This window comes from Maniola jurtina, chromosome 4 (assembly GCF_905333055.1).
Source record: "Maniola jurtina chromosome 4, ilManJurt1.1, whole genome shotgun sequence".
NCBI classification, from domain to species: Eukaryota; Metazoa; Arthropoda; class Insecta; order Lepidoptera; family Nymphalidae; genus Maniola; species Maniola jurtina.
Window position 1 is genome coordinate 5,292,368 of NC_060032.1, and position 203,153 is coordinate 5,495,520.

Genomic DNA, 203,153 nt, shown 5'->3' on the forward strand with positions numbered 1-203,153 from the left:
GAATAGATACCTACTTAAGAATTCTGTAATAGAAATATTTTTTAATTCAAATATTTTTTTACAAGTACGTACCTAGGTACTTTGAATCGTCAAATGCGTTCGGAATGCCTACCCTAGCGCTAACCAACAAGAAACTCGGTGGGCGGTTGCTCTTTTCAAAGATAAGGTTTATGACCAGAATAAAAGTAATTGCAGTCCCGCAAATTGCTGGAGCGAATTGCAAGTCAAATCCACGCTCTTTTAAAATTTACATAGGTAATCTAATTACGACTGTCTTAATATTATGTGCTTTTTTCAAGAGCATACAGTTTCCATAGAATTTAAAAAATTTATAACTTGGCCAAAGGCAAGTCTGAAATTTATTGAAGAATTTTGGTATAACAGAAAAAGATAAATTCACACTGATACGATAGGTAACTATAACTACCTAGGTATGTACTTATTCGGATAATTTTCCAGGTATTTCAGGAAGGCTCCTTATGTGAAAGATGTTATTAAGTATCAACATGGTCATCATTTAAAAATGTCCACTGTTGGACATACAAGTTGCTTCATAAACAGTTCGACAATCGCAGCTCCAGCATCTTGTAGCTATTAGAAGAGGTTAATGTTGATATAGAGTATGATGAAACGATGATTGATGGCATATGCAGAATGCAGGGTCTTATAATATTGAAGCGAAGTGTTGGAAAATATCCCCCCACAACCAGTCGCATGCTTGCCGTTAATTACTTCAATAACGGTTTCAGCTAGGGTTGACACCTAGTTAACTTCTAAAAATTTACGCGTTTTTCTGATGAAGAATTGCAGTAACATTAAGTTTAAAAAATACAAGATTAATTTAATTTTTGAATAGATAATTAAGATTAGGTAAGTAAAATAGGTAAGTACTTGAAAAAGCGATAGCATTAAATCAATATTGAATAACGTGGTAGGATACCTAAATAGTTCGTATGAAGAAAAACACTTTATTATTTTTCTGATTCATTTAATCAACGCGTAAATGACTATCAAACTCAACTCCGCGATCTACAGCACTTCGGTTTCAATTCATCGATGGCAACCCTATTATGCCATCGTAATGCTGTGCAATTTGTCAGCGAGCCGAGTTCTGTGAAATGTACAAGCACCAAAAAATTACAAGAAAATAAAGAAATAAGTGGTTTTGTTCAGCGTCAGGTATGTTCGCAGAGGAGCGGACTGATGACTTCTTTGGCCATAATGCGGAAGAAGTCATCATCACTGCTGACAAGACTGCGCTCAGGCACCAACCGCATCCTGAACATGTCTGCAGATAAGTTGGACTCACCAATACTTGAACACATGATTCAAGTGTTGGTGAGGCAACAATAATTGTAAATTTTTAAGTTTTAACTGTTTCTTCTTTTCCACTACAACAGTATATTAATACTAAGTACTAACATTAGTTTTTTAAGCATCAAATTGTCTACTAACAAAGTGAGCCCTGGTTACTCTTCAGCGGTCGTCACTCGTCTTGGATGTTCGAACTATGGAGTCCTGCCGGGTGCTACTGATAATATTAGAGACTGTTTAGTAGACGTACGTACATATTATGTAGCAAACTACGTTGTCTGTTGATGTACTGACTTCTCAGAGTTATATGTTATATGTAGACACTAGAGGATGCCCGCCACCTTGGAGGATGTCCGCGTGGATTTAGGTTTTTGAAGATCCCGTGGGAACTGTTTGGTTCTCCGGGATAAAAAGTTGTTTATGTCCGTCCCCGGGATCTAAGCTAACTCTGTACCAATTTCGTCAAAATCGGTTAAACTGTTGGGCCGTGAAAAGGTAGCAGACAGACAGACAGACACACTTTTGCATACCTAATATTAGTATGGAAGTATGGATTAGACAAAGTAATAGATATGTATATAATAACTCTGCTTTATAAGACAAAAAATATGCATAGCTTAATATTAATATTCTTTCTTCTTTGTCGTACCTAGCACTAGTGGCAGAGTGGTCGTGGTCATCACGAAGCGACGTCTTTGAGGACCTAGATGTTATACGGTTATACGCCTTACACACATTCCCTACTTTTTCCTGCTTACAGCCAGCCTAGTACATTCTTTTTCGTCTGCCCGTCGCACAGGCACTTCCTCGCCCTCATGGTGCCTTCCATTTCTCTCAGCACGACAAAGCGTTCGATGGAGTCTCTAACTCTCAAACGGCTTTATTCTTCGGAAACCTAGACAGTGCTAAAACAATGGAGGTAGGTAGATACCTACTTGACTAATGTACAAAAAGGATAGCGAGCGATAACGTTTATAAGAGAAGGCATGCGCTGTATCAACTTTCGTGAGAAACTTTCAATTTCATCATTCAGCGATTTGTCATCTGAGTCTAGCCTGTGTTTTACTGACGCTGGAATATATTTTATTTTATTTTATTTTACAAAGAGATTATACAAGGAGCGAATTAACAAATTCCTGAAAAGCCAGCAACGCACTGACGATTCCTCTGGTGCTGCAAATGTTCATAGATATGCGATAAGTAGGTAATCATTTAACATCAGATGACCTACCTGCTTGTTTGCAAGCTATATTTTATACCTATATAAACATAATATATGTATTGAGTTTTATTACGCTACCCAGGTATGCCCCCGAATTAAATAATTTAAACAGAACTATCCAAATATAACTTCGGTAGACCAACTACCTATCTACTAGTTACTACTTATTTAAATCTTTACGCAAGCTCTCTCATGCATGTAAACCTCAAAACAATAAAATGAATATTTCATAAGTTACCTACGATTTACGATAAAAACTAAAGCGTAATGTTATTCGTATTTCTTATATCTATGACAAAAAGAAACGTTATACGTAACGCGACATAACAAGACGACCGCAAATCCCACACGTATATTTCTTGGAAAGTTCCCATAACATTAATGGATTCGCACTGAAGTTGTAAACAGCGTTTCACCAGTTCACCACACTGTGTTGGTCCCTTGGTCCCAACACTACCAAAACAAATCTCGGTAGGGTGCCCGTACCAGTAGTTGACCCAACACCCAGTAGATGAACAAATCTGTTTATATTTAATTATCTTAATTAGAAAATCAACCAAAATATCTTCTTTTCAATCAGGTTTTTTTAGAAATAGGGTGCTCATTTTATGGTCAGTAGAAGACGTTCAAATCTATGACCGACCGTTCAGAATTAGCACAGACTAAAAAATATATATTGATATTTCATTTTTCCTAGTTCATAAATAGGGCTAATTTCAATCACTATTAGGAATATGCCGGTCACAATCAGTGCGATGCGAACGGCACTTTTTCAATATTTTTGCTATTTTAGTCTAGTTTGCGTTAATTTAGAGAAAAATGAAAATTACTAATTGATCAATTAGATACCTATCCATCTAATAAGGTAAGGTAAAACATTAAGAATTTAGTTCATATGAGATTTGTGGAAAATTATAAAAAGTTGTGACAATTAAATCAAAACAATTCCGCTTATTCGTTCATTTATTGGTCCGGCTACCCCATATCAGTAAAAACGTTAATAATATCGTTTATAAATTGAAAAACATGAAAAAATTCAGCTCATTGAGACCTCATCTTTTGTAAGACAGATAATTGAAGTTTGGCTCCGTTTAATATACCTAGAAAAGTAGGATTCTTTATTTTTATAGTCAAAAATACATAAGTAGATACTCACTGTGTTTTTCGGACAACCAATAATGAGCTTTCTCTTTTTAGTCTTGGTTGCTCCTCGATCTTACCTAAACCAGACATGCTGTAGACTTTATTAGACATTTTTATCTACTGTATACTTCTCACTAGGCAAAAACTTGGACCTTTTGTACCAAGTAAAGTGCTTTAGACACTAGTTGCCTTCGTCTGCAACGCACAGAGCGAAAAATCTCTGCCAGCACAGGTACGCAGTTCTGCCCTTGGCTGCAATCAGACCTGGTGGCAAGTGATAATGCAGCATAAGATAGACCTATTGCCTAGATAGGTATTACCTAGAAGAGGCCTATTCAATCTTGATTAAAAAGGTATACCCATAAGTTTAAACATAACCGACAATAAATCTAGTAGGTACGTTACTTTTATATAATTTATAATATGTTCTATTTGAATAAAAAATGTTTTGTTTTGAGCTACAGAGTGTCTTTGAACTGTGAGCATTTATAGTGTTTTGAACTAAACGGTCTTTGAACTTTGTGAATTTGCGTGTGCTTTAACTTTATACATGGATGAAAGTGTGAATAATTTTGAGTCAAACTGTGTGCAAGCTTGTGGAGGTGTGTGTTGTGCTAAACGGTATTTGAGTAGGTATGTTGTGTGTGTGAGAGAGTGCGTTTGCGTTTAAACAAAAGAAAGTTACGCTAGGTCGGCCCGTTCCGTCAACCCTAACGTTCGCACGGCCCACGGAAGTGTTTATACGGCAAAAAAATGAACGCACAATACCATAACGTCCCCATGCGCCATGCGCCATGGGAGAGCGATGCGCTGCTATGCTTAGTGACCTTTTGTTTGATGGGGGGCTAATTAATGTGTGATTACGCGAAATTGCTATGTAACTACTTACCTAACTACAAAGGGGTTTATGGACCCTTAGACTAGCAACCGCAGCGCTCACGAGCCATTATGCCAATCGGGAGCAGGTGTGGCAATGGCAGGGCAGATAGTTCAAAAAACCGCTAGGTAGATGTTGGGGCCCCGAGGTGAGGAATGACACCATCGCACCGAAAATGCGCGGGGCTACAATTGCTTGTATAGTATGGCATATTATTGTAAATTGAACAGTTGAAAAGAGCAACCGCCGAGTTTCTTGGTGGTTCTTCTCGGTAGGAACGGCATTCCGAATCAGTGGTAAATTATTTTGACGATTCAAAAGCACTTGGAAAAGTCTAGGTACTTGAATAAAAATCTATTCTATTCTATTTTAAAAGCGCAGCGTTGGAGGACTCAGGAGGGAGGACCTAGGACCCACTGACAGACGACATCATACGAGTCGCAGGGACTGGATTCAGGCAGCGACATGTGGAAGTCCCTACGAGACCTCTGTCCAGCAGTGGACGTTGGACGTGGACCTGTGATGATAATGATGATGAAGTAGGTGTTCTATAGGTTATAACTTATATCGCAGTCGATTCTTTAGAATAATATAAGTTTATTCCTAAGTCTGTGCAAACATACCTAGTTTAGTTTTATAGATTGACAGATCAAACCAGTAATAAACATTCTCAGAATTTATTATTACGGCCTTGGTTAAATACCAATTTGATTATGATAATAATATAAAGTTACTCGTACGAGTATAATCAACAAAGTTATTGGTTATTTAAGTGTTTAAACTATCGTGAGAGATTTCCATTATAAATACATACATAAGAATCCGGCTTTATTCACGTGTTTAGTTGACGTAAGCCCGATTAATTTCGAACTCATCCGGGATTCTTTTTCGCAAAGACTCAGCTCGCAAACGCGTCACGGTTGAGGTCGAGGTGAAAAAGTATTTTGACGATTCAAAAACACTTGTAAAAGTTTACTTACTTGAATAAAAATATACCTATTCTATTCTAAAGCTAATTGAACCAAAGTTGTTGATAAACTTCACATGTTGTTATCTTTGCCTTTATTATTGCCATGCAGTAGTCAAAGATATTGATAAAAGCTAAACGTCTCTATCACACCTCTTAGAAAAGTTAGGTACCTCGTGCAAAATTTTGTAAAACCTGCTTATTTTAAAGTTTATTATGTTAATTAACTATACGCACATAGGTAAATAAACTCTTGACTCATGAGTTCATGGCATACTTATGTGTAACAAAAGATTTAGGTATTAGATAATTAGACCTACACGTGGTCAGGCATACTATCTACTATCGCCAATTCTGCATCGTTAGAAATTATTGCTAACCATTTATTAACTATTATTTTATTAGTTATTATAGCTACCACGTATTGCACGTTGATGGTACTACGTCAGAAACCTTCACTAGTGTACAATCACAATCACGACAATAATGATTGATGCAGCTTTTGCAAAATCGGCCGACGGATGAACGATACATGAACGTATAGTCAACGAACAGACAGACAAACATTAATTTATAGCAAGACAATAAATAATAATGTTGTCTGGTTACTCAACTTTACTAAAATATAAAACAAACTTATTGAAAAGTTGAGGCGATTCGACATACTTAGACCTTTCTACCTGGTAAAAATACCTGACACTAAATCTACTACCCGGAACACCATTAACTAATTCCACAAAGCGTAAAAGGTATCAAGTCATTCTTAGAGAAAGAGGGTAATTTATTCTGGAATAGCACTTTAGACAAATTGTGGTAATTTTCTCGGAATGACGGCTGATTTTTAGAATTTTGTCGGCCAATAGTCCACTTTACTATAATAGTCCCTTTTAGCTATTGCTGGCGTTTGTAGTTTTGTCTGTCAATCTTTTTGTCAGTTTCCGACAAAATAATCCCTGAACTATGAATAATATCCACTGTTTGAGGATTTTATTCGTAGTCCGCTTCAAACTAAGTAGTTCTGCTCTCATTTGAATAAATATAAATTTTTGTAGATAGGTACCTAAGTAATAAATAATATTTTCTAGGAAATGAACTTATCTCTCTGTGGTTTACCATATTTACGTTAAAATATCTAGTTTTAAAGTTAAACGGACTCAAGGATTTTGCATACTAGTCTATAAGCTCGTATCTTTTAAAACTAGATGTTTTATCGGAAATCTCGCAAATCACAGATGCAGATATTAATTTATAGAGGGTTGACTTTGATTGGTTAATATTCAAATGAAAACCAAACAACGTTTGTATGAAGAGTGTTGGGGAGCGCGCTAGAACTTTTCTTGTTGTACTTACTACTTAGTCACAGAAATAAATTAAGATTTTATTATTAGTTATCTAGTTATTTATTTTTGTGGTTGTAGGAGTGCAACTTAGAAAAGACGAGTCTATCATTGAAGTCCCTACTAATTTAATTATAGTAGATACCTACATTAATTTTTTTTAATGGTTAAACCGAACGTTAAAAGAAGAATTTTTTTAATTTTTAAGTAAAAGTGTTATTAATACCTAGTTTAGATATTATGTAAGTGAGTAAATAGCGGTGTAACTACTTAGTTCTTATTTACGAGTATTATTTAAAATTTTACTAGTCTAAGTTTGAATACAAAAAAGCCTCGGGGGCCTTGAACTCCAAGCAATTAAGTTACACGTTACATCTTTAAAAATTAAGAAACATCATTAATTTTAGCGTGGTACGAATACCTACCTACTCGATTTGTATGGTTCCGGCCTGGTCTTTAGAATTTTTTTTTAACAGTTTTATCAATGTGATTCAAATCCTACAACGAATTATTCCATTACTCTAATACTGAACCGATTCTTGTAGTCTTCACAAACAGATTTCGTTTGCATGATAATACAACATAAGGTAGTTAAGTAGACATGTGATACTTCGGGTTCCTAATCAGGCCACCTAAATAAATAGCGGGAGTAAGGATCTACGATATCGAGGATCTGCAATTTTGAACTGATATTATAGGTACCTACCTACCTACCTTCCTACTAAGTATTAAATAGACTTTGTCATTGAATTTGGGTTCCAATTCCTCCAATCCTGATGCTGCAGGAGTGATGTCCATTTAAATCGTGAGCGGGGAGCGAGTCTATCTATTGATATTATTATGTAATAAAACACTACAAGTAGGTATACTTATACTTACTTTAAACTTTTAATGACTCTAAAGCGGCTGATCTTTAAATTTGGTGTCTATATTTGAGAGATTTAATATTTTCTTTAAGAGGTTAAATAGAGGCAAGTATCTACCTATCGGCCTGCCATGTACCTACATAAGCGTGAAACTTTGGAATAGTTTAGTATCTACCAGTGTTTATCGGAACAGGCGATATCTAACCTGGTGCGGCGCGGCGGTTGTAGGGTGAATTTTCATCGATATCACCTCGACCCATTGCCAGCGCACTACTGAGGACCTCCTTTCACAATGAGAAGAGGTTAGGCCATAATCTACTTTGCTGGCCAAGGCGGATTCGCAGACTTTTCACACATTTTGGAGTAGTCAGGTTTTTGGAGCATGCAGTCATTTTGGAGCATGCAGGTTTCTTTAAGAGGTTTTCCTTCATTGTTAAAGCAAGTTAAGAGTACCTAATTGATTACAACATGCATAGTTAATAACTCCGAAAAGTTAGAGAGGATCGAATGCCAGACCCTCCGAATAGGATGCCGTCCTAACTCCTAACCACTGGTTCTTACCCCTTTTCTCCTAGAACGTTATGTAGAATTTTACCAAACGAATAATATTTTACGATTCAAAAGGCCTTGAATAAAGCATAAATGGGATTTTCGAGTTTGAATAAAATCGTTTGAATATTCTTTGCATCACTTTGAAATGAGTAACGACCGACGGGATGGCAATTCATGTAAATGGGGTATTGTTCGGTTATATTCGCCTTTTCGTTCGTCTTATTGTAGGGTTGTTGAATACACGGTGACAAGTACCGAGTTAAATATAACTTTTTAGATGTTGTATGATAAATAGCTGTGATCAGAATGATATACCTATTTACGAAATACGAAAACGGCAGTTGTACAAGCATAGTTATGTGAAAATCTTCAAACTATTGGGCATGATAATGATTTTAGAATGCCAAAGGCTTCAATTAAGAACTGCATGGTTCTTCAATTGGATAATTGATGACTTAGACTAAACTTGTCCTGAACGACTGATCTATGAACGCAGGTATCTACCTAGGTGTCTACTTAGTCACGGTTTAAATTGCTGGGGTTACAAAGATGAAATGTTGACTAGGCGATGAAACTTGAAAAGTTGTATGAAAGTCGTCATTTTTCAAGTTAGCCTAAGTAGGTATTTGAAAATAGGTATTTAACTTGCCATTTATAAAAGAAGCATTTCACGATTTTTGGAAATTCCACTCCTTTAAATAGGGGATGAACGTTTGTATAAAAGTCTGTCATTTTTCAAATTATCTATGAATTCATGAAAATTGGTTAGTAGGTATTTGGGTTTTTGTTCTAAAAAGAGGTGGTGCTATCTACGTGTTTCAGAGTTTTTGGATATTCCACACCCCCTCAACTTCAAATCCCTTCGAAGCCGGGGCGGGTAAAGTCAATAATTCTATAAACATACCTGGCAGAAGTCCTCCCCATTTACAACAAAGATCTTTTCAAAATGAAACACAAAATGCGTTAACGAAAACACGTGATCACGATAATGAAGTAGAACAATTACAGTCAATCGATTCGTAGGTACCTATTTCTGATTCTAAAACCCTTTAAAGACATGGTAAAATTACTTACCTACCTACCTGACTAAACTATAAGTTGTCTAACTGTGTGAAAGCCAACAATTACTATCCTGTTGTTGAATACGTCAAACAATGTGCTCTGTAGCCAGTCGTAAAGGGTAGGTCGTTAGCGTCAGGTTGACGGCCCCAGCCTGTGACGTCACCTCACTGACCACTCCGGGGCCCGCCACAATGGCCTTTCTCAGAAGGAGCAGATGCGCTTGCGCCGCTATTTACCTCGCCCCCTCTTCACCCGCCGTGCGCTCCCCTCGCGCGATTTCTTCGAGAACACAATATAGTGTTAAAACACTAAAGAAAATTACATCACACACAATTTTAAACATACTTTACCTGTCCGCCTATGATAAATTGCCCTCGGCGATATTATTAAGACCACGTAAAAAACCTTAGCAAAAAACTCACTGAATACAAGCTGTTAAGCTGACCGGAATTTTACGACATTGCAGGCGGCGCGGGCAGGTAGATAAGTGATTACCTCCAGCCACCGCGCGTACCTGCGCTCGGCGTATCATTAGTACGGTACGCAGGTAATGATACCCCTTCGCGTTCCGTGTCCTTGCTTGTCGCACGAAGAGCATCGCAACTTCCATGGATGAGTGTGGATCTAGTCATGATGAAAAAACATGCACTAAACCTCCACTCATCGAAAGAAATTGACTTTTTCGCTTGCCGCAGGAGTATCCGGGGTACGATGCACTGCACGCACTAATCGTTTGCAATGTCACGTTGCACCGAACCGAGCGTTTGTTAACGTACATAAGTTAGCACGTTGCCGTGTAAAAAACAAGTAATAAAATGTGGCCGAGCGTTTCCGGCGACGCGACACGACCGCGCGCTTCGGCCGTTCACAGCGAAATAAACGGTCGAGATTTGAAATCTGGGATCCTAGACGCTGCGCGTGCGGCGGGGAAGGAGCAGCGGCAGTGGCCGTCGGCCAATGGCGGGCGTGCGCGCGCAAACCGTGACGTGGTGGGGCAAACCGCCGCGCAAAGCCACCCGATATTATCTTTTCTTGAAGAACGTTATTTTCTTGCTTTCCTACTCACTCGCTCGCTCGTCCGTTCAACCGACAGCGGAAGTGAAATGAACGTGAGCGTAAACTACAGCCATGATGGTAGTACCACGACGCCGCGGCCGGGCTGTTGTGCACCTGCCTCAACCGAATCGACCATTACGAGTTATCTTTATGCCGATGAATTATTGAATAGGTTGCCAAGACTTCTTCACGGTTTACTCATACCATTATAACCTAAGCAAGAAAAAAAACTATCTTCAATGTGAAGAGACTTTTTTCCAGAGAACTTGGAGCAATAACAATAAAAACTGCCATGTATTACGAAACATTTATTTACTGTAAAATCACGACAATGGAACGATTCTCAGAATACAAAATTAAAGCACCAGAATCGACATTAATGTTTCTCAGTATTGATATTTAATAAGCGCAATTCACATCCATCCATTTTGCACATCAAACAATTCTGTTCTTTATAACAAGAACATAAAGAACATTGTATTTTTTTAACAGTGAGTAGTTAGGTAATTAATAAACTCGGAATGTGTTGCACAATATATTCTGTGTGTAGTGTTTGTTATACGCTACTCGTTTGGCACGAAAACATTCGTATGAGAATATTGGTTTAAGGCACTTTTTGCAATAGCAGCAAGTGATTGGAATCATTCTAGGTACATAAAACATCCATTCATGAAACTACAAACTAAAAACTAGCTTTGACGTTACGTAGATGGGGTAGTTTTTTCATCCGATCTCGTCTTATCAAATAACATTTTGGAGATGTCTCTTTCTGTCTGTCTCTGTCTAAAGTTGGTTTTAAACTTATTGAAAAATCCCACGTCTACTGGCTTTATAAGATGGTGATAACAAAAATTGTGCCTGACTGAGATTGATGAAGGCTCCTTCTAAAGACCAGGGTGCGTTAGAAATCCTTGTAGATTTAGTTCTAAGTATACACATATTATCATCCTCTTGTGAAAGATTAGGTATTATAAATGAACAAAATATGTATTTAAAAAAAATTCAGTTAGTGATATGGCGAAAATAGCTATAACAGTAAGGTTGTTTTAGACCTGTTATGACCATAACCTATACGGCTACACCATCAACAAGTTTTTGATTTGATTTGTACCTGTACCTTTATATCTAAGCGACAGATAGCGACATCTAGTAGCGACACAATTTTTTTTTTTTTAATTTGGCCCTTACTAGAAACCTTCGGTTTCGGCCAAAACTGTGGGCTATTGTGACCGAAGTTAAGGTCTGGCAGAAGGTGGTTTTTTTTGGCCCAAGGTGGCCGAATTGAAGGTTCGGTCGGACAACATACTTTTAGGTAAAATCATGGATTATTATTTGCCATAATGACAGTACAGCCTAGGTCTGTAAGCTGCATAACCTCGGCGCCTCCGTCGAGGAGTCTGTGGGAGCAGATGGCCACCTTCTCACTGATCACGCATTTCTGTTTGTTGGTCAGATGGCCGCAGCTGACGACCGTCGCGCTCAACTGCTCCAAGAGTTGAGATGCTGAGTATGCCTCCATGAGGAAACTGTAACAAATAACAACCAGCTAGAGACCTTTTTTTAAAAAACTCGTCAAGTGCGAGTTGGATACGCACACGAACGGTTCCGTACCATTGTACAAGAAATATGCAAGTCATAATTAAGTACAAGAATCCTATACGAAAAACAAAGTCTCAGGCCGCAACATCGGAGGACCCATGAAAAAAAAAAGAAATATGCAAGGTAATGACGGACTGCGCCGTCTATGATGTGATTCAGTAAACCTACATAATATTATTTAATCGTGAACATTTTTTTTATGATGTAACCACAAATTCACGGGTTTTTCCTTTACTTGTGCTATAAGACATTGCTACCTGCCAGATTTCTTGATTGTATGTCAACTGGAAATACTGTATAGGTTTTGATTCCTTTGTCTTGACAGACAAATAACGAAGTGATCCTATATAGGTTCCTTTTTTTCCCTAGAGATACTTTGTAGAGATGTTTTATTTCTTCAAATCCTGATATTATAAATGTGAAAATGTGTCTGTCTGTCTACTGTTTTTTTAGATACCATTTTTTAATCAATTTTGATGAAAGGTACAGAGATAGCTTGCATCACGGGGTTGGACATAGGCTTTTATCCTAGAAATCAAAGAGTTCTCACAGGATTCTTCAAACTTAAATCCACATGGATGAAGTCGCGGGCATCATCTATCTAGTATTTTATAACAGTGAATGTTTATCTCATATGCATTGCTATATCCATACATCCAATCGTGATCAAACACTGTACAGTTGTTGTTGGGACTTGCGGGAAGGTTAAGTACATTTAGTGGCGCGCGAGTCGCATTGCAATTTGCAACGCATGGCGGGAATTAACCATCATCATCATCTCAAACAATCGCCGGCCCACTACTGAGTACGGGTCTCTTCTCAGAATGAGAAAGGTGATAATCCGCCACGCTGGCTAAGCATATATTGCATATACTGCCGAGTAATAATATTGTATATCAAACCTTTGAAAAGAGCAACCGCCGAGTTTCTTGCTGGTTCTTCTCGGTAGGAAAGGCATTCCGAACCAGTGGTAGATGCTTTTGACGATTCAAAAGAACTTGTAAAAGTTAGACTTTTACAAGAATTTTGAATAAAAATATTTTGAATTTTGAATGTTGAGTAATAATAATAAAGTGGGTGGTACTTACTTTTCAACGAATTTTTCTAATTCATTGAAGTTCTTGATATTAAGGAATTCATCAATCAGTTTTTCAGGAACTAAGCCAGTCACCTAAAATACAATCAGTTAATAAAAGGAAAAATAGTAATATTCAATATGCAAGTAACATTGAAGCATAAAGTGCTAAGATAATGCAATTCAAACAAAACAAATGTAATTTTTTGTCGTATGCACTTAAGTACTGTAATACTAACTAGTATTTACATGGAAAAGCAAGCAAAGATAGCAAGCTGGTGGCCGATCCAAACTAGTTCATAAACTTAAATTTTAGAGGATGAAAACTGAGACTTTAATTTAATTTTTAAGGTTTTAAAGTATTTGACTAATCTGTTTTTTTTTTAAATGCCCTTTTTAGGCTGTTTTACCCCATTTTGACCCCATTTTCACTGAAAATAATAACAGGGATGACATACTGGATCATGAGTTAAAAGATGGTCCAGTTTTGTTTCCCAGCTCCTCAATTATATCATATACAACAATATTTCATTAATAACTAAAAATCATTACCTTTATTCCTATAATAACTTCTTTTTATTACTATGCACTAATTAATTATTATTAAAAGCAAAAAAGCGAATTGTGGAAAAGTAATTAGTAAACATGAATAGGTTACATACCTCAATCAGGCCTTCTGAAGTGATTTTTCCAAGCAAACGCTGGCAACACTGCAATGCGGTGAGCGCACGACGCATGTCTCCCTCGCATGTATCCACCGCTTGGTGTAACACCTCTCCGTTACCCACTTCTACACCCTCAGCTTCACATACATCTTGCAGCCTTGAAATTTCAAAAACTACTCTACTTCTGGACTACTTAGAAATAATTATTCTAATAAGTTTTGAGTTTGTTGTGGGCTCTTCTCAGACATGGGCGCGTTTGGAACCCTCGCTTTAGTTATAACATAATTAATTATATCACCACCACATCATTGTTTTATAGTCAGAAAGTATACAATAGTACCCAATTTGAATAAATAACTTTGAGCGCTTACCTATAGAGAATAAAAAAAAAAAGACTGACTTTAAGCACTATAGTATAGTCTAAAATCTACAATAAGTGAAGTTTAGCCATAATTGAGGAAGGATTAAAAAGTATCTTAACTCGAATTTGATACTAATGGATGAAATGGATACAAATGATACAAAATATGTGTTATTTGTCATCTAAGGTTTATGAGGTTTGTTCTGCATTAATTTCACCAAAGCCAATAAATATATGGTGGAATAGAATGTGGCTGTGGTTTGAAAACTAAATCTGGTGCAGCTCTGCACCATAACACAAAATTGAATTGAATTGAAAACTAAATTGACAGATCTAAATGTAGTGCTATTCTTTTTTGCAGGAATCATATTTATTCAATTACTTTGATAATCACTTTTGAGCTAGGTTTAAAAGCATTTTGTGCAAGTTTATATTTTAAACAACATGACCTTCTCACTTCACAGTTAAAATTTTCAAATAGTTTGCTATAAGTTTTGTCTATATAATCATAGCATATAATCAGCAATAGCTTACCTTTTAATAACATTTTCTCGAGCTAGTGGCTTAAATCTGAACTTCGAACATCTGCTAGTGATGGGAGGAATGATTCTGGACACGTAATTGCAAATGAGACAAAAGCGTGTAGTCCGAGTCTCTCTTTCCATTGTACGACGTAATGCTGCCTGCGCTGCTGATGTCATTGAGTCGGCCTCATCAAGAATAACTAGTTTATATGGAGGACATGGTCTGCCACTGAAATAAAAATGATTTATTGTTAAAATTCACTAAATCTCACTCATAGGTGCACTATTAATGCTTTTCATTAACATTTAGTGCATTCTATTTCTAATACATTTTTTGGGCTTATTATGGGCCTCATAAGAAACTCAGAGTCACTCAGTAGACTCATCTATAAACTTTTATGGTTATGGAGAAGACATAATATATTAATGCTACATCTATACCACTTCCAATATCTCTCACTATCTAATTTAGGTTCTCATCATACAAGTTCAAAATGAAAAATTAACGAAATGCTTACTCAGGTCTGGTACTGCTGACAGTCAATTGAGCGAAAGACTTCACTTTGTCTCGTATAACCTGTATACCACGCTCATCGGAGGCGTTCAGTTCCAAGACACGGTCTCGCGTAATATCTCCAAACAGCTGGCGAGCGGCTGCCAGAATAGCGCTCGTCTTGCCAGTCCCAGGAGGGCCGTAGAATAAGAGATGTGGTAAATCGCCACCAGCCAAACATTCTCTCAGAACTTGTATCACCTCCCCTTGATCAACGATGTCGTCAATTGTTTTCGGACGACTAGAAAATTAAGTTAATTAAATTTAACATAATATTACAAGAAAGGAGGAGTTTTTTGAAAGCTTGAGTATTCGATAAATCTACTGCTTACTATTTTTCTACCCATGGGGCGGGTGGTTTCTTCTTAGTAGTTTTGACACCAGATGAAGAAGGTTTATCGGCGCTGGATATTTTCCCAGTTTTCAGAAATGCTTGCATTTTATTATTATATTCACAGAAATAAACTGAATAAGTACAGCCAAAAGTAAGTACCAATTTTTGCCGGCAATTTCAAGATGACAAAGACAACAAACAATTGAGTATTGACACTAAATGACACTGACACTACTGACAGTGGCAATTTTTTTTTTGACTCTCGTCTGGCTTTACACAGATTTGCCAATATCAAGTTTGTAAGTTTTTTACAAGTTAGGGAAACTAGTTAATTGTAGGACTTCGTCTGTATTGGTGTTAGCTGGTGGGCGTGCTCTGCCTTTTTGGAGTGTTTTTTTTTGTTAGGTAAAACTGTCTGGAAATTGCTCTAAGGGGGTGCCGTGCGTATGTCGGCGAGCGCCGGCACAGACGGGGTCCATACTTGTATAGTTTAACTAACTTGTTACAAATAACTACAAACTTGACATTGGCTAATCTTTGTAAAGCCAGACGAGAGAGCAAAAAAAAAACTAGGCATGGACTTCATCTGTACCGGCGCTCGCCGACACATGCGCGGCGCCCCTTTAGAGCGCTTCCCAGTCAGTTCCACCACCAATAAACACCAGCAGAACACAAAAACCAGCCACTTCTCACAAAAACATACTCCAAAAAAGCACCGCACGCGCGCCAGCAAACGCCACCACAGACGAAGTCCCATGTCAATCTATGTACATATTTGTCTATGGTCATTTTTTTTGTGTGCCCTTGTATACCAGAGCCATAATGTACTCGAAAAAAATCTTGATAATTGTCACCAATTGTCACTCTGACAGTTGCCGTCATTGTGATGATTGGTGATGATTTGTGATAATTGAGTTTTGACGACCATGGCGGGAAAGTTTTTTAGAGCTTGTTTACAAAATTGAATTACTATTTTATTTTTAATATTGAGTTTACTAATTAGTTAATGATACAATATGAGTACAAGATCAAAAAAGAAGCAATCAATACCGGGCACCAAGGATTCAATATTACAAAAACGTGTAGAGAATTCATGGATTCTGCTCATAAAAGGTTAACAAAATAGTTACATTTAAATGTAATTGCCTTAGCTTTCTGATGCATTTGTTGTGTAAAAAATAATAGGTGTATATGCTTTACCAAGAGATTTAGAGAGGCTAGTCAAAATATGTAAGCGTTTTATTGTTATGGGATTTGTAAGTACGTAATTAAAAAGCCTACTTTTTTATGCATTTCAGAGTCAATACTTGAAAATAAAAATTTTCAAATTATCTCACTTCCACATCCAGCAAATGGCAATTCAACAAAGTATGTGCTGGATAGTCTTAATCACAAGGTATATGAGGTTGTAGCATTCAATGAATTCTACAGGTCATGGTTCATAGATGACACTGTGAAGTCTGATGGCAGTATTATGATGGTAACACCAATTAATCCATTGTTTTTAGGTTTGTGAGAAATTCTGATTTTTAACTATTTACTTACTTAAATTAATCAGTTTATAAAACTTTTGTTTTAAATCAATACTAATATTCGCTTCCATTCTGGAGATGAACATATGCTATTTTTTATTACTGAGTTACCACAGGATTTTCGAAAACGTAATTCCACTTGGATGAAGTTAGTATCATCTAGTTTCTCGCACATCTTTGTCATTTCATTTTATAATTAATCTGCTGTAACTTCAACAGAATAACTGTACTTTTAAATACAAAGTTTCATTTTGAGACTATGGTTTATGTAATTCAAATTCACTACATAAAACCATGATGAGTTGTACATAAATATATATTCTTGGTTTTCATCTTTATCATAACAGATTCCCAATATTCTTTTCATGATCTGCATACAATTATAAACCCTAAAAATAAATGTAATACTGAGTGTACTTATTTTTTATAGTTTTGCCGAGACTAAGACAACAATGTGCAAACAGAGCCATTCCTTTTGAAGATTTACTATCGGAGAAGGGTTTTGACAAAATCTTGGCTTTTGTGACTAATTTGGACGCTGTCGCTGATTTAAAGGTACCTATTTTATTTTCTTCAGTTACTTTAAGATAAATAAAAAAACTAAAAATCCAAAAGTGTGTTGTTGCTTCTTTAGAACTAAACTGTTACTAGTTAAAAAAAAATTAATTCATGTAGTCACTGTGTTACTTAAATCTGTGTACCTATGTACAGTATTGCGATAAGAGATCTGTGAGCGGGTGCCGAGACTAATGCTTCTGAAACTATACTTTCAAATTGACTACTGCACAAAAATTAATCTTCATTTTCAGGGTCCACAGGATCTAAGAGCATATAAATATAATGAAGAAAAGACTTTAAATTGGTTAGAAAATAAAATACGAAAATTAGCCGTAGTATTAAGGGAAAAAAGAGTTCATGTGACATCTGGAGCAGTTTCAGCCACATTTGTAACAAGTGATGTGAATAATCAAAACATAGATGAAGGTATAATTTTTTTAAGGTTCCATACCAGAAGGGTACCAATGGGAGCCTATTACTAAGCCTCCTCTGTCAGTCTGTCAGCGGACTGTATCTTGTGCACCATAATAAGTAAAAATTTAAAAATGACCAAATAAAATTAAAGGGTTATTTTTCTAGGATTGTATGGAACTCTTCGCATGTGAGTCTGACTCGCACTTGACTAATGTTTTTATTTTAAAGTTACCCATGTTTTTATAATAATAATTAATTTTTATAAACCTGTGATAGCATAGTTGTTAAAACTTCCCCTAGGTACCTAATTGGGGCATCTGGGCAAATCTCTCGCGCACGTTCTTGGGAGTTATGTGTGTTTTAAGTAAATAGCACTAGTTAGTTTTAATGGTGAAGGAAAAGATCCTGGGGAAACCTGCATGCCTGAGAGTTTCCAAACTATTCTCAAAGGTATGCAAAGTCCGCCAATCTGCACTTGACCGGTGTGGTGAATTATGGCCTATACTTTAGGCCATACTTCACCATACTGGTCAAGTGCAGTTTGGCACCCTTAACAAACTGAGAGGAGACCCATGTATATTCAGTAATGGGCCAGGGATGTGTTGCGGAGACGATGATGCCATGTTAGATATTAGGGAAAGCCCCTAATAAAAGCCCCTATATAATTATGTAAGTAAGAATTAAGGTAGTGTTGCTAGTATAAAATAATGTATTCTAATTTTCAGAATTCTACTTAAAATATGCGCATGGGATGATGTCTGATTACCTTGAAGAAGGAATAGTTGAATTACTTGAAAAGAAATTTGATTTTAAGACAGAGCTCATTGAACATATTGGCAACAAAAGGAAATCAGAAATGGGACTAGAAGATGTCAATAAAAAAATTAAACTCGAATCACATGAACAGTCAGAAGAAATCAAATTCAGCCTCAATAATTCAACAATGGATATTAAAAAACAAAAACCATTGACAGCCAAAGAAAAAGCTAGACAAAAAGCTGCTAGTAAAACTAAAACCATCTCATCATTTTTTTGTAAAAAGTGATTAAACTTGAAAATATCTAAGCTTTTACCTAGCAACAAAATATATAACAATGTATCATTCATTTGTTTTATTTTTAAGTTAATTTCAATCATGGTTAGATCCAATAAATAATGATGATACTGTACATGTGAAGTGAGGCATCACAGCAACAGCTGTTTAAATCATTGCAAATTTAATATTCATTGAATTAAATTCTTCAGTCATTCGTCAGTCGTAAGGAAAGTATAGTACCTACCTGGAATATAAAAATGTCCTACTGTTAACTATATTTTAATACAAAAATCCGTATGAATCAAAACTTACTAACTAAATCCAAATGGTATGAATCAAGGAACAATCAATGAATAAAAATATCTATGGATAGAATATGAGAAAAGTGGAAAAATTGAATTATATTTGGCAACACCAAATGGTCGCCATCAACTTATCAAGTCGCCATTGCTAAGTCCAAATTTGTTCCTATTCCTTTTCGGACATTGAGCAATTCTTTGTATATTGCTTGTTCTTTATTATTTCTAAGTGTTTTTCGGACACACCGGACACTGTGTAGTTAAACTCATGTGATTAATATTGATATTGTCGTGAGTGAAGACTTTAATAAGTGTTCAATAAGCTAAAATCGCGGCCAATGTCAGCAGGCGTGTCAGATCAGGTATTTCGCGTTTACGCTCATTTGCGCATTATTTACGTGTAATCGTGCGTTGTTTTGTGTAATTCTTACACGGTTTTGTTTCTTGTTTCATGTTCGTTGGGTATGCAGCGGATGAAAGGGCAAGGGAACCAAGGTAAAGACTTGCGATTATGACGTTGCAACCCGCAGGTGTTTTGTGAGTAGGAAGGACCTCGCACCGGTCGGCGCTCGCCGCTCGGCTCACGCGTCCGGTGTCGTGATGCCGTCGTTAGCGTCATCTAATTTTCACTTTCTTATTTATACATAGTTAATATAGGTGTTGAAGTACTGAGTAAACATATTCATTTCATATCCTTCACTGTTATCACTTTCTTCTGAGAAACGACTTGGACTAATGAAGATGTTTCATGTTACTCATTACATGCTTAATTTCAACAAGTTTATGTTCAAAACAGTGAAGTGATTATTTACTGAAATTATAATTTAGTAAGCTTCTATGTTCTAATAGTTAGTAGGTATTTAATAATGTGAAATTTCATCTCAGTCTAATTGTTAGAATTGATGTTTGTTAGGTATAGACACATAAATTCAATAAGTATTGTTATTTTCAGTACAATTATAGTTACATAGTGCCATTTATTGAATACTTTCATAAATAGTGTTTATATTCTGATTCACACAAACATAGGCTCTATCAGCTTTTTATTTTAGCTCATAAGTAATTGCCTCTTTACCATAAATTTTAGATTTATTTAAGTAGAAATGTTCGTATTTCTTCAGTACCACTGTACATATTATAACATATTATAAATGCGAAAGTGTGTCTGTCTGCTAGCTTTTCGTGGTCTATCCATTTTTCATTGGGAAAGCTCCTTTTGGTCCCGGAAAATCAAAGAATTTCTACAGAATTTTAAAAACCTAAATCCACATACATGGATGAAGTTGCACACAGACACCATCTAGTTTTTATATTATATCTAACAATTAAATAATAATTTGTAAGTATATAATCTATACTTATAATCTATACTAATAAATAAAATTGGAGTGTCTGTCTGTAATTTCGAAATAACTACCTCATATTAAGCTCATATGGTTATTTGAACGATACCATAACTGAATCACACGTTTTTAAAATTTTTGTCTGTCTGTCTGTCTGTCTGTCTGTCTGTTTGAAAAGGCTAATCTTTGGAACGGCTGAACCGATTTTGACGGGACTTTCACAGGCAAGTAGAGGATTGACCAGGGCGTAACATAGGCTACTATTTTAACCGACTTTCAAAAAGGGAGTTGTGTTTTTCTACCTATGTACATCGAAATCTCCGAGATTTCTGAACCGATTTGCGTCATTTCTTTTTTAATCGATAGAGGAACTTTGCGACATTGTTTCATAAAAAATTTGGAGTCCAACTTCTCAATCCTGATGCTGCAGGGGATCTGACCAATCCACGCGGGCGAAGCTGCGGGCATCAGCTAGTAATATTATATAAATGTAGCAGCGTTCATCAAAAATTTCAAAAAGCAAATCATACTTTGGTCAATTACTTACATTAAACCCTCATAAACTCTAATTTATTCTCAAATAATCCATCCATTGGTGAAATTGAATTGATGGTGAAACCATTAAAAAATCCATACAGAATTTTCTGAGATTAGTTTGACCAGGTAGACTAACTCTGTAGTCACCCATCCAATTCACAACTTGGTCCAATGTTGCTTAACAAGCTCAATGACCTGATTTTGTAGTAGTGATAAAATATTCTGTATTTTTGGTTTTAATATTAATTATACTTAATATAGTGTGAAGGCACTGTTGTGCCTCTACAAATGCACAATAGAATACCACAGAGCTGAACTGAATGTGTGGTGAGCAAGAAATAAGATATATTTATTTCATTTACCACTGGTTTGGAAAATAGATTCTACTGAGAAGAGCCAGCAAGAAACTCAGCAGTTGCTCTTTTTTAAAAGCAATATGTATATTATGTATACATTGTAAGCAATGTAACTATAACTTACATTACCTTGTGGACTGCTGAATGCAAAGCAAACTGTTTTCATGCAACTATGTCATTAAGAAATTGATCAGTTGTATAATTGTTAACAGAGACTTAGCAAAATATATACAAACTATATAGAAAATATATAGAACTCTATGGGAATGGTATGATTTCTAACAAAAATCTCTTTCAAGTAGGTATTTTTACTTTCCAGAATGTAATGGTAAATGAGGACACTAACTTTTTTCTTCCAAATCAATCTGCGATCTTATATGGTGATAACTGGGAAGCAATCATGCTGATGATTAGAACTTGGAAGTATGAGTTTGATAAAACTGTGCCTATGAAGTTTTGAATAGGGCAATAGTTGTTATAGTCTCCAAAAATGTTGTTTTATCTAAATTCCAGTGGCAAATGTACCTAAGGAGCAACAGTTAGAGAGTGGCGGCGACGAGCTGGCGGAGGTGTCATGGCGTCATCAGCAGCAACCATCCTATGCACCACCAATATCGTCAGCGGCCGACCACTACAGCCCGGCAGGTAGGTACATAATCTTTCCAAAAATATCTCTTTCTTGTAGAACAGAAGATTTACAGTTTACATGATCCTTTCACGAACGAACGAACGTTGTGATTATTACAGTTACAATCACAATTGTTGTGATTGGCTGAATTTATTGTATTCTTGCTGAAACTTGCTTGTTAGCTAATATTGTAGTGACTAAGCTGAGATCTATAGAGCGTACTTTAACTTTCTTCAGACTTAAGATTGAGTTAAAACGAGACAGATTTATGTGTGAGATATACCTCTGTCTCGTTTTAACTGTGTCTTAGGTCTAAGCAATGTCACAGTGCACTCAATAGATCTCACCCTGACACTCAGCCAGTCAGAGGTGACTGAGATTTCCACACTAGCTGTCAAACTATTGCGATTGCTTTGTGACCGGCAAATAACTTGAACGAAAATTGGTAGGTGTTTCCTAACATTTAAAATCCAGGTATCTTTAAAACAAGAGTGAATAGGCACCTTCTAGGTAAACGCATCCCATCTTAGACCACATCCTCACTTTCCATCAGGTGTGATTGTGGTCAAGTGCTTGCCTATAGTGAATAAAAAAAAGCCACCAAGCAAAAACTTGAGCAAAAAGTTGAGTAGTAGGTGAAAGTTGACGAATAACAGGAAATAAATGCCGACTGATCAACTTATGGCATGCTCCTGGGCATCAGAAATTCCTTTGCGATGACTCAATCAAAGAGACCTAAAAATCAACTATGATTGAATATGAAATAGTATATTGATAAAACTCTTTGTGGATCACTGTAATATGATACAGCTAGTTGTTAAAGCCGGAAATGCAACGGTCAGCAGTGTGTCCAATGCAGTCCATAAAAGCACACAAAGGAATGCATGAAAGTGTTTAATTTCTGTGATAGTAAATAATAACCTATGGTGCTTACACTGGGAATCACAAGATTTAGGTAGGTAGGTGATATATTCACATACACCTGTACTTCACTTTACCTTGAACTCACACAACTTGTTTGAATTTGATGTTGTTGTTTATTATGTTTCTAACACTTTTTTTCTGGGAATTGGTGTTTATGAATCATTATTCATAGGAAATAAATTCAAATTCAAAGTATTTTTATTCAATTAAACTTTTACAAGTGCTTTTGAACTGTCAAAAAATATCCATTTTGTACCTTTAACAACATACAAATTTTGCTTTTATCATGAGTTTTTTGAGTGCACAGTTTTTTATGCTTACCGAGCCTAGCAAAGTACTGGCCATAATTTTTGATATCAGTAATTTTAATGGCCGAAACTTTTTGATAGGAACTGACCCTTATTTTTCACATAAAATGTTTTTGTTTGGGACAATTTTTGTGTCGAAAAAATAAAGAGTTCTCTCAGGATTTTTGACTAAACTCTGTCTGTTTGTTATCGAGAAGTGATCACTTTAGCTATAAGACAGTTTTGTTTAACTTTTTCTTTCATATGTTTATTTAATTTTTGTATTTGTGTGTGTGCAATAAAGAATTCCAACTAACTGAACGTAACTAGGTACAAGCTAGCAATCAAAGCTAGTGTTATTTAACTTATTACATTTACACGTTTATCTGCATTATAATGTTTTTTTTTGTTTAAATCTTTCTTTCCTATGTTTATTTAATTTTTGTACATGTGTGTGTGCTATAAAGAATTCGAATCGAACCTAACTATTGTAGGTACTAGCTAGCAATCAAAGCTAGTGTTATTTAACTTACGACATTGACACGCTTATCTCCATTGTAATGATTTGACCATAAACTTGATATACGTAGCGTCGAATCCATTGACTGGTGAAGTGAATGAAGATCAAGGTTATTCTGTCGTTTTCCTGTCTTAATAGACAGGAAGGGGTAGAGCGGCAGATATTGGGAGAGTTTTTGTATTACAAAAAAGGGCAATACGCGCAATTTATAACTTAAAACCACGCGATTCACTTCGAGAAAAATTTAAGGAAATAGGTATCCTTACCGTAGCCTCTCAATATATTTACAACAACATAATTTTTGTAAGACAAAATATTCTTAGTTACAAGAAGGTTGGCGATCTACACAACAGGCTGACTAGACACCGTAACAGGCTTGCGACTCCTACGCTCCGTCTCAGGAAGGTCCAAAAGTCATTTGTGGGAATGGGTATAATCTTCTATAACAAAATTCCTCAGTCAATTTTGGACTTGCCTTTACACAGGTTCAAAAAATCTATTAAAAATATGCTCTTGAGAAAAGCATATTATACTATCGAAGATTATGTAAATGATAAAAAAGCGTGGATTTGAACTTCGATTCGCTCCAGCAATGCGCAGGACTTCAATTGCTTTTATACATGGCATAATATTGTATATCAAATCTTTGAAAAGAGCAACCGCCGAGTTTCTTGCTGGTTCTTCTCGGTAGGAAAGGCATTCCGAACCAGTGGTAGATGCTTTTGACGATTCGAAAGAACTTGTAAAAGTCTAATTGAATAAAAACATTTTGAATTTGAATTTTGAATTTGAATTTAATACTATATCCTGTTGGCACAGAATGTTTGGGATGTTTGGGTTCTCTAGACTGAGACTTTTCGAATGTTTTCAACGCAAGTTTGGAGCCTGCATTCATAATCATCCAAGAGAAAAATCTAAAGTTTTATTGTTAACTGCCCGCGACTTCGTCCACCAGGACGGCACCAAACCTCTATTTTACCCTCTTAGGTGTTGATTTTACATAAGTCGTTAGAGGATGTCTACGGACCTTATAATAGCTATCTGCATCAATGTCAAATGACAGCCCAATCCGTCCAGTAGTTTGAGCTGTGTGTTGATAGATCAGTCAGTCAGTCAGTCGCCTTCTCCTTTTATACATTTAGTAGTATTTCAGTTTTATAAACTTCTTGCTCTTCTTGTTTCAGGTTATTATGGCACAACAGCTCTTCCTTATCAGGCATTTGGAGTTGGGGATGGAACATGGTCCACCAATGGAACAGACCCAATGACTTTCCTTGGAGGATACAATCCTCACGATTCTTATGGCATGGATGGTAGCTAGTATTTATTCCAGTTGAACTTTTTAACTAAAAACAATTATGACAACAGTTTTCACTGGATGTTTTCGTAATTTTTGTTGCACCTTAATGTTTATCTTTTAATCAGAATTCTATTGTTCAGATCAATTTGCAACGTCTTTATTAATCATATTGTCCATTTCAGGTGTGTTCGGACACACATCTACAACACCGTTTTCAACAGCTGCATTCGGACAGCCATCAACATTTAATTATTTTCCTGGAAACGGTGACTACTCTACTTGGGGTCAATTAGGGCGAGCCAAGCAGTATGATGATTACTACAGAACCGACGGGTTATACGTGCCAGATGGAATCAAGGCGGTGGACGCCGGCGTCCAAGCACTGTCGCTCGGCGAGCACAACAAGATCGACAAGGATCGCATACCCGAACTCAAAGACGTATCAAGTGGATCGCAACCCAAAAAGATGACGTGGGCATCGATAGCCAGCCAACCGGCCAAGCCCGCTCCTTCCATGCAGAGCGGCGGCCTCAAGAAGAAGGGACCGGGAATGCCGCCTCCGCCAATAGTGCCAGGCAAACATAATATGGATATCAGTACATGGGACGCGGGCAAAAGCGCCCCCGTGGCGACAGCGCCGCCGCCTCCGCCGCTGCAGTCGCCGCCCGTGCCGGCGCCGCTGCCCATGCCGCAGCCCGCGCCGGTGCCGCAGCCCGCGCCGCTGCCGCGCGGTCCGCCGCCGCCGCACCAGCCTCCGCCCGCGTGGGCGCGCGCGCCGCCGCCGCACCAGCCGCGGCCGCCCATGCCGCCACCACCCGCGCCCGCGCCCCCCGTCGTAGCCGCCGCGGCACCCGCTACTCCGCACCCCGTGCTGGAGGAACTGCGCGTTAAGAACGAATATAATCCGAAGGAATTCGACCTCAGCGCCCCACTCGCTCGTTTCTTTGTGATTAAATCGTACTCGGAGGACGATATCCATCGTAGTATCAAATACGAAATCTGGTGCAGCACCGAACACGGTAATAAACGCCTCGATGCTGCGTTTCGCGATCGCGAAAGGGAGGGCGGTATGGTGTACCTCTTCTTCTCGGTGAACGGTAGCGGCCACTTCTGCGGCATGGCTCGCATGATCAGTGCCGTCGATTACAATTCGAACTCGAGTGTGTGGTCGCAAGACAAGTGGAAGGGACAGTTTCGCGTTAGGTGGATATATGTTAAAGATGTTCCTAATGTTCAACTGCGTCATATCAAATTAGAGAACAATGAGAATAAACCGGTGACAAACTCGCGCGACACTCAGGAGGTTCCGCACGCCAAGGGTCTCCAAGTGTTACGTATCATGCATAGCTACTGCCATTCCACCTCGATTTTTGATGATTTTATACATTACGAGAGACGCCAAGAAGAGGAGGACTCGCGCAAAGTTCCTAACAGCCCTCCTCCCCACAACAGCCGCGAAGAACACGAGGGTGGTCGCGGTTATCGGAATAATTATCGTGAGTATCGCGAGCATCGCGATGGGCGCGACGGTCGGGACGGGCGCGAGCACCGCGACGGACGCGACAACAGAGAACACCGCGACGCGCGCGAACCACGCGACCCTCGGGACTCGCGCGACGCGCGTGACCCGCGTGACCCGCGCGACCCGCGTGACCCGCGCGACCACAGGGACGACCGTGACGGACGAGACAATCGCGACCACGGCTATCGTGACCGCGAATCCGGTTACAGGCCCCATCATAAGGTTCCGTTTACTGCTTTCCAAATGTTTTGATTTTTGTTTATTATGAATGTAAATGGATTGAACTGTGTTGGTTTCTTTTTCAGGATCGTGACGGCTCGCGCGGTCGTGGACGCCCTCGTAACTGATCATACTTAGTGAGTGAGAACAATTTGAGGACTGGCTTCTCTCCATAGACAACTAGTACTCGAGTAATAATTGGTACCGCATTACGAGAAGTGTATGTAAACCGGCATACATAAAGCTGCAATGAGGAACCACAAATGACGCGATTCAACAGAGTTGCATTACAAGTTACAACTTGGACTATTGTTACAAATAGATTATTATTAATTGTTTTGAACAGTGCTTTCGCTAAGGAAAAAACATTCAACAAATTAAAATGTGCTAAATGATATTTTATACTGGAAGAACATTTAATTAAATAATGACACTAGTGAACAGAACATTAATTAATTATCATGTGTTGGTTTCATATCACATGATGTGTGAAATTGTGGACTTTATTTCAAATTTGTGGACTAAATCAATTAAATATAGTAATTTTATAACTAGAAAATTCTGTGGTGAGAGGAGTTGATCCTTTTGTTTAAGGACTGGTGAATCAAACAAGTATGATGATTATGATAACATCACTAGTGTGCACTGATTTGGTGTAGTGTTCAAACAATACTTTAAAGATCAGTGTGTTACAAATACTGGAAATAGTTAATAATTATCTACGGACACTTGTATGACTTTTGTAATACAAGAGGAATATGTAATCACGTGAGGTGTACATGGACATTTTATATACAGTTTTATAATCATACAGGAATTCTCTCATATTCTACTTTTGTATTGATTTCATAATTATGATTTATGATAAGTGCTACATGATCATATTTTAACATATTTTCTTATTTGTGACCCTTCCCCCACTTATGCTCAATGCAAGACGATTGCATTCACAGAATCATTGTTGACATTAATTTTATCCCATTGATTTAATGAGTTAATTGTTTGTGTTTTTAAACATTTGTATATAATTATATGTATTTCTACTATTAAGTGCAACAACAGTGTAATGAAGGAAAATTGATTGAAAAAGATATTTTGCCATTTTATTGTTTATGTAAGTATTTTAAAATTCCCACCTTAATTTTTCAAGTGCCCTTTTATCATATTTGTAATTTGTTAGACCTTCTACTTCATCATTGCATGTAATGAAAATATGAATTATTGATGTTTCACTATATATTATTTCATAGCATCATTTGATTTACTTATCATTTTTTACTTGCTATGTTTATATTGTTGTCAACATTTTGTTACAACAGAAGAAAATACTTGGGATGTATGATTTTATTTTTATAACAAAATATTGAACTGTAAAAAACCAATCGAACCGTAAAACTAAGATCGCTATTGTTCAGTTTCAATAATTGCGCAATGTTTGTTTATTATAAAAAAAAAATAAGTGAACTTGTATAGAGTTCAATCGATACTGAATTAAACTGTCATAGACGTTGTTAAGTATTATTTTTATATTAATTATCCTTAATGCACTAAGACATTACTGTGTTGTGTTGTTGCAAGTTGCAAGGCAAGCATTCTAGCGCAATGATCGCCAATCCAAGCGCGCCATTAATAGAGAGAGAGCTGTAACACAATATAAGGAACAATAATCATAATTTGTTATAGTCCATCAAAACTGATAAATCTGTATGATACAACTTGCAACATGGGATATGCACTGTCCGTACACATGCAGAAACGGCAAGCAAGATGCACCATCGCCACATAAATCCTCTAAAACACACTCAATGAACGTTTCACTCAGACACCAGAGCATATCCTCAGGAGATGCAACGTAGACCTCACAATATACACAAATGCAAATCTTTGTAAAACTCATTATTCCTTGTACCTCTATGCTCTGCTTCTATCCAAGGAGCTGACGAATTGTCATAATTAAAATGTATGACTCCAAAGTCCGAACGCCTGTTATTTTGATATTTCATGACACGCCACAACAGCTAAAGTGGCCGGCAAAGAACTTGAGCTTTTTGCAGCGTAGGTAGTGGCTGAAAACTGAAATGTGCACATTGCAGCAAAAGATGACTACTGATCAACAAATCGTGTGCACCCGCTCGGGAGACTAAAGCCTACTCGTAAATCTTTAATCTTTCAAATTCTAAGGCTGAAATCTATAAAGCGCACTTTGACTTTGCTCTGACTTAAGATTGAGTTAAAACGAGACAGATTTATGTGAGAGATATAGCTCTGTCTCGTTTTAACTCTGTCTTAAGTCTAAGCAAAGGCAGAGCGCGCTCTATAGATCTCACCCTAAGACTTCGGGTGGTTATTCTAAGTAGGGGCCGGCAAGGGGTTGATCATGATGGATAATATAATGAGATCAAACATCGATCTCAAGGTAAGTACTCACCCAGTTTGTTTTGTCTTTTTGATAGCATTTTATTATAATCTATACTTTTTAATATTATAAAAAAGTAAACTTTGTAAGTTTGTTTGCATGGGGTAATCTCTGGAACTAGTGAACCGATTTTGAAAATTCTTGGGGGAAATCTCTGGAACTAATGAACCGATTTTGAAAATTCTTTCACTAGCAGAAACATTATTAGAGATCCCAACGAAAATTGTAAATTTCAATAAAAAGCTACTTTATCTTGAGTAACATAGCTATTTTATTTTCAAAAAAAAATCCCCCTACGAAAATCAAACATTTTTGATAAGTTTTGCAATTACAATTTACAGTGGCAGTTGCTTGGCGTGTAATGAAACGTTAGTTGCTGATTATCGTCTGTGGTTTTTTCTACACAGTTTTCCCACTTTTTGGCATTTCTCCCTATTTTAGGGCGAAACAATATTAGGGGTATTTTTTTACGTTGACAGGGATTTAGGGTAAAATCGAACTTGATATGGTAGCCCCAACATTTTGTCTTTTTTTTATAGTTAGTTTAATAAAGAGGAGCTGAAATGCCTATTAAAATAGCACATTTTTTATTAGTATTGAAAACGGAAGCAAATGATAACCAAACCTTTTGTGTCATAATATCAAATAAGTGAAAATACTATGTTGAATAGTACACATCTATATTAATATTATACATGCGAAAGAGTGTTTGTTTGTCTCTCCTTCACGTCATCCTAACTAAGCAACTGATTGACTTGATTTTGGCATAGAGATAATTGAAAGGACGGAGAGTAACATAGGCTTGGTATTTTTTTCATCCCGGAAAATCAAAGAGTTCCCACAGGAGTTTTAATAACTTAAATCTACGCGGATGAAGTTGCGGGCTTCAGCTAGTGAAAATATAATTGTTATGCACTGAATCAGAGTATTTCAAATTTGTTTTGAGGTAATTTAAATTGAATTCCGTAAAAAATAGGGCAAAACCAAAATCATAAGTAAAAACACTGGTTTGAAGCTTCAAAGTTTGAAGTTCAAACTTGACGTTGACGTATGTCAAGAAATTCAACTAAATGCCTTCAACTTGATCCTGTAATTTACAAAATATTTTGAAAAAAATTGTCTTCGAGTTCGAATCTTAGTGCTGTTAGTTTTAAGTGTAGGTAACTGAATAGTGAATTCAATATGCATCCGAAATTAAAAAGACTCAGTGGACAAGTGTTACATAAAGGGCTAAAAGCAGGCAATGTTTATTCTTCGGTGTTCTGTCATTCACACACTCCTCATGTAGGTACAGGCTGATGTCTCGCATTTTAGTGCTGGCGTCGATGCTGGAACGACGCTGCTCGCGGACATCAACAAAACAATGTTATCGAACTCGTATCACTATCAGTTAATCAAAGGACGATAATAATAACATGAGTTCGTACCGGACTTCTTAAATTTTCAATAAATAATGCGTACGAAACGCAACAGACCGATGTTGTGAGTGATTTGCTATGATATATTTTTAAAAATGAGACATGCATCCGACCGAAATGCAAAAAAGTGTATCAGTGCAAGTAGATAGTGATTTTGCCCTTTTACTGCCCAGTGGTGCATATGAAATTAAAAAGATGGAGCCAAGATCCAAACTTCGTAAAGTGATATTGTTCTGTTTACTACTTTCACTGTTTGGAATGGTGGCGTTTGGATATTTCTGTCCCGATCAGGTAACATTCTATTTCTTTTTAAGTACATACAATTACATACTTATTTTTTTTCAATGTTAGAAATATTTTCTTATCTGTACAATGCAATGCAGTAGTTAATTAGCGCTTAATTATGCATGTGACTTCATCCACATGGATTTAGCTTTTTTAAAAATCCTTGCATGTGTAGAAAATGTCAAACTTAGTACCTACATTATAGACACCTATATCTAATTACTAACTACAAAATCATAGGCCAAAGATTAAGAAAAATATTATCATTTCAACCTATCAATGACTCGCTACTGACCATGGGTTTCCACTCTGAATGAAAAGAATTTGGCCGTAGTTTACCTTGCTGTCCTCATGCAATCAAGTGATATCCTGTATATTAAATTTAAAACACATAATTTAATAAATTGGAGGTGTATGCCCGGGATCAAACCCTGGACCCCCATAGGAGGATGACATCTCAACCATAAGGCTATCACTGCTTCATAATATTGTACATTGTAAGATTTCACAAAATTATCCATTCAAACATTCATTGTCACTGAAGCAGCTTTACAAATGAAATGAAATTTTCTTTCTGTGACTTTGAAATATTTTTTTTTATATTATTATGCTATTTATTACATCCAGTTAAGAGTTACTTAAACAAGAACAAAATACAAACACTTATTTTAAAGTTTTGTCTGTTTGTTAACCTAGAGTTAGACTAATCAGGTAGAAAATGTATGGGGTGATTGAGAGTATTTTATATTCAGGAAATATCTAAATACACACAGAAAGAGATGTGGGCAAATGCTAGTTAGAAATAAATAGAAAGTTATTACTTCAGTGCCTAAAATAAAAAGCACCTAAGCAGCAAGCAAGAAATTAAAATTGAAGACTATAGTGTATATGAAAAATACAAATATGGTATGAATTAAAATCTTATTATGGTAAATACACTTAATTGCTTCATTATTATCATCGTCAACTCATCACCAGCCCACTATTGGCCACTGATTTCCTCTCAGACTAAGGAGGGGTTGGGCCATAGTTGACCATGTCCACAATGGCCAAATGCAGCATATTTTTGAGAGCATTATGGAGAACTATCAGGCATGTGGTTTCCTCACGAAGTTTTCCTTCACCGTTAAAACAAGTGATATTTAATTTAAATAATTGATTAAATTGTAATAAGTAATTACTGAACTAGCATGGCTATATAACTTTAACTGCATCTTTTGTAAGCCATACATAAGTGGCAAAATGTGAAAGAGACTATCTGTTAATGCACCATCATTTATTGTTAATAACACTTGGCAAAATGAATTTAAATAATTTCATTTAATTTCATATAAAATAATTATATTGAATAAAATGCGTGTTTAAAGAAAATTGTAAAAACAAAAAACTGGCAGGCAATGAGCTTGAATGAGCGGGTTTATTTAACAGTTCGACTCCGTCATAGCGTCGACGACTCCACTAATTAAAGAGGGTGGCAGCCATGCAAGTCCTTTTCATTTGTTTTTACGTACATACCAACCAACAGGCTGCAAAAAGGGCCGCTCGCGACCCTTTAAGCAGCTTAGGCTGTGCTTTCACATAAGACGCGTGTACATTTGCGGTAGTGGGCTTTGACCGGTAATTTTTAATGAGATTCGCAATATGCACGCGTTGGTTTTCATTTAATACCGTCTCATATTATTTTAATACGTATGAGTTCTTTTAAGCTGCCCTGCTAGTACTGTCGCTTAGATGTTTATTTAAACTAAATATTACGTACTTAATCACATACCTATAACATGTTCGCAAATTTTAAAATATCTATCTAATACTACTTAATTCATTTTTTATATTTTCCTTTAGAAATTAATCTATTTTATGTTAAAAAATTGAAAAATTTGTCCTTTACGCCTTGTGACATCATTGATCGCCTTCCGTACAGCGTGACGGTAGTAATTAATTATAGGTATTAAAAATAAATAAAAATCACGATTTATTCTCTTTTCTCGCCCCATAAACTACCGCTATACAAAACATCACATCATTTTATTATTACAGTTCAAGACCCTATCGACATCTCTCGTCGCGTGTTGAGTTGGTATTAGCTAGTAATTAGTTACTTGCTAGAAAGTAGAAACACATTACGAACATCCAACACCACACCGCAATCCGCATCGGGTGTGATTACATTTTCCGGGATAAAGAATAGCCACGTCGCTGCAAATCGCAAATATAGCGAAATAATAAAAATAGATATAGCGAAATCGTAAATATATCGATAGCAAATCGCTGCGATGGAAGCTATCTCTGTACCGAACGTCAAAATCGGTTAATCGGTGGGCTATGAAAAAGTAGCAGACAGGAAAATTTTCGCATTTATAATGTTAGTATGGATTTTAACGCTTCTCAACTTACTCTAGTAGGTATTATTGCACTGAAGACTTACCAATTAATGTACTGATAATAATACCTAAATTCTTTTGATAATGGCGTAAAGAAGTCTGAAGAGTAAATCTATTCAGTTACAAAGTAACTACAATGAATTTGTAAGCAACAGCAATACAGTAACTGAGTGTGTAAATACTTTGGAAACATTCTCAAAGTGAATGCGAATTCAATATGTATCGCGAGTGCATCTCAACGAGACGATTTTAAAATGCACATATGAAATTCGCGACCGTTTACGTTGCTATAATATTCAATTTCAAAGGGAGATTTTCTCACTGACTTCTTAGTGAAATATACGCGACAACTTTAAAGTTTTTATAAGTATGTACTTAATAAGTAAGTACCTACCTCTAAGACGCCATCTCCACGAGCGAGGGACCTTATTATTGTCCGCGATAGTATCGTCCTGTGTAGATTGGCCTATTAAGAGTTGTATCGAATTTGGTGGCACGGCGAGACTATCGTCGCGATTCTCTCCGTCCGTGGAGATGGCGCCTAAAAGAGATCAAAGCCATCTGCCGTGTTACTATCTGTCTACATTGTGTTCATGTTTAAGCAATTAAAATTCACTTGCTTTAACGGTGAGGAAACCTGCATGCCTGAGAGTTCTCCATATTATGTTCTCAAATGTGTGTGAAACTAATTTGCACTTGGCCAGCGTGGTGGATTAAGGCCAAAACCCTTCAAAAAAAGCAGGCTCGTGCTAAATGGTGGGTCGGTGATGGATTGATGATGATTGTGTTTATTGGTAGCTTTGCAGACGAAATATACTTAAGTACTTACTCTGAAGAGTGAATTAATTTAATGCTGAACTTCCGGGCGCAATGTTGAGCTGTCCCAGATTTTGATTTCTCGGCTGAGTCAATTTGGAAATTTCTTATTTCCAAATTGGTTTTTTATTCTTATCTGAATCCCACTTAAAACATGACATTTAGAACATAATAGGCTTTCAAATAAAACAGTCTAAGTGCGAAAGCGATCGTATCGAAATCCAATAAAAAAATCGTCGCATCATTTTAAAAGCTTTGTTGTCCCTTTGGAATGGGAATAGGATCACCCGTATATGGGCACTGGCCGTGCAAGTTCCATATTGGATTGTTTCGAACATGGCGCTGGCCATTAGCAATCGACATCGCGCCTCTGTAGTCTGTGGTCTCTGTATAGTGCGTGCTCGAGGTGCGCGCGAAATAAGTAGTCCAGTCTGAAGTTGCAACATGGCCATGACAGTTCACGACAGTTGGGGAACTTGTAACAAATTGACACAGCGTCAAATGTTCCTACATTTGAAACTAGCTGTATCCTATGAATCGACTATTTTTCTTTGATTTCACGTCCCCATAGCCTAATATTTGATATATCGTCGATTCAGAATCAAACCGAGAGCTCCCTCACTCTAGTTCAGTCTTGACATGGTGGTTTGCGCAGGTCATAGAGGATTAAAATACACAAGCCCGGCTGAGGTCTGTCCTCGTACAATGCGCAGCTTAGCGCCCACTAAGTACATAAACACCACACGAGTAGTGATAGCCTAGTGGTTAAGACGTCTGCCATCTATTCCGGAGGTCTGGGGTTCAATTCCGGCTCGCATCTCTGTCTACCGTTTATGTGCATTAGTTTATGTGCGTTTTAGTGGTTTTAAGCAATTAAATACTTAAATAAATATATATATCACTTGTTTGAACTGTGAGGGAAAACATCGTGATGAAAACTGCATTCCTGAGAGTTCGCCATAATGTTCTAAAAGGTGTGTGAAGTCTGCCAAGTGGGCCAGTGTGGCAGACTGGCCATACCCGTCTTTAAGAGGAGTCCCGTGCACAGTAGTGGGCCGGCGATGGCTTGATCATGATGATACGCCCCATTGGTTGAAAACCATAACTCGATAGGCCGGCACTTGTCTTTATTGTTATTGATAAAAACTAAAAATCAGCTTTATTTACTTTGGCAAAATGGCGGCAAGCCCAGGCGCGCCCAAGTGTGGAACGTGTCCTCCATGTTTTGTTATCAGCAGATATACCAATTTCAACGTCAAGACATGTCGAAGTACTCAAAGCTAAGTTTATGAAGTTATCAAGATGACTCCAGTTCACTCTGTTTTATTGAGCCCTCTTAAAAACACCACCACAACCGGATTCAGCTTCATCCATTTAGTTTTTACTCCCACAAGACTTTATTTCTTGGAGTTTGTTTGGGTATCTCTTGGCACTAGTTACGTATTAATTGCCAAACACCCAAACCTAAACCCTCCCGTTATAGTCTGGTATTTAAAACTTTACACCCTGTAATATGGGAATTGGATACAACCCCGAAATAGTTCGTACTTAGTCCTAGAAGACTTTCGTTTGTCGCGCAATTTTCTTACAATGGTGTCATGACAACATATCTAGGTACGTACCCGAATGTTACAGTTTCCAATTCAATTGCAACATTTTATCTTATTGACCGTTGCTTACGTAATTCGCTAAGACCTAGAGTCTAGGTCAAAGTAATGTATCACATTTGTTCCAAATAAGGATTTATAATTAAAGATTAAGGGCTGGTGCATACCTACAAAGTGGAGTAAAGTCGAGTGGCGCAGTTTTTTTGATAGCAATGCAGGCTCAATATTGTTTTTCACCAACCATATTAGTAAGCAGCAATATGAAAATAAAACACGAAGTAGACTCAAAAGGCGCGCATGGCGCAGCGCGCCCTCTCCGCTAATACCTTTCATGAGCCCTAAATCATAGAGCTTAGTTTGAGTTGTTATCGATGAATATGCTGCACTTCAGTTTCACTCCACTTTGCAGGTCCGTGTTGCGCTTTAGATATGGAATAGAGAAATAAAATATTGTATTATATCATTCCGATACATCTATGTATTACCCAACTTATCGTGTTCTATATCTCAAGTAGAGTAATTAATCAAAAGAGCCTGACATTTCGCAACCAAATTCATCTGGAAACTCAGGCGCAAACGAGTCGCTTGACCCGAGTTGGCGACTCGAATTACCACTTCCAAGTTCCCCTTTTGGTCACACGCTTGATATTCAGTCGAGACAAAGAATTAAATAGCAATTGCGCGTTGTGTTAGCTAAAGGTCGAAACACACGATACGCGACGCGACGGTATCACATCGCAGCGGCAGCGTTTCCAAACTCCATTATCTGTCTTCTCATTTGTTCACTCTTGGCAGAGTGGTCGTTCGTGGAATTATGTGTTCTCTTTCAATGCGGCTTTTGCGATATCCCTCCAGTGACTTATATTGGCGGCATAACGTGCACAGTCGGAGACAAAGGTATTTTTGGATTAAGTCCGTCTACCTAGTTAGAGAACGACCACGTATAGACATGTAACCACCACCCGGTACACCACGACGTGACGGATGGTACGTCTCTTCCTTGCCGAAGAACTTCGGATTCCTAATTGTAAAGTTTTAGATAAAAAGAGGCTCTAGCGGAGCCTAGAGCCTAGTCACATCCCTTGCATCGGTGTCTAGAATCTAGACAATATGGGAGGGATGTGTCTGCGCATAATTTCTGTCCTTTCATACTACATGGGGAACTAGAAGTTTACTTTCGTTTCTACTAATCGCGCAAGTGAAATCACAGCACAGGTTTTTAAGGCTAGAGCTATTTTTTCGTGGCGTCAATTCTACGAGTATGTCACGTGTTTCATCCTTCGTCATTTGAATATTACTCAAAATTTCAAAAACCCCCGACGAAAAAACCTCTATAAGAAAACTAGAAAAGAGCTGATAACTTTCAAACGGCTGAACCGATTTTCTTCGATGTGAAGAACACTCTCGATCATGCCACCTTTCAAACAAAAAAAAACTAAATTAAAATCGATACATTCGTTTAGGAGCTACGATACCACAGACCGATACACAGATACATAGATACACACGTCAAACTTATAACACTCCTCTTTTTGGGTCGGGGGTTAAAAATTACAAATCGTAGTTACACGCGTCCAGTATGGCTAGTATAAGATTTCACAGTTTTTAAAATACTAAACTCGAAAACGAGTTTTTTCATACATCTACAGCCAGCGACACAGGCGGAAACATTACGAACTAAAGTTGATCGAGCAAATGCGAGTATATCTTTTACTTTACCATACCAAATACCACATTAATACGTCACCATCGAGAATGGCAGCCGTTTTCGTCGACACGAATACCAATACCACATCAATACCAGCAAATCCGAACCACGAGTTCATCGTTTGACACCAATTTGACACGCTAAAACTAGTAAATGACGTCATTTTCGCGTAAGTTTACGAGTCGGTGGTCGAATTGTAACTCACCAAAAAATACTCAGTGAGAGAAGCTTGAGAGCAGTGATAAATAAACAAAATGATGAAATTTTATAAGTCCCTGGGCCTTAATTTGCCCACGGGAGGCGAGGAGAATGATCAAGCAGACTGTGAAAGCTAACCGTCGTGGTTGTGTAACTAAATTTGACTCAGCGGCGTTATTTGTGATGTACATAGTGCATCCGTCAAAGAAAGGTTCTAACATAGTCCAAACCACCAGCAAGTTGAAGTGGCAATGAACAATCCATGCCTGTCGTATTGGGCGGAGATTGGGTACAAGCACAGCGTACCTCAGGAACCTACCTAAGTGTAGTGTGGGATACCGTGTCATTGACTGGCGATATTACAGAGTACCTTACGTTAAGTGACTGGATGAGGGCACAGGAAGCCTCAAGGCTGGGTGTGGTGAACCTCTTTGAAAAACCCTACATTTAGAAGTACCTACCTAGACCGTAGACTGAAATGATAAAAGTGCATCTCGAACGATCCATTTTGTGCAGCGATAGCCATCGGCTCGCAGAATGCATTTAGTAATGCTAAATGATAAATGCTAATGGTAGAATAATTGTAATGTTAGAAGATCGACCACAAAGAGTACCTACCATATCACCCTCACCATTGAGGCTAAGTTAAGAAAGTCTATGCACAATAGGTAGGTACGCTACCTACCTATATCTACATAATATTATTCTAAGCCTTATAGTAGGTACATAATACGTGTGACTCCAAGTATAAGCAGGTAGGTACTTAGGTGTTACTCTGTTTTTTCAATTCCTGAGTGATAGATTCATTAGTACTTGTCTCTTTATCAGAATATTTAGTTCTATTCTATTTAAATTTCTTCATTGCAGCTGTTTTTACCATCATTTACTTACCTGGAACATTTTGCCATGATTGGATTCACTTATAGAAAGTAGGTACTACCTATCATAATATCTGATAAATAAAATTAATCTATTAAAATTCCACCAGAATAGTTACCTAGGTAGGTACTTGTGCAAAGCCATAGTGAGTTGGCTTGTTGCACAGCTGGGTCACGGTAATATTATCTAGTTGTTTAAAAGTATTCACCTAGGTAGGTACCTAAACACTCAGTACATGTTCTTCAAACTTATTACCTCACAGAGGTGAAGTAGGTAGGTATACTTATACAATTGCAAACAGTACCTGTAACACCTACCATTCCTTGCATCCATTGATGATGGAGCCACGCCAGCTTGCATCCACTCAGACAAGCAAGTACCTACCTACCTAACATGGCATAAGCGTAGCATAAGTTAGTGAAATGTTGTGTTAAATGAACCTCCCTATGTAATTTTATGTAGCTTATATTAAATATTTTCTGAATCAATTTTTTTTTTCAGGTTGCAGATCACCAGTATTATTACCAGATTATGATGCCTGCCTCCCTGATCCCAAGTACCTACCTAACTCAATTCAAGACTAACCCGAGGTCATCAATCTTGTAGAATACCTATACATATATTAAGAACTGTTTATGATGTAGGTGCTTAAATACATCTTATGTAATTTAATTGTACAGGTGTATGGTACCTACTTATTTATGCACCTAGATACTTTTAGATACCTAATACCTAGGTATCTAAAAGTATCTAGGTATTAATATTATTTCAGGTGTGAGGTATAGATCTTTAAGTAATAGTCATTAAATCTTTATTGTTTTAATTTGTTTTATTTCATTTTAAAAATAAAAGTTCTTAGGGTTTAGATAAGTAACCATTTGCATAGTTAAAAGGTATCCTGGAATTTGCCTGCCTGGATAGCCTGAAATCTATGTTCAAAACTAAATTAAAGCGACAGGTTTCAATGCTATTCCTTTTGTAATGCTCCCTAAGCCCTAAGGACAGCACTAGATTTAGAACCTGTCATTCTAGTTTAAAGATTGCGTCTCACCCCAAGTCCCAACTGCTTGTGAAAGTCTCATCTAAATTGGTTCTGTCAATTCAAAGATTAGCACACCAAATTGATTACTTATAGCTTAACGATTACTACAGTAACATACAGACTTAAATTTTGTTTATTTGTATGGCTCAATATTTTGAAACATGCCGCCTCGATAGGACGTAAGTGGGGGTGGGATGGGCAAGAGGGAGAGGAGGGTAAGTCAATCCCTCTCCTTCCCAGATGGATTATTTTATTGAATTTTTTAATTTTGATAAAATTGATATTGGTAAAACTTTTACCCTCGATAGGGTGAGGAGAAAAGGGGAAGAGGGTAAGTCATTCAAGAAGTGGTTATAAAAAAATAACAATGAAGACTGGCATGCCTGCCACAGCTCTCTAACCTAACCAATAACTCATTCAGTATATCAAATCTTTGAAATGAGCAACCGTCGAGTTTCTTGCTGGTTCTAGCTATAAAAAACAATTTATTTAATTTTAAATTTTTATATTATTACAAAATTATACAGGAGTGTTACTGCACTGACAGCTTATGGGAGCTTATTCTGTAGAGTGTAGTCTTAATGCAGGAACACCACAATGCAGTCTTCTAGCAAAGTGGATTAGGCACTAATCCACAGGCTTTCAAGCTCAGGTTTCACTGAAAAAGGAATTATTGATCTTTAATTTTCTAAATTGCTAATTAGACAATTAGGTAATATTCTTCTTATTTTACTATTTATCTACTAAGATAGATAGTAGTCTTAGTGTTATTTATAATATTTAATAACTACATGATGCCCTTTTAAGTTTTAAAAATCCAGTGCTAACTCTTTGATTTCCAGGATACCTAGCCTATGTAGTCCAGTATGACACCAAATACTCCATACCAAATAAATGATAATAATGACAACTTAATTTGCACGGATTTATCCCATAGGAACTGTTTTATTTTCTGTAATAAAACATCAGCAATGTCCATCTCCGCGAAGAAGATCCGCCATACAAGAACTTTGTACCTTTCGTCAAAATTGATTGAACAGGTGGGCTGTAAAAAGCTAGCAGACAGACAAACAGATACACTTTATTCTGACATACAGCTTAAACTTAATGTCCTGATTCTGCATATTTGTAAGTTACTAAGCATAAACATTTAAAAATTTATAACAGCCCTGACAAGTGAAGGTTACAAGTAACTAGAAAAGAGCTAATAAGTTTCAATTGGCTGAATATAACTAGTTATTTAAGTAGGTACAAAATAATAATGAAGTTATGATTTCACTATAGGTGGCTAGATACTCTTGAAACCTGACCACTTGCTTGCCTAATTCAAATCAAGGTATGTAGATAGTTATATCTCTAGTCTTTTCTAGTTACTGTAACCTTTACTTGTCGGGGGTGTTATAAATTTTTAATTTACACTTGTGATTTCTCTATAGGTTGGGTCACTACTCACTTCCCTTATCCAAAACAAGAGATTGGTATGTAGATAGTTATATGTACCTATTAAGTACATACTAATCTAGTTACTAAGTGCTATTATTCTAAAAAAAACCTATGTAGACGTGATATCAAGAGAGTAAACGTACATATAAAGCTGACATACGATATTATTACTCATTGCATTTTATTTAAATAGTGCCTACACACCTAAATACAATATATATTATAATCACTAGTTCTTGAATAACTATTTAAATGAATGAACTTCTGTATATTAAAATCCTTTCATTCAGTTTGCTTTTATTTATTTTCACTTTAACAGACAACAGAACGGTAACTTTTTTTAATCTGACGAAAATTTGGCTTTGGATACCAGTGTTTTAGTGATTTCAGAGTGAATATAGATGAATTACCATAGACAAACATACCATAGAGTGTGGCGGTGGGTGTCGCTTGACTGTCACTGTCACGCTGTTAATCATCTGTCAATAGCGTCAAAAAACGAAATAATATATGCCAAATTAGACAAAATGGCAGCGTATATCTGTCCCACTTTTTTGTGAATGTGTAAGTGAGACAAAAGTTGGACCTACGTTTCCACATGTTAGTATCGTCGTTCTGTCGAAAACGGACAGTTGGACTAGCTCGTACTGTGAAATAATACGTTAACCTTGGCAGTCGGGAGTAGTCGATACTATTAACCATGTATGCGGTGTTCAATGTTGTACTAACGGTACAGATGGCATGCCATGCAGCCGTCATCGTAGTGTTTGTTACAGGCTTTAGCTAAAGGTTTCATCCTCTTTTGGTACGAATGGCTCGTGTATTTGTTTCGTCCGTGAGCTCGTATTCCGGATTGCGTAGCGCATTATAATAGGCAGGATACCACCTGGTCTGTAGTCCACCCACGGAACGTTGCTCCAACAAACACCTCTCTAATTTAAAGGCCAAAGATTAAACTGAAGTATTATTAATACCTCGGCAATTTGGAGCCCATCAACTCACTATTCTTGGGTGGTAAGGTTTAAATGTCATTGATTAGATAAAAATAAACTCCGTAAGGAGCTGACCTTTTCGCTTGGATAACTTGTTGTTTGTTTAATCTCTTTTGGTGATAAATATACCTTGATATTATTGTCTTATTGCAGCTTTTCGGATTTATTGTTGACGTTAAACTATAAACTCAAGTTTTTTACTTAGAGCAGATAGTTAACTACTTATTTGACTTATGTTTCTTATTTTGTTTTAGGCTACAAACTCCGAGCAATTTACTATCGTTTTTGATATTCAATATTCAAACTATAATCTATAATATTAACTAAAGTTGCAACTATTCCATTTCAATTAAATTGCGTGTTAAAAGCAAAAATAGGTAGGCACATAAACTTTACAAGCTACGAGTACTATTAAAAATATATATAACTAGTTTTGGTTTGCTCTATTTGATCACGGTAGAGATTAATATTAGTGCTATTTTTTGAATTCAATAAAATTTGAACCTTTCCGTGAGGTGTTAAAACTAATTGTGTGTGTTACACAAGCGCAGGCTATCGCCTGTGTTTCAATAAAGGTCCCTTGAATGGGTTCCTCTCACGCAACCATTACATTTGTTTTGTACATCGACGTTGTTAATCTTGTTATGTTGGGTTACATTGGATTAAGTACTTGGATTTTATCTTATTAACCATCAAGGTTTGTTTCATTATATTTTGAACAATCTTATTAAATCTACTTACCTACTTAAGTTTAAGTATTTATTTAAAGCGTCCTTGAGAAATTGAGAAATAACTACTTAAGTAAGAGTTTTCTAGCTAATATAAAAAGTAGAAACTCACTAGCTCTGACAGTCTTTCTTCACTTTTTCAATATCTTACTTGTGTCCCTTTTTTAAACAACAATAATCAACTGCATGATTGCATTAAGTGTAAAAGGCTTACGTAAATATCCTTATTTGCTACTACTTTCAATTTCGCCTAAAATCTTAGTAAAAGGCAAAACTAAATCCTTTGCCACGCAAGTTACATCACTGCAGCTGCGTTGCAGAAGTTTGTCATAATAATGTACCTGTGTGTGTGTGTGTGTGTAAAATTTTGGTTTATTAGTCACTGGCTTTTCTAGTGAACTACTTACTTTAACCTATTTTGACTTCTTTTTTTTTTATTTTTTTTTGACCTATTTTGATTTATTTTTCTTTAAAATTGCGAAAATATATTCTTAAATTGCGAGCAAACGAGTATGCGTTACCGTCGCGTCGTCGTCCATGAACACTGGTGCTGTAAGTGTTCATTACTTCTGGAGGTATCGCCAATGCGTTGCCGGCTTTTCAGCAATTTGCTGATCTACCCCTTGAATAGCCTCATCTTAAAATCTAGTTGGAACACCGCCGAAGAGAATTGGTTCCATTTATTTGCACAATTTGCAATTTCGACAAACATCACTTCGTTTGCAGTTTTGTTTGACAGCTTCCTTAGGCGCCATCTCCACGGACGAAAGAATTGCGGCGATAGTCTTGCCGTACCACCTTTGATACAATTCTTATAGACCTATTATAATATAGACTCCACAGGGCGAAATGGGGATGATGCCTATGTCAAAAATAAATTATTTCTTAGTAATTATTAAATAGAGTGTCTTCCAAGATTCGGAAAATCCACATTCGATGCTAGTTTTAAGTTTGCTAATCATTTTAAATTATCGATTTAAACAGAAAAAAGTACGTCAAATTACACCAAATGTTATGACGTCACATCTGTGAATTTCATACAAGCTCCCTTACTAAGCGAGTGTTTTGACGTTTAATAAAAAGTCGTTGATTTGATTAGTAGTCATCATCCCTATTATCGCGGCGATAGTTGGATCGAATCTTGTCACACGGCGAGCCTACCGCCGCGATACTCGTCCGTGGAGATGACGCCTCAGATATTCATTTTGCTACCGCAGTTACATATGCTCAAAGCTCAGTGGCTTTGTTGCTAACTGTAGGAGTTCGTCATAATGTTCGTGTAAAACTTTTGCCACATTCGCTTTTATGTAGTCACCACAAACGTGAACATTCAGGCCGTGCAGTGGTTTTGTTGGATATACAATTTCATAATTTTCGCGATGCTGGTTATTATACTCAAATGTAATTGGAGAAGTTTGAAGCTTATGTTTACTTAGCTATTGTGTTTCACGATTCGCAAAATTCATAGAATAGGTATGGTTAGTCAGCGGCCGCGGCTGGCGCCGGGTTATATTTCTCCACATAATATTGGCATTGAGGCATCAATGCATCAATGGTGGTAATCTGATACAAAAGCCCGCATGATAGATGCGCTGATCAATCTTACTCAGACAACTTTTACATACCTACTTACTTACCTACTTATAACGATTTCACATGTGAGTAGTGTATTTTAGTCTAATAACAAGTCTTGAGTTAAACGTACACATACATTAGTTTTATTTATGTCCTTTGTAACATAGGGACCTATGAAGGCATTTAGTAAACAAGTGTAAACTAAAAGTTTATAACACCTTCGACAAGTGAAGGTTACAGTAACTAGAAAAGATCTGATAACTTTCAAACGGCTGAACCGATTTTCTTGGACTATAGCTAAGAACACTCGATCAAGCCACTTTTCAAACAAAAAAAAAAATTGGTTATCTGTAAAGTCGGTTTACTGACGATAGTTGAACGTGACAACAAAGGCCGATTGTGCTTCTTTGTCGCTCGTTCCGCGCTCTCGCTTGCACTTCAAGCCTTACATGGAACGCCTCAGAGCGAGGTAACGCCGCATGAGTCATGTTTTTTCGTGCGTGCAGCCGGCTCTATCGAATTATAAGACGTTGTCACGTCAAAAACTAAATTAAAATCGATTCATTAGTTTAGGAGCTACGATGCCACAGACAGATACACAGGTACACTAATTTAAGGGGGTTAAAAAGCAAGCATGTTGAGGAAGTTATTCACACAATTTACGAGGAAGGACTCTATTTCTAGTGCAGATGTCTTAGATAAAGCTCGCGTCCGTCCGCCGATGGGACAGTAATAGGCTATTGTCGTGATAGGACCAAAATAAACGGCGTCGGGAATTGTTCTCACCGCATGTCAGGCGTTTAGGTGAAGTAAATCGAAACTTACACTAGAAATTCTCTTAGAAGACTTACTTTGGTTTGAGTTTCGATGGTTATTGTAAATCATCCAGTGCGTCGATACTTATTAGGTACTTACGACTAGCTTTTGCCCGCGATTTCGTCCGCGTTGCACATAGCATAGCCTATAAAGCAATTTAACTAATGCATATATGACAGAAGAATAACATAGCTATCGATCAGTGGGAGAATTTTTGAAATCGGATGAGTAGTTTTGGAAATACATCCAAACTTATTATCTTTACCTCTTTATAATATTAGTGTGGACAAAAAAGAAACATTACAAGTAAAGTCTTTGCATTTATGACCTAAAATCTAGCATCTTTATTAATTTACCGTCGTCTAAAGTGAATTTGAAAATCAAAAAAACATTAAACTCTAGTATCAAAGATCTAAAATTAACGGACCCTCGAGTGTCATACGACAAGAAGCGTGATTCAGCAAGAGTTGTCTCAGGGGCGACATTTTCCAATTAACAATTGCTGGACAAAAACGAATCCAATTCACGAAGAGCGGCTAACCTTGGCTGGAATTGTACCCTGCGGGCTGTGGCGCGATTCGAACCTTTATTTCATTAGATAAGAACAATGGCACAATTGAGAAATTAATATTAGGTTTGTGATAGTAGAAGCAAGATGGTGCGTGGGTAAACTCAATTATAATATATAGCGGATTATCGTATCTTTGCTTATAAAAGTTAAAAAAAAAAAGTTCGGAACAGCTAGGATATGGAACGCCCTTCCGGCATCAGTTTTCCCTTCCACCTATAATATGGGCACCTTCAAGTCAAGAGTGAATAGGCAACTTCTAGGCAAGCGCGCTCCATCTTAGGCTGCATCATCACTTACTAGCAGGTCTGATTGCAGCCAAGCGCTAGTCTATATAATTTAAAAAAAAAAAGCTATTACACTGTGGTCTGGAATAACTCCTTGATTAGTGTATTGATTGTGGTCTTTATTAGGAGAACCGAGAAAATCTATGTAGCTAAGGTGTAACTTGAGGACTAAGGGTTAGTTGTGTGGATGCCTCATTTAATAAGAACTTATCGTTAAAAGCTTAACTTATTTAAAGTATCCACAAAAAAAGACTCCTTTCATCATAATAAAAGATTACTTATTTTCAGTCGTTATGATTGAAATGACTAAGCTGGTCTACATATCTCAGAATGCAGTCTAAATTATTGGTCCATTAACCTTCACTTTATTATTATTAAATGTTGCGACGGTAAACTTCTGGTTCAATGGTACTTCTGCTGAGTCTAATTCGTTTTACATAAAGTAAGCGCACCTTCATCAATTACGAGAAGGATGTCACGATGTCAGAATGATGGAGAAATATTATTCCAAATCCTGCTTGACAACAACGTGATGTTAACGTTGAAAGGTCTTAAGGAAACCATCCAATTAGCCGATACTGAGCAGAATACAAATTCAAGAAGCACGACGAACCTTGGCCCGAAATAATACACTGTAAGAGTTTGTGATTGCGACTGTAGATTAATGGATGAAGGGCCTGGCACTTCATTAAAGCGAACAAACAAGAGGGGGTGCGGATAGGCTCTTTATCTCGTCACCCTCTTAACCTTCCGCGCCTCACTACCTTTAGCTTGAGTACTGCGTCACTTCTTGGCTTTTGGGCTGTTATAATATTCAAGTTGAACTTACCAAAGCTAATAGGCTTCGATTTACACTGATGAGTAGGAATGTTCAGATAGTGTAAAGGAAATAGGCGGAAGACCGTGTGTGGCGGTGCGTTTTTGGGAAGCCCTATGTGCAGCTGTGGACGCAAAGAGACTGACTGACGGAAATAGGCTTTTGCCATAAGCAAATTAAGTAGATTAAAATTATTGCTGATGTGAACAACTCTATTAAATATTGTAAAGTACTGATAAAGCCTTTTACTCTAATCTTGAGGACTTTGCTGTAACTACCTGCATACAGCAAGCTCTATACCTGATCTAAAAGTTAAATGTGAGTATAACTATCGCACCTATCGGGTCGTAATCGAATCGTATACTGTAAAAACAAAACACCCTCTTAAGTTCAACATACAATTAACAAATGCTCAACAAAAACAAATCCAATCTAAGGTGAGAGAACCTTTGCCCAAACGCCCGCACAGTGGTGATTGCGACTGTATTAATGGATGAACGGCCGGCCCACTTCATTACGCCGAACAAACAAGAGGGGGTCCGGATAGGCTGCTCTCGGAACCCTCTTAACCTTTCCGCCCCTAATCCTTATCTGGAATTATTATTACGCATTTAGATTGCTGTGCCATTTTATTGATTGGGACAGACGAATGCAGAATTCCACAGCCTTTTGGTAACACACGTTATCGTCGAGTAAAGTTAGCTCTGGAGTCTTCCATCCAACTATCAGTCTGCTTGTTAGACACCGGTCTATTTGAGAATGTACTACAACACAATACACATGGTTATCGGTAGGTCGAAACTCGAATCATTGCAGTTGCAACATGCATGCTACATGTTATTTTGTTAAAGAAAACCATAAAATTTTTGACAAATAACAATTTTGCTAAATAACTTATTGGCAGATTACAGATAGAATTGATTATTAATTTCATTAATTCAATAGCTTTCATTTCATTTCGTCAATAGCTTTATGTCAATAGTTTTATAATGTTCCACAGAATGGAAGTATCATTCTTAAGGAACCTGTATGTACCTCCCGCAACTGGAGTTAAAGACTTATAATAGGCTGATGAATTAATAGTCGTGTTTTGACGATGAAGATGTTTCCAAGGCTTAACTTGCCATCAACACGAATATAAATATTTCATGAAACAAACATATTCTAAAACCAGCCTGGCTAATCCCTTAGCAGAAGAATTTGAAACATTTTATTAGGATTTTGAAAGGATTTTTCCATATTTGAAAGGAATTTTCCATGTTGTAGAGTTTCTATTTGAGTAAACGAACGGGAGATAGAATACGATATTAATTTACTCCCCTTTTTTTTAAATTCTCTTACCTAATACCTTCTTTTACCTTTTATAAAAGCGTTTAATTTGTTTTCAAGAGAGACTGCAAAAATAAGCAAAGTCCTATTTCTCTTGGAAGCTGAATGAAAATCGTTAAAATTAATTAAGTTAGCGAGAAAATCCGCTTTGCATCAGAAAACAGTTCTGTATTATTTTTAATGCGTTATTAAGTCCACCTTGTAGGTAATTCTGCTTATTTTTCATTGTTTTTCAAATTTTTTGAACCCAAAAGTACTTATTAAATAAGTGACTTCTAGCTTCTTAAACTTTTTTTGAATTGTGGATAGGTGTCAGTTTTTAGAATGCTATTTTTGTTTACAGTAGTTATACCAATTAGTCTGGTCAATTTGAGATTGGAAATAAATATGTAGGTACTACACTACGTCCATGGGTATTGGACAATTGTAAATTTTGCATCAAAAGAATGAATCACTGCACGTAAGTACTTTAACAGTGAATACAGGTTAATTTCATATCATGGCTCTTAACACAATCTGCACGATACGTATATATATGATAGAAGATAGGAAGTAGGTATTCTTTATATTAACCAGTTACTTCTATGTATTATGTAGTAACACAGTATATTTAGATAATCTTTATTGCGCTTTAAAGCGTCCGAATAAAAGGTGCAAAACATTAAACAGGTTCTGTTAGCTTCGCGACTCTACATTAAAACCTACATTATGGTTTTATGTGCAGACACACTCCACTAACTTCGTAAAATACTGCCAACGGTAACTAATGGCTGGAGGTACGGTGTAGTCTGGTAGCGACAGGGTGGGTAACTTATATCAAAAGATGTCTCGGTTAAACAACGTTGACCCGTGGGCGAGCCTTTTTTGAACCTTTTCCTATTTATGTGGTGATTGCAATAAGGTTCACTTGAGTTGGCTTTCAGAAGAAGGTAAACACCTCTACTTTAGCTCATGATTTATTGTCGGTTCACTCATTACATGCACAAATAATAATGGAATTTTAAACTGAACATTATGTTTTTATTCCCTTGACTGCGGTCTACGATATTCTGTGGTAAGAAATGATGCAGTCTAAGATGGAAGCAGGTTAGCGAATAAACTGCGATTTGTAGTCTACCGCAAAAGGTATGTATCAGCTTCTATGTGCGCTTTCCTTGAGCACTACAAGCAAGCGCCTATAGTCCCGAGTATGGACAGACGGACAACGGAGGCTTAAGTAATAGGGTCCCGTTGACACCCTTCGGGTACGGAACCCTAAAAATGAATGAAAATTATGAGTTACATACGTAGATATTTAAAGTCTATAGATATTTATTTCCAGTGGATTATGTCTATGATTTAAGGAGTTACCAATACCGAATCACAAGTTATATCTCTTTGTTTCAGGTGTGCGCGCTATCACCAAGGGACCGGGTATCAGAATCACTTGCACTGACGTACGCGGAAGCCCCCGGAAGACCACTACCCGATGTGATGGCTCAACCCGGTCTGTCATATGACGATGTCTTGCACGACGACTTTAGGTTCGATCTAAACGCTCACGACGTCATGGTGTTCTTGCATATACAGAAGACTGGGGGCACTTCTTTTGGAAGACACCTTGTTATGGATCTGGACTTGAAGGTACGTAAGAACTCAATGTTTTCTATTCGACATAGACCTCTAACTCGCGGTAAGGTGATGATAGCTGACATATTACCATCAACGTAGGCAGTGGCGTGCAGCTCATAGAGGTATAAAAGTACTGCTTACCCTAGTTGTAATAAATCAACACTTATTTTCCATTATGACCTGCCAGAAAATAAGTTCATACCTCAATGTTTACCCTGGCTTTAGATTCTATGCACGCCACTGAACGTAGGTACAAATTGGATCACAAGTCACAACAAATGCTGGGCGTACTATATTAGGTACTACTATATTAGGTACAGTCAGGACAAATGTACCTGTAACAATTTTCTAATGATTTTCACGAGCTCAAGAAAATTCCTCTTATTTTTTACGATTTTAATATTTCTCAGTCATAGCAACCCTTTCTGGTCCCTTAATGGTTTGCGGGAATTATTTGTTATTACCAATCCAACGATTTTTAGCAGGCTTCGTAATTCTACCGATTTTATATTTCGCCTTTCGAGACCCTTGGCTACCTCCACCCAATCTCATTAACCGAACTAATTCGAAAATACACAATGATTTGTAGCAAGTTTGCATATTAATCAGCCACACAAGCTAGCAACTGGTTAACTATGCCAGCAGTAGGTACGCCCCCGTAACCTGTGCCGTTTGTATTAATCAGCCTGTCGTACTGTTGATTGGGTGACGCCTCGAGGCCGCCTGCCTTGTATCTAAGATATATTATCTTATCGTTATTTTATATAGGCTATTAGTTTTGTTGCCATAGTATGAAGGACCGGAAACGAATGGAGTAGGTAATCATGGCACGTGGATCGATAAAAGACGTCACTGGATCTCTAAGTAGCTCTAAACCTTATATTAAATCTATAAGGTTTCTATTTACAACCATCATAAAGAAAACTATAATTTTTTAACATAAATGTATCGAGTTTCATATCAAACTTGCTAAAAATTGCAGAATCGGCAAGGCTTGAACAGTACATAACCTCTTTGGCTGGTGTGCCATCCCTTGGTTAAGGAATTCTATAGTAGAACGACAACTGGAACGTGTTGCTACTAGATGTCACTAGTATTTAGTTGTCGAAGATTTCGTCATGGGTAGTAACAGGAACCTCAAGGGTGCGATAGCTAGAGGGATGCAGGTTCAATCCTTGCCGGTTCCCCAATTTTTTGATGTGTAAGTAATAAGTATTAAATACTAATTTATAGTTTCGGAATGTAGTTAAAATCACTTAAAAAAAATGATAACTATATCTCAACGAACAGACAAACATACCATTGAAGCATAGTCTCTTGTAGTAGACGGGTACTTACTCGGGTAAAATAAAGCTTATCTTTTTTTCGCATAAACAAATCGTCGCCTTTTTTTCATAACAATCCATCACGACGGATCTAGGAAGTCAAGCAGCCAATTCTATTCGATCAATATTAAATATAAAAGTCTGCGTCGAAAATGCAAAGGAGACGTGATGAATATGTGAAGGACGCAAAGCTTGGCAAAGCCAACCAGCTTTTAGGCTTCATGCACAGCGATTCTGGGGCAGAGGGTCGTGGCGACGTAACCTGTTCTAATTTCATGAACATGTTTTTATTTCAGTGAACTGCTTCGTGTGATATGTACCTAATGCACTCGTACCTATTTATTTAATGAATGTACAGGCACAGAACATTTTATTGTGTACTAGTTTATGCCCGCGAATTCTTCCGCGTGGATTTAGATTTTTAAAAATCCTGTGGGAACATTCAATGTCCATTACAGGGCTGCATCTCTATACCCGTCAAAAGCGGTTATACGGACGGGTTTCTTAAAGTCCTGAGGGAACCTATTGATTTACCTGAGATACAAGCGATCTGTACCAAACGTCAATATCGGTTCAATGGAAGGGACGTGAAAAACTAGCAGACAAACACACACACTTTCGCTTTATAATACATAATTAGTTTAGCATGCCATATTTTTATTTATTTGTTCCGAAATTAAAACCGATCCTTTTTCTGTGTGTGTGTAGGCTGTGTTCTTGTTCTTCTTGTTAATGTGCTGTCTCCTTACAAAGATTGGTAATCATTAGGGCGATTTCAACTTTTAAGACCGCTGCTTTAAATAACGATTTTGTGCTCTTCCCCAAATCTAAGTTCCTATTATCCTTCGTATTTCTGCGACCAAGCCTCCTCTTGCGCTAAGTACTTTACAAAAAGGTATAATTATTGTACTGGACAGATTTGTATAAATACTCGTATATCTAGTAAGGTAAAATCATTCATTATAGCCCGGAAAACACCTATTTCCTTTCTCGTTCAATGCGTCCGGTTTTACGACGAATCGTAGATAAGATTCGTCGCAGAGTCGTATTACAGTGTGCCTGTAACCTTAAAGATAGGCATGCGTGCGATGATGTTGCAAAAATGAAAATGGCGGATTCTTTGTGAGAAAATGTAACGTCACGCTATTCTAAAGGCGTCCTCGCTAAATCAGTTTTAATTTTATGAGAAAGAAAGTGCGGCAAAAGTGGGTAAAAGCTTAACATTTTCATGGCACCTAACTTTTTTCCGCCAAGATTAATTACGTTCTAATGGCGAAGTAAAGTAAAATTGTAGGCATGCCTTTACAAGTTATTCTATTGTTGGATAGTGGAATGTTCGTGGCCTGATATTGGATCTGAGTAGGTATACCTACGTATAATATCCACATTCCACATGTATGCTCTGCACTAGCTCCTCTACGATATTATTTTATTACCCTATCGTTAGAAATGTTCGCCATCTCGTTTGGAGCGCTGCAGCTCTAATTGATATTGTTTCAGCCATCCTATGTTTGCCCGAAACTCTTGTCCATTTCATCTTTGGCTAAAATATATACAGCCGCAGCAAGAATTCCATAAATTCAGCCAATCCACATGAATTGAAAGTTTTCATCATCACCATGTTCAATATATAACCGGCTAGCTAGTGAGAACGGGTCTCCTATTAGAATAAGAAGGCCTATGGCCTTCTTATTCGGCCATAGTCCGCTCTGCTAATGCGAATTGGCTCACTTCACACACCTTTGAGAATATTATGGATCTTTTAGGTACGTAGGTAATCTCACGATATTTCCTTCACCGTTAAAGCATGCGATTGTTTAAAACGCACATAACATCAAAAAACGTGTCGGTAATAGCTAAGCGGTCAATACGTCAGTTTTCTATTCGGCAGGTCGGGGGTTCGTTGCCTCGCACGCATCTCTAACTTTTCGGAATTGCAACTATTGCGATGTTGTAATACTTTACAACAATCCATCATTCTTACAATATAGGCATTAGCCACTTCGAATAATAAATAATATGCATTTGAAGCGAGCCAAACTCCAAATTCGAGACCGAAACCAGTTCGAAACCAAATTAATTAAAGCTTAGTTTGAGTTGTCATCAAGAAAGACACCGAGCTTCGGCACTGCCGGTGTGTGTTGCGCTTTAGGCTGACCTCGCCGTCACACGTGGCACGCGTCTGTGTGAGTAGTGAGTAACTCTTATAGCGCGATGTATTGAGCGGATCTTCTTTTACTTCACTATTTTGTGCTAAGTGTTTACCAATTTCTTATCTTAATTGCTTCGTTTTTGTTGGTACGTGGTGATAAATTGCTTTTCTTGGAAGCCGAATGTACGGTATCTTACTGCAATTGAATATAAAAAGTCCAAAGTCACAGTTCATCAGATCTGTCTATATGTATAATAAACAAAGAATTCTTTATACACTAATCAGCTTTGTCACGTTGCTGCTGTCAAATAAATGACTACTGTAGTCGATTACGGAAAATTTGCACCAATCATTATTACAATCGCATTTGTTATGATTGGCTGAATTCATGCTATACTTGTTGCAACAATGCATCGTTCAATAGTGAGCGAGCGTCAACCAATCAGAGGTGATTGCAGCCGTCACACTGCACTGTTTTTGTTTTATGGCGATGCCTCATAGTTTATTATTATCGTTACAGGCATAACGCATGAGGTAGTGTTCCTGGCTGCCACTTACGGGTGAAAGTAATAATTCAATTTACCTGTATTCTGTGGTTCAGTTACTTTGCATCGTTGTTATTTGTCGAAAAAGACAGTACATTTCAATTTTAACAAATAACAACAGCTTTGCTAAGTAACTTATCGAAAAATTACAGATAGGATTGATTATATTAATTTTGGCTGGTACAGTATCGCTCCAATCATATGCTGGTATTCTTAATTCTTCCTACGCTAAAGCAAAAGCCCTCGGTCTTGAGTTGATGACACCCTTATCTTGGAAATATTCACCTTAAAAGCAAAATATTGATGTGGCTTTAACCATTCGAAATTTGAAAAAGATGAAATTTCATTAAAGTGCACTCATAAAATATATGCTTGAAAATAATGCTACTAACTTTTTAGAACCTTAAAACACAAAACGTTTTATGAATATTCGCCTTGTGGACTTACATAAAAAAACTTAAGTTGACGACTTGGCTAGTTATCGAGTCATTATACCCATTGCCTGGTTTTAATTGCGTTCTGTGTGGTTGAGTGGCAGTTTGTAATTATAAACGTTATTGCTATTTTTTTTATTTTCATATTTTCCAGCGTTGAAACTTAATTTATTGCGCTAAAGCGTCGTAAAAGGAGGTAAAAGAACCATAATGTTACCTCTACCTGCATTTATAATATGCAATGGCGTGCATATGGTACTAAACAGCCCGGGTAGGTTAATGTATAAGAAAATAAAACGAGTAACTAATTGCCGCATAAATGGAAAAGAACTTGTTGGTTTATTCATCAGCTTTCACCAGCTCTTTAGTTATAGTGAGGTATACCTGTAGATAGACGAGACGAGATAGAGAGGAGAGATATTTAAAGGAATATGGAACTGCAAGTCCACTGTTGGACATGTGCCTTCCTGATAGCGCGCCACCAAATATGTTCCGCCGCCTTCCTCATCCGCCCGATTCCCGCTACCTTCTTATCCACCCATTTCCCGCTACTTTCTTAAAATCGTCTATCCAGTGAGTTGGAGGTGGTCCCACACTGCGCTTGCTGGTACGCGGTCTCCACTCCAGAACACATTAGAAGGTTCATTTAAAGTGAATCATTTTTAACCCCCGATCCAAAAAGAGGGGTGTTATAAGTTTGACGTATGTATCTGTGTATCTGTATACCTGTCTGTGGCATCGTTGGTCCTAAACTAATGAACCGATTTTAATTTAGTTTTTTTTGTTTGAAAGGTATTCTTAGCTATAAGATAATATCCAAGAAAATCGGTTCCACCGTTTGAAACTTATCAGCTCTTTTCTAGTTACTGTAAACTCCTTCACTTGCCGAGGGTGTTGTAAATTTTTAATTTACACATTTGTCTTTAAATAATGATACATAATGAACGGCTATCAAAACAAAATCAGCGACGTTTAGACGTTTGTATAATTTCATCCATGCGGCATTGAAAATAAAACCAATAATATTTTTTTAATTAAGATAAGCGCTTCCCTGTCCACTTTTTTTGGGTACAAATAAATATATGAATTTATCTTTGATTTCTTATGACTGTGTAACTTCTCTAAATATGATTCACTTTAGATGTACCTACTGTCCGCACCAACAGAATGCATGAAACTAAAACTAATATGTGGCTTAGAAACTGATAACATTAGCATACACGGTATAGAATTATGCATACCAAGTTAGGTCTAACTAGGTCAAGAGTTAGGTCATAGTGGAGGAGAGTTTCCTACCGCATAGTAAATATTTAACGCCTTGCTGGTTGCAGTAGCGGTCTGTAGCGACTTGTACTTACTGCCGAAGTACAGGCAATATTTGGGGGACGTGATGTACTGACGTAAGGGCCAAAGCACACGCGATACTTTAACTCTAGGTTGGTCGCGTTTATTTGTTAACATCGGTCGCGTGGAGTCTTTGAAAGTCTCCTTTACAAAATTATCTTATATTTTATAAACCTACCATTATAAGTATTTAGTGTTTTAATTTATTATTTTATGAAGGATTAGTCAAGGTTTTACTTAGTAATTAATCTCGAAATCTTTTTATTTGGCGTCAGTCTTAATCCCAAAAAATATAAAGTACCTAAACAGGGAGAAGAAATATAGCAGTTTTTTCAGAGTTTGGGCTAAGACCCCATGCGAACGATCCCGGAATGACATCGGTGGTCAACGACTTCCATTGTCTGTTATACTTGAGAGTGGTATCTATGCCAGAGACTCGGTAAATTACTGCACGTGGCGTTCGAATCGGTGCAGAGTAAAACTCCATGATTGCATAGCTTTCGAGCTTTCGGACGATCAAATGTGCGAGGTTAAAAGTTCAATCGCAGTTTGTAGCTTCCGAAAAACGATCAAATCGCCAATTTCCGATGCAAACGGTATCGTGTGTGCTTTGCCACTAAATGGGATGCGGTAAATGCGTCATCCTTAAGTTCCACGATTTGCCTATACATTTTCCGCAAAAAATTGTACAAAAGGTACAATTTTTTGTTATTTTCTTGGATATACATACACTTAAAAAAAAATAACAGATAGACGTTGGGTTCTTGATTCATTGGAAAGACCTTTCGCCCATTAGGAGGGACAGACAAGATCAAACAAGTCGCAGGGAGCCGCTGGATTCAGGCGGCGTAGGACCGTGGCGTGAGGAAGTACAAACAAATAGACCTATGTCCAACAGTGATTAGTAGTTAAATACAACCGAATGAAGGCGGGTGAGTCAGCTAGTCTAATTTTTACTAAGACAGTATTGGTATACTAGGTAGTTACAAAGCTAACTCGGGTTTGTTAGTTTTGAAGTTCAAACTGACTTTAGTATTCAAACTTTGAAGTCTCAGGATAATACCACAAGCGTTCTTTGACTCGGTTGCGAGATACTGAGTTACTGAGCAGCGGTGAACTTGCCAAATATAGAGTAGTTCAAGCAAGCATCTGCTACCACGTTTTAGCAGTACATTTAAGAATATAGAACATTATCAGAGATTTATTTGGGTCACAACCGCAGTCACTCCTCTAAAATATAAAATCAGCCAGCAGAATTTTTGTGAGCGCTACTTAATCTTAAAAAGTTTTAAATCGATTTTAATTAAATTTTGATTATTACAATATACACGGAATATTTCGTTTAGTCCCTACAAGAGATCTATTACATCGTAAAACTATGCCTATGCCCAAAAGTAGACGTCTATCAGTTGTGAATGATAAATCACGTGAGTCCAGCCGGCTTTTGTTTTATAATGAACTAGCAGACGCCCGTTTTTAGAAACTCTTTGATATTCCGGGATAAAAAGTAGCCTATGTGTTAATCCAGGGTATAATCTATCTTCATTCCGAATTTCAGCCAAATGCGTTCAGTAGTTTGTGAGTGAAAGAGTAACAGACATACACACATACGCACATACATACACACAAACATTCGCCTTTATAATACTCGTATTAGTGTGCTATCACTCAAGATAGATAATAATTTTGTTAAGGACACTCCTGCAAAGCCGGGGTAAGTCAATCTAAGAGATTTTATCAAGTCAGTAACTTTGCACTAAGCTAAATTGGGTTTGTTGGTTTTGAAGTTCAAACTGACTTTAGTCTCAGGATAATGTCTGCCTTGGTTTCGCCCACGTGAAATTCGGCGATCGATTTTGTTGGAACTTGAAGTATTTTTAAGTGTAATTAGTAATGAATTAATTTTGAACTGCCGAAGATTCATTTCAATCAATCCAGTATTAAGCATGATGCGACACACTTGCACAGAGGTACCTACATAAACAGACAAATTGTAGCTGATTCTCTTGTACACAATCTCTAAACTAAATTGGAAGGCCTAAATCTAATGAATATCTCTTTCCGCATTATAAAAGAGATATTTTAGACTTTAGATCTGTTGTTTCAGTAAGTTTAGAGATTGTGTAGAATAGAATCAGCCATAAAGACTATTGCATTTTCATACTCACTAGTAAAAGGTTCCCCATCGATATTTTTTTATTACAGTTGATAGTAATAGGGAGAGCGGGAGACCTTTTACATGGGGAGTCGCGGGTTCGTTCCCAGGCATGCATATAGTTACTCTATGTTTTATGCAATTAAAAATGTTACTTTAACTGTGAAAGAAAACTTCGTGAGGAAACCTGTATGCCAAAAGTCACATCTGTTCCGTTCTAAAAGTTCTGTGAAGTTTGCTAATCCGCACTTGGCCAGAGTGGTGGACCTAAACCTTTTTCATTCGGAAAGAAGATTTCTGCTCAGTTATATGGGCTGGCGATGGGTTGAGATGATAATGATTGGAGGTTTTCGTTTGGACCTTTATCTTGATTGGTAAATTTTTTGGGTCAATAAAGGCCTTTTCACGTCGTAGTGAATATTTAACGCCCCGTTAGTTTCGGCATCGTAGCGGTTTTCGTGCTTATTGCCTCAGCCTACAATATTGAGTAGGTAGAGCGCGGCTTTCGTGTGCGAATATAAAGGATTCATCGGATGCGGTAGTTTTGTGTTTAACTCATTCTTCTTTATATTTTGCTAGTTGATCCGCCCGACACCTCTCGGATGAAATTTGATATACCTAAATCATCATGATCAGCATAATCAACCCGTCTTGTCTCGGTTCACTACTGAGAACGCGACGATGCTTTGAGCTGGTTTGGGCTTCCTTATATTGTGGTAATAAGAATTGAGGTGGTAAAAACTGCCTTTCTACTAGGGATGTGTAAGATGCGTAGGAGAGCTGTGTGTGAAACCTACCACGAGGATCGCTTCATTTCATTGCCAAGCTCATTGCACCCTTTTTAAACATAGCTAAAATGAAAATGTAAAAATTATATTGGTCGGCGTCTTTTTAACCTCCGACCCAAACAAAGGGGTGTTATAACGCGTGTATCTCTGTGTCTGTATCATCCATCTGAGTGTATGTCTATGGTATCGAGTCGTTCAAACGGATGACCGAATGCGGTTTTTTTAATTCCAAAGCCTGTTTAAGAGAGATGGTTCTTAGCTATGTTTGATTAAAATCTGTTCAACGGTATAGAGATTATTATCAGCTGTTTTTTTCAGCAGGTGTAGAGATCTCAGTCATCTGGTTGATATTTATGGAGTCTATCCCGACTCATATGCAATACTATGGTAACCTTGACTTGTCAAGGGTGACTTAACGCTTGACGATAATAATGCCTTGTTATACGCAATGATGAGGTTAGAGTGCGCTTGCTTAGAAACAATAGGTAGAAGTTTCTAGTTTAAAACAAGCACATTTGATAGAATTGCTATGAATAGAAATGAAAGAGATACCTACTGAAAGGGATCTGTTGAAACTTGAAACAGAGCGAATATTCAACCGCATTGTAAATATTTAATGCCATGTTGATTTTAACGGGAGGTTAGATACCTAACAAGTACCTACCAACTGTCGAAACTAGAGACTAACTCTATTATTTTGTGTTAGTAAGGAAATAGAAACGAGAATAAGCTCAACAATGCTGGAATCAAACTTTACTATGACCTGCTTTTTTTTCGTGGGGAAATCCTAATGGATACTGACGAAAACCCCACGGTGTTCCACGTATGTCCTTCGTGGCTGGGCTACAGGAAACTATGACATGCTTTTTTTAAGGTGAGGAAATCCTCATGGATACCATTATGTTGGACTCTTACCGACTAAAACCCCACAGTGTTCCGGCTCGTTCGTTGTTGCTGGACACAGGGACACGAATGTTTCCAACTGCAACCCAGCTAACGGCACCCGCCAAGGCAGGACCAGCTGTGGGACTAAAAGAGGGACAAAAAAAGGAAAGAGAAAGAAAGTAGTAAAGTTGACCTGCCAGTAAAACTAAAATTGTTTCAAACGTAATAATATTAAATAGAGTTACCCGTTTCCCAAGTGTTGTAATCGTAAAATGTTGCACGTCGATTCGGCGGTAAGTATCAACTACGAGTATGTTGCTACTTGCTAGGATATTGGGAAGAGCATGTTATTCGTAGTTTCAAATGTAATTATGTCAAATAGAGACACCCGATACCCACCGCATTGTATGGTTAGACGTCGTTTCGGCGGCGGCTAGGATATTGAGAAGAGCATGTTCGTAGTTTCAAATGTTAAACAGAGACTGCCAATTTCCACCGCGTTGCTAAACATTCTATTCACGACACTGCTGCCGATTTAGGATGAAAAAGTGGGGAGGATTCTAGATTGCCTCCTAAATATGTCATGGTAGGGTCATTTTAGGTCGGATCCTAAATCGCCTTCTAGATCGGCCAGCAGTCGCAGATATACATCCGATATCACGCACTGAGTTGCACTTGCAGACCAATGGTGTAGGGACCACCCTAGGTTGCTCCATTCTAGGTGCCTCCTAAATCGGCCCTGCCGCAGTGTCGTGAGTAGAATGCTTAAGGTTGCAACTTGCCGCCTCGGCGCGCCGGTTTCGGCGGTATCAAATCAATGTTGCTAAGTACTTGCTACGTCTATGATATTGGGAAGAGCATGTTGTTCGAATGCAAATGAGATGCATTCGACGTGGGACGTTTACATTTGCCATAATTCCTAGGAAAGATGAAGATTTGAATGTTAATAGTTCTTATTGAGCCGCTGGACACGTAGTGCTTGAGGCTAGTAAAAAGTATACAATAGAATGTTTATATGTCCCAACTGGCGACTTTTTGATTTGAGGACATTGTTAAAATCTTCTTCTCAACTTTCTGTAGAAACTGATTTGTGCTTGTGCACTTATGTACCTATTAATTTTTTTGGATAACTGAGGGAGAGGGCTGGTTATCCTTAATACAGATCTAAAAAATCTAGCTAGGATAGCCAGGTCTTGATCTTGCAACATTTTTCAAATTGTATTACTATTGGAGTAATTGTGTTAATAAGCACGCAAATTGTTCAAGATCAAATAATACCTATGTATGTATATGTTATATAAGATGATTGGAAATAAACGTTTTATTTATTTAATATTGAATTTGTTCTGTAAGAAATATAAAACACATGATTGAGGATAGACAGAATAATTGAAGTTTCGGGATTCGGCTTTTAGATAAAGTTTCTTAGCCAAGGTTCGTTATTCTGTAAATAATCAAGTAGGCGAGGGAATATAGTTAAATAAACACTAAACAGTTTCCTGTGTCTCCGAAATGTAAGAGTACGTGACACGATTATATTAAACGAAACAATACGTTCATTTGTTTCAAAGATGTCTACAGGGTTTTTGGTTGATACAAATTATTATTATTTAACCAACCGCCAAATACATCATTGTACTTTAAAAATAAAACGTATCGAATTGAAAACATACTTATTATGTTTGGAAATCAATTTAAAATGGGAATGTCATGCGTATAGCGTTATGGGTGTCTCTCGGTATCACTTTATTACATACTCCTAGTACAGAGTCGAACCAGACTTTTAGAATTTGTAATACAATGAACTATGTAAAGGCATTGACGTTTCACACTGCGAAGGTGCGTAGCAGCAGTGCCGCGCCTTTAGTGCCTTGTACTTACTGCAATAACACGCTTGCCACAATTCCTTGCGTAATAAAACGGACACACGTATGCGCGCATTCGGTGTCACCGCGACCATGTCAAGCGGGCAGTGGCGTGCAGGATATATTGGAATAAAAGCACTACTTACCCTAGAAACAGCTCAATGTTCGTTTTTATGACCTGACATTAAATAGGTAAGTATCTATCTACATAATGCCTACCCTAGACATAAACCTTCTGCACGCCACTGCGGCTGCAGGGTTATAGATTTCTAGTATTCGGAATAAAGTTCCTCTGTATGTACTCGTAACGACCTTTCAACGCGACCTCCCATTTCGCTTTACAGGCTATAACCGTACCATCGCATCGTCATTTCGTCGCCCCTCTAATCTTTTCTAACTCCATGTCCTCCCGAACAAAGGATAAATGTATTCAGACCCGACTTAAATTTTATACCTCATGTATGAATATGAACACGGTTACGTATAAAATCCTGTTAAGTCCACATTGTTTAGTATCACAACGTACCTCCTGATTCTTGTTTAACGTCTATTGTTAACTTTGATGTCTGAATGGATATGACAGTCTGTAAATGTTAATTGGTGCATGTATTTGTATTATCAGTGATCTCTAAAAAGAGCTTTTAGAAAAATTAGACTTTTAACATACCTTTAAGTCAAGACTGAATAGGCACCTTTTAGGCAAGCGCGTTCCATTTTCGGCTGCATTATCACTTGCCATCAGGTCTGATTGCAGCCAAGCGCTAGTCTATAAAGTTAAAAAATCCTTTTAAAAACTTTATTTTTGTTCAAAATATGCTAAATTGCTCTTGAAGTCACCGGCGCGGTGCCAATCTGCAGAATGAATTTGGGATTCTAGACTTATTTTAATCAGAATTGAAGCAAGAGATAGAATAGAAAGTTATTCAAAAAAACTTTTACAGGTGCTTTTGATTCGTCAAAAGAATCTATATTGCTCGGCACTGGTTGCGGACTGGCAGTTTTTTATAATTTTCCTGTGGTTTATGCATGATGTAAACCAACAAACAAACAGACAAGCACGAAGACTATAAGCTTATAACAGTAGTAAAGAATTAGTTGATCCTTCCTAAAATTAGATTTTCCAAGATATATGTAGGTTTTGACATAACAGGCACCGGATTTCCTCTTCTACCGTTACTCATTGATCATTTCCGCTCCGTGCAAAGGTCGGTCGCAAAATGAAAAGGCTCTGCAGTTTAAATAGCTTGTGTTATTGGCTCTGGCGATATATAGTTTCACTTAAGCGAATTGTTACATAGTACAGTGGGCTTAGTATAAGATTTTACATCTCACCAACGCGAACGTTGTAGTGTAGAGAATTTCAGCGTTGTTGTCGGCCGTTTTAAGTATAGTCCGTACAAAATGACTTCTCACGCGCCATTTTAACTCTATGGGTCAACTGTCACGTCAAAAGTATGGTTCACTTTTAAAATAGGACTAAAGTCGTAGTTACTTTTAACATGAAATTTGACACATAAAGTTAAAATGATGTCATTATGCTTCGATGCTCGAATTCTATCAACGTTGGTGAGGTGTAAAATCTCATACTAAGCACACGGTATTGTGACCTGATTTCCTAAAATGGATTTGTTTTCAATGCGCAAAGTTACGAATCTCTTTTCTTATTTCAAAGCTTTGTGCAGATCCCAAAGAATTGTCGATCCACGCTCAGCAGAAGTATGAAAAGGCTTTGCATTTTAAAAAGCACGTGTTATAACTCTTTTCTTATTAAAAATCCCACTTTAGTGCTTTTCTACACCGTCTTTGACCTAATTCTGCGCCGGATATGCTTTACTTGTGCAAAGTTACTGATTTCACTGGTCATTTCCGCGCTTCGTGCGAGACTCAAAGAACCTCCGACCCGCCGCCGCCCAGGGGGGGAACTGAAAAGGCTTTGCATTTTAAATCGTGTGTGTTTATAGGCTTTTCACATTTAAATTTCTTTGAGATATAGGTACTTTTTTTACATAACTTTACTTAGCCGAGTTAAGTTCAAAGAACGAATATATTTTTGAAGTTAAAAGACTCGATCGAGCTGTTTCCCAATAGAGTCTTTCAGCTTCAAAAATCTATCTCTTTCAGTAGAAGTTTATTTGAACCCTAACATTGGACGATTGAAAATTTATTCCATCCCATTTTTTCTTTGCAGAGGCCGTGCAACTGTCAACGGGCGCGTAAACGCTGCCATTGTTTTCGTCCACACAGCAACGAAATATGGCTCTTTTCGCGATACTCAACTGGCTGGAAGTGAGTACCTTCTATCTGACATACCTACCATGTATGTATTCCCACACGACGACAAACTAAATTATGACATACCTTAAAAATAAACGGTTCTCACGGTTTTTGTAGCCATATTTTTCTCGAAACGTTTGGTGCGTCTGTGACAACTACACGTGTCTCATTTTAATCTCATTTCAAGAGAGGCGACTAAGTATTGGCCCCCTCGCTGGTCGCTACCATATTTAGGAGCAATAAATTCATGTCACAATAGCAATTTGGCGGCATGAAGTTTGAATTTGAATTATTATTTATTGTTCAACTCATCAATATGATTACATCAGCACGGCGCCGAGGCTTGCCGTGTCCTCGGACTTGAATACCGCCTCATTTTGGGCATGCAAATGTGCCGAATATGCGTACTAGGTGTAGGTACAACCATGCAAATTACCTCTCCACACTATTGTCCACCGCCCTTGGGGATTAAACGACCATTCGATTATACGTGGTGCGAATGGCTGATCGAAAACCATTTTTGATTCGACTGGATGACTGGAATTTTCAATTTGGCAGTTCGAAGGCTAACAAATCACAAACCTTTTTGTACATATTGCTCTTCCGGAGGCCCACCGGGTATTGGCTCTGAATTACATACAAAGGTAGCGTAATCTGGTATTCGACTATTATTCCCAGTAAGCACGCGCTCACAATGTTTATCATCTCGACGGTTATTTTTATGTTCGGTGTGAACAATTGACGTTCAAATCATTGATTAGATCAATTCCGTAGCGACTGTAGGTACTTCATTGATATGCTTGACGTGTGCGTCGTAAATTAACGCACCATAATGCGGAACTGTCGGCCCATTGAATAGCAGCCACGTGCAATCAAATATGACTCGAACTCTCGGCTACTGTTTCTAACGATAGACGCGACGAACACATTTAGAAATCAATATTCGTCCATTTTTATCTCCATCCTCCTTTCATAGAATCTTTTCTTTATTATGTTAGCGATAAAATATTTCTTATCTCATGAATAAAGCTGTACCTTGTTTGGTTTCTAATGTTTATTTTATCTCGTGAGCGAGGGATCGAAACATCTTAAAAATGCTTTCATAAAGCTGTATTATTTTCAGAGTCATTTATTTGGCTATGCGTGATGTATTTTTTCCTGGCCTAAGATTGTTTCTTCAATTTTACGGTGTACAAAGGCTCATTTAGGTGCCGAAGGATGAGACTATCTCACAGTGGAGTCGACATAACGATCCATTCAATGCTCTCCACAATGATTATTTTATTCAAAGTTAAATATTTACGCACTACCAACGTTTGATTTTAAGCATCTCATGCATAGCTAGAATTGATCTTTGTATTGTTACTTAAACTTTTTATTATTCAAGTCACTGATTGTCTTTTTATTTCTAATCCGGTTGCATTTCTACTCATAAGTACATTGTTGTTGGAGAATGTTAAGGAGCTTATAAGATTTTAAGACAAGGTGTATTAGTTTTTAAAGGTATTCAAATTGTCCCATGTGGTGATCGGTGATAGAGTGACGTTACTACCGCTTGTAGCTATTAAATCCGTTGCTCTTTCTATGAGACCTCCCAAGGCGTCCCAAAGCGGGCGGTCCCAGCCTTTTGACAAACTTACGATAAGTCATTAAGAATGCAAGCGATTAACACTCCTAACTCCACCATAATTAGTTACAAATGGACTAAGCCTAGTTATAACTCTTCGTAACTGTACATCATTGTGCATCTTTTCACATCCTTGAGATCAGCTTCGCTTTATTTTTATCTGTTTGCTTAAACTGCTCATGTAAACAACGGCTTTTTAGCAGTTTTGGGGCAGAACATTAAAATCGAATAGCCCTATTCTCAAAAAGCCCTGAATACTTGAACAAATCGAATGTAACATCCGTGAAACCATCTAATCTAAAATCCATTTCACGTTCCAAGAAATCAATTCTATAAAAGCTTGGTAGGTATGCTTACTAATTAAATCCAATAGCAGTTTCATTTAAATCCAATTTTGACTCTGATCCAATTTATAGAGTTCCTGTATCTTTTGTTGATCAACTTAAATTATTTATTTATCACTGTTTTGTACACAAAATTATTCATTAAAATCATTTACGTAACCTCTGATCTACCCTTTTCACGTTCGATGAAATCGAATTTATAATACGCTTACTAATTAAAGTTTGCAGTTGCAATTCAGTTCAGTTTTAACGAGTTCTCTGTGCCTATCTCCGACCCTATCTATCACGTCTCCCCACAATTATCTTTCATCGTAAATTAACTCAAATTATCTGTCGCCAACCTCCACTCGGTCTCCTTTTGGTATATTAGATACCATTACTTATATTCTAAACACGACGCCAATGTTCCGCCTCGAAAGGAGAAAAAATTAATTTGTGTATTCAACTCCCTTTTTTTCCTTTCAACGCTGCGCGGAGCTTACTAATATTATCCATTTATCTTATTACTGGCGTCTAGAGCGAAATACGAAATGTAATTTTCATTACAATAAAAGAATGGAAATTGTACAGATTTATTCAGCGTATTTGATAAATCATATATCGTGACAAAATATGAGGCATGCAGTACCTAATACTTATAGTACCATAGATTTTTCGTTGCTACTTGACAAACCTTCAAACTGTCCTTCAAGTTCGCAGAAGTTTTTTACGGGTACATTTCCGAGATCAGCTGTTTGCAGGGTTGTTACGTTGAAGCTTTAAACAATTTCTTCAAGTCCTCATATCTCTCACGGGTATCACACTACGAGACTTACACGCATATTATCTAACACCTTGTATAGGTTTATTTGTATTTAATTATTGGATGCAAAGGAAGTGGTAGATGGCGTTTGTGACCTGAAACAGTAATATTTCTTTGTTATCCTAGTGTTGAATAAATATAATTAATTACAGTACTAATTATAAAATCTCATAAGGCATAACTAAAATGACAATTCTTATTAAAATGTTCTTATCCTTTTTCGTCGGGAAAATTGTGAATAGGAGAGCACTATTTTTACTAGACTGGCCAATTTAATTTTAAGATTTGTAGTACAACTGATTCACACTGATTGATGTTGTAACCTAACTAATTTTGTTTCAAATATAGGCTAACATAATTTGGCAACAAAACGTTGAATAGATTGGGCTAAATTATAATTGACAGAGTTTGCAATTTTAGACAGTTGTTAATTAGAATTGACAGTTATCGTACATTTAGACTAAACTGCTACCTGTAGCAGAGTGAACTAAAGTGAGGGAACTCTCGATTTGATCCTGATGCGACGATAATTTATGATGAAAATGCAGTTGAATAAAAAAACCGTTCACGTGCGAGATGAACTCGCACACGGAGGGTTCCGTGCCATTGTAAAACAAAAAAAAAAAAATAACAATTTTCAATCGTTTTGTGATGTAAGCATCAATTCACGGTTTTCTGATTTTTGCCTTCACTTGTGCCGTAAGACCTACCTATCTGCCAAATATTCTAGATCAACGGGAAGTACCTCATGGGTTTCTTGACAGACATACAGACTGACAAGAAAGTGATCCTATAAGGGTTCCTTTTTCCTTTGGTACGGAACCTTAAAAACTCTCCATCTCCACATGCTCATAATTTTATAGCTGGCCTCAGTAAAGCCCACGTTATTAGTTTCTGCAGTAGGTACTCAACATGTTTTGATATTAAAGCGATGTGCAATTTACCTACGTGTTCATGCTGTAAAATGTTTCTCCTAAAATAACATGTTTGTGTTTAATTTAATTCTAAGGATTAATCAGACTCTGTCAACGCTTCGCACTAAGCCCTCGCTTACTTTTGGTATTTCCATAATTTATAATGTCTGTCCGCCCGTCTTCAGTCGAGCATTTTCAGTCAATGTTGTTTTTTTTTGGTTCCGTACATTAAAAGGAAAAAAGGAACCCTTATAGAATCACATCGTTGTCTGTCTGTCAAGAAAAACCTATACTTAAAGAGAGTATTTATCGTTGATCTAGAATCATAAAAGGCTAGATAGCTCTAACAGCACAATGAAAAGGAAAAAATCCGAAAACCGTGAATTTGTGGTTAGGTACATGACATTAAAAAATTAACGTGTTCACAAAATCACATACCTATAGGTAGATGGCGCTCCGTCCGTCATTAACTTACAGTTGTTGCACATAAAAGTGGTAAAAATATATCTTGTATGATGGTACCACAGTTGGTGGTTTAGGACCAGTTACAATACCTTCTCATAACATTGTACAAAACGAAAATACCTAGTCGCAATTAACTTAAGTAATTGTAATACTTGGTAGTGCTCTGCCGGTTGGGAAAATGATATTCTCTTAATTGGTTTAGCTGTGCGTTTTGTTTGATGGAAGCCTTTGGCGCCCGCGGTTAATTATCGCCCTACCAACAAATACGTACCACTGAGCGACTTAGCTTGCAATACAATGCCGTGTAGAAGCCAATTAGGGGTACGACTTACGACTCTACGGAACCATGCACGCTACACGCGGCATCCTGGCACACGCAAAAGCAAGCCATGCAAGTTATATCTATAGCTGCTATATAAATCATAAATATCTAAAGATCTGGACAGATATAAAGGGCGGCAGCAGTGCCAGCAGTTGCTACGTCACACAAAACCCGGGTTCGTTTTAACCTCCGACCCAAAAAAAAAGGGTTTTATAAGTTTGACGTGTGTATCTGTGTATCTGTCTGTGGCATCGTAGCTCCTAAACTAATGAACTGATTTTAATTTTTTTTTTTGTTTGAAAGGTGGCTTGATTGAGAGTGTTCTTAGCTATAATCCAAGAAAATCGGTTAAGCCGTTTGAAAGTTATCAGCTCTTTTCTAGTTACTGTAACCTTTACTTGTCGGGGTTGTTATAAATTTTTAATTTACACTTGTTGTTAACGAGTAGTCAACGGTAGACATCACAGCACTTGCATTTTACGTTAAAATAATTTTGATGAAAAATGAAACACGATCGAACGGATTTCGCAAAAGCCCGAAAAAAGTTGGAACAAAAAGTAATTTTCGCTCAGATTTAGCACCCTGTTCCATTAAAATCCTAGCAAATTTTTTAGAACGTAAGCGTCCAATATTCGTAAATTTCAATTGATAGCAGGCGTTTTGTACATAAAAAGTAAAATTGGGCGTCGAAACTACATAGGAAAATGTTAAGTAATATAAAATGGAGTAGCTGACTCGGCTTAGCTTGGGTAGAAAACGTCTTCTTCTATTTTGTAATATACTCGTAAATATGTAAAAAAGCCAGAGCCTAGGACTTGTTCATCAACCCCCAATCCAAATATTTGGACCGACAAAGCTGGGATTTCGCACGGAGATTCCTTCCCTTTGTAATGTAGACAAGGAAAAAGGACGGATTTTTCGAAATTCCTTCAAAAACCTAGATGCAAACATGTATTTAGGTTTATCCTAAACCATCTTGGCTGCATGGTGTTACGTCAGTCAGGCAGTTTGTTTTTTATTTTATGTTTATGGTGTCAATCATTATTTATTATTATTAAATTGTTTAGCTTTAGCTGTTCAGATAAATCGTCGCGGAACAAAATGTTACGATTGGAAATATTTTTTTACAAGTTTTTATAAAAAGTGTGTGTGACAATTTTATTGTTTTACACGCTAACTACTCGATGTAGCGAAGCGTGAAATATTTCAATTTATTTTAGCAATTGCTGAACGGATAAAATAACCTAAGTACCTATAAATAAGTTAAGTGCACGGCGTAATCCTTTATGAGGGCAAACTCGCCAACAAACTGCTGTTCAGATTGTATTGTACGTATTGTAATCTTGTTAGTGAATAATGAATATATTAATAAAAAATAAAAAAAATAGAGAAATAAAATTGTAGAATTTTCATATAGTATGTAGTTTTTTGGGTATTTATGAACAACTAGTTGAGGAGTTCCTAAGTCCTAACAATACTATATCTATAACATACAAAGGAAGCACGGAGTTCATAGTAGCAATTTGGTGAAAATATTTCATACCTAGTAATCTACATAGCCCATGGAAAAATGTGACGAGGAAGAACAATATCTACGTGCACAATAAGAACGCATTTACTTGTAAGGGGATGTACGCACAATACGCAGGCTTTAGGATTTTGTAAAAGATTCCTTTGATGTTCCTAGTGTTTCATCATCCTCATCATTATCAATCGATAGACGTCTGCCACGTATCGGAACGCTAAATCACTTGGCAGTAGGTTGTTAACTAACCACGGCCGAAGCCTCCCACCAGACCAGACCACCAATTTAGAAATTATAAAATTCCAAATACCTGCCGGGAATCGAACCCGGGACCTCCCACCTATAAGACCACAGTACTTACCACTGCGCCAGGCCGTCTTCGGAACATTGCTGTTCTAGTAATACGATATCTCCCCGGAGAGATATGCACTATTTCTTGACGTCTATATGCAAGCGTTTATTTAGTATAATGTGTCCGTTTGATTACATCATCGCGGCAGCCACTAAACAACTGAATATCTTTATTAGTATGATGATAAACAAGAAACTAGAACTATCGCGCAAATTAATCGGTCATCGACCTATACGCGGACATGCACCTATTGTAGCATATTATATAATTGTTTGTTGTTTATATTAAGAGGTTATAAAATAACTTGAAGTAAAATACGAAAACGATTACTAAAACCTAACGGGCAAAAATACATTGTGTAAAGCCGTGAAAACCAAACTACAAGATACATTTGGTTTTAATGATATTCATAATAGTAATTCAAAATAAACGTTTTTAACCCTTTCTTTGGATGAATAGGTAATCAAATAATAATTAATTATTATAGGTTAGAAAGGCAAAGTTTTTTAAAAGAAAACTGTCGAACGCAAATCTTTTAATCGTATTTTTCTTCTGATGATAAGATGAAAGAAATCGTCTGAAAACAATTAATGTAATTAGACTTTTGAGAACATCATAGAACTCCTTTAGGCATGCAGGTTTTTTCACGGTGTTTTCCTTCATCGTTAAAGCAAGTGTTATTTATACGAGTTTCAGAAATATCATGAGTTTCCATGACAGCGCCAGTAAGAGGCACATAAATATATGATAATAAACTACTATCATGTCGTTTAAAGTAACGAACGAAGTCTTGGATTAATATTTATTGCCATTTTCTAATGAACTTGTTTATACTAGCTACGTGAGCCGGAATAATTCGCCTACTCATTTCCCGTCCATTCTGGAATTGATGCGGTGGCATTTCTTTATGGCTATGCGTTGCTTATAAACTTACTCTACATAATGTAACAACATAGCTAAATACGCATACAATCTCCATCCCTTGATAATATTATTTTACAGATTCCCACGATTTAATGCGCGTGGATATAGGTTTTTTAAATATACCGTGAGAACCCTTTGATTTTCTGGGATAATAAGTACCCGTGGTAATGATGACATACTCGTAGATGCAAGCTATCTCTGTACCAAATAGATAATGCCCACTACTTCGGTGTGAATTTATGTTTTTACAAATCCCGTGGAAACTGAGTTTCCGGGGCAAAAAGTAGCCTATATTCTACCTCGGGATGCAAGCTATCTCTGCAACAAAATTCTTCAAAATCTACCTGATTTTGAACAGATGGGCCGTGAAAAGCTAGCAGACAGATAGACGGACAGACAGATACACTATCGCATTTTTAATATTAAAATTATGGATTGTAAATATACAGTATGTTGCGATATAAAAACAATAATGATATACGTATGAACAAGTAATAAAAGAAACTAATAATCAAAAGAAAAAATACCCAAAAACATTAATTATTTTAATCCTGACCAAAGACTTGTAAAGATTCAGATACATCTAACAAGTTCGTAGTGCCTATGAAAGCTATTAATATTTTATATATTTTGTTTTAAAAATAACTTCGACGAAAATAATGATCTTTGATTTTAAATTACTGCGTTAACAGGGCTCTCTCCGTCACTCGTTTCATACCATTTCATACAATCGTAGTTCCAATTTCATTTGAATATTAAGCAACTAAATTCCATGAAATTTTGCAGACATATTCTAGAAACTAATATCTGTGTCTGTGGTGTTTTAGATTTTTCTAAAAATATGTAGTTTTAAAATTACAGGGGTTCAAAGATTTGTATGAAAATTTTAAGACCGCGTAACTTTGAAACCGAATATTTTAACAGAAATCTGGAAAACCACAGACATAGATATTAGTTTCTAGAATATGTCTGCAAAATTTCATGGACTTTGGTTGCTTAATATTCAAATGAAATTGGAACTACGATTGTATGAAATGGTATGAAACGAGTGACGGAGAGAGCCCTCTTAAAACATACTTAGTGTTTGAGCTCCCGAGGGTTAATTTAAACACAATCATAATAATCATACTTGAAGACGATTATGATTGCGTGTGTTCCATTATAACGGAATTGGTTAATTGCAATATCAGTTAAGTTTAGTAAGAACTTAAAAAGTTTCTATATACGGGACAAAGTCAAACTCGTTTATTTAATTTTTAATTAAATTAGCCTCAATAGCTCAACGGTTATAGGAGCGGACTGAAATCCGAAACGTCGGCGGTTCAAACCCCACCCGTTGCACTATTGTCGTACCCACTCCTAGCACGAGCTTTACGCTTAGTTGAAGGGAAAAGGGAAATGTTAGTCATGATTAAAATGGCTAAAATTTAAAAAAAAAAATTGGACCACGACTTCTGTTTTTTTCTTTGTAGTGATGTGATGATGATAACTATTTTAGTTAGCGTAAAATTAAAGTTATTTTAGGGATAACTTTGGTAATTGTGTAATTGTAATACTTAACCAATTTAATTCAAGAGATTGCAGGTTAAATCAAATTCAAAACAGTCAGGTTTTTTGCTTTTATTTTATTATTTTAATATATATTCTGAAATATTTTTAATTTATATGAGCAACAATACGACGCCGCCTAAAGTCACAATCTGTCGCACATAATTATATCAGGCCAGCTCTTTATGGGACCACCTGGTATGTTCGTTAAACGTAAGAACGTTTTAAAATTGATTTGTAGATTCTTACTCTACGTTGTCTTTTATTTTTATTAGCCCCGCGTCCCGACCCAAAAAGAGGGGTGTTATAAGTTTGACGTGTGTATCTGTGTGTCTGTGTATGTGTGTATCTGTGTATCTGTCTGTGGCATCGTAGCGCCTAAACAAATGAACCGATTTTAATTTAGTTTTTTTTTGTTTGAAAGGTGGCTTGATCGAGAGTGTTCTTAGCTATAATCCGAGAAAATCGGTTCAGCCGTTTGAAAGTTATCAGCTCTTTTCTAGTTACTGTAACCTTCACTTGTCGGGGGTGTTATAAATTTTTAATTTACACTTGTTAGTATTGTTGTTTTCTTTTTAGTTCTTTATTTATTATTAATTTATAGTTATTGTCTTATAATCTTGATTGCAATCTAGTTACTGTAAGCTCTTTTCTAGTTAGTGTAACCTTCACTTGTCGGGGGTGTTATAAATTTTTAATTTACACTTGTTAGTATTTTTGTTTTCTTTTTAATTCTTTATTTATTATTAATTTATAGTTATTGTCTTATAATCTTGATTGCAATCTAATGTACGAGTACCTATGCGTCGACTTTAATGGTTGTACTTATCTGATACATGGTTGTCGAAACAAACTGATTACACAGTGAAATCTACGTTGCGAGTCTGTCTTTATATTCATAAGCGTTATCTGTTATCTATACTAATAAATAAAATTGGAGTGTCTGTCTGTAATTTCGAAATAACTACCTCATATTAAGCTCATATGGTTATTTGAACGATACCATAACTGAATCACACGTTTTTAAAATTTTTGTCTGTCTGTCTGTCTGTCTGTCTGTCTGTCTGTCTGTCTGTTTGAAAAGGCTAATCTTTGGAACGGCTGAACCGATTTTGACGGGACTTTCACAGGCAAGTAGAGGATTGACCAGGGCGTAAAATAGGCTACTTTTTTAACCGACTTTTAAAAAGGGAGTTGTGTTTTTCTACCTATGTACACCGAAATCTCCGAGATTTCTGAACCGATTTGCGTCATTTCTTTTTTAATCGATAGAGGAACTTTGCGACATTGTTTCATAAAAAATTTGGAGTCCAACTCCTCAATCCTGATGCTGCAGGGGATCTGACCAATCCACGCGGGCGAAGCTGCGAGCATCAGCTAGTAGTCAATAAGCACTTAATTTTATCTTATGTTGAACGAACAGGTACTTTAGTATGATTGGGCTTGAAATAATTATCACGTTCAGAGCAGAATGTACTTACCTAGGTGTTAATTGAAAATACAGTCCGATGTTTTGCTCTTTTATATTAATTAAGGATTAAACAGATACATATAATGCAGATTCTTTACAAAAAGTTATTTTCAAGATACTCGTAAGTTTCACAAGCCTGGGAAGTTTTTTACATCTTGCTTCTATGAGCGATATTTTTAACCGACTTCAAAAAAAAGAGGAGGTTCTCAATTCGTCGGAATCTTTTTCTTTACACTTATCTATATACTATACTTTAATACTATAATGTTTTTTTTTTATATAAATTTTAAATTACATTTTCGGCTTTGGATCATAGATTTTACACGATATGTAAATCTATGTTATATGTATAAGCTTCAAGTATATGTGTACTTTATTAAGCTCTGACAGCAGTGGCATGCACAGGGTTTGAAGCCAGGCATTTGGGTTTAAAATTATTTACTGGAAGGTCATAATAAAAATAAACATTAATTAATTACGATTAGGGTGAGCAGTGCATTTATGCTTCTATGGCTTGCACGCTACTGTCTTACTGGCAGACGAACAGTCAGACGGATAATGTAATAATTTCATCAAAGTGGATACGAAGACTTCGCTTCAAGCGGTTAAAAATAAGCCCGACTAAAAAAGTCAAGCACATTATTTTGTTAATTAACTTCATACTTCAAAAGCTAGTATTTCCGGTGTTTAATTAATTGGTTAACATTTTAATTACTGGATCTTCCAAAACGTCTTTATCGATACCGTAAAGATTTATTTACACTATATGTTATCCGTTCGGCTGATAAAAAATCTGATAATAATGGAAATGAAATCTGTTATAACATTTTTAGTGAATTAATTTTCCGAAGAGTATTAGATATCGGGTATTACCGAAAGGGCTGTATGCTGATACATACCTAATTGGTATATGTATAACTTTGGGACGGTTGGTTGGGACCATACACAAAAGTTCGGGTAGGCTTAATCGTCTCTCAATAATCTCTCTTAATAATTAATTCTCATTATACTCTCATCTAAAGCAACAATCAACGTTATTTGGGCAGAGTTGGGAAAAAAACTGTATCTATACTAATAAATAAAATTGGAGTGTCTGTCTGTAATTTCGAAATAACTACCTCATATTAAGCTCATATGGTTATTTGAACGATACCATAACTGAATCACACGTTTTTAAAATTTTTGTCTGTCTGTCTGTCTGTCTGTCTGTCTGTCTGTTTGAAAAGGCTAATCTTTGGAACGGCTGAACCGATTTTGACGGGACTTTCACAGGCAAGTAGAGGATTGACCAGGGCGTAAAATAGGCTACTTTTTTAACCGACTTTTAAAAAGGGAGTTGTGTTTTTCTACCTATGTACACCGAAATCTCCGAGATTTCTGAACCGATTTGCGTCATTTCTTTTTTAATCGATAGAGGAACTTTGCGACATTGTTTCATAAAAAATTTGGAGTCCAACTCCTCAATCCTGATGCTGCAGGGGATCTGACCAATCCACGCGGGCGAAGCTGCGGGCATCAGCTAGTGAAAAATAAATATATCACTTTTGTTTAAATCACAATTTAAAACATGTTTACACCTGTATTTTGAATAAAACATATTTAAAACTCTTGCTTATAACAATGCGAACCCTGCTAGCGTCTGTAGAATTGTAGAAAGTGTATTTCCACCTGCCTTTGAGATTTCAACCAACGAAGCCATTTTGTGTAGAGTGCATATACATACTTGTATTACCGAATCAGTGTGAAAAATCCCAAAAGAAAGCTGTATCTACTAATTGACTTAGAAAAATATTACACAGATAAGATAAGATCAACAAAATCGATATAGTTTCGTTGTATTTTATTCCACTTCCACCGATACTAAATAAGAAATAATTTACAATACTCATTTAAAACGATCGGACGTTTTCTGGCGTCACTGTGAGGACAAATGTTTCAAAACAATCGAATAATTGATTGAAATATTAGTCCTTGGCGTGGCGTTTAATTAGAATTTATGTCCCGGCCGGTAATTGCGTTACAGTCAGTCCCGTGACAAATGATTCTAGACCAGTGTGACTTGGACATTATCTGTAGGAAATTACTGAAATTCCTCCACGGTACGGTTCTCATTCAGTTAGCTTTTAATCGATCTGAAAGCATTTTCATCCGTGATGTTCAACGGAAGTGACATTCTTGCAGGCAGCAGCCTTGTTTATACATTAAACAAAGCGTCCTGATTAGAATGGGAGTGGTACCGGGTACGAGTGGAGTGCTTTTTAGGGTTCCGTATCCAAAGGATGCCAAAGGTACCATCCGGGAACCGGAAATGTCCGTCCGTCTGTCTGACAACGGGCTGTATCTCATGAACCGTAATAGATAGTTGAAATTTTTACAAAGTGTGTATGTATTTCTATTGCTGCTATAACAAGAAATAATAAAAAACCAAGATGTGAATTTCAAAATGGCTGCAGTACAAATTTAAAAACCGGCCAAGTGTGAGTCGGACTCGCAGACGAAGGGTTCCGTACCATCGTACAAGGTATACCTACCTAACACTTATGTAGAACACTGCAAGTTAATGACGGACTGCGCTATCTATATGTGATTTAGTAAATTAATTTTTTCGTGACTACATTTTAATCTTCTTTTGTGATGTAACCACAAATTCACGGTTTTCAGATTTTTTCCTTTACTTGTGCCATAAGACCTACCTACCTTCCAAATTTCATGATTCTATATCAATGCAAAGTACCCTATAAAGTACTAAAGTAAAGTGATCCTATTTTCTTTTTGAGGTAGGTACGGAACCCTAAAAAGGTTAAAAAGTACATAATGTATATCTTACGGATAGCGGAACCTTTCATGTGTGAGTCCAACTCGCACCTGACTGATTTTTATTGTGTCGTTCAGCCCTATTGATGTATAGCAAATGAGGGCTTAACCGGTGGACGGGAAAGCGTTGAATGATTTAGCTCTCCACCATTTCCCCGCTTTTGCCGGTGACGCGCTACAACAATAAATTAACGACAATTGCACTAATTGTGCAGCTAATGGCCACGTTCACTGACGCATTGTCTAGTTTTGCTATCCGAGCATTAATTGCCACGGTTGTTAGAGAAGTTTGAAGCGTTATGAACTAAGAGCCCGCGAGGGCCAGACCTTCGTTATTTTGTAAAAGTTGAAATTTTCTCGTCCCCAATACAGTGAGGAACGATCAGTGACTATAAAGTTTGGATCATGGTGGCTTTGGCAGATAACAAGTTACAAAGACGTATAAAATCTTCTGTCAAAGTATAAAACCAAATTTTGTTATATTTTCTTCGGAATAGTATTAGAGATCAATTAGTCATGCACTGCCAGACATTAGTATCAGTTCAACCGCCTGCCAGACAACCTTAAAGTTTAATAAGTTGTTAAAGTTGAAGAGTGTCTGGCAGGAGGGGCAAACTTCATAGTCGCTGAACATTCCTCCCTATGTTGGGGGCAATGCGCAGAGAAACGTTCAGCTTTTATAAAATAACGAGGGTCTGGCCTTCCCGGGCTCTTAGTCCATTAGCGACGTTTGTGACGCAATAAGTAAAACAACCGTTTGCTCATATTTTTGTAGCGGTATTTTCTTATTGCTTTACGTGATACGAATTTCGTACGGCGAAATTCCGCCCACAACGATAAAATCAATGCTATATTGTTTACAAAAGTCCCTCAGGTAGACGAATCGAGAGTATAACTAATGTTTATATTTCCGAGGGTTGGGATAGTGAACGGTGGCGCTGCAGTCGATACCGAAATTGGTTTCTGTGTGCCTAGTATGAGATTTTACATCTCACCAACGTTGGAAGAATTCGAGCGTAAGAACACTTCATCGTTAAAGTAAAATGCCAGCGCTCCAAGCGGAAACCTTGTGCAATTAATTTTTTTGACTTTAAATTAAGAACTTCTTGATGCATTTTACCTGATATTGTGTTTCGACGCTAGAATTCTATCAACTTTGCGTTGCGCATTGGTGAGATGAAGAATCTCATACTAAGCACACTGTAGAGCGTTTGCGTGAGAGTGCGCTCATGGGCCTTCGATATACCTAACTCCGATATAAATCTAAAGGCTTGTCGAGTTTCGAATAGATTGCGAAAAATTGGTTGTACATACTGAATTTTTGACTTTAAATCAAGAACTGTACTCTGTTATTGTGTTTCGACTTTCGACGCTCGCATTCTATCAGCGTTGCTGAGATGTAAAACTCACACTAAGCACACTGTAGAGCCTTTGCGTGAGGCGCGCCGCCCATGTGCCTCCGACATAAATCTAAAGGCTGGTCAAGTTTCGAATAGATTGCGAAAAATTGGTTGTACATACTGAATTTTTGACTTTAAATCAAGAACCTCTTGGTCCATTTTGGTCTGTTTTGTGTTTCGACTTTCGATGCTCGAATTCTATCAACGTTGGTAAAATATAAAACTCACACTAAGGACACTGTAGAGCCTTTGCGTGAGGCGCGCCGCCCATGTGCCTCCGATATAAATCTAAAGGCTTGTCGAGTTTCGAATAGATTGCGAACTAGGAAGATCCGTGCAATTCGTTCTGTATACCCACATTGTGTCCCGACGCGACGCGACGGTGGCGGTCCGGCTACGATTTCGACAATTTGTCACGTCAGCTTTGACTGGTTTTTGTTGAATTCCGTTCCAACAGTACGATGCGGAGATGCGAGTTTTGGTAGTCTTTTTATAGCTAAAGTCTTTGATGTGTTCAAATTCAATTATACGTCTGTAATGTATTCAAAAATAACCAGTTTCTTTTATTTTCGTTTATGTCATTATAAAAGCTTTAAATATTACTCGTACCATTCTGTGAAGACGTTCGTATCTTCTTATTAGGTAATGTTTTGGTTTATTGAGACTTCTAAATTAATTCACGCAATGTATCTGAATTATTACATCTTGATCCTTTGATAGATGGAATGACGTCTGCATGCAAAGTATAGCTACTGTGTTTTTATATCTCTACCCATATTAATATATGGTTATGTTTGGTTATAACATATGGTTAGGAGAGCCGACCCCAATTAACATGGGAAAAGGCTAGGTCTATAATATATTACCCAAATAAAAAATTCAAAAGTGTGTTTGTTTGTTGGTTTGTTTTTCAATCACACCACAGTGGAGCAACGGCTGACCTTTTTTACATGGATATAATGGAAGACCTGGAGTGACATAAGCTGCTTTTTATCACGGAAAAAAAAGACTTCCCTCGGGATTTTATAAAATCTAAATCCACACGGACAAAGTCGTGGGCATCAACTAGTAATGTGTATAAATGAAGGAGTTATACTCAAGCCTAAGCTATATCTCTGCGACGTATTCCCCTTGCAGCGGTCGCAACCCCTTTCTATTACTCACATAATGGTAGGAGTTTTCTTGTGTAATGCGCTGGTTTTCCAAATCCTTCCCATACAATTTGACTAATAGAGAGCGAGATTTCAGCTCTTAGGTACGTACAGTTAATGTCACATGTTAGTGATAATAAACAGGAGCGTTCCGAGACACGGGGAAACGAAAAGGCTAAATTAGGACCTCCAAAGCCTAGCTACTGACTTAGACTTGGACAATCGATTGATATCAGTTGATAAGGTAATTAATTAATCGATAAATATGCGTGGTCACAGTAGGCCACACGCTCTATAAAATAATTTATACAAAACATTAAAATTCACTGATTAATTCTTGTTATATATCTTTTTTTACTCAGTTACAAGTAAGCTCTTGACTGCAATCTTACCATGGTAAGTGATGACGCAGTCTAAGATGGAAGGAGTAGTCAGTTTTTAAAAACCCATATCCCTTTGGTTTCTACACGCCATCCTACCGGAATGCTAAATCATTTGGCGGCATGGCTTTGCCGGTAGGGTAGTAACTAGCTGCGGCCGAAGTTTCCCACCAGATCAGACCAGAAATTATGAAATTCCAACCCCCTGCCGGGAATCGAACTTGGGACCTCCCACTAATAAGACCACAGCGCTTACCAATGCGCAAGGAAGGTCGTCAGATAATGCGTTATCTTCAAGTTGTCTTTGGTTCTTTTCTTTAATACAATAGTAATGTTATCATCCTTATCGCACAAACTTATTTTGTACCTAAGTATCAATGAGAATGAAACGCGTTCATTCAGTTATCTGGCGGGGGCTCACGTACGACATGATTCAGTCATTCATTTCTAATGAATGGCATCGGTCATGAACTTGCTGGCGTTCAATTGCGCCGCTTCTTGTTTTATTTATCCGCAGAAGTTGAACTCTTTCCGTTGACTACGCTATAAATTTTATTTGAGTTCATATAAAGCGTTTATTTCTTTTTAAAATAGGCGTTGGCGTCATTCTTATTTCAAGTGTAAGTCCACCGTTGGACTTAAAGTTGAAACATCAGTCATCAATGGGTTTCCACGGTATTTTTAAAAACCCATATCCAAGGAATCGAAGTCGCGGGCAAAGGCTATTAATATTATAAAATATGCATACTAAAGAATGTTGAGAATAACCTGTTCTCATTTTTTATGAATACCTAAGATGGTGTACTTTCGTTTGATTTTCATCGGTTCACTCGTATTAAAATCGCTTTCCATTTTCAGGATATAAGAGGCTAATTAATTTCCCCAGTTCCCAGTTCCGACGTTTCTCGGCCCGACCATCTGTCTGGCTCTACGGAACTCCGGCGACTCTAAATCAATTGACCACTGTCTATATCCACATTGAAACGTTTACTTTACTGATTTAAGTGCAATCATTTGAAGCTGTTTCAAATGGGGGAATAAAAATGTTAAGAGAGAGAAATTTAGTAGGGCTTATTCAATTTTGATATTCTTCAGAAAGCTCTTCTCTGAAGACCATAAAGACTAGAATACCTATTTGTGCCAACATAGTGGTGAAGCCGGAAAGCCCTAGAGAGGAGCAGTCTCCATTCTAGGACTGAAGTCATCAGTAGGTATGCGTACACAGTAAGCGCAGTGTGGGGTACCCTTTATTTCGCTGGACCGACGATATAAACGGACAATAAACAGGGACTTCTCAGTAGAATCTGCTTTTCGAACCGGTGGCCGAGTCTTGACGTATCATAAGTGGCACATGCTGGCCCACAAGAAATAAATGAATCATTTCATTTCAATAAACAGGGTTACGGAACTAAATGAGGTGTATTGAGGAGTGAGGATCGTTGTGGTTGCGTTCATGAGAATAGGTCTGTATCTACTAGTAAACATCTGCAAGATAATGTGATGTGTGGCGAAAATTATAACAGTAGTGCTTGACCTCTAAATCTCTTGTTATAAGTATTATCATTCTATCATCTCACAGATCATTTTCTTTTACGAGTATGATTTTAAGCACAATAACTCGAAGCTGATCAAATAATGAGCGAATGGAATAAAAAATGTGAATGAGTGGCACTTGGCGAGTTGGCACGGCTTATTTGATGTTCAATATTCGCATGTCGAGTGGAATAGAGGCGTCTACTTTTCTGTGTATTAATTGATCTCGGGTGGCATAGAAAAATGAAATATATATCGAATTTCAATTTTAAGTATGGGTTTAATTGAAACATAACACTTACCAATTTAATAATTATGTATTGCTTGATCAGAAAACACTACGCAATTTAGTCCTGAAAATGCGAATGCATGCTTCAGCAGCATGAGTTGCATAGCCCGGTCTTTAATAGTCGAAACTCGCATCCTCAAAATTGTGAGCTCGCTCAATGCTCCGAAGCGTCGCACTCGCAAGACGGTTAATTCGGGTAGCAGGTCAGAAAATTGCGTTGAAAATTCGTTTTGAGTTTGGACCCAATGCCAGTGTTCTGTAATGTGCGATCAGCAGTATAGTAGGTACAAAAGTATGCATCAATTTCACCCTTCGTTTGGTTTCGGAAACCAAACAAAGCAAAGTTCATTCAATGAAATAAACGAAAACAGGAATAGGTTTATTTCTTGACAATAATATTATTTGAGTCCTTCGAGATTGACTTACGAGAAACTTTATTCCTAACTAAAACAGGCAAAAGTTGTTCACGTGTCGGACGGGACCGGGTGGTAGTGATGAAATTGTTTTGGTTCGGGATTTGGATTTGGTTCAGAGCACATGGCGTTGACAGCTCTCCTAAATAGGGTTGTCTGTTTTTCGTCTTCGAGACAGTGACAGAGTAATGGCGAAACCACGTTGGAATAGTTTGTGGTTACTGTTCTAACGGTCTGGCCCTTTCTATTTAGGGATCTTGGTATATTGGGTTTACGCTTGAGGCCTCTATGGGCTCTACCGCAAGTATAGGTGACCTAAAATCCGAAGGGCTCTTCTGAGGTTGAGGACTTTTAGTCTTAACGAGATTTGATAGGTATATACATAGTAAGTATTTTTGGCACTTAAATTTCAAAATAATTTTTCAGAATAAGTGTAGGTATATGTGGGAATTTAAGATGTGGAAAAAGAAGATAATTTAAGTGAAGCCAGCCATGACTCGCACCATAAACAAAACAAGATAAAGGTAATAAGATATAAGATCAATAAGATTTTCTGATGATTGTAAAACTTCAGGTTAACACTGGTACATTACTAGTAAATTTCATATTTACTAAGAAGCTCATTAGATAGGTACTCCACCGTTTTAATCCAATAATCATAGGATTTTAGCTAATAGCACAAAAACAAAAGGCGATGATATTTTATTCACTTACTGCTCAGAACTCGGCATGCAAGTAGATTTTAGTCAGGAACATATATGAACTTTTGAAATGAAAAAGCTAATGATCCCATTCTGACTCGCTCTGTAACGGGGTTCGTGCAAACACATCGCAGCCCTACGAGTTTTTTTATCCCTGTTTGTTTTTCTAGCGTAACAGTTTGTAGGATTGTTTGATTTTAGTTCGAGCGCACGCCCTACGCTGAGATGTTTTTCTCTAGTTTTAACTTAGCTAAGTTGTATGCGTGTTTTTTGGAGCTTCGATTTGTTAGTACTCTTTTTTCAATAAAATGTTTCTGGTACGAGTTGGGTTCTGTGTTGAGTTAATTCTGTGAATAATACGGTGTAGGTGTGTGCGTTTTGTACTTCGCACCGTCTATATATATATATAGTATGTACATATTGTGCACATTTGTCACTCAGTCCTCACCAATAAGGGTTATTATTACACCTTCAGGTTTTAAAAGTTTGAATGTGTAATAATTTTGATGTTCATTTTTACAAGTTTTTCTGACCGTGCAAATCAGTGTAGGAAAATAATATGAGCCGTATTTTTAGAGAATCAGATAATAAAACACAATCAATAAACTAATGAATAGTTTAAAGCAATCCCTTTAAACTAATATAAATAAATATTTGTATTATACTTAATTGATCTGATAACAAAAACCCACCTACCCAAATATAGTAGGCACTTAACATATTATGTTTATATAAACGATCTCAACATATTTTATAAACGTTATTAACATAATCGTTTCAACTAACTCATTTACGGTTCGTGTAGCAATTACCTATATGTTACGTATGACTTTGACCTGTAAAACTTAGCAGGGCTGACCATAATTAGCCGCCAGCAGTCCAGTCGTCAACAAATGCTAATCAAATGGCAATGGTAACTAATTACCATAGGTGCGAACTTTGGAAATCCAACACTTGTATCCCCTACTCGTATATCCTAACCTTAATTCCATGCCCAAGCTTTTATTGGCTGGCATCTCTTCACCATTGGTTAAAATATACACTTTTATCAAGGTTAAAAAATTAAGCCAATAATAACTGTGACGATAATAAATCAGCACGAAACGGAAAATCTATAGACTGGGTAATTGTGGTGTCACTAAAATTTTACATTGTTTAAATTCAATTTGACATCAATGGTCCAATATTTAGTTACAAAGATGTTGATGAAATGTCAAAGGGGTTTGGGTAAAATTGGTGCCTTTTTTTAGGATTGCGGCCACCGATAAAACTGGTGTTTTATGACAGAACAGCAAAAAACAAACAAAAAATGTTATGTAATACATATGGCTAAATGACATCGGGGCAGAGATATTCCATATTCAATATGTTAAATTCCATTGATTACACCCAATGTCTTTTTGTAATTGTTCGAATTAAAAGTAGTAAAAAATGCTTTTTTTTAACTCACAAGCAATGCCCACACCAAAATGCATCATCATCATCATCATTATCAACCAATAGACGCCCACTGCTGGACATTGGTCTCCAGTTAGGACTTCCACGCGCCACGGTTATGCGCCACCCGAATCCAGAGGCTCCCTGTGACTTGTTTGATGTCGTCTGTCCACTTAGTGGCGGGGCTGGGGGGGAGAGAGGGTCTTCCGACGCCGGAAGTCGCATCTAGGGAAGTTGGGACCCCCACTTCAGCTTCACAACACGTTTAGCAAACTCTTTCTCCAGCCTTGACATACATAGCGCAATTGTTCGTCTTAGGTATACATACTTATCTACAATTTGCAGAGCTCTTAACAATTACTGGACGAGACAAGAGCATTGGACATGATTTTCGTCCTCCTCACGTTTATTTTTAGACCCAACTGTTGAGAAATTCTGCTGAGGTCATTTTGTCAATGTCAAGCCTGTTCCAACCCAGAAGCTTAAAGACTTCTTCCAAAGAAGCGGAAAAGAGCTTCGGGAAGATTACTTCTCCCTGTTGCAATTGGATAAGCCTCGTAGTCTGGTATACGAACTGATATAATGGTGGCCTATTCGTGCAAGCACTTCAGCACTTGGATATATTAGTAGCCGATCGGACATCTCTGTGGCAACCTCAATACAGCCTTAGTTTCCACTGAATCGAGCATTCTCATAGTCCGCAAACGGTAAGCAAAGTGGTCGATTATGATACCTTTTCTTACATAGGAAAATCCTCATGGATAATACTGCGCTCGGAGAGGTAAGAGTGGTTATTTCGGACGCTTATCGACTAAAACCCTACGGTTTTCCATCTCGTCCGTTGTTGCTGAGCATAGGGACACGAATGTATTCAACTGCAACCTAGCTAACGGCACCCGCCAAAGCAGGCCTCGCTCTGGGACTAAAAGGGATCCCTAACGCACAGTTTAAGGCTCGCCGGGAACAAAGGCTTGCCTTCCAACTCAAGGACATACTCTTCCACGAGTAACAAACTCTCCGTGCCTATTACCTAGAGATCTTATTCAAGGGTACAAGTGACGGTCATGCGCAGCTTGCCTGCGCCCGATTCTCCTGCGGTGCATGGGATGAGAGTTTTTGGCTTCCACTCTCAACCTCTCTACTGCCTCATTCTGCGTCATTATTTCCTCGATGTAAGAGACCATCGGTTTTCAAGCCCTCTCACTGTCCACCATGGATTTGGCCACGACGTCTTGCCCCATAATTTCCACTAGCGATTGGCGCGGTTCCGCTTATGCCGGGCACTCAGACAGCGTATACTGTGCCGTGTCTGAAGCACTACCACGATGGTGACAATCCTCTCTGAGCTCTCTTCACACCACCTTGCCCAGGTATTTCCCAAAGCACCCGAACCTCGTAAGAACCTGTACAAGGTGAAACGTGAGTGGTCCGTGCTTCCTCTTCATCCATTCCTCGAGGGTAGAACGGATAGCCTCAATAGTCTTATGACCGGCTGTGGGTGACTCGAGCCATCTCTGCCAATGGAAAAGGAACTCGATCTGCGCTAATAGCTGCCACCCATCTACTTCCGTCGCACGGGTGTTCCGCCAGTCAACGGGCATCCACCCTACTCTGGTACACACAAGCCAGTGTCATAGTGTCCAGTTCCCATGGTGGGGTCCCAGCCAAAACACAGGATGCCTCTAGGTTATGGTTCGATATCCTCTTCCGGTATTCTGTATAATCTGCCGTAACGGTGTGGGTGTGATCGATGGTACTAAAGCTTATTCGGAATACGGCTTGTTCGGGAGGCTGGAAACCTACGAGCGAGACGATTCGTGATGACTTTCGAGAACAACTTATAGACATGGCTCAGCAGGGATATGGGTCTTTAATTCTATAACAAGGTAGTATCTCCCTTTTTAAAGAACAGAACCACTAACGCTTCTGTGCCATGCCTCTGGCGTTATGCCCTCGTGGATGGCAGGACTATACAAGCGCTGGAAGACCTATGTAATGGTTTTCCATCTGTTTTCAGGAGTTCTGCTGTGATTCCATCATCACCTGGTGCCTTGTTGTTCTTGAGTTGCTTGAGAGCCATACTTATCTCATATAGGCTGACGTCCGGGACATCTTCGGTGTAGCGTCGAGTCAATTTGGCTCTGGGATCTCTAGCCAAATCTTCAACGGGCTTTTGTGTAGTGTTTTAGGACTGTCCATAGAACTTCTCTCAAAATACAAATGGAGGCGCATCGCGTTTATAGCTCAGCCAATCACAGCGCAGGGTTCGTCTACCTACGGTCAGCGCACGGTGGGCAAATGCTCGAAGTTTTAAGTCCTGAATTCAGTCCCATCATTCCTTGAGAAGAATTTACTTTGTTTAGGTATATAACCTGGAGATCATAGGGAATACATACTCTCATCATCATCATCATCATCATCATCATCATCATCATCATTATCAACCAATAGAGGTCACTGCTTCATATAAGTTTCTTGTAGGGTCTTCCACACGTTACGGGCTTGCGCCAACCGAATCCAGTGGCTCCCTTGGGCTCGTTTGATGTCGTTTGTCCATCAAGTGGGAGTTTTTTTAGCTCAAAATAAGGTCATTTTATCTTTATACATCCTATGCATTGTCATATCTACATATTTAAAGATATTATTCAGTTAGAAAGTGCATTTGAAATCGGGTTTCATGCTTCAAGTTTAATTTTTCAAATTCAAATATCTCAGCCCCGATGTCACTTAGAGCAACATTATTTACTATCATTACAATGTTTAAAGTAGCACTATAAAATAACACAAATACCATCAGTGGCCGCAACAAAAAAAAAAGGCACCACTGCTCCATACAAAGTTACCCAAACCCCTTTGCTTGGGACGGTCGAAAAAGAAAGTAGAAAAAAATATACCTAAATAGCATTTTTCAAGCGATTCTTAGATTCAGAGAGCTATTCTTTCTAAACAGACGATCTAACTGTGGCATTGACTAACATATAACCATTATGTAGATAGGAGACGTGAGATCTGCAGACTAGCGATAACGACGGTGTTACGACAAATAATGTTTCCCATTTGCACGTTTCATCCGAGTCACCACTTTCTTGACCCTCGGGCGGCGCGGCGCTTAGAAAAAGTATCAGTTACCATGTACCGCCTATTTTATGTATAATCCTAATATTATCTTCCTTATTTGTATCTAGCTGATGCCCACAGTTTAACTTGCTTTAGGACATGTGTAAATTAAAAATTTATAACACCCCCGACAAGTGAAGGTTACAGTAACTAGAAAAGAGCTGATAACTTTCTAACGGCTGAACCGATTTTCTTGGATTATAGCTAAGAACACTCACGTGTGTTGGTGGCTTGATCACGATCAAGCCACCTTTCAAACAAAAAAAACTAAATTAAAATCGGTTCATTAGTTAAGGAGCTACGATGCCACAGACAGATACACAGATACACAGACACACAGATACACAGATACACACGTCAAACTTATAACACCCCTCTTTTTGGGTCGGGGGTTAAAAATATTAGCAGTTCGGCCTGTTCAAGTAGTACATAGTCTATACAAATCATTAACAGAATACCTATAGATAGCGATGTCTCATATACCAGTGAATCGATACATGAATGAATAATTGCATGTGTCATTGCAGACAAGGTCATGGTACGGTCCGGTGTGGAGGACGTTGATAGTTCCACACGTTTGCCACACTAATATTATAAAGGCGAAAGTTTATATGTGAGTGTTTGTGTGGGTATGTGTGTGTTTGTGTATGTATGTGTTTATGTGTGTATGTTTATGCTTGTGTGTGTGTACGTTTGTTATCTTTCGAGCAAAAACTACTGGATGGATTTGGCTGAAATTTATAGAAAAGCTTATACCCTGACGTAACACATAGGTTACTTTTTATCCCGGAAAATCAAAGAGTTCCTGCGGGGATAAACAACCTATATTTCACGTGGACGAAGTCGCGGGTAGGTTCTAGTTATACTTTCCACTACAATATTGAACAACAATTTAAGGCTTTTCCATAACTTTTGTCCTTTGAGGGACTTCATGTGTAAGTTTACGAAACGCTTAATGGCTTTCAAATTAAATCAGGACTTCCGAAGTTTGGTAAGAGGGTTTGACTAATGGATAAATAACACAGTTTACAATTGAAAGCTCATTATTATGGCGGGTTTCTTCTCACACGTGTAAAATTACCATGAAATCTCCATCAAAGTCTGAATGAAATATTATGCCCTGAAAATATCTCGGTCCCGTATTCAACACGCAATAAATACAAAATATTTTGCTGCTTTGCATTCTACAATTGCTGTAGGTACTCTCTTGTCAGCAGAATGTAATGAGATCTGAGATAAAAGAATCCTCCGTAATCTGAGGCTGACGCTGATTTGTTCTCATTTTTCCTTATACTTTTTATTCTTAGCACATAGAGAGAGAGAGCCAGCGCGTAAAAAGCCTTCGTTACTTTATAAAAGCTGAAAGTTTCTCTGCGTATTGTCCTGGAGAGGAACGATCAGCATTTACGAGGTTTGGATCATGGTGGCTTTGGGAGATAACAGGTAATAAAGGTGTAAAAAATCTCACGTCAAAGCATAAAGTCAATTTTATTTTTATTTTCTTTGGAATAGTATAAAAAATCACGTCATTTATCGCCAGATACTTAGCGCCGTGGTAACGAAGGTCTGGCACGCGCTGGCTCTTACGCTTCGGCTACACGCTCCGTATTGCATGCGTAATTAAAACTGCACAGGCAAGACCAAGAACTTCGCAGTCCAATCTTTAGCAGCTTTTGGAACTCGCGGGATACCGTCTTGCCGTCCACACACCCGCACTCAACTGCGCAAACTGGCTAGTGCAGGTAAGCTCTCAGGTAAAACGGAGTGTTTAGCCGGAGCTCAGTTCACGACAGTTCTTACAACAACTTCTTACAGACCTTCTAACAAAAATTCGAGGCTTCGACGTCACTGACAGGTGTCAAATGTTAGTATATTTGGCGCAGGGAGCACTAAAGTAGCCCTATTTTTCTTTGATTTTACGTCACCATAGCCTAATATTTGACATATCATCGATTCAGGATCAAACCGAGAGCACCTCGGTTCTCTCTTCCACTCTAGTTCACTTTCTTGGTAACAGCGACATAGACGTTTTTGCGCTTGCAAGTTTTATTATAAGTAACGATCTCGACAGTTGGATGGGTACTTTTAAACTCATTATTTATGAAAATTTCTATAACAATTCTTTGTTCGCAACAGTTGCCGTCTGTATCATTATTATTTTTTTGTTTGTTAAATTTTCGTAATAATAAACGTTTTTGTAGTTGCAAGTTTCTTTATACTTACTGATTTCGACAATTACTTTTTGAAAGCTTTTAATTCTGAAACTTTTTTTTGTAGCAACAACAGTTGTAATAAAGCGAGTATTTGTTCCCCTCAAATGTTTAATTCGAATGTTAATGTTTCCGCCTGCTGCAGAACGGGAAACGTCTTTGTTTGACCAACGGATGCTTATTACTGCAAGTCGGGAAAATTTGTTTCAGCATGAAAGAGCCAGACCGTACTTAGTGGGCATCCATTGTTCAGGGGTCCTAGTACCGCTTCAACAATGAAAACAACTTTTTGTTTGATTACGGCCATGTATCACCTTCTCCGACACGCGTTTATTTAATGGCGTGTCGTTTTTGACAACTTACTGTGATTTTCCGGGAACATGTTTTTGGCTGGGACCGTCCGCCGCACGGTGGCATGATGTATTTGGTTGGGTAATGGTTCGGAAACCTTGGACTTTTTCCCAATGTCGTTTGTTGGATTTCGTTTGGATCGATTGGATTATTCAATTTTCTTCCGGGAAATAACGATACAATACAATTTTCTTGTTATATGTGTTTCAAAAGAGGGCTAAGTATGTGATATTATTCAAATAATAATTTGTATCAATTGAAATCAATACAACCTATACATTTCGAAATGTTGTTTGTATTTGGCGCCAATGAAATGAGAAGATCAGACGATTGCAAGGCGCTCTAAGGATACCGATCCCCCACGAGTCCTCGAGACGAATCGAAACATTCCACTTGATTAATTTAGACGCACTCCGTAGATAAAAGCACGCTCGTTCAGATAAGCACTTGTAATCTTCGAGACCCATGTATGAGACATAGGCATTCTAAAGAGATGATGTTGTTGCAAAAATATGTGTCTGCTTCAATAGCCTTTAACGAGTGGTTTTAGAGCTTCGAAAGGGTTTGCGTTTGCATTCCTAAAATTAGTTGACGTCGATTCTGATGTTTACTCTAAACTAAATTTAGGGTAGGTAACTGCTTTATTTTCTTTTCAATATTGCGAAAAAGGGACGGAAAATGAATTTTAAATTGGAAGACTAAATTTTACTGCACTCTACAAATTTAAACAAAAGGCTCATGACAGCACCTAAAATTGACAGTTCTAAATTAAATTAGGTTTGTGTGTCCTTTTCGTATTTACATTGGTAAGAAAAAGATGAGAATATTTTGAAATGTAATAATTGCGCTCAAAATCAGTAGGTACCTTTGTTGAATTTATTTAGGCTTGTTATATACTGTGAGAGTTGGTGACATGTACGAGTACATCGTACTACGTTAATATTTATTATTTTTCGAGATTTGTCGATATTTCGGCCCAGTTGCATATTTTCACGACTTACTATGGGACTAAGTTGCTGCGAGACTTCAAGTGAAAGATTATCTAACCACTTCTAATTCTTTTTGCGGGAAATTCGCAAATTCGTTAGCAAAACACTGACTATCTATTTACTTTTGGTGTCGGGACTACTCTTTCCTAGTTTCATAGTTCTTCTACTAGATTCCGCATGCCCCCTAGCGTAAAACCATCTTCACCGCTATTAACCATAATAAAGTCATGCCTAGAGGCGTGATTATGTAGAAGTGAGTAATAAAGTTTCGTCAAAGAGTTTGTCGATATTTTTTGCTACGATACACTGGTTCGTTACGCGGAACAGCGATTTCATCGACACGCGATGCATTCTTTCACGGTTATCTTAGTATCATAGTATGTAAAACTTGTACATAACAGGCATTATTACAATGTAAACGTTGGTATCTAGCAACAATGGCCTAATAATCTACCTACCATATTTTGCAGAAAAAGTCATTTTAAACTAACGCAACAAGATTGGTCGAAATAGTTTTTACCATTGACAGAACGCATGGTGCGTTTGGGGTGATGAAAGTTTGTGTGTGTCTGTGGTTATTTTCCCCCAAAACCAACTACACTGATTTTGATGCGGTTCATGTTGATGCATAGGTATCACATTTGAGTAACTTTTTAGATTAGGACAAAAGAAAGATAAAGCCTTTGTTTTTAAACCAGTTTTAGATATTGCTACAGAAAGATAATATTTTAATATAAGATGCGTGTTTTATGGTAGGAAATATTGGTACAGAATACAGATAGATAATATTTTGGCACAAGATGCGTGTCTTATGGTATGTACCAAAATGGGCTCTATTTAGCATACCTAGTTATAATTTTAACCGCATACATTTTACTTTCCACTTCCCAAGTTATTAAAAAAAACTGGTGTAGTAGTCAAAAGTACTAGCGTACCTAAAGTATGCTAGGGAGCCACTTCGACGCGTTTTGACGCTGGCACATGGTTTTTCGAGTGTGTAACTAGTTAGTGATGTGTACGAGTAGATACGGCTAAGTGCAGGGGTTGTGCTTAACGTTGCCTGCTTGTGCACGTATTCACAGAAGGACATAGGGTACCTAGTTAAAGCTTGTAGACCTCGTACGTAGGTATGCCAGAAACCCATTTCACAGTATTGATCTTTTTGTTTTCCCAGGGGAAGTGGAACTACAAAATGTCGTTGTCGTCAACTGCTAGACATATTAGATCTCTTGTGGGGATTCACACAAGCCGAAGTCTTGCCACTTGATGTTGTTCATATGCATGTCCACCCAGGGATGGGTTTGCCTACACTTCGTATTCTACTACAACATCTACTAAGTGTTTATCATTTATTTACTACGTACTTACGACATTCATGTAATGGTTAGGCGGCTAATCAATATCGCGTGCTGCGGTACGTTTAGTAACTACTCAGAAAATTTCTTTTCACACGGAAAATTTCCAGTTCATGTCAAGGTCTTTATTTATCGTGCTTTCAGTTTTCAATCAAGACTCAAGTTATTATTATTTTTAATTGTATTTCTCTGAAAACATGTTTATTTAAGTTTATATGTCTTATTTATTACGTTTTCGCGCGGCTTTTGATACAATTTTGTTTGGAAATAATATCGATTTTTAAATTATGGTTAAAAGAAGTTATATGTGCGGTTAAAGTAGTGGTCATCAAATTTACACATAATGGTCCTTTTTATTAACAAATTAACAATTTATAATTAGAACTATAATAATAATTATTGTATCACAGTGCTACAATAATCAGATAGCCTGAAGCAGAAGGCCTATCCAGCTCGATAGGCCTTATGCTTTTATATTATATTTACTAGAAGACTTCAGCCACATGGTGTAAAGACCGCAATTAATTTGATAAATAAATCATTTCGTATTCATTCCTTTGTAGGGGCTGACTAAGCAGAAACGCATTGCATGACTTGTGGGCCGATGCACTATCAAGAATTGAAACTTTTATAAAAAAATTTAAAAAAAGGGGGGAATATTGTAGGGGCTGACTAAGCAGAAACGCATTGCATGACTTGTGGGCCGATGCGCGACGCTAGCCAGTCCCTACCTACCGGCCGTGGGTCGAACACGTAGAACAGGAATAAAGGAAACACAAGTTCAACAAGTTTTTAATTACCAACCCTGAACCTTAACCTCACAAGTCACAGTGAACCTAAACCCCACACCTTTATGATCACTCATAGTCCATTACACCACTGTTTAAATTACACTGTTAAATAAGCTAGTTATCTATGCATATTGTCTCATTTATCGGTTCGGTTGATCTCACCTATTAGCATGTGAAAACGGAAGCAACCTCCGGACCGGGCGCTAGTCACTCGCAAACATGGAGTTGTGAACGACTGGCCAGATGAGATGGAACGCACCCAGATGCGTGCACGTACTAACATTGCGTTCCCACGACCGAGTGAAAAACCGGCAACGCCGATTCAGACGCACTTCATTATCATAACAAGCAATACTAACACAGTTTAGCAATCATACAGTAGAGTAGGTAGACACTAGACAATTATAGCAGTGCTAAGGGCCTTTTTAAATTAAAGTGAATTCTTAAATTTATCAAAAAATAATTACGAACTGAAAGGCGACTTATCAAAAGTGGCGCTAAGTGAAGAAGTGGTAACATACTCGTAATTAGTTACCCCCCGTCCATACTATGCCCCTGTGGCATGGGAAGGAACGAGGAACGGAGGCAGAGACGTAGTTTGGCCGCGTTATACTCGCGTGTTCCTCGTTCACGCCCATCGCTCCCTATTTTGTCGGTAAGTAAGCAATAGTGCGTTTGCGCCATTGCGTTGCAAAGGCAAGTGACCTAGTGCGGCGGCGTCGCGATTAATTGCGCGAATAGAGCAGTATATGGACGGGGGGTTAAAGTTAACGCAACACAACGTCTAGGTAAAGTAAACACAGAGTGACAACGCAGACAAGAAGGATTATTCTGTTGTCGCGCTCAACTGTACGATTGCTACCCTGCGCTACTACGTCGAGCTCAACGTGAATGCCTACACATTCTTATTAATAAGCGATTCTCGTATCGGTGTCGATTGTTTTCTCCATTTTTGCGGCATGTATCCTTTTTACATGTATTTTTTCCGCGAACATGTTTTATTAAAGTTAATTTTCGCCTCTCGTATTTGTTTTCCGAGAATTTTTTGACTGAAATATTTTGCCACGGCCTTCTCTTTCGTAGTGAACCGGGATACGTAGCGTGGATTCAGCAAAGTTACCTTATTTAGAACTAGCGATCGGCCGCAGCTACGCTCCCTTGACTTATAAATCCGGCCTTATGCCTAAACTACAATATAAAGGGAATTTCAGCCTTCTGGGTCCAAGGTTTTGACTGGGCGTTGATGAGTAAGTTTTTTAAATATTTACATACTATAGCGGCTGCACATATCCCAGTTTTTATTTATTTATTCTGTTCATTGCGTTATTAATAAAATTAAAGATAACGATGATGATGGTCTTACGGTGCTGGAAAAATTATGAAATAGTTTCAACTGATATCGTGTCATACTTGTTACCATGTGAACTAAAATAAAGACGAAGTAAACTAATACAACTAGTAGTAAGTACTTTATACGAAACTTGCACCTCTTTGTTGCCAGTTCTAGTGCTATTAAGCTTTACATTTGCCCCGAAGGCGCAGGATAAGCAAGCGTATTAAACGTTACCAACCACTAACCTGGTATCTGGCACGGCTTGCATACAAAAAGATTTAACTAGAAGATAGAGCGGCTCTATCGAAATTTTTAACCAAATTTTTAATCTAATCCAATAATTGTATAATAAGCGTTTTTAGGGTCAATTCATACCAAGATTGCAGATAACCTAACCTAACTCGGCAAGCAGTGAGTGCGTACCCACAGATATACTCGCGGCCATTTTGAAAATCTTCACGCCATGTGTACCTACGCGCCATAAGCGCCTACTAATTGTGTATCTACTCGTATTATTTAGACATGCACTTTCGCCGTTTTAATCAGTTTAGTTAACTCTATTAGCTTAGTCCGATCTAAACATCTAACATCTAAATATCTTTGCTTGCATATCGGTAACATTTGCTCGGAGAGGGCGCGAACGTTTGGCATGGCGCCACGGACAATCGCCCACCGATTTCGCCGTTCATTCACCGTAACCACGCTGTTTACAAATCTGAATATTATCTGTTTCGGTGTTTGTTTTTCTAAAGAGACGGCCATAATGCGCGTCATGAACGCGGGATGCGGGAGCGACACCTATGCGACTATAATAGTCGCGTAGATGTGCACGGCGTCATTAAATATCGTGAGGTCCACCTACGCGGAGAGGAGAGGAAATGTGTACAGTCGACCAATCAGATTCATAATAGATGACGTGAAAAAATGATCACGTCATCTTTTAAAAATCTGATTGGTTGACTCTCTACGCATCTCTCTGTTCCGCTTAGGTGGAGAGGCGACCGCCACACCGCGCGGCTGACGATCCCACTTCGTTCACTTTGGTCGCGCAGGTTTGGGTGATGCTTTAAGAGGATACTTGTCAACGATCCCCCGTCGATTTCCTACGTATGATATTATTGTTCTTATCTCTATCTGCCCTGGTTCGTGCATTCTCGGTTCCTAGATCGGTACATTTGTGATAACCAATTCAAATTGCTGTGATTGGCTGAACTTACCATGTTCTTGCTGTGACAGTGAGTTTGAGCCACTAGCGGAACAATGTTAGCCGGTCAGAAATGATTGCAATTAGTCAACCTGTTTGACGTCCGTGTTCTGTTTTCGATTACAAAAAAGAAAAAATTGTTATTGCGATCATCAATTTTAGCAAATAGTGAAAGAGAGTCGGCCAATCAGAGGTCACAACTACCGCCACACTTTCTGTCAAACTTTGGCAGTAGGCCTGCCGAGTAATGAAAACAATTTTTCATTACTCGGCAATTATTCTGGGAAGTAGGGTTGCCACCTGCCTCTTTTTGATTTACAGGCTACCACCATCAAAAATACGGGGTTTAGATTTGTTTACGGGAGACATTGTTTTTTATTTATTATTGTATTGTTTATTATTGTATTTGAAGAAATAGGCGGTGGTTCTCTCTGAAAGCCTATTTAGATATTTCAGTTTATTTGTAAGTTTTGTATTTTTTCTCTGTATGTTGCCGTGTCTTGATTGGTGAACTGTGTTTGCAATGTGGTTTTAAATAAAAGATTATTTATTTATTTAAATAGCTTTTAAAAACTCTTCATTTTGTAAAACAAAATGTTATACATTTCATGCATACAGTCTTTGCATGTTAACTTAAAATTACATTTAACTTGTTATTCCACCTTCACAGTATCAATAGGTATCAATAGGTAGGTATCACAGTATCAGTATATCTTCACAGGAACAATCCATGGCCGTAGCCAGGAATTGATTTCGGGAGAGGTTTTATCAGGGCCGGAACTGAATCCTGTCATAAGGAAAAAAACGTTCGCTCAACTTTATGGGCTAATTACCTGGTTAGTTGAATTTCGCCTTTCAATTTGACAGTGAGATAAAATACAACAATGAAAAAGCGCAGCGCAGTGAGCGTAAGTGTTTTTGGTTCAATACAGAAAAAAAATAAGTGAAAGGGAAACGAGTTTAGCCATAGCAAGATACTTCTTTACCAAAATTTTGATACTTACTATTCAGAGGTAACTTGCACCCCAGAAACGAACATAAGCTTTTTACCCGGAAATTCCCCCACGGAATTTTTAAAAACCTAAATTCATAGACCAAGTAATGCGAAATGTTTGATATATTTCCAAAAAATATTGGTAAGCAAATGCAAGAAATAGTGTAAGTATTATTTTAGGTTTAGGTTTTTAACGGTGTCCCAGGCACAGTGGCCATTTCTAAATTTCTAGTCTGGTGGGAGGCTTGGGTCATGGCTAGTTAAATGGTTAGTATGACCCTACCGGCCAAGAAATTAGACTGCACTATTACCACTAGGAGAGATTAAAGTCAAGGGCTAACTTGTATAAAAAAAGGCTTAGATCCTAAAACCAACCTCCGCCTCTTTGGCTACGGCCATGATCAAAATCGAGTGGGTTTCGGCTACGCAGGTATTATTCTACGCATTGTCGCACAAGGAAAATATGTATTCTTTCTACTGGACATAATGTTAGTGTATGGTTTCGCCAGCCAGCCCGGCTGAATTTGTAAAAAACCGGCCAAGTGCGAGTCAGACTCACGCACCGAGGGTTCCGTATTCGGGTATTTTTTTTCGACATTTTACACAAGAAATCAAAACTGTTATGCATTAAAAAAAATATGCATAAAAATAAATAAAAATCTGTTTTAGAATGTACAGGTAAAGCCCTTTCATATGATAACCCATTTAATTTATGTAGTTATCTTACTTTGAAAATTGAAAATACTAATATTTGTTCAAGAACACATGACAGACGAAGAGACGGAGAGACGAACAGATGGACAGACGGACAGACGGAAAGACAGACAGACGGACACACAGACAGACAGACAGACAACGAAGTGATCCTATAACAGTTCCTTTTTGCTTTTGAGGTACGGGACCCTAAAAATATTTAGTTTTATTTGCCCCGTATTTTATTTTCATAATAACTTTCATAATTAATTTAAAAATACGGGGCCTGTGGCAACCCTACTCGGAAATCACTGTGACATTAAAATTAATGTCAAATATTTTGTTTTCGATTACAGAAAGCTTCATCAATCATTATTAATATCTTTTCTTCGTTGTGAATGGCTGAATTTTTGAATTTCAGCCAATAAGCAGGCTGTTTGCCAATTAAACGTCATAACAATATAAATTCCAGAAAATTTAACCAAATAAAACAAACTTAGTGAGAATGCAAACGGCACAAAATTTATAATACGTATTATGTTAGTCGTATATAATAGATATTATAGTAGTCGTTCACTTTGGTAATAGTCAGATTGTCATCAGTAAAATTGATATTGGTTGATGTATCGTAAATTATTGTTTCGGTGACAAATATTTTTTTTTATCTATTTATCTTTGAACAGACTGGAATAGAATGAAGTGGAATGGAATAGAATGATAAATTTTTATTCCTGTAAACTTTTAGGTAAACTTCAAGAAAATCTATAGGGTACTTCCCGTTGACTCAAAACCATGAAAATTTAAAAAAAATTAATCGATAAAGGAAGTTTGCGACATTTTTCCATAAAAAATTTGGATTGCAACTCCTCAATCCTGATATTGTAGGGGACCTGACTACTAAAGCAATGGGATTTATAAAGTGTCGATTATATTAATTGATATTGAATGTATCTTTACCAAGTAAACACTTTGTCGGTGACCTCGAGGACCCAAGTCCTCAACCTTGATGCTGTGAGAAATTGCATTCCTAAATCCTGGTGATCCCTCGGGATTTGAGTGGTACAGAAACAAGTTGTATCCCAGGGACGGGCTTTTACGGAGAGGCAACTTTTGTTCTGGGAAATGAAAGGATCCCACGGGATTTTTAAAAACCTAAATCCACGCGAGCGAAGCTGCGGGCATCAGCTATTTGTAAATATATTTAGAAGCTACTATAAGAATAGGTACCTATTTCCTTATATTTTTCTTGTATGGCAGCGCGCGGTTTTAAATTATAAATTGCACGACCTGTCCTTTTTTGTAATACATTTTTTTCTCAATATCTACCGCTTTATCTCATAGCAAGATTCCGTAAGACATAATACAGTCAAAATAGGCAAAATATACAATTTCTGCAGTTTCCACGTCAGTACCTGTCGAATCTTTCTAACAGCGTAAGCAGCAGAGCTGAGTTTACCATCAAGTGTTGATATATGGGTGTTCCATAGAAGCTTTGCATCTAACCGAGAAACACAGGGTTCTTCTTTATTTGATATCAACATATGAATATTTATCAATGAATTTATGTCATTTAAGTTCCTGGTACTGGGCAGTGTGAATTCAACACACATAGATTTCTTTGCATTTGGAAGTAAATTGTTAGCAATAAATCAGAGAGTGACCTGATATGGCATTATAGTATACACTGTCAAAAATTATAATATTAAAGCTGTGCGTATTGCGTGAGGAAGAGGTTCCAAGAGAGTTGCAACTTGCACGGTTTGATGCATGCGCTATTGCCAGCGAACATGAGACATAATATTATTAGCTATAGGCGTATGTCTGAGTAGGTAACGCATACGTCTAACGCAAGTTGAAATGCACCAGTGTATTCAGTTAGTTACCTATCGACAAGTTTGGAGTCGGGTGCAGTCTAAATGTGGCCCGTGTGTTTAGACCACGTTTAGACTGTCAGTTTCCCCGTCATCCCCCGCACCTCGCCACCCCGCTTGCACAAATCGAGACAGCACGAAATTTTCAAGATTTTTGGGTGTAATTTCTGCTTTTCGTAGTTCCAACATAATTATAACAATATAAAATATATAACGATATTTTTTTTACTACATAATATTCATTAAATTTTCTAGGTCTGTGGTTTTTCCAAATTTCATTAAATTGCTTCGTTGTCTAGAAAAACGAGCACAAAGTTGGGCCTTTTTTTAAAGAAAAATACACATCTTTGAGCCCCTGTAATTTTAAAACTACATATTTTTAGAAAAATCTAAAACACCACAGACACAGATATTAGTTTCTAGACTATGTCTGCAAAATTTCTTGGACTTTGGTTGCTTAATATTCAAATGAAATGGGAACTACGATTGTATGGAGTAAGTGACGGAGACAGCCCTGTTAATTCTTCTTCTTTACAAGATTTTCATGTCAACAAGTTTATTCATGGTTATTAAATTTTCTTTTCATAGAATAATGAGAAACGGCGGGGCGTCTTGACATAATTCTTTGATAAATATGTAAGTAAGTAAGTAGGTATGTACTTGTGAATTTCTGTTCATGCTTAACATTTAATAGGATCGTTTGAAGCTGTATTCTTTGATGTACGATTGGAAAACAAATTAATTTTATAGAGGCTTGTTCAATTCTTCACTGTTGTTGTTGGCTGAATTAATAAGAGGTTACTATATAACATTTTTGCTAGTTGTGAAATAGAGTTAGGCGTCAGATATTCTGAAAATTAACGTATAATAATATAATAATGAAACTAAGAAATAGTGTTTAGTTTTAGGGCTGATTCAACGCACACTGTCGTCTGCTGGCGCGTGTTTACTCCTTTTATGATTCGCTCCTTCAAACATTGGATCATTACACGAACGTTCCTGAAAGGAGTCCTAATGTTTTAAGGTTCATATAATATGTGAGTTTATGTGTTCCACCAAAACTTCTAAATGCCTGAACAAAGGATGTATGGGGTATCCTTAGAATCAGTACATCATCCCGTGTGACACTGGCTATAAATGTGAAAAAAACAATATGGCGGCTATATGGTGCCATTTTCAAATGCTTTTTAGTTCGTTTTTTGGCCGGATAGTCGTATTTTTTAAAATTAAGTACCTACTCTAATTTTGGCGGTTGCTACAAAAACTCCATACGTACCAAGCTAATTTGTGTGAAGGCATTCTCCAGGGGAGTATATTATTTCCGCGTGCGTTTAAAATTTGTCTTGAAACACTGCCTGCTCCATAATTCAGGGTCAGGGCAACCGAGACAATATTATCGCGACGCCAATCTACAGCGGAACTGTAGAAAAATATCGCACATCGTCCACGTACTATCAACTTTGCACAGTATAAACTTATCAGGGTCGATACAACAATAACTAATTGGTATTCTCTCATCATTCGCTTCGTGTTTCGATGGGTTTTATCTAAAATCTTTTTTGTTATACGAGGATAGGGCCTAGGTTCCAAATTCCAAAAATCCGTTAACGAGTAATAAAATTACCGTCGCCCATTACCATTTGCAGCACCATAGGTGCCGCTGATGCCTTGCCGGCCTTTCTGGAATTTGTTGGTCCGCCTCTTGACTAACCCAACGATGTAATCTAGTGGGAATCTTTTTTAGAGATATGTTTACGAAAGGTTTAGCTTTATATTTGGACCTGACATTTTAGTTTAATGATTGTGTACAACAGAATTAGCCACAATAACATCTACAAAATACATGAAAACATTTTCTTTGAAAAATATGCATCTCTTCATCAATTTTTTGCAAACAAATACGATAAATACTACCCGCATAATATGTAATTAGATGTTAATTAAATATCCCTGAATAGATATTACCAATAAATTAATACTAACTACTTAACAAATAATTAATAGATTAATGTATTATCAATGATGCGGGCAATAGAGGCAGCAAAAATTTTTCGCGTTGTAATTTAAGTTAAATATTAAGGGTAGTTATGAGTAAGTTGTTAATTAACCCTTACTAAACTAGCACGATCATGTAAAAAATCAATAAGATTAGTGTAGGAGGTCACCATTGGTTACGACTTACGCCTTACGATATAGTAAAGACAACGGGAAGCGACTATATTTTTGCTATGTAGAGATTACTTATACGGCCCCAAGTAGGTACCATAAGCTAGAAATTACATCACGCAGACGAAGTCAGGGGTAAAAGCTATTTAGTACGGTATTTTATAACGCACTAGCTTTTTTCCGTGGCGGCGGAGGACCGTGTTTGATGGCGTGCTCTTGGAAAGGCAGGCTATGTCCAGCAGTGGAGGCATACAGCCTGATGGAATGGAGTAGAATGGTATAAAATAAGCTTTAGTTGAATGTAATTAACTTTTCTTTGCTATCTCAATACGTCATAGTATATACCTACGCCTTTGAACGCTGTTGATGTAGGCTATCAATGCTGTATTTTAGACGTTATTACCGTCACCGAGACAGCTATTAATATCCAATCCTTTGTGTGGGCCTTGCGTAATATGCTTTGACAGGTTCGTTATTACGTTCATTATGGCCCAGATAAGACCCTTAATACTGGCAATTCAATAAGGCAGAATTGTACCTACCTATTCATTATGGCATTCGGTCCAGCTCCTATGATACAAATAATAACTGATCAAGGAAAAGGTTTCGCCACAAAAAGCCGTAGAATATTATTCTTACCCACCCACTAGATTAAGTATTATGTACCTACCTTACCAATTTGTCATTATGCTGGTTTATGTACTTAGTTATATTTTTATTGTGTTCTTATAAAATGAACAAAAAGGGCACTTCTAAGGAGGTTCTTCATAACAGTATAGTTATAATAAGTTAACGCAGTGCCCGGTTAAACCAACTGTGATTTTTGTGGCGCTGAATGTAGAAATATTCTCTGTATTTTTATAAGCTTAATATTTAATAAAATTAAATACATAAATCAATAGTGATATAAAAAATATATGTCTACTTATCTACCTACTATTGTTTTCTACTATCAATTTTTCTAAATTCCGGTGTTTCATTGGTAACTAACTATTTTTTGTAGTTTTAGGAGCTGATTTGGACACGTTATGTTTCGCCTTAAGAATCTTCAATCTTGAGCTGTTTGATATTGTTTTGCCTTTTATTTTCGTTTCTCTTTCTTATTTATTTATTTCTTATTTATTTCTTGTAATTCGTAAGTGAGTGCAAGTGTGTAAGAAAATAACCCGTTACTCTGAGTAAATATCGCCACTTTATATCTCTACTGCCTTTTATTTACGCGGGACGATCAATTATGATCGACATGAGCAGTAACGAAAGAGATATTATATCACTTGATTTGAAGACCTAGAGATTAAGAGATATAATTATCTTGTCAAATCTACCAGCTCCTCGGTGTTGGTTTGACAGGCGACAATGACAAACGACGTTTGCTTCCCCGTGAAATGGGACCACTAAAAAAAGTCGCGCTTCGCGTTCGAATGACAAAAGAGTTTTTGTTTTCACCCGCTTTCCACAATGTGTTGTGTCTTGCAACCGCAAACTTTGTTTCAGATTTTTTAAAGCTCTTTTACACTAAACGACTTCCTATCACAAACCGAAATGTTCAATGACAAATGGTATTTGTAAAGCAAATTCATACACAGTCACCTTGAACAATTTGATAAACTTATTGGTTTGCCTTTTTCTTTCATGCAGCAAAGCAGCAACAGATTTACGCTATAGGTACATATCATAACGATATGCTTATATTACCGATAGCTTTGCATGCATATCGTTAAAGAGCCGGAGAATGATATAGGCTTAATTTTATCACTAAAATGGGTTGCAACGAGATAACCAAACATCACGCGAACGAAACCTGGCAAAAGTTTGTGATAATCCAAATAAAAATTGTCGTGACAATGTTCATCACTACGGCATCCAATAAAAGTATGAAATATCTATGAACCATGTCGGATCAGAGTTGGATCGGGTAATGTGAAAAGGGTTTTATACCTAGCGGCTGCGAAACGTAACTGTATTACTTTCCAGTCCTTGCATAATGTAGAATACAGAATCGGGTCGCTATGCTGAAACTTCAGCGGCGAGCGCGCCATCGCTCCATCGGACTTTATGTTTAAAACTCCGAAGTTGGGTATTGTTCGTAAATGATGGTTAAGTTATATTTTCACTAGCAGTTTCCCACGCTTCTATCAGCGTAGCAGAAGTTTGGTACTCACTATTACCTACATATTAGTACGCGACAGGTTGAAAACGCAATCGGCCAGGGAAGGCCTCGCACACCCGCACAGCCTCCGTGCTAACCCGAAGCGAGCGAGCGCAGGTGACGTGCGGATGTGCGGGGCGTCCCCCTGCCTCACACCCCGATTGCCATCGCAAACTGTCGCAAACTATACTTAAAAAGCGATAAACTGTAAAATAGGCCATGTTGAAAACTAGAGGAATCATATTACAAACTTTCAGCTTTTATCAAGAACCCCCTAAAAAACCTCCATGGGCCATCGGGCCCGAGGAGGTGGACAAGTAAATTTTCAGTTAAGGTCGGTCATTTGCTTCTAATCTACTCTATTCCTATACTTTATCGTAAACAAAAGTCTCAGCATAGTATAATGAACAAACATTAGCGTGCACAAATGTCGTTGACGAACGGCCGGTAATAGGTCCACTAATTTCCCAACCGAAGACTTTCCTCGAACCTTTGCCGTATTACCGTGGTTAAATTATGAGAACGAAATTAGGTAGGTACGTCTGTTATTTTGCTTCCTTTTACCGTTAAATGAAAACCTTTATGAAAGTAATCCTTAATAATATCAGACTCTCCGCTATCGGTTCTGTAAGAGCCTTTGAAATTACCGATATGAAAATACCTACTATGGCATAATAACTATTATCAGGTCAGGTTTTTATGGCTTATTATTAGGTAACATACTAACCAAAAAAAATTACTGCCCATAAAGAGGTACATCAAAAACAACGCTGTAATAGGTTTGGTTGTTTGCCAAAGTAAATAATGGGAAAGTCTTAAATATTTGAACTATAAATATTTAGCCCGTCAGGAATAAAGATTCCATCATTCAAATTTTTTTGTCTACTATCCTGCAACTGTGTGGTCTTGCTAAAATAGTAGTATAATAATGTTTATATCTAAACTTATGTAGTAACTACGAGTATGTAGGTAATCTAAAAAATATATTTACAAATTTCTATACATATGAAAAGTTCTGACAGACTGACTGACTGACCGACTGATCGATCTATCAACGCACAGCCTAAACTACTGTGGTTAGAAACTTGATGACAGATAGTTTTTTTTACGACGTAGGTACTACTACTCACTAAGAAATAACACTTTTTACGACGTAGGTACTACTACTCACTAAGAAATAACACTTTTTACGACGTAGGTACTACTTACTCACTAAGAAATACACCTCACCGATTTCCAAAAATTCTAATCGGGCGAAGCTGGGGCGGGTCATATAGATATTTCACCATCTATATTCTACATTTGTATACTTACCTATGCTTTCCCATCCCCTTTTGCAGTCTGTTGTAGAGAACGCTCCACTGATCACGTGTCAATATTACTTACTACAGTGAAACTTTGGGTTGTACTGAACTTTCACGTGCAAGTAACAATTTAGCTCAATCTGCCTTAACCGTAATAGTATCATCCGGATAATCCCTGAAACTTGTCCGTCTGACGCTCAAGCTTCGAAGGCTTTGCAATTTCTGCATAGGTACTACTCTGCCATGGTATTTAAGTTTTGCACAAATGTCTATACGCCGTTTATTAGCATAGTTACTGTACTTTCATTAACTTTTATAGATTTAAGTACATACTTTAAAATTACTATTCTTTTACGCTGACCATTAGTTTCCTAGGATAACGATACTCTTACATATCACCCGTTTTGCTTCTCAGTATAAGCTTTTCGCTGAGCGTTCATGGTCGTCACTGCAGTGTTGTGGGCTGTGGTATGCTTAACTATACGTCTCCGTACCTCTATGATGACTGTCTTCCTTGTGCACTCATGTAATGAGACGTCCATCACAACTTTTGATGAGATGGACAGATCAAGCATCTGCCCATCTCGTCAAAAGTTACCCCTAATATCGGCCGTTATTATATGGCGTCAAAATAATGTCTCTAAAACGTTTTGTATTAAAACAAGGCGTGTTTTTCTAGAGAGGGTTTATAGACACCTACATGGATCAATGCAATTACTCGTAGGTTCAGGTAGATATTTCATGTGCGCTGTATCGCGATGTGAACGACTGACCGACATCATCATCGTCATCGTCAACCGATAGACTGTTGCTGGACAAAGGTCTTTTGTAGCGTTCCACACGCCACGGTCTTGCGCCGCGCTGCCTTGACCCAGCGGATACCTTTGATGTCGTCTTTCCGCCTAGTGGAGGATCTTTCAACGTTGCGCTTTCCACGAAATCGCTATTCCAGCACCTTGGGACCCCAACGTCTATCGGTTTTTCGAACTGTCCATTTCTGGCTTTGCCTCTAACCGACATCAGTAGAATGAATTCAGAGTTCAGACCATATAAGGCTTGAAGCAGAGCTTAAAGGCTGACATGCTCTTAATTAAGTTGCTCATCCCGAGCGGATTTCAGATGTAGCGCTGCCAAATACCACCCCAAGATTGTATTTAGTTTATTATTCCCGATGCTTCAGAATAGTGATTAAGAGTATCGGAGTTGAGCGTAATGGTATTATAAGGATCATCCGACCCACTTGCGTCTGTGCGAGCAGCGGTTTTAGCTAAGTTAATGATATTTGTGACGAATACTTGAAATCTAAGACATCTTGACTTTGAACCTTTTTGACTGACTCGTTAAAGCTCCAGTACACATTGACCAATGAACTGAGAGAGTGCTGAATGACCGTAATCACTGTTCATAATTTGCTCTAACACATATCAATAATAATTGGCGAGCCATTCAACGCTGACCACACGTGGAAAATATACAAAAAGTTACGAGCGTGTTGGGCCAACGTGAACTAGGATTTTTAGATGAAGCTTAAGTGAAATAAGTAACATTAGATTGATGCAAGTATTAAAGATTCATTCCGATAAAATCTTTAAAAGAAAGAGAGAGAGTGCTATTCGAGTCCAAGACGTAGCATAAGACACACTAGTTGTTCTACATGATTTTTTAAAAATAAAAACAAAATTGTTTCTATACGGGAAAATGGAAAATTATTCGAATTGCCTTTATGGTAGTTATGAATATGAATATATCCGGGATTACCGTTAGTTATTATAAGGTGGACAGGAAATTATTATCAAAACGCCCGGATGAGGCATCAGTAAATTTGAATATGTCAATAAGCTTTACATTGGCATCTAAATTTTTAAAGAATTCTTCACACGGCTTCGGAAATATAAGAGACTGTCAGGCGCATTTAAATTTAACGATTATTGTAATCTCCATCAGGTGTACACATTCGTATTTGGAAATACAAAACGACATGTCGTTTACTACAGCGTGCTGCTTGTCGTAAGATAGCCATTTAAATTTCTTTATGATAAAAACACCTGCCGAATAAAATATTTAGATCCAGTTTGCTAATCAATTGGAAACTGTAAATGCCTTACACATTAAGCCACGGGATCAAGCACAAGCTTAGTGCGAGTGGATCATGTTGGCCCAGTCTATTGTGCAACGTGTACCTACTAGGGCCCGAAGAGAATATTAAAAGTACAAATTGTATTGTCTGTACCTACCTCTATAACTACATAAGTTTGTTACGACAAGTAGGTCATACGAAAATGATTAAAAATGCACCCAAAATACTAACACTCCTTTAAATTTTATTGTTCTTGTAAAATATTCCTGCGAAATGTAATCGTTTACACGTTAACAAATACCTGTTGATTGAGTTGGATAAAAACATCGAAGGGAATATGCGTATTTGTATTGCGTGTAGTGTATTTTAGTCTCACCAAAACAGCTACTGTGGCTAACGAACTATGACTAAACTAGGTCAAAGTAGCGTTTCCTTTAACCAGTGGCATTCTTTTTCCACAACATTCTTACTTTATTTACCATTGGTAGCAATATAAAAGAAGAAAACCGCGAAACGATATTTCATAATTTCCATACCTTTTTCCATAACTCTTTAACTAAGCTATGAAACGTGGAAGTGGCTTTATTCTCTTTTTAAGTTCCCTGGCACATAAGATTCGAAATGAAAAGACTCGTAGGAAAACTAAGGTTGCTGACATAGCCCAAATCATTAGCAAGCTGAAGTGGCAGTGAGTTGCGCTGGTCGAGCTGGTCATAGTGGCGATAGCCAATAGATACTGCGTAGGTACATGTTTTAAGCGTATTGTAGGGCGCCCTCCAGCACGATGGACCGACGATATAAAGGCGGTGAGAGTTGTTGGGGATGGATGAGAAATGCTGAGAACGGGGTGTGGTGGTGGTGCGTATGAAGACCTATAACCGACAATCAGTGAAAGTTTACAGGCTGGCGATGATGATGATCCAATTTACTAACAGGGTCGATTCGTATACATCGGATATCACAAAACATTCGGTTCGCATATATATTGCAATATATAAAAATACATATATATATATTCGCATATATATAAACTTTTTCAATATTGTAGTCTCTCTGAGCTTTTAGTTTTAATAAAACAGGTGCAGCATCCACTCCTTTATTATATACCTTCTGTATAAAATATTGTATTCAAAAAAGATAATATTTCCATTGGAAAAGAAATATTACCATTCATTTATTTAATATCTTTTCAAAAGCAACTGAATATTCAAAAATATATTTCATTCAATCACAGACATAAACATTCACAATTCGCGATTCAATTTAAGCGATTTTAATGAAGCAGTGACTGATTTTCGCTTATAATTGAACATAAGCCTTTGAAGGTCCATTGTCATTATTCGACTTAAGTCGAGTGTTAATATCTTGTTAATTAAGGCGCCATTGACTTTGAATACTGACCTAATATCTTGTCTTTGTTCGGTTGATTCAATTCAATTAAATTTTTGTTTTGTCGTCACGATCAATCTACTCATAGATATATGATACTGGGAACTTTAAAATAGAATGAATGAATCCCCAACAGCTAATTTTACATAGGAGACATTTTTAAATTCACTTAATATCATTATCATAATGATCAACCCATCGCCGCCTCACTACTGAGAACGGGTCTCCTCTCAGAATGAGAACGCTTTGGCCATAGTCTAACTATGCTGGCCTAGTACGGATTGGCAGACTTCACCCACCTTTGAGGACATATGGAGACCTCTCAAGCATGCAGGTTTCCTCACGATGTTTTTCCTTTATAGTTCAAGCAATTGTTAATATATTAAATTGCTTAAAACTCACTTAGTATGAGTGACCGAAAATTCTCTCGAAGTGTAGCTACCTGCCAAGGTACTCACTTTTACGACTCTTGTGCTCTTCGATCCTTCTTATTAATCGATAGTTTGGCTCATTCATTCTATTGCACAGATCGCCCCTATTTTCCATTGCATGCAAGGTATAGTCCTAAAACTTAGGCTGAAATCTATAGAGTACTTAGACTTTGCTCAGATTTAAGACAGAGTTAAACGAGACAGACTTATGTATATTTCTGCATAAATCTGTCTCGTTTCAACTCCGCCTTAAGTCTGAGCTAAGTCAAAGTACACTCTATAGATCTCAATTTTAGTATACTTGGTCCAAAATCTCTGAGCAGAGCATCTATTCTGTTTTGCTCTTTAATTCCATAGCTGCATTGTGGACGGAATTTTCTATTAAGGCCAAATCACCAATAACATACAAGTAGCTTTACACGAGCGCTAATATTGTGCGGATCCACATCGCGTGACAGCAGCCGACCCGATACAATAGCAACTGGGACCAGCCAGTGTAACGGCTGTGTCATTGAGTTTTTATTATCGGCCTATCCTATTTGCACGTCGATGCCATGAATACGTTAGTGCTTAATTAGATAATGGAGAGGATCATTCGATGATAGCTTAACATTTATTTGTTTACCTTTTGACTGTAGTTCCAACCTCTGTGTCTATATTATGAATTTGTTTTGTTTGTAAAATTTTCTTCTGCCTAGCGTTTGTCCCGGCTTAGGTCAGGGTACGATCTTTGTTTGATTCTCTTTTTTGAGCAATATTATCATCATCATCGATTTCAACTCGGCGCTGGCCCACTACTGAGAATGGGTCTCCTCTCAGAATTTGTAAGACTTCTTACACCATTGATTGTCTACTACGCTGGCCAATTGCGGATTGATAGATTTCACAAGTTCACACACTTTTGAGATGATTATGGAGAACTCTTAGGCTTACAACATACCCATATCTACTTTATTATACACTATGTAACAAAACAATTAAAGAAACATATGAGAAACATAGAAATAGAAAGCTTTTTTATTCAAAGAAACTTTGACAAGTACTTTTGAATCCTCGAATGCATCTACCACTCGCTCAGGATGCCATTCCTACCGATATACCGATAAAAATGACGCTTGATCCTATAGTAGTTTTGTGATCCAATTTTAAAGTGATTATTTTTCTTAGTATTGAATGGAATGTGAAGGAAGGAAAATTCTTTACATTTTTATTTGAAAGTATCGATTTTAATATTTATGGCATCGATAAGGAGACATAACCCTTAGGCAGCAGACAATAGAGCGCTCTGGCCCCGGGCGTGATTCATTATTGTAAGCTGGCTCGTCTCAGAAATCTCTTTGTCTGATCGTCACGCGCGGCACTCCAATCTAATGCTGTGTTCATAGCGTGAATAAGCCTTCATCATCGTCGTAGTAGACGGTAGACTCCACTGCTGGACATAGGTTTCTTGTAGGGTATTCCATACGTTACGGCCTTGGCCTGCCTGGAGCCAGCGGCTGTTTGATGTCCTCTATCCACCTGGGTCCTAGTGGGAGATCTTCCAACGTTGCGCTTTCCTTTGCGAGGTCGCTAGGATATCACCTTGGGACCCCAACTTCTATCAGTTTTTCAAACTATGTACCCTGACCCACTTCAGCTTCGCATTTCATTCAGCTACGTCGGTTACTCTGATTTTCCTACGGGATATTCTCATTTCTGATTTGATGACGTAGAGAAACTTGATGCTGACAAAGTCGTGGGCATTAGCTAGTAAGAATAATATCTTTAAATGCCACTATTTTTTTCCTTTAATAATATTGTGCAATGGATAGCACTGCGTTTAAAGATAAGTCAAAGATAATATTCTCTGTGCAATCGAATTAGCATTGTCAGGAAAGTGATACATTAAAAAGATAAGTATGAATGCTTTAGTTGAGCACCCAACCGTCAGCAAAATGCTACAAAGAAAAGTTATAAGAGGCAACTGCAGAGCTATTCAACTTTTTACTGAATAAAAACTTTTTTATAGCAACTACAGCCGCCGCCGAACAAGTACTTACCGAGTTTTAGTCGCTCCGGAGTTTTCGTAAGGTCAAGGCTATGAGAACTAAGCACGACTGGCAGTAAACTGTAGCGTCATGCCATAAATTGTCTTGCTAGTAGAAACCCAAACTGTAAATTAGCTTTAAACACATGAAATTAGTATTCGTCATGTCGAATCACAATTTCCTTGGTAATAGCCCGGGGACCGAACAGTATACTTGATATTTATATCAAGGATGATTCGAGGATGATTTAGTAAATTTACGAATATAATATAAAGAATATCACTAGGAAAAATTAATTGGTTTTATAAGAGATGTTTTAGCAGTGGGATATACCTTCTGATTGAAATATTTACAATGTATTAAGTATTTAAAAATGTGAGAAGCATACGCATTGAAGGCAGATACGACTATTAAATAAAATTTCTTAGTTATCTTACTGAAAATTGCGCTACACGCTTAAAAATGATTTCCAAAATTATATCCTATTGGCGAAATAAATTGTGATTTACTAACCTTGAATGTGTCTTTAAGAAGGTAGCGAAAAGTGAGTGGATGAGAAATGCGAAGGACTGAATGTTGTAGCGTGCTCTCGGGAAGGCCTACGCCCAACTGTGGACGCAAACAGACTGATTGATTGATTGACAACGTGAAAAAAAAGTTTGACATCAAAACATAATTTAATTTCACGAAATGTCATCCTTTTGCCCTTGGGCAATAGGAATTGACCCTTGTGCAACAATAGCAAACATTCTTATGAGTGCATTATGTATTTGTATGATACACTCGAAGAATATTTGCATTAATGCGGGGGTACTTATAAATTCCTCGGCTCATGCCCGGCCCCGTCTCCCACCGACACATGTCATAACGACGAGGCTGTCAGCGGAAGAGGGACGCGTGACGTCTCTCCGAAGGTACCTTGGGACGTGATCTGAACTACAATGACATGAGGTATATCTGTTTCACACAATACAAGGCTATTAAGGTGATCGCATACCACAAAAGGATCTGCAACAGCCGCTGGAGACTCGATAGGTGCATTTTTACTTGTTCCTTTATGACGTTCTAGAAACAAAACACGTGGAGCGATTTTTATGATTCTTGCACCAATAGAAAACAATATGGCGCCCACTCAACACTATATTGGAACAATTAAAAAACAAAAGTCGATGGACCACAAGTAGGGTGTCATTGAGAAGGTCTTTTAAAATAGTAGTTAGGTCTCATAGATCATTTTTCAGTTTAATTTTATTTAGTAATTAAAATGCTAATAACTATAGCGTAACGTCGCACAATGGTCAAGTCAAAAAAGTGTTTGCGCGACCGATGCGGGTTACTTGTGAATTTGCATTTGGCGCAACTGGCGTCTCGTCGTATGTGACTATCAAGTAACTTGTTCAAGGGCAGCAAGCGGCTGTTTCCAGAAAAAAATATTGCATATCCAACTTATGATAATTTTAAACTTCGGATTGAGTGATACACATCATAGTTTCATAAGTAGGTAGGTATGAATACAGCACATTGAAAACAAAAATTATATTATTCAAAAATTGGCAATTCTGAGTTATAACTACATCAGCTGTAATAATTCGGAAAAAAAAACAGGTCCCCTGTCAAGATCCTCGTCTTGGTGACTTAGATGATCTATGACTTGAAAAATCGAGATTTTGGAAAGGGCTACTTTTGGTTTCAATGTGCGACAAGCATTGCATGTCTGGCTCTGAAGCCTGAAACTGGTCCCGCATAGGTTCTCCGCAAACAAGTGAGTTAGCCGGATACTTATAACGGTAATTTCATAAAAGCCCATCATTTAAGGACAAAACACCTATTATGAAATATAGAGAATACAAAAAAAAATTGATATCATTTTATAGCATTCAATATGTTTTACACCCTCCTTTCAGGCCCAGTTAATAAGTTAAAATGAACAAATTTTCAGTTCCCAACGTAAGCTCATAAGCCAAAACGAAACCAAAGCGTTCGAAAGTCGTAAAGTATTTAATTATCGTCCCATCGCTCGTTAAACTTAGTGGACATATAAATTTTATAATTAAATTTTATCTGCTTCTACATTTATCGACGCGAACGTGATTCGTTTTTATGTCGCCAGAAATTTTAAACCCGGTGTAAATGAGTGTTAAATATCAGACTTAATTATTGTGATGATTAGCTCGAAGCGCGCTCTAAGCATTAAGTTTGAAACATTATGCATTGCGTAATGAATATGCATCATTTATTTGTTTACATAATATGTGACATTAGAGGCTTACACAGTATTATTGTGTAACTAATTATTATAAACATATAATGATATTGTGTGGTGTATATAATTGTTTAAAAGGTTGTTAAAGATTGAAAGAATTTAGCGGAAAGGCCTTTGATTGCTTAGAAAATTATGTTCAACTAGAGGATGCCCACGACTTCGCCCGCGTGGATTTAGGTTTATAAAGATCCCGTGGTAACTGTTTGATTTTCCTGGATAAAAAATTAGCTATGTCAATTACATAGACGCAAGCTACCTCGGTACTAACTTTCATACAAACTGGTTAAGCGGATGGGTCTTTAAGAATCCCGTGGGAACTCCGGGATAATTTTCCGGGATAAAAAGTAGCGTGTGTCCGTCCCAGGGATATAAGCTAACTCTGTATGTCAGAATCGGTTAAACTATTGGGCCGTGAATGGATAGCAGACAGACAGGCAAAAAGACAGACAGACAGACAGACAGACGGACGGACTGACACACTTTCGCATTTATAATATTAGTATGGATGGATATTGTCAATGATTCGTTAATGGCGCGAAAATGAGCGATTGTCATTGATGTTACCTACTAAGATACTGGATTTAGGGTCTGTTTCACAAACGCCAGGTAAACTTTATCTAACGAATAAACATTTCGACAGATTCCCAATACAAAAACTGTGATGTATATGCCATAACGTATTTACTCGTTAGATAAAGTTAATCTAGTGGCTGTGTCTACGGGCCTCTCTTTTAGACAACTCCAAAAAATTACAAAATAATTTCCCTCTGCCCTATAACATTCTATTTCAGCGGGTGTGATATTGAACAAGCGATTATTTTGTTATTCTAACAAAATATATTCTATAGCCAATCTACTCTATGGTTAAGATTCCCCCAAGTGTTGAACGTTACCAAGTGCAAATTTGGAGGGCTCCATCTCTTTCAATCGAGGGGCGCTCAATCGCTTTAATAGGGCTTTTGTTTCGCTTCAATGTTTATTAGGGACCCCATTTCCATAAAGGAAGTTCTCTCTAATACACTTGGAATATGAACAGTCCTTGTTTAGCGAAAGGAAAGATTTATTCGAATAATAGAGCTGTAGCAACTTGAAGGGGCTATAATCATCAAATTGTAAATGATTGATAGAAACGGGCAGAATGTTGTGACTATGAACTATTATGATTTTTACTATAATTTGAGAATGAATAATTGCATAATTGTTTCTGGTCTGGTCTGGTGCGAGGGCTCGGCCACGGCTAGTTATTATTCTCCTGGCAAGTGATTTAGCATTCTGGTAGGTACTACGCCATGTAGAAATACCTCTACCAAGTTAGCCCGCTTCCATCTGCTGCCTCTGCACAATTCCGTACAGATCCTTCAAATATTTCAAGGTCCCCAGTGCAAGTTATGAACCTACACGGAGCATCATCAGGAGACTTAACGGTGTAAACGCATTTTAATAAAGTTTTTTAGAAAATTCCTTTCCCAAAGGGGCTCTTAATGGTATGTAAATAAAACAATTTCCATGCTGACTAAGTCAAGGCGGTCGTTAAAATGTCTATAACGAAGGAATTTTCGCTGGTACTTAAAACGTTTTATGTCAATTAGGTTTAAAGTCTAGAGATTTATTGACACATTTTTGTTTCAACTCATGCGTAATACACTTTGAAGTAGGTAAGTTATAGGTGTACTGAGCTATTCTGAACAAATTCAAACTGTAGAATCAACTCCCATCTGCGGTATTCCCACTAGATTACAATGTAAGGTTATTCAAGTGGCGGACCAACAAATTCCTGAAAGGCCGGCAAACGCATCGGCGGTACCTCTGGTGCTTCAAATGTTCATGGGCGGTGGTAATCACTTATCATCAGGTGACCCACCTGCTCGTTCGCTCGTTATTAAAAAAAGTTCTCAATAAAAATAATATTGTGTTTCATATATCGTCGCCTTACGTGTTTATTCCAAATTCTTGTATTATAAAAGCGGAAGTAAATTATAAGCGCGGCTGACGGATGCGTCCGTCAGCCTCGGCTCATAATATTCAGGTATCTGGATAGTAGATATATTGAACTGTACAAACTTCGTGTGACATTCGCGGACGTTCGAGAGATATCTCGCAAAACAACTGTGCACGCTTATCAGTCGCGGCTTTTAGCCGTGGCTTTCGGACCCATCACATAGTTTATTTTACATCTGTATAGATTTCCATCGATGACTGAGTAATTAAGGCAGAGCTTGCAATGCATTACTTGATTTCCATTGATATTTCAGAGATATTTAAACGAGGTCACATTAAAGTTAACAAGGCGGTCTTTAGCCATGCGCTGTGGACGATATATCTTAAGTTAATATGACAGTTTTAGTAACAACGTTTTATGCCTTTAGTATCTACCTCAATTACTACAACTAAAGTAAGATTCTACTATATCTATTATTTAAAAATACATGCAAACTATGTATTCTAGCTGTACTTTATGAGTAAAAAGTCAATCACTTATTCAATCACGGCAATGGGTCTCATTTATTACACCGCCGACCATTTATTGAACTCATCTGTACGCGATCCCCGTTAATTATCTCGTTACCCTTTGACATTGACTTAATATGCTCAATGCAATTAATTAATCGAGTGAGGCGACTGCAAATGGCGGTCGCGCGGACCAGCAACTTCGTGCCTATGTCTTCAACTTGCAAAAAATCATGTCGCGCGTTTGCTCAGTTGCAACATGATCAAAGGGCAAACTAATGAACCAACAGACAAACACACTTTCGCATTTATATAGGGAGTGATTACTGCATAAAAAATCATTTCATCTTTGTCACTTATTTGAACATACGTAATAATAATATGTATTGTGCTTAAAACGATTTTTAGAAAGTTTTAAGCGTGTTCCTAAAGTATTCACTATCATAAATCCTCTGTCAAACTCTCTTTGAAGTTGTCCCTGTAAGCTAAACTTTTATTACGTACTTGCTTCAGTTTATTTGCTCTAATTTTCGTGAAATCGTTCTATGATCTAACATTTCCACGATTTTTAAACAGGAAGAGGAAAATTTTAAAGCTTTCAATAGTATTTCTGAAAAGTACGAATCACAATTCAAAAGAACATTCGCTACACCTGGATGTATGTAATATTTCGGAGCATGCAAGTACTAAAATAGCGCACGTCGACTACACGTCTCGACTAATACAAATAGTCACGAATAAAAACAATATTGCCTTGCTATGGGGGCAATAAAGAGAACAGCTTTCCGAAATGTTTTAAGGCTTGGTCATACACGACGTGCAGCGAAAGTCACGCGTGTCCATGGCGGCTCCTAGAAGTTGCTACAATATAGTATCTGTAATATACAATGCAACATAATAGTAGTACAGTCAGCAACAAAGCCAGTCCATAGTTGCTTGTACTGGCAGGTGCAAACCTAGCTTTGTTGCTTACTGTACAATGAGCTGCAAAACTATTCTGTAGTGTATATTAATGGCTTTGTAATTTACTGTTCTGTTACGATGCCGATAAGGGATTGGAAGGATTTGATAAAACTGTCATATCCCTTTCAAGTTAGCGTGCTTCTATCTTAGACTGCGTCATCACTTATTACCAAGTGAGATAGCAAAGGGCTAACTAGTACCGGAATTAAAAATCCTCCTATTGGTGCTAAAAGGTCGTAATGAGAACTTGTAGACTGCTGTACGTGTGACTGCTAGTGTTAAAAAGAAAACCGTTATACTTAGGCTCATTAAATTATACTTGTTTAGGTGAGAAAGTACTTTGTGCAGTACAAAAAGCATACAATAGAAACTGCATAAATAACGCGGCCATACCATTTCTGTCAGCTGTGTCTGTCGGAGTCTCACTGAAATTCAGTGCTTATGATAGCAGCACTTTTGTTCTGTCTATCCAAGCCCTTAAACGGCGAGGGGTGAATTGTGCTGCGCTTGATTGATCGAAATATATCATGAACAGGCTCCGATGATAATGGCTAATAAGTAGTGTGGTGTATTTTGTAGGTAATATGTAACTGACACAAAAGGGAGTGCGCGTAAAAGAGGTGAAAAGTTATTTTCTCTACCTAATTATACTTTTATTAACCCCCGACCCAAAAAGAGGGGTGTTATAAGTTTGACGTGTGTATCTGTGTATCTGTGTATCTGTCTGTGGCATCGTAGCGCCTAAACGAATGAACCGATTTTAATTTAGTTTTTTTTGTTTGAAAGGTGGCTTGATCGAGAGTGTTCTTAGCTATAATCTAAAAAAATTGGTTCAGCCGTTTAAGAGTTATCAGCTCTTTTCTAGTTTTCTTGTAGAAAAGAAGGTTAGATAACCGTTAGGTTCATAATATTATGTCAATAGACAAATGTCAAGCTGTCAAGATGGACGTTGCCTAAATACATAATTATTTATTTGAAAATGATGTTTTGGAAAACTCAGATACTTTGGATCGTCGGGGGTGTTATAAATTTTTAATTTACACTTGTAGTTACTGCTTTACGGCTCAACTGTAGACCCGATCTGGACTGGGAGAATTTTATATGCTGTTATATTGTACTAGGCGTTTCAACTGTGACGACTATCGATGTATCTAGACCAAACTTTTTTTTACTGTCTTACTTTTTCTTGTATTTTTTTAGATTTTCTTTAAAATTTTGATACATACAAGGGTTTTTTTAAATTATGTTATTAGTACATTGTAATTACCTGCAACAAGAATAAGCTTAGTGAAAAAATATAAATTACTTAATGTAGGTTTGTTGATTAACGCTAATTTATGCTTTGCGTTTGTAGATTCAATCCGATAATTTTATGGCGTTATAATACAATTAACCAACAGCTATGCTTTGTTTGACTAACCTTGACCTTAGAATATACTTGATATACTTTTTCCTGCGCTGAGGATCGAGGCTCCTCTTTGATATGACTTTGCTATGATGTTCTTCCATTTTTCTCTCTTGCCTGCCACGCGGATTGCATCGCAGTCGCCGGTGCGTCCACGAATCCCTCATTTGTTCGGACCAAAGTCTGGAGCTACATCCGCGGGATCTCTTTCGGGGAGGGAGGGGGAGGCTTTTATAATGATTACACGCAGGCGTGATTTCCCAACTCACACGTAGGGGTATATATCGTAGCTACTGTAGGTATAACATATTACCTTCTTCCGCAAAGCCATTAAATGATCTTGCAGTTTCATTACACGTTCATAAATTTCATTGGTCCGCCTCGAAGCCGCACACGTAGATAAATTCATTGCTGCTATTTCATAGTAGCTCTCCGTTGGGGAGTTTCCGCTTCCGTTGACATTCTCTCCCCCGAGAACTATCTGATTTATTGTCAGCTAATAAGGCAACAAAGAAGGAATATCGCACAACAGGATATTGCAATAAAATTGAAGATACAATTCTGTCCTGATACCTTTTAGAGAGCAGCTTTAACACGACAAGCGTAGCTTGATTGCTGTTTGTAGAACTCGTAGAACCTAGTAGCTACGTTTATTACACGCTTCTACGATGTAATCTACCTAGTCAGAGAGTATTAGTCATATACCTACTACATTATAACTCAGAAATCGTAGTCTGAAAATCTTTCCTGTTATAGAGAGAACTTACGTGCAAAATTTTAAGTTTCAAGATACAGATAAGAGATGTACGTTGATATCAGTAAGTTTGCTGGACCAGCCAAGTTAAGACCATTATGTAGGACATTGCCTTTCGTCATCTCTAGTTAATGACATCTGTCTACTATCTCTATGGTCTGCCCTCAAATCGGGCTTTTCAAGTAGATTACGTAGATTAATAGAGTGTGAGAGACGACAAAGAGTAAATTTTCGCAAATACGAGTAGATTCGGAAACCTTGCTTCGCTCGTTTAATTATGAACACCCAACGGGTTTCCGTTAAAAACGCTGTTGCTGAAGCTTGCTCGACGAGTGGAAAATTAAAAACGTTTAATTTCTCAAGAGATTTCGTTGTTTATGATTTGTACGTTTACGTAACTTTAGGATTGAAACGTTAATCTGTTTTTGCCGGATAGACTTAAAATTAATTAAATATGTGTTTGTTGTGGGGTCTTCTCAGACTTGGGCGCGTTTGGAATCCTCGTTGCTTTAGTTTTAAGTTTGTTTTTGTATGAAATTACGTAACAGACAGAGTGCTATACGAACTTCATTCCTTGGATATGGTATTATTACGTAGGTATATTATAATGTTAAGAACATACTAAAGTTGTGAGTGAAGTTAGCAGGAGACGCAAAACAACCCCTGTTAGCATTTGAAGAGGGTTATATTACAGATCGTGGTTAGAGCCATTAAGTACATTAATAATTATAATTAAACCTCGCAGTGTTCGTACTTATAAAAGTGGGTATCTTTTATTATTAGTACGAGGTTACCTAATCCTCTGGGATGTACCCCAGAATGAGAAAACTTTTATGTAAAGCCTCACATGAGTGGGCACGTAACGCGTTTAAGTATACATCTTTTGAAGGAGTTAAATTTATTTAAATAACTTTCATAATAAATTACAAACTTTTATCCGAGATTCGGTAAGACGAATTGAAGTTTTAGGAAAATTTAAATCTTAGTAGGTAAGTGATAAATGGAAGTTTTAGTTCCATAATAGAGGGACGCACAAGTTCAAATAAAGTTTATATAAAATTGTTTTAAACGATGAGGGTTAGAAAATTCTTGTTAAAATAACATTTATTTTAGTAATGGGCTACAAATGATATGTATAAATGAGTTGCACTCACTGCACTGCACTGAACTAATATAAGTGTGCTGGACTTGCGATTGCCGACCGTTTTTGAAGCAACTTGATTTTTGCTATTTTGGTGCTGATAGCAGCAGTGAGCGAGCGTCATGTGAGTGTTTCCGCACCAAATGTTAGTGATGAGACATCTGCTAGCATAGCGTCAACACCAAGACCATTTGACACAAAGTGTTAATTTTAGTTCCCGGTACGCTGGGTGGGGCGCTTTTCGAGTCGTCACTGAAATACTTTTCCAGCGTACCTGTAAATATTCATTTCAGTGGTTACACTTAGGTCATGAACGTGTAAATAAGCTGATAATGAACTCAATGAGACAGTCATTCGTGGGCCGATTCCAGACCTATTGTGCTGTGTCGACTGTTTGCGTGTCACGCGATATAACGCGAAGCTTGCATGATATTGCTCCCTTTAAAAACATTTGCACAATGCATCATGGCATCTAAAAGGGTAATCCATAATTGGCTATCAGTTTGGACTTTTAACTAGTTGGACAGTAGAGTATATTGAAATTTAACTTCGTTTATTTTTTACCTACTAACGGCATACCTTTCCCTGAGACTTAAAATCCTGTAGGAACTTTTTAATTTTTTAGCTAGATTCGATAAAAATGATCCTATATTCCCTCTTCAAGATCTTCTCTTTAGAAGTCAGAAAACGCCAAAAGGAGAAGATCCATCTGAAACTTGGTTACACTGATTAACGTAATCATTGGGTAGACGTAATAGGTAGCTACATATTTCTTACTATTTAAGTACATACTCGTAGTTAATTAATTATTATTATTGGAGTTAAGTGTTTATAATTACGCTAGACCTTTTTATTATATGAGGGTAAGTGTCAGAGTAGAAATTAATTACAGCTTTGATTAACGAGTTACTATAATATTTTGCCGAGTAACATAGTTGAATATTGAATCATTAAGAGATTTGCTCTCAAACATTAATGAAAATTATTCATCAATTCATGAGAGTCTCTTAAATTGAATACGCGAATCGAGAGTGCTTGTTTTTCTGTAATCAAATAAAATTTATTTCTGGAAATTCAGAATATATTTTTGATTTCGTATTTTACATTCATGGAAAATAACGAACTGGTGTAAAGAGCCCTCGTAATGATTTACTTGCGATTATTTTATTTCCAAAGCGTATATACCTACCCACATTTTACAGTTTGGTTTTTATAGTTTTACTAATACTATGGGTCACTGCGTACTTAGTCTACTTTTATGCAGTCGATCGGCATATCTCATATTTTTAAAAAGGCCAAATACTAGTTGGACTTGCACGCGAAGGGTTTCGTACCATCGTACAGGATATGACACGATGTGCTTACTTTTAATTTTTTTATTTACATGGCGGCACACTCTCTGTATTACAAATTTCAACTCTACTTATTACATGAGATAGATAGGTACAGCCGGCTGACAGACAGGCAGATGGACGGATTGACGGACGAACAACGGAGACTTAGTAATAGGGTCCCGTTGGCATCCTTCGCGTACGGAACTCTAAAACATCGTGGGGAAACCTGCTTGCCTGAAAGTTCTCCATAATTCATTCAAAGATGTTACTATGCCAAACCGCACTTGGCGCGCTGACCAACTATGTCTCATGACCTTAAAAAGGATTTTCAGAAATTCTACAAGCGAAGCCATGGCACGTTCGAGATGAAGAGAAAGAGTAGGAGGGTAATAAAGTAATTAACACCCGTCAAAGAGTATACCATAAGACCCCGTTCACACGGCATTAACACGCACCTTTTCTTGCAGGATAAACATTACCGCATAACGTACTGGCAAGTACACTGAATGGAGAACCGTTCACACGGCTAAAACGTATATGATTTTTGCAATACAAACGTGTGAATGGTTCTATACTCAAAATATGCGCCACTATGTATGCGGTATGATTTATCAAATTATCACGCAACAAAAAGTGCGGCGTTAATTCCGTGTGAACGAGGTCTAACTCTGCTAAGCCCACAGCACTTGCAGACGTGAGCATCTCGTCTAATCCGGATAATACCATTACGCTTCACTCGGCGACTTTTTATTACTGCTCCGAGATGTTGCTAATGGTAAACGATACTAACATTGTGTCATAAATCGTAAGTGCTCCTAGACTTATCTCTTTTAATGTCTAAAGTCTTTCTTATTCCTTCAGGAACACTTTTGGCTTTACTAACTTCGATTCTTGTGATTTACTCACTACTTGCGAAAATTACTTTTTGTTCGTCTTTTATCGAGAGGCCCATGAATTATTATTACACTGACTTTATACAATTATATCAGTGAAAAATCTTCAAATATGCTGTTATTGTTTATTTTGCTATTGCCTTTGAAATTTTTTTAGGTATTAGAGAATCATTCAAATTACTTTTAGTAAAATGTCTAGAAGTCTCTCCAATAAGGAGGAACCTACCCAGCTTTTAGAATTTTCTTTAGTCTTTTGCAATCTTATTTTAACAAACAGTAATCCAATTATTAAATTACTTTGAAATCCCTAAGCCTTTTACAGTTATAGGATCAAACGGAAAACAAAAAGGATCATCTGGATAATACACCGTTAATGCAGATCAAACTAAATTGCTCTGTCGAAGAATTTTTGCAAATAAATTGTTTTTTTCGAAAACAAATAAAGTACTCGTACCTAAGTATACTTACTGGCCATAGGAACTCCTCAACTTCTCAATATAACCGTCGTGTTTCGGCTCGTTGAATAAGTATTATACTTATCAAGACAAATCCACACAAGTTCTAATAGAACTATAATAGTTCGATTAGACCTAGGTTATGTTAACAGGGCTCTCTCCGTCACTCGCTTCATACAATCGTAGTTCCAATTTCATTTGAATATTAAGCAACCAAAGTACATGAAATTTTGCAGACATATTCTAGAAACTAATTGCTTAATATTCAAATGAAATTGAAACTACGTTTGTATGAAGCGAGTGACGGAGAGAGCCCTCTTAAGTGTCTAATGATGGAGCGGCGAGGAACTCCTCTAGTATATAATATTCGTTTACATTTCATACAAGAAAGTATTAACGTATGAAAATAATAACTGCCAAGTTTTCATTACAACGCCTTTCAAAAAGCTTTCTTTTAAGCTTATCAAATATTTGGAGCGTTGCTCGCGTAATCGCGACCAGGGCCCCAAGTCTACTATTGCAATTGTGTTTCAGTTGTCTATCAATGACATCTTAATTGTTACTTTTAGCAATTTTGGTAGTCTACTAATTCAATGGCGTCACAATTGCTTTCCGATGGCGTGCCACTGACACTTCAATGACGCAATTGTAAATAGTTGGTAGTCCCGTACTTAATGACAAGCCAATGATCGAATGTATGCGTAGTCTGCTAATAGTTTGACAGCTGCAATGATCATTGAATCGCCAGTGAACTATCATTGATGCGCCATTGTGCTGTCATTGCTTTTAAGCCAGTGTTTGTTTGGTTTTACGGGTTTAACATCATGTTTAGCAATAGTTTGGGTATTTAGTTGTTATCTTTCTACGTTGTAAGGTGAACACCTAGGCATAATGTCTAGAATAAGATGGAATATTTTGGAATTGGCCAACGCGGTTGATACTCAGGAGTTGATATTGATACTCGCTTGCTAAGGAGCAATATAGACCCCTTTCAGGATATATCCTTTGTAAAAATGTTTCGCCTTGGGAAGGAAACTGTAAAGGAGCTAGTGGAGCAGCTCACTCCACTTATTCCGAGACCACAACGGAAGGATGGAATATTTGCGGAGACGAAGGTTAGAAAACAACTTCAAATTATCATTGCTTATCTCTAAAGGCATGGCTATAATCTAAGAATACATGAAGTTGGTAGGTATGAATGTAATGTATTACTGTTGCAGATTCTGATAGCCTTAGCATTTTATACACCATCTCATACCAGACATTAGTTGGGCAGAGTGCCCTCCACAGAAGACTGTGTCAAGAGCTGTGAGGCAAGTTACAGAGGCACTCGATGCCAAATTTAACAAATATGTTAAATGGCCCATCCAGCATGACCGGAATGCCATGAAAGCTAAGTGAGAAATTCAACTTTTCCTAACTGTTGTAGGTTTCCTAATGTTGGTTGGATTTTCAGGTGACAGTGGCTATCCTCTGAAGAAAACAAAGATCACCCCAATCCTCAACACCATAGAGGGAACACCATAGCACAATTTTTATTTAATGCACTCAATAGACTGCACTCAATAGAGTTGAACGCTGTATAGTTTTATTAAATAAAATCCTGTTTGAGACAGTACTTATATGAAAAAACCGGCCAAGTGTGAGTCAGACTCGCGCACTGAGGGTTCCTTACTCGGGTATTTTTCCAACATTTTGCATGATAAATCAAAAACTATAAAAATCTGTTTTAGAATGTACAGTAAAGCCCTTTTATATGATACACCACTTGGTATAGTTATCTTACTTTGAAAATTGAAACAGGTTTTCATTTTTTTTTAAATGATGTAACCACAAATTCGCGGTTTTCAGATTTATTCCTGTATTTGTGCTATAAGACCTACCTACCTGCCCAATTTCATGATTCTAGGTCAACGGGAAGTATAGGTTTTACCTACTTATAGGTATAACCTTTAGGTTTCTTGACAGACACGACGGATGGACGGACAGACAGACACAAAGTGATACTATAAGGGTTCCGTTTTTCCTTTTGAGGTACGGAACCCTAAAAAAAGGGTGTCCTAGACAAATAAACTATAGCAAATATTATAGTTTGATTGATAGGTGTTTTATTTACAATTTTTTTTTTCAGATGTTTGCTCCGAGCACATGCTTTGCATTACAGTCCAATCACCACAGGCAAGATTGTGAATGCATGTTATATTTTGCACAGTATTGCAAACAAGACCAACGCACGTGCCTCCACTCATGCCTGTGGAAACTCTTCATCTGCAACAGGTATGTGATTTAATTTTTGTTTATTCTTTAAAAAAAACAACAAATTTCCACAAATATGTTTATTCATTTAACATAAAAAGATTAAAATATCCTTAATATATAAGAGTAATATTATTATGAATTAAACAACATTATTGTATATTTTAGGATGAACACAATTCAAGGGCCGAGAGTTGGAAAGTGCTATTGATGGACAGCATTCACAAAGCCATCGAGTTAACCAAGGTCTGCTTGAAGGTAGAGTGCTGCAGCAGGCTCTCATCAACAGGCTGTGGAGAAATATATGAAATTAATAATAAATAATTGAAATAAATGATTTTGAATTTTGACTAGACTTTGATTAGATTTTTAAAGAAAAAATAATATTTCTTTCCTATAATCCGCATAACTGTTTAGCGATTATAGCGAAACATAGGAATATTAATTTTTCTTTAAATATCATGGAATTCCACAATGTAATGTCTGTTTCTATTCAATATTTGATTAGATTAATATTGGAAACTCCAAGCATAGTGATTCATAATAATTTGCTGATCTGACACCATTACCAGAGTATTTTCCATTTAATTTCTTTGAACAGACACTAAATTGTACCTTGAATGTAGTCATCAGATTGTGATTCTGATAGCTGTTTTGTGGGACATTTCTGAAAACAATAAACTACTGTTTATTCAATACTAGAGGATGCCCGCGGCTTCGCCCGCGTGGATTTCGGTTTTTTAAAATCCCGCAGGAACTCTTTGATTTTCCGGGATAAAAAGTAGCCGATGTCCTTCCCCGGGATGTAGCCCATGTCTGTACCAAATTTCATCACAATCGGTTCAGCGGTTGGGCCGTGATAACGTAGCAGACAGACAGACAGACACACTTTCGCATTTATAATATTAGTATGGATAATATAATGACTAAATGTTTTTAAATATTAAATGAATAAAAAGGCAACCTTTTTCGAGGGGAATGCAACACTCGTTGCATCTCCTGCTCCTCCTGCTGTCCTGTTAAATACAGCAGCAAACTTTTCAATTGCTGCAGCCAGCCTAGCAGCAGCTTGGTTTGTTGCAGTCCCCAGTCTGACAATTGCTGCAGCCAAGTTCTCCGTCGCCTGGGCTTGAGCCAAAATGCGTCTGCATTTTGGCCTCGATATCTGCTCAAGCCTGGCCTGCGAACGCCGCTTAGCCAGGCTTTGCCCCGTCACTGGTGCGGTTGCAGTGACAGGAATGGCTCTCCAAATAGTCTAGCAGCGATGAAATCTGCTCCCCTACTACCATTTTCGCAGTCCCTTATAATATTCACACTTCACAGATTTAAATATTCTGTCTACCTAGGTAGGTATTCGCAAGTCGCCTCAAAAATCAAAAATCAAAATACTAAAATAAAGTTGTTTATATAGGTACTATCTCTATGAATTGCAGAACTATCAAATGACATTGACATTTAATGTCAATTCGACAATTACAGATGAAATATAATTATTTTTGACATTTTATTTTTTAGATCGCACTTAAAATTTATCTTTTTGGCTTATTATCATAATTTTACTTAAGGCTTAATCTTTAAAACACAAATAGATAACATTTATAATCGAATCTAGCTTAAATAAACGTTTTTAATATGTATTATTTTTTTTGGACTCATTTCGGCAAACGCTTTTTGAGCAAATGGCAATACCAACTACAATGCAACTACAATCCAATTACAAGACCATCGGTCGACCATTGTGAATTTAGTAGACTACGAAATTGTGAACCAATGGTAATTGAATTAAAATTGCATTGTAGTTCAATGACAAATCATGTAAAATAGCAGACTTGGGGCCCAGGGCCCCAAGTCTACTATTGCAATTGTGTTTCAGTTGTCTATCAATGACATCTTAATTGTTACTTTTAGCAATTTTGGTAGTCTACTAATTCAATGGCGTCACAATTGTTTTCCGATGGCGTGCCACTGGCACTTCAATGACACAATTGTAAATAATTGGTAGTCCCGTACTTAATGACAAGTCAATGATCGAATTTAAGCGTAGTCTGCTAATAGTTTGACAGTTGCAATGACCATTGGATCGCCATTGAACTATCATTGATGCGCCATTGTGCTGTCATTGCTTTTAAGCCAGTGTTTGTTTGGTTTTACAAGGGTTTTTCATCATGTTTAGCAATAGTTTGGGTATTTAGTTGTAAATTTTTTTTTTCAGATGTTTGCTCAGAGCACATGCTTTGCATTACAGTCCAATCACCACAGGCAAGATTGTAAATGCATGTTATATTTTGCACAGTATTGCAAACAAGACCAACACACGTGCCTCCACTCATGCCTGTGGAAGCTCTTCGTCTGCAACAGGCATGTGATTTAATTTTTGTTTATTCTTAAAAAAAAATACAAATTTCCACAAATATGTTTATTCATTTAACATAAAAAAGAGTAAAACATCCTTAATATAAGAGTAATATTATTATGAAATAAACAACATTATTGTATATTTTAGGATGAAAACAATTCAAGGGCCGAGTTGGAAAGTGCTATTGAAGCACAGCATTCACAAAGCCATGGAGTCAACCAAGGTCTGCTTGAAGGTAGGGTGCTGCAGCAGGCTCTCATCAACAGGCTGTGGAGAAATACATGAAGTTAATAATAAATAATTGAAATAAATGATTTTGAATTTTGACTAGACTTTGATTAGATTTTTAAAGAAAAAATAATATTTCTTTCCTATAATCCGCATAACTGTTTAGCGATTATAGCGCCACATAGGAATATTAATTTTTCTTTAAATAACATGGAATTCCGCAATGTAATGTCTGTTTCTATTCAATATTTGATTAGATTAATATTGGAAACTCCAAGCATAGTAATTGATAATAATTTGCTGATCTGACACCATTACCAGAGTATTTTCCATTTAATTTCTTTGAACAGACACTAAATTGTACCTTGAATGTAGTCATCAGATTCTGATCCTGATAGCTGTTTTGTGCGACATCTCTGAAAACAATAAACTACTGTTTATTCAATTTAATATAATGACTAAATTGTTTTTAAATATTAAATGAATAAAAAGGCAACCTTTTTCGAGGGGAATGCAACACTCGTTGCATCTCCTGCTCCTCCTGCTGTCCTGCTAAATACAGCAGCAAACTTTTCAATTGCTGCAGCCAGCCTAGCAGCAGCTTGGTTTGTTGCAGTCCCCAGTCTGACAATTGCTGCAGCCAAGTTCTCCGTCGCCTGGGCTTGAGCCAAAATGCGTCTGCATTTTGGCCTCGATATCTGCTCAAGCCTGGCCTGCGAACGCCGCTTAGCCAGGCTTTGCCCCGTCACTGGTGCGGTTGCAGTGACAGGAATGGCTCTCCAAATAGTCTAGCAGCGACGAAATCTGCTCCACTACTACCATTTTCGCAGTCCCTTATAATATTCACACTTCACAGATTTAAATATTCTGTCTACCTAGGTAGGTATTCGCAAGTCGCCTCAAAAATCAAAAATCAAAATTCAAATTGCAGAACTATCAAATGACATTGACATTTAATGTCAATTCGACAGTTACAGATGAAATATAATTATTTTTGACATTTTATTTTTTAGATCGCACTTAAAATTTATCTTTTTGTCTTATTATGATCATTTTACTTAAGGCTTAATCTTTAAAACACAAATAGATAACATTTATAATCGAATCTAGCTTAAATAAACGTTTTTAATATGTATTATTTTTTTTGGACTCATTTTGGCAAACGCTTTTTGAGCAAATGGCAATACCAACTACAATGCAACTGCAATCCAATTACAAGACCATCGGTCGGCCATTGTGAATTTAGTAGACTACGAAATTATGAACCAATGGTAATTGAATTAAAATTGCATTGTAGTTCAATGACAAATCATGTAAAATAGCAGACTTGGGGCCCCGGTGTCGAGGATTACGTTGACAAAGGTTTTCATTACGGGGAAAAGGAAGGCAAAATAAAAGATGTAATTCCGTTCTCATGTTTAAACCGCGTTAATGCGGCAAAGGGTCGAGGAAAATCTTCGTTCGGGAAATTAGTGGTTGCCATTACTGGCTTTTCGTCAGTCAAGGACTCTCGCCTACGCTAATGCTTGCTCATTACGTGTATACCTTTCATTTTTGGACGAATGATCGACACTTTTAAGCTTAGTAAAAGATTTTTTAATACAGTTGCTCAAAAAGTGGCGTATTGCAGGGACGTATAGCGTTCGGGATGTGGGCTATTACATACTCGTGCTTTTTCTTTACCTTTCCCGCACTCGTGCTTTTTCTTTCCCAACTGTCAAAATATTAAAAAGAAAAACCAACCATGAAGTTTTTACTAAAAAAATTCATAGAAGTTTTTATGATTCATGCAAATACGTATCTATACTAATAAATAAAATTGGAGTGTCTGTCTGTAATTTCGAAATAACTACCTCATATTAAGCTCATATGGTTATTTGAACGATACCATAACTGAATCACACGTTTTTAAAATTTTTGTCTGTCTGTCTGTCTGTCTGTCTGTCTGTCTGTCTGTTTAAAAAGGCTAATCTTTGGAACGGCTGAACCGATTTTGACGGGACTTTCACAGGCAAGTAGAGGATTGACCAGGGCGTAAAATAGGCTACTTTTTTAACCGACTTTTAAAAAGGGAGTTGTGTTTTTCTACCTATGTACACCGAAATCTCCGAGATTTCTGAACCGATTTGCGTCATTTCTTTTTTAATCGATAGAGGAACTTTGCGACATTGTTTCATAAAAAATTTGGAGTCCAACTCCTCAATCCTGATGCTGCAGGGGATCTGACCAATCCACGCGGGCGAAGCTGCGGGCATCAGCTAGTTTCTAATAAGAAGCTACTAATTTGTTTCAATATCAGATTAATTGATTTGATTGAATGAGTTTGGTTAGGTTTCATTTCATTTCATCTCATTAAATTTCATTTTCATTTCATATTATCAATAAAAAACTTCTACTGAAGACTTGGCTGTATGGGCATAGTTCCCTTTGCCTACCAGAATGGGTGAAGAAAAAAAAAAAACTCTGCTTATATTCTACGGTTGGCGCCATTTTTCAGAAATTTTCTTTGCGAGTTTAGTTGTTGGTTGCCTAAAATGAGTAATTTCGACCCTAGTTTTTTATATCTATTAACAATAAAGTTGTTTTAAATTAAATTAAATTAAGTTAGTTGAGTTTATTGTGTTTTTATTATTTTATTAAATTGCTTCATTTTTTCGCAACTGTATTAAAAATAGTCGTTCAGTACACGTGCGGAACCGTCATTGCAACTCGTTCCGACTGTCAACCCTCGCCTTCAGCTACGCCTCGGCTCGGGTAGACATTTGTCGGAACTCTTTGCAATGACAGCCTTTCCGCACTTGTAATGAAATATACTATTCTCATAATATCCGAAATTTTAAAACACACTAGCAAATGCGTTGAATTTTGTTTGAAAAATTGTAAAAGGCTACGCGTAATATTCTTTATAACTTATATAATATATGCACTTAATAAAAAACCAAATATTAATTATTTGTCATGAGCGTTGAATTATTATGTACGTATAGTAGTATGATATTTCCTCAAAAGTTGTTAGCCCATGTTATTAGTCCTATATTGTGGAGCAAATGCCTCTTATGAGAAGCGGACATGGAGCTTAAACACACTACATTGATGGATTAGACATGTGTTAAAACTAAGAACTTTACTCGAAGTTCACACAGTTTTTTCCTAGATGTATAAGCTTGAGGCAATGGTATGTAAAGTTTTTGCGGTTACAAAGCTTTCGTTAGGGTTACCAAATTTAAGAAAACCTCTGAAATATGCCACTCTACATACGAATAGTGATCCTGGTTCTAACAACTAGGCTGGACCATCACAACTTGATGTAAATAAGTTAAGTAAAGTGTCAAAATTTGCTGTAAAATAGAGATGTTTAACATATAATAAATTAATGTTCAAAATACATTTTATTATATGTTGGCCTTAGAGATAATGGAGAAATAAACCGATATCTCACTTACTTTAGATCTAAAACAATAAAAAAAACATGGAGAAGCAATTAAGTAGCGTAAGGTTTATGTAGGTACTCAAGATTGAAGTAAAATCTCACTATAAAAGTATTGATATGAAAAGTATCGTTCGAACTCAATTCAAGTTCCGACTGATATAGACCAAGTCCGATGAAGCTTGCCGTTAAAGTTTTCAGTACCGCGATTCGTTTCTTTACTTTACATAGTACAAGTACTGGATGCGGTTTTATCTTGCAGCCCGTTGTAGAAGAAATTGAAAACAAAGTTTGCGGTTGCACGACACAACGTGTTGTGGAAAGCGGGGAAACAAAAATTCTTTTGTCGTTTGAACGAAGCTCGCCGCGGCATTTTTTAGTGATCCCTATTCATAAGGGAATGTCGTTTGTCATTGTCGCCCATCAATCTGACACTGGGGAGTTGGTAGATTTGACACGATAATTATATCTACCAATCTAATTCTTCGTCTTCGAATTCGAGTGATAAATCTCCTTCGTTCCCGCTGATGTGCTGCGCCATCCATCTTTATTGATTTCGCTGGTATAAATTTGCTGTACAGTAATTTAAAAGAGCCGTCGCTAAAATCCATTAGTGATTCCAATTTTTAAAATGTTAGGACGTAGAATTTTTGAATGCACATTCATTCTGATATGACATGTTTCTTTGAGAAGTAGGAAAGTTATGATAATATATCATTTAAGCTTAACAAAACAAAATACAATTAACAAGTGTAAATTAAAAATTTATAACACCCCCGACGATCCAAAGTTTCCAAAACATCATTTTCAAATAAATAATTATGTATATAGGCAACGTCCATCTTGACAGCTTGACATTTGTCTATTGACATAATATTATGAACCTAACGGTTATCTAACCTTCTTTTCTACAAGAAAACTAGAAAAGAGCTGATAACTCTTAAACGGCTGAACCAATTTTTTTAGATTATAGCTAAGAACACTCTCGATCAAGCCACCTTTCAAACAAAAAAAACTAAATTAAAATCGGTTCATTCGTTTAGGCGCTACGATGCCACAGACAGATACACAGATACACAGACACACAGATACACAGATACACACGTCAAACTTATAACACCCCTCTTTTTGGGTCGGGGGTTAAAAATAACATGCCAAAATAAAAATACTTATTAGCTCGATGATCAAGCAAATAGTGATTCACACAATGGAATTTGGAGAAAATGTTATACATATTTTAGTATGAGGTACAATCAGATTCCAATCTAATTTATCAGCCCTTATGCATTCACTGCTGGACATTGTCTTTTCAAGATCGCGCCACCAAACACGGACCTCCGCCTTCCTCATCCACCCGCTTCTCACCACTTATAGTCTTAGGTCATCCATCCATCGGGCTGGAGATCCTCCTACACTGCGCTTATCGGGGCGGTCCGCGGTCTTTCTAGAGCACGTCTGCCCGCCTCTGTTGGTTTTGCGACAGACATGGTCAGCTCACTGCCACTTCAGCTTTGTCGCTGTCAGCTACGAGTACTTATGTGGGTCAGTTTTATTCTTCTACGAGTTTCCTCTCAACCAAATTACATAATATTAGTTTCTTGTCGGTATTCGAAGACAAAAGAGATACAAAAGACCTCCTAAAATTACTTTTAGCCAGTCTAGACAGAAAATGTCGTTAGGTGACATGCCTAACCTCAACCTTTGATCGTATTATAAGGAATTTGTAATAAAAATGTTCAAAAAAATCACATAGAAATCCGACGTATATTTTTTTTTGGTTATGAATATAAGGTATATTTTCTTTATCTAGTTTAAACAAAGGAAATATTGTTTTATCAATTTTAATATAAATGTCATCAATTGTTATCAGCTTTTGTGAATTATCAAAGGGATATATTTTATAGGTAACTTTTATTCATATTATTTCGATGTCTGAGGTCTTAGATTCTACGTGTTCAACTTTTATATTAGCTCGTTACTAACGGAATAATTATTAATTTCAACCAAGCGTTATAATTCTGTAATTCTGTTGGTAGACTATTACAATAAATACAAGTGTAAATTAAAAATTTATAACACCCCCGACGATCCGACAAAGTATTTGAGTTTTCCAAAACATCATTTTCAAATAAATAATTATGTATTTAGGCAACGTCCATCTTGACAGCTTGACATTTGTCAATTGACACTTGAATATTATGAACCTAAGGGTTATCTAACCTTCTTTTCTACAAGAAAACTAGAAAATAGCTGATAACTTTTAAACGGCTGAACCAATTTTTTTGGATTATAGCTAAGAACACTCTCGATCAAGCCACCTTTCAAACAAAAAAAAGTAAATTAAAATCGGTTCATTCGTTTAAGTGCTACGATGCCACAGACAGATACACAGATACACAGATACACACGTCAAACTTATAACACCCCTCTTTTTGGGTCGGGGGTTAAAAAGAATCCAAATGAAAATGAAAAAGAATTTGAATACTTCATAAAGACTATGCGATTCGTAGTAGGGGACTATATTTTTGTACTGTCCCTTTACAGATTAGCAAAGTGATATCATTGTCTTGGTTCTGAGTGATGGAGCTAGATAGGCTGAAGGTATGTGACGGCATCGGGCGGTAGAGACAGAAGCTTGAATGCTCCAGACAGACTACAACGACAATCGAACAATCGCTCTTAGAATATCAGCACGCGATTGTTAATGCGTGTCAAAGACGGTAGACACAGATGAATGGCTTGCCTGATTGATACACAATTTCGTGCCTTACTGTGATAGACTGATATAAGCCACAAAGATGCTCTACACAGATCATTAGGTATTTTCAATGGCATAATGCGTTAAGACGACACTGAATACAAGTTCTTTGGATATTTACAGCGGAGCCCCATCCCCATTCTCAAGATTAGTGTTGAAAAAAATAATTGGTAGCAAAAGAGCTCTAAGTCACCAAATACGCAAATGGTTAGACGAAATAAGCGGGTGGGCAGGGCTTAGTTAGCGGAAATTAAAAAAAAGCGGCTGAAGATAGAAAAGCTTTTTACATGATGTTCGCAAGACTTCGAAGATAACACAATATTATGATGAGTACAAGTTTGTGAGACAAGTACTGATACTATCACTAAGAATCTGTTTTTGCTGTTCTTAACTATGATTTTGTGAACGGTGGATAGAGTGGATACTTGTATAACAGTGCTCAGCAGTTTCAGTTCGAATCTGGCCTAAGGCATTGCTCTTGACTATAAATTATTATACCTTCAGGCTTTTTCGCTAGAATAACATCAAAAGTCACCTGCTTGGAGATAATGAGGTAATTTAGTTACCAAAGGCCAGACTGTAAATACAACTCTAGACAACAATTCCAGCGAACTTAAGCGATGTTGGAAAGATTCTTGTTGAAGAAGAATTTGCATATTTATCAAGAAACTAGTCGGAACGCCATTTACGGCATGTTCCGATGTCTTGCCTTTGGAAATGTTATTTTCTTTCTTATATGAAAATTAGATGATGCCTGCGTAGATTTGAGAGGTTTTTAAATCCTGCCGGAACTCTGCTTTTTCGAGATATAAAGTAGCCCATAGGCATCTTTTCCGTCTCCGGTTGCAAGCTATCTATATACTAAACGTCAAAATCAATTGTAATAAAATCAATTATATTATATTATATTATATTATATTATAAATAGGTAGATACACATTAATTTTACTCATTTGCCATTCACTCAACTATGTTTAAGGTATAAAATCGTTATACAGACAAAAAATTTAAATGTCAATGTACATGATTAATGAGATAGAAAACCCATTTAACCTGTCAACAAGCTTATTATCAGTTCCTTTTTTACTGAGGCTCTTGCGAAACTTGAGAAAATTGATATCGTACATAGATTAAGATTAGCTCCATACTGGTTTTTGATTGCGTATGTTATGCTAGCTGTAAATCCAGTCCTGTTCGCGCAATTTCGATAAAAACTAGTCATTATATCTTAGTTTATTTAGTACTAGCCGATGCCCGCGACTTCGCCCGCGTGGATTTAGGTTTTTCGAAATCCCGTGGGAACTCTTTGATTTTCCGGGATAAAAAGTAGCCTATGTGCTAATCCAGGATATTATCTATCTTCATTCCAAATTTCAGCCAAATCCGTTCAGTAGTTTTTGCGTGAAGGAGTAACAAACATACACACGCACACACACACACACACACACACACACACACACACACACACACACACACACATACAAACTTTCGCCTTTATAATATTAGTGTGATTATTCTGGTACTTTTTATGACTCCCGATATTCGCGTTAATTACCTCATTCAAAAAAATCAATCAACTTGTTATCATGCAACTTTAAAAATGAATAAAAAACAAACTTTACAAATATACGAAGATAAACATACTATTCTATTAACTGCATTATCATTAGAATATGTAAATGTTAAACTACAACTATGTGTACTTTCTATTTATTTTATTTAATCATAGATATATCATTTAATACAGACTATATCGCTTGACAGCCATCAATCTTGCTGGCAAAGACGATGCAGTCTAAAAAGTGCCTTACTCTTACTTTAAACGAAGTTACCTATATTAATAGTGGAAGGGAATAAAAAAGCTGAAATAGCATTCCATAATATCATAGCGCTTCAATCAAATTAGAAACAACAAAATAAATCGGTACGTACGTATCCGCGGATTTTCGACTACGTAGGTATCTATGGATGCAGACTTTGATGATGCCACGCGGTACTACAGTAGAAAGATGAGGGAAGAACCAGATGAAAAATTTCTGTTTGGATTGGTGAATGTTAAGTTTGAAGAGATCAGTTTTGAACTCTAATTTTAAGAAAAGGTGCTGTCTCCAAGTTTCCGAAATCGAAGATCTATCAAGCACACAAACTTTTGGAGCATTTCTGCTTGGTAAATATAAGTGGGCTCGGTGAATGAACGGCGAAATCGGTGGGCGATTGTCCGTGGCGTCATGCCAACCGAGCCCTCAGCAAACGATATCGATATATCTACACGCAATGCCAGATATCAGACCAGTATCTGGTAACGTTTAATTTATTGGAGTGCAGCTTTAGAGCGAATATGTATTAGAATATGAGCGGGTTTAAGAAAAAAACTTAAACTTAAGTTAATACCGAGCGATAGTAGATAACGAGTGCACACACATAAGTTAATTTACAAAATGGATTTTCATCGACACAACGTGTAGCAGATAGTCGTACTTATAGCCAAATATTATCTAAGCGTTATTAGATTTTCACACTCTGAAATTTTTATATAGAGGCTTTTTACGAGAAGTTCTTGAGAGATGTTTTTGAAGTTGAAATATTTTTTTTTTTTTGTGGAAATATCAAGTTATCATCACAATAAAACTCTTTTCTGCATGAACAAGCGAGGTCTATCTAGATTTCAGCGATATGGCCAACATTCAACCATGCATGACTTATAGACTTGTAAAAATGCGAAAAAGCGAAGAAATTGCGGGTTGGATATCCGCGGTGGCGTTCTGCCAAACCATCCGAATATCCGCCACGGAAAGCCTTATCGGGTATCACTTCACTTACGACCACCGAATAGAGGGGTAATATTTGCCAACAGTCGGCAATATAGCTAAACCAGATGTAGTCTATTGTGAAGATTGATCTACCTCGATTGTGTGACACATTTTCTTACACGTTCAAAGAAAATTTTACAAGTTATGAACTGTTTTAACGTTTGTATCGTGTTCTTTTCATTTTGAATATTCACCTTTCTAATAATAATCTCTCGATATCAGAGAGGCTTTAAACCGCAAGGCATCGAAAAAGTCTGCACCCGTACGTAGTCAAAATTCCACAGACACGTACCCAAGCGATTTGCCTCCTCGTTTTTAATTCGATCCGCTAGGATATGGAACGGGCTTCCAGCATTAGATTTCCTCTCCAATTTCAACACGGGTACCTTCAAGTTTAGAATGAATAGGCATCTTTTAGACAAGCGCGCTCCATCTTAGGCTGCATTATCACTTGCCAGCCGGTCTGATTGCAGCCAAGTACTAGTCTATAAATTAAAAAAAAATGTTGCGTATAGCTTGTAGTCTTTCATTCAGTCCAAATACATTGAAAATCAAACTCAATAAATTTTTGTTGACACGTTTTTGTCTGCGGTTTGCAAGATTCCTGTAAAAAATTAAACTAAGTAACACGGGTTAATAGAGAGCGTTGGGAAACGCATTAAATAAACTTTCCTATGTTTCTGTATTCCTATATAGTTTTTTCCTATATTTTTACTATTTCATTACGATTATGACGAATACCATTAACTCTTCTGATCAACGTACCAACAACCTTCAAAAATATAATATTTTTACAATCAAAGCAAATATTTTTCTTAGGATTTTGTCCTTTTATTTGACAAAATTATTATTATTTGTCTTTGTCCAATAAATTTATGCTTGTGTGAGCATGGAAATTGCCACTGAATGGACCGTCGGGAGAAATGGCTTTTTTTGCCAGTCCAATGAATCATTTACTTACTCGCTTGTTTGTTTTGTGACAATCGAGGTAGAAAATTCAGAAACAATTTTATCAAGATATTTTCATTATTAGAGGCTGTTTAGGATGCCCGCGGCTTCGTCCGCTTGGATTCAAGTTTTCTGAAATTCCGTGGGAACTCTTTGATTTTCCGGGATAAAAAGCAGCCTATGTTTTAATCCAGGGTATAATCTATCTCCATTCCGAATCTCCTAATCTGTATTGTAGTTTTTGTGTGAAAGAATAACAAACATACACACACACACAAACATACATACCTACAAACTTTCACCTTTATAATATCAGTGTGATAGTGTGATAAATTGTAGGAGTCTTTTGCTAGATAGGGTACGTATCTTTTGAGAGAACATGTTATGTCTCAGGCCTCTCGACCCCAAACTTAGTTTTAATCATTATCATCATCATCATCAAACCATCACTGGCTTTACTACTGAGTCTCCTCTCAGAATGGGGAGGGCTTGGTCATAGTCTACCACGCTGGACAAGTGCGTAATCACATTACACTCTTTGAGAACATTATTGAGAGCTCTCATGCATGCACGTCGCCTCACGTTTACTTCACTATAAAAGCAAAATTGCACATAACTTTAAAAAGTTAGAGGTGCATGCCCGGGATCGAACCCCGGACTAGGAGGCCGACGCGGACGTCTTAAACACCTGTATGTCATGAATACGTAGAGAGTTGATGCGGAGTGTTGCCGCTATAACAACAAACAATAAAAATTTCAAAATGGCTGCCATGCAAATTATAAAAAATTCAAAAGTACATAGTGTTACATCTTCAGTGATCTTATACGATGGTACGGAACCCTTTGTGTGCGAGTCCTATTCGCACTTAACCGGTTTATCATATAATTCTTATGTTAATGCTCGCTGGTACCCGCTAAATGATGGATATAAAAATAAAATATTTTATATTCTGAACATCCAACTTTGGCGGGATGCCAAGCTTTAAAAACAATGTTTTACAAATTTGTTTGACGCGTAGTGCTTTTTTGCGGTTATATGAGGCTTGGTGTAAAATGGCATGTGCAGTTTTACATTTAGGGTGCAACCAGACTTTTGCAGCAAGAATTTTGGATATTTTCTTTTTATTTCACACTTCTAATTACTGAACAATATACCTAGATGTAAATATTATCTAGTCTAGTCTTTATACCGCTCGATTTGTGTATCCCGCTGTCCTTTGGGGTGATTCACTAACTCAGTTATTTTATTAGTACACCCCTTCCACTTTCTTTAATTTTTATTATCTCCTAACCCTAAGGTTGCCTGGAAGAGATCGCTATTTTAGTGATAAGGCCGCCTTTTGTACATAATTCTATAATGTTATTTATATATTACTATGTCTTGTTGGTGTACAATAAAGAATATTTTACTTTACTTTACTTTACTCAGTGTCTAACACTGAATGATAGCCACCGAGTTCATTTTTTTAATCCATTAAAGGTTTTGTGCGAAAAATATTTTAATATCACCCAGTAAAGCAACAATGTAGAACCAACCAACCTCGGTGGTTATCATTCAGTGTTAGACACTGAGTTAGCTAACCAGGTAGTTAGCTTACAATTACTATTGGCTAGGAAGCCAATAGTAATCTTATTTAGTACTAGCTCGAAAAATTTGACCGTACGGAGTCAGATTTTTTTAAATCCCGGGGAAACTCTTTGATTTTCCGTAAAAAAGTAGTTTATGTCCGTCCCTCGGATGTAAGCTAACTAGCTATTATAGCTTTCGTCAAAGTCGATTAAACGGATGGACCGTGAAAATAATTCGCATTTATAAATATAATTATGGATAGAGATAGAATTTTTAACAGTGTGGATACTCGTTAATGTTATTATGTCACATTTTTGTCTCGTGTCGGCTATACGCGCGTTCACTAAAGCCTTATTTTAATTTAACAGGCATGTGTAATTTGTACCGAGTAACGCGTATGGCGTGGTGCCAGCGGGCCGTGCTAAGCTCCCTGTTCGATGATAAATATTTGCCATGCGGGGTAGAAAATTACTTCGCAATACTCCGCTCGGGCCTTCCGAAGCCATACATCATCGCTATCTTGCTTATTATTACATTGCGTCCGAAAATGTTTCGATGCAAAAATACCTGGATCGGATATAATATTAGGATGATATAGGAGCTTGTTAAAACGGTCCCACGCAGAATTAGTTTTCATGTATTCAACTTCTTTGAATATCTATATACAAAATTCTAAATATATACATACAATACATATATACATATTCAACTTAACTACGTTTTTTCTTTGAGGGGTATATCGTTCTGGGGGGGGGGGGGGGGAGGTAGGTATGTATGTATGAGTTATGATAAAGAAAACATAATGAGCATTAGGTCGCAAATTGGTATTTCATGATAATACCTACAATATATACCATACATACCTACAATGCAAATACCTACAATACCAAAGTAGTGGAAGTGCAAATGTAACATTCGAACTGCATTACGCTATTGACTAGTCCAATATATCTAATGGAGCACTAGCAATCAAAATTGCTTTCGAAGTTGATGGCCATTGTAATGCAATGTAAATCGTTTTTCATTGTACTATACCCAAAACGCTGTTTCTATTTGTTTTCAGGGTTCCGTACCTCAAAAGGAAACAGGAACCCTTATATTATCTTGTACCAAACCCTTCGCGTGCGAGTCCGACTTAGAAATTGAAATAGAGATAGGTATGTGTGTTTAAGTTAGTCCTTGAGAAACCACTTGCAAAAATCATGTCGATCCATTTCTCCATTGCGGCGTAGGTAATTGAAGAAGAAACCAACAAATATCTTTTGCATTTTAACACTGGTATATGGATATGGATTATTAAGTAGAAACAGATATTTATTCGCAGCAAATAGAAGCGAGTGAACAACGAAATCTTGTCATTTGTTTACTCATAAACAAACGGCAGTATGCTTCATACCCCGTTCTCTGCAAATAAGTACGTTGTGAGGATATTCTTCAGGCTATTTACTTATCTTTTGGAACCTGTCAACAACGTCCCATCATTTATTATTATCGTTATAATTATTATAAACTAGCTGATGCCCGTGATTTCGTCCCTGTGGATTTAGATTTTTAAAAATCCCGTGGGAACTCGTTGACTTTCCGTGATACAAAATAGCCTATGTCACTCTTCAAACTAATCCATGCAAAAAATGACGTCAAGCCGTTGCTCCGTAAGGTAAATAAATAAATTATGTTTTATTATAAATGCAAGAGTGTCTGTCTGTCAGTCGACTTGCTTTTCACAGTCATCCGTTTAACCGATTTTGATGTTTGGTAATATAAAGACACCTTACATCCCAGGGAAGGACATGGCCATTTTTTATTTCCGAAAAATCAAAGAGTTAAATCCACGTAGATGAAGTTGCGTAGTAAAAAGTTTCACGTGAGATAAAAATCTATAACGTCATTTCACATTAGGGACGTTAACAAACTTTACACTTCAAGGAGAATATAATTTAAATAGTGATGACATTTGAATCTGCATCTCATAATCTCAAATCTCACGAAACCAAGGCCATAAACCCGCCCACGTAGCGCCGCCAGGCAGTCTGAAGGCGAACCTCTCGAACTATTCCAATAAGGAAATATGACTGTTGCATATTTATGGGAAACTCATGCAAAATACGGCCGTATATTAGACGCTCCGTTCGAAGCTAGTGCGCTAAAGCTTCGTATCCACCGTAGGCAGCCGCGTGTTAAGGCAGCGCGCAGCAGCTGAGATGGATGGATGGATTTCTTTCTATAGCACTAGCTCAAGTTTTTTAAATTACAAGTGTACTTAAATTAAAAATTTACACCACCCCCGACAAGTGAAGGTTACAGTAACTAGAAAAGAGCTGATAACTTTCAAACGGCTGAACCATTTTTTTTTGGATTATAGCTAAGAACACTCTCGATCAAGCCACCTTTTAAACAAAAAAACTAAAAACTAAATCAAAATCGGTTCATTAGTTCAGGAGCTAGGATGCCACAGATACACAGATACACACGTCAAATTTGTAACACCCCTCTTTTTGGATCGGCGGTTAAAAACGCACCAAATCAAGCACATGCGTAGAAGGCAGGAAGGGGCCTGAACGCAGAAGAATACCTAAAGAAATGGATGCTATAGAAAAAAAAAATGGTAAAGAAACACGAGCGGCAGTCTTGAAAGTTGCTAACACCTCAATGATTGACAACCTTTACGAGGAGACATATATTAATGCAATGAAAGACATTGTACAATCGGTATAGTTACATAAGTAGTTTAGTATAGTGTATTAGATTATAATATTGAATAAATCTTCTTCTTTTTCTACCTTTATTACTACTTATTGAAGTAGTGATGTAAGACTATCAGCTAATAATTCGCTAGTTAGTGTAGTTTTGGCTGGAGGTTTGAACATGTTTGTAATTAATTTTTTTGTAATCCATACTCAATCCAAGACGTGCTCTTAGACGATGGAGATATGATGGAGATGAACGAACGGACACATCAATTTTAAGCAGCTTTATTAAATTGACTTAAGTCGAGGCTGCGTCGGCTACTTAAATGGATACGAAGCCTTAAAACGGCTATTTTTAACATATTATTGCGTTTTACAACTCTAGTTCGTCGACATTCCATTAGAATGATAAAATAATGTCAATATTATTTAAAACATTATTGTATAAATAAGAGCTCGTGATCGTCGTCAGGCTTAACATTTGAACTTTAATAGGTATACAGTTATAAATATTTCTATGATACGTTTTTAATAAACTATTTTATAAATTAGCTGTTATATAAAATATAAAAATACGTATTATGAAGAAAAGTATCAATCGGTACCACGTAAAATACCAAGATCAAGAATTTATCTTTGTAATTTTTTTTTCATATCTGGAACTTTTTAAAGTTGTAAATGGGTAATTTGATTAGTAAAAAAAGCACTCTGCCTGATTATGTTATCACACTTGATATTATAAAGGAGAAAGTTTGTATGTGTGTGTGTGTGTGTGTGTGTGTATGTTTGTTACTCCTTCACGCAAAAACTACTGAATGGATTGGGCTGAAATTTAGAATGGAGATAGATTATACCCTGGATTAGCACATAGGCTACTTTTTATCCCGGAAAATCAAAGAGTTCCCACGGGAATTTTAAAAAACCTACATCCACGCGAACGAAGTCGCGGGTGTCAGCTAGTACTTAATATAATTATTATGAATCGTAAAACATGGTACCTACTTTTCATCCTTGACCCTTTTTTCTTTGACGTAGAATATCATGTTTCAAACCGTCTCCATACATAGATCTCAAAAATAAAAAGCCATAAATCAAGAACTGAACTGAAAAACAATGATGTTATTTTTACTAATTTCATCTACAAATACTTGTACTTATAACCTGTCCAAAACTGGGATAATAATACCTATGCAACTTACCTTAATGTAGAAAGGCGCAAGCTCCTGTACTATTCTCATCACTATCTTTGATCTCATTTGTCGGCAATTTGTCAACGTCTGTCCGTCGGTATTTGCATTTTCTAATAAAAACAATGACATTGAAATTCGATACAAAAAGACCAATATCGTAGATGTAAAATTTACATTTTGATATCTTATCTGATTCATGCTAAAATGATCAGAATCTTGGGTTTACCAGACAGTATGTAGAACATTTAAATACAAAGGTTTGTTTAAATACAAATATAATTTAAAATAAACGTCTCTACGGTGTAGAAATAAAAATTGTAAAATATGCATAATAGCACGTTTTATTTCATTCATAGCATGCGTAATTTAAATAACCTTAAAGAAGTTGTAGAGTTTCTTCTGAACTCTGAAAAACCTTCGCCTTGTATAGGTCCTGAAACCCAAAGTGTCTTAGGACCAGATTCCATCCGTGAAATAATCTCGTAGCATCATAATCACGTGGCATGATTCTAAAATTGAAGTAGTATATTTATTTGTTTACTAGCGACCGCCCGCGGTTTCCCTCGGCGAAAATACAAATCCTCTTCATTCTCCATGCCATGCCATAGGAATTTCGAAAAATCTGGCCTTATTTCTTGTCTACAATAAAGAGAGAACCTCTGTGCCACAGCTTCCTAGGTCCAAGGTGTTGATGAATCAGTGAGTGAGTCAGGACTTTTTATATTTAGATTCAATTTAGATTGTATATTTAGATTTGTGAATACGCAAATCAAAGCAAACCCACTGGATTGATAAATACGAAACTTTCGCGATTTGAAATATAGACATCTCAATATAGCTAGCTTAAGCGCTAGCAAACCTGTAGCCAAAGGCTATTATTGTCTCACTTTCTTTAAAATGAAGCTTACATTTGTATTGAGCTATGATAGCAGTGCCATGACATTGAAATGGGATGGCGTGGTTTCAGGGGCGTGCACAGATTTAAAAGTCAGGGTACCTAGGTATTTGTTAAGAATATCTAATTTCAGGCAAGGCATACTGAAAACTGAGTATTGGGCTATTTCAACTAAAGTCAGCAATGCTTTTCTGCATCTATGGCATGTATGCCAAGCCACTGTGTGCTTTCCTAAACACCACCGATAGATAAATAGACAAGATGGATAAGAGGTGTTTTCGTAGATTAACACCGATGACGTTAATTAAGGTATCAAAAATAATCGTTAGGAAACACAGGACTATAAATTTAGAGTTTACCCTCTAGTGTTTACAGCCACGGTACAGGGCACGGCCCGCGGGTGATAGCGATTATCCGACGCAGTAAAGCGAAATGTTGCTAATCCACGCCAAATTAGCCGCCATTGTTAGACATAAAATCAATGCTATTTATACGAACCATCGCATAGTCCATTGGAATTTAACAGAAACTTATATTTTTAAAAATCTCACGATTCTTTATCACAGTAATCAGATACATGCCAATTGTGGCTTTATAATGGAAATTCGGTTCCTCAGAACGATCACAAAATATTTGATTATCCTATTTTATAGTGTACCTAACGAACCAAACTATCCAAACGAACGCTTACATTTACTTCATAAGAAAAATATAACTACTTTATCTGTCCCATCTAACTTAATAGCCTCTATTCCCCTCTATCGAATCTGAGGATAAAAGAGCACGTGTCATTCAAGTCAAACAAGCCGTTTCACGCTTCACTACACTTTGCCACTGTATCGAATTATGTATTGGACGCCCGACGTGGGTTTCGAGATCACCCGGATTTATGTGTGCCTACTGCCTAGTACCTATCTACTACAAACAGGAAAAAAGTATCAAACAATGAACTTGGTACGTTGTTAGACTTTTAGTACTTATGACTGGGTGCGACCGAGCTTTGCTCAGCATCTTTCGATTTGATTGATAACGTCCTATTATACTAATTATACTTATAGGTACAAATGATAAAAGCCGGCCAAGTGCGAGTCAGACTCGCGCACCGAGGGTTCCATACTCGGGTATTTTTCCGACATTTTACACGATAAATCAAAACATCTCTGTCTGTTTTTAAATCTGTTTCAGAATGTACAGGTAAAGAGCCCTTTCATAATGATACCCCACTTGGTATAAGTTATCTTACTTTGAAAATAGAAAATAATAGTTAATTATTTGTTCATGAACATACTTTTTTTTTTGTGATGTAACCACAAATTCATGGTTTTCCGATTTTTTCCTTTACTTGTGCTATAAAACCTATCTATCTGCCTCCTATTCGGGAGATTGGGGGTTCGATCCCGCGCACGCACATCTAATTTTTCGGAGTTATGTGCGTTTTAAGTAAAAACATCACTTACTTTATCGTTGTAAAGGAAAACATCGTGAGGAAATTCGCATGCTTGGGAGTTGCTCAAAGGTGTGTGATGTTGCCAATACGCATTTGACCCCGCGTGGTAGATAATGGCTAAATCCTTCTTAATCTGATAGGAGACCTGTGCTCAGAAGTGAGCCGTCGATAGGTTAGTTATCAAATCCATTTAAAGGGCAAAATATAAAAAAATGCTATTTAACTCACTATTCGTATAGGCCATTGAAATTAAAAATTCTTTGCCCTCTGAATTGTTGCCCACTATACTTAATTTCTTTTCTGAAAATGAAGTGGTTTATGAAAACGGCTAGAGTTATGATTTATACGTAGTCTATACTAACATTATGTCGAGTATGTAGTCCTTTTGTAACACGGCGAGCTAAGAACATGAACGTGTTCTGGTGCCAAAATATCTTTTCACGGTCCACTAAACTTTACTACTGAATAGAATATCGTATTGAAGTATTGTAGTCGCTTTTAAATCGAGGAATAATGTACCTACTACTAGATTGTTTATTTACCTAAAAGTATGACCTAGAACTTTTGGTTCTGTAATCAACGGATACGACCTCTACATTCTTATCGACTCTGTTAATCAATGTTGCATGAGCTACCAATTTCATTTAGTTGGACCAAATCTATCAAAACATATGGATTTATTTATATTTAATTAACCTTATCCACGTTGGCGAATGTGTGCATCACTACCCATAGCTACCCATATTATAAATGCAAAAGTTTGTTGGGATTTCGGTTTATTAGTTGGTTGGTTTGTTCTTCAATCACATTTAGATATAGTTAAGGACCTGGAGGGTGCAGTTTTTATTAGTGATGTAACCACAAATTCACGGTTTTCGGATGTTTCCCTTTACTTGTGCTATAAGACCAAGCTACCTGCCAAACATGAGTCTGGGTCTACGGGCGGTACCCTATAAGTTTTCTTGATGGGCACGACAGACGGACAGACAGACAGACAACAAAGTATAAGGGTTCCTTTTTTCCTTTTTGAGGTACGCAATCCTAAAAAAAAATTTCTATCGACTATTCCTTACAAAGGAGCATTACCAAAACTATTATTCCAAGCTCTATAACGAAAACAAAGGAAATAAAACGCGTGCGGTGTTAAGAGATCAGCTAAAATTATAATCCAAAGCTAACTAACACACATTCAGTCAATGTGGTTTTATTGACTACACGACTACTACAAACACAGCCTAAAGAGATACAGTCGGTCGACGGCGAGGTCTAGAGTCTAGATAGAGCAATGCAGTAGAGTGGCAGGATCGAGACGAGGGAAGATTATACTGGATGGAAAAATCAGCAGAGTGAAAATAGAAAATACGATTAGTATGATGATTTTAAATTATCTATATTTCGACCCAGTAACATGCAGTCGTGATCACGACGGGACTGCGGTATGTGACGTGGAGTTGTCACGGGCAGTAGGTATCGAACTACCCGCTTTCTTGTTCTTTTCGCTGGAATTTCACAAGCTCCCCAGTGTTCTCCATACAAACTACCTAAGTTTATTTGAAGCGCAGTACGAATAAACTCTTCATTATTTCTTTCTTCGAAGTGGGTCCGTTCGGGTATGTGCCTATTTGCTATGCTGACGTAAACCCAACTCGTCCGCAAATATGAAAGGCGTCGTCTCAGTCTGCGACCCAGGAGGGGCCGGGTGCCTCTTGCGTGTAGAACAAACTCTTAATATTTACAAGGAATTGGAAGGAAGACGCGCGGACACGTCCTAATCGAGTGCGGGTCGGAGAGTATGGCATCGGCCTCCTATCCGTCCCGCAAGACGCACCCGCTCCCACCTGGGCCGCAGACATACTGTATACATGTATTTATGCTGTGCTACAAGTATGCGTTGTATGCATCCTGGTGCCAAACTATCTGCTTCACGCTCCACTAGTCGCCTCTACGTCGAATATTCAAACGTTCCTTTTTTGCTGAATAGTTTTTGTACGACGATGTTCGTTCTTCTTAGGAATGTTATAGCCTTGAAATTTCTCGTTTTAAATGTTGCATAAGTATAAGTTAATTCACAATGACAGCACTCCTCATCTTAGAAAACTTAGTTTGTTATACTGGAAAATACTTTTGTTTCCTTTTCCTGCTTTCTGAGTACATATTTTATTCATCGAAGGCGTGCCTGATACAAGAGATCTATCCATATACTGAGTAACGTCGCGCAATTGGCTGTAAATCTTCCGCTCTTAAAACCTGAATCGTCCGAGGGCTAAAATTGTTTAGCATTTTAAATATAGGTGATATCAGTAGTTCTATAACCGTATTCATCGCAAAATATTTTTGGTGTTGATTGTACCTATTTACCCATTGATATCGAAACCGCCCCTTGTTATTTATTAGAGGAAGTGTCGGTTGCTTATCTTTTATAGGTATATCTTATAAATCGCATCCAAGAAAGATAATAGGGCTGATTTACTAAAATGAATGCTTTTGTCCGTAGGTGCGGCCTTCACGCGGATTTCACGGAGCTGACGGCTTGCGTGGGCGGCGAACTGGATCGGCACGAGGGCTCGGCGGTGCACCGGCGATACTTCTACATCACACTGCTCAGAGAACCTGTTGCCAGGTAAATCCATACTAATATTATAAATACGAACGTGTCTGTCTGTCTGTCAGTCTGCTAGCTTTTCACGGCCCAACAGTTTAACTGAATTTGATGGGTACAGAGTTAACTTACATTCCGGGGACAGACATTGGTTACTTTTATCACGTGAAATCAAAGAGTTCCCACGGATTTTTAAAAACCTTAATCCACGCGGAGAAGTCGCGGGTATATCTAGTGCTTAAACAGTGTAAATTGTGGTTAAACAGTGTTCAGTTTGTCGACTAGTCCTTACGCATGAAATGCTTACTTGCTTTACCTTAATTTCAGTGGCAAACATTTTTTTAAATCGTGTTTTTAAATATATAAATGAGAAAGATTTAAAATTATCACGCAAAATATTAATTTATTGGCAATATTTGGGTATAGCATTACCATTGATTACGTATTGAGTCTGTCTATTTTTTTATTTTAAAATGTAGTAGGAGTCTAATTTGCAGAACTTTGAACTCAATTTCCCAACAACTGTGATTTTTGAGTTTTTTCGGTTTATTATTGTTTCAGATATTTGTCAGAGTACCGGCACGTGAAGCGCGGGGCCACGTGGAAAGGTTCGAGGCACTGGTGTCAAGGGCGCACGGCTACAGGTAAGCACAATAAAGTGTTTTTCTTTTTTCGTCTTTTTTTCGGTAAGTGGCACGTAATATATTGTGTATTGTATTGAAGAATAAATTGATACTGATACCTTTTACCCTGCTACTGCTACTGTACCTAATTAGGTTGGAAAATTATATTTTGAGTTAGTACAGTGTAGAACACTTCACCCGTGTCCAGTCCAGAGTTAGGTGTCCTGCTAAAGGTTCAAGGCAATTTGGCGTAGAGTCGACTCAGCAATAATATTTTAGAGCCATAGAAAATTCTACGATTTGATTGACCCAACACGAATCACCTAGGTCTGGGCTAGGGTAAGTCCGCACTATGAAATTTCCCCGCGCGAAATTTTAAGCACAATTCTGTGACATAATAATATGGATAATGGATTAGTTCGATTTTTCCGTTCTGTGACATTATATCACAGAACGGAAAAATCGCGAGATAACATTTCGCAGTGCAGGCTTGCCCTAAGATTAGGTTACAAGTATGTTTTTGCACGTGTTTGGCGTCCATTTATATAATCTTAGTAATTGAGTAATTCTTTTATTCTTTTTCTAATGACACTGAGTATGTTTGTGTCTCTATAACAGTGTTTTTATTATGTACAATAAAATTATGCTATGCTAAGACGAAGTTGCGGCCACTGCGTGCGTATACACACGGCGACTTCCATCTAGGTATAATTTACAAATTCTAATGGTCGCCGTCTATCGTGTGCAATAGGTCTTAACACTTAATTTTATCAGTGGTGTCAATGTTATATTATTTGTATACATAGAGCTTAAACCTTCCTAGACAGCGTTTATAATTCTAGAAAATGAGGAAATGCTCTGTGTCTGAATTGAACATTTACTGCACGCTATATTACCGTACTACGGCTTATCACAAACCGCCCTGTTATGTTTAAGTGATTGAGCAACACAAATAGGGGTAGTTTCAAAGCATTATGAATAATTCAGGTGTTTAATTTGCTTGCAGACGTTCCCCACTTTGAAAAAAAACTCTATAAACCCCCTCCACTCATATTAAGTACGCAATGACTATTTTTTAACCGACTTTCATAAAGGAGGAGGTTCTCTATTCGATGTTTTTTACTATGCATGTACACCAATTTATCCGAGGTTTTTGGACCGATTTGTAATTTTTTTTTTTTTGATGAATAGAGGAAATGGTCCCATATTTTTTTGGATCCAACTCCTTTATCCTTATGCTGCACGGTAAGTTATGGATATTAGGAGTTATTGTTGATGAATTAATGTTATAGGTACCAAGCAACGACTACATAATGAAACTCTAAGTCCCAATTCCTCAACAAATTGAGGCATCTCTAGACTCTACGATAACTCATAATCTCTACTCATATAATATAGTACAAAAAAAGCTTAGGCATCTTAAAAGATGCCTAAAGAAAAGCTTCTGCAATGGTGGATGACTAGTACTATCATCGGTCATCTATTATTTTAAAGAAACAGGTTTTTTAACTGCTTTTTCCAGTTCTTGTTTAGAGAAAGTAATAACACAAGTAGTCTATTAACTGTCAATTAATACAGCGAGCGGGGTTCGTTATAATAAATTACGCAAAAATAGATCTTTTCGCTTCGCATAACCGCATAATGGAAACGTGATTCCGTGCAACGCATGATATTTTAACGAACTTCGTACCAATTATGTCGGTTCACATGAAGAACAAAGTAGGTAATTAAAGGCGTAACTTTGCAGAAAACTCAATATAGACTTCCGCTCTTCAGATTCGCCGCGTTCCAAATTATAATGCGATTTGAGCTTTTCAAGCTTTAAAAAGAGAGCAAACATTGAGTTTCCTGCTTCAAACATTTTTTTTTAATACTAGCGGCATTTCGAAATTTTAATCAACTTTTTGGTAGATACCTTTAATCCAGAGACAAATTTAAAGCGCTCGGAAGTATAAGCGTCATATCTGTGCTGATAAAACGCCGACGAGATGTTCTGCACTCGTTATCCCTCTCGTAATTTTAAGCTAGTTTGTCCTTGGCCTTAACCTTTAGGTACCTTGGCTGTAATATATTCTATCTTATGATCACACTCAGGGTTAATATCAACCAATATTTTCTTTGATTGGTTGGTAGTCGGCAAGCTCACGATTGCAGAAAGGCAAATTTTGTTTTGAGCAAGGCAAAGATACTTGGTGCCTTTTGGTTGGACCTTTGCCCAGACTGTGATCGTGTCATCATTCAACATATAGGTATACTCGTATATCTTAGAAAAGTTTCGTGTTTTGAAAATATTGAGTTTGATTTTGTCCACACAGCGGCGGAGGTACCAGCGTGTTACACTGGAGAATCTTGGCGAGGGGTAACTCTAGAAGAATTCGCGTCCTGTCCATGGAACTTAGCGAACAACAGACAGACTCGCATGTTAGCAGACTTGGCACTGGTTGGCTGTTACAACGGAACTCTACGTCATAGGACTTCTGATACGGAGCGAGTACTGCTAGCATCTGCCAAGCGCAACTTGGCTGCCATGGCGTACTTCGGGCTCACGGAATTTCAAAAGGTAAGTTATTAGATGTACTTAGCAGTTACTTTGCGTTTGCGATGAAATTAAATAGATACAGTCAAAGGCCGTAAGTCGTGTAGCACCTTAATGATCATAATCGCGTGGGACGGTTATGCATATACGTTAGGTGTGTGTGGCGTGTTTATAGAAAAAGTTCATAAGCGTGACAGGTTTTTGATGCAATAGTTTTGCAGAATTGCTACTTCAATTCTGAGGCCGCCCGTACCTACTTGTGATTCCTATTGACGTTCCATTTTTCATTTGACTCAAGTACTGAAATTTGAGCAAGTCTTTGAGCATCTTAAGTCACTTTAAAAAGTTATCCACAATATTAAAAAAGCTTATTTTCATTTTCCAGTAAAATCTTTTATATTGCGGATTTTCTTATAACCTACAGGCAACAACTTTCTTTGCACTTCGACTTGATAATAAACTTATTTCATGTTTAACTGGTCCACAAAACTTTTATTGTGACTCGCGTAAAATAAGTTTAACGTAGCACTTTCGAGCTCAAGAAATGTTATTATGAAAGAAAAGAGTAGAAGTTGTGACCAGTTAATACCAAGCCGAAAGTCCGACAGCCATCTGTAGGCTTAGTATAAGATTTTACGTTGATAGTTATATACGAGCGTCAAAATACTTCAGTTTTAAAGAAAAATGGACCTTATCAGCATTGTTTTTTTTTTTAAAGAAGCCATGTTTATCATAAGTAATATTCCCCTATTGTCTCCAACTAAGCTTAAAACTTATGCTAGGAGTAGGTACGATAATAGTGCGACGGGTGGATTTTGAACCGCCGAACTTTCGGATTTCAGTCTACACCTTGTTGAGCTATTGAACTATCGGTGGTATTGAATTTTTGCCCTTAAAAGAAGTTGTTTTAGGTCCTTCTTGCTTTGACCCTATTCAGTTCCGATTGTCGAACTCTATCGACGTTGGTGAGATGTAAAATCTCATACTAAGGCCACTGGATAAGAAGTCTAAGTGCCTGTCTGCTACGACAGAGCGCATGGAGTTTATTTGTTGCGAGCAGCTTTTGTGCTTTTCTTCAGTGAGCTTTTCGCTCTTTTTGCTCGTTTTGGTCCTAAGTTACGGCTAATAATATTAGTTCGCTCACTTTGTTAGATCATTCTCGAACAATTTTAGTTATTGTTTATAACGTCTTAATTCGTTAACTTTTTATCTTTTACCTACTTTAAAAAAAATGTTGAGGACACTTGCGGTATCAAGCTGTCAACTCTGGTTTTCCGGGATAAAAAGTTGTCTATGTCAGTTTCCGGGATGCATGCTACCTCTGTACCAAATTTTATCTAAATCGATTAACTGTTGGATCGTGAAAAGCTAGTAGACAGACAAGCAGACAGACACACTTTCGCACTTATAATGTTATTATGGATTTAGATGAATAGAGATCCATTCGTCGCCGTTCGACGACCCCGCGGCAGATAAGTGCGCCCATTATTTGCACTTAACTCATTGTGCTTATCGCCATTTGTCGCGATTTGCCACTGCCGGCACGCGCTGCGCTGTTACACCGTACCTACATGGGATATTTATTAAGTACAGGCATTAGTAGGTAGGTACTGCTATTCATATTGTACTAGTACAAGTAGTTCCCAGTTTGACGATATTCCTAAACAGTGGTGAGCGTCATGATCTTTTAAGGGGAGGCTTTAATTCCCAGCAAGGGCAAATAGGAATATTACACTAATAATATATAAAAATAGCCTGACTCCTGATTCACTGACTTTTCAAGGCCCGATCAAACCCTTGGGCCTAAAAATTTTATACAGAGGTTCTTTCCATAATGTAGGCAAGAAAAATAAGGGTTTTCAACATCCCAAGGGAACAAAGCCGTGGGCAGTTGCTAGTCAATTTAAAAATTGACGAGCAACGACTGGCGCGAATATAGACACTAGAACAGTCTAGTGCCTATATTCGCGCCGCCAATTCGGGTTAGAGCAAATGTGCGGAACGATACTATTGCGCCCGGTCATACAATTCGCGATAGCACGAATCATTTGCCAAATCCCAATAGTGGAGCCCGAAGCTTAATAGTAACTGTTAGATTTTAGATTTAACAAAATAACGTAAAGAGTTCCATTCAGCTTCCGTACGTCAACCCCGAGCGAGATAAGTGCGGTCATTATTTGCACTTAACTCACTATACTATTTTCATTTGTCGCAATTTGCCATTGCCGGCGCGAGCTGTATTATATCACGGGTTATTTATTAAGCTCGAGCTTTCAGTGGGTAAAGGAATATAAATTGCAGCTTATATTTCAGTAAACATTTTTTTGCAAATCTGACATTGCAAATGTAACTTAAAAGTCCGAGACGGACTCGCACACGACGAATTTGTATTTTTTTTTATAATTTTAAATAGCTTTTTTGAAATTTTCCATCTTGGTTTTTATAATTCATTATAATAGCAGCAGATGGACCCATTGATTTTGGAGACGCCTAGGTTTTATTTGTTCTGAGGATGGATGGACAGCGGCGGCTTAGTAAAAAGGTCCCGTTGGCACTCTTCGGGTATGGAACCCTAAAAATAAACCTAATATTGTTAAATCGTAGTGGTGCTTCGTTAATCTAAACATATGAAAGGAAAAACTGACTGACTGACTGATCTAATAACCAACGCACAGCTCAAACTAATGAACGAATCAGGCTGTTTGGCGTTTAGATAGCTATTATAGATAGACATCCGTTCAGAAAGGATTTTTGGAAATTCAGCCCCTAAGGAGGTAAAATAGGGGTTTGCAATTTGTGTAGTCCTCGCAGACGAGATCGCGAGCATGAGCCAGTTCATTGATATTATCGCTAATTTCGTTTAATAGGTATATCCTTTGATCGTAATTGCATACAGAGCTCCTACATCGTATGCAATAGAGAGTCCCATTGAAGCGATCGTGCATCGACCCCGCCGGAGATAAGTACTGTCATTATTTGCACTTAGCTCATTGTTCGCCTATCTCCATTTGTCGGCGATTTGCCATCGCCCGCGCCGCCACGAGCCATACTGTTTTGCGGAATATTTATTACCTTGAACATGAATACTCATTTTGTTGGCTCAATGAGCTAAAGATGATTTTGGCTTGTAACACAAGAAGCTGCTTACACTTATACATATGCATATAATGTACAAGGTATTTAGATAATGTCCGTAACATCCCGGCAAGTTGAGGTGAGGACCGATGTGCCAATAACAAAATGTACAAAAAAATTAAGGATCGTGATACCCTCGGGTGATAGTATTATGAGGACTTAAAGAATTTGCTTGAAACCCCAATGTAACAACCCAGCAAACAACTGATCGCGAGAAAGAACTGGTAAATAACTTTTGAGAACCCGAAGGACCGTTTGAACGTTTGTCAAGTAGTAGAGACAGCCAAAAAACCTATGGTACGAACTACATATTTGGTATTACATACCATTACGTTTCGTTTCGGGTTTAAGATGCCGAACGAAAGACGGAAATGTACAAAAAACTTTACCATCTGGTATCACCAAGGTTTGAAATAGCTCACACCAATGATTTTTTCTTTCTTTTATACGACAAATCGTCGTATCCCACGAATAACGCCACAATTTGAAATCTACTCTCTTCTTCTTCTTCTCTCTGGGCTGGTTTCCGCACTTAAACGTTTCCGTCTGTTGTGCGTGCGTTGCCCCTCCCCGCCGAAGAAAATCTACTCTCAATTAAACATCATTCAAATTCATAAAAGTTAGTCAGATATCAATGTCTTATAGCACAAGAAAAGGAAAAATCCAGAAACTGAAATTGTGGTTATATCACAATAATTAAAAGCGGTTTTTCCTTTCATAAGCTTTATCAAATTCATGACACAAATAATGTCGGAGTAAGGACCTAATAAAAATATCATACCTACATAATATGGTTTAAAATAGTAATAATGAAACTAAAGCGATAAAAACGATAAGCTTTATTGTTCTGTGGTGTTAAACCAAAGCGTCATATTCCTGCGGTTAGCTGCTTGCTAGGTTGCTTTAGATATTGGATTTAATGTGCATATTGAGTCACCGAGACCGTTAACCACAGTGAGGTTGGAATAAAATTGTATTCGCTATCTTTGGAAACAATAATATTGATACTTATGTTACGGAATTAGCATAACCATTTACAAGGATACAAACAATATACAAGAACGATTATTATTATTTGATAAAATTTTATCCTATTGTTATGAAAAAAGGCTGATTAAACCACCGATTAAAACCAAAATGGGCGTAAAATGAATTATTGCCGCTTTAGTTATGCAACTCGTTGAGAGTTGAGTCTTGAGTTATGTCGGTTACTCTGGTTACTCTACGGATCTTCGCATTTCTAATTTGATCACGTAGAGAAACTCTCGCTAAGTAACTCTAAGCTTTCTAAGCTCCCATCGATGCATATTTCAACAAAAAAATATATAGCAATGAGTATTCATTAGGGTCTAAAATCTAAATAAGTATTAGGGTCTGAAATATTTGATGAAATTGTTGAAATGGTTGCCATTTTTGCAGATATCGCAGTATGTGTTCGAGGAGACATTCAACCTGCGGTTCGCGGTGCCGTTCACACAACACAACGCGACGGTGTCTGGCGCCACCCTGGCTGCCCTGTCGCCCACACAGATCGCCCATATCAGACAGCTCAACTCCCTCGACCTTGAGCTCTATGAGTTTGCCAAGAACCTCATGTTCAAAAGGTTTGTATCACACATCAGTGGCAATTAAATCGCCACTGTCATGGTAGCCTCTGGTTCGCGGTGAGATTCATAAAACAGAACGCGACGATCTCTGGCGCCACCCTGGCTGATCTGTTGCCTACCCGAATCATTCATATCAGATGGCTCACTTCCCTCAACATTGAGCTCTTTGATTTTACCAAGAACCCTATGTTCAAAAGCCTAGTATCTAACATTGATTTACTATACAAGCGAGACAAATCGTTTAGAAAACTTCTTCAAAGAAGTCCGAACGATGCTGAAACCTCTCTATTTAGATTATGCGTACAACTAAATCAGAACCGATAGCACAGTGTTTAAGATACAGGGTTATCATTAATTTATAGAACTAAATCATTAATTGCTGTTCACATTCGCATACCTACAATCTATATATAATATTAGATGTATTATATTATCGTTTATAGCTATTTCATACTACCAAAACAATAAACTTATTGCTTTACTAATAATTTTGGCATGGTCTGGCATGAAAAACGTTTGGCTAAATATACGTCGATTTTCTTAATATCAATTATTACATAGTTGTATCTCTGGGTGTAGACTCGCTGCCCAGCTGCCTGCCGGCGCTGCCAGGCCTACCCGCTCCTGGCCTTCCGCAAAGGACCATAAAAGATAGAAGATTCGTAGGACAAAAGCCATGCACAAAATTATAAACATAGGAATAGTGTACAGCTACTAGATATACATCCACTGTGATACAAATTAACTAACTAAAATATGTTTAATTAAACAATTGAACTCGAAAAGTTGTTTTTTTTCGTAATAAAGATAAAATTAAGTAATTAATTCCGATAAATGTGAACAATATGATTTTAAAATAAAATGGTATTAGTTAACAATTAACAAGACAGTAAATAGTAATTTTAAAAGTAGTGAAAGTAATACCGCAGACCTATCATTTTATTTAGACTTTATAAATCAATGTCTGAATCCCTACGCTCATGTTGGTCGCACGTACGAATACGGATAGGTACTTAATACTTAGTGAGCTTTTAAGCTCTATACTGCAACACCTTCAGCGTACGCAAAATATTAGTCCAATCTGACCACGAGGTGTATTTATTTTACGAAAGGTACGCGTGATGAAGTACAGTTGACGTCACGAAAAAGAGCTTTGACGTTGAACCTACGCAGTGGTTGATTATTTATCTTTTTAACCCCCGACCCAAAAAGAGGGGTGTTATAAGTTTGACGTGTGTATCTGTGTATCTGTATGTCTGTGTATCTGTGTATCTGTCTGTGGCATCGTAGCGCCTAAACGAATGAACCGATTTTAATTTAGTTTTTTTTGTTTGAAAGGTGGCTTGATCGAGAGTGTTCTTAGCTATAATCTAAAAAAATTGGTTCAGCCGTTTAAGAGTTATCAGCTCTTTTCTAGTTTTCTTGTTGAAAAGAAGGTTAGATAACCGTTAGGTTCTTAATATTATGTCAATAGACAAATGTCAAGCTGTCAAGATGGACGTTGCCTAAATACATAATTATTTATTTGAAAATGATGTTTTGGAAAACTCAAATACTTTGGATCGTCGGGGGTGTTATAAATTTTTAATTTACACTTGTGATCTATTATTGGTGATACAAAGTAAGGTGCAACAGCGTTGATATCTATTGCTGCGCGATTGTTTCTGTTCAATGCGTAGATATATCCACTGACGTTCAGAGCTCTTTTACCTGAAATCAATTGTACGTAACTGACATCAGTGTAGGAGAATTGAGGCAGGTATTTGCTAATCCAAACAGATTCGAAGCGCTGAAGAAACGCGACAGTGACTTCGAGTTCCGGTGGCGACATCTCGGCGAGGTAGCGCCAAGGAGCGGTGTCACTGAATTCGATTGGGACAGCAATTTGGAAGACGCTACAACAGAAAAATCTAGAGGCAAGTACTATCTGGGAAAAGGCCCCTGTAACTAAACTCTATCACACACGACGTCATTTTCGCGAGTTAAATCCATTCAAGGTATTTACGCTCGAAGTGCTGCTTACAACTAACCTAACATCGTAGTTTGATAGTTCCTAATCTGATGTGATAGTGGCAATCACTTCTGATTGGCGGACACTGAGCTAGAATTTTATAAACTTTTATAAACAAGGAATTTGTAAACTGTGTCCTAGTTTCTCCTTCACCTTTTTACTATTGCACTGCAAGGCATCGTCATGGTCTGCACTCGTACGTAATCGAAATTCCATGGACACGTACGAAGCGAACTGTTAGGATAAACAACGCCCTTCCGGCATCAGTTTTCCACTTTTAACATTCATACCTTCATATTAATAGTGAATAGGCTTCTTCTAAGCCAGCACGCTTAGGTTTGTATCATCACTTGCCAGTAGTCTGATTGCATTCAAGTGCTAGTCTATTAATTTAAAAGAAACTCAGCTAACTACAAGAATTGTGATATTATGATAGTCATAGTAGTAGATAGTATGTTTGGAGCCTTTGACTGTATCGCTTTCCGTGTATTAACAGTTCGTGAAAAAGTCGTCGTGTGCAAAAGCTCTGAGACTTACTTAGTTGCCAGAAAATATACTAATACTCAATCTTTTCCATCGACGCTTTTCTGTCTTTCACCCAAGCAATTTAACTAACAAGCATTAAACAAATATAATCCAATCCTCCTTAGTACGAAGTTCTTCTTGACTGTGGTTTTGTATTAAACCTTATTTTACAAAGCCTCAATCTTTCGCATTTCAAACTTACGTTTGAAGTCCTGCAATTTCTTACACTGTAAACACTCGTAAGCAAGTCAACTTCTGCAAGTTTTCAACCTATTAAAAACTTGCAGAAATTGTCATTGACATGGGAATGACAGTGACTTCTGCAAGAAAACTTGCCAGTAGATTTTGGCTTTAAGAAAGTTTACGAAACCTAATAGTCGCTTGGCTAAACTTCTTTGGATAAACTGAAAGTTTCCTCAACTTCACGAATATCAATGGCTTTAAGTGTAGATGCTTCTATCAAAACTAACTTTCCCGATAGGGATTGCTCAGTCACATCTAACTTTTAGTTGGATTACTGCTAAATTGCCAAGTTGCTGTAAGTACCGACTCAGAGCACTTGGTTATAAATCTTCTAATATATCTTATACTTAAATCTAATAATGTCAAAGTCCATCTAAAAGGCAGTTTATATGATGATTGCAAATATAAGGCCAGAGGCAAATCTACAGGAATTCCTTACGCGTGAATTCTTTTCAGCATTTTGTCTGCTTAGATATAATGTATTCCTAATATTGCAGAAAATTTTTACTAGTTTATGTAACACTAGGGAACAGTATTTCGAATAATCCAGCCTTATTCCTTGTCTACATTACAAAATAAATTTCTGGGCACAGCTTTCCAAGTGCAAGGGTTTGGAGTCACTCAGTGAGTCAGGATTTTTCTTTTTATACCAATAGTAACATTGTAGAAGATTCGTGTCAGATTTGTCCCTGGCCCAAAAAGGCCAATATCGACTCATGTCCGCCACGATGTTGTGGTGTAAACCCGACTAGTTTCTCACCCGTCTAGGGTTCCTAGCATGAGCTAATAGGGCGAAGCTTCCCTAAGTCATTTGACGCCATCGGACGTGAATATAGACGTTTTATGCTTGCAATCATGAAAACCGCTCAAAATAGTCCAAATTCTCCCGTCCAATTTGGGATTAAAATATCATTAACAAGCCCGACTCTATTATAGTTTATATGAAACTTTGATGCAATCAATGTGATAATTTTAATCCCACCTAATGAATGATTCACTTCTATTGACAAGCCCACAGATTTAGCATGTACTATGGAATCAGCCAATAACGACTAACTGCACTAACTTGGTGTTATGGATGGAATTTTTTTGGGAACATTTAATAAGGAGAAGGGAAAGCTCGTTGGCGATACGCTTAGGGAAAGGCGCAACGGATTGCATCCGTTCTCACAAGACGTGTTCTTAAAAGTGGCTGCACTTTGTCGACGACAGAGGTAACTGCTGCATTCGACGACTGCCGCCAGTTGGTTAGCGGCCGCTGCGGCACGCCACGACAGCAGCAGTCACCCCAGTCGTCAACAAAGTTCTGCTCGTCTACCAAAAGCATTTACAAGCTCTGTTCATCACAGGGTCTTTCAAAGCGGTCGGTAATCCGCACACTATCCTTAAGCGTATTGTCTGCAAAGTCGTCGTTTTATAGTAACAAACTGTAACTTTGTCTGCAGGCAAATCCGTTAAGTCGAAGAAAGTTTGAGTATGACGTCGGCGTACACCACAGTGGAGTGAGAGGAACTATAACATATTTGGTGCATACTTATCTGTGAGGATAATATGTTAGCCATTTTGGGTGTTGATTGTTTGTACCTATAAAATCCAACATTTTCAGTGAAAATCAGTGGAAGGTATTTTTCAACTTTCGTTTATCTTTGTTGCTTATACCAAGCGTTTGGTATGCGTAACTTTGAAACAAAACCTAGATCACTATTTGAATCGCATAATACACTAGTCAATCTTTGACAATACGAGTATTGATATGTTTAACAATAATACATAGTTTTTTGTGATAAAAGAAACTTCCAGGCACCTAAACTGTATGTAGCTTGTGTTAACTTGATTTATAAATATAGCGGCGGCTGAACGAACTATCAATAGTGTTTCCGTATCGGACACGATCAATACATTGGAAGGAAGTGTAAATAAACTAGGGGGCTGTCAATAAAATGTGTACAATATAATTGGGTGAGAGAGCCCGTAATGTGACAGCATCTGATGGAGTGACAAGGGGAATTGATATGTCTCAAAGGGAAAAGGGAAGCAAAAACAATGTAACCATACACGTTAAAGTAACATTTCTCAAGTGAGGGAAATAACGCTTTGGGGTGGCTCAACAAAAATAACGAGAAGTAAATATCGGCTCCTTATTAGCATACAAATAATCATGTTGAGTTGTAGTCCTTATTTTTATAGGAAAGTACTTTAATTATAAAAAAAAATTGCAATCTTTTATTTCAAAAAGGCCTTGTTAGAGATTGTTTCGCTCACGTAATTATAAATTAGGTATATCTACTTTTAACAAATTTTGGAACTATTTTGAAAATAGATTGAATTTGTACCGAACAGACAAACAAGTGCAAGTAAGCGAGTTAATAATAACGGGGTAAAAAGGCCAGCCTTTCTTAAAAGAAACTACAAAATAAAAATGTCTTTTCCTCCGTCACGCAAAAAGCACTAAAGCAATTTCATAGCTCCAGCCTGATATAAGCTTTTTAATAATGTCTCGAGTCGCGTCAGAGGACGAGTGTCAATATTTAATATTAAAGGGCGGGGGCCAAAGTGACCTTTGACCTCAAATTTTTAGATTAAAGATTTTTCTGCCCTTTACAAGCTAACAGAAGCAAAAATAATACTCTCTGTACATAAAGCCAGCACCCCGATTGACTTGTATCGACCGAGAAAACCCTTCGACGTATCCATACATGTGGTCAAATAGAAACTAGCTAGGGGAAAGTGGCATGGTTTTTACCATTCAAAATGATGGTCAAATAAGGAATTTCGTAGTATTTGAAATAGTGCTGCTGGTATGCCGTATTTATGGTAGATACAATATTTCGTCACTTTTCCTTTAGTTCAAATTAATACAATTTATTTATTTCCATATGTCCGTTCAAGTTATAGTAATTTGTAACACAAAATATGAAAACAACTTAAACTAAAGCAGCTCGCGAGTCTGTTCAATAAATAAATATATATACAATAAAATAAAGTGAATAATTTTCGTAAATAAATAAATACATAAATAAGTTTTGGCCTGTTTTGTCTGCCTGTGTACAATCTCCCTTATTGTATTGTAACAGCTCTTATAGACAGCCCCTCAATACCTTATGTATTTTAAAATGCCATTCGCAAAATATCAGACTATTGTCGCGATATTGTGACAACACTTGGCATTTTGATCGAAGAATCCGTAAGCCATTTTCGAACAAATATGGGTCATACTACAAAGGATATAAACATAAAGTATAGCTTGTTAAACTAAAACAGAGGCGTTCCTTCGGTTGTTCGTGCACAAATCCTTGACTAAACTGAATTGACAGGTATTAGAGTAACTTCATCCCTTTCCGCATAACATTGTAAAAGCTAGAGCGCACCACGGTAAATTTCCGTACGTTTTTTTCCGCAAAATTCCGCACGGGAGTTTGATTGATTTAAATCCAAATTTACGGATTTTAAAATGCACCGCAGCTCGCCGCACCGCAGTGCGCGCTCTCTCTAAAAGGATGGACACTATTTTTACACCTATCAATTTAGTTTAGGCTTAGTGCACACTACAACAGAATCAGTGCCAGTGTCTTAAACCCCAGTATAGATTTATTTTACCAAAAATATCTGTTTAAATTAATGTCACAATCGTATTTTAGTTTAACAACAAATAGTTCTTAATAATGTTGCGAATTTTTTTTACTAAATAATTTTAATCAAAGAAATTGTTCAGATCTATTCATGTACTTTTTTTTTGTCTTTGCGTTGTGTATATTTTGGTAGCTAATATTAATTTCCTAAGAGTGATCTTAAGTTTGTGAATATCTATATACAAGATGTGCTTTAAATCCATCCCCTTATTGAATACTTATACTATCTACATAGTTAAGTTAAATTAGTTGTTGAGGACTATTGGGATGAACGTTGATACATTTTTAATAGATATCTACAGGGTTAATGCAATCTAGAATGAGCCCAACGAAATGTGAATCTAAGGTAGCCATACCATGTAAACTATAGCTACTTTTGAATACTGAGTATTAACTTAATGTGAGCGCACACGGTGCAAGAGGCATATTTTTCAGTCTAAAATTCCATTTTTTTTTTGATGCGGTTTGGCTGACTAATAAACTGTATCATCATCGATATAGACCTCTTCCTAGGGACTTTCACACATCACAGTCTTGTGCCACCTGGATCCAGCGGATCCTACGATTCGCTTGATGTCATTTGTTCTAGTGGGGGTTTTTCTTCATATGCGAAAATTTTGTCACATATTTATAGTAAAACACCTCTGTAGAACTTCACTTCGGGTAAGTTTGTTTTACTGTTCCTATATTCTGAAAACAATGTCGCATTCTCCGTCACAGTATAATATTAAACATGAAATTTCGTCTATGCAGTTTTAAGACCGAGGCGAGCATGCAAAGTTTCTCGTTCCGCGTCGCAAAATATTCTGGAGAATAAAAGATTCTAAACAAGCTTCCAAAATTTTCTAAAGGAATTTCCAGGCTAGAGCGCTCAAAGACCCAGCTGCTGTGAAAAGCCTAAATATCTTACGTGAATATCACGTGAATATTTTAAAGGCGGGTGCATACTTGGTAATCTGCGAGCTGCATCTCTCGCGGCTGCTCCCAACTATTTAGCCTGGAGTGCAGACAAAATTGGGCGTCGTATTTTCGTGATATAAGTACCTTCCAAAAATGTCGAAATTCGTATTTGGTTGGAATAACTTTTTATTATAGACGGTTTCTTTCTCTTCAAAAAAAACTGATGTAGGCATTTAATTTGTAACAATTACTAAAAATCTTAGTTTGTATTTTTACATTTTTCTGATGTAAATAAAATATAGAATAATAGAACGTAAATCAACGAGCAATTTTTAATGAGACATGATTTTTTGGTGCGTAGCAAATAAAGGGTTGAAGTATGTATTTTTCAATCTTCTGGTACGATGACGAAGACGGGGCTATAAAAATATTCATCACTAACCATTTTGATGCGGACATACGACGTTGAAACATCAGCTGATGACAAGTTAAGTACATGACTCGTAAAATACGCGACATGTAACATATTAACGTTTTTTACGACACCATACGCTTTTCTCGACGTAGCTGTTTTTTTTATATTACATACTTACAGCTTTTGAGACTGTAATATGGCCTTGAATCCTACAGTAGTAAATGGGTAACTGCCCAAAAAAGGGAGTGAAATGGTTTCAGAGTTTGTGTGTATGTATGTGAGCCTCTTTGTTCCACCATATTTTCTAAGTGCCTGAACAGATGTGGATGTATGTTGTATCGTTGGAACTTGGAATCTTTACATCCTCCCGCATGACACTGATAGGTAAGTTTAAAAAAAAATATGGCAGAGCAGTCGTGTTTTTTTTAGTTACTACTTGTTTTATATAGTGCTGTTTTATTTTATAATTACTTATTTGATACTTTATTAACATAATACAGCTATCCTAACAAGTGTAAATTAAAAATTTATAACACCCCCGACGATCCAAAGTATTTGAGTTTTCCAAAACAGCATTTTCAAATAAATAATTACAATAATTATGTATTTAGGCAACGTCCATCTTGACAGCTTGACATTTGTCTATTGACATAATATTATGAACCTAACGGTTATCTAACCTTCTTTTCTACAAGAAAACTAGAAAAGAGCTGATAACTCTTAAACGGCTGAACCAATTTTTTTAGATTATAGCTAAGAACACTCTCGATCAAGCCACCTTTCAAACAAAAAAAACTAAATTAAAATTGGTTCATTCGTTTAGGCGCTACGATGCCACAGACAGATACACAGATACACAGATACACAGATACACAGATACACAGACACACAGATACACAGACACACAGATACACAGATACACAAGTCAAACTTATAACACCCCTCTTTTTGGGTCGGGGGTTAAAAAGTAAAGAAATTGTCCACGTATATGTACATTGGGGTCACAGATATACTTATACCAATGTATTTGAAACTCTTGATAAGTATAATAGAGTTATTGGCTTTGCTCTGTCAAACCTCCGATTCTTTATCGAACCAATTTTGTCTCTACCGCTCGCATTCACTATTACCTACTCGGGTTGCATATAAATTGTAATAACATTTTGGAACTTTTGAAAACTTCGAGCACCATTGTCGAGACCGGATTGCAGTTCTCTAAAATGATAACAACCGGGACGAGTAAGGACGTGGTGTAACTTTAACTTGCTTGTTATAAATTTCCTTTGAATTTGCGATATTTTTCGGTTTGAAATTCTCATATTATAGCCAAGCATAATATGACTAGGGCAACTAACGTCAATCCTGATTCTCTAAACTAAATTTAGAGTATTTGCATCATATTCTTCTTGATATTGCTGAAAAAAGATGAAAAATAATTTTTAGAATATATTTATAAACTTTGGTGCTACTGCTACCCTACTCTACTTTAAACAGTATGCTCAAGACTGGCACCTAAACTCACGAGTTTTGACAGTTTTAAATTAAGTTTGTCTGACCTATCTTGTTACATTGACAAGAAAAAGATGCAAATATTCTAAAATTTGTTACCTACTCATCAGAATCAGTACCAATTAACTGAAAGAGTCTACAAAACCAAAGTCGGCGGTTTAAGCCGGATTCGCCAAGCAAATAAACCGTGAAGCGATGTAATGCTGGTCATAATGCCGGTCGGGCTTTGGTATACCTACCAAGCCTTAACATTTCTGCACCTTAAAGAAGTTCAAAACTAAAACCCGACTATTCCTATTAATAAATGCTGACTTAGAATAAAACTTGATACGATACCAAAAAAATGAGCATCCCACTTTTTTGGATGTAACATTTGCCATGTTAATTTTGTTCATATTAAGTGTAACCCGGACTATAACAAAAAATCGATTGACACCTAATTCATCAAAATCGGCCCAGTAGTTTAGTTGCTGCGGTGGAACATACATACATACATAGTGCACTGAACTTAGGACCTTAAGAATAGCGGGAAGTGGCTGGAAGAAGAAGACGGAGGACCGTGAGGTGGCAAGTTCTCAGGAAGGCCTATGTCCAGCTGTGGACACAAACAGGCTGATTAATTGATTGATACATATTATAGTACATACTCGTACATATATAGAGTGCTATAATCATAACCCTTTGGCTTTGCCGTAATCGAGTAAAAATAAAAGCACTCGCTCAATATTAATGCTCAGTATTCAAAATTTTAATCCAATCAAGATGTAATTAATATTCCTGATTACAAAATAATTGTAAATAGTTAGTTTAAAATAGTATATAAGTAAGATATGAAAATGGTTGTAGCGATAATTTATACCGCTTAAAACACTGTTGTAGATAACGATTTTATATTTTGTGAACATAAAACCGGTCAGATTTACGTAGGCTTAAATATTAATATGGGTACGACTTTGTTTAATCCTAAAACACATTTAAGTGCATTAATGCTAGTACGTACTCAAGCAATTTTAACAAAATATGAAATAGATACATCGTACAATACTGACAAAATGATGACCATGGTTGGGTCATACATACATATAATAAAGATACTCGCCTCGGATTTCTCAGTCCCTGTCGAAGAATTACTGGGGCTTACATACTTTGCGATGTCCGTTTATCCGCTTTTATGCTTTTAAAATATGAGTTTAACTCACGATAGTTGTAAGTTGTAATATATTTTGTACGTCTTGTTGCGTTGAAATGTTGTTTGTATTAAAATTGTCTCAGTGAATAGAACCAAAGAACAAAATCGTGTGCTATATAAATTGGATATTATTACCTGTATTGTCATTTGAACAAATTGTTGTAATTTAATCTAGTTTCATAACATGAAATATATTCTTTATGTCAAAAACGTGGTACCTATGTAACTTTGGTCTTTGATTTCAATCTATGCGATAATCAGTACCTACCTACTCTTCACCAGGTATGTAATTTTCAAAACTAGTATGTATTATGATTAATGGGGTATTATACCTAATATGTAGGTATGGCTCCCTGTGGCTCTATGTTGCTGTCTCTTGCCTACTTAGAAGTAGGCAGAAAGTATTGACCTAACTTGTGAGCTATACATCCATACTTAATATTATAAATGCGTGTGTCTGACTGTCTGTCTGTCTGCTACGTTTTCACGGCCCAACCGCTGAACCGATTTCGATGAAATTTGGTACAGACTTGGGATACATCCCGGGGAAGGACATAGGAAACTTTTTATCCCGGAAAATCGAAGAGTTCCCACGGGATTTTAAAAAATCGAAATCCACGCGGGCGAAGCCGCCGGCATCCCCTAGTAATAAATAACTGAAAAATCATTTATTTGTAAGAACGCTTTTTATTTGCAATACGCCAATAATCTTAGTAGATTTTCGATTTCATGTTGTAAAAATTCATTAAAGGATTTTTCATTTCAATTGTTAATAAGAAGATAGGGTTCATACTTCCAATGTAAGTACAAATACCACCCAATTCGTAGCTACAATGCATTTGGCAGCATTTTCTTTTTTTTTAAAGGCAGCTTTTGTAGGATGTTTCATAGTTATAATACCTTTCGTAATTTATAAAATATTTTAAGATTTTTATATTATTTGCATGATCTCTAAGTTTATCATAAAATTCTACTTATACTTAATGGGAAACTTTGTAAAGTATTTTTCGTGCATTTTTATTACTGGTTTAGTAAAAAATTTATACACTCTTAGCTACGACTAGGGTTACCATTTGTGAAGTCGGACAATCCCGAAAAATATATTAATTCCCATTTATCTAATGAAGTTATTGCAAGTGATCTTAAAATAATTTAAATGTAGGCATAATAAATGATTGAGGAAATAGAAAGTAATGTTCTAATAAAAGTTCCGTTATTACCCACCAGAAGGCATCGTAGTGGTATTAATGTTGAATTGTTGTTGTAAAACGTTTCAGAGGCCCAGTGTAACTTTTTAAGTAACCTGAGTTTACCTGACGTGACATTAGCGTTGAGCTAAAGTCTTAGCGGGAAACAAACAGTCTTTCAAAGGCAGATTAACGTAATTTTGGTGTCAAGTTTTATAACGTATAAACTTAGGTACACTCAGGTCAATTGAACAGTTAACGTTGACCAGAATTTTTGCTATTCCAGCAATTTTAGTCGATTTTCACAATCGGAAAAGTCAGTACGTCTGGTCACCCTCGTAGCTAACTTAAACAAGCCAATCCAACTAGAGATTACTTTTGAAAACGGATTACGGCGCGAGTTCAGTTTTATCGTTTAACTTTTGACAAGCAATAAACATTAAGAGCCTATGAAGTGAAACACGTCGACGATTCAAATACCCATCTTTGAGATTGTGGGCTATGATCTTTCCTTTATCTCTATTCGATATGGTTGTTACACTGAAAGGATCCCATAAATCTTTTAAGTTGAATATTTGTCTAGCTACTGTAATATTCTTAAAAGACAAAGATAACGCGTGTAATTTGATTCTCTTACATCTACGTACTTTAAGAGGAGTTTATCCGTAGAGTGCTTCAGACAAACATACTTTAGTATAATATATCCAATAATAAAAACTCACATAAATTTTGCTGATAATATGTTCTAGAAACTAATACTTATCTGTGTTTGTGGTTTACCAGATTTCCGTTAAATTATTTAGTTTCAAAGTTACTTTAAAACTTGTTATTTTTACTAAAATCTGGCACACCACAGACAGATAATTATAGTACCTAAAATGTCTGCAAAATTCATTGAGTTTGAAAGGTTGATGTTCAAATGAGAACCAAACTAAGTTTGTATGGAGAGTGCAGGGAGAGAAACTTCTCTTAGATAAAGTTATCAAAGTTTTTCAACAATCTGTCGCCATCATCTTATCGATTTGGCATTTATATTATTTATTAACATAGGTAGCTTCAAAGTTTTTTTATAAATCAGTATTCTCAGAGTTGTGTTCAAATTCAAATGTCCTGAATTCTTGAAAGTTATGGATTACTTATTTTTACTAACGATAATAATATTTGAAATCAATTGTACATAATACTGTACATACTACATTGTGCTTACGTATTATAAAAGCATCTATATTTTTATGAATCGGAGAGTGTATCTAGTGAAGTCTTTAGTTTTAAAAGAAAAAATATGTACCTAACGTAGGTTGGCTGAGAAAAGTAAAATTATTCTGAAATGACAATAGTAAGCCAGTATTATAAAAGAGTTAGTTCGTGTATTCGTAGAATGTATGGCGCATGTCTAAATTTTAATGTAGGTATGTTATGAAATTATCGTAAACAATCTCACAAAAAATAACAATTCCTTACTCGTAACAATAAAAATCACTTACAATCAGTGACCAGTGACAGTGCGCGTTGACCATAATATTTTCACAAGTAATTTCCATGAAGTCAACTAATTAATTCCATTTTCAATTAGTTCATAGTTAATTTCTTTTTTATTTTGTGCGCAAATTAAGTAGTTGTATTGTATTTATTATAATTAATTATCTACCTTCTGTAAATTATGAAGACGGTTGTTACATTTTGTAATTTTATAGCATTTTGTTTTATCCAATATTTCTAGACATGGGGGGTCAGCTATTAATAAATGATGTGAATATTATTATTCTTATTTCATTCTTTTTCTAGTGCTCATATTATTAAACTTTCAATATGTATATTTTATAGAGTTCCGTAGCGTATAGGGTAAAGCGACCTTATTGATGATGTCACGGTGGTTTTTATCTAAGTTTAAGCCTTTCATAAGAATAATTTAATATGTTTATTTACAGCTAGTCAGAAAAATATTATTATTTTATACGCTATAATTTTAAGGATCACTTATACTTATAATTTATAGACTAGAACTGTTTGTTGTACCTTCATATTTGCAGCATAATAATATTTCTCTGACTGATTATTCTGATGTCAAGATAGGCAGTATGGAACTCTAAATGCAAGTGCGTGATTTTTTTAAATATGCATTTTACCACTTGGGATGTTTTAATTTTTGGCATTTTTATATAAATTGAAATTTTTATCTGTGTAAAAATAATTTTTTAAATACATAATTATTTGTGTTTATAAAATTCATTGAAATACGTTTAAGTATTGAATAACACTAAAATAAAATGAAAATGCATATGAAAATACTAAACGTAATCGTTCTAATACTGCACTCAAATAAAATGTAACTAAATATCTCTATAGAAATGTAAAAACTCAATAAATAAAATATCGTAATTTATAACTTACTGTAAATATTGTATTAGAATAACGCGAAGGGAGCGTAAGCCATAGGAAATTGTAAGCCGTTCATATGAATGTTCGTGACTTGTTAATAATTTAGTTTTACTATACCTAGAGTTTATAGTTTATTATACAGCTGATGCATCGCGCATGCATGCATTCTAGTACCAAAATCTAGTGTTTAGTTTTTTAAGTTTCCGACTGAACCAAAATATTGTAGATACGAGTATGTGTGTTAACAGACACTGAAATAAAAAATATATGAAAACATATTGGATTTCATTTGAACCAATCCCTTTCCATGCATAATACATGACGGATCAATTAAAAGGACCAGTAAATAAAATATTAGTGCCACTTGCAACCGTCTTCAGGGTTGCCACAGAGGTTCTATGTAAGTATCGATCTACAATCATTTCTAAATACTTTATAACAAAATCGCCATCCGAGCTTGGTAACGTATAACTTCTAAACTTCTTAGTAGGTTTTAATGCGGTTATCATCAGTATTTAGAAAAAAAACCGGAAAACGGTTTTTTGAAATTCAATAATAGATTTTCTAATTTTGATTAGGAATCACCTAAATGTACGCTTACATATTTTATAGAAACTGCTGTCTGTAAACCTCTCCTGCCTTCGTTAAATGTTCTGCAAAACAATCATTTTATAAAATTATTGAGTTTATCAAATCATTGTTTAGCCGATCTAGAATTGTTAGTAGACACAAATTTTACTTTTGAATTTATGTATGTATTTATAACTCAAATTCCGATAACAAGAAAATGTAAATAGATTTGGCAGCCCTAACCGCTTTATATGAAAGTCGCAAACTCAAGTACCCAATTAACGCTAAAAGAAAAATAAAATCCAGAAGAAATATGACGGAAATAACAACCTAATTAGAGATCTGAGGAACGTTCGTTAGGCGTATTTGTCCAGATATGGTATTTACGCCAAGTATACGGGAGGTTTACATGCCGCGGAAATGAGCAGAGTTTTAATGAAGTACTTACTGACAGGTAGGTACAGGAAATACCGCCTATGTTACGTTTAGAAAATATTGGTCTGGTCTGGGAGGCTTCAGCCGTGGCTGGTTACCACCCTACCGGCAAAGTCGTGCCCCCAAGCGATTTAGCGAAAGTAAGGAGTATGGGTTTAATGAAAACTGCCATACCTCTTCTAAGTTAGCCCGCTTCCATCTTAGACTGCATCATAACTTACCACCAGGTAAGAATCAAGGGCTAACTTGTACTTATCTGAATAAAAATAATAAAAAATTCTATAAACAGTGGGTGTAGGTAGGTACTCCCAAAACGTACTTATATGTTCGCAGTATTTTAATATAGCCAGTGTAAACGCAGGAAGTTTGAATGGTCGAATTTGCATTTATGTTATTAGGGCATCCGTCCCGCGTTGTTTAGGATTGGGAACCGTGTTGCACCCGTGTAGCCCCCCACACAGGAAGCGATCTATCGTCCGATGTTGTTAGTTGAATACATCTATCAAAAATATCGATAAGCTCCATTAACTTGGCGTCTGCTTTTTAGTATAAATATTTTGACCTTTTTTGTTAGCTAATGAACACAAACAATCAACAAGATCAACCCCTCATTTGAATTCACGGACAATTTAGGAATGCACTGTTCAATAATTTATTTTCCCATGTGACTTTTGATGTTCATGTACCTAATCTATACTGACCGGTCCATCTAGTAGGTAAAAATGTAGACCTAGATACATAAAAGCTCGGGCTCTTTTGATGCCAAACAACAAAATTAGTATTCAGTAAGTAATTCAGAGATTTTGTCTTAAAAAGGTAGCAAACAAGATTTTTCATACCTAATTTTACAATTTACCTAGATAGGTAGGCAGAACATGTACGAGATAGCTAGATACTGTGTGGAATTGGCAATTAGATTTAGAGAGTGTGTTACAGCAGGTCACGTATAATAAATTAATAAGGAAATGAAAGATCTCCTTTCTACTGGATCTATGCAGTAGCGGCGGGTGATTGGAGGCAGACAGAGGAAACGGGGTGCCTGAAAATCTGTACGACTCTTTTTTTCTTTCTGGCCGTCCGTTGTTCTACGTGCTATATACGACTCATATAATATTATACGTAAGTAGGTGTGAAGGTAAGTTTTACTTACTGCTGGATTAAACAAAACTGAACAACGATTAAAATGTAAAAATCATTTTGGCTTTGTAATATTTTATTTAAATTTAAATGCAGAAAGCTTTTAGCACTCACCAAACACCATAACTTGACAGGTTGTCGCGATTTTCTGAAATATTCTGATTCAATTCGACGCAGAAAATGCACCATGCTTTTAGCGTGCTTTTAGTTCGTAGGTAATAATATTCTACCTACGACAAAGCACCTTCCTTATCATGCTTTAAGTATATTAACTTTATGCGTTGAATTTTTTTTCAAAGGGAAAGAATTCGACGGTGAAAGTTCGTAAAAAGTGTAAATCGAGTTTTTAATTTTAAATTAAGTGCTTTATTATTTAATATTTAAGAGGAATTACAATAAACCTTTCAAAGTAAAACATGAGCAGCCTTTCATTTTTGTGCCTCTCCTTATGTAGGTAACTGTAAATAAGTAGAATAGCATAGAATATACTTTTATCCAAGTAAACTTTTGCAAGTGCTTTTGAATCATGCTTTTAAATAAAAGTTTCAAAAGTTTTTACAATAATAGATAAAATCAGCTTGGTATCTAGATATTATCTTATGTGTTTTATGAGGTAACAGGTAGACAAGTTGTACTAAGTTTATCTATACAAAAAACTGGTCCGTCTGCCTGCCTAATGGATGGAACACATACTCGTAGGTGATCGACGGATCCACTGATCAACGTTGCAGACAATCTATTCATTTAGTTCAATTTCGTCTGCTAGTTTAATAGGTCATCGTGGTAGTTGGTAAAAATATAGCTACCTACTTCATACACACTTGTGTTAGTAGATACTACTTATTACTTCTACTACTACTATATCTACTTACTATTATATCTAGGTAAGTACTACTTATCTACCTACTTTGTATTTAGGTGTGTACAGTCTGTATTTTAAGAAATTAAATATACGTTCCTAACTTGCTTTAGCGATGAAGGAAGGAAACCTGCTTGCCCGAGTTCTTCATCATGATTAATGTTCTCAAAGGTGCGTGCAGTCTGCCAATGCCTAATTGGCCAGCGTGATGAACCAGGGCCTAAACCTTTCTCGTTCTGTGAGGAGATCCGTAAGTATATTCTACTAGCTAGCTAGCTAATAAATACCCGCGATTTCACCCGCGTGGATTTAGGATTTAAAAAATTCCGTGGAAACTCTGATTTTCCGGGATCAAATCCTTCCCCGGGATTCAAGTTATCTCTGTACTAAATGATGATGCTCGCAACTTTGTCCATGTGGGCTTAGGTTTTTTAAAATCCATTGGGAACTCTTCGATTTTCCGGAACGAGAAATACCTACCTACCTAGCATAATAATATTATGTTCTTTTCTGGGATGCAAGCCATCTGTGTAGGTACCTTTCGTCAAAATCAGTTAAACGGATTGACCATTTAAACCTAGCAGACAGACACACTTTCGCATTTATAATATTAGTATGGATGCTTCCAATGATAAGGTACGATAAATCGATAACGCAGGGATACCATCACGTGATTTAGAGTAAGTAGTTGACAACGTAGGAACGTAAATCGCGTCAAGTTGTAACGTTGGCTAGGTAATTAATTAATCTATAGTCCAGCCTTGCTAGTGTGTCGATAACCATTGAGTTCAACAGACTAGGAGAAACAAAACTTATACAGTGCGAGAAGGATATTTTGGTGCGTGGCCAAAATCGGAACTAACGCCGCCATCTTCAGAAGTTTCACTCTATCATCAAATGCCTTCTATGTGGTGTTGCTAAGTAAAAAATCTGTATTTTACTATTTTTTAAAATAGTAGAGCCATTCCATATAAATACATAAAACAAGCAGACCCACAAGAAAACAAATTAATAAAATGTGCTAAAAATAAGTTTTTCTGTCAACCTCTAATAAAATAGAGGTGCACAGATTCTCTAATACCAGTAGATTGAAAGCGCAATATAACAGGGACAACATAAATCTGTCCAAGTAAGCCATATTGAGTTGTGTAGATAAGGCGGATTTGTATCCCAGGGCGTAGCCATTCGTCCAATTCACCGATATCTTTTGACATGACCTGAAATGGGTTTGATACTTTGATACTTCTACCTCCCAACGGCAGTGCCTTGCTAGTTTCCAGTGCCAATGGCTAAAATTGTTAAATTCAAACTATAGAAAAGGTGAAAGGATGTTTCCTTCAAAATTCTAACACAAATTAGACTTGGTTGCGATCTCACGAAGGTAAGTGATGATGCTATCTAAAGTGGAAGTGGGGTATCTTGAAAAGATATGACCGTTTCATTCAATTCATACCCATGATCAGCTTCCACACGGCATCATACCGGAACGCTAAATCGCTTAGCGACACGGCTTTGCTAGTAGGGTGGTAAGTAGCCATGGTTAAAGCCTAAGATCAGACCAGATGATTTTTCTGTAATCCCTGGCTTATAAGTGGGAGGTCCCAGGTTTGATTTCCCGCCTAGGTCAATTTAGGATTTTTTTGTAAATTGGTTCAGTTCAGTCTCGTCATGGGGAGGATTCAGCCGTAGCTCCCCGACCGGTAAAACCGTAAAAACCGCTTATGGGTATGGGTTAAGGGTTTAATAAAACTGTCAAACCCCTTCCAGGTTAGCTGGCTTCCATCTAAGGCTGCTTCACTAGATGAGATTGCTTTCATCGAACCAAAACTACAGTACCTGTTCGAACACCATCAGAAATGTATTTGGCTTAATTTGGTATGCAATCTCAACGAAATCTTTTCAATAAAATATCACTAAGATAAAATATCACTTACAAAAGAAACTATCATTTAATACTAAACCTCAGCTCAGATATCTACTCGTGTCGGAGGTATATATTGTAATTAAATCAAATTAACTTGTCGTATCGTTTTTCCATATCAGGAATAGTGCAATAAAAACATAATTAGATACCTAGGTACAAACTTGTTACCAAGCTTATTTACATAAATGTTTATTTACCTACTTGATTGATAACCGCATACCACATCATTTGATTGTTGTAAATACGCGTACCTAAACGCAATTGGATATACAAAGCAACAAAATTATACTTACATTCTTACTAAATACCTCTCCCAACAACTCGATCAAGCATTGATAGCCTGGTTCACAGAGAGAAACATTCATTGCCTTCCCATTTTTAGGGTTCCGTCCCTCAAAAGGAAAAACGGAACCTTTATAGGATCACTTTGTTGTCTGTCTGTCTGTCCGTTTGCCCGTCAAGAAAAGTTATAGGGTACTTCCCCTGGACCTAGATGGCCTAACCTGGCGTTTACGTAGAAGGTTCCAAGATACCTACTTAATTACTCGGATTTTTAACCCCCGACCCAAAAAGAAGGGTGTTATAAGTTTGACGTGTGTATCTGTGTATCTGTCTGTGGCATCGTAGCTCCTAAACTAATGAACCGATTTAAATTTTTTTTTTTTGTTTGAAAGGTGGCTTGATCGAGAGTGTTCTTAGCTATAATGCAAGAAAATCGGTTAAGCCGTTTGAAAGTTACCAGCTCTTTTCTAGTTACTGTAACCTTCACTTGTCGGGGGTGTTATAAATTTTTAATTTACACTTGTATTGGTTAGAACAGATAGCGGAAGAGTACCAAACCTATTCCAAACATTGGCCATGAGTAAAGCAAAATATGTTTCTGGCTGGCTTGCTTTAAGTGGTAGTTTCATCTACAAACCAACGGCATATCGAAACGTAGTTAAAAGCGGACGAAGTCACGGATTAAAACTAGTTAATTATCTGGATATACCTAAAGCAAAAATAATTAATTAAAAGTTGGTGTCTAAGATGTCGCGTCTCGTTATTTCAGGATCAAATTTCCGACACATTAAAAGGATAATTAAAGTTTGGTAAAAAAACATGCCATCAATTATTACTAAGCACTTTTAGTTCACTGGCACTGGTGTCAAATTGCGGGCGCTACGCGTTGTCAGGTCAGTAGTAATTGAAAAGATTTAAGCTCAATTTGTTAATGATCTAAAGTGATGTCAGGCATAGTTCACTCTGGTTTTGTGGTAACAACTTACATGATGTCTCATGATTACAAAATGTAATGGGGTATTCCATACTAATATTGAGTACTAATATGGGGTATTCCAGTCCGTTATGTTTACGCAACGAATAAATCCATATATTATCCATATTAACTAATACTATTATTACAAATGCGAAAGTGTGTCTGTCTGTCTGCTTACTTTTCAGGGCCCATTCTTTTAACCAATTTTGACGAATAGTACAGCTATAAATTAGATAGATAAAGGTGGATAAATGGTTGCATCTCGGGAAAAATATCTTGGTCCTTGGATAAAGTTGCGGGGTGGGCTGGGGCATCATCTACTTGGTAGGTACAGAGACCGCTTGCATCTTGGAGACGTAGTTAGGTATATAGATTACTTTGTCCTGGAAAATCAAAGAGTACCTAATACTTATCCTGGGGATTATTAAAAACCTAAATCCGCGCGGACAAAGTCGCGGGCACAGTCTAGTAAATCGATAAAACCTCACACACTATTAACAATTCGGTAAGTAATTAAAATACATAGGTACAAGCTATCTGTGGTTAAATATCATGAACATGCTAGTAGATTGTAGCTACCTAGTACTAAAATTTCGCTGCAACATATTTTATAATGTCGATTAAAAAACCGTTTCTATCCAGAAAGCAGTTACTCTTCGTCGCAGTTTATTTGCCATAAATATTCAGCAGGCCACCGCACGTGGTCTTATGAATAAAGGAATAGCTCCCATATCCACGGATGTAGGTCGGAGGTATTACGCAGTGCATGAACAGTGTGGAACTACCGAGCTGGTATTGATACGGTTAACGTACCGATTGACTTCATTAAGACAATTGATTTGATGCTAAACTATGACGGAATTGGGTCAACTCGATGAAACTGTTCCGAAGTGCAAGTTTTGCGAGTATGTAATGAATAATTAATCAGCAAAATAAATATCTACAGATTTTATTAAATATAGCCATATAACCTTTTCGTATGTAAGTAAAATCAAAAATACCCGGCCTTTGATTTTTGTAAGGGATTAGAGTTCATTTAAATTTTCCTACTTAGCGTTCTTTCTACTTACTAACGTTTTCGCTTTCAATAAGAGTTTTCCAACCAAAAAATGTCTATGAAAATAAAAATATCTGTGATATGTAGGTACTAAGAGAATTAAATATTCATAGACCATGCGTTTTCTTCATTTACGAATTTTCGAAAACCTTATAGAGTAGAGCAATAGATAGAGGTTCAAAAATTATCTCAAATATTTATAGTAAGTAGGTAGGTATGAAAATTCACATACTTTCTATTATTATACTAGTAAAACTATTTGGTTTGAATGAAAGATCCATTTACCGTTTAACTGATCTATATTTATGTCACATGAAAAGATTTTTATCGTTCCTTTTCCTAAAATTTTCTCACATCAGATTACTTCGGCTGCATAATAAAACTATCAAATTCCCAGTGAGTGTCGGCACCGACACATTAACATGCGGCCCGGACTTCGTCCTCGTCTCAAGTTACCCCGAACGATTTCCGTCAACGCTGCCCGGAAATAAACCAATATTTCGACCCTTTCATACGAAAAATATAACCATTTACATAAATAGGCTGATTGAGTTCTACATCCTTACTTATTTAGTCATTCATGTATAGTGCAAATCGTTTTGTTTCCTGCTATAAATCTAAGTAAGTACAGTATCACGAAACTAGGATTATTCCTCCTATAAATTATTTCCGTCCTCGATGGTCAAATATAGCTAATGCACCTAATGAAACAAAACGAACTTTAATTACTCGTAAATCGATGCTATATGCTATATGCTCTGTGTTTATTACTAATGGTAACCTGCCCGGCGATTCAGAACACTCGATTCGGTAAGTTATCGTTTGATAAGATGTAGTTTTCAATGAAAAATTCATCTTACCGAACGATAACTCACTGAATCGAGTGTTCTGAATCACCCGGTTGGTTTCGGTTCATTATCCGCAGGTTGCCAATGGGACCCTATTGCTAAGCCATCGATGTCCGTCCGTCTGTCAGCGGACTGTATCTCATGAAACGTAAGAGGCAGAGAGAGTTGAAATTTTCACATATAGTCACATTATATTTCTATTGCTGCTTTATAAATAAAAACAAATAATAAAAATCCAAAATGGCCGCCTTGCAAATAAAAAAAATAGATATAAAAAGGTCATATCACTACCCGTTTTTAAAATACTCGTAGCGAGCCAAACCGGGCAGGCGGCGAATTTAGTACCTGATGACGCTTCGCTGAAGAGCTCTTTGAAAAATAATTCCAAACTAAATTCGCTTCAACCCGCTAATCACCTAGCTACTCGAATATGTGGTTAGTCTGGTCCTGAATTATACAGTAATAATTTATAATTAAGGCAGTTGTGGTTTGTTTGGCTTTTCAATGTTTGCACATAACACAAAGCTCAAGGGTGCTCGCAACTAGCATAATATGAAACGGTACGGCCACTGTAGTTGGTATCTAAAGCATGTCCTAAACTAATAGAAACTTGCTTAGGGAGGCACTACTCTCGGAATTGCTGTTACATTCATTTATACAAGGAGCTACGAGCAACAAGCCCAACAATATTCAGCAAGAAATTAATATACTTTCTATACATACAGACCATGGTGAAGATTTTCCACTCGATGATAGGTAAATAAATTAATTCTTAATTCTTTATTTGGAATAATAGCGACACAGTACAAAATAAGAAGCAATACAAACTACAAGCACAGTACAAAAGAACAAGCAATAAACAGAGATCACGCGGCAATTATTTTGAAATTAGGTACGTTTAAACTAAGAAGAACAAGATAAAAATGGCGATGCTCTTCTCGGTTAAAACGCGCAATACTACAAACGAGTTCAGGCGCAGGACCGACGGCTGTATCTACTCTCCGAGGCAGGTGAAGCATTGTCAGCTCGAAACGACTCCTCTCTTGATTCTCTGACTAATTTAGCTTTGAAATGTTAAAAAATGACTTGAAGAATGAATGTGATGTTAGGGCTTAACCTACGAAATGAATCTACGAGCAACGTCATGTTGGTAATCTTCTTGTGTATCGGAGGGTGGTATGGGATGCTTGGCTTCGGAAAAGAAAATAGAAATCCTGTTCGTTTTATCAAAACACAGAAAATTGCCAATAAATAAAGTCTAAGACAGATAAATCCGTATTACGGTTTTGTCGAAAACAAAAGTATACTATCTAAACACAATGGCTGAGTAAATCTCTTTGTTTTGCAACAGAAATAGAATGTCGCACTTAAATGTTATTTCCAAGTTAGTATTGTACCAGATGCTTAGCGAGAACGGGGTATATTTCCACAGCGGAGTTATCACGTTACTAGAGCCAGTGATCTCCCACAAAGAAGCCTCAACCAGACAGCCAAGTGCGAGTCGGACTCGCACACGAAGGGTACCGTATCTTCATACAACGTAATGGTACCACCCGTACCTTCGTACAAAAAATAGTACGTTTTAAATTTTCATGGATGCCATTTTGAAATTTTTATTATTTATTGTTATTGCGGTTAGAGTTATGCATGTTCTGTGAAAACTTTAACTCTCTCCCTATTAGGGTTCACGAGATACAGTCCGCTGACAGACAGACGGACGGACTACGGTCAGCCAGCGGAGGTTAAGTAATAGAGTTCCGTTGCCACCCTTCGGATACGGAACCTTAATAAGCAGTGACAGCCTAACTAACTAACTGTACGCTCTAACTTACCAGGCATCATCACTTGAGAGTACAGGTAAGTAAACATCGATCTATCTACCTATATAATAAGTGTATTTTAATATAAACTAAAAAAGACAAACGCGAGTTAGACTAGCGTATTGAGTGTTCCGTACTAAAAAGAAAAAAAACGGTAGAAAAACGGACGGTTTGTCAACGAACCGCAAAACCAACGAATTCCAAGACTTATTGGAATTCTTGTCTTCTACAAGCAAAGAAAGTTAGTTTTGCGGTTCGCGGTTTGGTTTGCGGTTTATTGTTAATATCAAAAAAGTATGCTAGTTAGAGCGTTCGTTCACATAAAAATAAATAAATATCTGTTTTAAAATGTACAGGTAAAGCCAAGTCGGACAGACAGACGGAGAAAGTCGATAAGGGTTCCATTTTTACCATTTTGGTACGGAGCCCTAAAAACTAGCTAAAAGTAATGTACCAGAAGTAAAAGACATAATCTAGCTTTTAAATCTGTATAATCTTTAAAATGGCCCAGGCGCTTTTTTGTCATCTATATGGGCGGTAAGATTTGCTCATCTAGTAGTAATATAACATCTCTCTGCTGTTCAATTTAACAAAATAAACGTCTGAAAGTTTCCAACAAATTCACACGAGGGAGGGATTTTCATTCGTTACCAAATTGTATTGTACTACCAGGAGCCCGTGACTTTATTTGCAAAATAAACCTTTTACGATACCTACAGCTAGCGGGTGATGAGTGATGACGTCATACTCGTAGAGCTGGGATTCTAGATGGCGTCCAATCCATGAAAACTAAGAGACATTGCTTTGCTTACAAACTGAAATTCGTCCAATAAAGTGTAAAGTAACGCTAACATAAAACCTATACAGTTCAGAGCCACGATAGCTCAACGGTTAAGAAGCGGAATGAATTCCGAAAGGTCGTCGGTTCAAATCCCACCTTTTGCAATAATAATAATTGTCGTACCCATTTCTGGCTTTACGCTTAATTGGAGGGGAAAGGGGAGTATTAGTCATGATTAGCATGGCTAATATTCTTTAAAAAAAATTAGCCTATAGTGTACAACTTTGAAAATTCTATACCCTGATTCTCTGTGACAATAAAATTATTTGAAGAGATCTTCTCTGAACTACAATTTGAGTCGTCAAGTTAGAAAGTTTTGAAATTAAATTTCTTTGTCCGCGTAAAGAACACTAAATATACCACCGGGCGTCACATCTTATGACGGAAATAATGGTGACGGATATTGGGACGTCGACTCCATCGAAGCCCACCAAGATGGCGCTACCGCCCTCAACATTTCTCCTTGAATTGTGTCTAATCAATTCGCAAACACAAATAACCTTAGCAAATAACAATATCAATGCTATGACGCCATGTAGGTAGGTTCGTAGGTATTTAAACTGATCGATCAGATGCGATTTTGTCTGATCGCAGGTTGATTGACTGTTTATGGGGCGCCAGTGTAGAGGCAGGGTAGAATAGAAAAACTGTCATGATTGGCTGATACTCTCACACTATTGGCTAAAATATACAGTTGTAGCATGTTCCATACGAATCCAGCCAAACAGCAATTGCGACAATAGCAATATGACAATAACAACTTTCGTGCTAAGTGGGCTGAAATATACACATTATGTAGAGCTCTGTACCCGAAGGGTGCCAACCACAGAATTAGGAAAAAGACTCTTGTTAGGATTTCTGTGGTCCCAACGGAACCCTCTAAATATAAATAATCCTCTTTCCATTCATCTATCTGCCAGCGGGCTGTATTACATGAACCGAGGTACGAGTAGGAGTTGAAATTTTGTATTTGTGGTTATACAACGCATAATACAAAACCAAGATGATTACGAATTACAAAATGGATGCCATATAAATTCAAAAAGTGCATAGTGTTTTAATCTTGTACGATGTTACGGAACCCTTCGCGTGCGAATCCGACTCGCACTTGACCTGTTTTTTATACCAACTTGGGCTAAGAGGGTATACCTACGGACTTATGTAGACACGCAAGAAAGAATCACTCAGCCACTTTTTCGTTTACATTATATCATCTACATAAAATTGCGAGATGTTCTCAGCGAGCGACCGGGTTTCACGAGAGACACTTCACTGTTTTAAGCGTTTGAAGTTTCACAAAGGAGCGCCAGAAACCTTCGGGTTCCATCTGAAAGCTTTGGAAAGTCGCGCTCTGAGGGTCTCAGCGCTTTGTCTCGTGTTGTGCTCCTTGTACCCGCTATTGTACCCTTATCGCTCTTACCGATTCCTAGTCAAAAAGGCTGAAGCAAACAGGACGCGTGATGGCATGCAGCGTGACGTAACCACGTTTAAAACACGGCTTCCAGAAATTGTTAAACTGCTTAGTTGCACCAGTTACCTTATTCGGATGTAAATGCGGGCCAAAAAAAAAATTAATGGGGTTCTGTCAAGAAATTCTAAGTAGCAGCTAGGAGTTGAGAAGTTTTTCGTCACTAAACGCTCACTCATAAGTCTTCTGCCTGCATGGTCTCTCTTCAATCGTGTCGGATTGCTGTCCCATTAGAAATTGAGAGTGAACTAATATAAAGTGCACCAGTGTTTTTGTGCATACTTGTGTATGGATCCTATTAGATATTGTCTCCTTCGTAGTTGACTTAAATCCCCATGAAGATTGGCTGGGTTGCCGAAATTCGTTCATTTATATAATTTTTAAATTTAAATAAATTATACTAGTACTAGTACACTCTCCGAAATGTCACGTGATGCAGTTTGACGTGATTTAATACAGGTCTTCGTATTCCAAACTAGCTGATACCCGTCACTACGTCCACTTGTTTTTAGGTTGGGAACCCCGTGGGAATTCTTTGATTTTCCAAAAAAAGAGAAGCCTGTGTTACTCAGGTCTTAAACTATATCTATACAAAATTTCGTCGATACGTTGCTGTGTTGCGGAGTGGTAGGACAAACCAACAAACAAACACTCTTTTGCATTTATAATATTATGGGTAGTGATAGTACACGCATAGTAGGCATGCGCGCGTTCAGTGTGTGTGATTCCTGCAGTGCCCGCGACGTCGCGTTTTGCGTGTTTCAGGCTTTACGCGGGCTGAGGAGACTCAAGCCTGCATTGAAACTGATAAAGAATTCCTTCCGAACTTCCACAACTGGCTTTAGATGCCTTTTCATTGTTCGTCAACTGATTAAATTGCGATTGGGTTAAATTTGTTTGAAGATTTTCCAGAGAGTTTTGTGATTTTCTTATCAGGCTGGATGAACTTTCAAGTTTGATGGTGGATTTTGCATTTTTTTAGATTAACAGCATTCTGTTTATACCTACTCTACTATCATTGTGTCATATAATTAATCTACTTACTTAGTTTTTGAAAATTGAAAATGTTACAATATTATCTAGCGATTGACCACAATAATTAAGATATTTTTATTTACCTTTATTTTATTCTATCTAGATGATGCTTGTGGCTTCGCCCGCTTAGATTTAGGCATTTAAAAATCCAATGGGAACTCCCAAGTTAAAAAGTAGCTAGTCGTCCCCGAGATGCAAGTCAAATCTCGATCAAAGTCGGGTGCCAAATTCCGTCAGAATCGGTTAAATGGAAAAGCTAGTAAACAGTTAGTTTATAAGCTGTTGACTTCAGTCATCTTATTTTATTCACTATTAAGTACAGTTAAAAATTTAAACATAATGGAATCTTTGTTACCTACTAATTCCATATTAATGTTTATATGTAATTGCCGAAACGTATATAACCAACATGATGAATTGTTTTTAGGTGAAGTAAAGAAAAATAGAATACAAATATTTAAAAGGTAAGTTATCTTCAACACCTACTTCCATACTCATCTTCTTTTGTGTTCAGTGTTGTTATATTTTAGGAAAATTCGATTACTTCAATAGAATTATTCGTTTAACTTCTAATAGTTTATATTCAATTTACGGTGTTAATTGAAAATTCGAGCGGCAATCATTCAAAGTTTCCGAACGCAAATTGATTTAGTAACCGTTTGAACGTCATAAACATTTACTGAATTTTTTAGTTATTTTGGCTCAAACACTAATTAATTTGAGATAGGTACTTTGAATAAATTTTAACACGCTGGAAAAACTATAAGGGCTACAGGCATTGGCTTAGAGTGTTTGGTTATGATGGATTCCTACTCACTATAGCAGATAATAATATGTTAGAATTCGAGTTTTTTTTTAAAATGTTTTCTTAACCTATTTTCACGCGTAAATAAACCACATTTCTATGGTTGTGTGCACAAAAACCGCTGAGTTTCTTGCCGGCTACTCTCTGTATAATCTGTTTTCGGCGGATGGTAGAGTCTGGCATAGTAAGAGTGTTGTAGACTATTAAACGTGTTAAAAGCTACTTTTCTTGGAGACTGCAGTTGTCGCCCGCGCCATACTGAAGTTACATCGAAACAAGCCAGCATTGCCAGATGATGACCAACGAGACCCTGTAAAAGCTACGATAAGCTATAAAAAGATACGACGCTGCAGATGCTTTGAACTGTAGATATAAAAGTGGATTTGCCATGCCGTAGTTTTGAGGAAAAGTCACGAATGACAAAACAGTCGCTTTTGAAAAAGATACGTAAATAAGACCGAAGATACGGAGGTACGAAGATGACCCAAAAGTATGCATTTCGTACATTTCGTATCCTTCCGGTGACGATGAAACCTTTATTATTGACCAGAGCAGCTCAGAGGTCAAAAAAGCACACTTGTTTCTATATCTACGACTATAGATATATTGCCTAGACGGATTTAGATGTTACCCACTGAACATTCTTAGAATCATGTCGAAAAACTAAGTAGGTAGGTACCTACTTATATTTAAAAAATATATGTCTTTTGATCACTTAACTCTGTACATTTTAATGAAATCCAAGCAATGAGGATACATAACTATATTATATGTTCGTGTGCACGGTGAATTCCACTTTTGGCTGTTAATATTATGCGATTTGATTTAATTTGAATTTCCCAAACAGAAATTGCTGAGCTGAAAAATAAACTAGTTATACTTTTTATTCGCTTAGGTACAGATACCGTAGCGTATTTAAAACTACGTTCTTTTGTTTCTTCACTAGAGCGTGTGCAGAGCATAGCAATAGCAAATGGGGCTTAGCGCGTTTAATTTCTGTTAATTAACATTGCATAAGCTCCAACGCCCCTGAAGTGAGATGTGCTTTACTATCCATAAGTTCGTTTTGCTTTAGACTTAAAATTCATGATGTGTAATTATCCAGTTCTAAATATTTTGCTGAATTTCTTTTACTAACACTGGCATATCAACTACTAGGTACAGGTTTAAACTAAAAATTTATAACACCCCCGACAAGTAAAGGTTACAGTAACTAGAAAAGAGCTGATGACTTTCAAACGGCTGAACCGATTTTCTTGGATTGTAGCTAAAAACACTCTCGATCAAGCCACCTTACAAACAAAAAACAACTAAATTAAAATCGGTTCATTAGTTTAGGAGCTACGATGCCACAGACAGATACACAGATACACACGTCAAACTTATAACACCTCTCTTTTTGGGTCGGCGGGTAAAAAGTTGATAAAAGTGGCATAGTTGGGTAAGTACTAATCTTTCAGACCTCAATTCTTTGAGCTCGACGAGTAGCTGATATGAAGTATCTATTCGAGTGAGCTTTAGGACTATTTGCAGACGGCAGGTACAATAGAATGGAGGTAGAATGGAGTTGCATGAGCGTCACTTGTTCGTATAAAAGAGCCAATCTTTTATTTTGTCGCAATGTTGCTGTGTAAAGTCAATAAGGCTCTATAGCTCAATGCTTTGTGGGTCAACTGGAATTCAATAGGTCACTTCAAATGCCAAGGTTCAAATCTCTTTGTCGTAACTCGAGCACAAGTTTGTTTCTTGATTTTTTGAGCAGTACTACTGCCAATTTTGCACACTTAGTACCTATATGGCAAAATGTGTTATTAGACAGTATATTTTGTACAAATATACCTACCTTGCTACGACTAGCTATATTCCCACACATAATGACAAAGTCGTAAACAAAATTCCATACAAACTTATTTTATTGTACAGATTTCAGCGTTTCGTGTTTGAATGTTAGGTGTTGTCAAAGTTAGTATCAGTTGGCACCCCACCGCTTTAACACGTACAACATGAGCAAGTCGTAAATATAGTACAAAACTAACAAATGTACAGATTTCAAAGTTGGCGATAGGCGCCATTCTGTACCTACTTATAGGTATACACTTGTATTTCTGTTACCGGCCAAATCCAATTTTCCGACAAACCAGTTTTGCCTAGGCCAAACTTTTTCGTCCTTAAATAGGTTACCATGATACGAGTACTTTTAGAAAATCGTTTTCTAATATCAAAAAAAAATTTATTGGACTACGCTAGAAAGGTTAAAAATTGCACACCCTATTCCTATATTTTCGGTATTTCTATTATCATGGGTGTAAAGGTACTCAGTTTTATAACCTTTAGAACTTTACTACTGTAATAAGAAAAATTAATCGTATCTAACGTTCGTTAATTTTATTTGGCTTTTAATTTAATTTTAATTTCGTTAAATTTATAAGGCTATCAGGTATCTGCTACCAAAATATACCGAAAATTATGCATAACATAAAGCCCACCGCGCGCCTCGATGATCAAGTATAAATTGATAATAAATTCTGAGGTCTAAATTGAAATCCGATATACGAGGTTTGGTACTGTATTGAAATGAAAATAATATTCTAGAGGGCCGTGATGTTATAATATTATTATGTTTCACAGTAAATACTGTGTATGTGTTTTTAAATGTAAAAATTCTACCGTAGAAAGATAAAAGAAACCACTTACGTACCTACTCACCCCGTCAAGTTGAGTAAAAGTTTTTTTCTAATAAAAGGTCTTGTTAAGGCCTTGTTCCAGATCGCATAATAAGTATTATTGTAATAATTGAACATTTGAAAATAGTTACCGCTACTTTTCTTTGGTGGTTCTTTTCAGTATAGCATTTCGAGTCAGTGGTAAATTCTTTTAACGATTTCAAAGCTCTTGTAAAAGTTATCTGAATAAAAAAAAATTCTGAATTACGGGTTAGGTAGGAGCGATTTCCCTTAAAAAAAAAAACATTCTGCTTTTACACACACGCTTTTAAAACACGCTTTTAAAGCGTGGCTGAAATGACTGCATTGCTGCACTTGTATTAATGTGAGAGCCTAGAGAACCGCTAAATGCATCTTATACCTGCGATAAGATGCATTTAGCGGTATTCTAGGTCAAGTTTACAGGGCCAAGCGGCCACTGCTCAGAGTAATAATACCTACGTAACATATTTAGAATTTAAATAAATAAAATAAATAACTAAGATTTTATTTCAGACCCACATAATATGTTTCTACAAATAGGTCCATATACAAAGTTAGTATGTTAGTAACAATAATTCCTTATGATATGTTAGTAATGTTAGTACAAAGTAAGTAAAGTGGCCTACCGTGGCAACTCAAGTCGCCCGGTGGCGACAGCTACCCAATGTTTAGTTATTGGGCAGCCTATCCTTTTCCTAATTGCAATCAGATTGCTGTTGTGACTATTACGAAGGCGCTGTAGGAGTGAGGTCATCTTTTTACGGATGATGGCATGAAAGCCATCAGTCCTGGATTTAATAGTAGAAAAGTACTTTTTGCCCCACTGCTGTGCCTAGGTGGTCATCACTACGCGATGAACTGCCTGCTAGGGCGAGAAGGCGAACAGCTTTGTGCCCAACATCGGCCGTCATCGTCTGGCCTACCTGGTCCAAATATTGACCATCGCCATTCAATGTGCCAATGCTGCTAGCTTGATGGGTACTTTTGGCCCAGGTGCAACCAGGGCCGAACTTTTTGATGGACGACGTTTTTTTACATTATTAGTCCAAGTTAGGTGGTCAGGTGGCTTTATTTTTAATAATTTTTGTAAGTACGTACATGCCATAAAATAAAATAAATTAAAAAGAGTTACCACTAATTATTTAGACATAAGATTAAATTATCTCTTTGTAGATCTCTTTAGTTATTCTTGAGTGTGGGAGATTTTTTTTTATCGCAGCAATGTTATTTGTGTAAGTAATTTATTTAAACAGCTTCGTTGGATAATACAGCCTTCTTTGTTTCAGTTATCATAAAGGCTGCATTCAAATGAACCATTTTATTAATTTTCATAGTAGTCTAGCTGAAAGCTGATCGCACTCTACAGGTGGGCCGCGAGAACTGCAAGAGCCGCATTGTGTCGAACGTAACTGATTTTTCGGTTTTGAAAATTTATATCACTACACTGAACACACCAAAAAAATGAGTATGACGGTATATTTAAAGGAAATCTTCCTTATTTGTACGGGGTAGAAAAAGAGGTGTTTAAAATTTTAGTGGTTTTGATACTGCCACCGAAGGAGTTGGGTGAACGCGAAAACTCTGTCAATTATTGAACCCTATAGGGCTCTTGGTAATTTATTTATTTATTTATTTATTTAGTATAGTACCGCCCACAGAGTTACACATTTAAATTATACATATTGTTCCTTACTTTCTATTGCTCTTATGCAACTCCACTTACGGGCAGTCACAGCGTGCATTAACATAAGCATAAGTCGTACAGTAAAATAAAAAATATATTATAATAGCTAACCTAAGGACTATGAAAAAATACCTAAGCTATAAATTTTAAAAGAGTAATCTTGAGTAATATCTTCCTGAAAGCGCCTCTTGTGAGGTTCGGACATCGAAGTCATTGGATTTGTTGGACTCATAGAAACTACGAACCCGAGGCTGTGGTAAGAATCCATATCGGGATAGCTAAAAAATCGAGGACGTTTCCCAAGTTGCTGTTTGGAGCTTTTGAGCGATTTTGCCATACTCCTAGCATTGCGGGTTGTTTTGGACTTAGTCAGCATAAACAGCGGAAGAAAAAATCCACGTCAGCCCTCTTAGAACAATAGTTGAAATTAAGATCACGGCAAGTCTCCATTCGATTCAATAAGAGAGAATGTCAGCCAACCAGAGACTGAGAGATTGCAATTGTTACACACATTCACAAACTACCAAGTAAATCTACAGCAAACATTTTGAGATCACTGCAATCCTCTGTAATAAAATAACGCGTATCGAATAAGTATCCCTCTTTATTGCAGCGCTGTGAGCAGGCTACATGGTTTTGGACATAAAATACGCGAAACGGGTCGCAAATACGTGATAGAGATACTTGCATAGCGTGAAAATAGCATCGTCACAGCCTGTATGCAGAAAAACGTGAGATACTTACTAAAGCAGTGGTCCTAAATACATTTAAGATATTATTAAGATATCAAGGAGTGAGTATGTTAGTTTTATAAATATATAATATTTTTTTTGCTGTTATTATACCTATTGTAAATTGGAATCTTTCTAGTAGGTGCATTTTTTCATTACTTATTTTCGAAACTGTGTTGTGTGGGCAGTGTACATGCGTATAGTCGATAATGTGCGATCGTTTTTAACTAGACACGTACAATATAAGTATTATTAAACAGCTTCCTTATAAGGCGTCTAGGCGTCGTTATTGATATGCAATGCTATGTTAGATATTGTTTTATTAATTTAATGGCACGTGCTGGAGCATTGCGACGTAACTATTTCCTAGTTTTAATTATTTTATGCAAGTTCTCATGGAATAAATAAGATTAAACCAAATAACATGTTTTAAGTTACCTCAGTCTCTTTCCTGTGTGATTTATGTAAAAGTTGCGACGGTGGACGTGTAGCGTGGACGGTGGACGCGTTCCTTCCATTGACCAATAGAATGGCACTAGCACAAAATACATAACAAACTAGTGCAACTAGTTCATCTTCTTTGCCAGGTACATTTCTGCCTTTAAACCTATTTTGTCTGTCAGTTATATATACAAAAAACAAGGGAGTATAGGGACCCTGCCTCTCCGGTCCTGGGATATGTAGGATTTTTACGTAGCGCATATCGGGAGGCTCCGAGATCTCTTGCGCGACACCCGTTGGACTCGTCCAAACAGCATCTTCCTCTGTCTCAAGCCTCTCTATGAAGTATAACAGCTTCTGCCACAGAAAGCTGCCATCTTCCTAAGGTTGCATATGAGATGGTAAAGTGAACAAACCGCCCAGTTCGTAGGTTCGTGTTCGTCAAATACACCACTGCATTTATAGTAGGTACGTGTCTCGTTAGTCGTTGGTCTCCATGGATGATCTGCTTAGAGGTCTATTGTATTCGATACGGAAATATGTTTGTTGACCAAGGCAGTGCTCTGTTATACCTAGTTCTTCTTTGGCCACATAGCAAAATCCAGAAAGCAGTCACTTAATTTTAGAAGCTGTTAAACGTAGAAAACCTTTATGTTATTCAACATTCGACAAACTTTGTTAGAGGAGGTAGGTGTAGATAACTATTTACTCAAACAAAGTTTGTCTATTGTATAAGGACAAGAAAATAAAAGGCACTTTGGTCAACAAGAATTTTAAAACGCAAGAAATAAGAATGTGTTAAAAATGTAAGAAAAAATATGAAAGATTTTGTCGTTTGAAAACTGTTACCGGGAGTATGAAACGCTAAAACGCTAAATCAGGTCAGACGTTTAGTATCCACCTAAGCGTGCGATTTTAAAAGCAGAAAATATTATGAATGGCGGAGCTATTTACGGTGAAACTAGTTCACGGCGAACAACTGCACGGACTTGCTAACTATTTTTAGAGGTAATAATTGATGCTTAGAAGTAACTTCCGCCAAAAACTGCATACGAAAAATGACTTTTGGAAGTTTGAAAGTAGATGATTACATTGAATTTTGATAACAGTGCAAGTGATAGAAAAACGAAGGTCCAGGAGATTCGAAGCAAATTAGCTGTGACAGACAAACGAACACAAGTGAATGAATGATTTATTCAATAAATTGTAGGTACAATATGTTGAAATCATCCTATATGGTTCCGTTTTTTCATTCGGACTAGGTATGAAACCCTAGAAAGCGAAACAACGTTATGTGATTCAATAAAAAAGTTTCAAATATAATACTGGCGCATCGTTACCGCCATACTCGTATATATTCCAGCGCGTGAGGCAGCGAGCATATTCGCTTAGCGGCAGGAAATGGAAAATATAGGTAACGCCCGAATCGCTGATGTTATATTTCCCTTCTCGCTACACGCGTCGTAAAACTCAATGGAAACTTCACTTATGGAGATGATGTTTCTAGAGTGTGCACTGTGCAATGCCTGGTGTACAAAAAATGCATTTAAAAATTGTAGATATAACTGACACAATATTTGTACGCCACTACGGCTAATGTGTTGAACCTTGTAATCATATATATCATCTTTTGTAACACACATTATGCAAATAAATAATTTCTGTTCTATTCTATTCTACTTAAATACCATGGTGCATTTCAGGGTTCCGTACCCGACGGATGCCAAGGGGACCCCATTACTAAGCCACCGCTGTAAAATTAATTCTAAGACCTAATTCAAACGAGCGTTTTAAAAGCGTTGTCGTGTGAACAGATACTTGGGAATGCATTTGTTCTATTTGAACGCTTTTTTAATGGACGTTAAAAAAGCTCTCGTATGAATGAGGCCTAAGCCTATGTCTTTGTATTTATTAGATGCCGGTGGTGGCGCGTTTTTGACGCATTACCTTGTTGTGTTATGTAAAGCCTGTTCTACCGAAGCAATAACATGCGACAATTCGGCATGCTGCAAACGGAAATATAATTTGGCAGCATATATGAACTGAATTGTTTATTTAATTGAAAGTAACATCGTACATAAATAGATGTTAACATAATATTATTAAATATCCAATATGTTTTGTCAAATGACATGCAAAATATGTCATCAATTCTATATGATCGTACGGTAAAAGGTCTATTTTAGGCCGATTCATCATGTTTCGGAATTGGAACATTATTGTACGACAATCGCCGACGATTCTTGCTACATACATTTTAAATAATTATATACCTAGCATGCAACCTTGTGGCATGCCTCGACACACTGTGTTGCACTGGCATAAAACGGTCTTCAGATTTGTTGCTCCACATGTAATCATCTCGAAGCCTCATGTAAGAATATGATAATGGAAATACGAAGAATGACTGCTGAATTTAGGATCTTTTGCATAGCTATAAATAGGTAAGTATGGCATTACAACGAAAAAACTAGACATTTAAGGCTACATTCATAATTATTATTATCTTCAAACGTGTATAAGCTGTGTGTACTTTTTTATTATTTACAAATATCTTACTTCTTAGTGCTTACTAGTATCTTAAATATTATATAAAAAGAAAAGTCCCTCACTCACTGACTAACTCATCAATGCCCAACACAAACCATTGACAAGGAAAGCTGAAATCTTTCACAGATGTTCCATAAATAATGTAATGTAGACAAGGACTACGGCCAAGTTTTGGTAAAATTCCTACGAAAGTAAAGCCGAGAGCAGTCGCTCGTAATTTATAAATGTGAAAGTTTAGATCTTTGTTTGTTTCTGTCGCCACAATTGGCGTGAAGGATAAACAAACAACCATTCAAACCGATCTAAACCGATTTAGCTGTAATTTGGAATGGAGATATGTAGCTCATACCTTTAATTAACACATAGACTCTTTTTTTATCCCGGAAAATGACAGAGCTCCTACAGGATTTTCAAAAACTTAATTAACGCAGAGGAAGTCACGGCCATCATCTAACATTACCTATTAATATAACATTAGTTACTTACGTATACAGCTTGGATGTTATAGCTGCACATTATAATAAAGTTTCCATATTCGTTTTACTGTTTACGGGTGTTTATAAACGCAAAACCAACCACTATAAACATATGAGTGCTGCAATTTCCATGCAGGCGCTTGAGGATATGTGTGGTCAAAACTCCGTTAAACTTGCGATATGGGTTTCCGGGCCAGTGCTCCGTGTATTTGACGAGCTTACGTTACTTTAACGTGCTATTTTTAGATAGGTATAACTATACCACCATATATTAGATAACTTCTCTGATTATTTTTTTACAGTGCTTGGCAGAAAAGATTGCAAATCTAACTTTAGAAAGAGATAACGGTTTTGTAGAGCGTTATCCCTGGCGTTGAGACCGACTAAACGTCACATAGGCGTTACCCCCCGTCCACACACTGCTTAATCGCGACGCGCCGCGCCGGCCGCACAAGGTCACTTGCCTTTGCAACGTGATGGACGTCGAAACTGTGGCAGCGTGCGCGCTATTGCATACTAACCGACAAAATAGGGAGCGATAGGCATGAACGAGGAACACGCGAGTAACGTCTCTGCCTCCGTTCCTCGCTCCTTCCTATGCCACACGGGCAGTGTGTGGACGGGGGGTTAGTTTAGTGTTTCAACTACAGTTGAAAATATGCAATTCAATTAGGTACCTATATTATGTGCACAAAGTCTTCTTTATAACTTTGATATTTTAAAGTTGTGCTATTGTGCAATATTGTGTGCTAGATTATGACATAATCATTTCCCAACTAAGCCGGAATGCTGATAGCGTAGGGCGTCTTGTAGAGATGGGGTAATTATGCGCATTGACCGCTTAAATACAGCTCGCTGCTTACATACCGAGCTACGACAGAATGACCTGCAACTAAGGGCTGCCAACATTTGGATACTAACTAATTTATTGCCCAAACTTTATTTTGCTTTGAAATAGAAGTTAGAATTCAACTACAATCTGATCAGTAAAACCAACGCAGTTGCCTCGATTCAGTGTAACACGCGGATCAAATGTACCCACATTGGTTGTCGACACTTTTTTATTGCACTCTCGTAGTTCTCAAACTGGCGACTAACAAGTATTTTCAAGAATAACAAGTGTAAATTAAAAATTTATAACACCTCCGACAAGTGAAGGTTACAAGTAACTAGAAAATAGCTGATAATTTTCAAACGGCTGAACTGATTTTCTTGGATTATAGCTAAGAACACTCTCGATCAAGCCACCTTTCAAACAAAAAAAACTAAATTAAAATCAGTTCATTCGTTTAGGCGCTACGATGCCACAGACAGATACACAGATACACACGTCAAACTTATAACACCCCTCTTTTTGGGTCGGGAGCTAAAAAATTAAACCAAAATATTAAAACAATTGTCACGCTGAAAAAGTTTATGTAATCAAAAATGTTTTAAAAATTCATTTCTTAGTGTTTCGCAAACTTTTTTGTTTCTGAACAAGTTAAATGTTTTCAAGTAAAGTTAATAGGCAACTCCGCAAATTGGGATTTAATTATTCAAACAGTAGCCGAGTAAATGCCCAAAGACATTTGGGGTGTCCCAGATATTTAATATTTTATTTCAATTTCGCACGCAAAATAAAATGTGAGAGAAACCCACCGCAGTGAATAGATTGAAATACTGGGTAATTATTTTTTCTGTCTGTGCAGTAAGTACTTACATACGTGAAGAGTCATTACCTACTTAATTCCTAAGTAATAAAATTGCCCTATTTTTAGGTTTTGGGTAGGGTCAGTTTAGTTTTCAATGCGACATCATCTCCATTGAACTGCAGAGTGCACATCGATAAAATGTCTACGACAGAATAAATATTTACTTACGATTTCTCGCAGCCTTTGCAACGCTTTCTCGATCCAACCCATGAAGAAACGCCGCCTCACTGATTAGGTTCAGGCTGCAGACACATAGTGCTTGCCATTTGGGTTTGTGCATGGTTGAAGTGGTAATAGCCTAATGGTAAGGTTAGTAACCTAGGACCTCTTAGAACGAGGTTGGGGGTTCGATCCTACGCACACATCCCTAACTTCTCGAAGTTATGTGGATTTTAAGCAATTAAAAATCACTTTTTATAGCCGTGAAGGAAAACATCGTGAGAGAATCTGTTCCCAAAGTTCTCCATAATGTTGTCAAAGGTGGTGCAATCTGTCAATCCGCACGACCAGCGTGGCGGACTATGGCCTAAACCCTTCTCATTCTGAGAGGAGACCCGTAAATTGAGAAAATTGAGAGCTGGCGATGGGTTGATCATGATGATGATGGTGGTTTAATGCAAAAAAAAAAACAGCTTCGCAACTCTTCAACTTCTTTCTTATATGTAGTTCTATGTAAGTGATTAAAATCCTCATTGCTGAGGATCGTATAGTGGTAAAAGTTCTTAAGAGATAATAATACCTACGGATGGGTGGGTTCCTAGGTGTTCTGTGGTTCCTACGCATACAACTCGGTTAAGAGTATAAAATTTCGACTCTTAGGTTTTACAGTTACAATCTCGTTAACTTTATTTGCCAGCCCTGCACGGATTCCGCGTTAACATGTGTCAGGCTAATGGAATACAAAGTGTTTATCTTTAGAGTGAGTACGTACTTAGTCCACGAGTAGGAACGCTGATGAGTGGCAAGATTAGCTAATATGAAGATGATAAACGTTGATACGCTAAAGTATCGTACTCGACCTTGATCATCAGTTTTTATACGATTTTCACTCTCTTATTAATTACTTACGTACCTACCTACTGCGTTTCAACTTTTTAATTCGAAGACCATGTTGTCTTCACATTTGAAAGAAAGCACATTTGTCTCAATTGAATATTAAAAAACATGAAATTGGGTTCATAAAGAGCTTAGAGACGTAAATCTGTCTCATTTTAACTTTGCCTTTAAGTCTTAAGTTAAGAGAGCAGAGTAAAAGAATCAGGCGAGCAGGGCGCGCAATGTTAATTTAGATGATCTCTAGTCTCTACATGGTTCGTTGTGTTTGCGTTTAATATAAAACGGAAGCGAAATAAAATGTCGCTGCATTTTCCAACCCCTATAAAACTACAGTTGCATGTTGCACAAAAATAACTTCCCAACTGCGTAATGGGATTTCCAGTGACTAAGCCTTCCTTGTCTTTTTTCAAAGCTATTTCGTAAAAAAAATCGCACACTGCACAGACTACAATAAAAATAAGCAATATTTCAGATGTCAAGTCCACATCATCACATGCAATACTTACGAGTATATTCCTAGAAGTATTCTTCTATCTATAGTTTTGCAACCACCGGAGATTTTATCAGTGCAACTTATTGATGTTCTGAAGGCTTTGTTATTATATAAATCTCAAATTTTCTCGTGAAGCGTTGTCGTGGACGACACTCTACGTTTTGGAAGTATGCCCCCACGTAGGCCGATACATTTGTTTGGTGCACGCTACGAAGAAATTCTTAAAGTCCGAGCTTCGTCCTGTGAGAGTACAAGCAATATTTCATTCACGTGAAAGTCTGTCTGTCTGTTACCTTGTCACAGCTCAACTACTAAACTCAGGGACGGACCGTGAGGTTATGGGACCCTGGGCTAATACTACTTGGGGGCCTGCCTAATTAATCAACTAATTGCTATTTTGTCCAAAAACTTTTCGGTATTGATGACAGTTCATGACACTCCGAAAAGATGCCTGAAGCCCATTCGGCTGTGAATTTGTAAGAAAATTCACCGAAAATAAATGGCGGAGTAGTACATTATAGTAGTATAGTATTGTAAGAGAGAAGAGCGTAATAGCGAGAAAATACAACCAAAAACAGCTTTTGTTTAATTCACAATAATGTCTATTTTGACAAACGATGGCTAAGGAAGTTGTATAGCCACGGGGCTCTGGGTTGCAGCCCAAATAGCCCATATAACAACCAGTCCATGGTTGAACCGATCTTTTGTCTAAAAAAAATTCTTTGCAATTCAGTTGGCTTAATTATGTATTTGTCATTTATTTCCCGTTTGAAGCGTTTTAAATTCAGACGCTAGGGCCTAATTAAACTTGCAAAATAATATGATTAATGTTCGTCTATCACATTAAAGTTTAAATAATTCATATTATATAATACAACATTAAGGAAGTAAGATTTACATGCATGACATGTTTCAGTAACCGAGCGAGAACATTAAAATAATTAAAATTCACTTGTAGACCGTATCCATAGACAGTGAGCTGGCGACAGCTGCAGACAGTAGGGGAAGACCGGGCAAAGTGCTATTGCAGAAAAGGTATTAGACACAAAAACAAGACAATTATCACAAAATAGCAATCTTTATTCATTGATGTTTCGAATTGAATCATCAGTTGCTTTTCAAACAATTAAAAAATTAAAACAAAATTCAAAAACGTACCCGGACACCCGGGCAAAGTGAATAACAGCCTCTCATGTCCTAAAATAGCTTATCAATTAACTTTGTCTGGTGATTTTCATTAGAACAGTTTGAAATCTACCGAGCTTTTGAGCAACGTTGCAACTTTTGATGTGCTCACTTTTTACCCGACTACGGCAAAGCCGAAAGGAAAGGTTATGATTTTTGTTGTTGCTTTTATCGATTCTCCAGCCTATATTTGATTCGTCTTTTCTATATTCATCTGCGACAAAATATGAGTATGATTACAGACGGATAAACTATCTTCAATAATTATTGAATGTAATAGAAATTACCTTTAAATACAAAACCTTAATTATTGCCACTCCCACTTCCCGGAAGCTCTAAGACTATTGAAGAAAACATATTTCCATGAACCACATTCATAGGACACTTACTCTAGTAGGTATGAATGGTTGGGAATTTTCTTTAATGCGCGCCGGAGCGCTAGCGTTAGTATTTAATATTTCGAAAAACATCTACATAAGTTATCATCTTGTTTGTAGTATATTATTATTAGTGGAGTAAACGAAGCATTTTCGTCGGAAGTCCTCAGAAACAGCTCCGATTTTGATGTTTTTTTTTTAAAATTCTTGTTTTTTATACATTATTTAAAATCAGAAACGTTTTGAAGCGGGGAAATAATTTTTAGTATTTTTTTATCCATATGTGCGATATTTATACACGAAGTCCAGAAAAACGCTACCTTCTCTTTGAGAAGTTGTAGAGGAGGTCAAATGCTACAAATGACCTCTAAACACTTATGGGCAAAAACCACCCGTTTTTTAGTTATTGATCGTTTTCAGAAAAATACGTATTTGTTTCTTTTAAAATTCATTAAAAAAAAAGTAAGGCATATTGCCGACTTTTTATTTAATTTCTAAGTACTAAACATCTCAATTAATAATTGTAAATACTAAAATAAAAATAATCTTTGTAGGTTCCCCGGTTAGGGTTCCAAGACTGTACCAGTTTCATAATTTCTATTGGGTTACTTTACCGAGAATGCTATTTTTTTTTAAAGTTACAGAAATTTTTGGCCTGCAAATTATTTGCAAAGCTTCTACACATTCTCAGCTATCTAATGATGTACAAAACTTTAAAATAAATTGAAAATTAGCTAAAAAAACGATAAAATAATAGCACAAGGGAGAAATTTCTTAACGCTTAAATTTTAAACAAATCGTTCCTATCGATCAATTGAACTATCCTGTGGCCAATTTTATGATCAGACTTGACCAGATCACATATTCACAGTAAACTGTTTATAAGTAGAGACTACCTCTCAACAAAGAAAAAACGATTTGTTTAAAATTAAGCGTTAAGAAATTTCTCCCTTGTGCTATTATTTTATCGTTTTTTTTAGCTAATTTTCAACTTATTTTAAAGTTTTGTACATCATTAGATAGCTGAGAATGTGTAGAAGCTTTGCAAATAATTTGCAGGCCCAAAAATATCTGTAACTTTAAAAAAAAATAGCATTTTCGGCAAAGTAACCCAATAGAAATTATGAAACTGGTACAGTCTTGGATCCCTGACCGGGGAACCTACAAAGATTATTTTTATTTTAGTATTCACAATTATTAATTGAGATGTTTAGTACTTAGAAATTAAATAAAAAGTCGGCAATATGCCTTACTTTTTTTTTAATGAATTTTAAAAGAAACAAATACGTATTTTTCTGAAAACGATCAATGATTCAAAAACGGGCGGTTTTTGCCCATAAGTGTTTAGAGGTCATTTGTAGCATTTGACCTCCTCTACAACTTCTCAAAGAGAAGGTAGCGTTTTTCTGGACTTAGTGTATAAATATCGCACATATGGATAAAAAAATACTAAAAATTATTTCCCCGCTTCAAAACGTTTCTGATTTTAAATAATGTATAAAAAACAAGAATTTAAAAAAAAATCATCAAAATCGGAGCTGTTTCTGAGGACTTCCTAAGATTGGCTATTTTACGGCTTTATTTACTCCACTATATCGTTAGTTTTCTGTTATTACCGTAGTCTAAAAAAGACAGTAAACCAGTCTTGCATATATTACACTTCCAACTAATCCTTCTAATAGAAAAACCGGAAAAGTGCGCGTCGGGCTTCGCTCTTTTAGGGTTCCGTATATAATTATCAACATCATACTTTGGGTGTATGAAATATTTCCTTTCCGAGCTTGAACATCGCAATTCGCAATAAACCGTGAAAGAAAACCCCCAAAAAAATCGTTTGTTTTAGTCACAATTTACAAACAGATTTCATAAATCGCTGATTTCAGTATTTGTTGTTTAAATACAGTATATGGTACATAATATATCGTTTACCATATTGAAAACTAGTTTAGTTTTGAGATAGCCCCCGTCATAAAAAAATTGTCTAAAACTGACAACTTTGATGGCCTTACTTATTTTTTAAGATAAAAAAATAAATAAATAATATATTTGTACTCTACTCGATGAGCTCTAAACAATGATACCCGACATGCTAGGATAAGAAAAAAAAATCCGGCTCGTTTTTCATGTACCCCTGAAAAGGAATTTAATTAAATTTCTATTTCAATATCTGGGTAATTTAAAAAAAAAGCGTATTAGGTACTTAAATCATTTTAATCTTTAATCATGAACTTCTTAGATTAATTAGATTTTTCAAAATACAAAAAATTTTAGCGAAATATTAAAAACATCATTCAATCAAGATTTATCACAAAAAATAGGTTTAACTAGGCTGTGTCGCTTGGCAAGAAGCTCGTTAGTGTCGTGCAGTAATCGCATCGCGAGGCGATACCGAGAGGCTTTCCCGCTGCATAGAGGGCTGAGGCGCCTGCAAAGATGTGTTCATACTTTCATACAGTACTCTTTGCTACATAGTTGCTGCCTATTAAATTCTAAAGAAAATTTCACTCATGTGGTATTATGAGATGGCCCAAGTTTTTCATTCACCGTTAAAGCAAGTGATATCTAATTATTTAAAACGCACAGAACTCCGAAAAATTTGAGGTGCGTGCCCGAGATCGAACTCCTGACCTCCCAAATAGAAGGCTGACGTCTTAAACACTCAAACCAATTATGTAAGTATGATTTATAATCACACTAATATTATAAAGGCGAAAGTTTGTATGTGTGTGTGTGTGTGTGTGTGTGTGTATGTTTGTTACTCCTTCACGCAAAAAGTACGGGACGGATTGGGCTGAAATTTAGAATGGAGATGGATTGTACCCTGGATTAGCACATAGGCTACTTTTTAACCCGGAAAATCAAAGAGTTCCCACGGGATTATTTAAAAACGTACTTCCACGCGAACGAAGTCGCGGGCATCGGCTAGTATTTATTAAATTACTAGAGAATGCCTGCTTGGATTTCGTTTTTTTTTTTAAATCCCGTAGGAACTCTTCAATTTTCCGGGATAAAAAGTGGCCTATGTCCTTCCCCGGGATGTATCCCAAGTCTGTACCAAATTTCATTAAAATCGGTTCAGTGGTTGGGCTGTGAAATCGTAGCAGACAGACAGACAGACACACTTTCGCATTTATAATATTAGTATGGATAGTAGGTGCCCCCAAAAACGTTACTTAGTGACGACAACGACCACTCTGTCAATAGTGTTACGATGAAGAAGAATAGTAGGCACATAGGAACCTAAGTACTTTGCAATCAACTTAGCGATACTATCAAATGCGCATGACACCGCCCGGGCTCCCACGATGCGAAAATGCAAATGAGATGGGTTGCAAATGAGCGGGACGTGCGTTGCTAGCCAACGAACTGTGTACCAAGCCTACATGTAGTGCCTGCAGTATGGTATGTACAATTGGGGAAGACTGGAATAGCGGTGGGAATAGACTTCAACCAAAGGCTGTAACTGTCAAGATGAAAGCTAAGGTAGTGAGTGCTACATAGAGGAGTGTGTAGTTAAGAGGGGTCTCTTCGTCACACGCTCCATACAAACGTAGTTCGTCTCTCATTTGAATACTAACCAATCATATATTCGATGGAATTTTGTAGAAACATTTCGGGAAATAATATTTATATTCGGTTTCAAAGTTACGCGGTCTTAAAAATTCACATACAAATCTTTGAGCCCCTGTAATTTTAAAACTACATATTTTTTAAAAAATCTAAAACACCACAGGCACAGATATTAGTTTCTAGAATATGTCTGCAAAATTTCATGGACTTTGGTTGCTAAATATTCAAATGAAATTGGGACTATGATTGTATGGAGTAAGTGACGGAGAGAGCCCTGTTAAACTATGTAGCATGTCTTACCTAAAATATAAATGAAAAGTTAAGAAAGAGTAAACAGAATTACCGATATTCGACGTGCTCCAGATATTACGATTAAATAAACATGAAAGATGGTATTAACTAAAATATTGAAGATCGATCCCTTTTTGATAGGCTCTTGGAAATAAAATATTCTTTTATTCAAAAATCCAATCATAAAGGTGTTTTTTCCCCTTTTACGCAACGTTATTCAGATAACCACAAGTATAATAATAATTAATTTATAAAAATAAGGACGAAATACTTACTGAGTATGAAAACTTTCAATTATTCGCGTTACCAATTATGTGACCCTTTCAGTAATAATCTAAAAGCTACATTGGCGTGGGCTTGAATAATTTTTATTCTTTCTTTCTAATAAGGAGAACTATTTACGATTTTCTTAAGAAATTGTAAGGACATCATTGTGAGGGGTTATTGCTACAAATCGCTAAATTCGACTTACTTTAAGTTCTCCTTGGCATTTACGTGAATAAGTAATTGGCTACTTCGGTAATTCATTACGGAGACGGGCGATCTTTGACGATCCCATGGCGCTTTAAATATTGTGAATTAAACATTCAAATGGATTAGGACAATCAATACTTAATACCTACTACATATTTGCCAATAACCTTTACCATATAAGATCAAAATGACGTTCTTTTTGTAAATGTAGAATTGCATAGAATAGATTTCATTTCATATATTTTTAACCCCCGACCCAAAAAGAGGGGTGTTATAAGTTTGACGTGTGTATCTGTGTATCTGTCTGTGGCATCGTAGCGCCTAAACGGATGAACCGATTTTGATTAACTTTTTTTTGTTTGAAAGGTGGCTTGATCGAGAGGGTTCTTAGCTATAATCCAAAAAAATTGGTTCAGCCGTTTAAGAGTTATCAGCTCTTTTCTAGTTTTCTTGTAGAAAAGAAGGTTAGATAACCGTTAGGTTCTTAATATTATGTCAATTGACAAATGTTAAGCTGTCAAGATGGACGTTGCCTAGATACATAAATATTTATTTGAAAATGATGTTTTGGAAAACTCAGATACTTTGGATCATAGATATACTTTGGATCGTAGGCGCGGAATAGTCCAAGAAAATCGGTTCAGCCGTTTGAAAGTTATCAGGTCTTTTCTAGTTACTGTAACCTTCACTGGTCGGGGGTGTTATAAATTTTTAATTTACACTTGTAATTATATATTTTAGTTATTACACTTTATTCAATCAATATACATGTCATAAATGCGAAAGTGTATTTGTATATCTGTCAGTTACCTTTTCACCGCCAATCCCTTCAACCGATTTTAACGAAATTTGGTACAGAGAAATTTGGAAAATCAAAGAGATGCCACAGAATCTTTAGAACCTTAGCACTTAGTAGGTACTGTATATATAACAAATTATTATTGCTGGTCGGTTATCCACAAAATAAACAAAACCATTCATACGTGCATAAAACATTATAATTTGGCTTTTGAAAACAGTTTTAACAAACATTTCAGCTTCAGAGTTGTCGGGAGAATTACAACACAAATAATATGAGAATTAATCTGTACAAACACAATTAAAAATTCCATAAATTTCCAGCGGTCCACGTTTCAAAGCTCGTCAAATATAATTATATCCGACTAGTCGGCGACTGTAATTACTGTGCAATAAACGCTCTTTAAATTTTAAAGCTAACTACGTTTATGAGTGAGAAATTCAGAATGTTTTGTAAATAGAGATTCGTTTGTATTTTACATTGAGTTAAGCAACCTTACTTTTTTTGAACTTCAAATAACAGGACGGCCAAGTGCGAGTAGCGCTCTGCGTACCAACAGTAATTACTGGTACATAGTGTCAGCTTATCATTGATCATAAATTAATATTTGAAGCTGATTTGACTAAAATGTGGAAAATTAAAGTCTTGATTTGAATAAATTCAGTAGAAATATTTTTACAAGTCAAGATACTAAAATCGTAACGTCTATAAATAAGAACTTTTGGCGGTATTGACCACCAGTTTTTGAACCTCAGTGTTAAAGCGGTTTCGTAATAGTTACCGGCTCATGGCCAAAAATTTATGAACTACCTAATAAAGTGAATAATCAAATTCTAAACTTAAGTAAACGAAAAAAATTATGACAAATAACTAATATAGTGTTTGGGAGAAATAAAAGTTACTAAATGGATTATGTCTATCATTTCATCGAGGAACCTGGCTACGATTTAACACATGGAAATAGTTCTATAGACTTCATATTATAGATACTGTGCTGATAATAGGTACTGTTTCTTTTCGGCCTTGAAACATAGACGAACGAGCAAGAAAGAGATCCTCTCCATACAGCGTCTCTCTGGCTGACCTTATAGGCTAGATTTCTGTGTGTCTGTCTGTCTGTGTGCTACCTTTTCACGGCCCAACAGTTTAACCGATTCTAACGAAATTTGGCACAGAGTTAGCTTATATCCCGGGGACGAACATAGGCTATCCCGGAAAATCAAATAGTTCCCACGGGATTCCCAAAAACCCATCCGCTTAACCGATTTGTATGAGATTTGGTACCGAGATGCTTGCGCTCTGTAATTGATACAGACAACTTTTTATC

The 203,153-nt window shown here is 36.9% G+C and overlaps 3 protein-coding genes and 4 long non-coding RNA genes across 13 annotated transcripts; 5 read left to right on the forward strand and 2 right to left on the reverse strand.

Moving 5' to 3' along the window:
- Positions 1-10,691: 10,691 nt before the first annotated feature.
- LOC123864800 (replication factor C subunit 4) lies at positions 10,692-15,708 on the reverse strand. Its single transcript, XM_045905485.1, has 6 exons — positions 15,506-15,708; positions 15,139-15,414; positions 14,631-14,849; positions 13,733-13,892; positions 13,084-13,166; positions 10,692-11,922 (listed from the first exon to the last, which is right to left on the reverse strand). The coding sequence occupies exons 1-6, from the start codon at positions 15,610-15,612 to the stop codon at positions 11,715-11,717; spliced, it is 1,053 nt and encodes a 350-aa protein (XP_045761441.1). The 5' UTR covers positions 15,613-15,708; the 3' UTR covers positions 10,692-11,714.
- Positions 15,709-16,403: 695 nt separating this feature from the next.
- LOC123864774 (YTH domain-containing family protein 3-like) lies at positions 16,404-28,497 on the forward strand. Of its 4 annotated transcripts, XM_045905443.1 has the most exons (9): positions 16,404-16,620; positions 16,806-17,015; positions 17,470-17,594; positions 17,849-18,023; positions 18,737-19,015; positions 22,096-22,227; positions 25,126-25,254; positions 25,424-26,985; positions 27,069-28,497. In XM_045905443.1, the coding sequence occupies exons 1-9, from the start codon at positions 16,524-16,526 to the stop codon at positions 27,108-27,110; spliced, it is 2,751 nt and encodes a 916-aa protein (XP_045761399.1). In that variant the 5' UTR covers positions 16,404-16,523; the 3' UTR covers positions 27,111-28,497. The 4 variants fall into 4 exon arrangements, with proteins under 4 accessions (XP_045761399.1, XP_045761396.1, XP_045761397.1 ...); XM_045905440.1 differs by lacking the exons at positions 16,404-16,620; positions 16,806-17,015; positions 17,470-17,594; positions 17,849-18,023; positions 18,737-19,015 and adding exons at positions 19,450-19,708; positions 19,817-19,841 and having other exon boundaries at positions 25,126-25,257; XM_045905441.1 differs by lacking the exons at positions 16,404-16,620; positions 16,806-17,015; positions 17,470-17,594; positions 17,849-18,023; positions 18,737-19,015 and adding exons at positions 19,450-19,708; positions 19,817-19,841.
- Positions 28,498-30,445: 1,948 nt separating this feature from the next.
- Positions 30,446-161,939, forward strand: LOC123864791 (heparan-sulfate 6-O-sulfotransferase 2). Of its 2 annotated transcripts, XM_045905470.1 has the most exons (9): positions 30,446-31,107; positions 49,674-49,910; positions 63,580-63,677; positions 147,251-147,376; positions 147,917-147,999; positions 150,294-150,538; positions 155,069-155,253; positions 157,036-157,172; positions 159,481-161,939. In XM_045905470.1, exons 1-9 carry the CDS (start codon positions 30,919-30,921, stop codon positions 159,507-159,509), a joined length of 1,329 nt encoding a protein of 442 aa, XP_045761426.1. In that variant the 5' UTR covers positions 30,446-30,918; the 3' UTR covers positions 159,510-161,939. The 2 variants fall into 2 exon arrangements, with proteins under 2 accessions (XP_045761426.1, XP_045761427.1); XM_045905471.1 differs by lacking the exons at positions 157,036-157,172; positions 159,481-161,939 and adding an exon at positions 155,836-156,027.
- Positions 33,888-39,088, reverse strand: LOC123864838. The gene is made up of 3 exons (XR_006795848.1): positions 39,079-39,088; positions 38,911-38,917; positions 33,888-34,023 (listed from the first exon to the last, which is right to left on the reverse strand). It is a non-coding gene; the product is annotated as an uncharacterized LOC123864838 (long non-coding RNA).
- LOC123864835 lies at positions 122,689-127,231 on the forward strand. Of its 3 annotated transcripts, XR_006795844.1 has the most exons (4): positions 122,689-123,299; positions 123,405-123,581; positions 124,316-124,461; positions 124,609-124,707. It is a non-coding gene; the product is annotated as an uncharacterized LOC123864835 (long non-coding RNA). The 3 variants fall into 3 exon arrangements; XR_006795845.1 differs by lacking the exon at positions 124,609-124,707 and adding an exon at positions 126,944-127,231 and having other exon boundaries at positions 123,283-123,581; XR_006795843.1 differs by having other exon boundaries at positions 123,283-123,581.
- A 2,006-nt stretch (positions 161,940-163,945) lies between the features above and the next one.
- Positions 163,946-169,519, forward strand: LOC123864836. The gene is made up of 2 exons (XR_006795846.1): positions 163,946-166,093; positions 166,357-169,519. It is a non-coding gene; the product is annotated as an uncharacterized LOC123864836 (long non-coding RNA).
- A 22,671-nt stretch (positions 169,520-192,190) lies between these two features.
- LOC123864842 lies at positions 192,191-197,724 on the forward strand. The gene is made up of 3 exons (XR_006795852.1): positions 192,191-192,247; positions 192,689-192,696; positions 197,712-197,724. It is a non-coding gene; the product is annotated as an uncharacterized LOC123864842 (long non-coding RNA).
- Positions 197,725-203,153: the final 5,429 nt, after the last annotated feature.

Bases quoted from the DNA above. Each gene is read 5' to 3' on its own strand.
- LOC123864800 (XM_045905485.1), bottom strand. From the start codon at position 15,612: ATGCAAGCATTTCTGAAAACTGGGAAAATATCCAGCGCCGATAAACCT. The intron at 15,415-15,505 runs GTAAGCAGTAGA...TTAATTTTCTAG, and splicing joins GCCCCATGGGTAGAAAAATA to TCGTCCGAAAACAATTGACG. The intron at 13,893-14,630 runs GTAAGCTATTGC...TGAAATTTCAAG, and splicing joins CGAGAAAATGTTATTAAAAG to GCTGCAAGATGTATGTGAAG.
- LOC123864774 (XM_045905443.1), top strand. From the start codon at position 16,524: ATGAGTACAAGATCAAAAAAGAAGCAATCAATACCGGGCACCAAGGAT. The intron at 18,024-18,736 runs GTATAATTTTTT...TCTAATTTTCAG, and splicing joins TAATCAAAACATAGATGAAG to AATTCTACTTAAAATATGCG. The intron at 19,016-22,095 runs GTAAAACTAAAA...TCTAAATTCCAG, and splicing joins AGCTAGACAAAAAGCTGCTA to TGGCAAATGTACCTAAGGAG.
- LOC123864791 (XM_045905470.1), top strand. From the start codon at position 30,919: ATGCATCCGACCGAAATGCAAAAAAGTGTATCAGTGCAAGTAGATAGT. The intron at 63,678-147,250 runs GTGAGTACCTTC...TTTTGTCCGTAG, and splicing joins CGATACTCAACTGGCTGGAA to GTGCGGCCTTCACGCGGATT. The intron at 157,173-159,480 runs GCAAGTACTATC...CTTTGTCTGCAG, and splicing joins TACAACAGAAAAATCTAGAG to GCAAATCCGTTAAGTCGAAG.